The following is a 243,793-nucleotide window of genomic DNA, read 5'->3' as shown; positions in this document are numbered from 1 at the left end:
GCTCAGAAGAAAGTTATGTTCATGAAGAACCCAGCTGGTGATTCTCCAAGTTCCCAAACTGATTTATTTCTTATCAGCTTGATCATGTGCTTCTCAAGAGAGAAAGGACTATAAATTTCTAAGAAACTAAATTCTTTTATTCTGTTGGGTGAGAAAAATCCTTTAGGAAAAAGTATTGGCTTCCTACCCGTGATCCTAAGAAACCAAAAGAGCCATTATACACTGAACTTTTTATGCTAAGAAAAGTGGTATCAAGAGAGATCAGAAAATACAACTTTGATTTAAGCACCATGAAATTTTTGTCAAGCAAAAATAGTCTTTATTCAAATTTAATGGAAACAGGGGTCACTATACTTTGCAAGACGGGGAAAAATAAAATTAAAAAAAATTATTTTCTTTTCTTAATATAAAACAATATAATCACAATACCAGAATATGGAACTCTAGAGTTTGTTTCCTATGGGTTACTGCAGGTATCAATTTTCCTTGACTGTGCTATTCACAACTTTGTAAGTCCAAAAATATGAAACCAAGTGGTAGGAAACTTAAGACTTAGCACTTTCACTAAATGGCATACATCAAAGGGCATCAATTCAAGGGCAAAAATGGTTGAACTCACCATACCTACCTATGTCATCATTCCAGCCTTAGACCTGTCCAGGTACAGAGCTCCCTGTGAGAAGTGCCAGGCCTGAACGCCAAGGCATTTTGGATATTCTACTGTGGACCATGAGGAAAGGGGGTTTTCAAAGAGACTGTTTTCAGTCGAGCAGGAAGGCCTGGCGCCAGGAGGCTTTACGGAGAGGAAGCACTTAGATTTAACAATTGTAGACACACCATTAGGGGAGTTAAAAATGTACAGCAGTGACATAGGTTCTACTTCAATCACTTGTGCTACGGCTACCAAACATGTACAAAACTTCTCGGGTAGTTCCAGCTGTGGTAGTAGCCAGTTAGGATCTTGAGTGGGATCTAGATCTAGACCGGGAAGGCGATCTGGATGCAGACCTGGATCTAGACTTGGACCGAGATCGGGTTTTTGAAGCGGACTTTGATCTGGAGCGTGATTCTGAGGGGTTTGGTTTGGATTTAGAATTGGACCTTGACCGGGACCGGGGCTCCTGATTGGTGCTAGCATCCTTGCTCTCCCCTCCACCTTCCTTCTGGCCAGACTCAGACTTGGCACGTTCCCGCTCCTTTGACGCTGAGCGGGACCGTGATCTGGACTGGGAGTGGTCGGCATCTTCCTTCTTTTTCTTCTCGCTGCTGCTGCTTGACTTGCTGTCTCGCTTGCTGCCATGCTTTCTGCTCCTCTTGCTCTTGCTGCGGCTGCGGCTGCGGCTGCGGCTCCGACTGCGGCTGCGGCTCCGACTCTCCTCCCGGCTTCTCTTCCTTCCCTTCCTCTTGTCCTTGCTTTTGCTGCGACTCCTGCTGCGGCTCCTGCTGCCTCCCTTGCTCCTGCTCCTGCGGAGGCCTTTCTCCTGACTCCGGCTCTTCTCCTTGCTCCTGCTCCTGCGCTTCTCCTCCTCCACTCTCCTCTCCTGGCTCCTGCTTCGGCTTTTACTTTTGCTTTTATGCCGACTGGGACTCCTGCTCTTGGACTTCCCAGTGTTGTCGTTGTTCTGAATCTTCTCTTCAGCTTGGTCTTTACTCTTGCTGCGGCGCTTGTCCGCGCTGCGGCTGCGGCTGCGGCTCTTTTCCTTTTTGCTGCGGCTGCGGCTCTTACTGCGGCTACGGCTCTTGCTCCGGGAATGGGAGCCAGACCTGAGAAGACAGTGATGTGAAAGTCACATACAACTCCATACCTGATGCTGATCATCAGATGGAAAAGCCAAAGGGACATGGAGCTTTGCCCCACAATATAATGCCTGGCCAATGACTGCTGAACCCCCGTGATTCCAGTCCAGATCTGGAGAAACTGGCGTAAGACTGGTAACATGGCTGTAATCAATGTGGCAAATGGTCTGGGCATTTCCTGTCCAACCCCTCCACTCATACCAAGGAAGACCTACCTAGACCGAGATCTACTCTTAGAATGACTGCTTTTGCTGCTGCCACTTCGGCTTCTGCTCTTACGAGAATGTCTGCTTCGAGAGCGAGACCTACAGAGAGAAAACATTAAAAAATATGTTAATAATACTTGCTGACAAAGCCTAGAGAGGAACAGTCAACTAAGTTATTTTTTCAATAAAAAATTATGTTTGGCACTGACTGTCCAGGCACAACGCTGAGAGAACTCTTCCTGTGCTCTAGGCCCACAGATCAAGTTGCTCACAAATATCCCATTTGGATGGCTTACCTGAAACTGAGCAACTCGAACTTTGAACTCACTCTGCTGGGTTCCGTCCTCATTCCCACAGATGCCACGCCCTCATGCTAGAAACCACAGCAGCCTGTGATTCTTCTCACTCCTTCAGCCTCTTCCACATGGTAACCAGCCTCTTCTCCTGTCTATTCACCTCTGCCTCTGCCCTCTTCCCTTGGTCCCACAACAGCTTCCTGACATGTCTCCTGGCACACCTGTGCCCTTTACCCATCTCATCTGTTCACCTCACGTGGACTCTTATTGTTGCCTTTTAGGTTCAGGGGGGGAAATAACAGATTCCAGGAGCAGGGCAGAAAATGAATAAGAAAACGGGCCCAGAACGTTCATGATAGAAAGAGGCAAACTCAGAGATTCCCGAGCACCAACATTCATGAAAGGATTTTTGCCAAAAATGTTTACCTGTATCTCATCTCATTGACTCATCTTGCAGATTTAACTTCCAGATTACAAAAACTTAAGGGGACACGTTCAAATTCAACGATACTAAGAGGAAATAGGCAAATAAATTCAGAATGTAGGATAGTATTAAAAATCAAGAAAAGTAAATGTCATAGGGACAAGAAGGTAGGAAAACTTCAGACAAAAGAGACCTAACCATCCCTTGCAATGCATGACAGTAAGACTAGATCCTGGTCAGGAAAAAAAACCAGCTCTAAAGACATCCATAGAACAGCTGGGAATACTGTAATATGGCCTGGACATTAGACAACTTTATAGTCACGATCGTTCTTAGATTAGAAAATAGAAGTGTGGTTATCCTCATTTCTTGGAGACACATGCTAAGTATTTAGGGGTCAAATGCCATAATTTCTACAACTTCCTTTCAAACACTATGACAAAATAAAGGTAGAGTGTGTATAAATACACACAGAGCAAAAAAGACAGGGCAAAATGCTAATGACTGTTGCCCTGGCCGATTGCTCAGTGGTTAGAGCATCGTTCCCAGGACTGAAGGCCCCTAATTCGATTCCCGGTCAAGGGCACACACCCCAGGTTCAGATTTACCAGCCCCGGTAGACAACCAATGACGTCTCCCTTTCATATCGATGCTCCACCCATCCCCCAGCCTCCCTAGAAATTAATGGGGGGAAAATATCCTGGGATGAAGATTAAAAAATAATAATAATGACTGTTGAAGCTGGAAGGTATATGGTGTTTGTGAACTACTCTTTCAACTTTATGTTTGAAAATGATCACAATAAAAAGTTTTTGGGATCCAGCCAGTGTGGCTCGGTGGTTGAGCATCCACCTCTGAACTAGGAAGTCAGTCCCAGGTTTGATTCCTGGTCAGGGCACATGCCTAGGTTGTGGGCTCAATCCACAGTGTGGAGCATGCAGGAGGCAGCTGATCAATGATTCTAATTGTTGATGTTTTTTATTTCTTCCCTTCTTCTCTGAAATCAATAAAAATATATTTGAAAAAAGTTTTGAGAAATATTTAGTAAAGCATATTCACACAAAATCCAAACCAAACAAAAAGATACTGAAACAGGAGCCAACTTGAAGAGCTCTCAATGACCAAAGACATAATATAACATTCTGAGCATAAAAAATTATGGCCGCAATAGACAAAACATTAACAAGAATTCATTCAAAATGATACTAAATGACCACCTTTATCATCTTTAGGAGTTACTAGGGCACATTTAGTATTCTGAAAGATGGTAAATAAAAGTATCAAATTTTCAGTTTGCATTCCTGCAAAAACTACTTGAGGGTAACAAAAGTATGGATGACAGAAATTGTCCTTTACAGAAGCATAGCCTTTAAATACAGAAAGAATGATAAAATTAAAGTCATCATTTTGTAACCACCAACGAATAGCTCTAGGTAATAATATCAATAGATGCTAAAATTATTATGTGAAATGTTGATGCAGAACTTGATAATGGATGGTTCAAGGTGATAATGGAACCATTTTTCAAAGTGGGACAGCCAAACGCCACATAAGTGAGGCAACAAGTACAAAGCACTACTGGATTTACTCTAAATGCCTCAACATCTAACAGGTTACAGGCAACATGGAGAATAAGATAAAGAAATGTGTTAACAGCACAAGGACACAATTAGCAAAAATCTCAACTATGGGAATATCTTAAAAACAAATAACTGTTTCTTCAACAACTAAATGCATGGAAAATAAAAAAGGTAAAGGAGGACATAAAAGGAGAATTAAGAGCCGGTTTGGCCAATGGATAGAGTGTCGGCCTGTGGCCTGAAGAGTCCTGGGTTTGATTCTGGTCAAGGGCACATGCCAAGGTTGCAGGCTTGATTCCCTGTAAGGGGCATGCAGGAGGCAGCTGATCAATGATTCTCTCTCATTACTGATGTTTCTCTCTCTCTCCTTTCTCTTCCTCTCTGGGGGGAAAAAAAAAAAAAAAAATTAAAGAAAAAAAGAGAATTAAGAGACATGATTGTAAGGGGTGCACCTAGTCTCTGCCCATCATCTCCAATTTATCCCTTAGAGCTGTTTCTATGATGGTCGTTAGGGAAGCCTCTGCCTGTTCTCCAGACTGGTTGTGCTGTACATTTCCTTGGGCACACTTGGCACAACGCTCAACGCCCGTCTTCCCCACTAGACTGAGCTTCATGAGGCATGGACTATATGTGCCTTGTTCACAAGTGCCTGGCCCATGGGCAGAGCAGCTGCCAAATAAGACAAAGTCTCCACTCGAATAGCTAGAACATCTGAGAGAGTAACCATGGGACCAGTTAGTGGCCCTATCTGCCCTAGTGAGGGTATGATATGAGGGACCCAAGAAGAAATGAGAAAGAAAGTCACTGATTCCTGCCTCAGAGAAAGAACTTGACTTCTATTTGTAATCATGACATAAGAGTTCAAGAGCTTTACAAATAAATATGTAGTTCAAAGTTCTGAGTTACTGAAGATCTCTATTCCTGAGAATTCAACAGGAGAAAGAAAATGGATTATTTACTCTCTCATTAATGAATTAATAGCGAGCTCCAACACATGACATCAACAGTACCTGGAGTGACTCCGGCTCCTGGAGTAGGACCGGCGCCGTCTAGAACCAGGCTTGTCTTCCACTAATCTGATTTTCCTGCCATTGACTTCAGTTCCGTCTAACTTTTCCAAAGCTCTTTTCATATCGGAGTAAGACACAAATTCAATCACCCCTTCATTTTTGCGTCCCTTGTGAGCATCTGCATATGTCACTTCTCCTGCCTGACGCATATAATCCTAAAGATAAAGAAAATCACTGATTAGGTTAAGACACATTTTGTTAAGGCAGCTAATGCAATCACAGTAATGAAAGTTTTCCCTTTCTTTTAGGAAGAAATGCTAGCTTTCCTCAGAATAAAGTTTATTCTTAAAAAGAGTTACATCCACAGCCCTGGCAAGTTTTCTCAGTGGTTAGAGTGTCAGCCCACGAACAGAAGGGCAGGTATCTAGGTTGCAAGTTTGATCCATGGCCCCCATCGGGGTACATACAGGAGGATACCAGTTGATGTCTCTCTTACCCTTTTACTCTCCCCGTTTCCATCTTCTCTCTAAAGATCTATGGAATAAAATATCCTTGGGCAAGGATTAAAAAATAATAAATAAAATATTTACATCTGCACACCGACCATTTACTGAGGTTCTTTAAAGCATCGGGTAGATGGTAGAGATAATGAATATTTAACTGTTCTTTTATAGGCCCAGTGCACGGACTCATGCACCAGTGGGGTCCCCCAGCCTGGCCTGCACCCTCTCACAATCCAGAACCCCTTGGGGGATGTCAAAGAGCTGGTTTCAGTCTGATCCTTGCAGGCTAGGCCTAGGGACCTCACTGGTTCATGAATGCGTGCACTGGGCCTTTAATATGCATATAAGGTCTTTGGTTAATCTCTTCTACTCACCCCCCTCTCTCCCCTCTGAGATCCATCAGTCTGTTCGATGTTTCCATGCCTGTGTGTTGAGCGTCTGCCCCCTGGTGGTCAGTGCGCGTCATAGTGAATGGTCGCTTAGGCTTTCATATATAGATTATGTGTAAATACAAAAAATTTTTAATTACCACTTCCTACATTTTATATGGGCATGTTCTTTGTTTATATACACTTTAGAAGCTCATATAATTACAGTTAAGTTAAGACTCTTACATTTCATTATAAATTCTTGTTTGAAAGCATGTTGGGGGAAATTTTTTTTTTAAAAGATTGCAGCCGGGCCGGCATGGTTCAGTGGTTGAGCGTTGACCTATGAATCAGGAGGTCACTGTTTAGTACCTGGTCAGGGCACATGCCCAAGTTGTCGGCTTGATCCCCAGTGTGGGGTGTGCAGAAGGCAGCCAACTGATGATATTCTCTCTCGCTCTCTCTCCCTCTCTCATCATTGATGTTTCTACCGCTCTCCCTGAAATTAATAATAAAATATATAGGTCCAGTGCACGAAATTCGTGCATGAGTGGGGGTGGGGGGAAAGGAATTAGGGGTTCGGGGAGTATCTCACCTCAGCCCAGCCTGCACCCTCTCCAATCCAGAGATCAGGCCTAAACCAGCAGTTGGACATCCCTCTCACAATCCTGGATCACTGGCTCCTAATCGCTCACCTGTCTGCCTGCCTTGTCACCCCCCGCAGCCTGCTTGTTCAGTTGTTTAGTGGTCCCTCACTAACCCCCCCTGCGAGGGCGTGAGGGTTAATTTGCATATCACCTCTTTATTATATAGGATATTAAAGACTGGGGAGTCTAAATATACACAACTCACTTTGCTAGAGATGACTTGTTTAATGGTGGACTAAAGATGAGAAGCAAGATAGAAAACTTTGAATACCCTTTACCTTTCTTCTAAAGACCATCCAGATTAAGAGACTACCATTAAGCTTTCCTTCCCTATGGAGATTAAAAAGGAACACTGTTCTCAAAGAATGAGCTGGGATCAGTACAACGGATCTTAACTTTCTGACATTAAAATTTTTTCAGATGAATAATCCATGAAAAATAAGTAAACCTTATGAAAAAATATGGGCCAGCCGAAACCGGTTTGGCTCAGTGGATAGAGCGTCTGTCTGCAGACTGAAAGGTCCCAGGTTTGATTCTGGTCAAGGGGATGTAAATGGTTGCGGGCACATCCCCAGTAGAAGATATGCAAGAGGCAGCTGATTGATGTTTCTCTCTCTCGATGTTTCTAGCTCTCTATCCTTCTCCCTTCCTCTCTGTAAAAAATCAATAAAATATATTTTAAAAAAAAGAAAAAGAAAAAAAAAATATTGGTCAGGGAGTCATATTTACCAAAGAGGATCTATCCTGCAAGATTTTCTTTAAAAATATATATATATATATATATATATATATATATATATATATATATATATATATTATTGATTTTTTTTACAGAGAGGGAGGGAGAAGAATAGGGAGCTAGAAACATCGATGAGAGAGATACATCAACCAGCTGCCTCCTGCACACCCCCCACCGAAGATGTGCCCACAACCAAAGTACATGCCCTTGACGGGAACTGAACCTGGGACCTTTCAGTCCGCAGACAGACGCTCTATCCATTGAGCCAAACAGGTTTCGGCATACACTGCAAGTTTTATTTAATGTTGCAGAAAACACTGGTGGTTTCAACTTTTTCTTTAATTGAAAAGAACTACATTGGTATCTTTCTATAATAGGAATTTTCAACTGATATGCCACAAGAATTCTTAAAACATGTAATACCTGACTATTTAGTCAGGGGCACTGACCTTTTTTCCCTTAGATTGTCAAATAAATAAATGAATAAATGACAACCAACTCAACAATAGCCATTAGATAAGGATGAATCAAAGTTACACCTATTTTTTTTTTCCAGATCTGCAAATACATAGTTTATGTGTGCATGAGATGTAAAAGATTGAAAGTCACTGTTCTATAACATTCTCTGTGAAGAAAAATTTCATATAACAGATTGTTTTTAGAGTGATGGTCCCATAACATATAGTGGTAGTGAGATTTTGATGTCTTCTGTACTCTTATGGAACCTTTAATTGGACAATTTCCAAACGCTTTGGGAAAACTTTCAAACACTGCATTCTGTGTATGCCTGGGTCTGCATAAAGTTACCTCTGTCCCAACATTAACTCCTGCCCAACCTATCCCAAAAGGTTAATAGGGTCCAAACCTTTAGGTCTTGCCAGCTGCATCGACTTGACAAATTTTCCACAATAAGTCTGTATTCTGTGCGAGTAGGAGGGCCATATTTATCTCGGCCACTTCTTCTATAACCATATCCACCTTTGGAAGGTTCAAATAGATAAGATTACTTCAGTGGAGGAAAAGGAAAAAATGCCATAGCATATATTTCCCTTAAATATTCCATTCACCCCCATCCCAAATAGCACATATATTTTAACTATATCCCCACCCTCAAATCCAAACTAGATTTTTTTAAAAAAGCAATCAACTAAACATGAAAATTTAATTTACAAAGTTGTAAGTATATATACTCATTAATATTTATATTTAAAAAATCATGCATAAATTAAAAACTATTAACCATTTAGAAGTAAGTAACCAAATTACTAAATCAGTTACTGGTGTTACTCACAGTGATTAAAATTTTTGTGAATATTTTATATGATAAAAAAAAAAAGATTTTCAGGCACCTATTTCAGTTTAATCTCATCTGTGTCTAACCCTTGGGATCCTCACCACCCAGGTCTAATGGGGAAAGGTTGCGGTCGTCACATGGCTTCCTGTTTTTGGTCAGCCAAGGGCCACAATGGTTCAAAGAGCCACGCATGGAAAGGTAACCCAAGGTCAGCAAATGGAACAGGCAGTCATCTTAGCCTCAAAGGATTCTTTTAATTAAAACATTGAGGTCTTTGTTAAATCTATGTTAAACAATTGCATTACAGAGAAAAACAAAACAACAACACAAACACACATCATTAAACATATTTATAAAGTATTAAAACAAGAAATTTATGCCATTAATTAAAATTAAACATCAAATATATTTATTTGCAATTTTACATTTTAAAAGATACAGATTTTAAAAACAAATGGCTTAAATATTAATACATTTCCATGTAACATTCATTAATTACTTTTAAAAATTAACATTCAGTAACAAAGGCATGTCATTGATACAAATGCCCTTTAAATGCTTACTGCGTCCAGAACCGTAACTGCCGTCTCGACGTGGGCCGCGGGCATGCTCAACTATTACTCGCTCACCACAAAGGTCTTTGCCATTCAATTCATAAACAGCATCATCTGCATCTCGCAGATCATCAAACTCCACAAACCCATATCTAGAAGAGAGCAAACAAAATCCTGGTTGGCACCATCTTGACACCCAGCTTCATTACACTGAAGAGAAAGCCATGAGTTCATGCTTAGCAAAGGTTAGGTGGGGTTTGCAAATTAAAGATCAACTTCCTCTCTTCCCTTCGGCAGAAACCTCTTTGCTTTGTGCCAACAGGTTAAGGAAAACTTCTCAAGGTAGACTCCTGTCTTTCCAGTAGGAGACTGACTAGAGAGACCACTTCTTTAGTTCTCCAGTAGTTGGTGGCAACTACAAATACCTCCACAGGGATGCTTGATATAACGTATCAAAATATCTTCGATTAGATCTACATAAAACTCTTCGATTAGATCTACATTCAGACACTGTATCTTAACTGTTGAATCATGTTTGGAATAACATATCAGGTTAAAAAATAATCTCAAACCTCCTTGATGAAAAAATTATTTAAAATGTTTCTTTTCCTCTACCTAAAGGAATTAGTCACAAATGAATAAATGTTCTAGAAATTATCAGTGAGAAATATTCAGAGCTCTTCACTTCCTTGCAATATTCCAAATTCATTTTCATGAGGTTTTAGGTAGGCTGGAATTCTCTAAACTCGTATCTACAGCTGTGCACACTTCCATACAAACTGTTGTTAGCAATTTCCCAGCAAATAGGTTTGGTGGTTTAGCACATACCAGAAAGAAAACAAACTACCCCCAAAAATTCTAATAATGTCTGTTAGAGAATACAACTTATAAAAGGAAAGCATAAAATCTGTAAGATATTTATAAGCAAGATTAAACAAACTGTTATCAATAATCTTGTAGTTTGGTCTATGACAGCTGTGAAAAGGCTAGCTTTGTGACCACAGCTTACATCTAAAAATCAAAACGATCTTGATGATCATATCTGATCACAAAGAAAAGTTACCAGCAGTCGTTAAACTCTAATGAAGTTGGGTACATAGGCAAACTTACTACCGTGTTTCCCCGAAAATAAGACATCCTCCGAAAATAAGACCTAGCCGCAACTTTGGGAGAAAAAATTAATATAAGACACTGTCCTATTTTTTGGGAAACAGGGTAGTAGGGTTTCTCTGGTTTAAACATCCTGGATTACAAGATTTGCTACAAGTTCCTCCAGCCTGACCAAAAGGGCTCTAGCTTCTTTAACATGTGATGCTATATATATTTGGCAACACGTTAGGTAAGAGAACTCAGTTTTGCAGAATTCTTTCTTTACTAAAGAGTTCCTTTCCCATAAGAGTCTCTCAAGGTGACAATGCACAACTTTGGAGGGTTCTTTATGCTGAAATGGCATAAAACCACTAAATCTCAACTCCCTTAAAAAACGTAACATAGACACACCCAGCTGTTTAATGGAAAATGTTTTGTAGTAATACAACTCAGAAACCACCTGGCTCCCCCTTCATGGGCTATGAAGTCTTGTAAAACATGGTTTCATAATTCCATGGGCTAGAATTTCTGAGCAGCTTAATAAGAATGACATTGAACTTGAGGTAATATTTGACAGAGCAGGTAAAATCTTTCCAAATCAGTGACTTTCTATGTTAAAAAGTGCTTTAGCTGAAACCGGTTTGGCTCGATGGATAGAGCATCGGTCTGTGGACTGAAGGGTTCCAGGTTCAATTCCAGTCAAGGGCATGTACATTGGTTGAGGGCACATCCCCGGTAGGGTGTGTGCAGGAGGCAGCTGGTCGATGTTTTTCTCTCATCGATGTTTCTAGCTCTCTGTCCCTCTCTGTAAAAAAAAAAAAAAATCAATAAAAAAAGTGCTTTAGTCACTAAAAACCTCTAGATCATATACTTCCCCAAAGTCAAGTGGGTCATGAGGGAAGTTATAATATCATTTTTAGAGAAACAAGTTTGAAAAGCAAATAAAGAATCAAATCTAACTATTTTCTCTTTGGTTTATTTCTAAATAGATAATAAAGTACCCCCCTCTCCCAAAAGAACCTTCCTTAAGTTAGCTGTCAAGACTTGTCATAGGGCTGCTTTGCCCACAGCATCACTGCTCTCGGCATCATGTGAGAGCCTGAGGCTGAGTACAGAGAGTGGGAGAAAACACTCAACATGGGCATGAAATGGCCTCACACCCCTCTGGCTCAGCACCATTCAATGACCCCAACTATTAATGTGATGCCAGAAGGAAAACAATGACTTCTAAAGATAAATGAGGAACATCTAAGCCGTTCTGTTCAAAATAATAAGGATTTACAACTATTGGGGTCAGAGAATGCAAGACCCTATGCTCTGCAAATCTTCCAAAATAAAAAGCCAAACTGTTGTTTGCAACGCATTCTCCCGGCCTCAGAGATCACCCTGTCATGCCCATTCTGTTCCAAGGCTTACATGCAGAACTCATCTAACGCTAGAGGGAAAGCGAGGACAACCTGTTAAGTGGAGGCACAATGATCTACAAACAAAAGTTAACACTCAAAGACAGACCTATTTTTTTTTTAATTTTTTAAAATTAAAAAAAAATTTTTTTTCCCCCAGCTGTGGCTTAAGGAAGGCATACTTTGTCAATAAAATTCTTTCCTGAGTTGTAGGGATTCATTTGTGTTTTTAGAGGATAATGGCCCTTATAGTCCTTCCTTAATATTTACTCTAAAAAGTCTCAACAGGTGGGTCACATAGTAGCCATATTTTTATGGGCTATCCAAGTTACTTAGTAAAATAGCTGATTTATGATAAAATTTACTTCACAGAAAAATTGTGGTTACTACTCTATGAAAAGCCACAAACCTATTTGGAACATTTTAATGTCAAAGTCCAGTCTAAGGTAAATGAGGCACTGTCACTTCTCTCTGCCACTGACATACTGGGCGGTTTGGAAGCTTAAATCAAGTATCTTTCTATAACACAAACCATACCTCAAAGGGACTCCTGTGCTAAGAGCAAAGGCCAGGGCAGTATGGTTGCTTCTAACACATTACTGTTTGTTTAGATCTGCTTTACTCAAAGAATGACTTTTCATTCAATAAAGTGAAAGGGTTCCCAAATAAAGCAAGAAGACTACATATTAACAATAAAATGTTACTTAACATTTAATTACCATATGCTGGGCAATATTATTTATTATTCATAATACCTAGAGTCAGGTCTATTATCCCTGTTTCATAGATGAGGAAACTGAGACACACTGTAACTATTAAGACTGCAGAAGCAACAACTGGCCTAGGTTCTAGTCCTAGTTCTGCTATAAACCAACTTTTTTTTAAAATATATTTTATTGATTTGTACACAGAGGAAGGGAGAGAGATAGAGAGTTAGAAACATCAATGAGAGAGAGTCACTGATCAGCTGCCTCTTGCACACCCCCTACTGGGGATATGCCTGCAACCAAGGTACATGCCCTTGACCGGAATCGAACCCGGGACCTCTCAGTCCCCAAGCCGACGCTCTATCCATTGAGCCAAACCGGTTTCGGCTATAAACCAACTCTAAAAGGCACATTTAAATAATTTTATTTCTCTTGGTCTAATTTATCTGTGAAAAGAGGGAGCTGTACTACATATGTCTAACGTTTCTTCTAACATCAGAAGTATGACAAATACAAGTTAGTCTTCCTCTGGCCTAATGATGGAATAATGGGATACCTCGTTGTCAAGGAGCACCAGAGGTATACAAGAGTGACAGATGGACAGGGATAAATTTAATGTTTACCATCTAAAATACCTTTTAAAGCTACTATATGGGTTTTATTTAAATATTTTAACTGTCTCTGAAATTTTAGTGCCTTCTAATAGAAAGTAAACAACTCTAAGTCCACCTTACTATCCCTTTGTGCTTTGCATAAAATAACATGAAATTAATCTCTGCTCCCCCAAAGTATTCTCCTTTTGATATCTTTGTCAGAGGAAGGAGTGATATTACACACATGTACATATCTCTGGTGTGACCTGAGACTAAGCCTCACAAGAACACAGCCAACAGATGATACGTTTCTGAATTCTTGCTGCAGACACCTTTCCTCTTCTGCTCTATCTAAAATAAAGACCATCTTTCAATAATTCTAGTATGAGAATAAAGAAGTTGAAGGAATTCTGGAGACTGAATCTAAAACAAATTTAAAAATCCCTCTATGGCAGAGATTGATAAAAACAAAAGCCCTCAACATTCCTCCTCCTGCTGGACTCCCAGGTGTCACATCTCTCAACCTTTCTCCCCCATGCCTGTGTGAAAGAGCAAACAGCATGGCCTAATTATTAAGCATATTCTAGTTAACAATTAAAAAAACTACTTTCTTCAACATTTCTCTGCTATTGCCTTTTCCCAAACTCTTTTTCTCGGGATCATATTTTATCCAGACAAATGGAATAAAAAATGATGGGAGGGAAGTTCCTGTTATTTTCTCCCTTAAAAGAGTGGACACCATGATTCTTAGCAAGTATAGACAGGTATCTGGAAACCACAAACAAATGGCACACAGAATGATGTGGGCTGTTCTAAACTTTAGTCCATTCTTCTAGTTAACAATGCTATGGTCTTCTCATTCAACACCTAATGTACTGCTCAGGCTATCAGTCAGAACGTTAAGTGCTAGAACTGGAATGACATGTTTTTCAAACTAAAGTATCCCAAGACTTCAATTTTAGAAGAATTCACTGAAGAAGTGTTATCATCTGAGCTTGTGTTATTACTAAATAGGCTTTCTGTGATCCTAATAACCTATACCAATGGTCCCAAATACCATTCTGCATGTTCCACCGAAGAGAACGTGGAGTAGATCTCACCCCTTTTGGAACAGCTTAGGGTCATCTGTCTTCCAAACATCATCTCTGAAAAGGGAAACTGGAGAAAAGTCCTGTCTGAAAAATTATGAGCATGACTCGCTCTAGAGTTAGGCTGATCAGTGGTTAACTGGTCAGGGATTGACTAAGGGGACACTTGATACCAGCTAACTGACAGGGAGTGGATATGGGAGCAAGGGAAAGCAAGCCTCCATGCGTGTGCCTGAGATCACCCACCAACACTGCTCACACCAAGGGGTATGCCTTGGATGTTCTCGCTATAAGAAAAATGTGCCCCTTTCACAGTGGATCTCTGCTCACCTTTGTCCTAAAACTGTGCCACATGCTTTTCTTTGTATGTGGACATGACAGTCCTCAGCCAACCATCAGCAGGAGGTGAGTTTTGTTTCCCAATGTGGTGAGCCATTCCCACATTCACTCATTTTCCTTGTAAGAACCGAACCTCTCCATGGCTGGTCAGGATTAGGGATGTTGCTGTAGCCAAGGAAAAATTTTCATCTGTTGAAGTTAACCCATGGGTTGCCTTGAACCCTTAAACTAGGGTCAATAGCACTGTACATTAAGGGCAGAGCCCTTAAATCTATCCTGAAAGAAAGGCATTTAGTGAACAGGAATTAAATAGCTTTCTTTAAAAGCACTCAGTGTTGGATCTATGCTTCAGCCAACTTGGTGTTTGAGATGAAAAACGTTAGGACACACTGATAGGAGAGCGATAATAATTAAAAACACAATAATTCTTGCTGCCTGCTTAGGAAACTGCAGAGATACTTCTGCAACCAACTCTCTAGTGCTCAGGTGAGGCCAAACTGGGACTAAAGTTTGTGAGTGAGAACTGTAACATCTCCAGATCCCAGAGGTCTGCTGCATTCCAGGGACGCAGTGGTCAGGCCCTCAAAGCAGAACCAGTGTCACATTCACTAATTTGGCTCACTGACTATGGTTGCAATTTGACTTTTCTGGTGAGAGGGTTCGTTATAACCCACAATGAGGAGCTGCTGCTACATGAAGTGGTTCCTGAGATCTTTTCCTAATTTGAGACAGAAGGAGGCTTCTCTGGGCATTCTGGCCTTCCCTTCTTTAGCCTCAGAGGAGGGAGGGCCATCAAGGCCGCCTGGAGAAGGTGGATGACTTACCCGTGCTCACTGAGTGGCAGAGCTGGGGTGCGACTTCAGGGCTCACCAATACCCAGTCTGGGGCTCTTTTCACGTCGGCAAACTGGCAGTTCCTGCACACCAAGAGCTCTCTGATTAGAGCTAGTGTGGATTCCTGGTCTGCAAACGTTGGCCACAGCTCAGTCTGCACTTGATTTTTCCCCACCTTCAAAGAAGAAAACCTACCTCATGATTTCTCTTCTGGATCCCTGACCATTAATTCACTCCCCAAACCTTGTAATCTACCTTTGACTATTCCTCTCTGGTTGCCCAATCAATCTATTGCCCAGTTCTATAATTTTCTCACTTGTTGGGCCCTCAGGACTCTTCCTGTTTTGATCAACTTACTTAATTCTAAGCTATGGCTATTTTTTTCTTAGTCAGCTTGTCTCTTTGCATGTAGGAGGGAAAGTTAGCTATTTTATCATTCTTTTGCTAAGAGGTCTATAATGACTCCTAAATATCTGTTTATGTCACTCTCTAAACTTGGAATGCCTTGATTACACAAGGTAAATAATATCAATCTTCTTCCATATACTCTCTCATGAGTCTCAGAAACTTGCCAGATTCCAATTATTTTAGCACTTTCTTTAAAGTTTTAACATGCCTATTGAGTTTTATGTTTCACACAATGTTTTTGCGGCCTTTCAAGCCTTGTTCTTATCCTCTCATTTGATTATGAGCTCTTTAATAAAAATAGCAAAGTTAATATTTAGCATAGTGCCTGGCACACTGTAAATAATTATTCATGTTTCAGTAATTCCCCATATAATAGATGCAGAGTATACTACTACTACTTCTCCCATTTTACAAATGAGAAGACTGAGGCATGAAGAGGCTAAGCAACTTGCTCATTGTCAAGGAGCTCATATGTGGTATAGCTAAATTTGAACCCAGATCCATCTGACTCTAAAACCCAAGGTTACATCACCTTCATAAAGGCAGATGCTTCTCTCCCATAGTCCTGAGTATAAACCTTTCCATTCAACAAATGCTGCTGCTTGAATTGCAATCGAACTTCAGATAAGCTAGGCTGTATTAAAGTTTTTCGCCAGACTGGGTAAAGTCTCCAGAGTAAAAAAAAAAATTTATCCCAGGCAGGGTGAAACACCTCTAAGCTTGAGGAATATAACAACCAGGTTACTTTCACTCTTGTCTTTTGGTTCCCATTAGCCAGTGTCAGCCATCTGGTCCTTCCGAAAACATGTGTGGGTTCAGAATATAACAGACTAGAAGAATAGAGGAAAAATAAGATTATTCTGTGCCATACCCATTCTGGAGGTCCCATATCAACCCCCAGAATATGTCTTTGATTTTAGGCTCAGCAAAAATTAGACTAACATAGAGACATTAGAGAGTTGGGCCTTGAGGTGATAGATGTGAGTGGATATTAACAATATTATGTATCTAAGAATGCATTTAATTAGTTTTGTAAGGGCTGATAACTGGGACCAATAAATAAATAAATAAATAATGGGGGGAAATGGACCAGAAATAAAAAGAATATTATAAGGTTTACAGATCTCCCACTATACAGGAATTATAGTAACCAGAAAACTTTGTAAATAAGCATTTAAGATCTGATTGAATTTCAACTACGATTAACATGACTACTACGCCCAAATTTCTTTTTAATAACTTTCACAGCTTTGATGGTTACAGTAATCTCACAGATGAAGAAACAAAGACTTACAGCAGTTAAGTAATCTTGGTCTAACACTTTATCACCATGCTCTACTATCTCCTATACACCAAGAGAAAGAAGTGGTCCATAGGAACAAACACAATTTGAAAAATACAAGTTCTAGAACACAGAAATCAGTTTCATCAAATTATGTGCTGTGGGTGACAAATGCCCACATGAATATTAGCATCTAATAAGAAAAATTAATTGACAAAAAATACCGTATCTGGCCCAGTGGTTTGGCTCAGCTGGTTGAGCGTTGACCCACGAATCAGGCAGGAGGAGGTCATGGTTCGATTCCCAGTCAGGGCACATGCCCGGGCTGCACACTCAATCCACAGTAGGAGGCAGCTGATCCATGATTCTCTCTCATCACTGATGTATCTATTTTTCTCTCTCCCTTCCTCTTGCTGAAATCAACAAAACACATATTAAAAACAAACAAACCGTTTCTGCATCTGTTGTGTATTACTACTAGTAAGATGAAACAATTATTCTTTAGTAGAATCAAACCTATAAATTAACTAGTAAAATGTTAACACCAGTATAGGGAAACAGAAAAAGGTATCATACCATAAAGAAAATACCAGCCCATTTCTGAAGGATTATTCTAAAGGAACATTAACATACCAGGGTGAGGAAAATAGAATAGAAACAATCACTGTCCTAAAAACTATGCAATAAAAATCCAGCCTGTATTTTATAGTTCCTCCAGAATAAAAGGTAGAGGAATATGTATCAAATTCAAATTTATTTTTACTTTAACTGCCTTATGCACCTATCTGCCAATTTGTTTCAACTATCCAAAACTGTTTTAAAAAATTAACTAAGGTTGCCAAACCATTTCACGTTTATTAGGTTAGTTATATTTCTATCTTACAAAATGGGACTAAGCTCAGAAAGCAACAGACCTACAAATAATGTGTAAATCAAATGATCACAACCAGAACTTCTGTCATAACTAAATGTTATTATTTTGACATTTTAAGTCAACATGGCTGCTTTCCTTACATGGGGGGTTAAAGAGGGAATGCAAACACAATCACTCTTGTGTCCATTTTCATTTTCAGACACTTATCAACATTAAGTGTAAGTGAAATTAGAAAGTCTACAAGAAAAGGGGGTTAATTATTTCCTGCTGACACACTAAAGTTCATGAAGACTCAATCACAATTATAAACAATTAAAAAAACCCTCAAGAGATGAAAGCCATAGGACATAAGATAGAATTACTGTTACTTGTACGTAATGAAAAATAAAGTTTTACATTCAACAGACAGCACAACCTGATTCCACATCAAAGATACAAAAAAACCCAGTTCCTACTTCTAAAGACACTAGGAGTGGGGTGGCAGGTGTTAAAGCCTCTTATAATAGGTTATGCCTCTGGGACCATCTTGGCTGTTCTCATGTCCCTCAACGGCCCCAATCCCTGGGCTGCAGTCAGTTGCTTTTGCATTTTTATTTTTGGTTAAAGATGACACTCCCTATGTTATTTCTTGGGGATGCCCTTCCCCGGAAATTGGCCATTTAATATTTTAATGAAATTATTTTAACATTAATGGACAGCTTCATTTTATCCACATGAAGTTAACGTTTCTCTAAATTAGTGCTTTTATTTTTTATTTTATTTTTAAAATATATTTTATTGATTTTTCACAGAGAGGAAGAGAGAGGGATAGAGAGTTAGAAACATCGATGAGAGAGAATCATTGATCAGCTGCCTCTTGCACACCCCCTACTGGGGATGCGCCTGCAACCAAGGTACATGCCCTTGACCGGAATCGAACCCGGGACCTTTCAGTCCCCAGGCCGACGCTCTATCCACTTGAGCCAAACCGGTCCCGGCTAAATTAGTGCTTTTAACCTGAGACTCCTGCTTGATTCATTCCTGAACATTGAACTCAAACTCCCTTCTTTTCTCTGCCCTTTTTCTAGGTCTTAGAGGTCTTTGCCCCATCCTCTAATTCTGGCGTCCAGAGCTAAAGACATGGTTAGTGACTCGGATGAGGGACAACAAGTATCCTTAAAGTGCTTCTTCAGGTATCATCATTTGCAGTTCAGAGACCTCTAGACTTTCTTTTCTAAAAAATATATATATTTTATTGATTTTTTACAAAGAGGAAGAGAGAGGGATAGAGAGTTAGAAACATCGATGAGAGAGAATCATCGATCAGCTGCCTCTTGCACACCCCCTAATAGGTATGTGCCCCTGACCGGAATTGAACCCGGGACTTTTCAGTCCACAGGCTGACGTTCTATCCACTGAGCCAAACCAGTTTCAGTGAGACCTCTAGACTTTCATCTCAATACAAAGAAAAAGGTCATGGAGGGCATTTCTTCAAATATGGGCATGTAAATTCTGATCCCTCCCCTTAGGATACTCCAAGACCAGACAGCTCTAGCAATGCTAACAGGCCAGAGGTCATTTACAGCATTTACTGGCACAAATCCTACCCAGGTTGGCCATAACAATGCTGACTGTATAGCCTTCAAAGTGTAGCCTGAGGTGGAGAATCACTAGCAGTCTCTGTCCAGAGCCAACATCATAAAAAGTACCACCTGTCATATTTTTGGCAGTTACTTGTCAGCTTGTTGGAAGCCTCTGCCAAGAGACTAAAGGCTGAACAAGTTGTGGAACCTGAACCACCTTCTCACCCTTGGAGACAAGTCCCAAAAGGACAGGACAGAAGCATCTGGAAACAAACAGCAAAGCTTTGACTGACTCTTCCATGCTATATCTAGTATGATGAGTAGGAAAGATCTTCAGTTTCCAGAATTATCCATAACTCATTCTGCAACCATGGGCCAGTCACTAAATCTCCCCAATGCCTCAGTTTCCACAACAGTACAAACTAGAGACAAAACTCGTTTGTAAAGTACTTTGATATAATCAGTTGAAAAAAATAAATAATACAAACGTACACTGTTAATATATTCTAGTTTTAAAATTCTAGTGTTACTTACAGATTTCTAAATACCACATTTAACAGTATTTTGTTAGATGCTTGGAGTACCTTTTGTCTAAGGAGCTCAAAGGACAGTTTTCTATTTAGGTTATTTGGAAGCACCCCAAAATACTGGTAACCCAAAGCATATTTATCTAGTCTGCATACTGTAGACAATACTTCACATGGCCCTTTTATTCATATGCTACCTCAATGAGGAAGAGAGGAACAAGATATTAAACCAAGGAATAGGGGTTTAAAAAATAACTTGGCCAAATAAAGATAATGTTCATTCAGATCACAAGCTGGGGAACCAGGACCATGGAGTGGAAGTGTTGAGCCAGGTCAATTTATGGTAGTAACACATTTGGTCAAAATTGCAGTATGGTATTGTCTCCTGGCAGTGATTTATCAAAGCAACAAATTAAAAAAATTACCCAAGTCTTTGGAAAAATAAAGTAACACTTAATTTTTTTGGAAGTAGGATGACTTCAACAAGAGACTTCAGTACAAACACAACTTGGTCACATTTGTATTGGTCACACTACCAATAAAACCACAGACTGCTATTTAATCCATAGTCCTATTTTTCATTATGTCTTATTTGCTTAAGAAAAAGTTCTTGGTTAAAACACACAAGACCCTTTCACCTGTTTAATCAGTCAAGATTTTAAACGACATGGATGCTCAATGCTGGTGAGCTGCCAGGAGGAAAAGTGACTTGGCTGTATGCATTGATAGCCTGGAAAATGTTTATTCTTGCTGTGATACATGATTTTACTTCATAAAATCTGTCCTAAGGAGTGACAAAAATGCAAACAAAGTTTTATGTCCATATCCACCACAGGTTACTATTTTTAACAGCAAGAATTTAGAGACAACCTTGGAGTAGTGGCTGGGTAAATTATGATACAGCCATACAATTGGTTTTATGCAGTCATTAAAATGATATGCATTAGGAAGATTTTAATGTAATAGAAAAATATATGAGAAAAATTAAGTAGAAAAAATGGGACATAAAATTGCACACAAGACTATGCCTATGTTAAAAGGATATTTAATATTTCTTTTCTTTGTGTTTTTGGTATTGTTTAAATTATCTACCACAAACTTATTTTCTAATCAGTCAAAAGTTTTATAATAAGAAATAAGTGTGGTATTTTGAAGTGTTAACTTTATGCATAAATAGTTGTTCAAATCCTCCTTTAAAGGAATCTGTTTTAAACCTTAGATAAACATAAAATTAATACAGAACCAAACTCCTTACTTTTCTTAGCAGAGATTCAAAGACTGGGACTGTGTGGGTTCAAATGTGACATTTTGAGGGCAGAACTGCCCAAGAACAAAAAAGTGATGGTGGTGGTGGTGGGGGACTCTTATCCCCTTCCTTACCTAGGAGTCTGTACTTGTTCATCAATAAAAAAAATAAATGAATGAATAAATAAGTAAATAAAGTGGTGGGGTCCTTAAAGGGAGAGTGTTTTTCTTTTGTCATTCCTGTCATCCATTAATTGTATCATTACCATAAAAAAATAAAACACTTATCTGCTTTTTGGTGATGGATAAAAGTAATCTCTCATATGATTAATAAACTAACAACCTGAAACCAATTCTTGGAACATTAAACTAATTAATTATATTTCCTTTATCACCCTTTTAAAAGAAAAGATGAGAAAACACAAGCTCCCATCAATTCTGTCAAAAGATAAAAACATTACCTTAGCCGATATGTTTTAGTGGATAGAGCATCTGGCTGTGGACTGAAGGATCCTGGGTTCGATTCTGATCAAGGGCACATGCCTGGGTTAGGGGCTCGATCCCCAATTTGGGGGGGGGGGGGGCGTGCAGGAGACAGCCAGTCAATGATTCTCTTTCATCATTTATGTTTCATCTCCCCCTCGCCCTTCCTCTCTGAAATCAATAAAAATATTTTTATTTTAAAAATATTTTATTGATTTTTTACAAAGAGGGAGGGAGAAGGATAGAGAACTAGAAACATCGATGAGAAACATCGATCAACTGCCTCCTGCACACCTCCTACCGGGGATGTGCCTGCAACCAAGGTACACACCCTTGACTGGAATTGAACCTGGGACCCTTCAGTCCTCAGGCCGACGCTCTATCCACTGAGCCAAACTGGACTTGGCTAAAAATATATATTTTTTAAAAAGATAAAATCCTTCTTGGAGTAGGATAACCATAAGACAGTAATTCTATCTTATGTCCTGAGGTTGAAGATTCATTTTAGTATCTGAGGCCTAACAATACCCACAGTGATAAGAGACTCATTGAAAAAGTCTGAACATATTTAAAAAATTAAATAAGGTACCTTCTACTTGGAGGAATTTTTAAAAAGGGTGTAAACAAAAAATTTCTGGTAATATTTAGTTATTGTGAAAATTCAATTAAACAGAACAGGACATCTCCTAAAAATTCTGGCTATTTACAATTTCACTGTAATATGAAACACAGGTTCTGAATTTATAGCCAAACTTCCTTGGAGAGTTTTAATTCATGCCTTTAACAAACTTAAACAAACAACAACAAAAACAAACAAGATAAAACCCAAAACTTCAATGATACTGGTCCAGCTACTAGGCAAGTAAAATAATCTCAGAATGTGATAAATTTTATTCATTAACTAAGATACGGAAAAATTAAAGGATCTATGATTAAAACCACAAGATTTTGTGGCAATAGAAACTACTGTATCAAAAACACTTTACATGGAGACAGTGATTTTATTATTAACTAGAGGCCTGGTGCACAAAATTCATGGAGGTGTGTGTCCCTCAACCCAACCTGCTGGACCCTCTCTAATCTAGGACATCCTTCTCACAATCCAGGACTGCTGGCTCCCAACTGCTTCTGCCTGCCAGCCTGATCATCCCCTAACCACTCCACTGCCAGCCTGATCACCCCCTAACAACTGCCCTCCCCTGCAGGCCTGGGTCCCCTCTCCTGCAGGCCCAGTTGCCTCCAACTTCCCTCCTCTGTCGGCCTGGCCACCCCTAATGCCCTCCCTTGCAGGCCTGGTCCCTCCCAATTGCCCTCCCCTGCTGGCCATCTTGTGTGTTGGAGTGATGGTCAATTTGCATATTACTCGTTTATTAGATAGGAGGATAAAGAAAGCCCACAGGACTCACAGAGCTTGAAGGCTATACTTTAAACAGGTGCTGCTAATATTGTTGCTTCCTTGGCTCCAGGGTGACTACTGCTGGAGTTAGTGGCAGGTGTGAAAGTAGGATCCACCCAAGGAGATCTGGAGTGTCTCTATGGTCCTGGGAGATCTACCTCATGTTTGTGGTCCTAACCTCCTAGGAGTTCTCTACAACAAAGGCAATCTAGATTAAGGTGGCCTGGTACAATGAACTACTGCACACATACTCTTCTCCAAATCCCAAGAGGGCTCACAAAAGCCTCTCCTGGACACTGTAATCTCACTTGAAGAGCTCATTTGCTTCCTCATTTAGTCAACTTTCTATTAAAGCAGTACTTTATGGCTGTGTAATTAATTCTGAACTTTACCCGCAACCATTCAGCTTAACTTTTCTGTCAACTGACATATCTCCCTTATACAAGTTTGAACTCCAGCAATTCTTAAAAACACTATCCACCCAAAATCTGCTTTTGTGTTTCAATTACTAATAATCATAATCCAGATATGTTCAGGAATACTTCTGAAGGAGATAGATCTACTCTCCTTCTTAGTTTCTAGGAATATAAGGTTATACATGTTACTATATTATGCCCTCTTTTCCTTTTGTATCCACTTCTCCCTTTCAGACTCCTCTGCACTTTTGCCATCTTGTCCAGATAATTCTTGCTTAAAATACATCTATGCCATTGGTCCTCAGCTCAGTCATTCTCCTCAGTAATGACTCCTGAATGCTGCCAGGTGTACTTGCTTGGTGATGGTCACACCAATCTTCAAATCCCTGTAATGACTTCCTATTCATCATTTCAACCTTCACTTTCAATCACAGATTTCATGCACATCAGTTTCCCCAGAGAGATCTAGATATTCAGGGTTCTGGAAGAATCTGCCTTTCCTCTTATCCCAAGATTTCCAGGATTGCTCAATTTTCCCCTCCAGAGCCTTTGCATTCCTAATCTATAATTTTGAACTTTAAGTGTAAAGTCTTATAGTTGTTTCTGTTTTATGTTGTTAAATTTCTAGATCCTTCATGGGATTCAATCCAAGCTACATTGTTTATTCTCAAAATTATTCCTTTTTGGACCACCTCCTCATTATCTGTTATGACATACACTATTCCCAGACACTTCTCTTTCTCCGTTTCAAACTCTGGCCAATCCATTCTTTAAAGCACATTTCAAACAACCATTCCAAGTTTTACATGTCTGAGTTTAAACTGAGAGCAAACATTTCTTAATTCAAAGTATACATTTTATAACCATGAACACTTTGAGAATAGAATTCTCTTCTGCCGCCTCCCCAATTCATTTAGCACAGTAGCAGGCATCCTGTTGGTGGATTATCACGTATTTGTTTAATTAACAAGTTTTCCCATTAATATCAACATTATGTCCTGCTCAGTCACTTGAATAACCTTAAAGAGACCTCACCAAACATGCTTCAAACTAAGACATCTCCTAACGATCACAGTCAAATCCCTGTGATTATAGCTACCATTTATAGCTATGAGCCAAATGCTTTACAATTATTATCTCTAATTTTCCTGGATGAGGAAACTTAGAATATGGGAAGTAACTTGCCACAGATAGTAAGTAGTGAAGCTAAGATTTGACCTAGGTTTGGGCTAGTTTCAAAACGCATGCTTTCCCATAAAATTTATTCTATCAACTTATTTGGGTTCTGAAGAAAACTTGGAATTTTAACTTGAACTCTCAAGTTAAAATTTGGGAGTTTATATGTATCACAGGTATATATGTATCACAGTAATAACCTTCCTCCCCTTATCTAAGATTCCTTAAGTACTGAAAGCCCTGTTGTACAAAATGAGTACTCTTCTAAGTCCTTTACTCTCAAAGAGATCAGTATTCATACTAAACAATTTATTGGGGACATTTCCTTCGTAAGAAGAAAATTCTTCCTAACGATCAATTTGAAATGACTTTAAAACCCAGCCAACAAATTGAGTATATGATAGCTACCAATTTTCTCAAATATGCAATTTATATTTAGGTATCTTCCATAACTTCTCAAGGGTCAGCTACTAGTATTATACGGGGGAGTAAACTATGGCCTCATCAGACCTCTTGCAAAGCAGGTCTTATTAAAAAAAAAAAAAAAAAAAGAAAGAAAGAAAGAAAGAAAATAAAAAAAAGAAAAAAGCCTAGAGTCCTTAACACCAAGATTCAGGACTCTAAAATGTTTCCCTTACCCTAATTTCTTTGAAGTCCTACCTAAATTTCCTGGCTCTGATCGTTTTTTTTCCTATTGAATGTATTCTCCAGACCCTACTCCTTAGCTGTTTTCCCTGAAACGTGTAGACCCTGCGGGCCCTGCTCGGCCAATACAGATGAGGAATACAAGTAAGAGACCACACACCCCGGGGGCAGTGAGCTGTGGTCTCCGTCTACATCAGCTGGTTGACGCACATACTGGCCTGGGGGGCCACTTTCTCCAACAAATTCTACAACGACAAAGTCGATTTTTGGCAAGCTGGAGACAGCCTGGAAGCCGTACGGAGTCTTACAGATAACGAGTTAAGACGTTAATTTACCCCTGCGGAGGGAGCGGTAAGACGATACTTTGGAAACTGTCACTAGACTACTCAACCCGGAGTCTCCCGCCCAAAAAGAGTGCGGCACATGGCGAGGCTAAACAAGGCCTCTCCGGAGCGGCCGGCGCCGGGGAAGATGCGCCGTGACCGTGGGACTCGTTGGACAGGGAAGAGGTGAGTGGGAAGGGGGCAGGAAATCCTGTCTGTGTCCAGCAGCCAGAGAGCGGGGAAGGTCGGTCTCCGCCGGAGCAAAACCGGGCTCCAGTTTTTTTCCCGGAAGGAAAATCCCAGGCCTCTTCGGCGCCCTGAAGCTGTGCACTCCCTCCCGCCTGGAGCCCAACCTCACTCGCGTTTTCCTTCCCCCCGTCCCACTCGCAGCCTCACCATTGCTCCCATTTCCCTCCACCACCCCCACCCGCGCAGGCGCAGTGGGAGCCCGGGCCTACCCGTGCCCACGAGGCGCCGCGACTATGGCGGAGCCGGAGCGGGCCGGCAGCGGCTTCGCCCCGGCTGGCGTCCCTCTCCCGTCCCCGCCGCTTCCCTCCCACAGCCGGGGCCCTGCCCCCACCCGGGCGGCCCCCGCTTGCGCCCTCCTCACCCGTTCTTCAGGTCCACCTCCAGAATCTTCCCGTAGCCCTTAAAGAAGCGCTCCACATCGCGCTCCCGGGCCTGGTAGCTCAGGCGGCCTATGTACACCCGCGGCATCCCGGCAGCGGCGGCAGCTGGGCCCGGCCCCAGCCCCCTGAGGCGGCGGCCGGCGAAACGAGATCGCGGCGACGGCGGCAGCGGCGACGGCGGCAACGGGCGGGCGGCGAGACGGACGCAGCCGAACCCGAGCGACGTACGCGAGCACGCACCTCACGGGCGCGCGCTTCCCGTCTCCCCCGCCCTCCCCGCAGGCGGGGGGGGAGTAACGGGAGGGAACGCGCGTCCGCTTCCCGCCCAGCCGCGGGGAGGGCGGGGCTTGCCTGGGGTCGCGCAGGCGTGGGGCGGGGCCAGATGGTGGATCGGCGCACTGGCGGTGCGGGTGCCTCGCGCCCCGGCACGTCCTCTCGCGAGCTCGCCGGCGCGAGGCCTGCGGCGCCTACCGCCGCCGGCTTTGCCCTTTCGGCGGAAGTGCCCGCGCTCCCTCACCCGCCCGTCGGGCACCCACATTTTTGTCATTGGAGCCGGGAGTGGCGTCAGTTAGAGCTGGAGCTTTGGGTTAGAACCGCTTGTATCTGTGACCTTGGCTCCCCGTGGCCACTTGTCTTCTCTGTAAAAGGGGATAGGAATGCCAGCCTTCCGGAGTTGTCTTGAGAATTGTTACGTAAAGCACTGTGTACTGGCCCCGGCACGTCATCAGTGCCAAGTAAATAGCACCAATAGGATTTAAAAGAGGACAGTTTGCTTCAATAGGAGCCGTGTGGGTTTGGAGCCAGATTAGGCTTGACATTGACTACATAACCTGGCCAATTTAACCTACTTTATAACTTGTAAAATTAGGATAATTATCCCACCTCAGTGGAATACCAGCATAGCTAAATGGGGTGGTGTATGCGAAAGAGCTTGGAACAGAATCTGGAACTGGTAGCTCAGTAAACATTGGTCCCCTTCTCACTACCCCAGTTTACCTAGAACCCCGTTATTTCCTCCTGTTTGTATTTATTTTTTAAAAAATATTTTGCAACTGTAATTCATGAACTGATTCAAGCGATATACAATGAAAAGTCTTCCCATCCCTCCTCTGGTTGCCTTGTTTCCCTCTCCAGAGATAATCCAGATGGTCAGTTTCTTAAATGTGCGTTGGGGCATTTTACACACATAAGCCAAATGGTGTTGTACAGATAGTTCTGCACTTCATATGTCTTGAAAATCACGCCGTAAGAGAACAAAAGGAGCTTCTCCAGGACTATTTTTATGGTTCATGGTATTTGTACACAGTAACTTATTAATCAGTGCCCGAGTGAAGGGCACTGAGATAACATTTTGTTATGACGGTTGCAGTATAACTTGGTATATACATATATGTAGAATCTTTTCCTAGAAGTATTCAAAGGGTGTGAGGAAATGTAGTTTCGATAGCTATTGCTCAATTCTTCATCTCCTTATCAACACTGTTATCAAACTTTATGATCTTTGTCAACCTGATAACTGAAAAATGGTAGCTTGGGTAGTGTAAATTGAAATCTTATTTTGAGTGGAGTAAGTCTTATTTCATGTTTTAGAGAAACATATTTACTTTATCTTTTGACCATTTTTCTTATTTTTTTCCATAGGAGCTCACAATATAATAGAGAAATCAGGTCTTTGTCAAATGAGTTGCAAATATTTTTTCCCTAGCCTGTTGACTTCTTGCCTAGTGTTATTTTGTCGTGCAAAAACATGGGATCAAACTTATCCATTTATTTTCCTTTGATTCTGAATTTTGTGCTGTAGTTTGAAAGGCCTTCCTTACTCTGAGTTTTAAATTTTTAATTTTTTAACCGCCTTCCATGGTTTATTCTGTTACTTTTTAATATACATGTGTATATATATATATATATATATATATATATATATTAGTGATTTTTTACAGAGAGGAAGAGAGAGGGATAGAGAGTTAGAAACATCAATGAGAGCTGAAACTGGTTTGGCTCAGTGGATAGAGTGTTGGCCTGTGGACTGAAGGGTGCCGGGTTCGATTCCAGTCAAGGGCAAGTACCTTGGTTGTGGGCACGTCCCCCATAGGGGGTGTGCAGGAGGCAGCTGATCAATGTTTCTCTCATGTTTCTAACTCTCTATCCCTCTCCCTTCCTTTCTGTAAAAAAATCAATAATAAAAAAAAAAGAACTAACCTTGGTTGCCATGTAATCTGCTCAGCCTATTGTAAAATGGGAAACAGCCCCGCACGGGAAAGGCCTGTCTTCAAAATCTGTCCTCCTCTGGAGTTCCCCAACTCCAGGAGAGGCTCCTGTAACCAGCAAAGCGCCAGAATTCAACCTTCAAACAGTACCTTCTGTCTGTCCTTTTGATTTTTCCTTCTATATATTCACGAATCTATCCATGTGTCTCCACTTCCATTCAGTAAGCTAGTTCACACACCAAGGCTTTTTAATATGTTCTGAAATGCTGCGCCCTCTGTCTGGAATATGGCCTGGCTTATTCAGGCCTCAGGCTTTCCCTGCCCACCTTATCCCAAGAACAGCCCTCTTCCCCAGGCGCCCCCCCCCCCCCCCCAATAAGATATCACTTTTTTTCTCCACAGCATTTATCATACTCTAATTACTTTTATTCGCTTGTTCACTTTCTCCTCTACTAGGATGTAAGCTCTGTCAGGCTGGTGTGGCTTACTGGTTGAGTGCCAGAGTTTGATTATTGATCAGGGCTCATGCCTGGTTGCAGGCTCAATCCTCAGTATGGGCATGTAGGAGGCAGTCGGTTAATTACTCTCTCATTGTTGTTTCTATCTCTCTCTCACAGATATATATATATAGATATATAGATATATATATATGATTGTAAGTTCCCTGGTATCAGGAGCTATGTTTTTGTATCTCCTGCTTTATCTCTAGCACCTACAACAGGGTTTTTATTTTTTGTTTTTTTGTTTTTTTTCACATAATGGGTGTTCAGAATGAATATTTACTGAATGGTTATCCGTGTGTGTGTGTGTGTGTGTGTGTGTGTGTGTGTGTGTGTGTGTTTGCGCATGCGTGGAGGGAGGGGCGCCTGTACTTGGGATAAGGTGGGCAAGGAAAGTCGGAAGCCTGAATAAAGAGCCAGGCCATTATTGGTGTGTGAACCACCTTAATAAGTGGGAGTGGAGAGACCTGAATAGATTCATGAATGATCTGGACTAGTGGTCACCAACCTTTCGGACCACAGGGGTCTGTGGACCACCGGTTGGCGACTGCTGCTCCAAAGGTTTCCTTATTTCGGACCTCGTGGACCACCAGTGGGCGGATTCTTGACTACTTCATTGACCGCCTGATTCTCCTCCTGCTCCCTCTCCTCCCCCCATGCCTCCCCATGAGACATAGACTCAGAGAAATTTGAATTCTTCTGATCGAAATATTAATTATCATTGAACAAAATCAAGGAATTCTGAGGAAAGAGGGAGGTCAAGGCCCTCCTATCAGTACTGACTGATACGGTGACCAGACAGGGCCAGAGGACCTGGTGTCTGCTGTCTGCTGTGACCTTGAGCAACTCACCTCACCTCTCTCAGCATCCTCCTCTCTGTAAAGTGGCGACATTAACATCTCCATGATAGAGGGGAGTGTAAAAATCAAATGAAGCACTTCAACTTGCTTGTACACTGCAGAGGGCCAGGGTCATAGGGGAAACTTTCTTCCCTTTCGGGGGTGGCAGGGTCTCCTCCCCACTTACCTTCCCAGCAGTTTCCTGCCATCGGATGAAGGCAGATACTTGGCCAGGATCGAGTCTCTCTTTTCTACCATCTCCAGCTGCTCTGGCTGAGCCCAGTGTCCTACCCAGGACGTGGCACTTGCCAATGAGCGTGTGGCTGGTGGGTACTGCTGACACCTTCCAGGCACAGGGATAGGGACACGTGGCATACACAGGTGGATGCAAAAACCTTTTTCTTCTGGGCCTCAGTCTTTCCCTGAGGAAAGCAGGCTTAATTATCTCATCTCCCAAGACACAAGGCTGTCATCAACTTTACAGCAGCGGCTGTCGATGGTCACGGGGCCGATGCTCCCGGAAACCACCACAGAGAACGGAGTCACCGGGCCTCGGGGCTTCAGGTGTGCCCACGCTCTGGTTTAGGAGCTAGGGCCGGTCTGTCTTCTTTGTCTCCTGGAGCCAAAGTTCCTCCTTCAGATTAAAAATGGTATTGTTGACGTGGTGAGCCAGAAGAGCTGTCCCAACTCCACAGAGATTATTCAGCCTGAAAATTAATAACGACTTCCTGCTCTTGCAAAGTATGGGAGAAATGACCCAGTTAAAGTCAGATTTTTTCCAGTAGGACATGATCTCACTCATCTAGGGGAAATGGTGAACAACACAGACTGATGAACAAGAACAGACCCAGAGATAAGGAGCCATGGGTCAGACTGTTGGACCTCAAAGGGAGGGTGGGGATAAGGGGGAGAGATCAACCAAAGGACTTATGTGCACACATATGAGCCTAACCAGTGGTCAAGGACAATAGGGGGGTGAGGGCATGAGTGTGTGTGGGGGATTTGAATGGGGGGTTGAGGACAAATATGTGATACCTTAATCAATAAAGAAATAAAAAAAATAAAGTCAGATTCTCTTTTGACGTTGTTTTGTCTTAGCCTCCTTCCCTCTGCTGGCCTCTTAAGTGATGGTAATCTCTATGCTGGTCTTTAAAAATTTAGGAAGATTTTACTTATCTAAAATTCATAGGAATTTCTGATTTTTTCTTTAGTGTCTCCCGTCTCCAAATTCTCCCCCAACCTGCTGCCAGAGGGAATTTTCTGAAGTACAGTTTGACCTTCTGGCTCAGAAATCTTTTTTTTTTTTCCTGCCAATGGGATAAAGCCCACCTTCCTTAGCTGGGAATTACAAACTGCCACAAGTCTCATTTTCAGCTTCAGATTGATTGACTTCATTCCAATATAAATTGAATCATAGAATATGTAGCAGTAATGATTAAGTTCAGAGAAAGCCCAAACAGTAAGGGATTAAATAACATAGAAGTTTAGTGCTTCTTTCTTTTTAAAAAAATGGTTTTTAGAGAGGAAGGGGGGCAGGGGAGAGAGAGGAACAGGGGAGAGAGTTGTTCCACAACTGGTTAGGCATTCATTGGTTGATTCTTGTATGTGCCCTGACAAGAAAGCAAACCCACAACCTTGGTGTCAGGATGATATTCTATCTAACTGAGCTACCTACCCAAGGCCTAGAAGCTTATTTCTTAAGTAAAACTTATTTCTCAAGTTCTGAGTGGGCAGTCAGGGCTGCTGGGTGTCAAGGACCCAGGCTCTGATGATTTCACTGCTGTTCCATTCTTAATATATATATACATATACATATACATATACATATACATATACATATATATATATATATATATATATATATATATATATATACACACACACACACACACATATATATTTCAGAAAGGAAGGGAGAGGGAAACAGAAACATCAGTGATGAGAGAGAATCACTGATTGGCTGCCTCCTGCACGATCGGGTATTCAGCCTGCAATCTGAGCATATGCCCTGACCAGGCCTGTGACCTCCTGGTTCATAGGTCAATGCTCAACCACTGAGGATATTTTCCCATTGCATTTTAGAGAGTGGAAGAGAGAAAGATAGCAAGAAACATCAATGTGAGAAACATTGAACACATTGATTGGTTGCCTCCTGCACGAGCCCCGTCCAGGGCCTGGGCCAGGGAGGAGCCTGTAACGAAGGTATATACCCTTGACGGGAATCGAATCTGCGACCTTTCAGTCCACAGGCCGAAGCTCTGTCTACTGAGCCAAACCGGCTAGGACTGGACTGGATAATTTTAGTTGAGGGAGGCCGCTCTGTGCACTGCAGCATCACTGACTCCTCACTAGATGCAGGCAGCGCCCTCTCAATTATGACAATGCCTCCAGATAATTATCAAATGTCCCCTGGAGGCCAGTTCCTAGTTCCCCAGTTAGAATGGATATTCCGTGGGGGTGGGCCAGCTACCTAAACCCACATTTCCTCAGTTCCTCAGGCTGGCATTCACCCCCCCTGCCCAGACTGAGCCACGCACCACTGAGGATGAGGTGACCTTCCCTTTTATTTTATTTTTTTAAAAATATATTTTATTGATGCAGAGAGGAAGAGAGAGATAGAGAGTTAGAAACATCGATGAGAGAGAATCATCTATCAGCTGCCTCTTGCACACCCCCTACTGGGGATGTGCCCGCAACCAAGGTACATGCCCTTGACCGGAATCGAACCCGGGACCTTTCAGTCCACAGGCCGACGCTCTATCCACTGAGCCAAACCGGTCCCGGCTGACCTTCCCTTTTAGAAGATTCTCCTCTGTGGGCTTAGACAGCTTGAGGGCAGAGATTGCATTTCACTGGCTTTTGTACCTGCTAGGCCCACCTTGACATTGCTTTCAGGACGTCAGGAAATGACCGCTGGGGCACAAATGGAGGCAAGGCAGCAGGAGTTGCTAAGTCCTGGGAAGTGGCAGGCGCAGGGATGGTCCTTCTCAACAGGGATGACCTCTATGGGTTTTGTTTGTTAGTTTTCAGGAAGTACAGACTTTATTAGATACCCAGAGGCCAGCTCTGTGGAAAGCCTAGTGGGAAGTGACAGCGAGGAGAGGAGCAGCCTGGGAAGGTTGAGGGCCCAGACTAAGGGGCCCAAACCAGACCTGTGGAAGGACATCCCTTCCCACTCCGCCCTGGCTCCTTGGGGATTATCACATGGTGAGAATCTGTTTTGAAGACAGGAAGGGCTGCATGGAGGCCTCCAAGGCACACTGGTAGTCCTGGAGGGGGACCTCGGAGCAGGCGGGAGCCGTGAGCTGGCCTCGGTGGATGAGGTCGCACAGAGTGAGGATCAGCTCCTTGAACTGGTCTGTGGGAGGTGGAGGAAGTCAGACAGGGGTGCAGCCGCAGCAGGGCCTGGTGAGACGGCACGTCACCTCCACTGGTGCTGAGCCCCAGGGAAATCTTTGAGAGCCCAGGGCTTGGCCACAGAGAGGCCGGCTGTGGAGGCTGCCTGGTCCCCACATGTTTTCATGTCAGGGAGAGCCAGGGTGGGGACAGAGGGGCGTGGGGAGTGGCCCCCCGAACTGATGGGCAGGCAGCGTGGTGGCTCAGACCCACAGAACCTGACTCGGGTGTAACCTGGAGTCAGATGGTGGGAGGGGCAGGATTACTGCAGGCAGGGAAGCCAGAAGGGGTGCAGGGAGGGAGCTGGGTGTGCCTGGCACAACTGATGTGGAGTAGATGAGCTTTGCTCAGGAAAAGGAGCCCAGGACTCCCTTAGAACCCTTTGAGCTGAGGCCACCATCATCCTCTATTTGTCTCCCCGTCCCCCCGCCCCCCCCCACAACCAAGGGCCCACTACGGTATAGGAAGATAAGAAATGAAGGCCTTGTCTGAGAAGTGTTTTTTCTTCTCTCAATATGTCAATTCACTCAAAATTCACATCCCATCATATCTACCCTGCTTAGAACACTTCAACGGCTCCATAATTGCCTTATGATAGAGTTGATAGAGTCTGAATTCCTTAAAAAGACATACGGCCTTTTATAACATGGTTACAACCAATCTGTCTGCCTCCCCACTCCTTCTCATGGGCTTTGCACATGCTGGCTTCTCTACCTGGAACACCCCATTCACGCCACCACTTTCCTCTCCTTCACGTGGGTAACCCCGCATTCTTCGGTCTCAGCTGGAGGTCCTGTCTGGGGACCAGGCCTCCAGGAGAGGAAGAGTCAGGTTCTGGAGTCAGAGAGACGAGCTGATCACGTCCTGGCTGCACACTCCCTAGCTGGGGTAACTTTGGGAAAGCGACTTAACCACTCTGAACCTCAGTTTCTGCTTTTGCCAAATGAAACTATTGTGACATTTAAACTGAGGCAGAGGCTAAGTAACGTGCGCAGGTCCCACAGCGAGGCGAGGCACAGCCTACAGGCAGCAATGGCAGGACCAGGCAGGCTGGCTGCGGCTCTGGTTTCCTTCACTTGGTCGTCTCCCGTGGCGGTCTTCCCCACGGCCAGCTCTTCCAGGGAGAGGGCGGTGTGTGCCTTGCTCAATGTTATGCTCCAAGAACTAGCCCACTTTGGTCCAATAACTTTGCTCACTGTAGCTTAGAGGCTGTTCTCCTTTGTCCTGTTGGGGTCTAATCACCCATCCAGGGCTCAGAGAGGCTGGTCACTTCTACAGAGGCACTGCCCTCTTGTGTGACTCCTGGCAAAGGGTCATCATGCACTCACCTGGACTATGGTCCTTCTTCCACTGGGACAACCAAAAGCCCCGAAGTTTGAGATCCTTAAAAATGAGCTGGCTCTGTGGACACAGAGGGCATGTTGGGGCTCTGAGGGCAGGAGAACTGCCTGAGTTTACACAACTGTGGGGTCTGGGCCATCTCCAGGCCGCCCCCTCTCCCCACCACCAGCTTACCACAGACGCGATGACAGGCTGCTTGGCCATCCCTCCATAGGTCACCATGGTTCCTCCAGGTCTGCAAAGTCAGAGAACGGAATGGGTGCAGGCAGATCCAGAGTCCTTCTGGAACCTGCCACAGTGCTTCTATTGCAACCCTAAGGCCTAAACCTTGCTTTCAGAATCCCTGGGGAGGTCCAAAATACAGGTTCCTAGGCCCAACCCCAGAACCAATGACCTATCCCCCCTCCAGATGACCTGGATGTTTAGGCAGGGATGGGAACCCGCTGATACAGCCACCCAGGCAGGCTCTGATGAGCTGCTGCAAAGAAGCGTGCCCTCCTGAGAAGAGCTCAAGGCCTGAGTTCAGTCTGGCTCCACTCCACTTACAGGTATGCGACTGTGGGCACGGCATTGACATTGGTCCAGATCGCCAACTTCCTCTGCCAAAGAGTGGCATGGGATTGCAGTTTGCCTTGGAGGTTGCTCAGAGTAGGGCTGAGCCCAGCTCTCCTCCTTCCTAGACCTTGGGCAGGTGGGAGGGTACCCCCCTCTGAGCCTTGTACAAATGGGGATGGATTAGTACCCCTGGCCTAGGAGGCTGTGGGAGGGGTCCCTCAAGCTCTCTGCAGAGTTCAGTGCATGGTGAACTCCCATTGTTTTCACAGCTCTTTGATCACATGACCCACCTTCCCATCTAGCTCTTGCATTCTAGCCGTCTCTATATCCCCGAGCTAGTGAGGGCTAGCAAATACGTGTTAACTAATAGCTTAGGGGATTCAGAGGAGTTCCTGTGAAAGGGGAAAAGAATGGGAGGACACGCACTGTTAACTGTCCCCGGTGCGTATCCCGGTCAGCGGTGGGATGATAGGCAACCTCTGTTCTTTCAGTTTTCCCTTGTACTTTTTTTTTTTTTTAATATATATTTTATTGATTTTTTTACAGAGAGGAAGAGAGAAGGATAGAGAGTTAGAAACATCGATGAGAGAGAATCATCGATCAGCTGCCTCTTGCACCCCCCCACTGGGGATGTGCCCGCAACCAAGATACATGCCCTTGACCGGAATCGAACCCGGGACCTTCCAGTCCGCAGGCCGACACTCTATCCACTGAGCCAAACTGGTCTCGGCTTCCCTTGTACTTTTATAGGCTTTCAAATGTTTTATAACATACATCATGCTACCTCTAAAATTAGAATCTATTTTTAAAAGCTAATAAAAAATGTAAAAGCAAATAAGCTAGGACTAAGTGGCTTTTTAAGATGCCCGTAGGTTGTGAATCCTTACCCATCCCCCCATCACAGAGACAAACAGAGCTGGGCCTTGGGAAAACAGCTGGTTGGGCTCTGAGTCACCTGTGGTGAAGGCGGCTGGGAACGGAAGTGCCCAGAGACCGAGGCAGGACTTGACTTTGGTCCCAGTTTTGCACGCAGGCTCCTGCTGACCTGCCTCGGCTCGGCTCGCACTGGCCTCTGGGACTGTTCACCTGAGGGTCCTCCCAGCTCAAGGCCCGGAGAGGGCGGGCGGTCTGGACCTGCAGGGCCGAGGGACTTACGCCAAGTGCCGCAGCAGCTCCGTGGAGCTTTTCCCGCCGACACAGTTGAGAGCGAGCCGTGGCTGAGGCATGTCCTGGGAGACAAAGAAGCTGCAGTGAGGGGGCTCCCACTCTAAGGCGGGGTTTGAAGCTGCTACGGCCAGCACCTCCCAGGCCCACGTGTCAGAAGGAGGCGGGAAAGAAGATGGGATGTTCTTCCCTGCCTGGAATGGCCTTTACCAGCCTCGTCCTGGTCTCTGTTGGAGGATTTCATTCAGAACTCACCTCTGGGAAAGAATGCACTGAGGCTCCCTACAACCCATTTCCAAGGCCTTCCTTTCCCTTCTGGGACTCTGAGCTCAGTTTACATTAGACCTACTGCTTCCGAAATGTTCTCAAGAGGGTGTGTTCTTGAGGGAGTGTGTGTGTTTGGACGCCCCAGAGTTCAGTGAAAAGAGGCTGAGATGTGGTGTGGTCACTTACTAGGTGTGGTGGGAGTGGAGGTTCTGGAAGGTTCTGGGGCTAGGAGTTCAGAGAGACTGGGGCTAGCCCTGACTCCACCACTTAAGACTGTGTGGTCTTAGAAATCAACAGAAGAACTTGTATGCATGCATATAAGCCTAACCAATGGAAGCAAAACTCTGGAGGGTGAGGGCACGTATGGGAGTGGGGGCGGGGGCAATGGTAAGATATACACACATATAATACCTTAATAAAAAAATGGGGGGGGGGGGAGAGACTGTGTAGTCTTGGTCAAATTCTTTATCTTTCCTGAGTCTGGGTTTCCTCATCTACAAAATAGACAGCACCTACTTTGTAGAGCTTTTGTGGGATTCTCTGATAAAATGGAAGGTAGGTACCCAGGAAATGTTGCTTCTTTTTTCTCTTTCCTCTCTGTGCCTCAGTTTCCTCAGCTCCCCCTAGCACTGAGATTCACATGGGCTGTGTGGACTGATGTGGCCCATCACAAATACTCAAAACTGCAAGCCGCAGGCCTCCCGCCTCCCTCGCAGCTCCTGCGCGCTCACTGCACACTGCCTCTGGCTGAGGGGTGGCCTTTATCCCCCACAAAGAGACAAGGGAAGATGTGAAGAGGGGCGATGGAGCCAGTCCCCAGCTTTTCTAGTTCAAGTCATCTTTCTTGAGGGGGGTGAGCAGGAATGGGGGCGCAGCGCCCCTCATCCTAGGTACCTTAAAGACGTTTTTCATCTCGTGCGTCCTCAGCTCCTCTTCTGTGACCACCTGCTCGGCCCCCAGCTTCTTCAGTCTGTCGGTCAGCTTCTGGAGATCAGGTCTGGAAACCAAACATGAGCCTCAGTCACATCGGCTCACTTTCTCCATCAAAGGCTCCCGGGACTGCTCGGCCGCAGCTGTGACAACGTGTTTCTTTGTGGGAAGCTGGGATCCAGGGTAAGCTGGATCCTCGAGCAGGGCCTGACCACGCAGTTTCATCATACTCCAGCATCTCTGGGCCTCAGTTTCCTCCCTGGCATGAGAGAGCTGGGCTGGGTGGTTTGTACAGCTCCTGCCAGCTCAGGGATGCTGGGAACCATCTGTACCTTGGGAAAAGGGAGTTCACTTCCTGATTTCTTCTACTGACATGACAAACTCCACTTCCTTTCTGCCCGACCCCCTCCCTCCGCCTTTTCAAGGGGCTCTTCAGAGAGTTGTGCAAACACACGCCAGCCCAGGAGTGGCTCTGGGACTCCTTGGCCAAGGCAAACAATGGTTTTTGTTAGCACAACCGAGGGGACAGAGAACTGAAGGGAGAATCGAGTATCCTAATAAGACTGGACTTCCGACAGACATGGCCACACTCGTGGACAGTGAGGCTCGAGGAAACGATGCTGTGAGGGAAAGAGAACAAGTAGGGACATGAAGTCTGCTACCGACTTGCTGTGACTCCCTGAGCAAGGTGCCTCCGATCTCCGAAATTTCAGTTCCCTCATCTGTGAAACAGAGATGGCAAACCTGCTCATCTCCTTCCAAGTACCACACAAATACAAGGGGAAAAAGGGCCCTGGGTTAGATGGTTCACAGTAACAATAACACAGCTTAAAACATTCCCAAATATGAACGCTGGTTTTGAAAAAACCACACGTTATCACAAGCCCAGTTTCAAATACTTCTAGTTGCTGTCTCCACCTCCTTCCATTTTCCCTTTATATTTCAAAGACTCACTCATCCTATCCGGTGTTTCCCAAAGTGTGGTACGCGTACCCCCAGGGGTACGGGAAGAGTTTGGTGGGGGTACGCGTTGCACCGGAGTTCGGTGGGGATATGCACTGCACCGTGCTTAGCTGCGCCTAATTCTACGTTCTCATGCATACGAGGGGTACTCAGCGTTACGAAAATTATAGAAGGGGTACACGTATGTCAAAAGTTTGGGAAACGCTGCAGTAGTCAAAAGCCACCTGGACTTCATTTCTCAATTCTGACACCTGTCTGTGAGCCAGCTGGGTCTGCCCAGAGAGAAGGCCCGCTTATGCAAGGGCGCCATCTGGTGGACACGCAGGGATGCGCCACGCAGTCAGGATCTGGGATACCGGCTCCACACTCACCTGTCTCGGACCACATTGATGGTCCGCAGGCCCAGGGCTGCGGCGATCTGGATGACTGCTTGCCCCACGCCACTGTTGGATGCATTCTGGATGACAGAGTCTCCTGTGGAGCCAGGAAGAGACTGAAGTCAAGTCCTGGAGACCTGTAATAGGTCAGGCTTCCAGCCTGAGACCCTATTATATAAGGCAAGAGATGGCGTGCTTAGGCTCCCAGAGGACCTGGGGCTTGGCTGCTGGGCTTTCTCAGACCTTGGAGTGTTGCTCAATCTTCTCCCAATGCCCCCTCTCCTCCGCCCCAACTTCCACAACACCCACACTCCCTCCTAAGACTTGGCCACTCAGTGTCTACAGTAGACATAACATAGAAAAGCCCTGCTATGTAAATGAGTTCCTGTCCTTCATCCTCCAATTTTTATGTCCTCAAGTCTCTGCTTAGGTTATTTCCTTGGTGTGCAATGCTTGCCTCTTCCTTTCTCCCTTCGTTGTGAAATCCTACTGAAACCCTTTGAAGTGCAGCTTAAGTGTGGCTTCCTTCACGAAGCCTTTCCAGACTCTTCGCACTGCTCCCGCAGCACTCTGCAGGCATCTGTGTTAACAACATGGGCTGCCTCATCGCGGGCTTGGCTGTATACGGGTCTGAGTGTATCAAGGGCTTGGAGCTGGAGGGGAAGGCCATGCCGTATTCCCCTCTCTGTACTGCTCAATCAAGGTGCATTGCCTTGAAATGGGATTAGAGCCACACTGGAGAAGCTAGCAGCCCCTGAAACAGGAGCCGAAGCCCAGGCCTGAATTTGGAACTAGTCAATGGGGGTGGGTGGGTAATGCTTAGTGTGCAATGGGCCATGAGAACTGGTGGGTAACCTGCTGTCGCTGAGGTTAGTTCTGACATGGGTTCTATGAGGGTCGTTAGAGGGCTCCCAGCAGGACTCCCATTTCGCCCACAGCAGCAAACAGCTTTCACTGGCTTCTTCCCTGACTCGCTCTCCACTCCCTCACTCCCGCTTCCTGCGACCACCCCCTCAGTGAACTGCATGGCCCTGTCCTTGTCTCAGACTCTGCTCCCAGGGAACCCCAAATAAAGCACCTAGTTTTGTCACTTCCTTGCTAAATGATCTCACACAAATAATTTACCTCTCCGAACCCCAGTTTCACGTATAAAAGAAAGGGTAAGAAAAGCAGTGTGATGCCGAAACTGGTTTGGCTCAGTAGATAGAGCGTCAGCCTGCGGACTGAAAGGTCCCAGGTTAGATTCCGGTCAAGGGCATGTATCTTGGTTGTGGGTACATCCCAGTAAGGGTGTGCAGGAGGCAGCTGATTGATGTTTCTCTCTCTTCGATGTTTCTAACTTTATCCCTCTCCCTTCCTCTCTGTAAAAAATCAATAAGATATATTAAAAAAAAAAAAAAGAAAAGAAAAAAAAGAAAAAAGAAGAAGAAAGAAAAGCAGTGTGGTTACTGCACTATACGCCCTGTGCTAAGTGTCACATTGCAATGTTTCAGCTAACCCTCACAATTCCTATTCTCTGTTTTACAGATTAAAAAAAATAAACCCTAGTGATTTGAGAGGTCAGCTTTTAACCAATGGTACCAGCCTCCCCGCACTGCTTTGACGATTTGAGGAATTCAATGTGGCAACGCCTGTAAAGGCACTCGTGTGAACTGGAAAGGGCTACAGGAACGCTGAGAGGAATTACTACTTCAGCATTTTACTGAAAACACAGGGACTGTCTATCTTGTCTGGCTTTGTATCCCCAGAGCTTAGCACAGCTCGATACATTTTCGCTGAATGACAGAATTCCATCCCAAGCTCTGGGAATGTGATCCTTCAGCGGTTTTCCAGAATGTATTCCTCATGAGGTTTCAGCATCTTTTCTAGGAACCAAGCTAACATCTTTCTAAGCAAAAGCAACACATTCACCAGGTTAGGGGCCCCCTCTTCCTCTCCCGGAAGTTCCCGTGGTCTTCGGGTCAGGATTGGGGTCCCAGTCTGGAGATCCTGGCCTGCCCCTCCCCCCTGTAGGTTCTTACCGGGCTGCAGCTGCTCAAAGTCCTTCAGCATCCTGTAGGCTGTGCAGGGATTGACACCCAGGGTGGCAGCACTCTGAAGAGGGATGCTACTCGGAACACTGATCAGAGCTTCCTCGCTGAACACAGCCTCGGTCCGCCAGGTTCCTGAGACAAGAGATGAGTTCAGGGCAGTGAGGAATCCCTCTCCACACGCAACCCCAGCCCACCCTCCTCAGCAAATGGGCACCTAGGACAGAAGACGTCAAAGAATGCTTAGTGGACAGAGGAAATCTCTAAGTCCTTTGGAATGTCTCTGAATCCTCACGATAATTAAGTAAGGTGTAGATTTTGTTATTCCCATGGTAGTTACCATTAGATTTAGCTAATGCCACCCAGCAGGTAACTAAGGATCTCAAACTATTGGACTCTGAGGGTAAGATGTATCATCAATACCAGGAAGATGAGAAAAAGAAGCCCTCATTTTCCTCCTCGGTTCTCCTCCTTCTCACCTAGCGCAGGCCTGTCTTGGGATGGGATTATGGGAAACAGCATGAAAGTCAAAGTCAAAGGCCTAGATTTGGGACCAGGTTTTGTTAGTCTGTGAGCTTGAGCAAATCCCTGTCACTTGAGTTTCGGTTACTCTAATATAGGGGTGTCGAACTCAATCAGAGAAGGGGCCAAAATCTAAAATCCAGCCTAAATCGCGGGCCGAATGGTTTACTGAACAGTCATAAACTGACAATGTCATAAACTGACAGCGGAGTGCAGTGATGACAGCCCGGTGCGGGCCACATTGCAAGGCCTGGCGGGCTGGATTTGGCCCGCGGGCCTTGTGTTTGACACATGTGCTCTAATATATAAATGACACTGGCAAGAAGAGCCTGACAGGCCTCCTCCGAGAGCTGTTGCTCAAATCAAAAATGCTTTAAGGGTAATGAAAAAATCCTGTACACTGGAGAGAAATGACCAATCAGCATCCCAGCCCACATTTCAGTTCCAGACAAAAGAACTGGAAAATGTCAGTACTGAGAAGACCCTTCAGAGAATCGAGTTTAACCTCCTCATCAACGGGAGGGGGAGGAGGGGGGGGAACGGAGGGAGTGACTTGCCCCCTTCCAGCCACAGATACCTGCCCCACACCTGCTAGAGCCAGACACGTGCACAACAGACACATTCCTTCACCAAGGAGCCTCCTTCCTCTAGTGGAGTAGAACAAGTGGGAAACAAACAAGAAAATGCAATAATTATAAATTATAGAGAGACAGTTACAGTGGTAAGATTGCTTCAGAGAGCAGCCAGGGAGGGACAGCTTCTCTGAGGAAGTGACATGCTAAGGGCTAAAGGACAGGGATGTTAGCCACTCAACAACATCCCAGGCACAGGAGAAAGCCCACGCAGACTTTGGGGCAGAGCAGGTAAAAGAGTGGAACTGGAGGACAGTGATGGGAAGAGTGGTTGAGAAGTGGTTGAGGTGTCATGGGTAAAGGAGTGTTTTATAGAATTTCATGATCTGGACCCATAGGAACCATGAGTTATGTTGTAACTTGGTACATATCCATATACGAATATCTATCGACCTCTCATCTGTTTCTGTGTGTGTATATCTAACTCTGAAGCTAAATGTTTTCATGGAACAATATTTATCCTACTGGCTTATTCTTTATTCTATTCTACTTGATTTTAGTAAAAAAAAAAAAAAAAAAAAAAAATTCTGTTTGCCACTGACTCGATTGATTTTGCTAATGGGTGAACCTGCAGTGTGAAAACCATAGCTCTCAGGGTCATGGCATGGAGAACGGATTTTTATTTTATGGGAAGTTTCTAATGAGCTTTAAGAGAACCCTGAGGCCATTGAATTTATGCTTTAAGTCACGGTGTTGCTGTGAGGAAAAGACAGTGGGGTGGCGAGGGACAGAGTGAAATGCGGAGGCCCAATCAGGAGGCTTTTGCAGGAGTTGAGATGTGAGATGATGATTCCTAGACCAAGACTTTGGCCATGAGGATGAGGGAAGTAGATGGATTCGAATTATCTGTTGAAGATCAGTCAACAGGGGTTGACGGGCACTGGGTGAGGGTGACTGGAGCTCACGATGCAGCAGGACCCCATGGACAGCGGAGGTGGAGAGGACAGGCCCTGGAGTCAGACAGATGCAGATGGAAGCCCTGGCTCTGCCAAGTGCTCACTAGGTGACCTCGGGAAACCACTGGGAGCCTGCTGGCTCGGTGTCTGATGGCTGCGCCGTCTCAGGGCCCTTGGCCTACATTTCCAAAGCTCTCGATTGAGTGCGCTCCTCCAGTTGCTGACATTCAAACAGTATCCTGGTACCACATGTCCCAGGTACGGGCAGTAGGAGCAGCCCAGGCGATTACTAACTGTGCTGCAGGAGGGGAGAAACAGCGTGAGCTCTAGGAAACAGGAATTGGGGATGGGAGGCAGCAACACTATTAAAGGCTGTGTCAATCCCAGAGTAGGTCTGTGGTTGCGAAAATAAGAGACTAAAAATCTGAAGGGTTCCCTTGGGATCCGGGAGGTGCCTTGGCATTCTCTGGGCTTCACCCAGCCTGCTTTTAAAATCTTCATTGTCCTCTTCATCATCATCACCCCCTTCATCTTAGCTATCACTTACTGTGCTCTGTGCCAAACATTTAGTGTATGGCTTTAATGCATGAAACAAAGGGTATTTCCTAATTCCCCTTAATGGAATGACAATGGGAATTCAGCCCCTGGGGCCTGGCTGTCCCTAATCCTCCTCTCAAGAGGACCTGAGCTGAAACCGGTTCGGCTCAGTGGACAGAGTGTCGGCCTGTGGACTGAAAGGTCCCAGGTTCGATTCCGGTCAAAGGCATGTACATTGGTTGCGGGCACATCCCTAGTAGGGGGTGTGCAGGAGGCAGCTGATCGATGATTCTCTCTCATCGATGTTTCTAGCTCTCTATCCCTCTCTCTTCCTCTCTGTAAAAAATCAGATATATTAATAAAATGAAATAAAATATGGTAAAAAATAAAATAAAATAAAAGAGGACCTGGGATGGGGACAGCACCCATGGTCAGCCCAGGGGACTTAAAGGTGAAACCCTTGGGCTTTGGAGTTGGAGAGACCTGCTTAAAAGCCCAGCTCTGCCACCCACTAGTGGTGTGATTTAAATTTCTCATTTCACTTGCTTTGAGTTCCACCTTTCCTGAGCTATGAAATGCAGAGAATTACATTCATATTGTAGTGTGAAGATGAAATGTGATGGCATCTGTACAGACTATCCCTGTGCCTAGCATGTAGAAGGTACGTAACATCCCTTGGTTCCTAAGTCCCATGCCCTTGCTCTGAGGATAGCCATCCTTCACACATGTGCAATGGACCTTTAACCATCTCCATCATCTAGTGCAGGTCGGCAAACTACGGGCCAAATCTGGCTCACTGCCTGTTTTTGTAAATAAAGCTTTATTGGAACACAGCCAGACACACTTCTTTTGTCTTGTTTATGGCCACTTAGAATGGCAGACTTGAGTAGAGGTAGATGGTTGTAAAGCCTAAAATATTTACTAACTGGCCATTTAAGAAAAGGTTTGCCAACCCCTGATCTAATGCATAGGGAAATTGAATGTTTGCAAAGGTCACTGCATGTATTGCCTCAGTTGAGCTGCGTAAGAGTTAGCTGAGATATGCAAGGCAACAGCTACTAGCTCCATTTTAGAGATGAGGAAACTGAGGCTCAAAGTAGTTGTGACTTAAGATCAGACAGGACAGGTGGAAGGAGCACCTGCATCTGATTCCCAGGCCAGGGCTCCTTCTCCTGCCCCATGCTCCCTCGGCAGGGTTTTCAGTCTTTCCAGTGAGAAAGTTAGTTCGCATATTCTCTGGCCCAGTCTCCCTGGGACTAGTTGGGTTGCATGTGGGAAAAATCTGGCTATGGCCACAGCAACAGCTAGGCAGCTCCATACCATGAAAAGATGACCAAGATTCAGCCCGCTGAGGACTTATCTGCCTACTGATTGCCACTCTTAGTAAACTGAATCTCAACTAGAAGAGAGACCATGTCTGTTCACTGCTGTATGCTAATGCCCAGCCCACTACAGATGTTCATAAAATGTTTACTGAATAAACGAGCTAATTATAGTCCTGATAATTATAAAATACTCATCCTCTCTGACTGGCACCTGGTTTGAAAGACACGCCTTTTCCCCAGGGAGAAAGCCCTGTTCTGGCTACCACCGCCGCCACCCATGAAATTACCCGCACACCTGGCAGATGTCCTTTGTTCTTCTCTCCAAACATAATTACCGAGCTCTCAAATCCACCGTCTTCTCCAGTCCCGTGGAACTGTCTTTGCAGACACTCCGCATCTGCAGCCTGAATGTTCAGCCCCCTCCTTACTGTTTCCTGCCTCCGCGGGGCCCCTGCCGTTCCTGACCACTCTCTGCACTGCACAGATCTGATCAAAGCAGTCCTCCTTAACTCTTCGTCAGGCCCCTCCTGACCGTGGATGTGAGCCCTCCACCACCGGGCTCCAGCCCACCTCTGCAGCCTCATCTTGCTTCTCCACCATCCCTCCCAGACCCAGCCAAACTGAGCTCCCTGCGGTTTTGCAGACCTTTGCAGGTGCTGTACTCCCTGCCTGGGACGCCCCTCCTCGCTGGCCCACTGACTGCACTTCCGCTCAGTCTTCCAGACCCAGTTCCAGCAGCACTCCTCTGGGAAACCATTCCTAAAGCTGCTCGCCACAGGGGACTCCTGCCTTTGCGTCCATCCCGCGATTATAGCGCTTAGCACACTGCATTGTATCAGTGCTGTTTTTCTGTTCCCGGCCACGAGCACTTTGCAGGCAGAGACTGTTTGACCCACCACGTGTGCCCTTCCCTCAGCACGGGGGCTGGCCCAAGGCACCAGTCAATATCCGGTGAATCCTCGCAGCCCTCAATTTGCTCACACTGCTAGGCTTTCACTGTCAGGGCTGTCGAAGAGGGTGCAGCAGTCTTGGCAGCTTTCCTGACATCAGGGAAGCAAACAGCTTCCTAATAGACTTCTGTTACTGGTTTTTTTTGTTTTGTTTTTTTTTTCCCCTGCCAGGTGCCTTTTTCTTTCCAGAACTACTCCTTCCTAACCTCTGTACCACAGAGGTGGGCAAGAGACTCCACTAAGCAACTGGAGTGGCCCAGCCCATGACCTTGGGATTGGTTAATGGATGGGCAGGGACCCAGGCAGAGTTGGTGAGAGCCCTTCTGGGGGATGGATATGGTTGTGCTGAATGGACTGTGGAGGACGTGCTATCTGTTTGTTCTCAGGATGGTGTAAACCTCGGCAGCTGGAGGCCATCTGTGCAAGGGACCTGGCAGAGTGGGTTAGAGTCTCGGCCCACCGCTTACTGGCTGGATGACCCTGGGCAAGTTGCTTCATTCTGTACATTTACTAATGTCTCCCCTGCAAAATGGGGAATGATGACTTACTATATGTAAAGTGCCTGGTGGAAAGGGAGTGGTCAATAACGATTTGCTGCTATTACCACATCACTGTGTGGGGAGATCCCACCTGAGAACTAAGGAGAACAAGAAGTCAGAGCTCTGACATCATTGGGGTTCGGGATCCAGCTCTGCCTGACACTTTCCATCCCTTGTTCTTCCTAGTTCCACACACCGATTAACTTTTTTCTGTACAGCAAGCGTGGGTTGACTCTGTAAGTTATACCCATAGAGTCCTACCAGAGGAGACAAGAGCCTGGGGAGCTCTCCTTCAGTTTGATGTTTGAATTTGGGCCAGGGCTTCTTCTCAAGCTTCAGGTCCTCATGTGTTCCCTTGGATGGATAATGTTGGTCCTGCTTCCCTCCCGTGGCTGCTGTCAGGGTCCATTTGTCTATTGTTTGTGCCTCAAAAACCATCAAGTGTTGAATAGCTCGGCAATGACTCCTTACTGTATGTAAAAGAAGACCCCAACTCTCAACGTGGCTTTTTTAGGGCCTCCCTCATGTGGCCCCACTACTTTGTGACCCTCTGTCTCACTTATCCTACCCTCTCCCAGGTGCACATCCTCTGCTGAGGCCACACGGGATTGCCCGCCATTTCCCAAACTCAGCTTTGTGCTTTTGCTGATTTGCTTCCTCCACATGCCACCACTGTGGCTCACTTCCATCTAACAGCATTCATCTACCGAAGGTCTGTTCCAGTGCTCCTCCTCCAGGAAGCCCTGGTCCCTCCCACGACCTCTCTCTCCCACACGCAGGCGCACAGCATAGCCAGCAGTGTCTTCTGTTCCCTGGGAACTTGGAGCACTCCCTTTACTGAGCTTATTGGTTTGAAGATTTCTTCAATGAGTCCTCAACCTCCTGCAGAGCAGATGCTGTCTTGCTTCCTCATTGTACCTTTCTGCAGGGATTTAGGGATGTAGGGATTCAGACAATCACAGCTCCCATCAGCACTGGCCCAGGGAGATGGGAGAGCAGGTACATCACCTCCTGCTCTCTTTGTTCAGCTCTCACCCTTCTGGAGGGAGGGTAGGGTTAGGGACTTAATAATAAGCCCTGCATCTCTTAGTTACGCTGAGCCAATGAGCAAATCTCTATAGTGTGGGCAAAATAAGATCTGGAATGAAAGGCTTTGCTGATACGTGGGGAAACTCACCCAAACCAGCAGTTGCTGGAATCACCCAGTCTCCTGGCTTCACCCCAGTCACGTTGCTGCCCACGGCCACCACCTGTCCGACACCTTCGTTCCCTCCGACAGCAGGCAGCGGCGGAAGGAGGCCGTAATTACCTAAGGGACAAGAGCACAGAGGGTCATCCAACAAGGTGCGGGCGGTGGGATCATGGCCTTTGGAGTGAGACCAGTCTGGGTTCTGCCTCGGACCAGCTCTGAGCCTTAGCTTCTACACCCGTAAAGGGATAATGCTCCTTTGTTTTTGTGGTTACAGGGAAGATTGACTAGATGGGAGACTGGATAAGATAATTGTGCAATGAGCCCAGCATTTTACAGGCTCGTCATGATGGTTGCTTTATGCCTCCTGCAATCTCCCTAAGGCTTGCAAAGCCTCACACCCAGAGAGGGGAGGCCAGGGGGGGCTCCACCATCTGTAGATGGCACATCTGGAGGACAGCTGCTCCTAATCACAGGAATTTCACACTCACACCTGAGAAGGAATGAAAATGAGGTGGTGGCTAAGCAAAAGCAAAAGCAAAAGCAAAAGCAAGAAAAGAAAAAGCCAATTAACAGAAGCCACAGAAACCAAGGTTACCTTGGATCATATTAATGTCAGATGGATTGATAGGGGCCGCCAGCATCTTCACATGGACGTCTGATCCGCCCACAGCAGCTAGCTCCTGGTTCTTCAGTCTAAGCACAAAGTCAGAGAGAGATGTTAATGCCACCCAGGCTAGACCGGGCATATTTTAAAAAATTTTTTAATTAATCAATTAACTAATTAATTCCTCACCCAAGGATATTTTTTTTCCCATTGATTTTCAGACAGTATGGAAGGGAAGGAGGAGGGCAGGGAGAGAGAAACATCGATTGGTTGCCTCTTGCACGCGACTTGATTGGGGCCGGGGCTGGAACCTGCAACCTAGGTACCTACATGCCTTTGCCCAGGAATCGAACCCAAGACCCTTTGGTGGGTAGGCCGATGCTTTAACCACTGAGCAACTGCTCAGGGCTAGATGAGGCACCTTTTGCTCAAATCATCTCCCCAGAGTAGGTCAGTCAGCAACATTTTTGAGCTGCCATTGTATGCCCAGGAATTCAGGTTCCGGTTCCGTTAGAAAAGAGAAAGGTGCTGTAAGGAATTAGCACAGGATGCAGGATAAGTCTGTCAGCACTGCATGGGGGAAATCCTAGTGACCTTTCAATCCCACTGTCCACTCTAGGACAGAAAATAATAAAAATCCCCCTGTCCCTCAAACTTGCTTATTGATCACCTGGTGTCCTTAGTAATGCAGGTTCTCAGGCCCAGCTCTGACCCGCTGAACTAGAACCTCCAGATGAGGGCACTTCGACTAGTTCTTAGGGACCAGCACAACTGGGACACCCTGGGCTTGTCCTTTGTTCTCCACTTTCTCTTCCCCCATAAAACACACAGGGGAGAGGGGAGGGTGGGGGAAGTGGAGAGGTGGCCTGTGTAGGTCAGAAAGGACTCCTTGGGTGACTTTGGCTCACCATCTGGAGTGGTGCTTCTTCTGGATGAGGATCCTGGCCTATCAGAAAGGCTGCTGGGCAGTGCTGAGCATCCTATGAGTGAAGCCCTGCCATGCACAGCTGTCACCCAGCAAGTCTCTTTCCTGCTTGAGGCCTCTTGTCTCCATTTGTAAAAGAGGGGGAGGTGCTGGTGGTTTGCACTCCATCACTTCCAATATCACCTCCCACTTCAACTCTATGTGATAACAACTCCCTTTGGTCTCAGTGGGCCCTAGACACCCTGGGACTTTGGTTCATGGGTAAAATGCCAACAGGCTTTCGAGGAAGGCCACAATGTCCATGTGTTACTTTTTTTAAAAAAGGTGACCTTACAACCAGAAAGCACTGATTAGTGTACTAAACTGGTGGGTCCTTGTGACTTTTACCACCGTACTCCTTGTCCTTCTCCCCTCCCCACCCCGTCTCAGACTTCATGTTTGCAATGCTTTCTCTGCCCAAATGTACTTGTTAAGCAATATTTCTCTTCATTTTTACTTATTAAAGGCACATAGAACCACCAACCAGGGACTCTTAGCATTGGGCAACAATGCCACCACACTAAATGGATGTAACTCTATCTACTTCTTGTGAAATCCGACCTTTTAATTATATCTGAGGCTCCAACTTGGGGTAAAGTGTGATTTTCAAGAAATGTCTTATACTAATAGTAAATTAATGGTGGCAGGTATTTATTACACAATGTCCTGTGCTGAAGGTGTCAAATACACGATCTGCTGTAAGATGTAATGCTCCTGTGAGGACAGTATTAATATTTCCATTTTTTATATATACTTTTTTTTACTGTCACCTGAGGATATGTTTTATTGATTTTAGAGAAAGAAAAGGGGGAGAGAGAGAGAGAGAGAGAGAGAGAGAGAGAGGGAGAAGGAAAGAGAAAGATCAATGTGAGAGAGAAATATCAGTTGCCTCCTGTGCGGGGTTCTTGTTCTGGCATTAAGAAGGGTTAGGCAATCTGAAGAAAGGCTGTGTGTAACTTAAGAGTCCAGAGATGAGAGAGAATTCTGAAAGGCTTTGGGGGTCAGAGGAGCCTATCTAAAGAAACTAAGTTCTCCTGTCTCAGGGCCCCTTGCTTTTTATTAACACACTGTCCTAAGGCAAGGTGGAGATACATACTTCAAGGGTTGGGTTTTGTCTACAGAGTCCATTGTCAGAATTGGGAATAACCTATGGCTATTCAGGTGTTTGGCCAGTAGGAGGCAATAACATGTAGATTAAAATGCCTTGAGCTGTCTGGCAGCAAACAATCAATTTACTGCATCCTTTTCAGGTTTGGGGAAATGCCTTCAGCCATTCCAACAGGTTGTAACATATGTGACTCAGTCCTTGTTGAGTCCCCAAGTTCCATCAACCTTTTGATGAAACTCTTGCAATTATGACATGCTGGAACTGGTTTCCAGCACTCCTAAACATACCCTGACTGGGGTTTAAACCTGCAACCTAGGTATGTGCCATGACCAGGAATCAAACCTGCAACCTTTTGGTGTACCAGACGCCCCAACCAACTGAGCCACTCAGCCAGAGATATATTTCTATTCTATCAAGTAACAGAGGCTGCCAGAGATTATGGAATTGACACAGGGTAAGATAGCTGGTTCGTAGCAAGGCTTCTCTTCAAAGCTGGCACTCTTATTTACCTTCCTCTGTATCACTATCCTGAAATTAGTGTGGGAATCCACATGACTGCCCACAGGACCCCTGGAGATCTAGGGATCCTAATCTGGAAATCCCTGTACCAGATTATGACCAATTTTTCTTTTAATCCTCATCCGAGAATATTTTTCCATTAATTTTTATAGAGAGGGAAAGACAGAAATATCGATGTGAGAGAAACATCAATTGGTTGCCTCCTGCATGAGTCCTGACAAGGGCCTGGGTCAGAGAGGAGCCTGCAACCGAGGTATATACCCTTGACCAGAATCAAACCTGGGATCCTTCGGTCTGCAGGTCGATGCTCTATCCACTGAGCCAAACCGACTATGGCCAGATTATAACCAAATTAAGGGAGGCCATTCCTCACCATGATTGAGAAACAGCTAGCTATAAAAAAAAAAAAAAAAAAAACACCCCAAAACAGAAATAGTCCCTACAGAAAGTGGTTAACTAGGAAGAAGTTGATGACCAGGGCAGAGAGAATTAAGAAAGGGACTTCCCCTCCTTTTTAGGTAAATATTAAGGAATGCATATATTTATACAGCTGGAGGAGGGGGCACCCTTGTGATAGTAAGAACAATAATAACTACTGTTTGAGTGCTTACCAGTGAGTCATTCTTCTAAGTGCTTTCCATGCCAGCTTTCTACTATTATTCTGATTTTATGCCTGAGGAACAAAGGCACAAAAGAGGTAAATGACTTGCTCAAGGCCACCAGTAGTAAGTGGCTGATCTGATGTGAACCTGGCAGTCTGATGCTACAGAAGCCAGATGGTTAGTGGCTTCCCCGGACCAAGCAGAGGGCAGCCAGGTGAGCACCAGCCAGGAGCGGTGTGCCGACTCGATCCTTGCTGGACCGACCTGGGAAGGCGGAGAGGTCAGCAGCCTCAGCTGGTCAGACCATAGTGTTTCTCCGTGAATGTATGTGTAAGTCTGCACTGCAAAGAAAAACCCTGCCCAGAGCACATGGACTGGGGACGAGGGTCCCCCTGTGTTATCAGTACTGCTTCTCTTGCATTTTCACAGATAATCCGTTCCTCTGTAAGCTGAAAAGTCCATGCACTCAAGCTACTTAAGGACATATTTTTTTCTGCATTTTCTATATGTTCTTGCCTCAGCCCAGAATTTCATTTCCACAGCTTCTCTATGAAGTGAAAAATTCCATTCCCCCTTTAAATCCCAACTTACATTTTACTTCCCCTAAGACATCTTTTTTTACTCTTCTTGGCCCTGCAAAGTATCACATGCTCTATCCCGCATGCTCCCAATCACAGGGATCATACCATGAGACCATCTTATCCGAATTCATGGCTTTTTAGTTTATGAAGTCTCTTCACAGATTTTTTTCAATTGATCATAAGGTATTAAGTTCACATTCCTTTTCCAAAACTCTTGGGGTGAGATATATGTACTTCAGGGTTCCGAGTCATATATTATCTATACCCCATGTGGGGGCTGGGGCAGCATTCTATGATCAGATACACTGTTTTCCAGCAAAACGAATGAATCATCACACTAAGAGGATGAATAATGACCATATAAAACTTCATCTGAGAGATCAGGTTTTACCTCCAAAGGAGTTATGAAAAACAAAAACAAATTAAAAAAAACAAAACAAGGGTCAGTTTTCAGAGCTTTTTGGATTTTGGAGTTGCAGATATGAACTCTGAATTGGATCCAGGTCTTCCAGACTCAGTTCAGTGCCCTTTTTACTGACCCAGTTTTACAGTCAGAATGTGTATGCATGTTGTCTCCCTATTAGATTGTGAGCTCACGAAGGGCCATGAACTTTCAGTCTTAGCACAGTGACTGCGGCCAAAACAGCGCTCAATGCTTCCTAAAGAAATGATCCACGTTTCTCCTCTAGAGAGAAAATGTGGCATGGAAGTGCCAGTCATTCAGGGGAGAGACTCAAACCCACAGGGACTTAGCTATTGAGGCTTGTATTTCTCTTCCTGGTTTTGGGCTGTTTATGACAACGCACCTAAAGGATGGGTGCAGATAAACAATGGAGATGATTCTTAAGAGAGTCTGGTCTAAGCAAAAACCCTCGACTGTTTTCCTCACGGGAAAGTTCAGCTTGCATCTGCAATAAAATTGTACTTCTTAAAAGCCTAGATGACCATGGTCAAGATGAGAAGAAAGGGAGACCTCAGTTCATAGACACAGGGTAGAGCATGGATTTGGATTGAAATACGCAGTCCAGGTTTGAATCCTGCCTTGGTCAGTTACCAGCTCTTTCAACCTCAAAGTACTTGTCTGTGAAATGGGGAGAACAGTAGAACCTCCCTCATAGGGTTAAATGAGTTAATGTACATAAAGCATTTGCTAGAGTACCTGATACACTAGATGCTGAAGAAAGGGCAACTGCTAATAGTCCAAGGAAGCCTCTGAAACAATTAGTTATACCTCTGGAAAGAATCATTGAATCACTGAAAAGAAGACACATTTTTTGGAAAACTCAAGTAAATTTAATTCAACAGATATACACTGAGTGGCCAGATGATGATGATCTCTGAACGCATAACAATCTGGGCACTCAGTGTATATCCTATATAATAAAAGGCTAATATGCAAATTGTTCCCTTGACTAGGAGTTTGGCCAGCAGGCAGGCTGGCCAACCGCCCATGTCCCCTCCCCATGGCCAGGCTGGCCGGACCCCACACGTGCACGAATTCATGCACCAGGCCTCTAATACACACACACACACACACACACACACACACACACACACACACACTGAGTGGCCAGATTTTGCATTCAGAGATCACAATAATCTGGCCACTCAGGGTATACTGACAGTCCTACTAAGTGTCAGATATGGTACCAAGGGGTTTAAATATGAAAAAGTAACATCTGGCCCGGAGCTTGATGGTGTAGGGAGGGGCTCACACCTGGGAGAAGTGCTTCCTCAGGGGCAGGCTTGTGCTAGAGCTGACCGAGTTTAACCGTCGGGGGAGGAAAACAAAGGTGAGCAGAGGGGCTTTGGAGGAAGTGATACCTTAGTTGCAGCTTGAAGGATAAACAGGGGTTAACTGGGTGGATCGAGAGGAATGGCAATCCAGAGAGAATGGCCAAGAATCGGACCTGACAGGAGGCTAGCTCCGGCTGCAGTCTGGATCGGAGCCCCGGGAATGGGCAGAACTGGACCACCTAGAATCTCTCCAACAAGAAGTGGCATTGATTCACTTGGTGTCCTACTCCACGTGGGAGTTGTGGGAAGTCTGGGAGCTCCTGGGCTTTTGGCTTGGGTAACTGGATGGTGACAGAGGGAGGAAGAAAGAGTGGTTTGGAGGGGGGAGGAAGCTCGAAGCAGGCTGGTACGGAGCAGAGGGCACCTGGGCTAGACACAGAGCGGAGACAGCTGGCTTTGTAGGGAGCGTCTAGGGGAGCAGGTAAACATATTTTGGGTGATGGCTGGACAATTATGTTGACAGTTTACTGGGCTCCAGGCATGGTGCTTAACATTTTATGTACCCAATGCTGTCTTGTCCTCAAAACACCTATCTGGAGGATGCCGTCAACCTAATTTACATATAGGAAACTGAGAAGCCCAAGGTTAAATGGCTAGACTTGATCTGAAGCTTGATTCCAAAGCTCAGCCTGCTGAACACTAAGCCGGCATCCCTCCGCTGTGTTTGTGGAATTCCTGTCCTGGGAGATATTATTAGGTATTCCCTGGGGTCCCATACGTTTGGGAAACGCTGCCTCCTAAAGCCCTTTCGGACTGCACATTCCGGTCATACAGGCTCTGAGAAGTCCTCCGGTAAAGAAACCCGCGCGGCTCGGAACAATCAGAGCTCCAGTTAGCTGAGCTGGGAAGGCCATTTTCACAGCGAATAACGGCCTGCCTCCAGACGGCAGCCTGACAAGTGCTGTACTGGGCCACCCCTTGATCCCTGTTCTCTTCTTTGTCTTCTGGGCAGCCTAGCTGCTCTGCCAGGTGAAGTTCACCGACCTGGGGGGAAGGAGAGTGTGATGGGAGGAGGACCTAGGAGACGGAAAGTTGAAACTGCAAATACAGGTGGGTGAGGGCGGCAGGCAGGCCCGGCACATGCTGCCCGCCTGGGGGAGGGTGTGTTGGTCCAGCTGCCTCTCACTGGGAGGTGGAGGGGGGGGGGACCAGCCCCAGCCTGCCCCATGGAATGCCATCAATACCAGACACGGCTGTTCCTGCAGAGTTCTAACAGGTCGTCAAGGATACCATTCTGCAGAGACAGGAAGGAAAATGGGGCGAGTCTGAATTCCAGGGGTTGGATTGCTGATATAATGACAGTAATTTCTTCCCTTTTTTTTTTTTTTTTAACTCCCCAAAGGAACTGGTGTTGTGGAGAGCAAATGAGGCACCCAAACACAGCCCCTGGCTACATCTCCAGTCACTTCCCCGGGAAGGCCAGGGTCTTCCCCTGCGAGCGAATGGCGCCATGCAGCTCCGCGGGATGCCCCTGTCTCCACTCAGCAGATCCCAGACCGGATAAGGTCACAATGGCCCCTTTGAGGCCGAGGCTGTACACCTGTGATGCCATCTGAACGACAAGGGAGACAAAAAGCAGGCAGAAGAAAGAGCCTTTTGAGAGGGGGGAAAAAGAGGCCAGCGCTCTGGGGACGGCCTCGGTTATATTTGCTGTGTAAGGCGAGCACTAGCCAGCGCCGCGAGGATATCTTTCCCGCCTTCTGCATTTAATTAGCAACCATTTGTGCTATCTCGCATCTTCCACGCAGTCACCTTAAACTGGTCAGTATGATTCTGAGCAGAAAGAGCAGGCAGGGAGACAGCCATTGAACACTGAGACTTTGTCATCTGTTCACTACTCAGAGCCAAGAATGTGTCCCACCGCAGCGCCACGCTGGGTGTAGGTAACCGACACCTCCCGTGGCTCTCCCCACTCTGTCTGCAGCCTCCGCGGTCACAAACAAGCCTTCTTCTGTGACTTGGTGGAATGCCTGAGTGCTGGATACGCTGTTCTGAGATCTGATTCATAATCAATAAGCACAGCACAACTGGGACATCGCGGAGGAATGAAGTTTTTTCAGCTCACAGCTTGTAACAGCTCACCCCCGGCAGGGGATGCTGGCGGCCTGGATTGGAGGTGGGGCCCTCTCAAGGAGTCCTCACGGAGCTGCTGTCCCTGAGCAGAGCTCCTTGTTCCTGTTTGCCTCTCTGCGCCTCTGCTGGCTTCCCTGGCTCAAAGCAATCTTGCCCTCCTACCATCCAGGACTTTCTGCGCAATCATTTTGAACGGAAGGGAATCAGAGACTGAGGGCAACTGGTGGAAGTTTCTACCCAAGGTTGGCAAAGAAACTGTCACCCTTCTTTCTCAATCCCCTACGCTCCCTTGATTAAGATGATCACAAAGCTTGCAAGCTCCGTAATGTTCTAAGTCTGCTGACATCAGGACACTTGCTTGAAGGGAGCTGCAGAGTCTCTGTTGCTTAGTTTGCCGAGGCCTAACTCTCCTTGTGGCTCCAGAGAGCAAGCCTGAACCACAGCAGGAGGCCGAGTCGCAGCTCCTTTAGTCTCTGACAGGTACCATGCAGGCCCCGCTGCGGGCTGCTGATTATGTACCGAACCAAGGGCAAAGGGAGCCCTTGATGAAATCTTGTGCCCAAGACCCCGGATTTCTAGCCACAGCACTGCTCCCTGGAGGTTGCTAGGGCAACCACTGGCAAGTGGGCAGTCCCACGCTTGCTTCAGTTTCATAGACGTATTGGAGCTGGACAACTATTGGATCAAAGAGGATTCATGCCTCTTAACAACCCCCATGGCTGCAGAACTGGGTTGAAAAGAACGCTGAGGGCTCATCTCGTCTTGGCAGGAGAGCGTCGTTTGGGGAGGATGGGGTACAGGGGCATGCAGGTCTGAGGTAGATAGAAGTGGAAGCTGTGAAGGTTGATCATCAGCATAGAAGATCGGAGTGTGGGGACAGCATGAACGCTTGTATTTACCATTGCTGACCTTGGTTGACTCCTTTATCAGAGTAACTGAGAATAAAAAGGAGACTGGAGTGATTTCCTCACTGTAATGAGTGGCACAATTGGGACCAGAACCCCGGCCAGGCCCCAGTGACATCCTGACTAACCTGGTGTCAGCTTTGCTTTTCCTTCTCTAAAATGAGGACCCCCTACCCCCACCCCCACCCCATTTCAGGGTGGGAAAGGCCTGGAACTGTATCAGAGAGTGGCAGGGGCTGCTAGGAGAGGGCCAGGCAATCACAGTAAGGTGGGGTTGCACTGGGTGGCAGCTCTTCTCCCAGACACTGAAACCCCTCCTTCGTGCAGCTCCTCCGGGGTGTGCCTGCCAAGTTTCACCCTCAGATGGAAGAATGAGGAACCGGGGTTAAACGGGCTTGGCCCTAAACCCCACAGCCTAGTGGGAAGTCCAGAGGGAAGGTAATGTTCGCGTGGAAGCTGCTTGAGTTAGAATCCCGTGAGCTCAGGCCAGCGCCCTGGGAACCTGTTTCAGCAGGCACCTCCCTCAAAGGACTACACGCAGGCACTTCCTAAGTATCTGTTGATCAGACATACCACATGCAGAAACATTCCTACACTTTTCCTCCTGGACTAGAATGTGAGTTCCCTGAGGACAAAGACCATAGATGATTCTCAGGGCCCAGAACTTACTTGTTATTTTTTTTAAAGAATAAATAATTTAATGAGTTTTGTTCCCCCCTCCTTCACACATGACCACAATAAAGAGCTCCAGGAGACAAGACAAAACAAACAAAATCCTAGTTTTCAACAGAGTGCCAAACCAAAATGCTAAATATTTTTCAAAGTACTAGAATTCTGTTTTAAAAAAACCAACTCACCAGCATAGTTTGGGTTTTCAACGCTAACATCAACTGCAAAAAGAAGAGATCCCCTGAGAGCAAACAGTGCCCTACAGTGAGAACTCACTACCTACACAGCCTGGCTGCCCACCACCTGCTCCCCAAATCCCATCTGGTTAACAGCCCGGGTATGTGTCCAAGGGTTTCGCATTGTGTGCCAGCAGCAGGCAGGTGAGAAAGCTGTGATGACCAGGATCAGGAAAATGGGGGAGACAGAGGTCATTCTCATTGTCTTCCCCAGGGTGGGGTTGCCGATCTTATTTATTTACTTTTTTTTTGAAGGGCAGGACAGTTTATTTTAAAAAGTGGTACCACTGGTCCTCTGACCGGCGCACATTCGATGGCTTTTCTCTTGGGCATTCACATCGCAGTGTCTTCTACACCGAAATGTTCCGATGGGACCAAGAATGTCAGAGAAGCACGGACTTGGCTGGAATGAGCACGGGATGCCGGGGTCTGAGCCCAGGGAGCCACCGGAACCTCCGCCAAGGGCTGCTGATCTTATGGAGGGTAGACTTGGGGTCACCTGAATGACCTGCAATCTCCTCTTCTCTTCTGACCTGTCTTATTCCCAATGTTATTTGCTTGGGATGATCATCATTGCTTCTCCAGGTCTATGTCTATATCGAGGACTATTAATAAAGCTACATCCTAGTGGTCTGATCTTAGACAAGTGTCTTTCCAGTTTCTTGAGTCTCAGTTATCTTGTCTGTAAAATGGGGATAACAATGACCAAACCCCAACTGAGTTTAAAATTCCATCATATATCTGGAGAGCTTAGCTCAATGCCTGCCACATAGTAGGTATAGAATGAATGAGAGCAGCTTTTATCATAAGAGGATGCAAAATTCGGAAAGGGGACTTTCAGGAACAAAAGGAACGGAGTACGTGGGAACTATCTGATAGGGCAGCAATTAGTCAACCTTTATCATCTCATGGCACACGTAAACTAATTACTAAAATTCTGCAGCACACAAAAAAATTATTTTTTGCCGATTTGACAAAAAATATAGGTACAATTTTGATTTATTCACACCAGACAGCTATTAGTTGTGTTGATGATTGTCATTTTTTTTTCTTTTTAATTTGATAATCTAAGGGAGAAGAGGTCAGTGCCCCTGACTAAATAGTCAGGTTTTGCATGTTTTAAAACATTTTGCAGCACACCAGTTGAAAATCATTGTGATAGCACATGTGTCAAACACAAGGCCCGCGGGCCAAATCCAGCCCGCCAGGCCTTGCAATGTGGCCCGCACCGCGCTGTCATCACTGCACTCCGCTGTCAGTTTATGACATTGTCAGTTTATGACTGTTCAGTAAACCATTCGGCCCGCGATTTAGGCTGGATTTTAGATTTTGGCCCCTTCTCTGATTGAGTTCGACACCCCTATAGAGAATCCGGAACTCTTCACGAGGGGGAATTGTCTGGGGACCTCTGAAATGTCTAGAAGGTTTGCCACTCCCTCATGTTGTAATTTTCTCCTGCACCTTTTCAAAAATCCTCACCTGAGGATATAGATTTTTAATTGGTATTAGAGAGAGGGAGGGAGGGAGGGAGGGAGGGCAGACAGAAACATTAACTGGTTGCCTCCTATGTGTACCCCAACCTGGGATCAAACCTGCAACCGAGGTATGTACCCGGACCTGGAATCGTACTGTTACCTTTTTGGTGAATGGGACAACACTCCAACCAACCGAGCACCCTGCTGGGCACTCTTGCACATTCTTACTTCATTTAGATCAGCTGTTCAATTCTTTAAATGAAAAAGGCCCAAGGAAAGAATATTTTTTTGGCAAAAAGAAAGAAACTATAAAATGTCAGGGAAAGACTTAGTAGAGGAGGGAAGAGCGTAGTTTGGGGGCCACCAGGATGGAAGAGAAGGACATTCAGAATGGCGAAATGAGAACAGGAGCTCCCTGGAGGCCCCGTTTTGAGAAGTCCCACCGCGCCCCGGACCTGAGCAGACTGTTCCTCATTCCCTCCCTGCTGCTCCCAGAGCCCCGCCCACAGAGCAAACATCACAAACCTCGCGAGTTTGGGAAACAGTCTGCTTGGACTCTGAGTACTTCCATGGCCCTGCCTGGTGTAACCTGACCCACATACCCAGTTACGAGGGTACTTAAAGGACACCTGATTCTTTCTGTGACGCCGCAGTTACCTTAAACCTCCCAAGACATGACTACAAAGAGAGAATCCCAGTCTCTGGCTCCAGGCCATACAGGAACACGTCAAATTGCCTGAATCTGGGTCAGAAAGGAAAGCTGCCATTCTCAGGCAGAGTGGGAACCGCCCGCCTGCCTGACAATCCACGACCACAGGACAAAGGTTCTCAGCCCAGGCCTGCACATCAGAGCCACGTGGAGAGCTGGGAAAACACGGATCCCAGGGCCTCCCTGGACTTCCTAAGTACTTCAGGGGTCACTCGTGGGGATATGTAGTTTCTAAAAGTGTCGTAGGTGACTGAGATGGGAAGCCAAGGCCCAATGCAATGCTTTACGGAAGTATCACGCTTTGAACTTCTGGGAAATTACTAGGGTTCCATACAAGGAGACAAGACAGTGATCCCTTTTCCCTCAGCGGCATCAGCAACAAGTCTGTTCCAGCTTCCCTGACCCTCTGGGAGGAGGTGATCAACCAGGAGACAGCCGCACTCAGCTGCCTAACCTTCCGGGCCTTTCCGCAGGTCCCTGAGCATCGGAGATGCCTTCTCCATCGCCACAGAACTCAATAAAAGGTGCACTTCTCACTGAAATCAGATACAGATGTAACAACGTGTCTGGAGCACCTGTTTTGTGGCAGGCCCTATACCAGACCCATAAATCACAAGCCTGCGAGAGAGGCACCGCATCGTTCCTGTTTGGGGTGCAATCCTGGAAAAGGAGTGTTCGCCAGAGCTTTACCAGCTCATTACAGCACCGTCCCCATGGAAATATATTACTCAGGATCAACATACAATTTGGAGTTTATTGGTGACTTATTACTCACGAGGGACATACAGTTTGGGGTCTTCTCAAAATTCTTTTGGTCTCAATATTCTAATGGTGGATGTGGCTAGGCTGAGGGAATGACCTTGAAATTCTCTGAGGCTTATCCCCTCGGGCTGTCAAAACATCTCCCGGGTTTTTTGGTTTTTTTTTAAGTAAAAATGTGGGATGCTTCATGAATGTGTGTGCCATCCTGGTGCAGAGACCATGCTAATCCTCTCTGTACTATACCAGGTGTAGTGCATGTGCTGCTGAAGTGAGCACTCTAGTCTGTATTTTAATCATGAAAATAATTCCGTTTGCCTATCCTCTGGCAAACAGGCAAACCGTTTGCTGATAATCAGAGTTGTAAACAAGGGACTGCAGGAGAGGATGTAGGTGCTTTTTGGTGGGAAGTGTTAGACTGATTGAGCTCAGCTGATTGGCGCTATGAGCTATGATTGTATTGTCTTCATTTTTAAAGACGATGAAACTAAGGCTCAGAGAACATCAGTAACTTGCCAAACACGTTTTACAGATCAATGCTTTCACTGTTAGCCCCACTACCGTGACCCCACTTAGCCCTTTTGGATAGCCAAACAGAAGATATTTTAGGTTCCATTCCAGATCATGCAACAAAACTAGTAGAGCAATGAAGCGAGTCATAATCTTATTGCTGGTAATAGGGTCTTGCCTAATTCCCAAAACGCAAAGCGCAATAAAGCGAAGCACCAAAAAACGAGGTATACCTCTAGTTACTTATGGGCACTTATAATGGTTGAACATTCATACACTGTTTTTATAAGTCACATGCAAAAATCATTAAGATCTAAGAGAATTTTAGGAGGACATAATTATAAAGGCAATGAGGTCTCAGCAGGGAAGAGTGACTTGCCTAAGGCCAAATAGGCCTCGGATTGGCTCCAAAATAGGAGCAATTTGTAACTAAAGGCACACAGCACAGTGGACAGGAAATCACAGGAGACCAGGTGGCAGAAGCCATGGATTCCTGCCCCTGTTCCAACCTGTGTTAGTATGGCACTTTGGAGAAGTCCCTTGTCCTTTGTAAAATGGAAACAATGATCTCTGACCTACTTGACCGAGAAATGAAGATCCAAATAGGTGTGAAAGTATTCTGAACACCGCCTCCAAAAAGTAACGGAAGGTAAGAACTTGGGTGGATCCGACCAATGTCAACTCTGCCGCCTTTTGGATGATGTGTGACTTTGAGCAAGTGATTTCACCTCTCTGATGCCTCAGTGTTCTCATCTGAAAAGTGGGGGTAAATCAAGTTCCTACCTAGAGGTGGTTGTGACGATGTCCACAGGGATTGCCCCACACATACAGTCCTCCAATAAACATATAGTCCTCCACTATGACAGTTACACTTGTGCCTCTCGGATCTTCAACTTCTTCGAATCACGGACTTCCTGAGCTACCAAACATACCCTGGGCTTCAGTCTCCGTCCTATTATTCTCCACCTTCTTCCTCCGACCCAGTCTCTCCCTGCCCCCGTCTCCCTTCCCCACAGCCCGTCTGAAAGCCCTGCAAGAAGCCCCGTTGCGGCGCGGTCTCTTACTCGACGACCTTGGTCGGGTGCCCGTGGTGGCCATAGACCAGCGCCCGGACCCGGGAGCCCTCGGCGGACGCGGAGAAGGAGGCGGCGGCAGGCGGGCGGAGGCCCCGGGCCGGGAGCAGCCGCCGCCGCCGCAGCAGGGCCGGGGCCCGCGCCTCCCACAGCGCGCAGACCCACATGTTCTCCCCAGGATCTCACCGCCCGGCGCCCCGGAGACGTCAACATCCCGCGACGGCGCGCCGCCCCGCCCCCGCCCCGCCTCGTAACACGCCCCTCCCGCCTCGTAACCACGCCCCTCGCTCCTTTTAAAGGACCAGCTCCTCTTTTCGCTGCCCGGTGGCGCCTAGAGGGATTGCGGGGGGAGCCAGGGACGCGCGGTGGGGGGAAAAGCGGGAGTCGCGGGGATTTGGAGCCTGCCAACGTTGATCTCCCAAAGAGCGTCCGAGACTGGCCTAAAGCTATGTCTGCAGTCTGCAATCTGTTGATTGATTTTGGGGAAGGTATTTCCCCTCCCCTGACCTCAGTTTCTCCTTCTCCCCACCATTCATTCATTCATTCATTCATTCATTCATTCATGTATTTACTCATTCATTCATTCATTCATTTAAAAACATTTTTATTGATTTCAGAGAGGAAAGAAGAGGGAGAGCTAGAAACATCAATGATGAAAGGGAATGAATCATCAATGATGAAACATCAATGATGAAAGGGACTGCCTCTTTCATGCCTCACACTGGGGAGCCAGCTGGTAACTGTGGGCATATGCCCTGACCGGGAATGGAACCGTGACCTCCTGGTTCATAGGTCCATGCTCTATCACTGAGCCATGTGGGCTGGGCCCCACCATTTGTTATTGTGCCAGGCCATTTAAGGCATTATCTCAAATTCCCACTATCTCCTAATAGCATAGGAAGGCAAAACTTACTTCCCTTAAGCAGAGAACATGTAAGCGGCTGTGGAGGTGAGAATACTGGGTTTGGAGTGAGAAGATTTAGGTTCAAATCCCAGCCTTGCCTCTTCCTACCTTGAGCAAGTGCCTGAAACTTGGAGACTTTCCTCATAGGTACAAGGGGGAGAATACTCCTCCTTTAGGATTGCTGTGAGGGCCCTGGCCATTGTGGCTCAGTTGGTTAGGCATCCTCCTGCGCACCAAAAGGTTTCTGGTTTGATTCCCTATCAGGGCGCATGTCTGGGTTGCAGGGCTTGATTCTGGCAATGCAGGAGGCAGCTGATCAATGTTTCGCTCTCACATAGATGTTTCTCTCTGTCTCCCTCTCATTCTCTCTCTAAAAATCAATAAAAGGCTGAAACTGGTTTGGCTCAGTGGGCAGAGTGTCAGCCTGCGGACTGAAAGGTCCCAGGTTCAATTCCCGTCAGGGGCACGTACCTCTGTTGCGGGCACATCCCTGGTGGGAGGTGTGCAGGAGGCAGCTGATCGAAGTTTCTCTCTCATTGATGTTTCCAACTCTCTGTCCCTCTCAATTCCTCTCTATGAAGAATCAATAAAATATATATTAAAAAAAAATCAATAAAAGTATTTTACAAAAGATTGTTTGAGGCTTGGGTGAAACAATAGAATACTGTTATATGGACAGGAGAGCACCCTGTAAAATGCTGAGTGTGTTCAGGTATAAGGGAGGGATCCCAAGCAGGAGGACCCCGCCTCTAAAAAAGCTCAGTGTAGAAAGGAATTAAGCGGGACAATCGAAGTTCTTTGTAAAAAGATGTAGCCCAGTAAAGACACTGGATCCTATTTTTCACGTTTCTGGCGGAGTGGAGACGTAAGCATATCTAAAACCCAGCTGAATGTTAAGAACATGAGAGAGGCACAGGTGGGAGTCAAAGAGACATGTTTGGGATAGGGGTAGGGTGGGGGCATCTTGGAGAAGGTGCTGAGGAAGCCAATCCTGTGACTCCATATCTTCAATATGCATCACAACCATCTGAGGTTTCATCTTAGACCCACTGAATTAGAATCTTGGGGAGGGGTCCAGGTATGTACATTTCTTACAAGCTCTTAAGAATATTCGGATGCAGCCCTGGCTGGTTTGGCTCAGTGGATAAAGCGTCGGCCTGGGGACTGAAGGGTCCCCGGTTTGATTCTGGTCAAAGGGCATGTACCTTGGTTGCGGGCACATCCCCTGTGGGGGGTGTGCTGGAGGAGGTTGGTTGATGTTTCTCTCTCATCTATGTTTCTGACTCTCTCTTCCTCTCCCTTCCTCTCTGTAAAAATTAATAAAATATATTTTAAAAAAAGAATATTTGGATGCAGGTGGTCCAGGAAACAGGCTTTGAGAAACACTGAGGCAGGTCTGTGAAAGATAAGGAAGAGTTCATTTCTCTGGGTTTTATTGACCCAAAGCTTTTTAACTCAGAGTCTTTCCTCTGAGGAAGAGAGGAAAGCTAAGTGCTGTGATGATGGGTGTAGGTGCTGGATTCTGGCAAATCTGGACTTGAGTCCTGGCTCGGCCACTTTCTAAAACCACTTCAAAGTGATTTTGGACAACTCACCTGGCCTCTCCGTGTCTCCATTTCCTTATCCTTAAAAAGAAGGAAATAAGAGAGTCTGTGTCAAGGCTGTTGTGAGGATCAAGTGAGATATTATTCACTTCACTTGAGGCACTTAGTACAAGAATGCTTGGCACATGAAAGCATTTGATGAATGTTATTGGGGGGTTCTTGTGAAGATTAAATGATAAATGTCACATGTAAAACACACAGATTAGGGTCTGGCTCATAGGTCGTGTTCACAAAATGATTGTACTTTAAAAAAATATATATTATTGATTTTTTTACAGAGAGGAAGGGAGAGGGATAGAGAGTTAGAAACATCGATCAGAGAGAAACATCGATTAGCTGCCTCTTGCACAACCCCCACTGGGGATGTGCCCTCAACCGAGGTACATGCCCTTGACCGGAATTGAACCTGGGACCCTCAGTCCACAAGCTGACACTCCATCAACTGAGCCAAACGGGTCAGGGCTGTATTTTCTTTTATTATAGAGAAAGTTGGTGTTCCATCATGGGGGAAACACTTGGTCCCACACAGCACAGTCTCTCTCTCTCTCTCTCTCTCTCTCTCTCTCTCTCTCTCTCTCTCTCTCTCACACACACACACACACACACACACACGCACTACCTAGTCTCACTCTTCTGCTTTCACACAGGTCAATGTTGTGGTAATGCTCCCTAGGTGACTTTGAGCTGTTGACATTATCTTCAGGAACCAAATGAGTTCCTCTGAATTATGGACAGCCCAGCCAGGAAGCCTGGAAAATCACCAGCAGGCCTTTCTCCTTGGGGCTGAACTCAGGCCCCATCCATCCTGATAGTCACTTTTGGTTCAGGCCATCTGCTCTTGTTTGAACTGTATCGGCAGCCTTCTTTCTAATGGGGATCCCCTCTCCTCTTTCTGCCTCCCCAATTCTTTTAGGGGGAACCAGAAGCTACAGTTCTTTGTAAAACACCATGAACTATTGATGCATTAAACTTTAAATGGTAAACAAAGCTATGATTCTATGTTAATTCTAGGATTCTCTCACACTACTGACACTAAAGTCTTCAGAAAAATGTATGTGGGAAAACACAGAAAAAATTATATTCATTGTAATTAATCTACCTTCTTGCAAAGTAGAAAAATATAACTGGTTTTAATTCAGTGGTAACTCCTCTTCCCCCCAACTTGGCTTGAGGAACACCTGGGTTCCTCAAGGGGCGAGTTTGAAAACCATTGCTCTAGGAGTTCAAGTCCAATTGTTCTGGCCTCACATTCAAGACCTTTGCCCTCTGTCTCCCAGACTGTCTTATCTCCTGCTATTGGACCACGCACAGCGCATGATCCAACCGTACCTGATACCCACATTTCCCAGAACTTCCATGTCTCATGCCTTTATTCAACCTGCTCCTCCTGCTTAATATGCTCTTCCCTGCCTTGCCTACCCGGGAAACGCCAGGTTCACGTATAATTTCTTTGATGTTATTTTCCAAAACCATAGCTTGAGTCAACTCCTGCTGCCTTTGTGTTTTCTCTGGACAGGTGTTACAGCCTTTGGTCTCTTGTTTTTGCATGTGCCCATGTTCCCCTCCAGGCAAGCATGGGACTCTGTTTTGTGTATCTCCTTGTTGCCAGAACCCAATATGGGGCCTGGCACGGGGCAGGTGTCATGCATATTCCATGAGTTGAAAGTAATTGAATCTCCTCATGGCCTGGCTCTGACTGTGGTGCCGTCTCCTTTCCCTTAGATTTGGGTCACTCCGGGGCAAGACTCTCCTGGTTCTTCTCTCTTCTCTCTAGGATTATAGAAGTGTGTGGTCTTTTTCAAGTGAAGCAGAATATCCTCTTTTCAGTTGTCCACCTGTTGCTTGTGTTCTTTCTCCTTCCATCACAGTCTCTGCCCTGCAGGCTTCCCCCTGCACCAAGAGTGGAGGGGTGTGTCATCAGTCAGGCCTCGGTTTGAATCCTGGGCCCACTATTGACTAGCCATGTGACCTTTGGTGAGTACCTTATGCTCTCTGAGCCTTGGTTTCCACCTCTTAAAAAAGTGGAATCAATGGTGTACACCTGTCAGAGACTCCTGTAAGAGTCCTCTGCAAACAACACCATCCTTGGTTGTTACTGCTGTTCATCAGATTTCTTTCTTTGAGTTTCATTTTCTGGGTAGTACTTTCCGTCTTCTCTCTCTCTCTCTCTCTCTCTCTCTCTCTCTCTCTCTCTCTCTCCATTTCTTCCTCATCTCCCTTTTCTTGCTTCTATCTCACTCCCGGTGACTCTCTAGCTGGTTAACTCTCTGTCTCTGGTCCTTGCCTGTTGTCTTTTTGGCCACCTCCTGGCCCATAAGGGAAGAGACCAAGAGCCCAGGAGTCCTCAGCCCTGCCTCCTCCAGGCCACGGCAACCTCAGTTGTGCCAACAGGAGTGCGGAGCCAGCAGGGAGCAGAGGCAGTGCACAGGAAGGCCTGGATACACCTAGGCTCTTTCAATGTCACTGCCACTAGTTAGACCCATCTGCCCAGACCCAGGGGTCTCTGCTTTCTCAGTCTGCTCTCCATCTGGCTGATTAGGGGACTTATTATTAATAATTATTATTTTAAGATATTATTATTGATTTCAGAGAGGAAGGGAGAGGGAGAGATAGAAGAAACCAGTGATGAGAATCATTGATCAGCTGCCTCCTGCACGCCCCCTACTGGGGACCAAGCCCACAACCTGGATATGTGCCCTTGACTGGAATTGAACCTGGGACCCTTCTGTCTGCTCCACCCACGGAGCCAAACTGGGTAGGGCTATTATTATTATTACTTAAAGAGACATAAGAACGTTTTACTCGTCTGCTTAATGCTTCAAAGGCTTCTCACTGCTCTCAGGGTTTAGCCCAAAGCCCCATAGTGTCTTGCATGACCTGCAGCCCTGCCAGTCCCTACAGCTGCACCTGGCCCCTCTCCTCCCACTCATTCCAGCCCCTGTGGCCTCTCTGCTGCCCAAACCTACCAGCTTCTGCCTCTGCCCAGGCTGCCTTCTCCGTCAGCCGTGTTCCTCCAGTGACTGCGTGAGGCCAGCTCCCTCTCAAACATCAGGCGTCAGCTCAGATGTCACTACGTCACTTGCTCGGGGGATCCCTGCGATTATCTTAAATAAAGTAGACCCCTCCACCCCATCCAATTATCTATTACAGCACTCCATTCATTTCTTTTAGAGTACACACCTCAGATGGTAAGTATATATTTATTTCCATGTTTGCTGTTGGTCTTTCCCTCTAAAATGTAAGCTCTGCCAGGGCAAGGACAATGTCTATGTTAACTATTGAATTTAATATTTATTGAGCACTAACTACATATCAGATACCAGGCACTGGGGTCCGTGGCAGAGTCCTGGCCCTCAGGGAGCTGATGTTCTAGGGATGGAGACAAATAATGAATACGCCATAGAGCAGGTGCTCTGTTTAAAACCGCACTAACCTGCTTCCCCCTCACTGTCAGACTCGCTCCCATTCCTCTGGTATATCACTGTCTCATATACCAGGAAATTGCTGGTTTTGGCTGTTTATTTTTATTGCTTTTTTTCATTGGAATATAAGCTCCATGAGGGCAGGGACTTTTGTCTGTTGTATATCTCCACTTTGACTCACAGCAATTGTTGAATAAGTGAATCAGTACCCAGTATTTGCTGATTTGTTCCAGATGGAAGGCAGGTCTCGGCCCCAATTCAATTCAGGCCAGATGACCTTGATTCAAATGTTGGTGCTGCTGCATATTAATGCAGAACCTTTGAAAAGTCCCATCTCTCTCTGTATCTCGATGTTCTCAACTGTTTAGTCGGAATAATAGAAGTGAAGATTAAATTAATCCATGGGGGTTACGCACATAGAACGTGTCTGGTCTTACAAAGTCATGGACAACTATTGATAGTTTGTGGTCATTGTACTAGGGTTTCTACCGGCCTATGCTGCGTAGAAGCCTAAATGATACTTAACCGGTGTAGCCAGAGTGTAGGCTAGAACCAACGAGAGTTAGTGAGGGAGATGTGCTTCGCAGAATGAAAAAGAAGCTTCTAAAAGCCAGCATTGCAAGGAGAAATAGCTGAATCCACTATTTCATGGCTGAAGACCTCAGCATCCCTCTGTCAGAAATGAACATTTTCAGCAGGCAGAAAAGCAGGAAGGACATAGTTGAACGCCACAGTAAACTGGACATAGAGGACATTTACAGGCTGCTCCAGCCATCCTCCCATCCTCCTCAAGCTCATGTGGAATATTCAAGACAGACCACATTCTGGGCCATAAAACACACATCAGCAAATTCGGAAAAATAGAACGCATTCAATGATTGCTCTCAGATCACAATGGAATTAAACTAGAATCAATAACAGAAAGAGCTATAAAATCCCCAAATACTTGGAGGTTAAATAATATACTTTTAAACAGCACATGGGACAGAGGAGAAATCTCAAGAGAAATGTAAAACTATTTTGAAATAGCCCCGCCAGAGTGGCTAAATTGGGTCCTCCTGTGCGCTAAAAGGTTGCTGGTTCAATTCCGGGTTGAACAATCAATGTTTCCCTCTTCCTCCCTTTCTCTCTCTAAGCATGTGCTCAGGTGAGGATTAGAAAAACAAAACTCTACTACTTTGAACTAAAAGAAAATAAATGAAAATGAAAACACAAGGCATTAAAATTTGTGAGATTCCGTGAAAGCAGTGCTTAGAGGGAAATTTATAGCACCGAATGTAAATATGAGCAAAGAAGAAAGATCTAAAATCAACCATCTAAGCGTCTGCCTTAGGAAACTAGAAAAAAAGAGAAAATTCAATTCAATCAGGAAGTAGAAGAAAAATTAAAAAAAATTAGAGCAGAAATCAGTGAAAGGGAAAGCAGGAAATCAATAGAGAAAAACCAACCAAACCAAAAGCTGGTTCTTGGAAAAGGTGAATAACTTTGCAAGCCTCTAGCCAGGCTAGCTCAGAAAAGGAGGACGCAAATGACGAAGATCAGAAATGAGAGGGGGACATCACTACAGAGCCCGTGGGCGCTCAGAGGATGATGAATACTATGACCAACTCGAACAGTTAGCATTGCAAAGACCAAGCCACTCACTCAAATAAGGTGATGAGCTTCCTGTCCTGGAAGGTACGTACTAGTAATGCGCATTTGGAGGGGCCTCGATAGAGGGGTTGAAAGCAACACACATCAGACGGGACCCAGGGTGTCTTTGGGTCTCTGTCCCTGAGGGCGCTGTGTGAGAGGTAGGCGTGGGCACCGAGCGAGCGAGCTCACTTGGGAATGTGGGTGCCAGCTCAGGGCAGCGCCGGTGGTGCCCAGGCCCAGCCTCCGACTCCAGGCGCGGGGTGCAGGGGTGGGGGAGGGGCGCGCCGCCGGGGCAGTTGGAGACCCGATCCGGCGGCGGCAGCACGCGAGGCGACCAGCAGGGGGCGCCCCGAGACCGCGGAACCCGCGGCCGTGCCTGACGTCAGCGCCCCGCTCGCTCGGGCTCCTGCTCTGGACTCGGCGCCAGTCCCGCTCCGCGCCGCGCCGCTTCGCTCCGGCTCTCGCTCGGCTCGGGCTCGGCTCGGGCTCCAGGGGCGCCCCCCGCGCCGGGCCCGGGGCGGAAGGCGGCGGGCGCACCATGGCCCGCGCCCAGGCTCTGGTGCTGGCGCTCACCTTCCAGCTCTGCGCGCCCGAGACCGAGACTCCGGCAGGTAAGTGCGCGTCGGTCGCCCGGAGCTGGCTCTGCGGAGTCCGCGGGCCGTGGCGCAGCTCGGAAGAAAGTGTGAGTTTTGGGTGACCGGGCGTTAGGAGCCTGCTCCCCGTGTGTGTGTGTGTGTGTGTGTGTGTGTGTGTGTGTCTGAGTGTTGGATGTGCGATCCTGTGTTCACGGTCTCCTGTGTCTCCTGCGACTGTTGTGTATCCATGAGATGGGTGTGCAAGAAAAGGTGTGTGTGTGTTGTGTCTCCACGAGTTCCTGGGGATGAACAGTGAGTGCATGGAGGCATTATGTGTGCGCCGAGGGTGTGTGTGTGTGTATGTGTGTGTGTCCGCCAGCGTTGAGTGTTTGTGCAGCCAAGTAGGTTGTGTGTCTGTTGTGTGTGCCTCTGAGTTGGGTTGTGTGGCCGGAGTTGTATTTGCTAGGTGTTGCATCTGTTTGCATGCTGTGTGCCGCGGTAGGGAGTACTGTTGGTTGTGTGTCTGAGAATGTGTTGTGTGTTTGCGCTAAGCTTGTGGCCAGGAGTGTGCTCTGTGGATTCCGCCGGCGAGTGGGTCGGGGAACGAGTGTGCAGGGTGTGTGTGTGTGCGTGTGAGATCCGTGAACGCGTGTGAAGGCGTGGGAACGGGTCCGGAGCGTGTGTGTCCGCGCGCCCTGTGTACGTGTGGGAGTGTCTGGGGCTGGTGGTGGGTCCGAGTGGATGCCGAGTGTGCCGGGAATGCGTGTGCAGGAGCGTGTCTGGAGCGGGTGTGAGTGTGTGTGCCCGTGTGTGCTGGCTGCGCGTCTGAGAATGTGGGGAGCGGGGTGCGCGCTGGGCCGTGGCTGGGTGTGTGCCCAGGGCCCAGGCCGCCGAGGGGGCAGCGGCGGGATGTGCGAGTGTGTGCGCGCGCGTGTGCATGTGTGTGTGTGTGTGTGTGTGTGTGCGTGTGCATGCGTGTGTTCCCCGTGTGTGTGCGTGTGTGGCGCGGGCCTGGAACAAGTTGTCCGCGCCTCCAGCGCCCTCCCCGCCGCGCGGCCGGAGCTCCGGAGGCTCGGGAGGGAGGACGGCCCCGCGGCGCGGACTCCGGCATGTCGGGCCGCTTGTTGTTTCGCAAGTTCCGCGCGGCGCGGGCTGGGCGGCGGCGGCGCCGGGCTGCGGGGCGCCGGCGGTGGCGGGAGGGCCGGGCGGCCGGCGGACGCGAGGGCAGAGAGGGGGCCGGGCGGAGCGGCGGGCGCTTCTGGGGGGCCGGGCGCGGGCGGGGCTGCGGCGTCCGGGCGGGAGCGGGGCCTGGCTCTGGGCCCCGGCCGGCCCCCCGGCGCCCCCTCCGTTGCTCGCCCGCGGCGCCGCGGACGGGGTCTCCCGGGACACCCCCTCGGTGGACTCCGCAACTTTGTGCGGCCTCCCGCCGGCCAGGACCGCCGTGTGTGGAGTGTGTCCCTGTGTCTCTGTGCGGAGCGATCGCCTGTCTCCGGGCGTGTTTCGGAGTCTGGGTCTTTTGGTGTGTGTGTGTGTGTGTGTGTGTGTGTGTGTGTGTGTGAGAGAGAGAGAGAGAGAGAGATCCGATATCAACGTGCATATCTGGAGCTTGTGCCTGTGGGTCCGTGTGTGCTGTGAACAGTGTGTCCTCAACCTCCCCAAACCCCCACATCCCTCCCTGAGGCCTGTGTCCCCCTCCAGGGGAGTGGCTCCTGACCCTTCCCCTGGGGCGCGGGTAGGCGATCCTCCTCTGGGGCCTCAGCCTCCCCCACGCCCACCGATTGGGTGGCTCCAGCCTGGTTCGCGGCCCCCCCCCCCCCGTCCCCGTCCCCCCGTCCCCCGGGGGGGGGGGGGGGCTCGGATTGACAGGGAGCCGCCCCAGCAGGGGTTAGCACGGTGCTCGTGCCAGATCAACATGTGCTGAGCCGCCTCTGCTCTGAGAACAGGCTTCCCTGGTCCTGTCCTCTCAGGCCTTTCTAACGCAGCTCCCCGCCCTCGGGCTCAGACCTGGGAACTAGCCCTGAGTCCCCGGGGGCGTCTGTCACAGCATTAGCTTTGCCCTCCTCCTGGAGACCTTCCTCCCCTCATCCCCCATCAGCCATAGCAACTTTGTCCCCCTCCCCTGCCCCGAGAGTAATCCCAAGGGGTGCAATACCTTGATTCCAAGAAGCCTCAGGTGCCCCAACTCCTGCTGGCATTGTCCTGCCCACAATCCTGGAGGATTGCCAAGCATTGAGGTTTTGGGAGTGAGACCTTGAGCAAATGACTCCCATTCTTCAGGCCTCAGTTTCCTCATGTGCCTCGTGGGCATCATCATAATGGTGCTTGGCACTTGGTAGATTGTCAAGGAAGGCTCCATCTGTGAATGCCAGGGAACAAAAGATGGTTCTGAGAACTGACACAGCCGTCCCAGGGGCTGTGAATTGAAACCAGGGGGTGGGGAGGGGGTGGGGGTGGGGGGAGGTAAGGTGGGGGCATCATTCACATTCTGCCTCCACCACTTGCTGTTTTTGTGACCTTGGGCAGGTCATTTCACTTCTTAAGTTTCTGGCATCCTTGTAGGTATTACTTACCGTCTGAGCCCAATTCGGAAGCTCTTGGTAGAAGGCGTGAGGTCAGCCCTGGCCCCCGATCTATGTGCAGTCCCAGCCCGGCTCCCGGAGCGCCTTCCGATCCCTCCCTCCTAAGGCAGGGCGGGCGATGTCTCTCAGCCATGTAAATCTGGCAGTAATTTATTCCTCTGCGTGCGAGCTCACTTTGTCCTTTTGGTTGCTAGGGTTGTGGACAGCAGGAATGAGGGAGAGGCTGCCCAGTGGTTTCAGGTTGGGCAATAAAATCTTGTCTGGGCAGCTGGTCCTTCTCCCCGGGCCTGGGGGAGGGGATTCTGCAGGAAGCCTAGCGTGGCCAGAGGTGGGGGGGGGGGCGGGGAAAGAGATGGGGGTACTGAGCTCATGGGCAGCCTCCTGCCCTGCTCAGGTGTCAGGGAAAATCCAGGGTGGGCACCCTGCTTGCTCCAGACTTGCAGGGATTGCCTTGTGCCCCTTCCCCCAGCCTCCTTCCTTCCTCCAAGCCCTCTTCCTGTATCCTGATGCATCCTGCCCTTACTCACGGCCAGGATCTCTCTCATCTGTCCCCTGGCCTCCATCCTTAGCCACCTCTCAACTGCAAAAAGGCTCCAGTCTCTTCCCTCTCCCCCTCCCTCCTTGGTGCCAGGCATCTCCCTAACATGCGTGTTTGGAACCTCGGTTTGAAACCACCTGGAGGCTAGCCACTGCCTTCAGGGTTAAGTCCCTTTCCCTAGGCCTCCCTGCCTGCGCTGGCCCCGCTCGCCTGTCCAGCCTCCTCTCATCTTGTGCCCCCTGTTGCTCCGCCCTCTGCTCTGGCCAGTCTGACCCACTTATCAGTGCCCTTTCACCGCCCTTTCCCTCCCTCTCCCCTCTGGGCCTCTGTGCTTTCTAACTCCATCTCTTTCTTTGGGGAATCCCTGCTCCTCCTTCAGGTCTCAGCGTAGCCATCGTGTCGCCCCTGAAGTCTTCCTTGGTTATCCCTGTTCTAGGAAGGGAAGGTGCGGATTGGTTGGATTTTTTCCACACCATCTGTAATTATTGTAATGACTGCTTTTTGGTCCACACTCCCTTTCAGACAGGGAGCTCTGCGAATTTAGTTCACCTCCGAGTCCTTAGTGCCAGGCACAAGGCCTGGGCTGCTCGTGCTGAGTAACATACACTAGGACATGGCATGAAAGAATGAGTGAAGTCCAGTGGGTCAAGTTCTGAGCTGGAGGTGCCAGATGGGGGCGCAGTGATTCCACTGAAAGTAGGGATTAAAGACCGAGGTTTCCCTCCAGGAATCTAGAAAATTCTGTCGGGGGATGATAGTGTGCGTGAAAAGGCCAGGTAGAGAGTGCCATCTGGGAGTTGTGAGGTGGGGGCGTAAGTTTACGGGAGAGAGGAAAGGAGCAGGTCTCTGCCTGCCAGCCCCTCCTCCAAGTTTTGCCCCCACCTCCCTCCCACCCCACCCCCAGCAGCTGGCCAGGCCTGTCCCTGGCCAGGCCTTTGTGCTGGAGGCCTGGCAGTTGGTGAGAGGCATTGAGTTCCAACCGTTAGTGAGTGAGACTGTCTGGGGAGGAGGGGGGAGGGCCCTGCCTCAGGAAGAGGAGACTCTTCCTCAGGTCCCAGCTTCTGTCCTGGACGCTTGTGAGCCTGAGGGAGTGGGGGGCGGGGGGAGCTGCTCCCTGTGGTGACCCCTGCAGGTGGGGTGAGGCCTGCTGAGGTGTGTGCAGGTGCGATTCTGAAATCCGGACAGAGTGGGGAGTGTGTGTGTGTGTGTGTGTGTGTGTGTGTATGGTTGTGGTTGTATGGTGGTAGCCCAGGGCACAGGACATGTGTGGCCTGTCAGGGTATGTAGCCATCTGGTCACTCTGTGTGGCAGGCTCTGAGTTTGGAGTAGGGAGGCGGCCAGCTGCTCTGGTCCTGGGGGAGCCTGAAGCTAGGGTATCCGGGTCTCTAAGTGTTAAATTCTTGGAGTTTGGGTGCAGAGCTCTTTGGGTGGGTTGTGTTTCAGGATGTAAGTGTGGGTCTCCGCATGCCAGGATGTGGAGGATCAGGGTGTGCCAACAGAAGGATATCCTGGCGTCTCTGTCACCGGAGGTGGGGTATCCAGGTGTCTGGGAGCCCTCAGATTAATGGTGTCCAAGTGCAGGAGAGTGTTTGTGTTGTGTTCAGCTGTGGGCTGTCCAGGGGCCTGGATGTCTGGGTGGTGGGTACGAAAGTGTCTGGATACCTGAGGTCGGGGTGCCTCTGTGTCCAGCAATGGGCTACACATGCATCGGACTACCCACTGTTTGTGACTCTGGCCATGGGGTGCCCTGTGGTCGGTGTGTCTATTTGCCGGTTTAGGTGTGTGTGTCTCCAGGAAAGGGGTGTGCATGTGTTGGGCGGGAGATGTCCAGTGCCCTATGTGGACAAGAAACTGGGACCAGCTTCTGACACCCCCTTCCCTGGGTCTTGCCTCCAGACTTTCCTTTGGACCCCAAGGCCAGGAGCCTCTGGAGGAGGCCCAGTGGTGACTCAGCTTAGAGCTGCACATTCCAACAGAACTTTCTTGCAGTGACGGGAATGTCTCTCCCTGCACGCTCTAATATGATGGCCCCTGAGTCACATGTGGTTATTCAATTTACATTCCTTAAAATTCATTAAAATAAAATTCAGTCCCTTAGTCTCACCAGCCAGATTGCAAGTCCTCAAGAGTCGCATGTTGCGAGTGGCTACCCTGTTGGTCAGCGCGGGGAGAGAACATGCCTACAAGCAGAAAGCTCCGTGGACAGGGCTGGCCCAGCAGGGCGAGGCCTGCAGCATCTTCCTGAGGCCTGGACACCCAGGGAGGGGGCTGGGTCTGCTGCCCACCGCTCAGCAGCTGACAAAGACACTTCGGTTGACTCTGTGACGCCAGCTCCGTCATTACGTGCCAGGACTATTGCAGTAGTCCCCTCGATGGTTTTCATTCTGCCACCAGCCTCCCAGTGCTCCCATTGCCCTGAGCCCTGCATGACTCCTCTCAGGCAGACAGAGACTGCTGCCACGCCGTGGCCTCAAGGCCCTCCAGCTCCCAGGGGACAAAACCGAAACCCTAACGTGGCAGGTGAGGCCCTGCATGACCAGCCCCTGCTTTCCATGACAGCTTCCTGCTTCCTCCTCCCTGACCCCACTCCTCCCTGTCCGTTCCTTGTCTCCCAGGCTCACCAGGCCAGAGCTACTCCCAGGCCCTTTCCCATGTCTCTGCCTTTGCATAGGCTCCGCCTCCTCCCCCCTCCTCTCCCTTCCCCCTCCTCTGGGCCTGGGTACTCACGCAGTCTTCCTTGAGCTGTGGTCTCACTTCCCCTGCCCTCCTGGCACAGCACAGTGGTCAGGTCTCCCAGATGCCGTGCGACAGTGTCTGGCACTGCTTTTCTGTCTCCTTCTCCGCTAGCCTGGGCTGGGAGCTCCTGAGGGCTGGGCTGAGCCTCTGTCATCTCCTGCCCCGGGGCCTTGTACATGGCAGGTGCCACTCCGTGTTTGCATTGATGTGAGCCTCTGGGCGCACAGGGAAGGCTCGGTGGGGGTGGCAGGTGGAGCTGGAGCTCAGGAGGGCAGTCCGGATGGGGGCTGGGATGCCCCCTTGGCTGGCTCTGGGCAGGGCTGCCATTGCCCGCAGAATGGCTAGGGGAGGGCGCTGGATGGACACCTCAGAAGAGGCCGCCATGATAGGAGGTCTTGGGCAGATTCACCGGGTGCGGAGCCCAGGACTTAGTGGTGAATCGGAAGGGACGAGGAGATAGGGGGCTTAGAGAGGTCAGCGAGGTTTTGGAGTTGATTGCAGAAGTGTGTGCGGGAGGAAGGAGTGGGTGGGGAAATTGGGTCTTGTTGGGGCACAGGACATACGTGATGGTCAGGATAACAACGGGGGGGGGTGGAGTGATGGGACGACGGGGGGATGAGAGATCACTAGTGAGGAAATATATCTGGGGGGTGGGCACAGCTGGGAATGAAGAGACAAGGAATTAGGCGAGCAGCTGAGGGTTGGGGGGATATGAGGATAGAGAGAAGGGGCATGTGGAACAGTTGGGGGATGAGAGGAGACAACTGGGAGGTGTCAGAAGCTTATCTGGATGGGAGAGGTGGGCCTCCTCTGAGAGAGTGGGAAGTGCACTGCTCAGAATGTATGTACGTATGTGTGTGTGTGTGTGTGTTTGCGTGTGAGTACACGTGCACCCTTGTGGTAGTGCATGTATGTAAATATGTGTTTTACCTCGAGTGTGGTGGTTAAGATCCTGGCCTCGGGAGCCAGATCATCTGGGTCCTAATCCTGGCTCCACCACTGCAGGCCGTTCAGCACTTGGGCAAGTCACTTGACCTCTCTGGGCCTTTAGTGTTCGCCATCTGTGAGATGGGGGCAATTCCAGAGCACGCTGCGTGGGGTTGCCACGAGGGTATGTTTCATTTACATACGTACAGAGTTTAGAGCAGGTCCTGGCCCGTCGTAAGCTCTGTGTAAGTACTGGCTGTTATTACTAGGAAGTGTGTGTTCTTGGCTTCTGGCAAAGTCCAGGCCCGGGAGGGGTACAGCGTGATCAGCCAGATTGGTTGGGTCTGGCTCGCCTCTCACTTCCACCTCACTGTTTATGCCAACGTGCCGCCCACTCGGCACCGGGGCCCAATCCAATAGGTCTCCCTCCCCGTCTCTCTCCTGCTCTGCCCTCCACTGCTCTGCCCTGGGCCGGGGCCAGGGGATGTGCTCTAATTGTCCAAAGGCTTTTGAGCAGAATCTGGATTCATTGTTTGCCTGCCAGTGCGCCGGGCCCTCCTCAGAGATAAAGACCTGGACAATGTGCTCAGCTCTGGCTGCCTGGCCCCTGGGCAGCGGCGGCTTCATCCTGTGCCCTTGGAGGGTCACTGAGGTGGACGATGTGGGGGGCAGGAGCCCAGGGGACCCACAGAGCACACAGGGCCCTAACCCAGGGGGCAGCCAGTTCCCCCTGATGGAGCTTCAGGCCCAGCATTCCCCAGGGCTCTGGCTCCCTGCTCTCCGGGGCAGCACAGGGAAGCACATGCAACCTTCTCCATAGCACGTTTGCAACGTGTCTCGTCTTTGCCTTACGCCAGTGGTCGGCAAAATCGTTAGTCAGCAGAGCCAAATATCAACTGTACAATGATTGAAATTTCTTTTGAGAGCCAAATTTAAAAAAAATATATTTTATTGATTTTTTACAGAGTGGAAGGAAGAAGGATAGAGAGTTAGAAACATCGATGAGAGAGTACATGCCCTTGACCGGAATCGAACCTGGGACCTTTCAGTCTGCAGGCTGACACTCTATCCACTGAGCCAAACTGATTTTGGCAAGAGCCAAAATTTTTAAACTTAAACGTCTTCTAACGCCACTTCTCCAAAATAGATTCGCCCATTTTTTTTTTTTTTTTTTTTTTTTTTTGTGGAAGAGCCACACTCAAGGGGCCAAGGTTCCACATGTGGCTTATAAGCTGCAGTTTGCCCACCATGGCCTTACACTAATAAATTCGCTGCATCATGGCCCTGGACTGCTCGGAGTGTGTGCTCTCTGGGGTTCCTGGACCACACTGCCCTGCGCCTCAGCCCTCCCCAGCCCTCCTCAGACCTGCGCCTCAGCCCTCCCCAGCATGGCCGGGCCAGGATCCTGCATTGCACTGGCTGTGTGTCACAGACACCATCTTCGCATTGTCTCCTTGCACTGCACCTCCAGCCTGCAGTCGTACTGCCACTCGTGTCTTCGCACCTGTCCTTGGTGCCGTGTTACTCTCTTGGACCTCCCTGTTGCGTTGGGCTTGCGGACTCTCCTAGGATCTGGGCATGGCTCCTAGCGATGCACCACTGTGCCGTGCTAACAGATGGCATGCCACCACAGCTCTGCATCTCTGCGTCACACGGCGCGTGTGCCCTGGACTGCCCTGGGTGTGTGCTTGCGCCTGGCCTAGCCCTTCGCACTGCACCGCTGCCTGGTAACGCTGCCCCTATGGGATCCCTCCCTTTCTTGGTCTCACCGCCGAGGGGCCTGCTGGTGGTGTCTCCCACGTTCCTGTGGGCAGCCCGGTGCACCCCAACCCTGTACGCACCTCCGCTCGGACCCTCCTTGCACACCGCTCAGGGGGCCTTTACGGACTTGGCAGCTGGGGGCCGCTTCGTCGGGCTTGGGGCCTGGCCTGGGTGTTTATGGACAGCACCCATTCACAGTCCCCGGCTCTGCATGTGCGCACCGCACAGGGCTGCTGCCCGGACTCCACCCTGCGCTGTCCCTGCTGGCAGTTGGGTCATGCGCACTCTACTGGATATCAGGGCCCAGAGCCCTTGCACTGAACTCACTGTTCCACACGCACCTTCACTGCACTCCATGTTGGAGCATGCTTCTCTCTCTCTCTTTCTTTCTTTCTTTCTTTCTTTCTTTCTTTCTTTCTTTCTTTCTTTCTTTCTTTCTTTTTTGCAGCTAGACAAATTCATTTTATGTTTTTGTCTTTTTTTTTTTAAATTTTGTTATTGATTAAGGTATCACATATTTGTCCTCAACCCCCCATTCCACTCCCCCACCCCTCACTCATACCCCCACCCCCGTATTGTCCTCGACCTCTGGTTAGGCTCATATGTATGCACATAAGTCCTTTGGTTGATCTCTCCCTTTGTTGGAGCATGTTTCTACGCCCGCCCTTGTGTCTACACATACTCTGCTCCTTGGGACCGTGTTGGGCTTATATTCCACACTCAGCAGTTCCTTTGGCATCACACGTGTCCTTCTCTTCCCTGTATCTCTGTGCCTGCACCGGACACCTTCTTTCTGTGAGGATTCATAGAGCACCAAGTGTGTGCCTGGCCCTGTGCCAGCGTCTGGAGGGGAAGAATTAGCAAGGCTTTCCCTTAGCACCTGGGCCTCCGCCATACACCTGTCACACTGCACGGGGCCTGTGCCTCTGTGAAGTTCTGGGTCATGTCCACGATGGGCGAGGCATCTCTACGCTGGATCATGGTGCTGACCGGTTGGGCGGTGCCATTCCAGGCGCCTGTACCGGGCTCTGTGCACGCCGTGGGCTCTGCTCCCCTGCGTTGAGTAACTGCATTGTGCCTCTGTGTTGTGTGGAGCCACTGCCTCATAGCCACAGCAACACCACACTTGGTGTTACATAGCCCTCTCCTGCCACGGGACTGTTAGAAAGCACAGATCTCTGTGCTACATGGTTTGTGCACAGCCCTCTGCAGCTCTCTACTCTGCACTGTGGTTTACACTGAGTGGCCAGATTATTATGATCTCTGAATGCATAACAATCTGGCCATTCAGTATGTATATATTAGAGGTCCAGTGCATGAATTTGTGCAAGGGTGAGGTCTGGTCAGTCTGGCCAGGGGGAGGAGACATGGGCGGTTGGCTGGCCTGCCTGCTGGTTGAACTCTTGGCCAAGAGGACAATTTGCATATTAGCCTTTTATTATATAGGATATACACTGAGTGGCCAGATTATTATGCATTCAGAGATCATAATAATCTGGCCACTCAGTGTACATGATACAGGGTGCCTGCATGCAGGGGTCTGTGTACTCTTTGCCCATTGTACAGCACAGCCCTTCATTCAGCCCTTTGCCTCCCTATGGAGTCCTGCCCCATCCTGCGCCTTTCCCTTATGCTGCCAATATGGCAGCCCTGCTGTTTACCTTGGGATTTGGGATACGTATTGATCAGGAAGTTGGGGAATGGGTCTGGCCTGTTTCCCTTGCTGTAGTTGGCTTCCTTCTGTCCTCGGTGGAGATGAAGGATGTTGTGGCCGGCCTCTGTGTTGGCTGCTATAGGTCAAGCATGTCAAACTTGCTGCTGGCGGGCTGCATGTTTGACATGCTTGCTGTAGGGGGACCAGCTCAGCTTACTCTCCCCATGGCCGCCCCTGGGTGATCTTCCTGGTTGCAGCTGTGCTCAAGCCGCTGTCATTAGAAGACGGACATATTGGCCGAAACCGGTTTGGCTCAATGGATAGAGCGTCGGCTTGGGGACTGAAAGTCCCGGGTTCGATTCCGGTCAAGGGCATGTACCTTGGTTGCGGGCATATTCCCAGTAGGGGGTGTGCAAGAGGCGGCTGATCGATGACTCTCTCTCATCGATGTTTCTAACTCTCTATCTCTCTCCCTTCCTCTCTATACAAAATCAATAAAATATATTTTAAAAAAAAGAAGATGGACATATTGCTGCCAGCCCTGCCCTTAATTAATTGCTCATCAATTATTCAGGGTTCTGGGTGGGCAGTTCCAGAGAGACCTGGCTGAGGTTTGGATATGTTTATCTGGGCAAGGAGGGCAGTGGAGTGGGCTGGGTCAGGTCTTTGGGCTGGAGTCATGGTCCTTGACCTTAGGTGGGCTGGTTGGGGTCAGACTCTCAGGGATGGTAAGTCCAGCTACTAAGGACACAGGATTAGAGGATGAGGTTGAAAGCTCTAAGAGACAGTCCTTAACCTGAGGAAGGGAGGAGGTGGGGTTGGACGGGCCTGAGATGGGCTTAGTTGGGGTGAAGAACCTGGGATAGGACTTGGCTGGGCAAGAATGTCCAGGGGGGAGGCCAGTGTTGGTTCCAGGGCTGGGCTGGGGTACCTAGAATAGGGGTGAGTCTTCAGATGACCAAATAGACCTGTGTTGTCATTGGGTATTTAAAAAAATATATATATTTTATTGATTTTTGTACAGAGAGGAAGGGAGAGAGATAGAGTGTTAGAAACATCGATGAGAGAGAGTCATCAATCAGCTGCCTCTTGCACCACCCCTACTGGGGTTATGCCTGCAACCAAGGTACATGCATTGACCGGAATCAAACCCGGGACCTTTCAGTCCCCAAGCCAACGCTCTATCCATTGAGCCAAACCGGTTTCGGCTATCATTGGGTATTTATTTGGGTTTCTCAGGTCTGGTTTGGGGCTGTGCCTGTGGTTGGGTGTGACCCAGCCTTTACATGTATAATCTTTTGGGAAAAGTTTTGTTTCTCCTAGGGCCACCCGTGGGAACTGGATGCTCTGTTGACAAACTGAAGGGAACACAGCTCTTATTGCACACAAACTCTGTTTACCAAGGGCCATCAGAAAACACGGGTGGCGCTGGCAGCCACAGCTGGCACAGAGCACCGTCCCCTGTCTGGTGGGGAGGAGTCTGGTGCTCACATGCTTGTGGTCACACTCATCATGCACACACATATGCTTGCACAATCCCCTCCACCCTGCCAAGTAACTCCCCTCCCCTTGGGCACAGGCTTATCACTGAATATGCTCATTACCCCTGCACAGCAACACACACCCACACACCCACAGCTCCACACACACTGCCTGGGGGCAGAGACACCCATGCTCACCCCCCTGCCCCCCTGCGCCGCCCCCCCCCCCCCCCCCCGCCCCATAGTATCTATCTCTGCCCTCAAGTAATTTGTGCTCGAGTGCATCCTCACACAAATGGAATCAGAATTCTGGAGGTGGAATCTGAGGTCACCTGGTTCCCCATTTGCATTTCATAAGTGAGGAAACAGGGGTTCAGAGAGGACAAACCACCTGCCCATGGTCTCAGCAGCAACTAGAGCCAGGTCTCCTGCTCCCACTTGAGAACTTGTAAGTTGGTACCAGGCTGTCAGCCTAACAGCCATGTACACACACACACACACACACACACACACACACACCTTGTGGAAACACATGCAGTGGACTGGTGGAGATCCCCACACCAGGCTTAAACCAGGGACACCCCCTCCCACAATCTGGCTCCTTTTGCAGAGGTTGCTTTGCCCCTTACACCACCCCATCCAGAGCCCAGCGGGATGTGGATAAACCATCCTCCTGCCTTCCCAAATTGTGGCTGACGGTTGCTCAGGCAACCGCCTGCCAGATTGGGGAGATTAGCTGAGGAATGTAGCTGGGCCAGTTTGAACTGATGCTCGGAGCTCCCAGTGGTCCTGCTTTGGTTAAGCCCCCCCTCTCTGGGAGGTCCTGGCAGAGATGGACACCCAAGGAGGGGCTGGTTCTCTCCCTGTCCCTAGGCCAGTTGAGACTGTGTCCCTAAGGCTTGGACTAGTCTGGAGTAAGGGAGTGTGTGTGTGTGTGTGTGTGTGTGTACATGTGAGTGTGGGGCTGTATGTGTGTGAACATTTACGTGTGGGGCTGTGTGTGAGAATGAACATTTGAGTGTGGGGATATGAGTGTGTGTGAGTGAACCTTTGAGTGTGGGGATATGAATGTGTGTGAACATTTGAGTGTGGAGGGTATGTTGTGTATGAGTGAACATTTCCGTGTGGGGCTGTGTTTGTGAGTGAACATTTGAGTGTGGAGCTGTGTGTGTGTGTATGTGTGTGTGTGTGAGAGAGAGAGAGAGAGAGAGAGAGAGAGAGAGAGAGAGAACATTTGAGTATGGGGCTGTGTGTGAGTGAACATTTGAGTGCAGAGCTATGTGTGTGTGTGAGCATTTGAGTGTGGGCTGTGTGTGTGTGTGTGTGTGAGAGAGAGAGAGAGAGAGAGAGAGAGAGAGAGAGAGAGAGAACATTTGAGTATGGGGCTGTGTGTGTGAACATTTGAGTGCAAAGCTCTGTGTGTTTATGTGTGTGAGTGAACATTTGAGTGCAGAGCTGTGTGTGTGTGAGCATTTGAGTGTGGGCTGAGTGTGTGTGTGTGTGTGTGTGTGTGAGAGAGAGAGAGAGAACATTTGAGTATGGGGCTGTGTGTGTGTGAACATTTGAGTGCAAAGCTCTGTGTGTTTATGTGTGTGTGTGAGCATTTGAGTGTGGGCTGTGTGTGTGTGTGTGTGTGTGTGTGTAAGAGAGAGAGAGAGAAAGAGAGGGAGAGAGAGAAAACATTTGAGTGCAGGGCTGTGTGTGTGTGTGTGTGTGTGTGTGTGTACATTTGAGTGCTGATAGATCCTCCCTTCCCCCAACTGGTGGGCGGAGTATGACGTAGCCTGCCCCTGCAGCCTGGACATACCTGGGTACCTAACCAGGCACCTTATATGGACTGTACATTGAACCACCAATCAGCACCTGCCAAATACCCTAAGCCCTTGTCCCTAAGTACCTGGGTAACTAACTATGTACCCTATATGGACCATACATTAAGCCACTAATCAGCCAGTGCCAAGTACCCTACGCCCCATCCCTTCCCCATCCCTCCCCTCAAAGGGCTTGTTCACCTCTGCACGTGTTGCTGTTTTCCTCTGCGAGACAGCCGGGCAGGTCCTTCTCCTCTAATAAAGCCTGTAGTCCTGGTTTTCTGCCTCTGTCTGATCTTTCAAGTGCGGAGCCGTGTGTGTGTGTGTGTGTGTGTGTGTGTGTGTGTGTATGTGTGTGTGTCTGAGTGAGAATGGAGTATGTTTTGTTTGCATCCAGGACGGGTCCCTGACATCTGACTCCCAACTCGTTGGTGGCTTGTCCCACTCCTGATCCTGTAGTGCCCTCTGGAGAAGCCACCTGCCCCGCTGGCTTCTAGAATACATCCCTTCTCTCAGCTGAATCCAGGCGCTCCCTGCTCAAACCCCAACTGTGGCTTCCCAACTCCAAAGGAGGCCAGACTTCTCCCCCTGCACTCCAGGCCTCCCAGATGTAGCGTTAATCCCCCTTCCTCCAGTCTCACCTCCCGTTATTCGGGCGATCTGGGCTCCTCTCTGTGCCCCGGAAGAGCTGTGTGTTTACTCACTGCCTTCCTTTGCCATTGCTGGTCCCTTTGCCTCCAGTGCCCTTCCACCCAGCTCTGCTGGCCAGAATGATGCCCATCCTTCCAGGTCCTGCTCCGGGTACCCACCTCCAGCAACCTTTCCTCTGCACCTCTCTTAGGTGCCCAGTCATTTGTCATTTGTCCCTCTCCTTCCCCCATTCATACTGGGAGGTCTGAGGGCTGGGTATTAACACTCTTGTGCCTCGATCGTGCCAGCCTGGGACCTGCTTTCTTCTCTCCGTGAACACATGTCCAGTAAATGACATTGAATTAACACACGTGGCCAGAGCCTGATTTTGTCTGTGCCTCTTGAGTAACGTAGGTGGCTTAAGATCCAGTATCTGGGACTTCAGGTGTGGCCTCGGGCAAGCCACCTCATCTCTCTGTGCCTCAGTTTCCATCTGTTAAACAGGAATAACAATAGTGCTGTCAGTGAACGTGAGGTATCCCTTTCCCCACTGGGTACTGGGGGCAGAGTCCTTACAATATTTTGAGAAAAAAAATAATTTTCTGAGACTCGCAGGGGAGGATGAGTGATTTTTATTCGAGTGGAATTACATCCTTGGGTTTCCAAACTCCCATTTCCCTTAATCCAGTCCTGAAAGATGTGCAGCTGGGGATTCAGCAGAGCTATAAATAAGGCCGGAGCCAGAGTTTCTGCGCCATGCTGGAATGGGGTCCGGTGCAGCGGCAGGCTCGTTGCAGTCCATTACTCCATTGCCTGGGGTCCACAAGGCTCACAGGTGAATGCAGGGGAGCCAGGAGAGCGCACCCCCTTCAGCCAAGAGTCCTGAAAACGCAAGAGAGTGAAAGCCTTGGGGATTAAATATCTCCAGTCTTCCTGCACTCACAGTGGCCGTACCTAGTCTGTCCAATGACCTGTTCCCAGGTGTGATTGACAGACAGGTACCTCCCTATGTTGCCCAGACTTCATTGGGGCCTGCGTCCGTTCTCCCCGTGTCCAGATCTGCGAGGAGTAGACTGGTGGCTTCTGGGGGGGTGTTAAACGGAAGCTTCTGGCAAAGCTGCACAGATGGCATGCTCTTTGGCTCCTCTGCTCCTTTGCAGTCATTCATAACTAGTTAAATGACGACACCATCAGGAGCATTTACCTTCTGAGTTGCTGTGAGGGCTCACCAGCATAGGTGGTCCTGGTGTAGGTGGCAGCCCCCTCGTGGTGGTGATGACGGATGTGTCCATGTCTGTGCCCATGTTTGTGTCGATGGAGCTGAGGGGGATTTCCGGCTACCATTCCTGTGCTGAACCCGAAGTCTGATCTAGTGTTTACCTCCTGGGCTGGTGGCTCCTGGCAGGAGTTGGGTCTCCAGCAGGAGCTGGGACTTGGCTTTGGGTCACCCGGACAGGAGGTGAAGGGGGTTCCCCCAGGCCCAGGAGGGCTGATTGTTCCCATCCCAGGGTGAGCTGGGGACTAGGTGGGAGTGCGGTTCTCCTTGGGGAGCCTGGCCTCAGAGATATTATGCGCTAAGGCTGTGGCTGGAATGGGCCTGGCCCAGAGATACAGGACTGGGGATGGACATGGACCAGGGGGTCATTCTGCCTAGAGGGCACTCTAGATCGAGTCAGTCAGCTGGGGAGGTCACCCCGGCTTGGGTCACTTATAAGAGTTATTTGGTAGAGGTCAGGGATCAGTCAGTCAGTCTGGTGGTGATTCTGGCTGAAGTCAGATGGTCTGGCAGTCATCTGAATGCCAGTGGGGCCACTCTGACTCAGGTCTGCCTGTGTGGTGTCACTGACCTGGCTTAGTCAGTCTGGGGGCTATTCTGGTTAAGATCAGATGGTCTGGGTGCCCCTCTGACCTGGTCAGTCAGCTGGGGTGTTCTGGCAGCTCATGAAGGAAAGAGCTAGCACGCTCAGGCTCACCCCAGGACCAGGGGCAAGACCTCTGGGGCAGCTGCCTTGTTCCCCGTGAAGCAGCAGGAAGGGCCTGCACCCTCGCAGGGCTCTGAACCCTGGCTTCTCTTTCTGGCAACCTCTCTGCCCCAGGGAGGCATTGGCTAAGACCCTCAGGAGCTGACTCAGCTCAGGCTGAATGAAGTCACGTGTTCCCTCCTCCAGGAAGCCCTCCCTGACCATCCCTACTGGCTATGTGCTCGCTGTGCTGTGCTGTGGATCATTTTCTACGGGGAAAGCTAAGATCTTCCCAGCACCGAGGAGGTTAAAACCCACCTCCCACAGGCCACAGACCACAGGCCACAGGACACAGTACAGACCAGGGCTTTTTACACAAAGGGGCAAAATGCTCATTCCAGGTCTTACCCCAGCTCTGGAGAGAGACTTCTGTTATTTCCTTGCATCCACTTGGTGCCATCCCTATGTCCACAGCTCATCATTTTAGGTCCAAGAAGAGGAAAGGGAATCCCCCAACCATGGGGAGCCCCTTTGTGCCTGGCTGTACTGGATGTCTCCATGTGCTACTTTATGTGATGCTCATAGCAACCTAGAGAAGTCCCGCGGCAGGTGAAACCAGAGCCTCCAGAGTGGTCACTTGCCGTGCGTGCAAAGTCCCCGCTGCTCCTGGCACGCGGCACCCACTCTCCAGTTACTGTCTGTTTCTCTCCCTCTTCTTCTGGAGCCTGGGAAGCAGCTCAGGTTCTCATAGTGAGGGCTTTTCTGGTGGGAGATGTCGACTTTGGCAGCGGATCCAGCGTGGGTTCAAATCCTGCTTGCTACTCATAGTAGCAAGCTCAAGGGGCACATGTGAGGAGCTGGTGTTCCCTGAGTGCTTGCATGCGCTAGGCATGGTGCTAAGTGGGCTCCACAATGAAACCCAAAAAAACCACGTGTGGATGGGGAAACTGAGGCTCAGAAAGGAGAAGTGACTTGCCCACAGTCAGAAGCGTTGGCAAACTTCTGAGTCAAGAAACGTAGAGTCAGAACTCCTAAGTCTGTCTGATGCCAAAGCCACTCACTTATCCGCCACGTTTTACTGTGGACAACCCTTCACCCCTCGGAGCCTCAGTCACTGCGTCTGTCAAGGGCAGGCACCCGGGACAGGGTTGGCATGATTTGTGCCTGCTCCCTTGCCACTTGCTCAGGCATTTCCCAGGTCTCAGATGCTTCACACAGTCCCTGAGGGGACTCCGAGCACCGAGGTTTGGGAGTGAGTGCAGGGACCGGGTGCAGGTACTTTCTGAACCAGCGGTGTTTTTATGAGATGCCCAACTCAGGGCTTTGGTGAACGAGCTAAGGTTTATGGGCCTCATTCCCAACCAGAGGCCTCACTCACGTCTATTTCAATCCCCTCTTCCTTCCTCCTCTTCTCGTTTAAACTGTAAACATTGGTTCCAAATCATGAGAGTTCCACGTCCTTTCCTCATGTGTGTGCCCAATCCATATATGACGGTGCCATTGTGTGTCATATTCCTGCAGGCAGACACCTAGGTTGGGTGACTTTGGGCAATGACTGAATCTCCTAAGTCAGGGGTCGGCACACTGAGGCTCGCGAGCCACATGCGGCTCTTTGGCCCCTTGAGTGTGGCTCTTCCACAAAATACCACGGCCTGGGCGAGTCTATTTTGAAGAAGTGGCGTTAGAAGAAGTTTAAGTTTAAAGAATTTGGCTCTCAAAAGAAATTTCAATCGTTGTTCTCTTGATAGTTGGCTCTGTGGATATGAGTTTGCCAACCACTGTCCTAAGCTCATCTGTCAAGGATGAATAATAGTGGTACCCACTCAGAAGGCCAGGCCTAACTGCCAGTCTGCACCTAGAAAGGGTTTAGCACTGTTCAGGGCTTGCTGTCAGCCTGAGATGATCTGTTGCCACTGTTATTTTTAAGCAGATGCTGTCAGCACTGGCTTAGGGCATTCATGACCCTGCCGGTCCCGGGGCCTACTGTCTATCCTCTATGGCAAGGTGAGGGGCAGGTGATGGGCCCTGACCAGCAGCCAGGAGATCTCAGTTCAAACCCCACCTCTGTCACTAACCAGCTGTGTGACCTTAAGGAACTCATTCAGCTTCTTTGGGCCTTGGTTTCCTCATCTGTAAAATGGGGGTGATTCTAGTCTGGATCTCATGAGTTATTGTGAGGTTCTAATGATATAGCAGTAATGATAACTAGTTTTGTTGAGTGGGGTCTTTGATGGGTGGTTGAGCAGTGTGTGTGGGGGGTGTCCTGGGAAGTACTGGGGGAGTGGGCAATGTGGGGAGGTCTGCAATTGGGAGGAGACAATGAAAAGAGGGCCTTGGTAGAGGGAGAGGGTGGAGGAGGGAGAGTTTTGTTGGAGGGAGCAGTGAGGGGACGGCCTGAGGAGACGGAGGGGGGCTGGCTGGGTAGGAAGGAAGTGTGGGGCACCTGGAGGTAGTCCAGGAGCCCCGCTGGCTAGCAGCCCTGCCCTCGCCGTGGCTAACCAGGCCCTGCCCTCACAGCTGGCTGCACCTTCGAGGAGGCCAGTGACTCAGCCGTGCCCTGTGAGTACAGCCAGGCCCAGTACGATGACTTCCAGTGGGAACAGGTGCGGATCCAGCCTGGCACCCGGGCTCCTGCGGACCTGCCCCACGGTGAGTCCACTCTGTCACCATTCCCCACCCTGCCCCTCTGCTGTGTGACCTTGGCTACATTACTTAACCTCTCTGGGCCTCATCTGCTTTGGCATCTGCAATGACATACATGACACTGTGAAGGTGAAACTCTCTGGACCCTGCCCAGCTATGTACATCAGGGAGTTCCCCCGTAAAATGGGTGCGGGTTCAGGTAGTCAAGACCCTCTTTTTCTCACCTGGCTGGCGTAGCTCAGTGGATGAGCATCCACCTATGAACCAGGAGATCACGGTTCGATTCCTGACTAGGGCACATGCCGGGATGTGGGCTCAATCCCCAATGGGGGGCTTTCAGAAGGCAGCCAATCAATGATTCTCTCTCATCATTGATGTTTCTCTCTTTCCCTCTCCCTTCCTCTTTGAAATAAATAAAAATAGATTTAAAAAAAGAGAAAAGACTCTCTTTATTCACTGAGAGCCTCTGAATCCTGGGTTCCCAGGATTTGAGGATGCTGACAGAGCAGTAACATTGGGGCTGAATGTGCATAAAACCTTCCTTCCTCTGCCCCTGTTTCCTGCAAGTCCTGGACCCTTCCCACTCCACAGTGCCCTGCCCTGTTTCAGACTGGAGCCCCGTGGCATTGTGAGTCCTGGATTCAGAAGACTAATGCCATGGATTCTAGTCCTGGCCTCCTGCTCTGAGGATGGCCCCTGGAACACTGGTTCCAGAATCACAAAGACTGAGCTGCAAATCCTGGCGTTAGCACTTTACCAGCTATGTGACCTGGGCAACTCACTTTATTTCTCTGAGCTCCCGTTTTCTTAACTGTAAAATGGGGAGAAAATGGTTATTGGATAAGGTCTATATAAAGTACATAACATGGGTGACATGTAGGGGTTCAATGGATGTTTAGTTGCTATTGTTGGAGGTATTTGAGGGAGCCCAATTATTAGCACCCCTCTTCACTGATGCAGAATCAACTGGGAGTGAAGAAAAGGGTAAGACAGGTAGAGGCCAACATATCAACCGTATTACCGATTAAAGCTGGGTGGGAGGAGAGAGCATAGTGTGAGAACCACATGGGCTTGCGGAGGGAGCCTCGGAATTGGACGGTCTGCGGACCCCTTCCTCTGCCTGTCACCGAAGTGGGCTGGGGGCTCAGCTCTCAGCAACTGCTGTCAGGGTGCAGGGAAGGGCGGCGAAGATTCTCAGTGGTGAGGCCAGGGATTGAAGCCAATAGGTGCGAGGCCCTCCACTGCCTGGCCTGGGCGGCCTCCAAATCCTCATCTCTTATCATTGGCGTTGCCTCCTGGAGGCCTCCCTGCCTCCCCCTCTGTGCCCCTGTGCCCTCCGTGGGGCTTTCGTCTCTGCCTCTGTAGGGCTCTCAGTCCCTGTGTGATCTCTGTACTATCAGGTGTCAGAGTCTGGTCTGGGTGATGATGATCCGTCAAGGGGCCCAAGGGCACTGTGTGGGCTGCCTCCATGTCCCCAGGGCCGCACTCTCAGGCTGGTACATGGTTGGCACTCAGGTTCAAGGTGATTCAAATTCACCTTCAACAGTCCTGACCACTCTGTGTGGGCTCCCTCTGTTCTCCCCTTCCCCTTCCCTCACACAGATATATCCAGTGGGAGAGGAGAAAGAGAAATGTAGAAGTGGCATGGGCCTTGTGCTGGGTCCCGGGGATGCAGTGGTCAGCAAGATGGGCACCGCCTCTGCTCCCTCCGTGCTCTCCTTTGAGGGGAGGGTATTAGGGGGAGAGAGAAGGAAAGGAGGAGGATTTGCACTCAAAGACAGAGAGCAGGCGAGAGAAAGCAGAGCCACAGGACTGAAGGGAGTAAGGAAAAGAAGGGTGGGGGGAGGCAGAGAGAGGAAGAGCGAGCAGAAGGAGGAGACAAGAACAAAGTGTCAGATTGAAAGGGGGAGAAAAACACCCACAGCTGCTCACAGGGAGAGGAGCGGGAGGCCAGGGTGTGGGCCAATAAAGACTGGTGGGGACTGGGACCTGCCCCTTCCTGCGGGGGGGGGGGTGGGGGGGTGGGGGGGTGGGGGGGGTGGGGACCCGGGGTTTTGTTTACTACCCACCAGGACCGAACCGGAGCAGCCTCCCCAGGCTTCTGGCTCCCAGAGATGAATGAGATCCCCTCCTCGGAGTCCCTGGGGCGTCTTCCCAGAGATGGGAGCTGAATGAGCTTGTGTTGGCTGGCAGCCAAGCCCAGGAAGAGGCAGCGCTGGGTGGCTGTGGGCACCCTGTTGGCAGCTGCTGGGGCCTTCTCCCCACAGAAAGGAAGCCATCAGCCCTCCGCCAGGGCCTGAGGAGTCAGCCCACTCCCTCACCCTACATTCAGGCCAGCAGACAGCCAGCATTTCTCTGCAAACCAAGAGAAATGCAACCCAGGAATTTAGACTCAGGAGGTGGGGGCTGGGAGGGAAGTTCGAGTCTTTTCATTCGATCTGTTCTATGCATTCATTCTGCTTGGGTTCAGAGCCTGGGCTGGGAACACTGTGGAACCCTAAGGCATCATAGGCTGGTGGGAAACACGTACACCTTTATTAATGATCTAAGGGCCCGGAGAGAAGCCCACAGAGGGAGGTGGGGCGGGGGCAGACTTCAGAAGAGGTGGCCTCTGAGGGCTTGTCGCGCCAGACTCTTGACTGCTGAGATGAATGACATAGGCCCTGCCTCCAAGGACAGCTCAGAAGCCTTGGATCAGCATGAGCCTGGATTATGATCGCAGGTGGTGAGGAGTGAGAGAGGGTTGTGTTAAAGTCCGGTTTCTGTGTTTTTTTTTTTTTGTTTTTTTTTTTTCTCCAAGTCTCTCCTTTGGGAAATAGATGTAGGAAGGTGAAGGGACTTACCCAGTGAGTCAGGGCTGCATCCAGAACTCGGAAGTCCGGATTCATGGTGGGTCCAAATTCCTGGGGTCCTTTGTCTCTGCCTTCTCCTCTGTGCCCACCTGACCCTGGTCTCCAGGTCTCCTCAGCGCCTAACCCTTCCCCCTCTCTTTCCAGGCTCCTACTTGATGGTCAATGCTTCCCAGCATGCCCCAGGCCAGCGGGCCCATGTCATCTTCCAGAGCCTGAGTGAGAATGACACCCACTGTGTGCAGTTCAGCTACTTCCTGTACAGCCGGGATGGGCACAGCCCGGGCACCCTGGGTATCTACGTGCGGGTCAATGGCGGCCCCCTGGGCAGCGCTGTCTGGAACATGACTGGCTCCCATGGCCGCCAGTGGCACCAGGCTGAAATGGCTGTCAGCACCTTTTGGCCCAACGAATATCAGGTGGGCTGACTCTGTGGTCAGCGTATGCCTGGGGTGGGGGTAGCGAGATGGCCTCAGCTTGAGGCCAGAGTAAGTGAGTGGCCGAGGATGGAATTAGTTTGTGTTCAACCTCAGGAGTCAGTCTGTGGCCAAGGACAGGTGTCAGTCTATGGTCAGCATTGGGTTCTTCAGTGACAGTTCAGTCTGGGTTCAACATCAGAGCTGGGGTCAAGAGTGAGCTGGAACTGTGCCGACCGGGAATCCCTGTCTGGCTGGGAAGAGTTCTGCTACTGGAAAGTAACTGTCCTCTGGCCTTGGCCTTGTTAGCTGAGTGCTGACACCCCCTCCCACAACGAGCTGGCTCTGCAGGTTTGAGGCCGGGGCTGGAGCAGAGCTGAAAGGGGGCTCTGTGGACACCTCCCCAGGCAGGGCTGGCGGCCTGTCCGAGTGACAGGGACCCTCCCGCCTCCCCCAGGTGCTGTTCGAGGCCCTCATCTCCCCGGACCGCAGGGGCTACATGGGCCTGGACGACATCCTGCTCCTCAGCTATCCCTGCGGTGAGTCCCAGCCGGCTGGGGAGCCAGGGGAGGGGTGCGGGCGGCCTCGGCTCCTGCCTGCAGGGGGGCGCAGGCCCCGCTCACCCCGCGGGTGTCATATTCCCGCAGCCAAGGCCCCGCACTTCTTCCGCCTGGGCGACGTGGAGGTCAACGCCGGCCAGAACGCCTCCTTCCAGTGCATGGCGGCGGGCCGGGCGGCGGAGGCGGAGCACTTCCTCCTGCAGGTGAGGACGGTGGGCCTTGGCCAGTGGGACTACTTCTGGGCACTGGCTCTCTCCGCCCCCTCGGGTGCCTCCACCCCCAGGACAGAGCGCGGCTCCGGGATCTCCCAAGCACATGGCCCATCAAAGGCAGAGCGACCGCCAACTTTCCTCACCCCGCACCTGCCTGGGCAGAGCCGGGTGCAGCAGCCCCGTGGCCCCCGGTGAAGGGGACGGCCCCGTGGGGCCAGGACAGTCACTGCTCCTCGCGCCGGGTCAGAGCGGGATGGGGACGCCCTCCCCGGCGCCCCTGACCCGGGCCCCCTCTCCCCTCCGCAGCGGCAGAGTGGGGCGCTGGTGCCCGCGGCCGGCGTGCGGCACATCAGCCACCGGCGCTTCCTGGCCACCTTCCCGCTGGCCGCCGTGGGCCGCGGGGAGCAGGACCTGTACCGCTGCGTGTCCCAGGCCCCGCGCGGCGCCGGCGTCTCCAACTTCGCGGAGCTCATCGTCAAGGGTGAGCGCGCGGCTCCGGAGGGCGGGGCCGAGGGGGAGGGGGGCGAAGAGAGGGGGTGGGGCAGGGTTTGGGGGGCGGGGTAACAAGGTCTCCAGGGGCGGGCTCTGACCGGAAAGGGGCCTGCAGAGGGGGCAGGGTTTCTCCAGAGAAAAGGTCTGATCGAGGGGGCGGGGTCTGTCTGATTGAGGGGGCGGGCAGGGGTCTGTCTGATTGAGGGACGGGGCCTGGGGTAGGAGGGGAGGGTTTAGGTGGGGGGGGGGGGTAGGGACAAGGTGTGAACTGGTAAGACGGGGTCAGGCCATAGGGACTGAGGGTTAACCCGAATAGGCTTGCGATCTGCTCCTGGAGGCGAGGACTTGGGCATCCGAGGGGAGTGAGGGAGAGGGTGCGGGCTGAGAGGTGAGGCTGGGGTCAGACTTTGGGGTGGGGTGCCCTTTATGGTCCCGGGCATTGAATGGGGGCGGGGGAGGCATTCTGGCTGCGGACCTGGGGGTCGGTTGCATGGAAGGCCTGGAAGGGCGCTTGGGATCTGGGTGTTATGGGACGTGGAGCTGGGGTCCCGGACCTCACAGCAGCATCCTTTACCCTATGTCCTCTAGAGCCCCCCACGCCCATCGCGCCCCCGCAGCTGCTGCGCGCAGGCCCCACCTACCTCATCATCCAGCTCAACACCCACTCCATCATCGGCGACGGGCCCATCGTGCGCAAGGAGATCGAGTACCGCATGGCGCGCGGCCCGTGGGCCGAGGTGCATGCTGTCAACCTGCAGACCTACAAGCTGTGGCATCTGGACCCCGACACCGAGTACGAGATCAGCGTGCTCCTCACGCGCCCGGGGGACGGCGGCACTGGCCGCCCCGGGCCGCCCCTGGTCAGCCGCACCAAGTGCGCGGGTGAGTGTGGGCTCTGAGCATCCAAGGGCCGGGGCCGCACTCTGAGAGGTAGTATGGCCTGCATCTGTGCTTCTAAAACCTGCTAAAACGTGATTTCTCCCCAGTCCTTGTTATGGAAAAGATAATAATAGCTAACACTTTGTGCCAGACACATAACACACATGTGCGTGCACACGCATGCTCTCTCTCTCTCTGTTACTGATTTAAAACTCACAACACCCAAAAACCTGTAAATGAATATTCATAGCAATACTGTTCATATCCGTTTTATAGATGAAAAATTAGAGAGGGTGAAACATTTTAGAGAGAGGAAGGGAGAGGGAGAGAGTGAAAAGTCAGTGAGGTACAAAGATGTATCTGGCCCAGAGCTAGCAAGTGGCCGGAACTTGCTTTGGAACCCTTGCCTGGCTGGCTCCAGACTGTGGCCATAATTTGACATTATGTTACCTAGATAAAATAAACAGCTTCACACCAAATGAAAGTGAGTTATTACATTGTCGCTGGAGTCTCTGGTCTGGGCTCTGGAGCCTGAGGCTGGAGCTTGCATGTTGAAGGCTGCAGCATCTGCTAGGAGTGATGGCACACCTGCACCAGAGGAGCCTTTTTTTAATCCGAAGAGAACTTGAGAACAGAACAATTTTCTCACGCTGTGATTTAAGCGTTTGTTTTTAATTGGATTTTTTATTATAATAATTATAGATTTATATGCAGTTGTCAGACAAAAGGGAGAATTCCCTATACACTCTACCCATTTCCTGCAATGGTAACATTTCCCCAAACTGCAGTATAATATCACAATCAAGATTCTGACAGGGATACAACCCACAGATCTTATTCAGACGTCTCCAGTTTCACGTGTTGCCATTTGTGTATGTGTGTGTGTATTTAGTTGCCATTTGTGTGTGTGTGTGTGTGTGTGTGTGTGTGTGTGTGTTTTGTTCAATATAATTCCTGGAGATTCATCCGAGTTGTTGTGTATGTCAATAGTTTATTCTTTTTTATTGCTGAGTAGTATTCTGTGGTATGGATATACCAGATTTTGTTTAACCTTTCACGGGTTGAAGGACATCTGGACTGGTACCACTTTTTGGCTATTACAAATAAAGCTGCTATGAGCATTTGTGTATAGGTTTTTCATGATCATAAACTTTCATTATTTCTGGGATAAATGCCATATGACTCCACTGCTGGGTCATATGGTAAGGGCATATTCAGTTTTATCAGAAACTGCCAGGATGCCTGTATATTTTACATTTTCACCAGCAATGTAGGAGTGATTCAATTTTCTGCATCCTTGCCAAAATTTGGTGGTGTCATAGTTTTCGTTACTTTAGCCATTTTGAGAGGTGCGTAGTAATATGCCATCCTGGTCTCAATTTGCATTTCCTTGATGCCTGGTGATGTTGAACATCTTTTCATGTGCTGTTTGCCATCTGCATTTCTCTTCCGTGGATTGTTTATGTCTTTGCCCGTTTTCTGAGTGGATTATTCATATTTTACTGTTGAGTTTTGATAAGTATTTACACATTCTACTTATTAGTCCTTTTGTTGGATATGTAGTTTGGAAATACTTTTCTCCCAGCTTTTAACTTGTCTGTTTAGCCTCTTTACCTGGTTTGTCACAGGACAACCACTTTTAATTTTGATGAGGCCAATTTATGAAAAATTTATTTTATTAATTGTGCTTTTGCTGTCAAGTTTAAGAACTCCTTGCCTAACCCTAGATTCCAAACATTTTCTCCAAGGTGTTTTCCCCCCTTAAAAGTGTAAAAATAATTGTTTTTAAAAAAATATATTTTTATTGATTTCAGAGAGGGAGAGGGAAAGAGAGATAGAAATATCAATGATCAGAATCACTGATTGGCTGCCTCCTGCACACCCCTACTGGGGATAGAGCCCACAATCCTTGATTGGAATTGAACCTAAGACCCTTCGGTCCACAGGCTGATCCCTTATCCCCTGAGACAAATTGGCTAGGGCTAAAATAATTTTACTTTTTACACTTATGGTAAGTCCACGATCCATTTTGAGTTAATCTTTGGATAAGTTACAAGGTTTAGGTTGAGGTTTATTTATTTTTTTTTGCCATATTCTTGTTTTTTAAAAAAAATATATATTTTATTGATTTTTTTACAGAGAGAGAGAGAGCTAGAGAGCTAGAAATGTCGATGAGAGAGTAACATTGACCAGCTGCCTCTTGCACACCCCCTACCGGGGATGTGCCCGCAACCAAGGTACATGCCCTTGATTGGAATGGAACCTGGGACCTTTCAGTCCGCAGACCGACGCTCTACCACTGAGCCAAACCGGTTTCGGCCGTATTCTTGTGTTTTTAAAAGCTGATCTGGGAATCACCTAAAATTCCAGTTTAATGCTACATTTGAGGAAATCCTTGGGTGGTGGGCCGGAGTATTCCAGTGGGATTAGTTTCTAGCTGAGGGATCTGGGTCAGGTTATTTAGCCACTTGGAACTTTAGTCCCCTTGTTTTATAAAACGGGAATCATTTTACCATACAGAGAGTGAAGATCCATTCAGAAAATGGCTATTGAGTGCCTATTATGTGCCAGGACGATTATAGCTGTGAGGGGTATAGGACTGGGACAAAGGTTACTAGCATGAGAGTTCTTCTGCCTGGGGAGCTCACATTTTGGTGGGAGGAGACAGGAAACAACGAAATTCATAGTTTGTCAAATGATAGTAAGTGCTAGGGAGGGGTGTGTGTGGTGGTAGGAGGACTGTTATTTTAAAAAGGCTCAAGAGTCTAGTTTACTGAGAAGGTGACATTTTAGCAGAGACCGGAAGGAGGTGAGGACTGGGCCATGCAGGAAGCTGGAGGCATTGTGGGGGTGGGGGTGGGAGTAGGGTGGGGGTGGGGGCGGGGATGGGGGGGAGGGTGGTCCGGTGGCGGTGCGGGGAGGAGCATTCCAGGCTGACTGAGAATAGTAAGCTCAGTCTAGGCTGGAGCATGCTTGGCATGTGTGAGGAGCGGCAAGGAGACCAGTGTGGCTGCAGGCTAGTGAGTGAGGGGGAGGGGGCAGGAGAGAAGGTCATGACCACATTGGGGATGTGGGACTCAGGGCCGTTTCACTTTGAGTGAGCTGGGGAGCCACAGTGGGGTCTGGAGAGCAGCAGTGCCCTTACCTGCTTTGTTTAAAGGGATGATTCTGGCCCTTTTGTGGAGCAGAGACTCTGGGAGAGGAAGGGGACCGAGGAGGGGCCAGTGAGGAGGCTACGGCAGCAGTCAGCGGAGAGATGGCGGAGGCCGAGAGCTGGGAGGAAAGGGGGAGGTGGTGAAAAGTGGTTAGAGTTTGGGTTTGTGCTGACGGTAGAGCTAACTGCGCTTGCTGACGGATTGGAAATGCATCGAGAGAGAAGGGAAGGGAGAGAAGTCAGGGGTGGCTCCCAGGTGTTTTGTTTGAGCAGCTGGGAGGATGGAGTTGTCATTTCCTGTGAAGGAGCAGACTTGGGGAGGGGCAGCTGTGACGGGGTTCGGAGATCAGGAGTGCTGTGTTGGAGCTGTTGATTTAGTCGGCCAGTGGAGATACTATCCGGCCGATGGATTTATGAGTGTGGAGTTCAGAGAAGTGGTTCCGGTCGCAGATTCGAACGTGGATTTCATCGGTATAGACGTGGCGTAGATGGCATTTAAAGCCATGCGACTGGATGAGGTCATCTATGCGGGTGGTTCCCAGCCAGGGGTGATTTGTCTCCCAGGAGACATTGGCAGTGTCTGGAGGCATATTGGTTGTCACACCTGGGGTTGGGGTGCTGATGGCATGAAAGCGGGGAGGAAGCAGAGAAGCTGCTAAACATCCTGTGATGCACAAACAGCTCCTCACAGCAAAGGATTACCTAGTCCACATGTGTCAAACACAAGGCCCGCGGGCCAAATCCAGCCCGCCAGGCCTTGCAATGTGGCCCGCACCGCGCTGTCATCACTGCACTCCGCTGTCAGTTTATGACATTGTCAGTTATGACTGTTCAGTAAACCATTCGGCCCGCGATTTAGGCTGGATTTTAGATTTTGGCCCCTTCTCTGATTGAGTTCAACACCCCTAACCTAGTCCATAATGTCGACAATGCCGAGGCTGAGAACCCCGGATTTAGTCCTTGGGTTTTTAGGAAATAAGTGGAGATGGAAGGGAGGACTTGTGAAGCCTCCAGTGTGTTGAACGCAATGCAGGTAATTGCATACAAATGCAGCAAATGCGTGGGAAATCCTGGTATAGTGCCTACCTCACAGGAGGCACTCAGTCGTTTTATGGCGTTTTGAACTCGCCAGAGCCAGTTCTGGCCTGGTACTCAGAACAAACGAAGCCAGTGCTAGGGGTCCATGGAGAATCTCCCCTCCGTGCACAGATGGGGCACTGAGACCCCGAGAGGGGCAGGCACTCACTGGTGATCACACAGAGGGTTAACAAACCAGGTTTCCGCACGGCCAGCATGGCTCAGAGATTGAGCATCGACTTTTGATGTGAACCAGGAGGTCGTGGTTTGATTCCTGGGCAGGGCACGTGCACGGGTTACGGGTTCGATCCCCAGTGAGGGGGCGTGCAGGAGGCAGCCGATCAGTGATTCTTTCTCATCATTGATGTTTCTATCCTTCCTTCTCCCTTCCTCTCGGAAATAAAAAAAGTAAATGAAACCAGGTTCCCTGGTGACGGCTGTTAATCCCATTTTACAGATGAGTAAATTGAGATTTGGAGATGTAGTCACTTGCCCAAAGCTACACAGTGAGTCCACAGTAGAGTCAGGACCAAAGTTGGAACGCACTGACTTCCAATCCACTGTTGGAAACAACAACAAAACAGCTGCCGTCGTGGGCTGAGCGCCCGCTTTGTGCCAGGTACTCTAAACACTTCTTCCCACAGGCTGGCCAGGATGGAAGCTCGGGCAGGACCCCCACGGCTCACCCTGCCCCTTTAAATTATATGGCTCATCCTGTCCCTTTAAATTACATGCTTCTTGTTGTTGACATAACCGCCCCCTCCTTGCTTAGGTGCCTGGGCCAGGGGTTGCTTTGTTGTTGGCCAGCTGTGTTGTCATCTCCTCTATCCCCCTGACACTCCCCTCCCACAGTATTATTGGCCATAAAAACAATAATATAATGTCAGTAGAAGGCATCTTTAAAAATCGCTCTAAATCTCAGCATCCTAGCCCAACAGCTGTTTTAGTTTTCCTGCCTTCTTCAAATCTCTGCCCATATGTCTACAGCACACATTTTTGTACCCTTGTCATTGGGATGTAGAAAGCGTTTGTATTCTGCTTCCTTTGCTTGATGTTGTTATATGGGTTATGTTGTTTATAATTATGTTTATTGGCTGTAGAACTCTGTTGAGTGTCTCCATATTGCTGGACTATTTGTTTCTAGACTCCTATGGTTATAAATAATACTACACTGAAACAGGGCTTAGCTCGCTTTATTTCCTTCCCCAGTTTCCGTTAGGATAAATAAATAGGAGTGGTCTAAGAAAGAGCTTTGGCATATAATGCTTTATTTTAATTTAAGAAATATATTGTTATTGATTTCAATGATGAGAGAGAATCATTGACCAGCTGCTTCCTGCACACCCCACACTGGGGACGGAGCCCATAACCCAGGCATGTGCTCTGACTGGGAATTGAACCGTGACCTCCTGGCTCACAGGTCGATGCTCAACCACTGAGCCACGATGGCCAGGCAACATATATCGCTTTACAAAATGGTGGTGCTAATTTATACTGCTACCAGTACCTCACCTTAGTGCACACATATTCGTTCTCGAATATGAGCTGGGCAGTTTGACCCATTTTATGTAATTCTCACACTTGCTGTCCACAAAGTAGGTGTTATCTTCATTTTTCTTTTTTTTCTAGTCAAGGACCATATGTCCAAAGAGTTGAGTCACTTGCCTGAAGCTACAGAATTAATAAGGGTTAGATTAGGGTTTGAAATTTGGAGCCCTGGACCCCATTCCAGAGTCCCTTCCACCAGAAACAGCCGAATGGCTCAGGGTTATTGTACCCGCATTAGCATTATTAAAATAAACGCATTCGGATTAATTTAACAGATGTGAGCCGTTAGCCTCGTTGTTTTAATGTGCATTTTGACCCTTGATCTCCGAGTGGCCTGCAGCCCTGTGGAATTCAGCGGGATGGGGCTTTGAGGGCCCCATGCTCTGTTTTGCCAACGTGTGCTGGCAGCTGAAGAGAGTGTGTCTGGGTGCCAGATGGTTTTTGGAAACACAGAGAGACTCATGAATTCACACCCCTCAATCAACATATCAGTCTCTAGTCAACAAACTATTTGAGCCTCTGGATCTGCCCAGATTTGATCAGGGTGGGGGGGGGGGGGAGATGCAGGGAAAAGTGAGCTTTCTTTTCAAAGACCCCTCAGTCGGGCGAGGTAGGCGGGGGCTGACACAGCTGGTGCGGAGTGAGATGGCCCCGTGGGAGGGTGGACGTTTCATCCTCCAGTTGAGGTTGCTATTTTGTGCCCTGAACCTGAGCAGGCCGCCAGTGCTTAAAAATCTGGAGGTTTCACATACAAACCTAAACTTCTGGCTTCTCTTTAAAAAAAAAAAAAAAAAAAAAAGGGGAGGATCTGGCAACCCCGAGCCTGTGTCCTGCCTGGCAACACCGCCTGGAGCTGGGCGGCAGCTGCCCTTTTAGGATGGGATGCTCATCGCCCTGTTTGTCATAGTCCCGGCCCAGTCTGTGTCTCCAGTTTACACAGTGTCCTACGCCCTTCTCTGAATCTGCAGGAGGGCAAAGGCAGCAGGGAGGATGGAAAGGAATGTGGGGCAGGTACTTCCAGGGGTAGGGATGGTGTGAATTGAGCTGCAGGGACCAAGACCTGCTCTCATTAGTGCACATAAAGCAGTGGTGCTTTGGCTCCCATAGACGCCTTGGGACAGCCAGGACCAGAGCCCGAAAGTCAGGGAATACAGCTACGACCTCTGAACAAGAGAGCAGAGTGAGTATACGCAGAGTCCGCCCCCTCCACCCCAGACACGTAAGAATGGTGGGTTCAAACAAAACCGCCTAGGAAAACATTAGGAAAATCTATGTGGGCCAGGAACGGGGAAGAGAATATAAGTGCAGGACGTGGGCTTGCAGCCAGCAGCCCGCAGGTTGCAGCGAGCAGTGGGAGCCAGCTCTTTCATGTCCTTGACGGACGGGGATAGGGAGCCAGACTGTAAGAAGTCAGAGATGGGCCTTGCTCCTAGCAGGTGCTGACCTGTCTCTTTGGAGGCCGGGTCTATGACTGAAGACGCGGTTTGCCTGTGGCTCAAGGAAGGAGAGAGTGCAGGGAGGAAACAGAAAGTGTCACGGTGCTGTCCTTGGGGCCAGCCTCGAACGCTGTCCTCCCCGTGTGTCTGAGTCAAGAGCAACCTGGGGTGATGTTTCCCTTTGCATCTTCTTTGTCAAGGACATCCCGAGCTCATTAATCATGTCACAAATGATGACAGGGACACACTGAATCCTCGTAAGAGGCCCGGCAGCAGTACCCTCACCTGCTCCTTAAGGTGTGTCTGGAGGTCCTCTACCCGGGACACTTTGCAGGTACTCGCAGAAGCTCACTTTGGAGGTATGGAGACCACATTTCACAGAACCAGGGTGCCAGAGAGAAAAGGATCCTTACAAATCATCAATCTTGGCCTCTTTGCTCGTTTTCCAGGCGAGGAAATGGAGGCCCCGAGGTTTGCCTGAGGTCATACAGCTGGTTAATGCCGACGCAGGCCTGGGCGCTGAGCCCCTGGATTCCATCCTGGCTTCACTTCAGAAGCTTCAATTGTTGCTTTTATTTTGTTTTTTTAAAAAGATTTAAGCCGAAACCGGTTTGGCTCGATGGATAGAGCGTCGGTCTGCGGACTGAAGGGTCCCAGGTTCGATTCCGGTCAAGGGCATGTACATTGGTTGTGGGCACATTTCCAGTAGGGAGTGTGCAAGAGGCAGCCGATCGATGTTTCTCTCTCATCAATGTTTCTAACTCTCTATCCTCCCTTCCTCTCTATAAAAAATCAATAAAATATATAAAAAAAATAAAAAGATTTTAAAATAGATTTTTAGAGAGACAGGAAGGGAGAGGGAGAGAAAGAGGGGGGAAAACATTGATGGGAGAGCAGAACATCGATTGGCTGCCTCCTGCACAACCTCCATCAGTGACTGAGCCCACAGCCTGTCATGTGCCTGACTGGGAAGTGAACCAGCAACCCTTTGCTGCAATGGGACAACACTCAACCAACTGAGCCATGCCAGCCAGGGCGAGAAGCCTCAGGACTTTAATTTATAAAATGGGGACAACTTTCTGGTCCCACAGAATCATCAAGAAGCTATAACACATTCCTCCCTTGTTTGAGTACCTGTCTCTCCTGGTGTAATTTTTTTTTGGACGGTGAATTCTTAAAAATTCACCTGAGTAGTGGTTTAAGATAATGGATTCTGGAGCCAGCTTGTCCTGGTTTAGATCTCAGCTTTACCACTTACTGTCTATGTAACCGTGGGAAAGCTGCTTAATCTCTCTGTGCCTCCATTTCCACATCTTTAGGACAGGGCTAATAATAGCACCTGCCTATTGGGTTAAAGTGAGGATTAAATAAAATAAAGCATTTTAAAGGCTCTCAAACAATGCCTGGCATATGCAAAGCCTCCAGTAAATGTTAACTGCCATTATTATTATATTATTATTATTATTATTATTATCCTTACATAACATGTATTTCCCTTTTTGCTTTGGCAGCCAGGGAACTCACCACCCAATTTGAATCTTACATTTAGGATCTCTCCCTCCCCCACTCCCTCTTTCTCAGGACTTAATGGCATGCATTTCTGTTTCCCCAACATTCTCTGGCATTATTTAACTGTTTGACTCTAATTTCCTTTCTCATCCTGATTTCTAAATGGTATTGTATCATATGTTTCAAAACAACTTGGAATTTAATCACGTAAGAAAAATATAGCAATAGGCTGATTCAGATTGGCCTGATGGGGTCCAGGAATGAGGAGGTGAACTGTGTTCTTAAAACAAAAGTATAGCTAATCGTTGGTAGGGCCTATTGTGTATCAGCTTTTGTTGCATGTACTTGGCATGCAGGACCCTAAACTCCACAACCATGCTATGAGGCAGGGCTTATTATTATCTCATTTTGAAGCTGAGGAAACTAAGGCTCAGAGAGGTGGGGCGTCTCAGCCAGTGGTTGCCAGCTGCAAGAGGCAGAGCCAGGCTGCGGCTGTGGCCCCACCTGACTCCGGAACACACACTCCTACTTCCTGGGGGTCCCTGGAGCTCTAGGGGACAAAGGAGGGATGATTTTAGTCAGCCGACTGAGATGTTTTCTCTCTGACTTATCTTCCTCTTCTCTCCCCATTGCCTCTGCCTTCTCTCTTTCCCGGGGTTCCAGAGCCCATGCGGGCCCCCAAAGGCCTGGCGTTCGCGGAGATCCAGGCCCGCCAGCTGACCCTGCAGTGGGAGCCACTGGGCTACAATGTCACGCGCTGCCACACCTACACCGTGTCCCTGTGCTACCACTACATCCTGGGCAGCAGCCACAACCAGACGGTGCGGGAGTGCGTGCGGATGGAGCGGGGCGCCAGCCGCTACACCATCAAGAACCTGTTGCCCTACCAGAATGTTCACGTGCGCCTCGTGCTCACGAACCCCGAGGGGCGCAAAGAGGGCAAGGAGGTCACCTTCCAGACGGACGAGGACGGTAAGGTCCCCGGCCCCGGTCCCAGGCCCCCAGTGCCTCCTACAGACACCCCCTGTCTGAGGCTGGAATGCATATAGGACATTTTTTTTTTGGTTTAGGATTAAACCAACTCTATAACAACAAAGTCATGATAGCTAATATTATTCTCTGGAAGCCTTTGGGTTAACTGGTATAATTTCTTTCTTAAATGTTTGGAAGAATTCATCAGTGAAGCCATTGGAGTTTTCTTTGTGGCAGTGTTTTCTCATAACAGTTTTTTGTTACTTTATTTGTTTGTTAATCCTCACCCGAGGATATTTTTCCATTGATTTTTTTCCATTGAGGGGTAGAGACAGATGGAAAGAGAGAGAGAGAGAGAGAGAGAGAGAGAGAGAGAGAGAGAGAGAGAGAGAGAGAGAGATTGATTGGTTGCTTCCTGCACCAGCTCCAACCAGGGCAGGGGACTGAGCCTGCAACTGAGGTACATGCTCTTGACCAGAATCGAGCATGGGACTCTTCAGTCCATGGGCAGACGCTCTATCCACTGAGCCAAACTGGCCAGGGACACAGTTTTAATTTTAAAAATAGATTTTGGAATATTCAGATATATATTTTTTTAATATTACTTTTGGTGTACTGTGTTTTAAGGTATTTGTTCATTTTACCTAAATTGTCAAATTTCTTGTTATACGTTGATTATAATATTCTCTTATTACATTTATTTGATGTCTACAGGGTCTATGTGATATCTCCCTTTTCATTCCCGGTAATCCGCATCTTCTCTCTTAGGAGTTGAACTATGTTATTAAAATCATACCTAATATTTTGTAGGGCCTATTTCCTATTAGCTGTTGTATCACATACTATGCACATATTATCTTAAATTTCACAACCATCCTAGGAGGAGGGTCTATTATTATTATCTCATTTTGAAGCTGAGGACACTAAGGCTCAGAGAGGTGAAACAACTCAGCCAGTGTTTCCAGCAAATGTAGAGAAGGAAAAACAATTTTCTTTTTCTTCCCACCTTAGTTTCGTTGGCTGGGCCCTATAAATTGGACTGAGAAAAGACAGATTAACAAGGGAAAACTGGAGTTTATTACCATGTGACTTGCACATGCATGTGGGAGTGTGTGCTCAGTGATGAGTAACTCAAAGGGGTGGTTAGAACTTGGGCTTATATGGCATCTTAATAAAAGAACAATGAATTTTTAGAGAAGTGACAAAACAAAGGAAAAGGACCTTTTTAGGATCAGCAAATTATGAGAAGGCAAAAATACGGGGAGACTAGATAAGGGCTAGTTAGTAAAGTTTGTGTAGATTCTTCTAGTCTAGAGTTGTCCACTGATTAACTGCTTTCCTTCCAGGTAGAGAGGGGAAGGGGGCAGCTTTACAAATTTGTGTCCTTCTTTTAGGCCAGTGGTCGGCAAACTCATTAGTCAACAGAGCCGAATATCAGCAGTACGATTGAAGTTTCTTTTGAGAGCCAAATTTTTTAAACTTAAACTTCTTCTAATGCCACTTCTTCAAAATAGACTCGCCCAGGCCATGGTATTTTGTGGAAGTGCCGCATTCAAGGGGCCAAAGAGCCGCATGTGGCTCTTGTGCTGCAGTTTGCCGACCACGGTTTTAGGCTAATAGGGGAGGGTGGGGAACTTTCCTTGTATAGTCCTTACTTAACATCGTTGATAAGTTCTTGGAAACTGTGACTTTAAGTGAAACAACCTATAACACAACCAATTCTACCAGAGGCTTCATTGATATAAACCAAGTTTAAGTTCTGGTGGCATATTTCTGATTAATGACCCCAAACACTTCTAATGTTAAACATTTAAATAAATGTCAGCTATACACACATTTTAAAAAGATGGTTAAGCCAAAACCGTTTTTGGCTCAGTGGATAGAGCGTCGGCCTGTGGTCTGAAAGGTCCCAGGTTTGATTCTGGTCAAGGGCATGTACCTTGGTTTCGGGCACATCCCCAGTGGGGGGTGTGCAAGAGGCAGCTGATCGATGTTTATTTCTCACCGATGTTTCTAACTCTCTATCCCTCTCTCTTCCTCTCTGTAAAAAAATCAATTAAAAAATACATATAGAATAAAAAGATGGTTAAAAACAAGTAAGATAATTATTTTTCAACCCATTTATTCCAGTTCACGATTGAGGGAGCTGGAACTCAGGGCCCAAGTCAGGACCCCACCCTGGACAGGGCGCCCTTCCATCACAGGGCATAGCACAAGCACTCACTGGGATCATTCAGACACAGCACTCATCTCACACACACACATCTTGGGGACATGGGAAGACACTGGACTGCCCAGAGAAAACCCACAAGGACATGGGGAGAACAAATTCCACAAAGACAGTGACCCGGCCAGGAATCGATCATTTTTTTCTGATCAGCATTATAATGAACCATATTGAATGAAAAGACGTTATTCAAGGACCTGCTGTATCTGTTTCTCCTCAAGTCCCCTCTCAACTCAGCTCCAAATAATCTTTATGCCAAAGTGGCCTATTTCGGGGTGCCATACTCTGCTACCCTGCACAACCTCTCAAGTTCAACATCAGATTACTCTGTTCTTAAAATCTTTTGACCTCTGCCCTTCTCTCCCGCCCAAGGTATATTGTTGTGGCGTCACCCCATTCAGACCAGGCCTCAGTGGGGCTGCTCCACCTTCTTCCTTCTTTCTCTGCCCCGCTCCTTCCCCTCCCCCCAGTAACTGCTGGATATTTAACATTTTATGCTTTTCATGTAAGTATTACTATAATACTTCTAGGACGTACGCCTCTATCAAGAGGTCAGCTCAGTGAGTTCTCACAGACTGGACACATCAGGATAACTCACACCCAGACCAAGAAATAGCATCCCCGGCTCCTGGGACCCCCTTCCCCCCACAACCTCCCAAGAGGAACCACCATCCTGACCTGTAATGCCATTGATTAACTCTGCTTGGTTCTGAATTTCATAACAGTGAAATCATACAGTGTGTATTCGTTTTATAACAGTGAAAAGACTGGCTTCTTTCTCTCAACCTTTTGCTTGAGAGATTCGGCCATGTTGCGTGTTCAGTTCTATAGAACTTATTCTCATCGCTGAATAGATAGATGGTTCTGTGCAGATACCACCTTTATTTATCCTATTTACTCTTGTTGGGCGTCTCAGTTGTTTCCAGGGTTCAGCTATTTTAAATTGTGCTGTAAAGAAAAATCCTTGTAGATTTTTTTTGGAGTAGATTTACACATTTCTGATGGCTGTGTCCATCATAGGTAGCTAGATCCAGCTTCCCCAAGTGCTTGCATCAATGTACACTCGCACTAGCAGTTGTGTGAAAATTCCCGTTGCTCTGCATCCTCACCAACACTTGGAATTGTCTTTTGCGTTGTATCCTTTTGGCGGGCTGGGGGGTGGGGTGGGGGTGGGCTCATTTTCACACAGAGCACTGTGGCTCTCATTGATTGTTGTCTTGGTTTCTGCTTCCCCTGCCCTCGGAGCCCAGCTTCCCCACAGCGGTTTATTAAGGTGTTTTTCCAAACAAAGACCATCCTCTTCCTAGGAGAAATTCCTGTGACTGCTGTTAAGATGATACATGTGAACGAGAGCAGACAAAACAAAACAAAACCGTGCCCCCAAGGGTTTATGCTGAAATGCTAACTGTATTATTCTTTGGCTAATGGAACTGTAGGTGCCATTAATTTTCTTCATGCTCCTTTTGATTTTCTACATTGAACGTATTGTTTGTGTAATTAGAAAATTTCAGACAAGAATATATCTCTATCCACAATTCCGCCACTAATGCAGTTTGTTTTCGTTTCTCTGGCAAATGTTTGTGTTTTCTGAAAGCCACTTAACTGGGTCCAAATAGGACCATTCAAACATTCTTCTCAGCTGAATGCAACCTGCACAGTTATGACAATGCCAGCTACCCTTTTTGAGTACTCAGGAATGGGGTGAACCATAGGAAATTGTGGTAGGTATGTCGCATCATTTAATTTTGGTGAAAGAGGAGTTATCATCACCCCATTTCACTGATGAGGAAACCGAGGACCCAGAGAGGCTGAGTAATCTGAGCATACCAGTTAGGAAATGGTAAGGCTGGAATTTGAGTTCAGGTATCTGGCTACGCAGCCAGCTTCCCCCTGCCCATGCCCTTTCCCTCGCAGTGCCTGGTGGGATTGCAGCCGAGTCCCTGACCTTCACTCCACTGGAGGACATGATCTTCCTCAAGTGGGAGGAGCCGCAGGAACCCAATGGCCTCATCACTCAGTATGAGGTGGGTTTGGACCCCATTATAGCGAGGGCCTCTGGTGGAAGGCGGCACCCAGCTTGGAGAAGGAGATGCAGGGTGGGGGATGGGAGTGATCATTGAGGTTCCTTCAGCTGTGATCAGAGTCTGTGGGTTACAGAGACAAGGGACCGGAAGGCAGGAGAGAGAGGAGAAGGTGCCCAGAGGCCTGGGCGAAGGGGCAGGCACAGTCCCACTGAGCCTCTCCCTTGGCCCAGCCTTATCCCGAGCTCACCTGAATCATGATGGGAGGGAGGCTGTGGGGCCAGTGATGCCCTTCCCTATTCCTGTGCCTCCCCACCTGCCCACCTGCCCATCCTGCCCCCAGATCAGCTACCAGAGCATCGAGTCGTCAGACCCGGTGGTGAACGTGCCAGGCCCACGACGTACCATCTCCAAACTCCGCAATGAAACCTACCACGTCTTCTCCAACCTGCACCCGGGCACCACCTACCTCTTCTCCGTGCGAGCCCGCACCGGCAAAGGCTTCGGTCAGGCGGCGCTGACCGAGATCACCACCAACATCTCAGGTCAGCTCCGGCCCGTGGCCTGGCCCTTTTGGAGGAGACTCAGAATTCTGGGGTTTCGTGGGCACCGAGGGGGTGCGGGGGACCTCCTGGAGGTGGTTTGAGTGGGCTCCTGCTGAGAGAAATGAACCATTTAGGGTTTGAGGTCAGGGAGAATGAACAGAGGGCTTAGGAGACCGTGGTTAGTGGAATCAGAGGGCTGAGGTCAGGGGTCAGGGAAGCTCAAGTGAGAGAGAACCAGGAACCCAAGGCTGAGGGGGAAGAGATCTAAGGACAGGGGTCCAGGAAGGCGGTGCTTACGTTCCTGTCCCCTTCCCCAGCTCCCAGCTTTGACTATGCTGACATGCCGTCGCCCCTGGGGGAGTCTGAGAACACCATCACCGTGCTGCTGAGGCCTGCCCAGGGCCGCGGTGCGCCCATCAGGTGGGAGAGCCTGGACGGAGGGGTGGGAGGTCAGGGCCGGAGGGAGGAGGCCCCTGCTCTGACCCAGAGCCCCCACACAGGCCAGCTCACCCTGGTCCTCCTCAGTCTCCCACTCAGTTCAGTGCGTCTGGAAGAGGATGTTCTGTGGTCACGGGCAGGCAATGTCTGTTGCCACGCCCTCTGAGGCCATGGGAGTCTGGCGGTCATTGTCATGAGCTCTCTGGTCAGTGTCCAGCCTGAAGAGGTGACTGTCCAGGCTTCTCCAGAAGGCCTCCCCTCAGACACCTTGGAGCAGTGAACTTTGGGGCCTTCTTTCTTCTCGGCTTATTTCCTGGAGGGTTCTTCCCAGGGAGACGCAGGGATGGGCTTTCTAGGAGGCTGGGCAGCCAGCCGGATAGCGCCATCTCTCTGGTGTGGCTTCTCCATTTCCTTCCCCCAGAAGAGGCTGGGCTGCTGGTGCCATGGTGGCTGCCTTTGCTGGGGAGAAGGTGCGGGCAGCAAGTACGCGTGTGAGAGAAAGACATGGGATGTGTGGATGCGATGCCTGGTGTGGATGTGAGAGTGTGTGTAGGTGAGAGGTTGAGGGTTTTGTGGGGTTTGTGCACATACTCACTGCCAGCCAGACACCATGCTAGGGACTTTACTTGCATGGACATACACTGAGATTATTATGATCTCTGAACGCATAATAATCTGGCCACTCAGTGTATAATAAAAGGCTAATATGCAAATTGTCCCATTGACCAGGAGTTCAACCAGCAGGCAGGCCGGCCAACCACCCTTGTCTCCTCCCCCTGGCAGGCTGGCCGGACCCCACCCATGCACAAATTCATGCACAGGGCCTCAAATAAATAATCTCTCTCTCTCTCTCTCTCCCTCCCTCTCTCTCTCTCTCTCTCTCTCTCTCTCTCTCTCTCTCTCTCTCTCTGAGTGGCCAGATTATTAAGTGTTCAGAGATCATAATAATCTGGCCACTCCGTGTCTATGTATACCCTCATGGCATCCTGTGAAGGAGTACTAATATCTTATATTACACCTCAGGAGACAGGCTCAGAGCCTAAAGGACTTGCCCCCAAGGCCGCACAGCTGGTGAGAGAGAGAGAGCTGGGGTTCTACCCCAGGTCTGTCTGCAAAGCCAGTACCTTTCCTTGAAGTCACAGCGCCTCCCCACCCCTCTGGTCCATCCCCTCCTTCCACAAAGGTCCATGCATGGGGACAGGGTGACAGCGTGTCTTCGGGCAGGGGTGGGGCATGGCGGGCCCTGTCAAGAAGGCAGTGAGCTGCTCAGGTACCCGTGACACCCCTCACTCTTCCACTCTACCCTCCGCTCTTTTCTCCTGCTCTGCCTCCCCCATATTGGCCACGGCAAAGCCCGTCAGAGGTTGATTCCCAGACCTTCAGGGGAGACCCGGAGAAACGTCAGGGCATCTGAGGGGCATTTTGCATTTTTTAAAAAAATATATCTTATTGATTTTGTACAGAGAGGAAGGGAGAGAGATAGAGAGTTAGAAACATCAATGAGAGAGAGTCATCGATCAGCTGCCTCTTGCACACCCCCTACTGGGGATATGCCCACAACTAAGGTACATGCCCTTGACCGGAATTGAACCCGGGTCCCTTCAGTCCCCAAGCCGACACTCTATCCATTGAGCCAAACCGGTTTTGGCGCATTTTGCACTTTACAGGAGTCTCAGAGGAATTGGGAAACCTCCTACTTTCCTTGTCCTTGGAGGGCTCCTGGGAGCTGCCTGCTCAGCATCCCTCTGGGAGCTGATGAAGAGGCTGGGCAGAGTGGGGGATGGTGGTGGAGAAGGGAGAGGTACAATGGTTGTGCAACGTTGGGTATGTCCCTTCACCTCTCTACGCTCCCTTTCCTTATCTGCATAATTGGGATCATGCCAGGTCAAGCTGTGCTTTTTCATGGCTAACGCCGATTATCATCGTCTGCTGGTGGGACTTGGGGCCGGGCGAGGCCCGAATTCAGCCTGGCGAGTGGGGGCCGAGAGGGGCCTGGGCTGGTATTTGCAACGCGCTAGCGACAGGGACCCTGTGTGGCCCAAATCCCAGGATGTTGGGGTGATTCCCCCCACAACTTGGAGGCTCAGAAGAAGCAGCTGGAGAGCAAGGCAAAGGCGGTTCTCCTCCCCGGGGCGCAGGCTGTCAGGACGGGGTGTCACATGCCAAGACGTGATCAAGGCTGTGACTGGCAATATTTAAATTTGTCAGCATTCATTTAGTTGCTCTTGGCTTTGTTCCACAGCGGATGTGGAGGAGCTCACAGCAAAAGGCCATTCAGTGAAGCGATATAAACAAAAAGAAATACACAAGCCGGGACCAGGAGACACAAACCAGAGGGAATACAGACCAGGGAGCATTACCAGCCATTAGGACCGTGAGGTGTCGGGGCTCAGAGCTATAAATGCCGGGCAGCCTCTGGTGGGGAGGGTTTCTGGAGGTAGGGTTAGTGTGCCCTTGCTTGCTTGCTCAGGGACAGTCTCCCCAACAGGAAGTCACTTCCAGGAAGACTAGCTCCCCAAGTACCTAACCCAGGGCCCATTGTCTGAGCTCAGTGAACGTTTCCTGAATGAATGAATGCATCTAGCCTACCTCTAGTTTAAGAGGCTCAGAGGGAGCCCATGGTGATGCCGGTGGAGGCTGAGGCCATGGTTTCCGGTTTCCCCCGACCTGTGGCAGGCTCTGGAAGACTCTTTGAGGACTCTGGCTGGGGCTTTCGGGCTTGGCTCACCTGAGCAGAGCCCACGTTCAGCCTTCATCACAGTAATGACAGCTGACAGGCGTTGGGCTGCTTGCTAGACTTGCCTCCTCCCTCACATCTTCCTCATGGAACAGGCCTGTGATAACTCCCGTTCTACAGAGGATGACATTGAGGCGGGGGTGGGGGTGGTGGTGGTGTGGGGGTTTAAATGATTTGCCCAGCCGAAACCGGTTTGGCTCAGTGGATAGAGTGTCAGTCTGCAGACTGAAAGGTCCCAGGTTTGATTCCGGTCAAGGGCATGTACCTTGGTTGCGGGCATATCCCCAGTAGGAGGTATGCAGGAGGCAGCAGATCGATGATTCTCTCTTATCGATATTTTTAACTCTCTATCCCTCTCTGTAAAAAAAAAAAAAATCAATAAAATATATTAAAAAAAAATGATTTGCCTGGGTAGCAAGAGGCAGAGCCGAGATTAGCCCAAGCTGGGCCTGACCCCAAAGCCCATGCCATTGGGCCCCAGATGGCTCTCTCTCCCGACCTAGCCCCATCACCTCGCTCCCCCCTCTCCCTCCAGCGTGTACCAGGTGATCGTGCAGGAGGAGCGGCCGCGGAGGCTGCGGCGGGAGCCGGGCGGCCAGGACTGCTTCCCGGTGCCGCTGACCTTCGACGCGGCGCTGGCCCGCGGCCTGGTGCACTACTTCGGGGCCGAGCTGGCGGCCAGCAGCCTGCCCGAGGCCATGCCCTTCACCGTGGGCGACAACCAGACCTACCGCGGCTTCTGGAACCCACCGCTGGAGCCCAGGAAGGCTTACCTCATCTACTTCCAGGCAGCGAGCCACCTGAAGGGGGTGAGGGCAGGCCGGGGTCCGGGTGGGGTCGTTGGGGGGCAGACTGGGGACACCTAAGAGCTGGTGGCCACCGAGGCCGGAGACCCCTCCGGGCCCTGCCCCTTCTCCTGATCCCCGCCCCTCTATTGGCCCCTGCCCTCCTCTGAGCCCCGCCCTCTCCCAAACCTCTCCTCCCGGTGCCCGCCCTCATAAGCCCGCCCTTCCTCGAGCCCCGCCCACCCTTCTGACCCCATGCTCTGCAACTCCAGCACTACCCTCTTCCAGAGCCTTTCCCCCACACCATACTCCTTTAAAAAAATATATATATATATATTTTATTGATTTTTTACAGAGAGGAAGAGAGAGGGATAGAGAGTTAGAAACATTGATGAGAGAGAAACATCGATCAGCTGCCTCTTGCACACCCCCTACAGGGGATGTGGCCGCAACTATGACCAGAATCCAACCTGGGACCTTTCAGTCCGCAGGCCGACGCTCTATCCACTGAGCCAAACCGGTTTTGGCACCACACTCCTTTTTTTCTAAGCCCCAGTCTGGTCCCTGTCCCCTCCCTGAGCCCTGGTCTTCAACCTGGGCGCCTCTCTCCCCAGAGGGGTCCTTCTCAGGTTCCTGCTTTCACCAGACCTTGAGGCCTAGAACCCGCCTCCTCTTTGAAGCCCTGCTCTTCTCCAGGCCCCTCCCTCCCTGATCTCTCTTTCCCAGGCCTAGCCCTTCCAACCAGATCCCTGGACCCAGGCCCTAGCCCAATTCTGGAGGCTCCGCCCCCTTTCTTTCCCTGTTCCCAGTGCCTTCCTTAAGGCATTGCCCCACGTGCAGGCCTCTTCCCTCCCAGTTCCCCCAGGCCCTCCTGCCCGATGGGTGTCTTTAGTTACAGTCCACACCAGACAAGCCCTGACCAGGCCCAGGACACGTGTCCGAGGCTTCCTCCTGGGGAGGGTCAGGCCTGGGCTTCCGAAGTGCTGAGACCCCCATCTGTGCCTCCAGGAGACCCGGCTGAACTGCATCCGCATCGCCAGGAAAGGTGAGTCCTCCTGCTGGCCGGTTCCTCACTTGCTGGCCTTTGGGAGCTGGACCCTGAGCACCAGAGCTGTGGGAGCAGAGGGGGGTGGTCCGGCCTGCCTCTCTGGGGTCAGGAAACATTTTCCTTCTTGGCCCAAGGGCAGCAGGGATAACCCCCTCCCTCCCCTCTCTCCTCATGGTCACAGAAGGGGCCTTGGTAAGGGCTTGGGACAGGCCTGAGGATGGGCACCCATTATGGTTGGGCCATGGGAGTGATGGGTGCTGGGCACTAGCTGTGCCGGGGCAAATAAGAACTCCCTTTCCTGTGGTGGGGACAGGGTGGGCCCTCCTGTGTAGGGACTGTCTCTGCTCCCAAACCGGAAGGGTGGCTGGTTCCCCATCCTGAGATGCCCTAATCACACCCTAGGTACATAATTATCTCCTCCCATCACCTCCCAGGAGGGCCAGAAGCTGGGTCTGAGGGTCCCAGTCATCCTCCAACCCCCATTCCCTGAAGGATGGGGGGACGGGAGAAGGCAGAGAGGAGATGGGGGCTATTCCTGATAGGGGAGCAGTGCGGGTAAAGCCTCTGACACGGGGATGCAGAAGGTGTGAGGGGCGGTGAGGAGACCCATGGAGGAGGGGCACTTGTCTCTGTGCATGTGTGTTTGTGCAGCCCGGTGCATTCCTTGTGGCTCAGACCAAGGGGTAGGTGGTCCCTGTGTCCCCTCTGATCCTTTTGTCCTGCTTTGCTCTCCCCAGCTGCCTGCAAGGAAAGCAAGCGCCCCCTGGAGGTGTCCCAGAGGTCAGAGGAGATGGGGCTCATCTTGGGCATCTGTGCCGGGGGACTTGCTGTCCTCATCCTCCTCTTGGGGGCCATCATCATCATCATCCGCAAGGGGTGAGTGAGGCTGCGCCCTGGCTCCTTCCCCTCTGAGGCCTGGAGGGCACAGAGGAGGCACGGCTGGAGACAGTAGGACTGGAGCTGGCAGGGCAGCTGCCTGGCGGGTGTGTGGAGGGCTGCCAGCCTAGGCATCAGGCCTGTGGATGGACCATGCCAGGTGGTGGGAAGTCAGAGACTCTGCAAACGGAGCTGCCCCTAAGCAGCTTGGCTGGAGCCTGGGTCTGGCTGGTGCCAGGTGCCACTCTCCAGGAAAGCAGTGCCTGCTGCCAAGGAGCTGCGCTGAAAGCGGGCACCGTCCTCCTGTGCCTGCTGGGCTGTTCAAATGCGGAAAGCGTGGGGATAACATGATTTTGAATCCCCAGCCCCCTGCAGACCTTCTGCCGACTTGTCTGCCCTGACTACGGGGTCGTGGTGTTGACCTTGAGCAGCGGGGGTGGTGCTCATTCCCCTTCAGTCCAAGGACCCCGAGCCTCACTCTCCTCGGGCTCAGCTTGCCTTGGACCCTGTTATATTGCTCCCCAAGGAATCCGCTTGGGCCCGTGACTCAGAGAAGACCTCCCATGGCCCCTACCCTTCTACAGGTACAGCCTCTTAGTTGTGAGGGCTGTGTGTCCGGTGCGCTTGGCAGGGGGCAGCATGAATCCCAGCGCATCTTAGAACCCAGAACTTAGAAACATGGAGTTTGAGAGTTTCACCACCCAGGATTTAGGGTTCTGAGAATCTCAGAATTTAGAATTGCAGAGACTCGGAGCCTAGAAAGTGAGATGCCGGGCAGTTCAAGGACATCCAGTCGAGTGGGTCTTAAATCTTTTTAAAACAACAGAACCTGTTTTCAGAACATCAAATAAACGTCCCCTGGGAGCCCAGTTCTTGGAGCCGCTGAAGCCGAGTCTCTCTCTGGAGCCGGATGGGGGCTTCTGAGACTGCTCCCCTCCTCCCTCAGCCCCACCGGGCAGCCCCAGGACACTGTTATGCATGCGTCTTAATTGAGGAATAGAGGTGCTCAGGCCCAGAGGGGTCATGAACCTGCCCAAGGTCATCCGGGGAACCAGAGGCAGAGCCCACTCCACCGGCTCTCCACCGGGGCTCTGGCTCCTGAGCCCTAGCTGCTGCCAGGCTGGGCACACATGGGTGAGTTGGCACCGGGTCACTGGGCTGCCAGGAGCCGATAAGCGGGATCCAGAGAGATGAGGGGGAATTGGCCAGGGCTCCCTTGCCTGAGGCCCAGGCACCGGCCTAGAGAGATTCTTCCAGAGAATCTGGGGTAGGACGTGCCAGCAGTGGGGTGTTGGCCTTGGGGTGGGGGTGGGGGGTGGCCCGGGCAGGGCATCAGGCTTGGTTTTTCCCGGCCTGCTTTCCACATTGCTTCGAGATACAAAACATTTTTAAAGCACCATTTGTTTAGTAGTTACTGTGTGCCAGGAGCATCTCAAATATCACGTTAGTTATTGAGTACCTACTGTGTGCCAGGCCCGCTCTGGTTCCGGGTGCATTAGAGAACATTTCCTTCTTGGATCCTGACTTACGAAGAGGGTCTCACTCCCTTTTCATGATGAGGAGATTGTAACTGAATGACCTGCCCAGGTCACTTGACTGATACGCGGCAGGGTCTGATTTGAACACAGGCCTGACTACAAAGCCTGAGCCCCAGCTCATGGGCAGGGATGTGAAGGTCTCACCACACTGGCACAGTCGATGCAGTAAGTGGCCAGTCCCAATGCTTCTCCCCAGCAGGGGGCTTGGGAGTTCACTCTGGGGGCCTGGGGAGTGGGACAGATGGAGAGAGGGGTGTAAAGGAGGGGTCAGATATTAGGGGGTAGCTTGTGGTATTTGAGGCCCTAAAACATCTACCCTCAAGGAGGGAGGATGGGCAAAGTGGGGGATGTCATTGGGTCCAGGAGACAGTGAGCCAGAGATGCTGCCAGGCCTCACTAGGAAACCCTCAGTTTGTGCAGCTGCCACCCCATAAGCCCTCCAGGCAACCCCAGAAGCCACCAGGATCCTCCTTTCCTCTGAAAGCCATCCAGTCCCATTCTATAGCATGTCATTACCCCACCCCCCAACACCCCTCCCCCAATTCTACCTGGCCTTCAGGGTGCATTGTGCTCCTCAGGGGTCCTCCAGTCTGTACTGTGGGGTGTCAAGTGTCAGAGCAATTTTGTCAGGGGTGGGGGTATTCAGATCAACTTGGGGTACAAATGCCACGGACAGATTAGGAGGTTGCTGTGGGAGGGCAGTTACTCAGTTACTGCCCTGTGTGTACTCCTGTTGGAAGAAGGAGGGCATTGGGGGCAGGGGATTATGGGGGACAGTCAGGGCCAGCTGGGAAGAGGTGTCAGATGCTCCAGCCTGTTCTGCCTGTGTGGATAGTGAGACTGGTGGAATCTTCCCCAGGACTCCAGTGCCTACCCCAGACCCCAGAGCTCAGGCTGCGTCAGATCCCCTTGCTCTGCCTCCAGAGCCCCTCCCCCTTCCCTTTGCAGCACTTTCCTTTCCTCGCACATTTTCATTTATTTACTTGCCTTGTTTTACTCCATGTTCATCTTCCCTGCCGATGGAGCGCTCTGTGAGGTCAGAGAAAGTTCTGGCATGTGGGCTGTGCATCCCCAGGGAAGAGCCTGATGCCTAAACCTCACAACAGCCCCAGGGGTGGAAGGTGGGGTGGGGGGGATTATAGCCACGACTTGTTTAGAGGAGGAATGGAAGCGCCTAGAGGTGGAAATGCTGTAGTTTCCCTTATTTATTGATTCCTCATTCAATGAGTTATTTATCGAGGGACACTGTTCTGGGCCCCGGGGATCCAACTGTGGGCAGGATCCTCCTCTGCTTTGTAGTTCGTGGGGTGCCTTGCATTAAATTAGAAGAAGCACACATGGATAATTACAATAATGAGGAAATTGTAATTGTGAAACGAACGGGGTGCCTGGGTTGGGTAAGGTGACCAGACGTCCCGCTTTTGGCGGGACAGTCCCAATTTTTAACCTTAGGGTTGGGGGCACAGAGAGGGATTGTGGGGGAATGGTCAGGGAAGGCCCTTTCAAAGGAATGACCTTTTAGGAAGACTATAAGAATGCTATTCTACCAACCCCTTCTTCAGGGCCTCTGTCACCAGCCACAGGGCCACGGACCCTCCCTGCTGTTGCTAGGATGGATGACCCATGCCCGGTGACCTGGAGCCAAGCTCCTGCCCTCGCTGGCCCTCAGGCTCCCATCCTCCTCTCTCCTTCCCTTCCCCTCATCTGCAGGATTTCCTTGTGAAAGGGTTTCTGCTGATGGGGTGATGTGGAGGCAGGTGAATGGAGGCCCTTGGATATGGCCTCAGGGGAGAGCTAGCTCTGGGGCCAGGGTCCTGACCGTGCTCTGGACTCCACTAGAGACCCCCAGAGAGTCTTGGGAAGTCCATGGCTGTCTGAGACTGAGCTTCCTCATCTGTGAATCAGACCTGCTCTGCCTCCTCTCTGTGCTCTGTGGTCATGTCAGGGCTCTTGGCCCAAGCTGTGCTTTGGGTGCCCATGAAGGGTGGCCTTGTTCCTTTAATGGACCCCACACCCAGGGCAGCCTGAGTGGGTGAAGGGGCCCTTAAGGTTTGCCCATAACCCCTCTCCACCCTGCCCCAGCCACTCATACAGGTGTATGCAAAGGACTGTCACTCAGGGCAGGGAGCCTGCAGGTGTGAGGGGCATTGGGACTGAGGGTGGGGGGCTGTCAGCAGAAGTGAGTATAGTTACCTTGAGTGTGTGAGTGGGGGATGTCATATGTGTGCGTGTACACATATGTGTGTGTATTTGTAAAAGTGTGTCTGTGTATATATCTCAGTCGTGTGTTTAAATATGTGTGTCTGTGCATATGAGCCCATTTCTGCATTTGTGAGTGCATGTATGTCTGTGGGTTTCTATGTGTGTACAGTGAGTGTGTATCCACCTGAGTGTGTAGGCCTCTATGTGGGTGTGCATGTATGCACATTTCTCTCTGTGTATGCATGTGTGAGTGACTGAAAGCTCTGCTTCCCCCAGGCGCTTTCCCCAGCCCTTCACACCTGAGTAGCAGGCCTAGGGAAGGGACTTGGGTTTTGGTCCTAAATAATTGAGCCTGGCCAGCCCCCTCCACAGTCCGGAAAGCACCCAGCTCCTCCCTGCTGGCGGGGCGCTGCCCTGGGCCCAGCCCTGTGGAAGGCCCCAGGGCCCAACTGTGCTTTTCTCTTTGCACGCTGCCAGGAGAGACCACTATGCCTACTCCTACTACCCGTAAGTAGCTCCACTGGCCTGGGCCCTGGCCCCTCCGTGGGGGCCCCCGCCCCGTCCCCTCCAGCTGGGTCTTGGGCTCCCACACCCTTCTCCATGGCCACCTCTGCCGCTGAGCTTCCCTCCTCCGTCTGACTCTCTTTTCTGTGTTGACCTCCTCATGTGGAGGTCACATGCACTGGCTTTGTAGTTAGAGTCTCAGGTTCAGACCTGGCTCTGCTGGGTCACCTGGCTAGTCACTTATCCCCCCTGAACTCCCGTGACCTTTCACCCTGAGACAGCCCCTTGTGCCATTCCTGCTGCTCACACCACGTCTGTGTCAGGAAGGTCCTCACACAGGCCGCTCTGGGTCCACAGCATGTGTGCCTGTGGGGGGCAGGCCTGTGCCACACTGGCAGCTCTCCACACGGTGCAGACGGCACTCAGGTCACCAGGAGCCCCTTCTTTGCCGGGTGGCCAGATGCCCAGAGCCTGCGGGTGGGGAGTAGGAGGCCTGGCCCACGGAGCCGTCTCTGGTCCAGGCTGCGCAGGCCGTGCCTACCTCAGTCACAGCAGCATTGGTCCCCAGGGTGTACACAGAGCCATCTTCTTAGCACAGGATGGGGGCCTGGCAGAAGAGGCATCCAGAGGTCCTTCTGTCCTCCCTCTGCCCTGGGAGCTCTTGAACCAGGACAGGCTGATTGGAATTTGTCCTGCTGGGATGACCCTTCATTGGCCTCTTCATCTCCACAGTAACCAGTGTCCCCGAGCCTTCATTACCTGAAATCCATTCTTAATTCTGCCCCACATCCTGCGTGCTGTAGGGCCGAGCAGGTGAATGGTTCTCTTGTCTGGAGCCTCCCCTGTGATTGGGCCTCCACCCTTCTTCTCACGTGGGTCCCAGGTCCTTTCCCCATTGCCTGTTGCTTGGCCCCTTGTTCATGGAGTTGTGCCCCCTGCCTCCCCCTCCCCCCTCCGCCCCCCCGCCCCCTGCCTCTCCTCCGACTTCCCTGAGTCACAGACTGCCTTCTCATCTGGCTGGAGGCCTGGACAGGGTGGGCCACTTGCCCAGGGCCCTCTCCAGAAGCTCTGCCTTTCCCCTGTGCTGCTTCTGGCAGTTGGATGGACTGGTGGGTAGTGGTGGGAACATGGACTCTATGTGGGTCTCTTTACAAGTGTCCATGGCCAGTGGTGGGCCCATCCCGGAAGTTTGGAGGTAAGAAGCAGCCTGGTTGGAGTCCATTCTGGGCCCAGGGGAGGACTCCTGAACTCAGGCTGAGCACTAATCAGATCCTCTGCCAGGAAGGAGGGGTATGGTCCATCCCCTCACAGGAGAGAAAGGAGCTCCAGGGCAGGTGGAAGGCGGGTAGAGAAGGGCATGCTGGGCTGGAGTGGGGACCGCCATCTTCCTAGTTTGGGGTGGGGTGACTGCTGCATCACCCACATGGCCCAGAGTGAGTTTTCCTCCCATTTCCTAGGTCTTGGGGCCAGGTTCCCACTGCTGCTCTGTCCCTTGCGCTCAGCAAAGCTCCCCAGGAGAGGGTCCCTGCTCGGTCCCTTTTTGGGGGGAGGCAGCAGCTCTCTGGGTCTGTTGAGTGAAGGATGGAGGCAGAGTCCCCTCAGCATCCAGAGATGCTTCTAGAATGGCCTCTGGCTTCAAGGTCTGTGAGTGCTGCTGGGCTCCTCGTCCTCTTCTGGGCACAGTCCTGTCCCCGCTCAGCACCCATGGCTCCCGTCAACCCCGCTCTGCAGGAAGCCGGTGAACATGACCAAGGCCACCGTCAACTACCGCCAGGAGAAGACGCACATGATGGGCGCCGTGGACCGGAGCTTCACGGACCAGAGCACCCTGCAGGAGGACGAGCGGCTGGGCCTCTCCTTCATGGACGCCCACGGCTACAGCCCCCGGGGTGAGTGCCCGTTCCCGGCCCTTCCTGTGGCTCTGGGGCTCCTCACGTCAGACAACTTCTGTAATATCCCCCACCAGACTTGAAGCATTTATTGTGCTCCTGCTGTGTACCCGCACTGGCCCCGGAAATGCAGAGAAGGCACAGGTGTGACCTTTGCACTGGAAGAGCTTTAGGAAAAATGGTCTTTTTTTTTTTTTTTTAATAAAATATATTTTATTGACTTTTTACAGAGAGGAAGGGAGAGGGATAGAGAGTTAGAAACATCGATGAGTGAGAATCATCGACCAGCTGCCTCCTGCACACCCCCCACTGGGGATGTGCTCGCAACCAATGTACATGCCCCTGACTGGAATCGAACCTGGGACCTTTCAGTCTGCAGACCGACGCTCTATCCACTGAGCCAAACCGGTTTCGGTGGAAAAATGGTCTTATACACAGACTCATAGAGGAGGAATGTGAGGTCATGGGTTACTCGTGGGAAGTGCCTCAGGGACTTAGGAGTGAGTGAGTGGGTGACGCTATGTGACCAGAGAGGTCCAGAGCAGGCTCCTGGCTTCATGGAGCACCTGCCGTGTGAGCAGCTGGAGACCAGTGGCGAAGACGGATTACTCTGAAGTCAGACAGACCTGGGTTTGCATCTCAGATCCCAGAAGCTGTGTGATCTTGGGCAACTTGCTTAACCTCTCTGGGTGTCTGCTTCCCCATATGCTCTGCTGGTAGGGCTGCCGGAAGACTAAAGGAGATGATGTGTTTACATTATTAGTTCTGCACCTGGCATGCAAGTAGACTGTCTTAGGGGCTTGTCATAACTCACTTCATTGCACACCTCTTTATTCCATTTAGTGCTGATCTGTACAAAAGGAAATATGTGAAAATATGTGATGTTTATGAAGATCCTAAAGTCATAACAGTACGACAAACACCAGTGAGCACCACTGGTGAATTAGAATATCAGATAGGTGCCCCTCCCCCACCCCATACCTCCCTCTTCCATGTAACTATTCCCTTGAAATTTGTGTTTACAGCTTTCTTGCCATTTGGGGGGTAGTTTTATCTCGTGTGCAAGCATCCCCAAGCAGAGCATGGTAGAATTATGCTTGTTTTGGAGCTTCGTAAAAATACACTCTATTTTTCAACTTCACATCATGTTTCTAACATTGACCCAGATGGAAGTTTCGCTATCGTTCATTTATTTTCTCCGATGTGTAGTTTTCCATTGTTTGAGTCTACTGCAATTTATTTCTCTATTCTGCCATCCGTGGACATTTGCTTTGTTCCCAGTTTCCTGTTATTACAAACGAGGCTGCTGTGAGCACTCAGAGATGAATCTGCAGATGCACCTGCACGGGAGATGCTGGAACTGCTGGGTTATGGAGTGTGTGCTCGTTCCACTCGATAAGACAGCGCCAAATTGTTTTCCAAAGTGGCTCTGCCTGTGTTCGCTGCCGGCAGCAGCAGTGCATGAGAGTTTGCTTTGCTTTTGCATCAAGATCAACATTTGCCAGCCTTCCTCACTTTTGCCAAACTGGCTCTTATAACATGGTGATTCTCTATAGGCTTAATTTGCATTTCTCTGATTACTAATGAGGTTGAAGATATTTTCACATCATTACTGGCCATTCAGGTTCCTTATGCCATGAAATGCCTGTTCATGTCTTTTACCTAATTTGCTGTCACTTTCTTAGTGGTTTTTAAAAGTTCTTTATATGTTTGGGATGATAATCATTTGTGACTTATGAATTGCAAATATCTTCTCTAAATCTGTGACTCATCTTTGCAGGTTATTTATAGTATCTTGGGATGAATAGCTTTTTATTTCAGTTTAGTCAAGTTCATCCATCTTTTTAGAGTTCTACTTTTTGGAGATCTTAAAGATTTCTTCCTTATGTAGGGTCATGACATTTTTTTTTTTTATTATGTCTATAATTTTTTTTCATTGTTGTTAATCCTCACTTAAATATATTTTCCCATTGATTTTTAGAGAGAGTGGAAGGGATGGGGAGAGACAGAGAGAGGAACATCGATGTGAGAGAGATAGATGGATTGGATGCCTCCTGCCCATGCCCCAGAGATCCGGGGATTGAGCTTGCAATGGAGCCATGTGCCCTTGACCAGAATTGAACCCGAGACCCTTTGGTCCATGGGCTGACACTCTATCCACTGAGCCAAACTGACCAAGGCTAAAACATTTAATAATTTGCATTTCACATTTAAAGCTTTATCTATTTGTGATTGATTTTTGTGTGCAATATGGATTAAGGATTTTTTTTTTTATATGGTGAGAACCAACTGTCGCAGCATCAGGTATTATAGTTCATACTTTCACTACTGATTTGCAATGTCACCCTTATCATATATCACGTTTCCATATATATGTGGATTGTTTTTTGGCTCCCTATTCTCTTCCATTGGCCAATTTGGTGATTTCTGTGCCAATACCACATTTTCTAACTTCTGTAGTTATATATCTTGATATCTGAAACATCAAGCCCTCCTGATTTTGTTCTTCAGCAGGGATGTCTTGGCTATATTTGTGCTCGTTCTCTGTCTTATAAATTTTATAATTATCTTTTCAAGTTCTTTGGAAAACTTTGTTAGATGGATTTATATGGAATCTATAGATAAATTTGTGGGGAAACTGACATGAAATTGTCTTTTCATTTATGAATATGATATACTCGAGGCCTGGTGCATAAAATTCATGCACTCAGGGGATCCCTCAGGCCAGATTTCAGAGAGGATGCAGGCCAGTCTGAGGGACCCCACTGATGCACGATTGGGGCCTGGGAGGGAGGCGGGAGGTTGGCCAGCTGGGGGGGGGCACCGCAGGAGGGCTCCAGGGTGTGACCAGCCCATCTTGCTCAGTCCTGATCCACCAGACCCCGGCAGCAAGCTAACCTACCGGTTGAAGCATCTGTCCCTTGGTGGTCAGTGCATGTCATAGAGACTGGTCTACAGGTCAACTGTCTGTCCCCTGGTAGTCAATGCATGTCATAGTGACTGGTTTACAGGTCAGCTGTCTGCCCCTTGGTGGTCGGTACACATCATAGTGAGTGGTTGAGTGGCCTTAGCATATTATTTTGATTGGTTGAATGGCCGACCAGGCGATTGGACACTTAGCATATTAGGCTTTTATTATATAGGATATCACCCTATTTATTTAGGTCCTGAATGTCTTTCAATATTATCTCCATAAAATCTTATACATTTTTGTTAGGTATACCCCCAGACCCCTTATATTTTTTATATTGCAAATGATACATTTTTTGTGTGCATGTGTAGTAAAACACACATAACATGGAATTTACCATCTTAGCCATTTTTAAGTATACAGTGCAGTGTATTAAATTCATTCACAGTATTGTGCAATATCCCATGACCCATCTTCATAGCTCTCTTCACTTGTAGACTGAAATTCTGTGCTCCTTCAATAATAACTCCTCCTTCTCCTCTCTTCTCAGCCCCTAGCAGCCACCATTCTACCCTCTGTCTCTATGATTTTGACTATTCTATTATCTCATATAAGTGTTTGTGTTTTTGTGACTGGTTTCTTTCACTTAGCATAATGTCCTCAAGGTTTCTCCATCATGTAGCATCTTTCAAAATCCACCCCCCTTTTTAAAGGCTGAATAATATTCTATTGTATATAGAAATCACATTTTAAAAATCCATTTTTCAGTCAGTAGACACTTGGGTTGCCTCCATATTTGAACTATTGTGAATAATACTGTTATGAACATTGATGTCTGTGAGACCTTGCTTTCAGTTTGTTTGTTTGTGTGTGTGTGTGTGTGTGTGTGTGTGTGTGTGTGTGTGTTTGTTTAAATCTATACCCAGAAGTGGAATTGCTGGATCATAAAGTAATTCTATGTTTAATTTTTTTTTTTTTTTGAGAAACCACCATATTTTCCACGCGGCTGTACCATTTTATATTCCCACTAACAGTGTACAAGGGTTCTAGTTTCTCCACATTCTCGCCAGCACTTTTATTTTCTGCTTTTTTTTTTTTTTAAAGATAAATACCATCTAAGGAGAGTGTGTAGGATCGCGCAGTTTTGATTTGCATGTCCCTAATGTCGGATGTTGCGCATGTGTCGTTTGTGCATCTTCTTTGGAGAAATGACTGTTCAAGCCCTTTGCCCATTTTGAATCAGGTTTTGTTGTTGTTGAGTTTTAGACATTCTCTCTCTATAGTCTGGATATTAATTCCTTCCCAGATATCTGATTTGCATATGTTTTCTCCCATTCTGTGGGCTGCCTTTTTATTTTGTGAATAGTATCTTTTGATGCACAAACATTTTAAATTCTCATGAAGTGCAATTTGCCTTTTTTTTCTTCTTTTTCTTTTGTTGCCTGTGCTTTTTGGTGTCACAGCCAAGAAATCATTGCCACCCTATATTTTCTTCTAAGAGTTTTATAATAAAGTTTTAGGTCTTACATTTAGTTCTTTGATCCATTTTGACTGAAGTTTTGTATATGGTGTTAGATAAGAACCCAACTTCATTCTTATGTTTGTGGTTACCCAGTTTTCCCGGTACAAACGGTATACTTTTAAAATATTGCATGTCTGATTGTTGCTTGAATAGATAATGTAGTTGATTTCTGTATATAAATAGGGCTTATATGCATACTTTTTGATAAAATTTTTCATTAATTCTAAGATTTTTCTGAGTACAATCATAAGAACTGTAAATATTGACAGTTCTGTTTGTTCTTTATTTCTCACCCCTTCCCCCCTTGTCTTTCTGAATGGCACTGGTTGGGAACTCTTGTACTGTGTTAAATGGAAGTGCAAGATTTTAAAGGGAGTGCTTCTAACATTAAACACCGAGAATGACGCTGACTATAGGTTTTGGTAGAAATGTTTTGTCAGATTAACAAAGTTCCTTCAGTTTTAGTTTGCTAGGACATTTTATTTTAAATGGGCATTAAACCTTACCAAATCCTTTTTCTGCCTTATTGTCATATTTTTCCCCCTTACATTGTTAATGAGGCAAGTGACATTTAGCTTTTCTAGTGTTAAGGTAACCTTCGAGTCTTGAGATAAGTTCAACCTGGCCATGTTGCATTAGATTTTGTATGTATTGTTGGATTCAGTATCATTATAATATCATTCAGGATTTTAAAGCTGTATTCCTGAGTGGGATTACACTGCCTTTGTTTGGTTTCTGATATCAAAATTCTGTTAGTCTTATAAAATGCATTGAAGTTTCTTTTCTTTTTTTCCTTTTCATGGAAGAACGGAATAACGGTCTCCTTGAAAGTCTGATGGAATTCATCTGTAAAACAATCTCTTTCTGTTCTTTTCTCTATGAAAAATACAAACTTTTAATTCAACGTAGTTAAATGAGTAATGGATTATTGAAGCTCTCTATTTCTTTTTCGAGCCACTTTTAGTAAGTTAATTTTTTTCTAGGAATTTGTCCATTTTATTCAGGTTTTCAGATTCATTGACATGTAGTTCTTCATCATGTTCTCTTAGTGGTCTCCCTCCTTACATTTCCATTGCAGCGCGCAGTAGCTGTTATCAACCCTTCGTGTTACAAACAAGGAAACAGAAGCTCAAAGAGACACAGTCACTCGTCCAGGCCAAAGAGCCAGGAAGTGGCTTAGCCAGGATTTAAGTGCAGGTCTCTCTGAGTTGCCAATAGCTGTTTCTACTGTCTCATGCTAGGCCTTGAGCAATGGGTATGATTCAGCCAGGCAGAGATGGGAAAGAAAGGGTGTTTGTGGATGAGAAACAGCATGTGTAAATGCCCGGGGGTGGGCATATAATCTTTATGGAAAACACGAGAGGTCTGATCGGGCTGAAAACTCCAGTGGGTATTGGGGTGAGTGGGAGGGGAGGGTAATAGGGTGCCGATCTTGCTGCTGTGTCCTGCTGAGAGCCACAGAGGTAGGAAACCCGGGCTCTGCTCCCTAGAAACTCATTGATGGGCTGGGGAGACAGGATCCAGCCAGGGAAGTCAGCACCAGGCTAGTCGCCAGGTGGGTGGTGGGGACTATGGGTGCTGCCAGGGTTTTGGGAAGATGCACCTTTGGGCAGGGGTGGCCAGGTTTTCGGCTGAGATGGGTAAGATTGGACTGATGGTGGGATGCAGGACCTGGGTGAAGAGGTGACAGCAGGGGAACTCAGGGAGTTTTCTGGAGACCGGAGTTGAGTCTCAGTGCCTTCTCTATTTCTCCCGGCCCCACACTCTCCCCTCTGCTTTCTTCTTTTCTTTCCCACACAGTATAGGCCAGATTTTTTTTTTTTTTTTGGGGGGGGTGGTTTAGAACAGAAAGCCATGTTGATTTGGATGCAACCTTAGTATGCACATTTTAAAATTGGGATTTAACGTTCTGAGCAAATGGTGGCAGGCTGGCTGTGAATTTTTTTTTTTTTTTAATTTCTTTATTGATTAAGGTATCACATATTTGTCCTTATCCCCCCATTCCCGTCCTGGCTGTGAATGTTCCCAAAGTGTTGGGATGTGTCCCTGTTGTCTCTGAAATCCGCCTGTGAAACCCTCAGAGCCTCTGGGCCCTGGCTGTTCGGCGCTCTTCCTCCATGCTCCTTGTGAGGCTGCGTCAGGCTGCGTCAGGCTGCCAGACTTTCAGGGTCTCTGGGATGAGCTGCTGGATTCCCCATCACCTCCGTTACCCCTTTCTGGAGGGCCTCCATAGAGCTGTGGGCATGGTTTCCACAAAGAGCACTAGGAACCACTCCCCTCTCCTTCTCCCCCCCCCCCCCCCCCCCCCCCCCCCGCCCCATCTTGGAGTTCCAGCAGAAACCCTGTGTTTGGAAAGCTCTGCATTGTGTGTTTGCTGTAGCGCAGTTTAGAATTGTTAGGTCCTGGACGGAGATGCCGCAGTGGAGAGGGACTAAGACAGGAAGGCCTCCTCTCGTCGGCCAGCTGCTGCGGCTCCCGGAGACTCAAGGGTCCCTCCCTTTTCTGGAAATGACTTCTGTGTCAATGGCTGCCACCTGCAGGTGCTCACTGTGTGCCCGGCACGGGGCCGTGTGCTTTGTGCACATTCTCTTATTTAATATTTACATCCTCAGGCTGGAGAGGAGCAGGGCTCTGTTTTTCATTTGACACATGAAAATGACCATTTAGAGAGAGAGTAAGCAACATCCCCAAGGTCAGCTGCAGAGCTGGGGTTCCATCTGGGGCCTGACTCCAGAGCCTGTCTCTTAATCGCCACATTACGCTGTGTTCCCCGAGGGCGTTTCCTGAAACAAACAAAAAAGCTCTCACGGTGCTATTTCTGCCATCTCTTGGAGATTTAAAATGCACACTACTATGTTGGAAGCCCTAACAGGTCTTAGAGGAAAAAACCCTGCTTATTATTTAAAAATATATTTCATCAATTTTTTTACATAGAGGAAAGGAGAGTGATAGAGAGTTAGAAATATCGACCAGCTGCCTCCTGCACACCCCCTATTGGGGATGTGCCCGCAACCAAGGTACATGCCCTTGACCGGAATCGAACCTGGGACCCTTCAGTCCGAAGGCTGATGCTCTATCCACTGAGCCAGTCTGGTTAGGGCCTGCTTATTATTTTTAAACCAGAATTTCAAAGATTTCCTAAAAACACAGAACCAGTCTTTGTCCTCCTCCTCCTCCTTCTCTTGGAATACCTCCTTCTCTTGGAATACCTTCTAATGGAATACCACTTAGTCATGTGACATGACTAGTATTTTCCAGAACATACTTTGGCAACTGCTGCGTTAGGCAAGTCTCTCATCTTTGGACTCTAGTTTCCTCATCTGTAAAATTAAGGGTTTGGGGCATCTCGCCTCGAAGGCGTAACTGACACTCGACGTGCCCTCCAGCTGTAAGCAACTAGAAATCTGGACGAAAGATGTGAAGTAATTATTTTCAGACATTGAATGACAGCCGCTCAGGACTTTGATTCGTGAGAGAAGAGACACGGATAAGCCCTGTCTTGGAATGGCCTTTCTGCCGGGAGCCCCTAAAGCCAGTCTTCAACCCCAGCACAGGAAGGGGGGCCCCAGCAGGGCCGGCGGTCTTTGGGTTTGAAGGGACAGGGACTAGAGTTTGGGGAAGTCGAGGTGTGCAGGGTGTGCCTGGTGGCCATTCATTCATTCTATCAGTGAGTCCTGAGTGGGACTTAGAGTAAGGTGACCAGACATCCCGCTTTTGGCGGGACAAATTGGTAAAAATCGGGACTGTCCCGCCAAAAGCGGGACGTCTGGTCACCGAGGCCCGGCACCATGTGGCTGAGGTCTGAAGGAGGAGTGTGAGTTCGCTGGGCAAAGACAGGAGGGAAGGGTGTCTGAGGCAGAGGGGACAGCATGTGTGAAGGCAGAGGGAGGGGTGGGGGCTGGCACGTAGGCCCCGCTGGGAGTTCCTCACTCTCCCCTGCCGGCTCAGACTGGGCAGAGAGCAGCTGTGAGAAATTCGGGGGGCTGCCGAGAGTCCCCCACCCCTTACCCAGGCCAGGAGGGGAAGGAGTGTTAAGTAAGTGTGCGGGAGTGTCTGAAGGTGGGAGGACTGAGTGGGCTGTTCTCTCAATCCCGGGACCTGCTCTCAGGGGCCAGGTGGGACATCCTTGGAGGGACTCACTGGAGGAGCCAGCGAGTGGGCTGGTCAGGGGGGAGGGTACCATTTTATTGGGGTGCACGGTGAACCTCTCCTCCTGCTCCCTGATTGGCTGAGGCTGCTGCACAGACCGACAATGGAAATGCTGGCACAGGGAAAACGTCTCTATTCAGGTGCCTGGCGTTAATCTGCAGAGGGGGTGGCCTCAGCCGCTAATTTTGGGATTTGCTTATCTTTGAGTTTTGGGATTTGCTTGCCTTTGAATGGGGGTAATTGCTGGGAGTTGCCAGTGTTCCAGATTTGTCCCCTGGAAGAGGGGAGGGATGAGGAGGCTGTCACAGGCTCTGCTGAGTGCTGTCCCCTTCGGGGAGCATGGAGAAGCCACAGAGCTCTGGCCCTGGGAGGGAGCGGAGGGATGCCGTGAGGGGACCACAGGATCGCAGCAGGCAGGGCTGGGCCGGAAGGGCCCTCCGAGGTCACGTGATCCGACCTGCTCATTTTACAGATGGGAAACCCCAGATGCAATAGGGAAGGCACTTGCCCAGGGTCACGTGGGGGGGCCCAGCTAGGCTGCTTGGCTCCAGTGAGCCACCCCGCCATCCTCCATGTTGCCCATGCTCCTCCTTCCCTGGCTCCTCTAGTCCATCTGGGGCTCCCGAGGCTGGGCCTGTGTGTGTGAGGAACCCCTTTCCCTTTCTCCAACTGCAGGGGACCAGCGTGGCAATGGTGTCACTGAGGCCAGCAGCCTTCTGGGGGGCTCCCCGAGGCGTCCGTGCGGCCGGAAGGGCTCCCCGTATCACACGGGGCAGCTGCACCCTGCGGTGCGTGTGGCCGACCTCCTGCAGCACATCAACCAGATGAAGACGGCCGAGGGCTATGGCTTCAAGCAGGAGTACGAGGTGCAGGGCCCCAGGCCAGCCAGGGCCCCTCACCGGGGCCTCGCCTGCTTCCTCCCTGTGCACCCCGCCCTCCCCGACCCTCAGCCCCCTCCCAAGGGATTCTCTCTCAGTCCCCAACTTCATTTAATGTCATTTACTTGACCCTGATCCTATTTTCAGAATTAATCTGATTTCTCACTTGTATCCTAACCCTGACTGGAGATCTGACCTTAAGTCTTATCTTCGTTTCCATCTGGATTCTGATCGAGCCCCTCATCCTAATCCTAACACGAACCTGACCACCAACCCTGACCTTGGCCTCAAACCCCCTGACCTTGGCCTCAAACCTAACCCTCCCCCCCTCCCCATCTGCCTTGGACCCTGACTGTCATCCTGAGCTCCATTTAACTCTAATTTGAATCCCATCCTCCCTCTCTCTAGACTCTGACACCACCCTTATCCTAATCTTAATTTGACCCTCACGTTGACCTCATTTCCCAACTCACACCTGGATTTAACCTAAATTTGATTCTAATCTTCAAATGTCTCTGAATTCTTCCCCCACCCCACCCCCCCTTTTCTCACTCTCTCCTCTCCCACCACTGCTTGGTTCGGAACCAAGCTGATAAAGGGATTTGCAGCGACTTTATCTTAGGCTCCAAGTTTAACCACGAACCTGGCCCTTATCTCGGTCGCCCCAGCATCCCGGGGAGAGGATAGGGTTCTTAGGAGTGGAGGGTTTCTCTCCCCACCGACTTCCACTTTCCCTTCCGGCAGAGCTTCTTTGAAGGCTGGGATGCCACAAAGAAGAAAGACAAGGTCAAGGGCAGCCGGCAGGAGCCCTTGCCTGCCTGTGAGTCCTGGGGAGGGGCCTGGGGTCTGGGGCGGTGGGTGGAGGGGGTCGGGAGGGGAGGACAGCCAGAGCGAGCCTTGTATTGGGTGTCTACCATGTGCCCAGCCATGTGCTCAGCATCACACCCATTATCTCACTCATCCTTCTCAATAACTCTGTCAAGGGGGACATATTATAACCCCACTTTACAGGTAAGAAAACCGAGGCTTGGGAAGTTAAGGTCCTTGCCCAAGGTCACAAAGCTAACACTTGTCTGGGTAGCACAGGACCTCTGGCCTCCATGGTGCGGTAGCCCAGACGCTAACCACTGGCCTGTCCTGCTCCTTGTGGCCTACAGAGCCTATTGGTCAGTTTCCTGGCCGCCCTGCCTGTGCCCCTTTCCCTTTAGCCCCCGCTCCGGCTCCCAGGTCAGCCCCCGCCCACCCCCCGGCCCCGCTCTGTGCTTCCAGATGACCGGCACCGCGTGAAGCTCCACCCGATGCTGGGAGACCCCGATGCCGACTACATTAACGCCAACTATATAGACGTGAGTGCCTCTCCCCGGCCACCCCTGCTGACCGCGCCCTGCCTGCTCCGGGCTCCCCGTCCCCGCGGGGCAGGACCTGTCAGGGGCTGCGTGGGGATCCAGATGGCTGGGTTCTGAGGGCCCCGTCTCCTACATCAGTGCCCGGGAGCTCCGCAGCCGGGACAGAGCAGGTGCAGGCATCAGGATGGCTTCCTGCACCTGGGGCTCGGCCTGAGAGAGGACGGGTCGGAGACGCAGAGTAGAGGGAAGAGGGCAGACCGCGAGGCCCAGCTGTGAGGAAGGATCTGCTCGCCGCGAGGGGCCAAGAGGCTTGGAGCTGGGGTTGCCATGAGACCCAGTGAGGCTGCAGGGAGGCAGGGGCTGGAGTGGGGAGGCCTCCAATGACAGGAGAGGGAACTGGGGCTTCCCCCAGGGGCACCAGGGAGCTGTTAAGGGTTTTGACAGTGATCAGAGTGGAACTTCAGGATAATAATCCGTGTTTTCTCAGCACGTACAGGATGCCAAGCGCTGTGCTAAGCACTTTACACCAAACATGTAACTTTACGTAATCCCTGCGGCCACCCTGGGCGTAGTTAGCAGGAGCGGAATCCGGGGGGGGCCCAGGGAGGTGAGGCTCCTCCTCCCGGGTCACACAGCTAGTGCCTCGGCCGAGAAGGGGCTCAGATCTCAGTCTGTGTCTCCAAAGCCTTGGCCGCGGACCGGGAGGCCCTCCTGCCTTCACTATGGCAGCTGGGTCTGGCTGGACAGCAGGGAGGGGCCGGAGACGGGGCTGGGGGTGGGGTGTGAAGAAGGGGTGGTGAGTCTGCTCCCACCTGGAGGATGCCGCCAGGCTTCGGGGAGCATCACTGATTCATTTGCAGATATAATCTGAGAACCTACCACGCACCAGGCTTTGTGCCGGGCACCAGGGATTGGCAGTGAACAAGACAGACACGGGGCCTGCTTTCCTGAAGCATATATATGTCATCCTAGCTGGGGAGACACAAAACTATAGACACAAGTTAAATGTCAGGTCAGCGGGGAAAGCAAAGGCCGGAAAGTGCAAGGCCTTTCCCAGGCCCACTCAGCAGGTTAGCGGCAGGGCCACGGTCAGCCCCGGGCGGCTGCCTGGAGGAGGGGGGCTTGCGCTGGCTTTGGGTGGCCGGAGAGGAGAGGGAAGGGCGTCCCAGGGAGGGAGGAGTGTGAGCGAAGGCCTGAGGTGTGTAGGAGGAGGGAGGGGTGCATCGGGGAGGTGGGGTCGTTGGTGATTCTGGGGATGACCTTCTTCTCCCTGTTCTTCACTCCCTCCTGGGGGCCGGGCAAGCTAAGCTCTATTTCCCAGAATGCCTTGCCTTCTCCCCCACCTCCCATCCTCTCTCCTGGCTGGGACATGGGCGGGGCCTGGCTTCTCAGACTGAAGCACCTTTGATGACTGAGGCCTCTCCTTGGTCTCCTCAACGTCCCAGTTGGCTTCTTCTTGGGCCCCTGCCACTACCCTCCCTGCCCCCCAAACCCCCCTCGCCCCCGCTCTGCTTCCCCTGCTCGCATCGCCCATTCTGGCCACTTCTGTGCTCCGTCCACCTCCATCTGCCTCTGGCCTAACATCTGTCTCTTTTGCTTTGTACTGTTCCCTCACTGGAATCATTAAGATTCGGATAAACCGTGAAGTAAGTATATCTCCCCTTCCCCGCTTCCTCTTCCTCCTGTCTGTCCGACCGGCTGTATCTCAGATTCTCTCTCGGTCTCTGTCCTCTTTCCCGTCACTTGTGTGCCCCACGCCAACCGTCCATTTCAGCAGCCCAGCTGGGGGCCGCCCAGGGCTGCTGATGTCACGCCGCCCCTGTTGTAAGCAGCCCCTGCCACCCTCACTGCCCTGCGGTGGGCAGCAGGGCTGGGTGCTCCCCGGGCCCGTTATGTACCAGCTACCGCCTTCCGTCATCTTTGTCCTCCAGCCCGTTCTGTGCCCCGCGTCCTCTCACTAGCCACACCTTGGGGGGCTCTGGGAAGGATGGGCAGGGGGTGGGCCTGGGTGCCCTGTCTCTGCTGCTTGTGGGTCAGGATCGTTTATCAAGGAAGGAAGGACAGCCACGGCCAGTCCCCTTAAAACTAGTTTCCCTCGTGTTCAAATCCCTTAGTGATGAGTTTGCTTGAACTCAACCCCAACCACTTTGCCCTCAGTTTAGCCCTAATTTGAATGTTTTATTTGGGGGAGCAGTTTGGCTATTCTATTTTTAAGAAACTGTGTCATCTTTGGGTCTTTAGGACCATAAAAGACCCCAAATTCATCTAGTGATCCTCTGATTTGATTTATAGATATATTATGTTCATAATTCTGGTTGCTTGTTGGGATTGCTATTTTGTGTATACCTTTTCTAGTTTTTTTTAAAAAAGTATTTTTATTGATTTCAGGGAGTAAGGGAGAGGAATAGATAGAAACATCAATGATGAGGGAGAATCATTGATTAGCTGCCTCCTGTCCATCCCCCCACTGTGGGGGTGGGGATGGAGCCTGCAACCCAGGCTTGTGTCCTTGGCTGGAATCGAATCTGGGACCCTTTAGTTCACAGGCCGACACTCTAGCCACTGAACCAAATCACCCAGGGCCACCTTTTCTATTTTAGTTTCCTCATTTCTTTAAAAAATACTTTTCTTGCTTTTGCAAAGACATGGCTCATTATCAGACAACACGGACACGCCTAATGTAAAGTGAAAGTCTCCTGCAGTCGCATCTGCTGGAGGTGCCCGGTGGCTGCAGAGGTGCTCCCAGACACCCCCTTATTTCGGGCGTGCTCATTCTATGAGCTCCCCGAATTTAAATGGGGTGTTAGACCCACGGAGTGCAGTGACTGCACTCGGCCCTTGCGCCTCCACTAGGAGGTGATGAATGAGGTGGTTATACTCTGTATGCCCCGTTTCCACACAGCACACAGCCCGCCCCCTTGGCTCTCGGTTGTCAGACCTTTAAGAGACACCCTCCGAAGCCTTGGCTTAGTGTTCACACAGCAGTCCGCCTGAGTGCGGCTGTCCTGTGCTGTCCCGTCATCCTTACTGCACTCTGCGAGCTGGGGACCCACGTTAGGCAGACGAGAAAACTGAGACTTAGGAAAGTTAGTTGACTGTTCACACTGCATGGAGCTGGGTCTCCACCTCAGCCTGACCTCGATCCTCACGCTGGACGCTGGTTCTTTCCCTTTGGGGAGCACCAGGATGCCCTGGAGTCTCACCCATGAGGCAAGTGGTCGATCTCCCAGTCCACCCACTTGGAGGCTGCAGGGAGGGGTGGGGATGGGCTCAGGCTCCTAGGACACGCTGATGAGCAATGGTTGGCAAACTCATTAGTCAACAGAGCCAAATATCAACAGTACAACGACTGAAATTTCTTTTGAGAGCCAAAATTTTAAAACTTAAACTTCTAGCACCACTTCTTCAAAATAGACTTGCCCAGGCCGTGGTATTTTGTGGAAGAGCCACACTCAAGCGACCAAAGAGCCTCATGTGGCTCGAGAGCCACAGTTTGCCGACCATGGCCCTAGAGTGTGAGGACCAGAGCTCTCTCGTGCTTATCTCTAAAGTGGGTTTGCTCAAGATGGATCCCTTCTCTTCCTTTAAATCATTGTTTTAAACTTTCTGCTTCATGGTCCTCTATGTCATATCATTATGCAATAATGCATGTATACAATTAAAAAGGTAATGTGCATATATTGAGGGTTGTCTGTTTGAAAACTTGTATTTGCTGACTAGCATGTATGTGTGCATTGGGGGGGCTGGGCCCTGCAGAGAGAGAGAGGGAGAGAGACGGATGAATCTGAAGAGGCTCTTGCTCTCATGCAAGTGGATTTTCTTTTAGGTGGAGTAGTCTGTTCCCAGCTTGACCCGCACTGGGGAGGAGGCAGCAGTGGGGCACCCTTGCTGGGCTCTCCCCTGTAACCCCAGTTACTCTGTTGAGGCCTCAGACAGAGGCAGTGGCCTGGGAGACACCAGCAGGGAATTAAGCTAGACCGGGAGGATTCCAGTAGTGAGGGCTGAGCGAGTCTGGGCAGCTTCTCATTATTGGCATCTTTGACTACGGTGTGGACTCAGGGTGCATGTCTCCTGTTATGCCGAGGAGAACAGAGGCCTAGAGAGGCTGAGAGTCTGGCTACACAAAGGGTTTGGAGGCCCAGCCCCAGCACCACCTGGGAGGTGGCTGGAAATGCCCACACCAGACCTTCTGCGGCAGAATCCGCCTTTTAGCTGGATCCCCAGGAGATTCGGGTGCACACGAGACGCTGAGAAGTGCCCTTTGGTCTCAGGGCCACACAGCTACCACTTGGCAGAGCTGTGACAAGAACCAGGTCAACTTGACTCCAAGGATAAGATGGTTAAGCTCACTGCAAACCACCTTTTGCCCTGGAAATTCTTGACATCCACACTATTTGGATCTTGAAAGATACTCTTTGACCTTTGAAGTAGTGGTAATGATAGTTATGCTGATGAAGTGCTGGCACTGAGCTTGCCTTGGTGCCAACCTCTTGACATACATTACTTCACTCTTCACAACAGCCCGAGGAAGTCATAGTGGAGTCTTTCCCATGGTATAGACGGGAACTTGGAGGCACAGAGAGGGGAAGCGATTTGCCTAAGGGCACACCTGTTAGCAAGAGCTCCGCAGAGCTGGGGTTTGAACCCCTATGGTCTGACTTCAGGGCTCCTTGGGCTTGGGGTGGAGGAGTTCAGGGAGGTGACAGGTGACCTTGTTTGCTCTTGCTCCAGCCCCTCAGCACTTCTTATATGTAACCCCATGCCCTTGTGATACCTTAGGTATCTCATTGGGCAGGGCCTTCTGGGCAGCTATGGCCCTGGAGCAGGGATTAGGCAGGGGTGAAGCAAGGGTGGGGTCTGGCCAGTGCCTCTTCACTGCCCAAGGGCCCTGGGCGTGGAGGATGAAGTAGCTCTTAGCACCTCTTCAGTGGGAGGTAATTCAGGTAAAGTGCTTAGCACAGTCTGTGGCCTTAGTAGGGTCTCAACATTTATTATTGATTTCAAAAATATTTATCCAAGACCCATGAGTAACCGTGTTTATTTGCTCCCAACCTGAAGCCCTCCTCTGGGCCCCAAGCTCTGGGGGACTGAAGCAGATGGGGGGCTGTCCCTTCTGGCTGCCTCACCTGGACTGGGAGAGCTGACAAGACCCAGCCCTGGGTCTGGGGTTGCTGAGGGCCTCTGGGGCTTTGGGGACAGGGCAGGATCACCCTGGGCTTTATTTTTCTCCAAACAACAGCTGGGTTGTCAGCAGATTGTGGGTAACTGTTCCCAATTTATGGATGGGGAGACCCTCTAGGCCCATAAAAGGAGTGTGTCCTCCCTGGGGTCACACAGCAAAGATGCGTCTAGGCCTAAGACACTGGTGTCCCAGCTGCTTTGCCCTCCTCCTCCTCCTCCTCCTCCTCCTCCTCCTCCTCCTCCTCCTCCTTCTTTTTAAAATATATTTTATTGATTTTTAACAGAGGAAGAGAGAGGGATAGAGAGCTAGAAACATCAATGAGAGAGAAACATCAACCAGCTGCCTCCTACATATCCCCTCCTGGGTGCCTGCAACCAATGTACATGCCCTTGACCGGAATCGAACCCAGGACCTTTCAGTCCGCAGGCCGATGCTCTATCCACTGAGCCAAACCGGTTTCGGCTTCTTTTCCCTTCTTGCTTGGGGACCGGTGGGCCAGGAAATCCTGGGGAAAGGGTGGGGCAGTGCTGGGCGTGGGGTGTGCTTATTGTGGAGAGAAGGGAGGAGGAGACCCCGAGGTCTCACTGCTCCCTCTTCTTCGTTCCAGGGTTACCACAGGTCAAACCACTTCATAGCCACTCAAGGTACCTGGCACGTCTGCCCGTGTGCCCCCGTGTGCCCCGCGTGTGCGGAACGCCCTCAGCCACCTCTCTGCTTCCCTACCGAGCTGCTTGACTCTGTCTCTCTTCTGTGCCTGTCTGTCCGAGCCCCAATCTGGCTGTAGCTTCTGGAATCTGGCTGTCAGTCTGTACCTGCCTGTACTTGTGTCTCCCTGATATGCCCAGTCCATCTGTAGCTCCCTGTCCCTCTGTCTGTCCCCAAGGTGGTGCATGCAAAGGGGCTAGCCAGACTCAGTCTTCCGAGCTGTGGGTTGTGTCTCAGTCTGGGGCCACGTGGGTCCCTCTGGCTGTGTCTTTTCCTTCTGAGTGTCCATTTGTCCATCCTTTCTGGAGACTGGGGCCATGGCTCTGCTTCCTGGGTTCCACTCAAGATGACCGAGGTCCCCAGCCAGGCCCTCCCTGATTCTGCCCGGCTCCAGGGCCCTCTAGGCCTGAGCTGGCAGCTGGTGGGGGTGTGGGTGGTGTGTACATGAAGCCCCCCTGGGGACTCGGGAGCCTTCTGGCCGGGAATGCTGATGCCAGGCGGAGGGGGTGCTGGCCCTGGACGGAGACCTTGCCTCGGGGACAAGCACCCCCTGTGCCTCCAGGGCCGAAGCCCGAGATGGTCTACGACTTCTGGCGCCTGGTGTGGCAGGAGCACTGTTCGAGCATCGTCATGATCACCAAGCTGGTGGAAGTGGGCCGGGTAAGCGGGCTGTGGGGCGAGGGGGCCTGGCAGGCCCAGGGGGCAGCAGGGAGCCCGCTGAGCCTGCCCGGTGGGGACTCCAGGTGAAGTGCTCGCGGTACTGGCCGGAAGACTCGGACATGTACGGGGACATCAAGATCACGCTGGTGAAGACGGAGACGCTCGCAGAGTATGTTGTGCGCACCTTTGCCCTGGAGCGGGTGAGTCTCCTGTCGCCTGGGGACTTGGGGTGCCTGACGGGGGGGGGGCGGGGGGAGGGCAGAGCCCACCTCCCCACCTCCCCCATCCCAGGAGAGGAGGGGGGAGAAGGGCATCACTGCCCTCCCACTAGGCAGCTGCCTGGTACCTGCTGGGAGCACCGAGATCGGGTGCGAAGCTGTCTTTGCTGGCGACTCCAAAAGGAAGTCGAGGTGCTGAATGACGTGATGGCTGCTGGTAGTTGGTCTTGCTCTGTGCTGGACACACTGAGCATGTTACACACGCTGTTCCAGCCCCGGAAGCTCTCTAGGCTTAGCGTTTCCCATCAGCCCCATGTCACAGACAAGGAAAGTGAGGCTCAGGGTGGTCACCCATGAGAGGCCACAGGGCCAGTGGACGAGTCCTCCCACACATGATCCCTTTTGATCCTCTGTAAGCCCCTCTGTTCTTAGTCTTAGACCCGTGGTTGGCAAACTGTGGCTCGCGAGCCACATGCGGCTCTTGGGCCCCTTGAGTGTGGCTCTTCCACAAAATACCACGGCCTGGGCGAGTCTGTTTTGAAGAAGTGGCGTTAGAAGAAGTTCACGTTTAAAAAATTTGGCCGTCAGAAGAAATCTCAATGGTTGTACTCTTGATATTTGGCTCTGTGGACTCATGAGTTTGCCGACCACTGTCTTAGGCTGAGAGCAGAGTCAGAACCACAGCCTGGTGTGGGCGGTGGGTGCTCAGCGGCGCAGGGCAGGCATCAGGCGGGCTCTGCCCCAGTCCTGGGTAGCTAGCCTGGGGCAACGGCTTTCTCCTCCCTGAGCCCAGGTTTTCCCGCTTGTACTCGGGACGTCAGCACCCCGCCTCCCCTGCCCTAAGTGTATTATTGGGGATGACTGAGATCCTGCTCACCGCAGGGCCTGGCATACAGCAAGCGTCTAATAGCGGCCCGCAGTGACTGACTGCAGTTCCCGCTGTCTCCGCAGAGAGGCTACTCTGCCCGGCACGAGGTCCGCCAGTTCCACTTCACCGCGTGGCCGGAGCATGGCGTCCCCTACCACGCCACTGGGCTGCTGGCCTTCGTCCGGCGCGTGAAGGCCTCCACCCCGCCCGACGCCGGGCCCATCGTCATCCACTGCAGGTGGGCGCGGGTCCAGGCGGAGAGGCCGGGGGCGGGCTGGTTCCAGGTCCCTCAGGACCCCGGGCGTTCTTCCTAACGAGAGAGAGAGAGAGAGAGAGAGAGAGAGAGAGAGAGAGAGAGAGGGGGGGGGGCCCTTTGAACTCTGGCTCCAAGGTTGGCACCCTCATGTCCTTCCCCAAACCCGGGAGGCCCTTGGCCCAGTCACCAAGGAGGCGCCAGAGACGGAGAGGAGTTGTTGAGCTTGGCGGCACCAGGCAGGACCAAGGTGTGTTGGCTTCCGTTCAGCAGGTGTCAGCTACGCCTGTGTGCTAGGTGTGGCCTAGGTGCTGGGAAGGACGTTGCCTTCTCTTTTTTTCTCCAAACCCAGGGACTTTCCTCACCCCTTGGCCCTCTCACCTTCCGCAGCTCTCCTGGCTCCTGCCCTGGTTGGGTCCTGTGACCCCTACTGCCCTTTCTCTCTCTGCTCCGCTTCCTCCTCTGCTCATCTTCCTTCTTCCTCTTAAGCGGAAGCCCAGTGCCCTGGCCTGTCCCTCCCCCAACTATTCCTCCCCCACCTCCCCATTGGAGAGCTTCACCGCTGACCCAAGGCCCCGGGCCTCTGTATCTTGTCCTGGCTCCTCTCCTTGGCTTCTTATCCGCTCCCCCCAGGCCACAAAGCAGGCTCATGCCACTGCCTGCGCTGCCACCCGCACACCAGCTTCTCTGGTTTCTTTAGCATACCATCTTTTAGAATAAGACTTCATCCATGAATAATATACTTGAAGCAACATGCACAAATAAGTGTATTTCTGACATTATGAATTTTCTTAAGTTGCACACACCCGTGAAATAACCAGCACTACTCAGATCAAGAAACAACATTACCAGCACCCAGAGGCCCCTGAGCACCCTCCTCCCTCTCTGACCAATCACTGTTGTGACCAGTCACCGTCCTGACCAATCACCATCCTGACCAATCACTGTCCTGACCAATCACCGCCCTGACTTCCGAACCATAGATTGGTGGTGCGGTGTTTTTGAACTTGGTGTGAATGGAATCGTACGCTTTGGTGTCTGAATTCTTTCTCTCAACCTTATGTTCCCCAAGGTCCATTCATATGGTATGTTACTCGCCTGGATGAATAAACCGCAATGTGTTAATCGGTTCTGCAGCTGATAGGCGTTCGGGTGGTTTCCAGTTTTGAGCTATAGGAATAGTGCTGCTAAGGACATTCTATTGCAAGTTTTGTGGCCAACATACATACGCGCTTCTGTGGGTTATGTGCGTAGGAGTGGAATCGCTGTCTGCAAACACTCAGCTTTCGTAGATCCCGCTGGTCTTCTGAAGTGGTGGTTCTAATTTAAGCTCCCACCAGCAGTGTACGGGGGACCCAGTTGCTATATGTCCTCGACAACACTTGGATACTACTATTTTCAAGCTTGAAATCTGTTGTCATCTTTGTCTGCCCTCTTCCCCCCAACCCCCCCCCCCCCCCGTCCCGGCCCGTAACTTTGCTCTAACCTGGTGCTCAGCACGAAGATCCCAGAGACAGATGAGACTCAGCTGAGCTCCCGGTGAGCTCCCAATCGGGTTAGGGAGACAGTCTCGTAAACAATGACCACGTAGCAGGAAGGGTACTGTAAGGGCTGTGAGTGGTGGGGCTTTGAGGGATGTACAGGAGATTGGAGGCCTGTCCAGGAGCAAGAACAGCCTTGGATAAACTCTGAGCATCACCTTTGTTTCTCCCTCCGATCGAAGTTGCGTTCTCCCTAGCCCTTTTCCCTCTCTCCTTCCCCAAGGCCCACTCCCAGCTCTGTCCTTACCCCCGCTCACCAGAACTCTTCCAGAGGCTTTCTCCCTGCCTCGTCCTTGCCCGGGGAGGAGGGGGTCTCTCTGTCCCCATCCGCTGGGTGGTGGAGTCATGGCCAGGTGCCCGGGACCTCTCTTTTCTGCTCCCTGGACCTGGGCTCCTTTCCCAAGGCCCTGACCCGGCCCGGGCCGTTCTCTCCCAGCGCCGGCACCGGCCGCACGGGCTGCTACATCGTCCTGGATGTGATGCTGGACATGGCCGAGTGTGAGGGTGTCGTGGACATTTACAACTGCGTGAAGACCCTCTGCTCCCGGCGTGTCAACATGATCCAGACGGAGGTAGGGGATGCGGCCCCCTCTCCGGGATTCGAGTCCAGGGTGCTGGCATCAGAGGGTGTCCTCACACTCTCCCCCTTCCTAGGTGCCCCTTTGTTCTTTCCAATCCCTGCCAACCTCTCGGGGTCTCCCAGACTCAGCTCCACTGTGGGCTGCTGGGTGAGGTCAAGTAGCAGGGGCCAAGGTCATAGGTTCGGCAGTTAAGATCTGACCTGTCTGTACCCTCACTAGATGTGACTCTGGGCTGTCCCTGAACCATCAGAGCTGCTCACCGGGTTGTTATGGGGATGACATATAAGGGAATGTGCCCATGAAGGTTGTTTTAAGTAGGGTAGGTCCAAGCTGTAGTAACACGTGGGCTGGACTCCACATCAGCACACCCATGCCTCAACCCTGAGCTTGCTTCCTCCTGCCTCCACCCCACATTTCTAGCGTCTTTTCCCCTCCTGGTTCTTCATAGTCTTTTTCTCCTGTTCTAGGAGCAGTACATCTTCATCCATGATGCAATCCTGGAGGCCTGCCTGTGTGGGGAGACCACCATCCCTGTCAGTGAATTCAAAGCTACCTACAAGGAGATGATCCGTATTGACCCTCAGAGTAATTCCTCCCAGCTGCGGGAAGAGTTCCAGGTGGGACAGGAGTGCGTATGTATGGGTGTCTGTAGGTATGTAGGTGTGTGTGTGAGTGTGTGTGTGTGTGTGTATGTGAGTGTATGTGAGTGTGTGTGTGAGAGTGTGTGAGTGTGTGTGAGTGTGTGAGTGTGTGTGTGTGAGAGTGTGTGTGCATGAGAGTGTGAGTGTGTATGTGTGTGTGTGAGAGTGTGTGTGTGAGTGTGAGTGTGTGTGTATGTGTGTGTGTGTGAGTGTGTGAGTGTATGAGAGTGTGAGTGTGTGTGTGTGTGAGTGTGTGTGTGAGTGTGTGAGTGTGTATGTGAGAGTGTGAGAGTGTGTGTGTGTATGTGTGTGTGTGAGTGTGTGTGTGAGAGTGTGAGTGTGTGTGTGTGAGTGTGTGAGAGTGTGTGTGTGTATGTGTGTGTGAGTGTGTGTATGTGTGAGTGTGTGTGTATGTGTGTGTGTGTATGTGTGAGTGTACGTGTGTGTATGTGAGTGTGTGTGTGTGAGTGTGTGTGTATGTGTGTGTATGTGTGTGAGAGTGTGAGTGTGTGTGTGTGTGTATGTGTGAGTGTACGTGTGTTTGTGTGTGTATGTGAGTGTACGTGAGTATGTGTGTTTGTGTGTGTGTGAGTGTGTGTGTATGTGTGTGTGAGTATGTGTGTGAGAGTGTGAGTGTGTGAGTGTGTGTGTGTATGTGTGTGTGAGTGTGTGTATGTGTGAGTGTACGTGTGTTTGTGTGTGTATGTGAGTGTACGTGAGTGTGTGTGTGTGTGTGTGTGTGTGTGTGTTGGAGGTCCTCAGTGCCGTAGGAGTCAGAGATGGGATGAATAACTCAGTTTCCATCCTGGGGCTGTGAGGAAGCCCAGGAAGTGCCAGTTGCCACCGCCGTTCCTCTTCCCACTTCCTGTAGACGCTGAACTCGGTCACGCCGACGCTGGACGTGGAGGAGTGCAGCATCGCCCTGCTGCCCCGCAACCGAGACAAGAACCGCAGCATGGACGTCCTGCCGCCCGACCGCTGCCTGCCCTTCCTCATCTCCACCGACGGGGACCCCAACAACTACATCAACGCGGCCCTGACCGACGTGAGGGCCCGGGCGAGGGGTGGGCTCTGGGACTGCCCCCCCTCCCCCCTGCACGACCAGGAGCCAGGGAGTAGCCCTGAGGGCTCTGGTTCTGGGACCCTTCGCCCCTTCAGGGGTGACTCTCCTATCCCCAGTGAGCTCCGTTCAGGACACCCCAGGCAGTCTCCCCCTCAGTATACCCTTGGCCTGAGTCGGGGTTGGGTGGCTGAGTCCAGGGAGGGCTGCAGGCTTGGACCAAGCAGAGCCCGGGTAGGAGTGATTTGGGGGCTCTGGCTGGGAGGACAGGAGGGTTTGGGGTTGGGGTTTGAGACCAGGAGTCTGGAGCCAGGGGAGCTTGTGCGGGGTGATCGAGGGGGGAGCCGGTCTCAGGACATGGCCCAGGCTGTAACTTGCTTGGTCTGAGGGCTCAGGAGCCATTTAGAGGCCTCTTCCCCTGCTCCAGCTTGGGGGTGCCACCTCCCGCATTGGGTTTTGCAAGCAGAACGGGGGCTTTAGTCCCCAAGGAGTAACCCCGAGATGCTGCCGTCTGAGGGGGAAGAGTCTGTCACATCGCCTCTTTCCTCCCCCAAATGGAACCAGTGGAGAGGTGGGTGCAGGAGACAGACTGGATCAACCCGGAGAATGTGACTTCCTACACGTGGCTGAGGACTGGCTCCTCCTTCGCTCCCGAGTCCAGGCAGACTTGTCCTGGAGACAGTGGCGCAGCCTCAGGCCACCCTGCCACCAGGACCGGCCTTTACATGTGGCAGGAGCAGGAGCAGGAGCAGGAGCGGTTGATCGCACACTCTCTGAGGACGGGTGGGCCTGGGAAAAGGGGGGAGGGGGCTGAGCTGAGCGTGCTCAGTCCTTGTCCCGGACTTGCCAAGGGAGGCGTGCAGGAAGGTGGGCCTGTGACAGGCTTGCCGACCACTGCTGTCCCTCCGCGTGGAGATGAGGGACGTGGAGAGGGAGGCTTTTTCAGAGCAGGCATGAGCGAGAGGGCCTGGCTCCTGGCAGAGCGCCTTGGCAGGAGAGAACAGGGGACAGGGAGAAAGCCCCCCTACTTGCTTCCCAAGGTGGTTGTGGTGTGAGCTAAAGGCAGGGGGAGGAGTACCCCAGCCACTAACGGGGAGCCTTCGGCAGAGGATCGGCTGTGCCGTGGCCGTGAGCGGCCCTGCTGAGTCCCGGCTTCCCTGCAGAGCTACACGCGGAGCGCAGCCTTCATCGTGACCCTGCACCCGCTGCAGAGCACCACGCCCGACTTCTGGAGGCTGGTCTACGACTACGGCTGCACCTCCATCGTCATGCTCAACCAGCTGCACCAGTCCAACTCCGCCTGGGTGAGGGCCTGCTGCCCAGGCCGCCGTGCGTGCGTTCAGGGGCACATCCCGGAAGTCAGGGGTTGGATCCCAGCTCTGTCACCTATTGGCTGAGTGACCTTAGACAGGTCATGCTCCCTCCCATGTGCGTGCCGTTCCCTGGTCTGTAAATGAGACTGTCAACCTGGAGGAAAAGAGTTGCTTTTTGTTAAGTCCCTGCTGTGCCACTTACGGGCTTCAGGTGAGAAGGTGAAGACCCAAGGTCACAGCTGGGAAGCATGGAGCTGTGCCCCTACTCTGTGTTGCCGCCTTCCAGAGCCGATTAGTTGCTGAACTAAACCGTCCATCATGGGGGGGTCTTTGAGGCAGAAAAAGTTCCAGCCTCCTTACTTTCTGATTGTTCGGTCTTAGGACATAGTTTGAGCCTTAGTTTCCTTCTCGTGAAATGGGCACCCTCAGAGCGCCCGGATCATGGGGCTATTGTCAGGACCATGCCAGACAGAGGTAGGATGCTTAGCATGGGCCATGTCTAGTGCCCGGGAGGCTCTCCGTACATGGCTGGGATGAAGATGATGAGGGTGAGAGCTGGAGGATGAGTGACCCAGGGAGGGAGCGGCATGTGCACAGGCCTGAAAGCGAGGACTTGCCGGAACCCCCGGCTGAAAGAGGAAGGCAGTGCCCTCTCCTGGGTGTGGTCGGAGAGGGGAGCAGGGGAGCCTGGGTATAGTCGGAAAGGGAGGAGCGTGAGGCCATCTCACTGGCGGAAAAATGGGCCCAGAATAAGGGAGAGAGGAGACTAGAAGCTGGGGCCTGGGACCATCTAGCCCGGAGCACTTGTGCGTCTTGTGGGGGCCCTGCCGCCTCTGTCCCCCTGCTGTCCCAAGCCTGTGGCCTGGAGGGGGGACATTTAGGTCCCTGACTCCAAGGAGTGGTCGTGGGCAGGTGCTGAGCTGCGTTGCAGAATCAGGGACATCCTACCTCTGCCTTCTAGCTGATGCTGGAAGGCAGAGCAGTGAGAGAGAAGGGGGTGGAGGGGCGGGGATGGGAGGGCTGACGAGGCCGCCCGGGAGAGGCAGCCTGTGTCGGTGCATGAGGGGTGGCTGTGGAGCACAAGGGCACCCCCTTGGAAGGGTTTGTCTCCGCTGCCCCGGGGGTATCTGCAAACACACCGGCAGGTGTGCACTGCCGTCTGTGGTGAGTGGTGGGGAGTGGATGGACTCTGAAGAGGAGTCTGGGGTGAGTGGGTGGGCCAGGGTGCCTGGGAGTCCCAGCGCCAGTGTGGAGGTTGGGGAGGGTGAGTGGCAGCTGCCTGGAGGCTCTGCTCAGCGCCCGTCTCTGCCCGTGCCGCCAGCCGTGCCTGCAGTACTGGCCGGAGCCGGGCCGGCAGCAGTACGGCCTCATGGAGGTGGAGTTTGTGTCGGGCACGGCGGACGAAGACCTGGTGGCCCGTGTCTTCCGGGTGCAGAACATCTCCAGGGTGAGTGATCCGGGAGCCTCAGGGTGAGAACCGGGGTGGCGGGTGTGGCCTGTAAGGACCTCCTGGAGGTCACCGGGGCCTGTAACCCCGGGGCTCACGTCCCCCTGGCTGGCTGCCCACACCCCCAGCTGCAGGAGGGGCACCTGCTGGTGCGGCACTTCCAGTTCCTGCGCTGGTCCGCCTACCGGGACACGCCGGACTCCAAGAAGGCCTTCCTGCGCCTGCTGGCCGAGGTGGACAGGTGGCAGGCGGAGAGCGGGGATGGGCGCACCGTCGTGCACTGCCTGTGAGTGCGGGGCCTGCCTGGGGGGTGGGGGGTGAGGGGAGGGGGTGGGAGGGGGCGTGAGGGAGTGTGAGGGAAAAGTCCAGCGTGAGAGGCCGGCCTCAAGCTGGCACCAGAGCCCCTGGCTCCCAGTCGCCTGGCCCTGCCTTCCCTGGAGGATCCCGGCCAGCTCTGACCCTGCAGAACTGCCCAGCTCCCCGTGTGTGATGCTGGCCTTTGCCCATGTAATTAGGGCCCCGCCGGCGCCCTGGGACCCTGGAATACACTTTTTAAGCCAATGGGTTTCTGGTCTTTTGTTCATGAATGCTCACATATAACTTTTTTCACCTTTTCATTCGTTAATTAGTTAATTAGCTAACTAATTAACTCACGCTCCCATCCACGGTTCATTGGTGCACTCTTGTCTGCCGCAGCCACCCCTTCGCTGCTTTCAGACTTGCCGGCCCTTCCCGGCGCCGGGCTGGGCGTGCTGGATGCGGGGACGGAGCCGGGTTGGGCCAGGCCTGCCTCTCAGGGGCTTTCAGTTCTAGTGGGAGAGGCTCTAGAGATGGGGCTGAGGCCTGTCCTGTCCCTCATCTCCCGAGAGGACTTGGCGCCCTGAGTTACAGGAACAGAGGAGGGAGAGGGACGGGGGATGGGCCGTGGGGACTCGGGGCGTTCCTGTGCTTGTAGTCAGGTCTGCATTGCTGGGGTGACGGCATTCTCGGTAGTCATTTCCCGTCCGGCTCTCTGGCTTTGCTTGCTGCTCCGTTGCCCTCCTCTGTGGCTGTCTCATTCGTTCTCTGGGCGTGTGCCTTCCTCCTTTGTCAGAATCAGTTGTGTCTCCTGGGTGCTGTCTTCCTAGATACCTTCAGTTTTGAATGTCCATGTTAGCCCAGACTCCGCCTCTTAACCTCCTGCTCACCTCTGGGATCCCTCCCCTCCCCTCCCCTCCCCTCCCTTCCTCTCCCCTCCCCTCCCCTCCCCTCCCCTCTCCTCCCCTCCTCTCCCCTCCCCTCCCCTCCCCTCCCCTCCCCTTCCCTTCCCTCTGGGCTCCCAGCCCCTCCCCTCTGGGTTCCCAGACCCTGGCCCTGCTCTTTACCTTGGAGTTTACCCTGCTCCCCAAGCCTTACCCCAAACCTTTTGTGTCTCCTTTAGAAATGGGGGTGGCCGCAGCGGCACCTTCTGCGCCTGCGCCACGGTCCTGGAGATGATTCGCTGCCACAACCTGGTGGACGTTTTCTTTGCTGCCAAAACGCTTAGGAACTACAAGCCCAATATGGTGGAGACCCTGGTGAGGTGCCATGTCCCCTGTGCCCAGCCAGTTCCATGCCCAGCCAGCCCCCTCAACACCCACTCTTCCACATCCAGTCCCCACAATTGGGCCTTGGGTCCCCCCCGTCCCTCTTAAAAGGGGTCCCCATTTCCCCTTCTCCCCAACACGGGCCGGGTCTCATGCTTGCCCTCTCCACCCCAGGCTCATGGCTCCTTCTCTCCTCTCCCCAGGATCAGTACCACTTTTGCTATGATATGGCCCTGGAGTACCTGGAGGGGCTGGAGTCCAGATAGCGGGGGCCCCTGGCCTGGAGCACCCACTGCGCACTCAGGGCCAGGCCCGCCGTCCCTACGGAGAGGAAGAGCTGTGTCCCCAACTCTGCTCCACCACAACCTCCGGGGAAGGCACTGGAGTGGGCGATGGGCTTCTTGGTGCTGCCTTCACCGTGGGCAGGGCCTTTCGCCAGATGTCCCGTGGGCAGCCCGGGGGGCCAAGGAGGAGCTGAGCCAGGCTGCAGCCCCGCCCACCTGTGCAGGGGGGTCCTGCTGGCCCACGCCGAGAGGCCCGGCACCGCCTGGCAGAGTGACAGGAGCTCAGAATTACTGGCTCTGGGGGACCAGGCTCAAGCCCCTTGACTGCACCCCAGCCCTTGGTGGAACGTGTGCCAGGCCAAGGTCCCACCCAGCATGGCTCCACGCGGGCAGGGAGTGCATTGGCCGAGTCCCTGCGGCCCTGGGCAGACTGGGCTCTGCCCCGATTTGCCAGTGGGCACATCCGACGGAGGTCCCCCAGGGGGAGCCGCAGCCCCTCCTCCACCACTGCGCCCCGTGAGCCCCTGGGAAATGTTGCTCATGATCCTTCCCACTTTCGCTTCCCTGACTTGTGCTCTGAGTTCTCCGATCCAGGACCTGCCCGCCCCTCCCCTGCCGATGTGAAGCCCCTCCCCTGCCTGGCCCAATGTCTGCAGAATGAGACACCTCAGGCTCCTCTGCCCATAGCCTCCGGCCTCCCTGGCCTGGCCGGCGGCAGTCTGAACGGGAAGGCTGGACAGCAGCCCGTGGGGTTGAGGTGCCTGCGGCTCCCGATCAGGATGCCAGCTGGGGAGAGAGCACTGTTAGACGAGGGGTGCTCCCCGCCCGGAGGGTTCTGAGGAAGAAGGGGTGTTCGGGGAGGAGGATCAGTGCTTTTCTGTTTATTTTTTGATGGGTGGGTGGGAGGATCTCTCTCAGACGGGGCAGGCCACACCCCCATTCCGTGCCTCAGATTCCCCACCTGGAAACTGTAGATATGACTACTGACCTACCTCGCAGGGGGCTGTGGGGAGGCAAACGCTGATGTTTGTAAAGTGCTTTGTAAATAAACGTGCTCTCTGAATGCCACGGAGCGCCCTTGTGTGTGTCTGACTGGCCCGCCCGGGGCTTGCTCGCCGGCCCCCGCTTCCCAGTGCAGAGAGAGGGCCCTGGACTGGGGGTCAGGGGCCTGCGTGCTGGTCTGGCATCCGTTTTCCTGTAAAATGGTGGAGGTGTGGACCAGAGCATCCCTCAGAGTCCTTGCATTTGCCGAGGCGGTTCCAAGGGCCTCTGGCTCATTGCTGCCTCCTCCCAGGCCTCTTCACCGGGCAGGGGGTGGGCTCTGTCCTGAGACCTCCGAGGGGCCCAGAGCTGCCTCTCCCCCTGGGGCCTGGGCCTGGTTGAGCTCTTTTAGGGGACAGTTTGGGAGGCTCAGGCTTTGGTGTCAGGCAGACGAGCCTCGCCAGCTGTGAGGCTCTGGGTGGCAAGTCAGCTGTCCTCCCCAGGCCTTGCTTTCCCACCTGCAAAATGGGGACAGTCCTGTTAGGAGCAGAAGACGTCGTGGTTGAGGTTCTTGCGTGGTGCCGGGTGGTTAGAAAGGGCCACTTGTGCGCACTCAGCAGAGAGGAGACCAGAGGAGACACCCATCTGGGGATGGTCGTCCTGCTGCCCATGGTCAGCCCAGTCTCAGCCCGAGGCTCCTCAGGGGCTGGAGGGGAGGAGGCGTGGACTGGCTGGTAGGGACCCGAGTCACTCCTGGTTCTCACAAACTTGCTATATGACCTTGGGCAAGACCCCATTCCCCCCCCCCCCCCCCCCCCCCCGTTTCTGGGCCTCAGTTTCTTCATGTGGAGACTGGCTCTCTGATGTACCGATTCTGGCTGCCTCTCTGTGCCTCAGTTTTTCTATTGGTTAAAGGGAAGGGCCTATTCTAGCCACACAATTCAACCTCCTTTAATCTGAATTAAAAATGCATTAGTTAGGGTCTCGCCTAGCTAGACTGGCCTGCTCACACTCATTCTGCGCTGACTGCTGAGCCTTACGTGGTAGGTCACAAATGTATATGTCCGATACCCGCTAAGCAACACAATGTGACTTGCTTTGACTGACAGAATGTGGCGTAAGTGGCGTCAGATTCTGGATCCTAAACCTCCAGGGGCACTGCAGCTTTTGTCGTGCCCTTCTGGAACTCTGCTGGGTAAGGAAGCCTGGACAGCCCACCTGAAGACTGAGGGCACATGGAGAAGCACCGATGTAACCTATGAGTGGCAGACACCAGCTGTCAGACCTGCGAACAAGGCCATCTTGGAACTTCTAGACTCGCCGGCCTCTCAGGTGAGTCGTAGCTGCATGATTAAACTTAGCAAAAACTGTCTAATCAGACAGAACTGGGAGAGATAATAAATTGTTCTTTCTTTTAAAACAATATACATTTTTGGGATTGTTTGTTATGCAGCAAAAGCTAACTGATACATGCGTTCCAGGCAATGTGGATACAGCTTTACTCTTTGCCCATCAGGTATTGACCTTCTCAAGGGCAAGGAGTATTTCTTTGTTCATTTTATTGTGCTCATTGGCCAGCAAAGGGCTGATCTTGGAGCTGGTGCTCGAGAAATGATGGCATGAGGGAGAACAGGAGGGAGGGAAGGAAGGCAGAAATGTGGTTGTGCCAATCTGTATGACTAGTGGCCTTCCATGGCCTTTCAGAGGAGCTGGGAAGGTAGGTTGTGTGTTAAGAGGAGCACTAGCTCCAGAACCAACACACTAGCATCCCACCCCCAGCTCCACATTCCTCCAGCTGGTGACCTTGATCAAATGCCTTAACCACTCTGCTTCTTAATCTAGAAAATCAACATAACAATCCCTACTTGCAGGATTGGTGGTGGAGTGTAGAGATAAAATGCTTAAAAAGAGCTAGCAGAGTAAAATAAAATAAAATAAAATAAAATAAAATAAAATAAAAATAAGCACCCTAAAACTAGCCAAGTTACTGCCCCTCCATAAATGCCATTTCATATGATACTGTTGAAGGCCTTGGCTAATAAAGATGGCCACCATCACTTTCTGTTTAGCACTGTTAGATGTTAGATGCCTTGTACCTTTTTCTCTTAATTCATACAACAGCTCTTTAGAGTAGGCATCCCTCCCCTTTCTTTGAGAGACGAGGGAGTGGAGTCTCAGAGAGGCAGTTTACTCACCCAGAGTCACAGTCAGTCCATGACAGAGTCCGGCGTTGAACTTGAACCCACGTTGAAGCTGACTACAGCCTGGGCCTTCAATCACCTTGCTCCACGGACGATCTGGGTGGTGTCAAAAGCCAGGGGATCACTTGGTGCGACACCACATGAGTCATGTGTGAACTGGGCACTGATTCCCAGAGGCTGTGAAATGTGTCAGCGGTGGTGGCCTCTTGGACAAGGCGGCCTAGAGCACAGAAGACGAATGGTCCAGGGCCCAGCCAGCGTGGGGTAGAAGCCCCTACCCACCCAACCCCGGCAAATAGGATTCCGCTAAGTGTGGATGGGCCAGCTGCCTGGCGCTGCCAGCAGCTAAATTTGTTTCTTTATGTCATAATGAGTCTCCTGTAGGAACCTGCCAAGCCAATTATTACTCTCACTGCCTTTCTGCTGGCCTCCGATGGGGACATGTTATATATCCTGGGCACCCAGGAGGTGGAGCCGTGACTTTGATAAATGCTCAGGCCATTTGCAAGGCCTTAATTGAGAGCAGGCCCTGGCGGCCTCCCTGTCCCTGGGATCCTGCTGACCACCCATGGCTGTCTCCTGATGGACAAGGGTTTAATGGACAACCCCATGGCTGAGGGCTGTGCAGAAATAAGGGTGTCATCGCATGGGCTCCAGAACCAACAAGAACCTGCCTTGCCATGTGTGGAGAGAGCAGGGACCCTGGGGCCCTTAGTCTGAGGGCCTCCTTTCCAGGGGAACACTGAGGCAGGTCTCAACTCTCAGTGGGCCTCGGTACCTCCTCTGAGAAATGGAAGAAGAAGAAACCACGGGCTGAGGTGCTCTGAGGCAGTGGGAGGCTTGGCTGTGTGGATTGAATTGGAAGGACCTATGGTTTCAACAGGTGCAGGCCACGCTGGTGCAGGACGAGGGCTTTGGACACAGTGATGTAAAACAGCAAAGCATTACTTAGTACGGACAACGCATGGGGCGTGGTGGTAAGTGCTCTGTGTGTGTTGTCATGCCAGCTTCCAGTGAAACCTGGGAGGGAGGGTCTGTTACCCCCATTTTAGAGAAGAGATAGGCTCAGAGGCTGTAAGCATCTTGCCCAAGGTCACACAACCACCAAATGTCCAATGCACAGCAGCAGCCAGTGATATTTTGAAAAAAAAAAAAAAAGCCAGGTCACATCACTTGCCTGCTCTCACCCTCCAGTGACCTCCTACTGCTCTGAGTAAAAGCTGAGCTCCTGGCCCTGACTTTGGAGGCCTTGTCTGATACGGCTCCCTCTCTCTCTCTCTCTCTCTCTCTCTCTCTCTCTCTCTCTCTCTCTCTCCCTCTCTCTGTCTCTCTCTGTCTCTCTCTTTCATTTTTGTTGATTTCAAAAAGGAAGGGAGAGGGAGATAAAACATCAGCGATGAGAATCATTGGTTGGCTGCCTCCTGCTCGCCTCCTATGGGGGTTAGAGCCCTGCAGCCCGGGCATGTGCCCTGACTAGGAATTGAACCATGACCTCCTGGTTCCTAGCTTGACGCTCACTCACTGAGCCACACTAGCTGAGCTACCTTTGCCCTTTCTCTGACCGTGTGCCCCTGGCCTCATTTCTTCTCATCACTTCACACTCCTTGCCTGGATGCCCTTCACTAGTCTCCGTATGACTGGTCCTTCTTAGGATCCAGGCCTCAGTTCAGATGGCCCCTCCTTCAGAGGTCCTTTCTGATGGCCCGAGGTGCCTCCCTGCCCCACTGTCCCTCTCAGGGCCCTGCCCCCTCTGACTCTAGCTGCCTTCTCACAGTGGGAGATCAGCTTGCTATTCATTGGTTGGTTGTTCCCTGCCTCTCCCACCCGACGGTGAGAGAGCTGGGCCCTGTGGGCCTGGCCCTCTGTGCCCCCTGCACTGAGCATGGTGCCTAGCACAGACTCAGTAAATATTTGTTGAGTGAATGAAAGGTGCAAGGCCAGAATCCAAACCGTCTGCCTTCCTTAAAGCCCACCTTTAAGCGCATTATTTTTTGGTCTTCCAGATGGTCCCATGGCTGGATGCCATGAGCTGGGTTCCAGTGCTGGCGCAGCCACCACCATGCTGGGTGGCCTTGAGCTAACATCTGCTGTCTTTGGAGCTCAGTCTCCCGCTCTGCCCAGGGAGGAGGTGGGACGAGGTGCCCTTTAGGAGCCCGTTCCAAGGAGGTGCCACTGGTTCAACATCAGTGACACTGGCAGGGAATGTGATCAATAATATTGTCATAACTATAATTTTGACAATGTCATACAACTATTGTTATGACAATAATATTGTCATAATCATAACTATATATGGTGCCAGCTGGGTACTAGACTTACTGGGGGTGATTGCTTTATAAGTTATTTAATGTCCAATACTTAAAACCAATAGAATATTGTATGTCAACTGTAATTGGAAAAAAGAATGAACAAACAAACAAATTAATAATAAGCCCACATTAACAGGGCTGATGTGGCTCAGTGGTGGCAGGCCACTGGCCTGAGATCTGCTTTCTTTTTAAAAAATATATATTTTATTGATTTTTTACAGAGAGGAACAGAGAGGAATAGAAAGCTAGAAACATGGATGAGAGAGAAACATCAATCAGCTGCCTCCTGCACACCCCCTACTGGGGATGTGCCCGCAACCAAGGTACATGCCCTTGATGGGAATTGAACCTGGGACCTTTCAGTCCGCAGGCCAACGCTCTATCCACTGAGCCAAACCCGTTTCAGCCTGAGATCTGCTTCCTGAGTCTGGTGTGACCGTGGGTGTGGCCTGGGCTGTGGTCTGATGGGCCTGGGCACTCACCCTGGTAGGTCCCTACATCATACTTAATGCAGTCATTGTCCCTAATTGTCCAGAAATCCTGAGAGGTACGTATTACCAAAACCACTCGATAGACAAGGAAACAGGTTCAGGGAGGCGAGGCCAATTGCTTAAGGCTATACAGCGAGAAAAGAACCAAAGCAGGATCAGAAGCCAAGTCCCTTGGCTCCAGAGCCTTTGCTCTTGGAATCATCACAGACGTGCTGAGACGTCTGAACCTGGACCCGTTAACTGCTTGCAATCTTTCTTGTCCGTGACTCAGTCTGCCCTCTCAACACCGGCTCCGCCAGGCTCAGCGCAGGCAGCGGAGACAGACTTAGCGGAGGCCCACAGGCAGGCAGCTTCCCAGACCCAGTGGTCTAGAAGGCCTGCCGGAAATGCCGTTGAATGAGTGTCTGAATATCAGGTGAAACTGCAGATGGTGGGGTGTGGGGGGAGGGGGGTGGGGTGGTGAGTGAGCAGGAGCCAAGGAACTGAGAAAGCCGCTTCAAGAAAAATAAAATGCATCTCAACTCACTTCCTACTAGCTCCCAGGGGTGGGAGCGGGAGCCTGCCCAGGAGTTTTATTTTATGTTCTTTTGAAAGCAGAACAATGTGGCTTTCTTGAGCCATGCTTATTATGTGACTGCATTCTCTTTTTGGAGAGGGCTGGGAAACAGTTCTCTCCCCAGGGCTCCAGCCCATGCCTGCCCCTCGCCCCAAAAGGCAGAGCCTCTTTCCCTAGTGAACCCTTCGCTCTTTTCCATACCTGCCTCTCCCCAATGCCAGTTATTGATTTATTGTCTCTGAGCTCCAAACACACCCTTCTTTGCCCTGCTTGGTCATACTGGAGCCGGACCCTGTAAGAGTTCTTTTGCCTGCTGGAGCAATGATAGGCTTTGCCAGTAGAGGGCGCAAGAGAGACACTGTAAGGTGATAGCAGCAGGAAGGCAATTTTCCAGATTCTGGTCCTCCCTCGATTGAATAAAAAACAACCCCGTACAGGAGCCAAAACCTCAGTGACTCTTGTAAACCAGCTCCAGATGTACCCTCAGGCCTCACTTTCCTGAAGGCCCCTTCTACAGACCAGTGCTAGCCCACACTCCCGGGCAAGTTTCTTAGCCACTGGGGGCTTCATGTTCTTGTGGCCATCCCACCCTCATTGAGGAGGTCTGAATCAGTCCTCAGGGAGGACCTTCTCCTCAGTCCTTAGCTCCTTCACTATTCACTCTCCCTCAGCATGGACATAGTAATTTCTTTTATTTTTTATTTGCAGAACACCTTTTCTTCTGGATGTCCTTTTCCTGCTACTTCTGGGTCCCTTAGCATCTTCTTTTACCTCCGTTAGTAATTAACTACCCTTTGCTAGTTAATTCTTTATATTACATTTTTCATATTAAAACGACGGGCTATGAGCTCTGTCTCCTGTCTGGCTTGAATTGATATGGAGTCAGGAGCAGGGGTGGTCCCAGGAAACAGAAAGTGCAATTTTGATTGGTTTTGTTGCCCGTGGACTTGAGTGCAGTGCCAGGCTCCCTGCCAGTGGGGCCTGGGATGCTAGCAATCCACAGCACAGTGGCATCGTAACTATGCTATCACCGGCGATGGATTTTGATGTGATGCCCGCTGAAGACAGTGTCTTGGGAGCCAAAATGACCACTCCACCTGACCATCACATCAGTGATTACGATGGCAAGAACTGTGATGTGGGACTGATTCTTGAACGCACTGAAGCACTCAAGAAAAAACAAAAAGGAGTTCAGGCTAATTAGCTCAAATCCTGGTTTGAAAAACCACAGGGCTTCCATGAAAAAAAAAAATCTCTTATTTCCTGTAGCAATGGAGCTGATATTGATGAAAATAAGGTATTTACTTGTGTGGGTCACAGAAGGAAAGCACCAGTTACATTTACAGCATTGCCACGTTGTTCACGTGAGAGATTGGGTATAACTTAGGAAAGAATTCCTGTACTGGGCCTCTGACTCAGGAGGTGAGGGCAATTACGAAAGGAATTCTGGGGAAAAAAATGCAAGTTCCTGAAACTTCCTTTCTCTACCATGATAGTACACTGGGAGCACTTTCTCTATCCTGGGGAAAATTTTAGGGATTGGTGAAGCCTAGAATATACAGAGGTGATCATTCCTATTTTGTCACCATTTAACTTGCCTGCTGGCCTGTGCAGAGGTTGGATGGGTTTTGGAAAATGACTAGAATATAGAGATTTGTGTGCTTCATCAGGTGGTGACTCCAACTGCAGCTTCTGTCCCAGAAATTGTCTTTCCTGGAGCAACTCAGTATAACACTTGGTATATAACCACTGACATAGCTACTGCCTTTTTTCCATATGAATTTGTGAGGACTACCAAAAACAGTTTGCTTTTACCTGAAGGGGCCAACAGTACACCCTCACAGTCTTTTTTATTTAAATTTATTTTTATTTTTAAAAAATATATTTTATTTATTTTGTACAGAGAAGAAGGGAGAGAGATAGAGAGTTAGAAACATCGATGAGAGAGTCATCGATCAGCTGCCTCTTGCACACCCCCTACTGGGGATATGCCCGCAAGCAAGGTACATGTCCTTGACCGGAATCGAACCTGGGACCTTTCAGTCCCCAAGCCGACGCTCTATCCATTGAGCCAAACCGGTCTCGGCTAAATTTATTTTTATTGATTTTTTACAGAGAGGAAGGGAGAGAAATAGAGAGTTAGAAACATTGATGAGAGAGAAACATCTACCAGCTGCCTCCACACACCCCCAACTGGGGATATGCCCGCAACCAAGGTACATGCCCTTGACCAGAATTGAACCTGGGACCTTTCAGTCTGCAGACCAATGCTCTATCCACTGAGCCAAACCGGTTTCGGCATAATGTGGCCATCTTGACATTATGTAAAACATTGCACTACATTAATGACAAGCTGATTGCATCTGATGAAGAGGAAGTACCATATGGAGGGAAGGACCACAACATTTCAGAGGTTTGCTATCTTAGTGAGGTTTCTGAGGGTTTAATGGTATGAAACATGTTGAGACATCCCTTCCAAGGTGAAAGTCAAATTACTGCACCTTATACTACCAACCTTAAACAATGAGGGTGGGCTTGGCAGGCTTTTGGATTTTAGAAGAAACATATATCACATTTGGGTGAGCTGCTCTGACCCATTGATAAAAATCCTCAGTGAACTGCCAACTTCGAAGGCTCTGTAGCAAGTAAAGGTTTCCTTAAAAGTCTTTCTACCAGCTCATCCTGCAATCCAGGAGACCCAGTGATTTTCAGAAATTTTATAGTAAGTATGGATGCTATATGGAGTCTCAGGCAAGTCCCCAAAGAGAGATGACAAAACAGACCTCTAGGATTTGAGTATCCGTTCCTTCTTCTGTAGCTAACAGTCATTCTTCTGAGAAATAGCTTCTATCAATAGCTTGCTCCTGGACAATGGCAGAAACTGGGTGCCTAACTGTGGGACATCAGGGGACCTCAGCCTGAGATTCCCATTTAGGATCCTCATGACACAACTAGCTATACGTGGAGCTTTGTGAAGCAGCAATCTACCATCAGACGGGAGTGATGAGAAAGAGACTACACATGGGCAACTCTGGAAGTTATGAAGTTATATGAGCCAATGATTCTGACTCCTGCTTCATTGCTTCCTATTTCTCAAACATACCTATGGCTTCCTGGGGGAGTTCCTTATGACCAGTTGACTGAGGAATAAAAACTCAGGTCTGGTTTACAGCTGGTGTTATACAATAGGCTACTCCCATCCAAAACAGAAGACTGCCACCCCATGAGGAGTGGCCCTGGGGGACAGTGCTAAAGAACTGTGTTTTGGTTTGGTTTTTTTTTTTTTCAGTGGGTAGAACCTTAACTAGTATATTTGATTGCCATCTTGGAATTAGAGCTGGCCGGAAGTATGGGTGTCCAGTGACTTATGGGCAGTTGTTGATGGTATAGTTTGGCTTGGTGATCACAGGAACAGGATTGGAAAATTGGTGGCAAAGACTTCTGGGGAAGAGGTATGTGGATGGACTCTTCAGGGTAGGTGTAGACCGATTTGTGTCCCACGTGAATGTTTACTAAAGGGAATCCACTACAAGGGAGGCTTCCGATAATCAGGTGAACATTATGACATGCGTCGTGGTTATCAGCCTCTTTACCCAGCAATCCCCGTGCTTGTCTAATTGGCCCCTGAATAAAGTTGCCGTAGCGGCAGGGATAGGGCAAAGCCTGTACATCCCCTTACTAAGGGCTGCCTTGGATACCATCCCTGCTGGGTGCTCATAAACTCACCAAATGGCACCAACATGAGCCTACAAGATGGTACCAATCCCTGGATGGACCAACCATCCACCTGGTGGCAGGTGGATTTCATTGTACCTCTTCCATCATGCAGGGGGAAGCGATTCTTCTTTCCTGGAATAGAACAATTTTCTGGATAAGATTTGTTGTCCCTGCCTGTAATGCTTTTGTCTATATCACCCCCATGATTTACAGAATGCCTCAGCCATCATCATGGTATTCTACTTAGAATTGCCTCTTCTCAAGGAACTCATTTCATTATAAAGGAAGTGGTGCAGTAGGCTCATTCCCATGGAATTAACTGGTCTTACCATATAACTCATCACCTGAAAGTAGATGGCTTAATTGAAGGTAGAATGGCTTACTGAAGGGCTCAAGTATGGTGCCAGCTGGGCCACAAACCTTGAAAGGAGGTAATATATGCTTTGATTCCGACAGCATTGTGTAGTGCTGTCTCTCCCTCATCACTGAGACAAAGGGGTCCATCAATCAAGGTGTGGAAGTGCAAGTGGTTCTGGTCAGTCAAGGTTCAATCAGGGGACAGAAACCACATCGAATGAACCAAAGATGAATAAGGGAACTCTAAAGAATACCATGGAAATGGGAGGAAAGTGTTCAAGGAATAAAACTTGGAAGGGGGATGGACCTGGAGAGTATTATGCTAAGTGAAATAAGCCAGTTGGAGAAAGATAAATATCACATATCCTCACTCATTTGTGGAATATAAGGAACATAAACCGATGAACAAAAATAGAAACAGAGACATGGAAGCATCGAACAGACCATCAAACCTCAGAGGAAAGGCAGGGGAGGGGGATGGGAGGGTAAGAGATCAAAGGACTTGTATGCACGCATACAAGCGTAGCCAATGGACACAAACAGTAGGGGGGTGAGGGCATGTGCTGGGAGGTGGGAGTGGGCGGGGAGCGATCAATGGGGAAAAAAGGAGACTCATATAATACTTTCAACAATAAAGAATTAAAAAAAAAAAAGACTTGGAAGGGATCAATGATCCTCCTTGTGGCTGGGATTCAGATCACTGGAGAGGCTGGGGTTGCAGCCTGAGGGATGGTGCGAAAATTCACTGGATTGTCCGGGCGGGAGGTGGTCTGTGGTGGGCCGAGGTGAGTGGGCAAAAACTACTTGCTGGGGTGCTGATGAAATTGGGAAGCTGCCGTGGGGTTGCTGTTGAATGTGCTGGAAAGCCAGCTGGGGCACTGGCTGCCAGAAGTTTCCCACAGAGTGGGATGGGGGATGCGGGGGGGGGGGGGGGGGGGGCATCCTGGCAGGGAATAGGAGCCACCATTGGGAAGATGCTGGGAAGTGAGCTGGGGCTCCATCCATCTTGCCTTTGGGAAGCCAGCTGCCGGGGTGCTGCTGATACCACTGGGATCGTGTCCTGCACACCGAGAAGAAGCAAAGTACCTGGACTCAGACAGAGTCCCATGTCCTGCCAGTGCTGTCTGTTGACAAAAATTAACACCATGCCTGCAAGGGAGGACGTCCTAGTCCCACAAGCAGGCCCACCAGGGGGGTCTGAAACTGAGAAGCAACATGACAAGGGACACAGCCTCCTTTCACTATCATACTTGATCACCCACTTGAAAAATTTAAAAAAATATATATATTTTATTGATTTTTTTTTTTTTATAGAGAGGAAGGGAGAGAGATAAAGAGTTAGAAACATTGATGAGAGAGAGAAACACGGATCAGCTATCTCCTGCACACTCCCTACTGGGTATGTGCCTGCAACCAAGGTACATGGCCTTGACTGGAATCGAATCTGGGACCCTTGAGTCCGCAGGCTGACACTATTCACTAAGCCAAACCGGTTAGGACCACTTGCAGAATTTTTGCTTCTCAGAAAAACTGAGCTGTGCTGGCTTGGAGATCTTTGTTCCCAAGAGACCACATGGGAGGATACAATGATGGTCTTAATTAATGGGAGGATGAGACTGCCATTTGAGATCCTTGTCACTGAATAAACACTGAAGCAAAAAGTTTTTTTGTTTTTTCGTTTTTGTTTTTTCTTTGCTTCACCACATAAAAGGGTTCCTCTACTGGATGGAATGATGGATTGAGCCTGATTACTGAGGTGAAATGGAGCTGCTGCTACATAATGGGGGCACAGAGGACTATGTCTGGAACTGAGGGCTTCTCTGGAGCATCTCTGAGTGCTTCCTTGTCCAATTGTAAAGGCTAATAGAAAACCTTGTCAACCCCCAAAGCAGGATAACCGAGGGCTCTCACCAGTCAGTAAGGACGTTTTGGCTCATTTTTCCTGGTAAAATCCACAAGTAGCTGAAGTTCTGGTGGAGGGTGGAGGGAAAGTGGGATGGGTAGTGGGAGAAGGAAGTGATAGATGTAAGTTATGGCTTTATGATCCATTACAGAAAGGAGGGCCATAGTAGCTTTGCTTGTTATGTTTGTAATTATAGCAAGATGGTAGCCATTTTGTTTTGTTTCCTCATTCCCATTAATATGTACATATAGGTTACTGGAGGTTAATTTTATCATTCTGTTTTTAGGAAACAGAATAGCCAGCATGACTGTACTGAATTTGAGGAGTCATTCACACAGCCAGGGATGGACCCAGTGATATTGGAACTATCATCTCCACATTTTGAGGCAAGAGTCTGGGTTGTATTTGTACAGAGGATAGCTGCCTTATTAGGTGGAAGCAGAGTTAGTTGCTTTGTTGTGAAGGGAGTTGGAAAGCATGTGGAAGGTGTAAGTGGGAGCTGATTAGCCAAAGGCAAGGACTGTGGCCGTTGTCACTTCATTGTCCCTCAGTTCCAGTCTACCCGTTGTGGCCCTGCTTTGTGATGCTGGGGTTGGACCCTGGAAACATGTCCTCTCTGCCAGCTGGTGCAATGTTAATGTCTGTCACCCAGGGCAGAGAGGGACATCACAAGGTGATTACATCAGAAGGCACCTCGTTTCTCGTGTGGGATCTCGTTTCCTTCCATTCGGTGTGGGGCTCTTCAGCGGCCAGCTCAGCAGCCACCAGGGCCTACCTCCATTGCACTCTTGGGCTGTGCTTTCCTAACTTGGCAGCCACTGGTTCAGGCTGGCTTCAGTCACACCCGTAGTCATCGCTAGAGGCAGTACATTTCCCTACATTTAATATTCCTGTGTCTCTCAGAGTCCTCTCTCTTTCTTTTTTAAATGCTCACCCAACGATATTTTCCCATTGATTTTTAGAGAGAGTAGAAGGGAGGGAGGAGAGAGGGAGGAACATTGATGTGAGAGAGACACATTGATTGGTTGCCTCCAACATGCACTCTATCCCCAGCTGGGGATTGAGCCTGCCACCGAGATACGAGCCCTTGACCAGAAATTGAATCCTTGACCTTTGGTACTCTCACCACTGAGCCAAACCAGCTAGGCCAGGGTCTTCTTTTAACCCTTTTACTAGATAACACTTTTATATTTAATTTTCCCTATTCAAATGCCTGGCATGCTCTCTGCCTCCTGAATGGACCCTGACTCAAACACTCCCCATCCCAGCATCTGGTCTCCTTTGCTGCCTCCATCTCCCTCCTGGGCTCCCTCCTGTTCTTTTATCTTGGCCTTTCGCCCCACTCTGCTCTCTAAGATCCATCTTGGGAGCATCCAGAGACTGTGCAAAGACAAGGATGTGGCATCGTCCCAGAATGCTTTGCAGAAAGGCGGGCTTTCACAAAGCTGGTAGTGTGGGAAGAGCCTGGACCCTGGAAGCCTGGATTCTAGACCCAGCTCTACTCTGACCCATGTATTTCACAGGCGGGGAGATGGGGAAGTTGTGATAAACAGCTGCTCAGAGCCAAGTTGCTCTAATCAGCTGCCAGAGGCTCCCCCCATCAGTTCAGTGCCCATTTTTAAAATGTGTTCCTCATGAGAACCCTTTTGTGCATGGGTTGGCTGGAGAGCTAGTATTCTCTTCCTCCCCCCCCCCTCCTCCTTCTCCCCTTCCCCCACCTCCTCCTCTTCCTTCCCCTCCTCCTGCTCCTCCTTCTCCCCTCCTCCTACTTTTCCTCCCCTTCCTCCTTCTCCCCCTCCTTCTGTTTCCTTTCTCCTCCTCTTCTTCCTCCTCCTCCTCTTTCTCCTTTTCTTTCTCCTCCTCCTCCTCTTCCTCCTTCTCCTCTTCCTCCTCCTCTCTTATACAGTGGTCTTCAAAAGAGAACTATTTTCAACAGGAGGCTCACAATGGAGGTGTGTGTATGTTATCGCATTTACTGGCCAGTAACCAGGGATGCTGCTAAAAGTCCTACATGGCACAGGACAGTGCCCACAACAAGGAGTTACCTGGCCCAAAGTGTCCTCAGTGCCGAGTCGGAGAAGTTCTGAATTAACAGGTGTAGAAAGGAGGGGAAGGGACTTGCCCAGGATCACACACAAAGTGGGCAGCAGGACCTGGATGGCAGCCAGGCCCCCTAACTCCCCATGGGAGTCTCTTCAGCTCTCACCCTCACCCGTTCTTCTCCCTGAAGCAAGGATTGGGAAGGAGATAGGAAGCCAGTGAGGCCCGGCTCCGGGAATATGGTTCCTGCAGGCTGGCATTCTTCTCTCGCTTCCCTGCCCTGCCAAACCCTAGCCACTTCCCAAGGCAACCATCTGCTCTCCAAGTCCTGTTCTGAGATCCCGGGAAGCCACGAGAAAAATGCATTTGGTGAGTCCTGGCAACATTGCCAAGGCATGCGTGCCAATGTCAGCTGCCTCCAGCATCGCCCAGCCTTCCTCTGACCTTCCCGCAGTCTGCTCCCGGTCCCCTTACCTTCAAGGACAGGCAACCTTCACAGTTCAAGTCCTCCATCCTTCTCAAGCTCTCTCCCTTCCCCAACCATCAACTCCTCGCTCCCAACAGGTCACGGACTCCTCCAAGAACCCCCTTCTGTCTGACAGCTAACCCACACTCAGCCAGCTTAGGACAGTTCTTACCCGTTCTCAGGGACAGAATACCCCTCCTGGTAGAAGGCAAGCCTCTTCCCATCCTCTGGGTCCATTCCTTTCTATCTTTGGAGGGGGCTGTCCATATAAAGTTCTCTCTCTCTCTCTCTCTCTCTCTCTCTCTCTCTCTCTCTCTCTTTCTCTCTCTCTCTCTCTCTCTTCAATTCCACCTTTGTGGAATTCTTTTAAAAATATATTTTATTGATATTTTACAGAGAGGAAGGGAGAGGGATAGAGAGTTAGAAACATCGATCAGCTGCCTCCTGCTTTTCCCTCACTGGGGATGTGCCTGCAACTGAGGTACATGCCCTTGACCGGAATTAAACCTGGGACCCTTAAGTCTGCAGGTCGACGCTCTATCCACTGAGCCAAACAGGTCAGGGCATAAGTTATTTTCTTGAAAGCCTCTGGCCTTTGGAGCCAGTTCCATTTCTTCCCCTCCCATCCACACACTATTCCAGCTGCCTGGATTAGTGGCCATCACATGGCCATCACACCCCCATGGCCATCACAGTGATAAAACTCATACTCACGCTCCAAACTCAGCTCAGACATTAGATCTCCAAAGAAGCCGTAGCAGGTGCTGTGGATGTCCTGCCTCATCTCCCCTTGGCTTTCTGAGCTCCTGAAACTGTAGACAGTTCTGGGCATGCTGACAGCTTCCACCCTAAATGTCTGTATTTCCCCCTGTTCTCTCTGGCACCTGGAGAACTTGCTTGTCTTTGAGGCAGTTGTGTGAGGCAGGTGCCAACTGGAAGTACAGGGGCAGGAGGCATTGATGTTCTGAGAGTCAGTGGGCAGAGTGTCCACCAGGAGGATGGCCCTGAGATCGCTCCTCCTGGTCCTTAGAGGGTCCCAGCAGGACTGAGCTTGCCCACCGCTGGAACCCATCGTTCGTCCATGCTCTGTTGGCTTACCCCTTCCCTGATCAGTCTCTCCATGTCCTCACACGGAGTCACCTCCCACATAAACCACTGGCATCAGAGCCCTGTCTCACCATCTGCTTTTGGGGCACCCACCCTCAGACCCACACTTGCCCAATCTTCCCCTTGAGGTAATTCATGAGGTAATTCATGTTCCCTTCTTCTGCTCCTTGGTGTCTATTTTTAAAAAATATATATTTTTATTGACTTCAGAGAGGAAGGGAGAAGGAGAGAGAGATATAGAAACATCAATGATGAGAGAGAGCCATTGATTGGCTGCCTCCTAAATGCTCCCTACTGGGGGTCAAGGCCACAATCCAGGCATGTGCCCTGGACCAGAATCAAACCCAGGACCCTTTAGTCCACAGGTTGACGCTCTATCCACTGAGCCAAACCAGCCAGGGTCATGGTGTCTATTTTTGCTCTTCTTAGGGGCAGAGTTTCTGTCTCTTGTGCCAGACTCTGAGTCTCTTGAGGGTAATGGCAACCTGTTAATCCCCCTGTGTCCCTTTCACCTGGCACCTTGCCCCTGCACACCAATGGCCAAGGAGTGTTTGCTGAGTGAGTGAGAGGTGGATGGATGAGTGATGAAATGAATCTTTGGGGTACCTATTGCTAGGTGACAGACCCCATGAAGCCAATTATCCCATTGGTGTGACCCTCTCAACCCCAGGTTCTCCTCTCCTGCCCCCACCCAGGCCCAGATACCCGTCCCTCTGTCATTGGCACCCTTCATTCTTCCCTCTATAACTCCGTCAGCACCCAGGACTCCTCTTGATAGGAAAAGTCCCCAGTCAGGGAAGTGGGTCATTCGACTCTGACTAAATATAGGTTACAGGAACCAAATAAAATGTTCTTCTAATATGACATAATTCAATGCCACCTTCCGGCAGATGTTTTGGAGGGATGGATTTGTCCCAGCTGGACTCTGGGCTCATTCAGAAGCACTCAGAACAACTCCTGCTGCTTCTGATGTGAGCAGCCCCAGGAAATGGTAATATCTACAAATCAACTTATTCAGCCCAAATACACGGAGCTGAGTTTCCGGCAGGAGGAAGTGGAATTGTTGCTGGGAATATGAAGCAGCTGCTGCCAAGAGGAACCATCATGTAGACCACATCCAGCCTTGAGACCCTCAGAGGGGGCGGTGCTTTGAGCGCACCCAGGATGCCAGGGACTCCAAAGTCGGTGCCCTGGTCTTGTGAAAGATGAGTTTACATGCGAGAAACCGAGGCCTATAGAGGCAAAGGAGTGGCTGCCCAAGGTCACACACAGTGAGCCCCAGTTTCTCCATTCAAGGGGCACAATGCTTTACTTTCTGGGATGCTGTGAGGATCACCTGAGGTCCAGAAGAAGCTCCATGGCACAAGTGTGTGAAAGCAAGGGGACACTGAGGGTAGAGCTAGTTCCATATTTGAGCTTCTGGAGTGAAGGGAACTCCAATATGTCATCGCCCATCCAAGTGGCTCTGGAACCAAGGGAAGAGCTGTAGGGTGAGTTGGAAGCCCTGGACCTCCTCCCCATAAGGCGACGGTCTCTGAAGTCCTATCTCTCTTGCTGTACCAGCAGGTGACACGGAATGCCTTATCTCAGGCTATCTTTCCCAAGGATCCTTGGAAGTGCCAAGCTGTGGGCAAGAGCTGAGGAAAGGAAAGGAAAAGGGTGATTCACAGAGGGGTGGGAAGAAGAAAAGGAGGTGAGAGAAAGAAGAGGAGAAGAACAAGGAGGACAAAGAAGAGAGGGAACATCTGGAGAGGGATGACGATCTTCACCCTCTGGTGAAATATGCAAGCAGGAAGTGTAGGCTCTAAGATTAGAAAGACCTGAGATCAAAGGCTGCTCCACTTCTCAGCCTGTGGGGGACTTTGGGTTAATCATTCAGCCTCAGTTTCCACATCTGTAAAATAAGGATAAGAAGAGTGCCCTTTTTTTTTTTTTTAGGGATAATCTTGTCAAAGTGCTTAGCACCACACCTGGGCCAGAGGAAGTTCTCAATACATATTAGCTAGCGTGGCAAAAGAAGCATGAAAATCATCAGATGTCTACAAACTAGTGTGCTCTGGGCAGGCGGTGGTCAGAATGCATCCACCTACAAGAGGAACAGGTAGGTTTGTTTAAGTTGAGAGAAGCTTGAGGAGGTGCAGAAACCCAGATCACACTTGCCAAGAAATACAATTAACACATTTTTATTGTATTGATTACAGCAGGAATTATTCTTATCTGGCTAGCAGAAATTGTATTAGCGAGGATAATTCATGTACTAATGGTGGTTAAATTGATTAAAAAATAAGAAAGCTAATTTCATGTCATTAGATCAATCATGGAGACATATCAATGAAAACCATGACCAAATGACTGTTTCACGTATAAACAGAGGGCCTGATGTTAGAGAGACAGGAGAGGGAGTGACTGCGCGCTCACTGAGTCAGCATTTGATATCAATGAGGCACAGCAAGTGAAATATCCCCCAAATCCCACAGTGGACCAATGGAGCCTGGACTCCGACCCAGCCAACTGACGCTGAGGCTCTGACTGCTCATCAGATTGGCTCACACATGCATTCAGGCTGGACCTTCAGGTCTGCCAGGCCCAGCAAGATAGGGGGACAGAGCATCAGAGACTGTGGGGTCTGGACAGATAGTGTGAGGCGACCTTCCCTGCAGTCCTGATGGTGTGGATCTAGCAAAGACCATATCTGCAAGTCCAGAAGGATGGATGTGCCAAGCTGAGGGCTTTCCAGCTCTCGGGATTATGAAATCCTTGCAGGATTTTCCTTTCAAACTAAATTTAGGAAGGAGAAACTGGGAGCTTCTTGCTATGGTATCAGGACATGGGGACAACCAGGTTACCAAAAAGTCTAAAGACAATGCTTCACTGAGACCCCAGCCACAAAGCTCACAGCTCTTTTAAGTCTCCAATTTAATATTTCAAATACCTGCAAATTTTGCCCTCTCTGATATATCCACGATTGTCTATATATATAAAAATGCAGTGACCATAATGACTGCAACAATCAGTTGACTGAAAAGCAGGCCATGTGAGCGACCAGGCTGGTGGGGGGGGGGGGAGGGAGGGGAGTGAGGGGCAACCAGGCCAGCAAGGGGGGCAGTTGGGGGTGACCAGCCTGGCAGGGGGCCAGTTGGGGGTGACCAGGCTGGCGGGGGCAGGGGGAAGGAAGTTAGGGGTAACCAGGCCAGCAGGGGGGGCAGTTAGGGGTGATCAGGCAGGCAGGCAGAAGCGGTTATGGGTGATCAGGCTGGCAGGCAGAGGTGGTTAGGGGCAACCAGGCCAGCAGACAGATGAGTGGTTAGGAGCCAGCGGTCCAGGATTGTGAGAGGGATGTCCAACTGCTAGTTTAGGCCTTATCCCCGGATTGGAGAGGGTGCAGGCTAGGGTGAGGGGACCCTCCCCACCATGCTTGAATTTCATGCACCGGGCCTCAAGTTTTATTATTTTTTAATTTTTAAAATATATTTTATTGATTTTTTTTTACATAGAGGAAAGAAGAGGGATAGAGAGTTAGAAACATCGATGAGAGAGAGAAACATCTATCAGCTGCCTCCTGCACACCCCCTAGTGGGGATGTGCCCGCAACCAAGGTATATACCCTTGACTGGAATCGAATCTGGGACCCTTCAGTCCACAGGCCGACGCTCTATCCACCGAGCCAAACCAGTTAGGGCTGGGCCTCTAGTTTTAATATAAAATACCTTTTCCCATGATATTAGAATAAAACTGACACAGAGGGAGGATGCTCTATGCTTATCCTATGGCTTCCTCCAGTGTGTGTGTGTGTGTGTGTGTGTGTGTGTGTGTGTGTGTGGTGGGAGACACTGCCTACAGGACGAAATTCAACATCCTTAGCTTGGAATTCATATCATCATCAACCACTCCCTTCTATTCCTCCCCCACATTCACCTCTGTCCCACCCTCACATCTCACCCAACAACTACACCCCCCACCCCCATAGATCCCTTTGAGCCCAGACTCACCTTACCCGGTAGTGTTTTTTAGGTTATATCCTTTCTCTATGGGAGAACGTGGGTTCCTCCCCCCTTGCCTTCTCTGCTCCTGCCCGTGAATATAGACATGTGTCCTGGGATGCAGCCCAGCAGGGCAGGGCAGTGGCTCTGCTGTTTTTAAGGAATAAGCCTGGGCTGCCCTCCACAGATTACTTTCACTCTTTGAGGCTTGTCCCCTGGCAAGGGCTGTTCCACATTGCCCGCAATGAGCAGACGGAGGAGAGGTTCCAGTAACTGGACTGTCCAGGTCAGCTGCAGCTGGAAAGGAAATGCCTGAGGTTTGAGTTCCCCCTCCCTGCTATAGTTTAATTGTGACTCAGTGAGACGTCCACAGCATTACAAGTTCTGTGGGGGCTGAGGCTTCCTCCACACAGCCTGCATGCTAAAACTCTTCCAGGGAAATTTCTTCCTGTTGCTCTCACATGGGCTGGGTCTCCAGGAGGCTCTCAGGATGGACAGAAAATCAGCAGCCAGTAACCCCACATCACACATGGCCCTGAACCTGGGAGGTGAAGGGGAAGCACCTGCACGGATTGAGCAACAGCCCCACTGATACCTGCTCTGGGCCAGTCTGTCCTGGGCTCTGTGACTGCAGGGGTAGCTTGGGCATCGACCTTGCCCTTGGGGAGCTCATTCTGGGGGCTGGTGGATGAACCACACAACCATAGAGGGAGTGGGACTCCATTGGGTCCCACAATCAGGCAAAGAGTTGGGTTAGGATAAAACCCAGACCTTCTGAATCACGGGCTGCCCAACCAGGACTTGCCATTCAGGTGCCAGGGCAATGTAAGGGGTCAGGGGATGTTTTATGGGAAAAGATCTTCTCCTAAGAACTGTATATCCCACCCCATGCCAGGCCCAGGCACTCACTGGCTGCTACTTTAGAAGCTCTATGCAGTTCTGTCCTCCAGAAATGCCCTGCGTCAGTTGAGAACTTTTTCCTTGAAAACAACAGCAAACAGGCTAGATAAACGCGGGAATCTGCTGGCTCAGCTGAGAACTGCAGAGGCAGGTCTAGCTAGGCTGCATCTCTCTGACCTCCTCTCCTCTCTGCTCTCCCCTAGTGTTATCTTCCTCTCTGGCCTCCATACCCTCACTCCATGGAGCTGGAAGAAAAGTGTGGCTCCCTCCTGGAAGTTCCCTGGGAAAAAGGGGATGGGTCTTCTTTCCCAGAAACCCTAGCAGACATCTTGCCTTTCATTGTCTTGAGCTGGGTCATGTGCTCTTCCCTGAACCAATAACAGGATGAGGTAGGCTGCCAGCTTAAGCCAATCTGGAGCTGAGGGTGGGCCATTCAGACCACGTGACAGAGAGGGGGCACAGAAGAGTCCTTTAAAGGAGATTTCATTGGGCTTGGTGGTAGGAGGTGGGATGGGAGCTGGGGGGAGATAGCAAAGAACTATGAAAGATGCCATCATCTGAGGTGATTCACAACCATTAGTTATAAATCTTCCCTGCAGCTCTGGCCCCATCTCCCATGTCCTGCCTTATGCCCTAGCCTTCTGAGTGGCATGAAGTCCCCTGTGTCCCACCATACTAGCTCCATTCACTTGCCCAGGCTGTGCCCTCCATCAGCATTCTCTACCACCCCTCCCCTACTCCCTTGTATCATTTGGGCTGTAGCTCCAGCTTCACCTTTTGCAGCTACGAAACCTTTGCTGGACCCCCCACAGCACCTTCTCCCACCACCATCTGCTGCACCATGATGGTCAGAGTTCAGATAGTCCCCCTGCCCTGCACCCATACACACACACAGCTTGCCAGCTTCTGAAGGGGTTGAAATACATTTCTAGGCCCAAGATGGAGCTGCTCCTGCCCAGGGGGCCACATTGGCAAACCCAAACTCAGACAACTTTCACGCCTTTGTAAATGCTCTCCTTGACCAGAAATGCAAGGTGTCTAACCAGCCAGCCCCCAATGTCTTGGCGACTCCAGGCTCTAGGCTGACTTCTGTCTTCCTATTTAGTTTCTGTTTTTCCTGGTTCCTTATTCACTTTCTGTTTTTGCCTTTCTTGTTCCGCATTCTTCTGCCCATAAAAGCTTCCTGACTTCTGCCCCGTTTTGCGACTCCCAGAATCCTTGGGAAGTCCCTGCTTCACAAAGTGTTAAGTAGGTTTGCTTGTATCACCTAAATTGTCTTCTTTCATCATTTTAAAAACAAAGATATGAGCCTGGACAAGTCTTAATTAATCTCTTTATTCCCAGCATCTAAGCACTGTCTGTTACAGAGAAGTCAATACATATTTGTTGACAATGAAAATAAGTCTTTGCGGAAAACACTGCTTCGGTGAAGATGTTTGTATTTGAACAAAGAATAAAACTTCAAGCCATAGGAATGAAGCATCAGGAACCTGGGGACAGAGCTGCCTCTATTCTTTCGTGTCTGGAGGAGGCAGGTGGAATTTTCCACGCGGGGCTTTCCAGTGCAAAGCAATCACCCTGTCTCAGGAAAAACACAGATGTGCCAAGAAAACAAATGTGTTTTCCTCTGGCCTGTCCTGTTTCCCAGGGCTGGTTCTGGTGTGTTCCTTCCTGACATCCCTGGGACCTGTGAGGATGATGCCCTGATTGACCCTCTTCAGCTCTCCGACCCCACAGTCTCCAAACCCTACCTGCCAGCCCAGCTCTGCCTGGTGGGGAGACTCACTCTGCAGTTCAGACATCTCCATGGCTAGCCCTTTGGGCTGCATGCTTCTTCCCGTCTTCCTGGGTGCTGTCCTCAGCACTGGGTCCCTCTCTGGTCCTAGAGCCCACCCTCCACTGAGCCCCAGCGCCATGCACTGACAGCTTCTCTGCCCTGCAGCCCACCCTCCACTGAGCCTCAGAGCTGCCCTCAGCAGCTCAGAGCTGACAGGGTCTCTCCTTGCTGGAAACCCTTCCCAGGCGCCAGAGGCACAGGCATTAGCCAGGCTCAAATTCCGGTGACCTCCTGGACTCTGTTTCTCCATCTGACAATGGAGGGGTTGGACCAGATGACCGCTAAGGTAAATGCTGCTCCAGGTTGACTAACCAATAGAAAAGAATGACCTCAGACTGGAAAAGGTGGCCTGAGCCTCGTTTTGGGGACTCAAGGTCCAGAAGAGGGAGGATATGGAGCAGGGATCAGCTCCCTGAGGATGAGCTCCTGCTCCGAGAGAACCCGCAGAGGAGACGGAGGGAAGATGACCAGGAAAGCAGCAGTCACAGAAGCATGGGGGCCACAGCGTTGGGGCTTGGGAGGAGCTCAGCTATCCTTGATGTGTCTGAGTCCCTACCATGCCTAGGACATTGGGAAAATGACTCCATTGCTCAGATGAGATGAGAGACCTGAGGTGGAAGCAGCTCCAAAGGAATGCAGGGCCAGGACTTGAACCTGAGCCTCCACCTAGCACCCCTGGTCCCTTCCCGTCCCCACGTGCAGGTTCAGGGTTCAGGGGATGGGCAGGGCCTGTCCAGGGTCTGGAGACTTGGGCAGGTGTGTTGACTTCACACAGAATCATCTTGAGTCATGCCAGTTTGCACCCAGCATCTTCACTCCTCACAACGACCCCTGTGGGGTACACCGTGGTGCCCCGCTTTACCGGGGAGCACGCTGCGGCTCCCAGCGGTGAGGTGACGCTCTCAGCTCCCACAGCTCGGAAACGGCAGATCCGTGCCCAGTGCCGCCTGGCCCCGCAGCCCCCAGTCAGCCCGTCTGAGGTCTCATTTCGGGAAGGCAGCGAGATTGATGCCCGTGTCTGCAGCCGGGCCCTGCTGTTCCCAGCTCCCCCTGACCCGACCGGCTCAACCAGCAAGTGTTTTATTACTGAAATCACATCCAGTAAGTATTACCCCTTAGGCTGGACATTGAGAAATGGTCTCAGCCACCAAGGTGGAAGGTGAAAGAGGAATTGCTGGGGAAGAGGGAGAGTGATCGGCTGGACAGAGGCTGGGGCTGACCGGAGGAAGAGAGACCCGCGGCCAGGGAGGCCGGCCAGGGCCCGGGCAATGGGCTTCCCGCCCAGCCACCCCATCGCTGGCTCCGGTGACTCGGGCAGGCTGGGAGCCTCTTCGAGCCTTGGCTTCCTTCTGGGAAAAACAGCTCTGGCTGTTCCCTGCCCCTGGCAGCTCCATTCCTGGCATTTTCTTTGACTCTGACTCTGCTGGACCCTCTCACTTCCTCTGTCCTCCCAGCCTTTGCACGGCTGGTGGCCCCACCAGGAGCCTCTTCCCCTCCTGTGGCCTGGCTGCCCCCACTCATCCTTCTGACCCTGGCTTGTAAGAGTATGGCACACTCCTTCTTCTGGGAATTCCTACCCTAGCTGGTTTGGCTCAGTGGTTAGAGTATCAGCCTTCACACCTGAAGGTCCCAGGTTTGCTTCTAGTCAAGGGCACGTGCCCAGGTTGTGGGCCTGATCCCCAATGGGGGGCATGCAGGAGGTTGCCAATCAATGATTCTCCTTCATTGTTGATGTTTCGATTTCTCTCCCTCTCCTTCCTCTCTGAAATCAACAATATTCCTATTTCCACTTCCTGAAGGAAATGAAAGGGATATAATTTCTACACCCAGAACATGTTGTCAAGCCCATTCCTGGCGTGGGGAACCCAGAGCCTCTCACAGCCCACATTCCGAAGTCTCCCCTGATCACAAGTTCACAGAGCTGTCCTCTCTGCCTCCCTGGTCCTTGCCTCCCCGTTTCATTATATACAGAACGGCCATCCTAGTCTTCTGGTTTCTCCTTTGTTTTCCCCTCCATTGCGGGTTCTCCTGGCTCGGCATCACGTGCGGGTACACACACACTGGAAAACATCTTGCAAAGATAATATTTTCCTTTGAGGGCAGGGGAAGGGGAGCCGCTGGGTGGTTGGAGATAAAATTCCCGTGTGTGTGTGTGTGTGTGTGTGTGTGTGTGTGTGTGTGTGTAAATGGTTGCAAACACCCACACGATAGTAAATCCCGTTCCCGCTGTGCAGGTTATCACTAAGTGCCTGGGGACGTCCCTGCAGGCGGAGATGCTGCGATTCCATGAATTTTAAGATGTCAGGCCTCGAGGGGAAGCGGATGAGCTAAAGCCCTCCCCCCGACCGGTGCGCCTCTCACATACTCACCAACTCCAGAGCCATGAGAGAGCCCAACCTCTGGACTGCAGTCTCAGAGGAGAGACTGAGGCTCTGGTCCCAAAAGCCCCACTCCCAGACTCTCAGCTCCAGGGGCCCCGCTTGTTTTCTGTATCACCCACAGGACCCCCGGGGGCCACAGCCATATCCAGCACAGGATGTGCTGTGGGCCGTGGTGTGTGTGTGTGTGTGTGTGTGTGTAGGGTAATCAGGGCCCTGCCTAGAGAGCAAAAGGCCATCACCTTTACCCCCGAGGAGAGCCAGGTGCTTTCCTTCTCTTGAATGCTGGTCTTGAATGTCATTAATTCAACAAACCCTCCATGTCCCTGCCCTGGTCCTGCCCTGGGGTGGGCCCTGGGGCCTAGAGGAATCCCTCCTTCAGAGTTCCTGGTCTGGACAGGGAGGCAGGTGGAGACACAGACCACCTACAAAGCAGAAGGACAAAGGCTCAGTGAGGTGGTGAACAAAGGAGCCTGGAAGCCGATGCCAGGTTGAGTCTGGGGATCAGAGATGGTTGGTGGGGGGCGGCGGCAGGGGGTGTTGGAGGAAGTTCCAAGCTGCAGTCGGATCTCACCCCATCATTTGTTCATCTGTTCAGCACCCACACCATATCTCTTGCACACTGATTGTGATGCTGGAGAGACAGGTGACCGGGACCTGGTGGCTGCCCCCATGGAGTTGGCAGCCAGTGGAGGAGCTGCCAAACCAATCACTGCCACAGGAGAAATCCATCACACCCGGGGCAGTGCCACCTGGGAGGCGGCTTTCAGGCTCGGAAACACACACCGTATGTAGGTTAGACCAGCCCGAGGCCAAGGAGAGCCACAGGGACCAGGAGGGTGATCTAGGCAGTGATAAGAGCAAGTGAAGGCCCTGCAGTGGGTGGGAGCCTGGGGCATTCTGGGAGATTGAGAGAAGGCCCTGGATGCCGGAAGGCAGAGGGAAGAGAATAGGATAGCCAGTGACTGAAGGAAGCCTGGGACACAGGAGGGACAGGCTTTGGGGGCTCCAGAGGAGTCCACCCTGTTCCTGCAGCTGTGTCATCCCTTCACCAACCACGTGTTCAAGGGATGTTCTCTGTGCCACATCCTGTGCTGGGCACTGAAGATCCTGGGGTGGAGACAGGCAACTGAGACCTCTCTCAGTTCTCCCCACCCCCAGCCTCTGACTGCGCTCTTGGTTGGCTCTTGCTCTTGACATTCTCCAGACACCTGAAGGGGCCCTCCTGCATGCCCCCCATTGGGCATGTGCACCGGAAGATGGGGGTGCATATACCCAACAGGTGGCCTGAGATAATGCCTTCACCTGAAAATGAGGAGGATGGTAGCATCGCCCTCACAGGGTGCTTGTGAGGAATAAATGAGAGAGAGAGAGTGTGGGAAGCGGATGAGCTCTTGCCACCTTCTGCAGCCACAGCTCCTTACAGGGCCCCGCTTTGCTTCAGAACAGCACTGAGGGCATACAGAGGTGGGGCCTGTCCCCTCACAGCGGGAGTGAGCGATCTCCACAGATGGACAGGCACCATGCTGATCCCTCAGCCATGCTGGTCCCGCGGCAAAGCTGGCATCTCCTGAGGACTCCGCTTGCCTCTAGATCAGATCAGTGAGGCCTCTCTGACTCCTCCGCTCCGGACACTTCAAGGAGGGGTGGCCCATGCTCCCTGCTGGAGATTGGTTCCTTCATTGCTGACTCCAGGGATGAGCGAGCACATTGTGCACTCATAGTAGGCGCTGTAGGCTGTCCCTGATATTTGAGGGGCCCCAGGAGGGAGGCCACGCTAATGGATGCCCACATTCCTAAATATTAATATTTAAAATGATAAACTAGCTAACTGGTAAATGATTAATATATACACTGAGTGGCCAGATTATTATGATCTCTGAATGCATAATAATCTGGCCACTCAGTGTATATCCTATATAATAAAAGGCTAATATACAAATTGTCCTCTTGGCCAGGAGTTTGACCAGCAGGCAGGCCCACCAACCGCCTATGTCCCCTCCTCCTGGCCAGGCTGGCTGGACCCCACCCATGCATAAATTCATGCACTGGGCCTCAGAATATATATACTGAGTGGCCAGATTATTATGCATTCAGAGATCATAATAATCTGGCCACTCAGTGTATATATCTTTTTGCTACCTCGACAAATGCAACTTTATAACAACCTGGGAGACCAGGTTTGATTTGAATGTTCTCAGGCCCTCGGGGTTCCACCCAAGATATGGAGGTATGGGGAAAACCTGCCTTGGTCCCTCCTGGGCCAACCCCTTCGCTTCCCATCCCCAGGCTTGACTGACATCACCAAGGCCTCACTTGCATGTGGACGCCCAATGCGCATGCTCACTCCATCGTCGGGAGAATAGGCCCAGGGAAGAGGCCCACTCAGCTCAGGAAGTGGGCCTTGGGACAGTTGGGTGGGGAGTTTTGGGGTCCCAGGTATCTAAACCATTGTCTAAGTTGTGGGCTAGTTTCCAGTGGGCACTTTGCTTTGGCCACACCATGAGAAGAAGCATGACTAGAGGAGGGATAGGGCAGGGGCTTGGGGGGGGGGGGGCTCTTGCCCAGGTCTGAGGATGGTATCAGATCCAGCCCCAGTTCATTTGCTAGCCATCTGCCTGGTTCTGCAATGAGAAGGACCTAAGAGGCTGGAGCAAGCCTTTAGGGAAAGTCACAGATCCATGCCAAGGCCAAGGCTATGGACAAAGGTCCAGAGGCAGGACCAGACTTAGGGCTTAGAGAAGGGGTCTGGGATCCAGGGAGCATACAGATGAGATGGTGCAGGTGGGCCTTATAGGACTGTGGCAGGGCTGACTGATCCAACCTCTACTGTTTCCTTGCAGGTCACGACTGGAAACAAAGGCCGTGAGCACCCGTTAGAAGCAAGCAATTACAGAGAGCTCCACAGCAAAACCATTCAGCCTGCACGGCAGCATCCCATTGACCTTGCTTGGTTTACACACTCTCACTCAGCTGCATTTTATGCCACAAATGAATGCCTTTTAAAAGAGCAATGCCTTTGCAGGAGTCCATGAATTTCCTAGACTCATCTCCCTTAACAGATCATTCACAAGAAAGAATGTCTTAGTCAACTCAGGCTAATACCGTAGACTGGGTGACTCAAACAACAGAAATTTATTTTCTCACAGTTCTGGAGGCTGGAAGTCTGAGATTGGCATGCCAGCATGATTGGGTTCTAGTGAGAAATCACTTCCTGGCTTGCAAACAAACACCTACTCACTGTGTAAATGAGAGAGAGAGAGAGAGAGAGGGGGGGGGGGAGATCGGTCTCTGATGTCTCATTATAAAGGCACTAACCTCATCATGGGGGCCTACCCTCATCCTGGGACCCCCCACCCTCATCTAACCTTAATTATCCTCCAAAGGCCCCATCTCCAAATACCATCACTTTGGGAATTAAACTTCAACATATGGATTTTGAGGGTCTATTATTCAGTCTTTGGCAATGAACAGGGTTGATCTCATTTAAAAGAAAGACAAAAAGGTAACAGCTAGTGGAGAGAAAACTGCTTTTAACACAATGGTCCTGGTTATTGATTCAACTCCTCTCCCCTCCCCAAAGGTCAGGGTATGGAACTGAAAGTCCCTCTAATCACATGGTTAGTTCTCTTGGCAAAAGGCTCCATCCTCAGGTGGGGTCCAAAAGTTACCTTATTTTCAGAAGACCCCTTTATGACTCCTATCAAGGAGTTTTAGGAGCTCTGTGCTAGGAATAGAAGGAAGACTAAATATACATTTCTTTTTTTTTAAATATATTTTTTATTGATTTCAAAAAGGAAGGGAGAGGGAGAGAGAGAGATAGAAACATAAATGATGAGAGAGAATCATTGATTGGGTGCCTTCTGCATGCCCCTCATAAATCACAATGCCACACAGCTGTTGCCATCGTGATGCTGTGCAAAAGCCACCTGAAGTGGCCATCTATTTTGGGCCTGTGGACCGGCTGGGGCAGTCCGTCCAGGATATGAGTGGGGTGGGGTTGGCCCCAGGGTTTGGCTTCGGTTTTGGTCTGCTGCACGTAGTCTCATCCTCTGTGGATCCTGGTGACAGGTTCTGCTCATCAAAAATGTTACAAGAGGGTGAGCAGAGATGCAAGATGCTTCTTAAGGACTTGGCTCAGAATTGGCAACTGTTATCCATTCACAGCCTCTAGGCCAGAGGTCGGCAAACTGTGGCCCGCGAGCCACATGCGGCTCTTTGGCCCCTTGAGTGTGACTCTTCCACAAAATACCACGGCCTGGGCGAGTCTATTTTGAAAAAATGGCGTTAGAAGGAGTTTAAGTTTAAAAAACTTGGCTCTCAAAAGAAATTTCAGTCGTTGTACTGTTGATATTTGGCTCTGTTGACTAACGAGTTTGCCGACCATTTCTCTAGGCCAAACCAAGTCACCTGGTCAAGCCCTACATCTCTAGGGTGGAGGAATACACTGTTTCGAGGAGGGCCGTGAGTATTTGCTTAAAAGACTCCCAACTATTTCAGATACTTTGGGTAATTTACACCCTATTTCTAGACCGTGGAATTCCTTATGTTCTTATTTCAAGAGCTTCCCCACCCCCCTCTCTATGATTCTCTGACCCTGAGACAATGGGGTTTCATTACATCCTGAGGAGTCATAAGGCCCAACAGTGAGCTGGGGCGGGTGGGGGCTAAGGACCAGGCTCCTGTTCCTTTAAGTTGCTGGGCCCCTCACTCCGGGTGCCAGTCCCCGTGCTCCTCCCCTTATCCAGAGCCTTTTGCTCTGACCCACCCTCTCCCCTCAGTCCCACCTGCTCCTGCTCCCTGACACGTCTCACTCACAGCCACATTCACTCCCTGAGCCTGTGCCTGTCACAGCCTCCCCAGCTCCAAATCCCTCTCATCTTTGATGTGACTCAACCTTCTCCCTCACACTCAGAAAAATTCCAGCCCATTCTGACCCGGACCCCAGAGTCTTCCCAGCCCAAGCCCCCATACCAGCTGTCTTCATGTCAGACTCCATACAAAAGGACGTATTAAAACCCAGCCCATGAGTCTCCACAACTGTAGGGGGTTTGCGAGTCTCCACAACTGTAGGGGGTTCGCTTCCCCCTCCCACCAGCGGGCAAACACCTGCCTGTGGACCCTTCATTCACGTGAACAGAACCCTGGGCCCCAGTGGATGTGCTCGGGCTCAGGTTGCTCAGAAATTGCTCTTCCACAGTCAGCTCCCTGTTTCGTTGCTGGGGTCCCTGGCTCTCTCTCTAATGCCTCCTTTTGTGCTGCTGAAATTGTTTTCAGTTCCAGCAAAGTGGTCTCCAGCTTTCTCCAGTAAAGTCCAAACTCTGGCCTGGAGAAAGGCTCTCCACCTGCTTTCCCTCCCGCCCAGCCAGGCACCACATCCTTGTGTCTGAGCCACTGATGAAGGTGGAATGGCACCTGGAGGTGACAGAAAGGTCTCTCCTATGGCCATCAGTGCCACTGCCCATGAAATGCATGAACTCGTGCAGTGGGCCTACTTCCCACGTTCACCCAGGATGGAGCTGTGCGGTCCTCACAGTAATGACATGGATGGTAACCATGATCACAGAGCCCTTCCTGGGGCTGGTCTCCGTGATCATGGCTCCTTCCAGGCACTATCTCTCAGCTCTCACTGGAACTCTGTAAAGTGGGTGCTCTTACTGTCCCTGTTCCTCATAGAAAGTCACTGAGGCCTAGAGAAGAAACTGAGCTGAGGTCATGCAATGAGTTAGCAGTAGGGCAGGGAAATGACCCCATTTCCCCAGGCTGTCTGAATACAGGTGCTTCTAACTACATCCCACCCAAGTGGTCAGTACTGGGCCAGCCCCCAAGGACACTCACGTGCCCTCACATTAATGCATAACCAAACTCGTACCCTGAAAATGCTGGTTGCCTTGCTGATGGGCAATGCCGATGAAAAGCCTCCTGTGTGTGGGGCAGTGAATGCCCCTGTGTGCTCTGGCGATGCTGCCCTGTGAACACAGGGGCTGCTGCTGCCAGTCTGGGTCTGGCTGGGCCCAACTGCTTGTTGCTGGGATCAGTGATGAACCCACTTGTAGGCAGATCCATCAACAGCTTCCAGAAGTCCTGGACTCCAAGCCCTGGGGGTTATTCATGAACGTCTAACTCATGAACATTTTTTCTAAGTGCCCCCTTCTGCCCCCAAAGGTGACCAGCGAGCCCCAGAGAGGCCCACAAGCCCCTGCTCCCTCCTTCCTCTCTTTAATACCATTTGCCCATTGACAACCCCCTCACGCCCGCAGCCGGGCCCAGCGACAGAGGAAGATAATTAACTGCAATCGTTCTGGCTTAATCAGCCCCAGCGTGGGGAAGGCTGTGGTGATGGAAGGAGCTGGCTATCGGGGATGTGAATTATGTGTTCCCAGCACTTCATCACCCACTATTACTGTCTTATCTTTATTCATTCTGGCAAATTAAATTAGCACTGTCTTTCCAATCTTGTTCTCCAGGAGGAATTTAACCACAGTGGCAAGGAGAGAACTGGCCATAATAGTGGTGTTTGCGTACTTTCGACCACTCTGTGTCTTAAGGGTCCACTGCCCTGGAAAATACTGGACAACCAGAGCTACTGGGGATGGAGTTGGGTCATTTGGGGGGTGGGACATTTGGCTTTTTCTAATGTTAGACATGGAGAGGGGTCAGCAGTCCCAGGCCCAGTTCAACATTCTGTGCCTCAGTTATCCCATCAACACGGGGCAACTGCCAGCCCCACAGGCAGAGGACTCACCACTCCAGGGGTTGACAAACTTATCCTGCAGATTTACATGTGAACTTGTTAAAAATACAGACTCCTGGACCTTGGAATATAACTCTCCAAGACTATATAGCCTGGGATCTGCTTTTCCCCAAAGCTTTCAGGATCCGATCTGATAAAGGTAGTCTCTAACTCACAGTTTGGAACTCACTGCTCTATTTCTAATGTTCATAAATGTTGGGAGGGTGTTCCAGACATCATCAGTACCCTATTATCAATATCCTATCATCCTCCCCTTCTGGTGTGCATGGAAGTCTTCCCAGCTTCCCCTGATGAGTTCTATGACTAGCTAGGCTAATGAGTAGTGAGTGGAAGTGATATGTGTCACTTCTGGGCAGCAAAAAGCTGCTCTTCCTGGAGGCAGCATGAGGAGATGGTGAGACATAAGCACAGCCTGGATTGCTGGGTCAGCACGCAGAGGACAGCAGGCCTGAAGGGTCACCTGGCCCACAGTAGAGTTGATGAGAGATAAGAAGTAAACTCTTAGCCAGTGACATTTGGGACTATTTGCCACTAAGCATCATGCTAGCCTGTTTTGACTAATCTGGTAAAAACTATGGGTCTTCTCCCTAGGAAAATGTGCACTTGTATATAACCATAAACTTTGGGGTATCTTCCTGGGATCCCTTTATTTACCTCAGCTCTAAGAATTACAGCCTTAAATTACTGCCCATTTTATACTCTCTGATTTGTGACAATGATGGCATTCCCTTCCTATTACTGCTCTCTTTCCTGCTCCCCTTCATTGATGGCCTTTGGGAGCTTCAAGTCCTTCTCTTTTACTCATACAGGGCAATCCAGTTCTCTGCTTCTACTCTGCCTGTGTAGGTCCAAACCCATCCTGGCAGTCGGGAGAATCAAGGGCCTTGTTTATCACCCCCACTCATCCTCCTTAGAACGTGTATGGGAGCATAAAGTTAAATAATTAGGAATCGTATGTGTATTTATTTGCTCTTAAACTTGATCAAATATCAGGGGACCTTGTTCTCCTTGAATCTCATCCTCTCATTCATAAACTCAGATTAATATCCCAGGTCTCTCTTAAGGCCAGACAAATTCCCAGTGACTCATGGGAAATTCTTCAGGACTTCACACGTGTCTAATGCGGGTCACTGTGAGGATGTCACAATCAGAGGCTGAGCCTCACCTTTGAAGAGTGGCCTAATGGGACCCTCTTACCCACTCCAGTGGCATCTAGAGCACAAGCGTCAGCTTGGCTAGATGGCCCTCCACATGCTTCTCCCGAAGACATTGATCTTGTGGCCCCTACCTGAAGCTGGGTTTCTGGGACTTTAGCTGTTAGAAGTGATATGTGTCACTTCTGGGCAGCGAAAAGCCCTTTTTTGAAGTGTGCCGTGCCAGCACAGCCATAGGTGAACCTGAGGGGGGGGGGGGAGGGAGGAGGGTGTGATGAAGGATTGGAAAAGACAGACAAGAGAACAAAGCTGGGGCTAGGTGGGATGCTGCTTTCTGATGGAGAGACAGTGCCATGGCCTGCAAGTATTTTTTTTTTAATAGCCAGATTCCTCGAGGCACAGTAAGGGCCTGGTCAAGATGTTTACAATGTTCTCACGGGTTTTGGATCTACTCAACTACATGCACCTGATCAAGCTTTGTTTACTTGCTGCACCTCCTGCAGCCCATGTCACTCAGCCACGTGGGACCACAGGTTCGAACCATAAGGTCAAGTTTGGCTATAATTGTGCTGGAACTTACACGTGGCTTTGCTAGGAGAGGATAGTGTCCTTTCATTAGTCCGAGGCTTGAACCTTTCCAAACACGGTAGCTGCTCTCCACACTGAAGACCTGAGCTTCCTTCAGCTTGAGTCTCTGCTTTCTCCTGCAAGGAGCCGACCTGCAGATGGCAAATGAGAGAATCCCCAAGCCTCCCAGGCCTGGAGTCAAATGCTGGGTTTGCTACTGGCCAGCTGTGTCAGCCTGGACAAGTCACATAACATCGATAGGCCTCACTTTCCCCATGAAATGTGAGTATTGTACCAGGTGGTACCTATCCTGCCCCGCATATGTCCTGCACTCAAGCCAAACCGGGTGGGTCTCTACTCTAGAAAGAATCCCTGCCTCCCTACCTTTGCTCATGCCATTCCTTCTGCCAAGGGTGCCCCATCACCCATATCTGTCTTACTTTTAAATATTCCCTATAAAGCAAGGCCTGGTTCAAATGCCACCAAAGTCTTCCCTGAGCCAACTATTATAGAATGACCTTTCCCTTCCTAGAATCCCCTAACTCTTGTTGGCTCTGCCTAACTTTCTGCTTTTCTCTCTATATTTTCCAGAATTTCTCAATGAGAGAAAGCCAGTGTTGATTGGTTATCTACTAAATGCCAGAACTTAAAACATTATTTTACCGTCACTATTATCATATAATAGGATTATGGTTAAACATGTAGACTCTGGAGCCAAATGGTTTGAATCCCAGCACTGTCATTTAACAACTGCATGACACTGGGCAAGTTACTTAGCCTCTCCATATCTGTTTCTCGCCTACAACATGGGGATACTATTGATACCAACTTTTTAGAGACATTGGGAAGAATAAACGCACTAAAATGTATAAAGTGCTTGAAACACTGCCTGGCACATCCAACTGCCTAATACAGTCACCCTCACCATTATCTTTACCACAGTAATCACCTCATCATCATTTTTACCATCATCATCTTACCAACCATGTCCTCCTCACCACCACACCACTATTACCATCGTCATTCTCACCACTGTCATCACCACCATCATCCTATGTTGAATCAGGGAAGGGTAGGTTCTCTTTGTCCCCATTCCCCATTTATCACCCCTCCTCTGCCTGTTTCTCAAAGAGCAGCCCCTCTCTCTTCCTTACTGTGGTACCCACCCGCACCTACCATACCCTTAGCCTGGCCCTCAGGATGAGCCTTTGTTGATCTATAAGGATCAGGCAGAGAAAATGTAAAGTTCTGGACTCCAAGCTTCTGGGCAAAGGAGGAGAGTGGAAGACCTGAGGCCAGTTTCCTCAGAGAAGGAGATGGAGCCAGGGAGAGAGGGTTTGTCCAGGTTACCAGGCTAGTCAAGACTGAGGGGAAGAGAACTAGTGTGTGGGCTCCCATTATATACCAGACACCTTATATAAATGATTACATTTATCCCTCACAGCCCTACCATAATGTGGATATTATATTCCCATTTCACAGATGAGAAAACTGAGGGCCGAGGCCATAGCAAGACAGCAGCAGAGCTGGGATCTGACCTTGTCCAACTTAAAGTGACTAACATCATGCCTGGCATGCAGTGGGTGCTAAGTGGGGGTTTGGGCCCCTAACTGGATGTCTGCAAAGCTCCTATTGAGCAATGGGGCTCTGGGCTCTCTCCCCGGACCCCTTCCCAGCCCACAGGCCCCTTTATGGCACTGACATGGTTTGGGTCTGACACAAGAGACAAGGAGTGTTTCCACTCTTAGAAAATTACTCTTTAAGCTGGTTCTTCTGAGGATGCCCAGAGGATCCCTAGTGGGGCTGAGAGCACCCAGGCCAGGAATCCAGGACCTGGCCTTCCTTCTGGTCTTTATTTTCAAAACACCAGTAACAGCTGGCACTTACTGAACATTTGCTGTAGGCTTGCCCTGCACCGAGCTCTCCACACACATTATTATCCACTTCTTCCTCCCAAGGCATGCCTTATCATCCCATTTTATAGATGAGAAAACTGACTCCAGATAGGTTAAGTGTCTTGACACCAAAACACCCCAAAGCTTGTCTCCTTTTTCACTGCCAGCCCTATGAGGTACAGGAACCTTCTGAGGCCCCTCACAATGGCCCTCTTTCCTCTGTTCACATTCAGGCTGAGGGTGGACCCAGTCCTGGGTGCAGAGTAGGTCACTAGTTGCCAAGGAGTGGGGAGGTCACTAGAGGAGGAGGGTGTGGAAGGGTCCCGCGTTGACTGTGGAGGAGTAGGTTCCTCTCCATCCTCCTCACCCCATCTCACAGGAATGTTAGCAAGGCCACAGCTCAGCTTACCTCTGTCCTGCAGGCTTGCTGAGCTCCACAGAGAAAATAAAACAGTGGGAGGCTGTGGTGTCGTGGGCAGATCTGCCCTAGAAAGTGCGACAGTGAGAGGGGCCAGAGAGCCAGCCCTGTCCTGCTGAGTCACTGCACCTCCTGAAAGGGAAGCAGAGGGTTCTGCCCTGTCCTCCTAGCAGGGCCTGTCACCTCCTGGCTATTCTTCGTCACAGTTCCTGCTGGCAGGGCAGGTGAGCGCTGCGAGAGCGGGCTCCTGGGGAAGGCTGGCTGGGTTCTAATTGGGCTCCACAATTTGCCACCTGTGGGGCCGTGGGCAAGTCGCTGCTTACATCCAACCTGTAAAACGGGGCGGGTGGAGTCTGCACCTGCCTGGTTGGGGCCATTGGAAGGATCCAGGGAGATAATAGCTATGTAAAGTGCTTTGTTCATCACCGTACACATAACAAGTATGAGCTCAGAGGGTTATTAACCAGCCCACCCACCAATGCCTTCCAACTGGGCCTGGCTCCAGGCCCCCCACAGCGAAGGAGGACCAGAAACCCCTGTGGTGCAGAGCCTGGGGTGAGTCCAATAAGAAAGGGGTGGGAACCACATTCACTGGGTTCTGATTGGTTTCAGGAGGGGGGCGGCGCTCATGTGGTCATTTATCCCTCATGGGGTCCCGTGACATGGGTATCACCCAGATAAAGAGTGAGAGGTTCAGGGAGAATCAGTGTGGAGGGGAGTGATTTCCGAGCTTGGGACTTAGATTCATCACCGCAGGGCTCTCTTCACGGACAACATTCTCATGCAGCCCGGGAATGACCTCTGATGTTGATGGGGCTCAGGCTCCATGCTGAATGCTCTGCTGTGCCTGCTCCCTGGGTCACTGCCCCTCACAACCCGCCTCTGGTGGGTGCTGTTATTATTCCACTTGCAGATGAGGCTCAAGAGCTTACATGGCTTGCCCAGGGCACAGCTGCTCAGGGCCAGAGTCAATATTTGAAGAGCATCTTGATCCCAGTGCCCTCCAATGCCTCCACGCCTTCAGCAATAACCCCGCCCACCCCAGCCCCCATGTGACCACAGGTTGATGGAGAGCAGCCAGTGAGTCCTGGAGGCAAGACTGGAACCTGGGCCTGTCTGACCTGGGCTGAGCCCTTAACCTCAGTGACCCCTTTGGGAGCAAGGGCAGGGCAGGGCCAGGCAGGGCCAGAATCTGAGTCCAAGGTAGAGCCTTCTGCTGGTCTGGGTCATCTAGTCACTCCTGTCTTGGCTTCTTGTCCACTGCCCCAGTGGAGGCCCAAACAGTGCTGAGCTCTGAGGTCAGAGACCTGTGTGAGCTGGACAAGCCACTGAGTGCCCACACAGGGCCAGGAATCCCCTCCCCACAGGATTGCCTGAAAGTGCCTGAATGTGACTGAACGTGCCACACGAGCTCCCCCATCAGGCGAATAATGGTTCCGTCCGGCAGAATGGTGCGAGGACAGTTCCTTAAGGATCCCGGGGAAAGCTGGCAGTGCCTGCCGCTCAGTAAGAGAGGGAATGAACGAATGGATGAAAAAGTTACAATGGCTGCCTTTAAGTAAATATTTTATGAACGAATGAGTGGCATGATCATTCCTTCCCATGTTTAAAGAGCTGCCATGGGAAAAAGGGATTCAGCTTGCGTGCCCCAGGAGTTGTGTCTAGGATAGAACAGTAAGGCCACATGGACAGCTTTTAGTTTAGTCTAAGGCAAAGCGGACCACCGGTTGGCGACCGATGGTCTAAGGAAAGCCTTTCTAACAGTCAGGGATGTCTTTTTTTGGCTTGGTTTGTTTGTCTTTTGTTAATCCTTACCCAAGGCTATTTTTTCCACTGATGTTTAGAGAGAGTGAAAGAGAGGGAGAGAGGGGAGAGAGTGAGAAAGAGAAAAATATTCATATAGAGAGATACATCAATTGCCTGCCTCCTGCACACAGAACCTGCAGCCCAGGTATGTTCCCTTGACCATGAATCAGACCCTAGACCCTTCAGTTGGTTGGGCCAGTCAGGGCTGTCTTGGTATGTTGGATAATTTGGGGGAGTAAGCGCCCTATCACAAGAAGTGTGTAAGCCTGGTAGTGAGGCCTGTGACTGCCCAGGAGGTGTATCAGACCTGGGCTTGGCAATCTGGAGTGTTGGTGTCAGGCGGGACCAAGGTCCACTTCCTGGGATGATAAAGAACATCGTGGGTGGGGGTCCATGTTCCCCCGACTCTCTGATGGGGGCAGAGCACAGGAGGACATCTCGCTGGAGGGTGCAGAGAGCTGAAGGGATCACACAGCTCTATTGGCCTGGAGAGCTCTGGGCATTTGACCTCCCAAGGCTGAGGTCAGGATGGAGTTGTGACAAGGGCCATCACAGCCTCTGGGGTGGAATAGGAACCTGGAGGGAGGGCAGAGGGGCTTGAGAGAAGAAGGTCTGCATCCAGGGATCCAGACCTGTGCTGGGTCAGAGAAGTCCTGGGTGTGAGTCCTGACAACACCCTGGCTGGTGCCCTTGGGCTCATCACTGCCACTCTGAGCCTGAGCTCCGTTGTCGGTCCAAGGGGAGTTGTGCTCAGTGCTTCCCGGGAGTCGGGAGTAGCAGCTGTGTGTCCTTGGGCTCATTCCTTAAACTTTCCGAGTCTTTGCTTCTTTGTCTAAAAAGATGAGATCATGGCACCTATCCTCCCCAATTCACAGGGGCATTCTGGGAACAAAGTCATATTTACAAATAGGATGTCTTTCATCCATTCAATAAATCTTCATTGTGCACCGTCTATGTCCTTTGAAAGTCTGAACTGTCATCCCCATCCAGCTGTGGCGTGTTTATATATGTTGAGGTGACTCCACGTTGCTTCCCTGTACAATGGGTCCATGACTGCTGCTCTCTCACCACAGCGAGGTCTGTCCTTGCCTCTCTGTCTGCGACCTGAAGGGCCGGGACATAGGGAGTCCTGCTCTGAGAGCAGACGCAGCTTCAGCTTCGGGAGCAGCATCCTTAGTGCCCTTCAGGGACATCCTCAGGAAAACCGTATTTCATGAGTGAAACATCACAATGTTTACAAGAGACCCAGCACCAAAGGCAGTCCTGGTTTTCTGGATGAGGTGACAGAAGTATCAAAGGACCTGATTTCTCTGGTTGTTTCCCTCAGGCCCTCTGGGCACAATCCTTCAGGTCACAGACAGAGAGCAGGGAACACCTACTGGCCAGGAGCCGGGGTGAGGTGAGGGGGTAGAGTGAGGACAGAAAGGGGATGGGGAGAAGGAAGGACCCAGGCAAAAGACCAGGGATGATTCAGTTAACCCCCTCCCCCTCCCTCCCCCCCACACACTCTCAAACTCTCTTTCAAACTCTCTCTCTCTCTCTCTCTCTCTCTCTCTCTCTCTCTCTCTCTCTCTCACACACACACACACACACACACACACACACACACCCTCTCAGGTACACTATCTTCCCCGCTGCGCTGGCTCTGGCCCCTCTCCCGGCTCCTTCCCGCTGCCTGGGATGGCAGCCAGGCTCCGGGCAGCGGCTCCGGGCAGCAGCTCCGTGCTGGCCGCGCTCCAGGTGTCTGTTTCGCTTGGCCCCAGCACAGAAGTGAGGCAGGAGCCCCTGAGTGGTGGGGAGGACCGGGCAGAGAGCCAGGACCCCGCAGAAGGATCCCGGCCTGAACCTAGAGGGAAGGTTTGGGTTTCAAAACTTAGGCAGGCTGAATGTTTTCCTTTTAAATGTTTTCTTGTTCCTTCTCACTGGCTTCCCAGCTCAGGAAAGGACATTCCATCAAGAGAAAGAAAAGACATTCCATCAGGAGCAAAGAGGTGGTAGAGGGGTTGTAAGTGTCAAACCCCACCTACGTGATCACGCTTAATCCTCCCACGGCCTGTGACGCCGGTCATTGTTCCCATCAACAGCCAAGACAACCAAGGCTCGGAGGTGGATGTGAATTGTCTGAGGCCACAAGTACATTCCGCAAGACAGAGACCTGGACTTGCCTGACCCCAGCCCCCCTTCTTCCCCCTCCAGCCCATGACAACTCTGAAATCAACTCTGTTTTTAATTTATTCTTTAATTTTTTTTTTAAAAGACAGTCATTATCTTTTGAGGAAGTTGAGAAGGTCCCAGGGGAATGACCAGGTAAAGGGAAGGAAGCCAGTCCCCGCTGCCATCACTTCCTGAACGTGGTGGTGACCAGCATTGGGGCTGATGACCCCCCTGAAAATGAGAGGCAAGATAAGAAGTTGACATCTAACTTCTCTGGGTGCAACCAGAGCTGTCTGCAGCTTCCGGAGGGTGATATACCCCGGAACTTCCTCTTGTCCAGAGAGCTCGGCAGCTCCCTGTCCCACTGGCAGGAACTCTCTGGACCTCTCAGTGACTTCCCTTCTCAGGCCAGGACATCTTCAGGCTGCTCCTGGTCCAGCCCCACCTGGTGTGGAGCCTACTTTCACATGCGTGGATGAGCCCAGCATCCACCAGACTCGCAGTGCCGAGGGCTCCTCTGCATGTAGACCTCGTTTTGCTTGTCCATCACCCCTTGATGGACACCGTGTGGGTTGCTTCCATGTTTTGGCGCTCATGCACAATGCTGCTGGGAGCTTGCGTGCGCAGAGATCTCGCCCAGACTTTGCTCACAGCTCTTCTGTGGCACCGCCTTAGAGGCACAGGCTGCAGGGTGACAGCTACGGGAAGGAGCAGTTAGAGCTTCTGGTTTTCACCTTGAACACATTGAATCTCAGGCCCTGGAACAGGAGGGGACTCGCCATCTGGAGGGACAGTCTCCGCTCTTTGGATCTGACTGTGATGCACCAAAATATTTCCATTGGCATCTGGAGAGCAGGAAAGAGGACGGTGCCATCGGAGGGCCTTGGGACAGGGAAGGAGGTGCAGGGGTGAGGCGGCAGGTGGCTGGGTGGAGAGGCCCCCCCATCCAGGCCTCCACACCTTCCTCCCATCCAATGGAGCTCTTGTGGCAGATGCCAGAACCCAGGACTCAGAAAAAAGCATTGGTGTCCAGTGTATATCTCTCTCTATGCAAGGCCCTCTGATGTATGGGCTTCCCACACCACCAAGCAATGAACTCAGTTTGGACACTATTTACCTGGAGATGGTGTCAGATCCCACAGGTTAGGGACTCGGTCTATAAGACTGAAGTTCAGTTCAGATACCAATTCCAAGTCCAGGCTGCCACCATGTTTCTTACTGACCAGCTATAGATCAGAGGTCCCCATGACCTCCCCCCTTGCATGCGGTTCACTTGCTAGGGCAGCTCACAGAACTCAGGGAGATACGTATAGCTTACTGGTTTATGATAAAGGACTAGAACTCAGGAATAGCCAGGCGGGAGAGACGCACAGGGCAGGTGTGGGGAGGGGCTACTGCGCCCTCTCTGAGCACACCACTCCCTGCCAAGTCTCCACGTGTTGACCAATCCAGCAGCTCCCAGAACCCCTGCCGTGTGTGTGTGTGTGTGTGTGTGTGTGTGTGTGTGTGTGTGTGATGTTCACACTTGGGCCCTTCATTACATAAGCATGGTTGATTAAATCATTGGCTATTGGCAATTGAACTGACTTTCCAGCCCCTTATTTCTACTTGAATGAAGGTCAAGGGGCAGGGATGGGACTGAAAATTCTAACCCTCCAATCACATGGTTGGTTCTCCTGGCAACCAGCCCCCACCCTTAGGCTAACCTAGGAGCTTACCAAAAGTCACCTCATTAATATCACACAAGACACCACTCAACACTTAGGAAATTCCAAGGGTTTTAGGAGCTCTGTGCCAAAAACAGTGGAGGAAGACCAAATCTATGTTATAAATCACAATATCTCAGGCCCCATGAGAGGGAGACCCTTGCCCAAGGTCACACAGCAAATTGCTGTCTAGGCTGGGCGGAGGCCCCAGGTTTCCTGACTCCCTGTCCAGTGCTCTTGCCCTTCAGAGAAGCAGGGAGAGAGGAGAGGAAGCTGAGAGGGGCAGGGCTGACCCCCAGAATCCCTCAAAGGCCATTGGCCAAGGGTTCTATGGGTAGAGTTTCCTGCTGAGCTGGACCTCCTCAGCTCTCATCACAGCTGGTGGGCGGGTCACCCCTGAGTGACAGGTGGCTGGCCTCGGGGGTAAGGGGGGCGGGCACAGCCTGTAAGCCACAGTGCAGGGACGCAAGTCAAGGGCTCTTGTTCCCAAGACCAGCCTGTACCCTGATCTGATATTTTCATTTAAAATCTCACCCAGAGCTTTGGAACAAAAGCCGATTTTATTACAATTTTTTGTGTCCTGCACAATCCTCGCCCCTACAGCCATCACCTCGAGATATTCTCATACCCACTTTGTCTCCAGGGCCGCCAGGCTCCGCCAGCCTCTGCAGCCTCTTCCCCCACTGCAGGCTCCCGTGCCGGCTGCAGCGAGGCACAAAGTGCCCACGCTATTTATTTCTAATAAAAAGACAGCCCGGGTGGCCCAGGGGAGATTAAAGCAGAGATTTACTACAAGATGATTAACCATAAAAACCACAGGTTAAATCAACACTAGACCAGGAGAAGGAGGGGGAGACAGGACAGGAGCTTCGGGGAAATGTTAGCTGAGTGGGCTCGCATTTGCAGAGGTGACCAGATCACTGTTGTCTCTAGGCCTCTGCCCAGGAAGGCTGAGGGGGGCCTGGCCCCTCTCACTGTGTAAGTCCAGTCTCAGCCATGCTCTGGACCTCAATTTCCTCATTTATCTAATGCAGAGACTGGGCTCGGGGCTTCTTGCTTGATCCAGGTGAAAAGAACATTGTTTTTGGCAGGTGGACTGGGCTGGGGATCCAACGTTGCTGGGGCCATAGGAAGGTCACTTCGCTAAGCCCCGGTTTTCTCCCCACGAGGATGGTAGTGAGAGAGGTGACGACGACAAGGATGATGATGATGATAAGAATAACGGTGACAGCTAACGTTTATTGAGGGTTTACCTACACTTCAGCGCACTAGAAAAACACCATCTGGTCTAGCCTTTCACATGCACTGAATTGTTGAATCCCCACAACAGCATTGTGGGTACTGTCACCTCCTCCCTCTCCCGGGGGAGGAGGGCTCCCGGCGAGCTCCCATGGTCCTTAGACAGCAGGCTCCTGGCAGGTTTGTTGGCCCCACAGTGTCCTCAGCCTGAGCCTCAGCAGTCTAGTCCTCCGTGGCTCCAGCCACACCCTCTCCAAGGAGGACTGAATCCCAGTATTTCGGGGAGTGGTTCTGGCAATTTTGTTTCCTCCTCGAGTACACTCAACTCAACTGTACTGGTCATTTCAATTGAGTTTAGAGTTCTACTTGCTTCTCTGTAGTTAATCCCATTACTAGATGATAATTCTTTATGTTACACTTGCCCTGACGAAATTGTTAGACTATATCCTGACTGATATAGAATTGGTACTGGAACTGGTCCCAGGATTCAGATCAGCAAAGATGACATATATATGACATAAATATGTACATATTCCCCTGTAAAAATGTAAAACCTATTTTTAGGTCACGGGCCAGACAAAGATAGACCATGGACTAGACTTGCACATAGGCAGGGCTTGTCAATCCCTGAACTAGAGAGATTGCCCACTGAAGGGTAGGAAAGACCCAGACCTTTTAGGGATTTCTAGGGACTGACTATAAGGTGATGCTACATCCTGGGTCCCAACATGCCACTGTGGGCCACCATCCAAGGTGTCTTATTTCAAGTTCGTTTCACAATGGGCCAAGTCAGTTATTTCCCTAATTTCTGAAAGTGTCATTGAAATAGACATACAGCCTGCCAGCTTGGCTCAGTGGTTGAACATTGACCTATGAACCAGGAGGTCACAGTTCGATTCCCAGTTGGGGCACCTGCCCAGGTGGCAGGCTTGATCTCCATGGAGGGGGGGGGATGAGGGAGGCAGCTGATCAATGGGTCTCTGTCATCATTGATGTTTCTCTCTTCTCTTCTCTTCTCTTCTCTTCTCTTCTCTTCTCTTCTCTTCTCTTCTCTTCTCTTCTTCTTCTTCTTCTTCTTCTTCTTCTTCTTCTTCTTTTCTCTCTCTCTCTCTCTCTCTCTCTCTCTCTCTCTCTCTCTCTCCTTCTCCTTTCCTCTCTGAAATAAATATATATATTAAAAAAAGGAAAGTAGACATACAAAACAATTGGAAGAATCCGCACTTTGGCCCTCTGGCCAGGAAAGGCTTCAGTAGGAGTCCCAGAACTTTCTCTCCCTAGGAAGATAGTAAACCCTCGGTGATTATGCTTTCAGGGCCTGGGGGAGCAGCTTGCAAAGATTCATGCCACCTTCACAACTTGAAGGAAGCAGGGGTGCTTCTAAATAGGCCTGTTACCTAATCTGATGAACTCGTTCAGAAGTTCAATGGGTCTTCACATATGGCTGCGGGTTATCGTAAGCACAGTTAGGTGGCTACTCCAATTGCAGCTGTTTTCCCAGATGTGCTATTTTTGCTGAAGCAAATCAACATGGCCCCTGGAATTGAAGTGCAATTACGGACCTGGCTTATGCCTTTTCCTCTATACCAGTTTTGAAAGGACCACAAGAGGCAGTTTTCTTTGACTTGGCAGGGCCAACAGTGCCCTGTCTAAATCATGCCTAGGGGTTATGGCAAGACTCCTGCTATTGTCCATGATGAGTGTTGGATATCTTGATATTCCACGAAATGCCACGCTGGTCCACTTCCACCCAACAACAGAATCCTCCAGAAAGCTGCTGGCTTTGAGTGGTAACCTAGGATGTCTTGGCAGTAAGTCCAGGCTACCAGGCAAACTGCTCTACCCCTTTGGCTTTATGATACAGCAGATCAATGATTCTTGAAGTATCATTGCAGCCGTGGGACTTCCATTCGTGTGTGTGTGTGTGTGTGTGTGTGTTACAGACATCAAACAATAAATACAAAAAGTAAATTATACATACTTCCAAAGATGATGAGAGCAGGATGAGGGGGATTGGAAGAGCTGGGGAAGGGCTGCATTAAAAAAATATATATTTTATTGATTTTTTTTACAGAGAGGGAGAGAGAGTCAGAAACATGGATGAGAGAGAAACATCAATCAGCTACCTCTTGCACACCCCCTACTGGGGATGTGCCCACAACCAACGTACATGCCCTTGACCAGACTCGAACCTGGGACCTCTCAATCCACAGACTGATGCTCTATCCACTGAGCCAAACCAGTTTCGGTGGGGCTGCATTTTTTAAAAATATATTTTATTGACTTTTTACAGAGAGAAAGGGAGAGGGAGAGAGAGTCAGAAACATCGATGAGAGAGAAACATCAATCAGCTGCCTCCTGCACACCCCCTACTGGGAATGTGCTTGCCAGCAACCAAGGTACATGCCCTTGACCGGAATCGATCCTGGGACCCTTGAGTCTGCAGGCCGATGGTCTATCCACTGAGCCAACCTAGTTAGGGCGAGGGGCTGCATTTTAAGGGGACCAGACAGGGTGGCTCACTGAGGAGACTGAGAGAGGACTTGCAGGAGGCAGGGAGCGCTCCTGGCTGTGTGGCGGGTGTTTGCTGTGATGCTAGCTCAGCACATGCACACTGTGCTGGAAGTTTCAAGCATCTGAATTCAGGCCTCCCTCTCCTCTCAGCTCCTGTCTGTCCTACCCACCCCCACTTCCTCCCCTCCAAATCCATTTTCCCTCCAGAAGCTAGAGTGCAGATTCCACAGGAATCTGACCACTTTACTGATTAAAATCTACCATAATTCTCCATTAAGTTCCAGAAAAAAGTCCAAAGTTTTGATAACTTGCTACTCAGAGCTCCCCCATTGCCTGGCGCAGCCGCAGCCCTGCTCACTGCTGCTCAAAATGCTGTAAAGCTCTTCCAGGAAGTCCTTCTTGCCTCTCTGCCCACCCCTACCCCTACCCTTTTGGAATGTTCCCTCGGATAGAGCCCAGTACCCTCCTCTCCCCCCAGCACGGCACTTAGTCTTGGGTGGTAGCTGCTGAAGGTCTGAGCAGCCTTTGGTCAGAGGATTATGAGGAAGGGGTGGTGCTGACCATTTGTTGCCAGACTTTTGACACCAAGCTCTGGGCTGGGCACACAGTAGGAGCACAATAAATCCTTGGTGACTGTGGAGATGCATGGATGGCCAGAGGGACCAGTGGGGGAACAAACGCATGGCAGGCCCCTTCATCATTCCCTCCCCAGGGATGAGTAGATGGAGAGAAACGATTCTGCATCCAGAAACTCATTTGATTTAATTTCACGATTGTTTAGGTCTTTTTTCTTCCTTGACAGCTATGGATTGGGAAATAACCTGAAAATCAATCTTTCTCCAAGTTCACCCAGGCCCCTTGCTTGGCTCCATTGACCATCCATAGGAACTGATGTACCTTTCACACTGTCCTGTTGGTGGTGACAGATGTTTCTAAGATAGTGGAGCAGGGATCCTCTTCCCCTCCTGGCCCAGAGATCCTGGTGGGAGACCAGAGATGGCCTGGCATCACATAGGGGGAGCATCCAGGAGCCCGAGAGGCCCTGGGTCTGAGGACCAGAAAGATGATATCCTCATGGTCATGTCATGTCACCCCAAGATACTGACGGGTCCTCCAGGGCCTCTCTCACTTTCAGCCCATTATCTCTATCCCATGCCACCTGTGGATACATGTGTGGGCTGGTGAAGGTGCCCTGGAGGCAGGCAGGCACAGACCAAGGGTAGAATCCAGATTGAAACTCACATTGAGAACTTTCTGTCCCAGATACTTCTGATCCATATCTGAGTCCTGTACCTTTTCAGCCCAAAACTTGGAGTGCAGAGGTCACCAGCTCTAATGATTGGGGGAAGGTGGACAGGTCAGTCATGTTAATGAGTGTTGGGGTGAAGACAGCGGGGATAGTAGGCAGAGGAGGGAGCTGTGGGCAGCAGGAGAGGGCAGGTCCCATCAGAGGAGGACCAGAGTGAACACAGCAATAGCTCTTACTGTAAATCTACCTGTGTTTACATGTGTTAAGTTCATTTATTGCTCTTGAGGACCTGCAAGGTAGGAGCTAGAGATAACCCATCATACAGATGCTGTAACTGGGGTTTAAGGGGTATGTCATTTGTCCAAGGTCACCCAGGCATCTGACCCCAAAGCCTGTGCTGCTCTTGAAGATGAGCTTGGCTCTGGATAATGGTTGCCATATGGGACTTTTAGAATGCAGTGTCCTGATTTCCTTACCATTTCATGAGGAATCAGAGATCCTATGTGTTTTTTTTCCCCCTGTGAAATTTGCAGATTTTTATTATATTACTAGAGGCCTGGTGCACAAAATTTGTGCACAGGTGTGTGTGGGGATCCCTCAGTCCGGCCTACACCCTCTTACAATCCGGGACCTTTCAGACATCCCTCTCACAATCCAGGACCACTGGCTCTTAACGGCTCACCTGCCTGCCAGCCTGATTTCGCCCCTAAAACCTAAGCTTCTTCTTTTTAAAAATTTTAATATTTATATTTCTTCTTCATTTTTTATTTTAAAATTCAAACTTCTTGAGAACATGAGGCATTTAACATTATTTCATATTCCTTCCAGAGAGCTAAGCATGGTAAACACAGCAAGTACTTAATACTATGGGCTTCTATAAATATTTTCCTACCAGGAATGTTTTCATAGGCAGTCTCCAAAAACTTGAACTGGAACAGCTAAAAGTCGAGTGTTCAGATTTCAGGCATCAGGAGCTATTAGATTTCTATCCCAATTAAACTCTAATTCTGAGCTCTCAGTCTGAGAGCTTCACTATCTCCCAAGTTTTTTATTCGTCACTATGCTATTTTCCTCCGCTTCAAACCAAGGTAACAAACGAAACCTTTGATTCTAATCTTCCTCGTCAAAAGGGAAAAGCGAACCTTAATGGAAACAATTTCTCGCCAGAAATCACCTCCAAATACCGCGAGACTGAGGACTGTAGGCTGACTCTGCACATGCGCAATAACAGGCTCCTCTACAATCCCAGAATCCTCTGGTCCCACACTTCCGGCTTTTCAAGCTCCTCCTTAACTGGTGTTTTCTTCCATTGTGCTGACAAGTCCAGGGTCTCTAGTGGGAGAGGATTGTCTGTTCTTTGACGTTGATAGCTGTGTGCTATTTGGAATCAGTGAAGTTTCGAGAGGACTGCTGCTGCCATGAACTTGCGGGTCCCAAGCGCACTCATTTCACCCCAACCCTGCAGACCCTTAAGGCCTTCCCCCTGTTTCTTCAACTTTCCCTCATCAAACTCGCACCCTATCGTTTTGCCTAGGGGCCCCCCTAACTGCTCCCTGTGGGGCAGGGCCAGCCTGGGTCAGAGGCCTTGGTGTTCTGGTCTCTGATCCTTCCAGATGCTGGCTTTTTGTATATATAGATAGGTTGGTGCCAAACAGATTCCATCTGGGAGCAGGATTCTGCTCGAGGCTGTTGATTGGCAATCTCTGGGCGAGTGAAGAGAGTCCTGGTTGGGTTTCTAATTGAAAGGCCAAGACTTGGAGGCAAATTCCACTAAAGCTGAAAAGTTCCCTTTCTATTCCTAGTTTGTTGAGAGTGTTTCTTTTTTTTAACCAAAGAAGGTATTAATTTTTGTCTAATGCCTTTACTGCTTCAACTGATATGATGCATTTTTCTTCTTTGTTAATAACGATGGATTATAATGATTGTTTCTCTAATTTCAATCAGTCTTACATCCCTAGAATAAACAAGATTGGCCATGATGTATTATACTTATTATATATTCTTGGATTTGATTTGCTAATATTTTGTTGAAGGATTTTTGCATCTATGTTCATAAGAAACTTAATCTTTAGTTTTCTTACATGGTTTTTGACTGGTTTTGCTATCACGGCAATGCTGACCTCATAAAGTGTGTTGTGGAATGTTCCCTTCTTATCTACATTCCCAAAGAGATTTTGTAGAATTATGTGTCTTAAATATTGGTAGAATTTGCCGGTGAAACCATATGTTCCTGGAATTTTCTTTTTTGGAAGATTTTCTAACTACAAATTTAATTTCTTCATGGATATAGGGCCACTCAGGTTGTCAATTTCTTCTTGGTGAGCTTTGGTAGTTTGTATAAGGGATTGGTCCATTTTATCAAAGTCCTCGGAGATATGGGCATAGAATTGTTGCATAGTATCTGCTTATTCTCATGTTGATGTTTGGGGGTCTAATAGTGAAGTCTCTGCTTTCATTTATGTTGATCAGACCAGACAACTTCTACTGATCTATCCTGAGGTTAACCGATTCATTCCACTGTTATACTCATTACTCTGTTGAGCCCATACACTGGCAACTTAAATGCACCCACATTCTATTGGCCAAAGCAAATCATATGGCAAAGTCTAAGATCAGTGAGTCAGGCAGCCATACATTGCTTGTTCCAGTGCTCTGCAAGGTTACCTGGCAAAGGCAGGAAGGGAGTGAAGGGTTGGAAACAAAAATGGAACCAATCATTGTAACACTTGAGCCCCATCTCATATTCTGTGCATGTCCAGGGGACTCCCTAAGCAGTTTACAGATTCCGCTTAGGGTCTCCTGGTCACGGCTTCCTCTGGTTTTCTTTTCTAAATCTTATCCATTTCCTTCCTGTGTCTGTTTTCCACTTCTACCTCACACCAAACTTCTGTGTTATGTTTGCATAATCCAAAACCTTTGCTTTGCTTGACTGAGTAAAAAGCCATCTATTCTGAGCTTTTTAGGATCATAAAATGCGTATTCCACCCTAAATGGTTTGGCTCAGTGGATAGTCAGCCTGTGGACTGAGGAGTCCTAGGTTCAATTCCGGACAAGGGCACGTGCCTTGATTGTGGGCACATCCCCAGTTAGGGGGTGTGCAGGACACAGCTGATTGATGTTTCTCTCTCATCGATGTTTCTAACTCTCTACCCCTCTCCCTTCCTCTCTGTAAAAAGTCAATAAAATATATTTAAAAAAATAAAATGCTTATGTGTTTTTTCTTTCTGTTTACTCAACAACGTTCTGAGGAACAGTAAACTACCTGTCTGGGTAACGGAATAAACTTAAGGAAAATAGTACAAAGATTTATCTCATACCAATTCTTTTATAGAGTTACAGTGTTGTGGGAGTGTCTTCTTTTCCTTCCTGCCGTTCATATTAGTATGGTGAGAGCTCTGAGAAACTTGGCGGTGGGGAACCCAGTTTATTGCTGTTTAACTCAGTCTTTCTAAAACTTACTTGGCCATGGAACATCTTTGTCATGGAGCATCAAGTAATACTTGAAAGGCCAATGTGTGAGAGAGCATAGAGAATCAAAGGTGGTCATCCTGACTAAATGAAGGAAGGTGCACCCGAGCTATTTGTTGGTGAGCAGTCAATGGTGGTTTGCTCCTCCCGAGACCACCCCCTCAGGGACCTTGAAAAAAATATTAAAATGAGGAAACTTTTGAGAGTGAGAGGAAGCAATATTAATGATTATGCCAAGGCAGTAGGCAATTTAAACTGAACTGTCTTGGGCAAAGAGAGACATATGTTTCTCTATCCATTTGTTGTACAGCTAGTGGTGGATTCAAATAATCTATGAATGCTCTTTAGGCCTTACTTTCTTTTGTATTTTTTCCCCCTCACAATAAAAAGCTGAATTCTCTGGAAGTTCAGTCTCCCCTCACCCCCCACTTATTCAATCATCCACCAGATATATAACAAAACACTCCTAGATTCCAGTACTGTCTAGGCCGTGAAGAGCCAACACTGGAATGAGATACTTCCCATCTTTATGAGGATCACCCCATAGAAGGAGAGACACATAATGGAACTGTTCAGAGATCTTGGTCTCAGCTTCACCTTGACCTTTAACCCTCAATCCATGAGCAGAGGCCAATCCAGAAGGGACTTTTTGTTGTGGATCCTGGACTGTAACAGGAAAATCTCATAGCACCTAGAGGTGTCACTTCACCTGCGCTGGTTCAAACAACTTCCAGGCTGGAGTCGTATGGGGATGGTGGACACAAGGCCACTTCCTCCTCTAGTCGGGGAGGAGCGTTGATCACCACTTTCACTTATTACTCTGAAAAGGGATTATCTGTCAAGGCTCACCTGAGTCCTTAGCCTCCCGCAGACTCCACCCTCCCGCCTCCCTCCACCAGACAGTCTTGCTCTTGATAGTGACTGAGGAGCTCTTCCCAGGAAGTGAGAGGGAGGAAAATTACCTTATACTCTACCACCTGTTTGGCTTGGCAGTTGCAGCAACAGCTTATGTCCCGCCAAACCTGATAAGAGAACTGTCAAGATCTGTGGACAATCTGGCCCTGGGAGTTGAGCAGAGGATTCTAGGAAATTGTGGAGATTGCCTGCAATTTGGGCCACCTTAAATTAGACTCCCCTGCTGAAGGATTGCAGATGCTGCAAATTGCAAGTAGGGTAGGCTACTTTGCTTCCCTCGGCCCCAACTCTCATAGCTTCCCTCAAAGACCATCATTGCTAGAGACAGCTGGATTTGGGCTTGAATCGTTGTGTGTCTGTAGATAAATTACTTCATGGGGACAATATTTCATGGGAATAATAACTATGTCAGTCAAGATGCTTTTTATCGTGAGGGGAAGAAATGAAAAAGAGAAACTATAGGCTTATTAAATTAGAGGTCCAGGATAATTTCGAGTATGGCTGGATCCAGATGATCAGATGAGGTCTCCAAGAATCCATCTCTCACTGTAACTTGGCTGTTGTTTTCTCCTTTTCGCTTCTATACCTTTTCACAACCCCCATCTTCCCGGGGGCTCCCAGAAGTTCCAGCAGAAGGGAGATCTTCACTTGCCCAATAATTCCAGAAAAAGTCTCAGGATAGAATTTCATTGGTCAATCCTGAGGTATGTATCCATCCCTAAGCCAATGGCTATGGCCAGAGATTATGTGCAATATTTCCAATTACTAATTGGCCAGGCTGAGGTTATGTGCCCACACCCAGGAACCAAAGCACATTGGATGGTGATAGTGGGTCCCTAAAGGAAAATAGAGGAGATGGTATTCTAGAGAAACAGGGAATAGGTTTCAATTAGGTGAAAATAGCCACCTGGGCAGGGGTCAGATTGAAAATATTTAACAACTAATAGATCAGTGGCACCACCAATAGGGCGTGGATGGGCAGGACCCTGAAGCCCAGGGCTGGATAGTAGCACGGCTTCTTGTTGAGTGAATTCCAGTAGGCCAGTGCCGGGACTGTGCCTGGTGCAGAGTAGATGTCCCAGAAATATTAGGGGGATATGCTCTGTTGGCCTTAGGAACATCCAGACCCTTTCCTGGTTCCTCATCACGTGGCTCCTGCAGACTCTCCGGCTTCATTCATTCCTCTTACTTCCGAAGTTACAGTTGACCTTGTAGCTGCCCTCTAGTTCCCGAAACACCTGGTCTCACTGTCACCTCTGACTGGACCGGTTTCTCCTGCATCTCCTTGACGATTCTGCTCAGGAGCTGGCCTCCCTGGAAGCCATCCCAGACCTCCCCAGTCCCCGTTTATGAGTTATGCGCCTCTTCTCTGTGTTCCCAGGGCCCTATCCACGTCCCAGGCTCTGTGGTAAAACAAACTTGCTCATCGTTATTTACTGAGCACCTACTATGTGCTGGGGCCAGAGTCACAGCGGTGAAGATGTGTGTCATGGATCCTGCCATTAGGGAGTGGGTGTTCCAGACACAGAGACCTCAAGTCTGCTGCTTGGCTGGTGACGCCCTGAGCTCGCGGATAAGAATGCTTCTGAACCAACCAGAGGCCCTGCTTCTGAACCAACCAGAGGCTCCAGGACGTGGCGGAGAGAGAAGGCGCCTGCCTGTCACCCCCGATGAAGCTGCTGGAGGCGGGGCTCACACCTGCGGGCCTGTGGCCCCCACTGCACACTTCAGGATTAGATCGGCGACTCAGCCTCAGAGGCAGCACTGGCCTCCCACAGGCCTCCCCAAGGCCAGGAGCTCAGGTGGTTGCTATATCCCCCTGGCATGCGGGAGAGCAGGGCAGCCTGCCCAGGAGAGCGTGAGAAGGCCGGGGCCCAGGCAGCCGGCCCTGCTTCTCCTCCTCACACCCACCCAGCTCTGGGGACACCCCTTCCCGGGGACACGAGCAGTTGAAGGAAGCCTCCCCCAACTTGAACTAACAAATAATAGTGTGAGTACTCTCTGAGCACTGCCCTGTGCCCAAGCATCGGAGGCTTAGAAAAACCCACCCCCTCATCCAGCCCCCGGGGCAGTGCGGCTCAGGAAATGGGCCCAGGTGTCACCCATGCTCCTGCCCTTCGCTGCCTCCACAGTGACCACACCAGGCTTGCACCTGCTGGTCTGGCCCTCAGCAGCCGGCTCCCGCCCTCAGCAGCCGGCTCCCGCCCTCAGCAGCCGGCTCCCGCCCTCAGCAACCAGCTCCCACCCTCAGGAAGTGCTCCTTCCCCCTGAGCTCCAGCCTGCCTCCTGGAGCTTCGCACTGGGCCTTGTGTTGCCCCTGGAGCCGCTCCGTGAGTTTAATCTCCGCAGTAACAGCAAAATAAGCTCACTAGACTCCACCAGAGCATGCGGTCTCATAGACGGGGTGCAGCACTGCTGTGCCTCAGACGCTTCTCCGTAATTACTAGCACCATGGAAATTGCAGGGATTAGAGACTCCACTGGAGACGGGGACAGATTGTGTCACCAAGAAAGTACTGATGAGCGGAACTTCCGCAGGCTAAGGCGCTAAGGCAGGCTGGGATTTGCATTCAATTAGGAGGCAGGTCTGAGCCCATTAACTCCATGGGGACCAACGCAGACCTTGTAGGGTTTGTTCAGGGAAGTGGGGGAGGAGTTGGGGTAGGGGTAGACTGTAGTGATTTGGTAGTAGCTTATCTTATATAATAAAGAGCTAATATGCTAATTAGACCAAACAGCAGAACGACCATCCAGAGGACCTTTGGACACAGCCGGGGCTGCGAGGGCCAAGGCTGCCATGATCTTGCATGAATTTCATGCTTCAGGCATCTGGTCTTTAATAAATGGACTCATTCTGCATCTCAATTTTCATCTGGGCTAACCCCATTTTCTAGGCCAGAAAGCATTCTTCCACAATCCCTTCTTTACTACTGTCCATCCCCAGAAGAGACTTGCGTGCCACCACACAGCTGGCCCATGGGGACCTGGACCAAAATATAGGCTTTGCTGCATCCAGTGACCTCCCCATTAGTCCTGGTCCCTGTCCGCTTTGGTGAAAAATGTCTGTGCTACCAGGCTGTCTTCAGGTCAGTAGAAAATACCATGTTGTCAAAAGAAGATTTTGCTGTTCATGCCCCCGTGTGATCCATAAGCAACCATGGGGAGGGCAGGATGGAGCAGGGCCTGGCTCCTCTAAGCCCTGGTCTCACTGCCTGGCACACACACTGGCACCCTCACCGCCGCCTCCCATTGCGCACTCACGGCAGGCGGTGCAGATTAATGTCAGCACCGCTCCCACTAAGTGTGGACCTTGCAGTCTTTTCCAATAACTGGCGTTAACTCATGAAATGAAAGCTGTTTGCTCTACTCGGTCTTTATAAGCTCCATCAACCAAGAGAAAAAGTGCACAATTTGTGACTTTCTATTTCCACCCTAAAACCCACTATTGAGCACCAACCATGGCCATAACTGTGTGAAATGCTAGGGTAGAATGATTGCAAGAATGGCCCCAGTTCCCCATTCCTCCCTGTAATGAAGCCTTTTGCAATACGACTTCGCAGCTTCTTCCGCCAGATGCAGGAGTTGATTTTCCTGCTTCTTGTACCTGGGATGGCCTTGGGCCTCCCTTTGCTCGATAGAATAGAATGGAAATGATGGTACAGACGGTTCAGAGCCTGGGCCCCAAGAGACCCTGCATTCTGCCACCCAATATCTTGGAATTCTACTGTTCTCAAGGGAACAAGCCTGGGCTAGCTTGCTGGAAGATGAGAGACCCCATGGCTTAATCATCCCCATTACCTCAGATGACAGCCAGAGAGCTGTCAACCATTTGAGTAAGGCTACCAAAGACCAACCGGCTCCTGCTGACCGGAAAGCCTACCGCAGACAGGTGAGTAGGTTCAAGTGGAGTCAGCCAACCCTGCCCATACAAAAGTATCCCCCAGCTACACTGCACACTCAAGGAACTATACAAGTGCTCGTTGTTTTAAGACAATAGGTTTTGAATTCCTTTTTAATGCAGCCAAAACTAACATGCACTACCTCATGGATTTCCTTCAATAATTGTATGTGATAACAATGACCCTCATTTTACAGATGGGAAAGTTGAGGCTCCGAGAAGTGAAGACTTGTTTGAGGTCATCCTGGTAGTAATCACAGAGCAAAAATCCAACCCAGGTTTTTCTGACTCCTTTGTCAATGTTTGATGTAGCTGAAGAGTCTCTAATACTGAAGCGGCAAGCGGGTTTCATTTCATTTGCCGATGTCAGTTAATTAGTAATGACTGCCTGTGATGTAGTGTTGAAAAGACGCCGGGAAAATAAGAGGACTGTGGTTGATTAGTGATGTCTGCCAGGGGTGGTGAAGGCAGAAGCAGCAGGGTGAGTGCCATACATTTGCCCTGGAAGTTTTGTGGATACCCAAACCCAAAGTCTGAGTGAATTTTGGCGGACGTATCAGGATTTATCACCGAGGCAGAGGAGGGTGTTTGTGAGCGCTACCTGCTCTTCTTAAGACGACCATATGCTCTTGCTTCACGTACAGATGCTGGGTCCTGTAGTTGTCAGCCTTGCTGCCTCTGCTGTCTGGTTCAAGGTGACATAGTATTGTTCACCTCTTAGGGTTGGTGTTAGGATTAAGAGATAATGGGTGATAACTTAAAGCATTTAATTTCCAGGTGAAAATGATGACATAAGGACATTTGAATCCCACTCCTATCCCCAAATCAACTAAGGACAGTAACAATAAAAAAAAAAATGGAATGTAGGAGAAATTGTTCACTGCCCTGAATTTTTATTGAAGTCAGAAACGACCACAGACCCAAACCACAAACTCTGAAATCTTTCTGCCCCAATACAGTTACGTCTAGACCAGGACACAGAAGAAACTGGCTACATCCAACGTTCTGAGTATGCTTTGTGGATAGGAAACCTGAAGCTTTGTGGGATATGCCCCGAATATGAACACTTTATCTAAAAGTCCTTGGCTTAGAGCGCTGAGACCCAGACACAGTCTCCCTGGAGTCTTGGCTGGGGCCACACTGACCGCTGAGTGTCAAACACTGAGCTGTGCTCCCACAGCAAAGGAAACCATTGATGTGGCGAGAGAGGCTAAGAGGATAAACCCCAATGGAAGCTGTCGTCTGCCCAGGGCCATCCCTCCCACTCCTTCCCACACTGCCCTCCCACAAACAGCTGGCCCCCTTCAAACAAGAGTTAAAAAGAAACCAACACAGGAACTGTGCCTAGATGCTGCAGAAAAAGGAGAAAGAAAACATAAACAAAGGCAGATGAGACATATACACCACGAGAGGAATTGCCCAAAGAAAAGGGGGATGAAAAAACAAACAAACCAACAGTTGTTGGTCCCAGTCGCCATCAATTTCAAGTGACACAATGTTTCTTTAAAGAGACTTAAGTAAGAAATATGAGAATTGAAAGAAGTGATTATAAAGTAACAGCCTGTGATGAAAATCAAGCTGGCTGTTCTCAGGAATGAGAGAGAGAGAGAAAGAAAGAAACAGAAGAGATTAAAACCACATTAGAAATACCAATGAATAAAATGAGTGTGCTAAGCTACAATAAGGAACATTGTGAATAAGCTATAGAAAGTGATACAACATTAAATAGAAAAGAAGAGCCTTTTTTTGGGGGTTCAAAGGTTAGAATGATAAGAGTCTTAAAAGACATACAGAGGTTATTCAACAAATCAACCTTGTATGGCACAAATGGTATAAAATATTAAATTACACAAAAATAAAAGTCTAAACGTCATGAATATGCTGATCCAAATTGCACACGATCACCCAGGAAAAATTGCTGAAGAAATATCAGCTCTAAGGCAATCTGAATGAAATGATTGCACTCCAAAAAGGAAAGATTTATCTGGTGAAAAGGTCAAATCACAATGGAGAAAGAAATCAGGTTTGCATGAATATTTCTGTAATAATGCTGCAAAACAGAGTGGGACGTCGATGGCTACAAAGTTCTGAGGGAAAGAACATACACTCTGCAAATTTTATACCCAACTAAGTTGTCTTTTGGCTTATCCCTGTGAGAGCTGTTGCTCCCTGCCTGGTGCAACACATTCTCCAGTGTGCAGAACTTAGAAAACAACATTCTGATTCTTTCTGGAAAAATTATTCTGTTAAAAAATTTGAAATGAAAAAAGAACAAAGAAAAAGCAAAGATGTGGTTAAAAGTTAAAATAAAACAGAAGAAAGGCAGGCAGGTAGGCAGGAAGGACCGGGGCTGAGAACAGACTATTTAAATGCAAAGCTCACTCTAAATTGCCAGGAGAATTGTGCTTCCAAACCAGCATGAAATGTGATAAACCCTGACAAGGTAATAATAATGTTTTAAGGAACAGTGTAAATGTGCTAATTTCCTAAACTTTATTACCTGCGAGTCAATACATTCAGTCTAGAATCAAAACATAAAGTGTTTTATTTTAAAGCATGACCACAATATCTTAAAATTTTACAAGCTTTCTTCTTAACTATAAAAGTGTTGTAGAAAAAAAAAAAATCTCTTGTGAAACAACATTTATCTAAAGTTAATATTTATTCAGTTTAACTTCAATTAGTTTTTTTTCTGTTAAATTTAAGTTAAATTATATTTAATATGCTTTTATGAAAAATAGGATGTATATATTTTTTCTTCATCTACCTTTCCTTCTATCCAAATATGTGCATAGAGAAATACTTAGAATAAGATTCACCAAATATTGAACTTATTAATATTATTATTTTTGGTAATATTTAGTATTGTTTGGCTGTTTTACACTATACATTTGTCCTTAATTAAAAAAAAAAATCCTCTCAAATATATTTTTCATTGATTTTAAGAGAGAGAGTGGAAGGGAGAGAGGAGGAAGGAAGAAAGAAGAAGAGAGAGACATAAACTGGCCACCTCTCAACATGCCCTGACCGGGCTGAGGATCAAACCTACAATTAGTCTGCGGGCCGATGCTCTAACCCACATGTGTCAAACACAAGGCCCGCGGGCCAAATCCAACCCGCCAGGCCTTGCAATGTGGCCCGCACCGCGCTGTCATCACTGCACTCCGCTGTCAGTTTATGACATTGTCAGTTTATGACTGTTCAGTAAACCATTCGGCCCGTGATTTAGGCTGGATTTCAGATTTTGGCCCCTTCTCTGATTGAGTTCGACACCCCTACCTAACCACTGAACACCCAGTCAGGGCTACATTTGCTATTTTAACAGAACAAAAATTTATTATAATTATTTTGGTGGAATCAGTCAGATCTCAGATGGTGTCTGGCTCAGCGAACTCAAAGCTAGTGTTTGGACAGCCTCCCATCAGACCCATGAGGTAGGGACTCTTATTAAAATGTCCACTTTACAGGCGAGAGACTGGGGTACAGAGAGGCTGAGTCACTGGTCTCAGGTCCCACTGTTCTGAATGGTAGAGCCAGGACTAGACCAGGCTGTGAAGCTCTATCACCTGCATTTTTAGCCACCCCCTCTCAGCCCCTGCCCACTCTCCTCCTACCATCCAGGCCCTGATAGGTCATGTGGTGACGGCAGGAAGATTCCATCCAGCAGCTGTGCATGGTCACCGATAAGCATCCACCATTAGCTTAGCCACACTCGATGCCTCGAGTCGGGGGGCAGCAGAGCTGTCTGGAAAGATTGAAGATAGAGCATTTGGAGGTGGGTTCAAGCCACAGCTTACCCCTGTGCGGGCTGTGTGACCTTGGGCCAGCCAGTTTACCTCTCCGGGTTGTCCTTTCTCCCTGGACTTTGCTTCCTGCCTGATGCGAGAGAGAAGTTCAAATGGATAAGAACACACTTTACAGTGGAAACCGGTTTGGCTCAGTGGTAGAGTGTCGGTCTGCGGACTGAAAGGTCCTGGGTTCGATTCCGGTCAGGGGCATGTACGTTGGTTGCGGGCACATCCCCGGTAGGGGGTGTGCAAGAGGCAGCTGGTTGATGTTTCTCTCTCATCGACGTTTCTAGCTCTCTATCTCTCTCCCTTCCTCTCTGTAAAAAATCAATAAAATATATTAAAGAAAAAAAAAAGAAAAAGAACACACTTTACAAACCTGAGAGCCGAGAGGGATTAATGAGAGCCTGTGGGTATCATTGTCACCGCGGGCACCTTTCTATGCTCGAACAATCCCAGGGCACAGTGAGAAGCTCCTCTTTCCTCCCCCAGCGCTGCTTTTCCTGAGCCAAAGCCCCCAGCAGGCGAGCAGGTGAAGGCTATGATTGAGTTGTCTTTATCAATATCCCTCCCACTGTGTGCTGTCCTCCCTGTGGGCTGAGCAAGCAAGATCTGCTCCTGCCTCTGGAAGCTCTGAGCCTTGCCAGGCCCTCAGGTTCCTCCGAACCCTGCATGTCAGAGCTGGACCCCAGGCTGCCACCAGGCTCAGCCCTTTCCCTGAGCAGATGGGGAAACTGAGGTCTGAGAGTAAATAACAACAGTCATGTCTGTCAGCACTCTCAGTTGCACATGATGGTAAAAAAAAATCCACATTGAGCTGATTTCAGCACGAAGGGGAGGTAGTGGCAGAGGTCAGCGATTTTCAACCTTTCTCATCTCCTGACACACATAAACTAATTACTAAAACTCTGTGGCACACCAAAAATTACTTTTTTTTTCTGATCTGACCAAAAATAGGCATAATTTTGATTTATTCACACTGAATGGCTACTGTAGTGTTAGCTGTTGTCATTTTTTCCTCTTGACAATCTAAGGAAAAGAGGTCAGTGCCCCTGACTGAATAGTCAGGTATTGCATGCTTTAAAAATCCTTATGGCACACCAGTGTGCCCCTTGTGGCACACCAGTTGAAAATCACTGGCATAGATTACCGAAAAGTCAGGGTAGGGCTTCAGGAACGGCTTGATCAGGACCTCAAACAATGTTACTAGCTCCGAGTCTCACTGCCTCTCCGCTCTGGTTCTGCCTCCTTGGCTCTATCCTCAGGCCCGGTGTGATGGGAAGATGGCTGCGGTAGCTCTTTTATCTCTTCAGGTTCTGTGCCAGGGCAATGAGCATGCGCCTCTGCACCAACACTCCCCGCCAATGCTGCGCGCACCTCGTCGGCTCTTATTGGCCCCTGTGACCTTCCCAGGGTCAATAGCTGTGGCTGAGTTATTGTCATACTCTGACTCATCGGGGCCTGCCCCCCCCCCCCCCCCCCAGGACTACCAACTGCGAGTGGAAGAAGAAGGATGCTTTTGATCCCTCCCCAAATCAATGGTTGTTGACATGAGGACATGGGTTCTGGGGGTCTAGGCACGATGCCCGCTAGAGTGCACACGCTGGATGGAGCACCTACTGCACACAGATGCTGCTGTGAACACTTGGTACCCACTTTCACAAATCTTCCTAGCAAGCTGCCAGGTGCCACCCTCATGTGGAGGAAGAAACTCAAGGCAGAACGCAAGGCCACTCACCTGAGGACATTGCTAGGGGGAGGGCTCAGAGTCAGCTCACCGAAGTGCATTTTGGGATAGTTACCCCGGGGGACAACTGAGGCTCAATCCAGATGGAGGGCAGATGTAGGCAGGACCTGACTCCTCTTTCCCACTTTGTCCAAAAAAAATCACTAAGCGGGTGAGCTAGGCCAGAGTCTGCAAGGTTGGCCCTGAGGCTCCCACTTCCCATATTCAGCTCCCTTCCTCCTCAGAGGAGGGCCAAGGGGCAAAAGAGGGACATCTCTAGAATTCTCAACAATCAGATAAACAGAAAAACCACATAGGAGCGAGGTGGGAGAATCCATCTCAGCTGTGAGCTTAAGCTGGAAACGTTCACAGGAGCCCACAGAAGAGGCGCAGCCAGGGCGGGAGAGCACTGCCCGCACAGAGACCCAGAGCAGAGGGCGAGAGGAAGGGCATCCGGTACCCGAGCAGGATCCGCCATGCCCGAGCTGTCCTCACGGCTAAATGTCGGGACACCTGCAGGTGGGCCGCCAGAAGTTCCAGGGTGCTGTGACCCAAAATATTGAGAACCATCTTGACCTTAGAGGGTCAGCAGCCACCTTTTGCTCCTCTGCTCTGGCTGCACGCCACCTGGCTGGAGGGGCTGGAGTCCTCAAGGGCAAAGTGGCCTGTGCGTGCCCTCCGGTGCTGGGCGCTCCTGCCACCACCCGCCTCCCCGTTTCCTTCTCCGCTCGCAGGTCAGGGCTGGGGCTGGGAGGTTAATGGAAACCTGGAGGGGAAATTGCTGCTATGTTTCCTCTTTCTCTCCTCCTGCTGCGCGGTGCTCTGTCCTCACCCAGACGTCAGCCGGCGCTCCGGCTCCTAATTTCAAAGTCCTTTACCTTCTCCAGGTCAGAGTGTTATTGCTTCTGGCCAAAGGCCACTTCAGAATGTACACAGCGGAGAGGAGGTACAGCGCGCTCTTTAGAACGAGTTCACGGGTTCAGATGGAGCCGGGCCCTGATTTAGCGGCTCTGAAATGCCTTTCCCTGGAGCGGGCCCAGCTGCCGGGACCCACGTTGCAGACGCGTCCATTGGGCGGTTGGACGGGGTTCCTCTCCCCCAGGTGATCCCTGAGGGGCTGGCGGTGGCTCCAGGCCTGGGCAGAGGGGGCGCCAGAGGACAGGCGATGGGGGTGGAGGGTGGGAGGGGAGAGGACGAAGGGGGGGGGGTGGTGGTGAGAGTTCACTGTCTTTGCACCCAGGGTAGTTGCATGTGGTTGTGGGCCAGACCTAACCTTTCTGTGCCTCAGTTTCCTCATCCACAACATGGGTGAGTAGCAACACCCCGGGTGGCTGTGGTGAGGGTGCAGCGAGGTGACACGGATGAAGTCTGTGTGCCTGGCAGCTCTCAGGGACTTTGGACTCACGGGTTCCAGAACTTCCCATCAGACCCCAGTCTCCTGGTCATGGAAGCGAGGAGGCAAATACTGGCGGGTAGTTTTGTCTCTCACCGAACCACACACAGGACTGGAGCCCTGAGGGAGGCCGGGAAGTGTCCTGGAAGGAAGAGCCACCATGGGGCCCTGACTGAGGGCTCCCACAGGTCTGCTGGGCGAGGGGCCTGGGGCTGGACAGAAGGGCTGCGGACGGGTCATCGCTGCCGGGTCCGCTGAGTGACAGGCAGCTGAGGGGTTTCCAGATTCTTCTGTGGCTGCAGGACCTGGAGCTGAAGGCCCCCGGCTCGGGGCTCACACCCAGCCCTCAGTCCCTCCTGGGGAGCAGGGTGAGAGTCTGCAGGGGCCTCCCTCCCAGGCCCCCCAGAGACTGTGCCCATCTGCACTCTTGGCTCTGGGGGGTGGGAGCTGGTTTGGGGGAGGGGTGGAGGATGAGGGATGGGGTCAGAGCCGAGGGCAAACTGGACAAGCCATTCCATCGGAGCCTCACCTGACGCCCCGCAGAAGGGCAGTGAGGGTGCTGGCTGCAGCGCTGGGAGGTGGCACCCGGCAGGCGGGCAGGGGTCAGCCCAGGCCTGGCACAGAGTCAGACCCCAGAGTGCCTAGAGGACACTGCCAGGTTCAAGGTTTGGCTCTGCCACTCTGCAGTCACACTGCCTTGGTCAAGGGAAGTAAGTCCTCTGTAAGTGTCAGTTAATCATAGCGGCCACCTCATGGAGCTTAGTGAGGATTCAGTGGTGGGTTTATTAAAGCTCTGCAGGCACATAGCTCTACTGCCTACCTGCTAAGATTATCACCCCGCAGCCACCCACAGGGCTGTCGTGGGATCAAATGAGAGCCCGTGTGAACCTGGCCCCTGCTAAGCCTCCCTGTGTGTGTGCTGGTGGTTTAAGGATGCATTCATTGATTGAGCACCTACTATGTGCCAGGCACCGTTAGGAGCGTGGGCAAATCAGGAACAAAACAAACCAAGGTCGGGGGGGAGGGGCAAGCGGTAGGATGGAAGGGAGTGGGTGGGGTTGTGAACTGGCGAAGGCCCCAGGCAGTAGGTGACTTTGCAGCCACAAGGAAAACAGGGCTGAGGCGAGGCAGTTACGGAGGTGAACCGCCCTGGGGTCCGGGAGAACGTGGCCCTCCCAGAGGACGGGTCCTGTGCCCCGAGCCAGAGGATGCCCAGCCCTGCCCACCCTCTCCAACCCTTCAGGAGGGAGAGCAAGGGTCAGCCAGCCCACCCAGGTGTCCTCGAAAATAGACCCTCTTCCTGGTGACCCGAGTGAAAGACAGATTGTTTGGAAAGTGCTGTTCGCGCGGAATTACCTGAACCTTTCTCAGCAGGGCGGGCTTCCCACGGGCGACATCTGGCGAAGGTGTCAGTTTCCATAATTAATTAGACCTTCCCTAGGTTCCTGATACAGGTGCTGCTGCCTACTCTGCAGGATGGGGGGGACTGACCCCACACCTGGGTACACCCCCACCCGTGGGAGCTCAGGGCCCTCAGTCACTCAGACAGCCCCGAGTGGGGCAGCTCCACCCTCGGGGACACTTTCTGAGACTCAGGACAGGCAAATGGCCAGCACTGTGTGTGTGCGCGTGTATATGTGTGTGTGTATATGTGTGAGAGTGTGTGTGTGTGTATTTATGTGTGAGTGTGTGAATGTGTGTGTGTTTATGTGTGAGTGTGTGTTTATGTGTTTGTGTGTGTTTATGTGCGAGTGTGTGTGTGTATGTGTGAGTGAGTGTGTGTGTATGTTTATGTGTGTGTGTATGTGTGTGTGTTTATGTGTGTTTATGTGTGAGTGTGTGTATGTGTGAGTGTGTGTTTATGTGTGAGTGTGTGTATGTGTGAGTGTGTGTTTGTGTGTGTTTATGTGTGAGTGTGTGTGTGTATGTGTGTGTGTGTGTGAGTGTGTGTGTGTGAGACAGAAGTATGACAGTAATCGTAATGATGATGTCACAATTCTGGTGTAGGGAGTGTCTACTCCGTGCTGGGAGATTAGATTTATCGAACAGGAGCTCCTTTGATTCTAATGACAAAGGCAACTCCATGACTTATGGTCCCACCGGGACCCTTCAGAGAGTGGAGGGGGCTCTGTTCATGACGACACCGCCCTGGGGCTCCTGGACAGGTTGGCTCTTCCACTTCAGGTCTCAGCTCCGATGTCATCTCCCCCGAGCCCTCTCGACCACTCTCTGAAGTCTGAGCCCCACTTTCAGTAGCACACTGTCCCCCACCCTGTTCCACGCCCTGGTCCTGTCCACCGGCCTCTGCTCTGGTCCGAGTCCCCTTTTCACCCTCATCGACTGCCCCAGCGTGAGCCAGTCAGCTGCTGGCGTGTCTGTCTCCTCTCCCAACCCCCAGTGAGCCCACGAGGGAGCGGCCGGGCCCCTCCGCCCACTGCTGCTCCCCGTGCCTAGAGCAGAGCTGGGCCACAGTAGCTGCTCATCAAATGAGGGCAGGTGGGAGGCTGGGTGGTGTGAATGAATTAATGAGAAGTTGTGGAACAGAGGAACTGTTACAGGAGCTCACAGACTTTGCTGGGGCAACAGCTCTCTTTGGGGGCGGGGGGACGTCTGAAATCTCAGTCACTTCCCTGGCCTGGGGAGGGGCAGCTGGGGCTGGGGATGAGCTGCTTAGTCTGAGAGGCAGACCAGTGGATGGGTGGGTCAGCACGTTCCCAGCCAGGTGCCGGGAGGGTGGGGGCTTTGGAAGTCTAGCTGTGTTCACCCACCAGGGCTGGAGGAGGATGAAGGATGAGGCTTGAATCAGAGGAGGGGAGCCCTGAGCAGCTGCCTGACCTTGGCCCTGCACAGCCCTCCCTGCCCTTTTTTGTGTAAACAGCAGCCTGCCCGGGGCTGCTTTGAAGAGGAAGGGAGATGAGGACGTATGGCCACTTTGAAGCAGTGCCGGGCTCCAAGGGGTCAGCTTTGACTCTCCCCCGAGTGCACAGGCCTCCTGAGAGAGTCCCCACCCCACACCCACCCTCCCACGGCTCAGCTGGCTGTCCCTGTGCAGGGCTTAATTAAGGGGCTCAGCCAACCAGGCAGGCCCGGAATCCTGCGCCTGGGCTGTTAACTCCTTGTGAGTCAGCCAGCCCCTAGTGACAGATGTGGACAAGTGGGGGGTGGAGGGGTGGGAGGCAGTGCCAGCAGGAGTCAGGGGTCAGGATGGGGCCAGCGCATAACTCCTCAGGGGGACTTGGTTTCCCTAACTAAGGGTTCTCATTATACCCTCGCACACATCTTCATGGAACACCTGGTGCATGCTGGGCACTGTGCTGGGGCTGGGGGTCACGGTGAGCGACACAGACACGGCCACTGGCCACTTGGAGGGCAGAGGCCAGCAGGAAGGGCGGATGTGAGTAAAAACGCCCGCTGGGGAAAGTGCTGCGGGGCTGGAGGGGCTGCAATGCAGTGGCCTCGGACCAGCCCCTTCTCTCTCTGCACCTCAGTGTCCTGGTCTGTAAAATGGGGCCAGTCATGTACCCACCCAAGGGGAGGTGGCGAGGGCGAAATGCATCTCCCCTGTAAGTGCTGGGCACGTGCCTGGCAGGCACCTTAATGATCACCGTTGTCATGATTGTCACTTCAAGTTTCTCCATCAGAAGCACGCACGTCAGTGGGAACCAGTCATCACTGGTTTGCCGTGTGGTCTCGGCAAGCTGCTTCCCTCCCTGTTCTCAGTTTCCCCACTGAACACGGAGGAGTAAGGGGGCTCGCTGCTCAGACAGGGGTCGGGCTCCAAGTCCCATGGTCCCCTTCCGCAGCCAGGGCTCCCAGAGCAGGACGAGGTCAGAGCAGCCCCCCACCAGGGGGTCACTTGGAGCAGGAGGGTTGGGGTGGGGACATGCCATCTTCTCTGGAAACTCTCACCCGGCCCACCCAGACGCTGTGCAGCCCACCTTCTCTTCTCCAGCCCTGCCCAGGTCCCACCCAGGCCCTTGGTCCTCTTCAGTGTTTCCCAAACTTTTGACATATGTGTACCCCGTCTATAATTTTCGTAACGCTGAGTACCCCTTGTACTCATGAGAACGTAGAATTAGGCGCAGCTAAGCACGGTGCAGTGCATATCCCCACCAAACTCCAGTGCAACGCTTACCCCCACCAAACTCTTCCCGTGCCCCTGGGGGTACGCATACCACACTTTGGGAAAACACCGCTCTAGGTCAAGCACATCAAATTCGGGCGAACATGAACCAAATACATGAGGCATGCGGCCCGCGGGCCACAAGTTTGACATGCTTGCTCTAGGTCAGTGGTTCTCTACCTTTTTAATGCCTCGACCCCCAACCATAAAATTACTTTTGTTGCTACTTCATAACTGTAATTTTGCTACTGGTATGAATTGTAATGTAAGCATTTGTGTTTTCCGATGGTCTTAGGCTCTACAGCAGGTTGAGAACCACTAGCAAAGTCGCCTAAGACCATCGGAAAACACAGATATTTACATTACGATTCATTAACAGTAGCAAAATTACAGTTATGAAGTAGCAACGAAAGTAATTTTATGGTTGGGGGTCACCACAACATGAGGAACTGTATTAAAGGGTCGCGGCATCAGAAAGGTTGAGAACCACTGCAGTCTAGGTGATCCCCATCTCATAGAGCAGGAAACCTGGAGCCAGGATCTGGCTCTGCTCACCATGGTGTTCTGCCCCTCGCATAAAGCATGGCCACAACAGGTGCTTAAACTAGTTTAAAATGGGTCGATGGATTAGTAACTAACGGAGGAGCTTGACTAATCCAGCAACCAAGGGCTCCAAATGGGTCTCCCAACCCCATTCTGCCTCCTCACCAACCTCCCTGTGACGTGGGCACAGCACACGACAGTTTGCAAAGCCCTTTCTCTGTTGATATTAATATTATATTAATAGAGGTCTGTTGTGTCATTTCCTCCTCATGTTTCTTCAGCCTCAGAACACGCATCACTGAGCCAATTTATAGATGAGGGAAGAGGCTTAGGGGAGGGTCTGACCCATGTGGGCTCAGCTGGGGCCTAGGAAGCCGGGGAGGGACCTCTCTGAAGTCACAAGAGGGCCGAGGGGGCTGGGACACGTGACCCCTATGAGGCTTTGAGCGGCTGCTTCTGTCGAGGCCCCCAGAACCTCCGACCTCCCAGTGGGCCTCGGTGAGGCCCAAAGGGTTAATGCTTGAGATGTTTGAGCCCAGCCTGTCTGCCCCTCCTCACCGTGATTAATTCAGTTGGTAAAGCTGTATTTACGCTGGAAATTTAATCGTCATTTCGAATGCTAGAGGAATTGGAAAATAAATTGAAAGTGTCAGACGATGCATTAGGATGGGTGATGGAGTGGAAGCGGGGCGCCCACCTGGCCTCCCCATTGGGTGGCTTTGGGGCCCAAGGAATTAGCCAGGTTACTGTTTCTGCAACTGCAGGATCATGGACCATGGATGATGGGGAGAGGGGGGTGGAGCCAGGGGATGAGATGAGGGAGGAGAGACATCCAGTGTGGGAGTGATGGCAGCATTCGCTGTCACAGATGAGCTGGGCCTGGAGAGGGGCCTGGGTCTGTCTGTGATGCCACAGGATGCTGGGGTCCAGGCTCCTTCCTGGGGGTGGGAGTGGGTCCTGATGCGGGTTGGGCCTCTCAGGAGAGGGATGCTCTTAGCAGCTCTGCCTCAGGGGGGCGCTCCTCTGAGGAGGGTGGCCTGCACCTCCTCCAAGCTGCCCCTTTGCCTCAGGGAGGGGATGCCCACCTGCGAGGGGGCTGCCTCGCCAGTGGTCTCTGTCGGGAGGGAGTGAGCTCTGTCTGTGGGAGTCTGCTGGGACCAGGGTCTCCTCAGTAGTGCCTGGTCTCTCCCAGAGGGATCCTGACCCCAGATGGGACCAGGACTCCCCACTTAGACTGGATGTTTCCAAAGGCAGGGCTGTCGCGCCCAGCAGACTGGGTCTCAGGGCAGCTCTGGATCTGCCTCCAGGTCGGTGGCTGCTGAGAGCCCATATGTGTCTCCTCCCTCAGGCTCGGGTCACCTGACGTCAGGACTCCCCCCTCCCCCCACCAGCCTGAGGACTCCCTGAAGGTGGTGGACAAGCCTACGCTGTTACACATCTTCTCTGTAGTCCACTTAATAGGCCAAAATGGGCAGGTCTGTTGAAGTGCCAGTGGTCAGACTGGCTCTGTCTAGACTTGGCAGACATGTGGAGGGGTGTAGGCAGCAAGCTGGAAATGGAGGGAGGCCACATGCTGACTCCCAAACCCATGGAAACAAGAGAAGGACCTTGTCAGGAGCACCAGGGGCCGAGCGGTCATGAGGATGGGAGGACTAGCCCTGACCATACTTACAACCCTTCCTGAGAACTGTGGGACAGGGAGGGCCTAGCACAGGAGGCAGGGGCTCTGGACTTCAGCTCAGTTCATTCATTTACTCATCCATTCATCTCTTGAGCACCTACTCTGTGCCTGGCACCCCACAGGGCACTGGAGATGCAGCAGGGCATAAAGCAGAGAAGGTCCCTGTCCCACTGAGCCTGTAGCCTTGTGGAAAGCGCTAATAAATACACCAAGGAACGAATAAGCTGGCTTTCTGAAGTGCTAAGTGCCCTGAAGGGAATGGAGCAGGATGATGTGGTATAGAGTGCTTGGTGTCCGGGTCCTTTCCCAGGAGATCTGGGAAGGCTTTCAAACTCTAGGCTGAAATCTGGGGAGGAGCCACGGGAAGGGCGTCCCAGGCATTGGGAGGGCGAACACAAAGATCTGGGCACCATCTAGGAGTAATCAAACAGGGCGGCCGGGGCAAGGGCACGAGGGACTGTGGGAGACGATGGAGATGGCTATCAGTTTCTGCACAACCTTGTGGCCATGCGAGGACTTTGAAGTTGATTCTGGAAGCATCAGAGTCCCTGGATGGTTTTCAACAAGAGAGCAACGCAGTTGTGTTTTTACAAGGCCACACTCTCTATTGTGTGTGTGTTTGGAGGCAAGAAGGAGCAGGGGGACCTGGCAGGGGCCACTGCAGGTATCAGAACTCAGGGCCTGGACCAGGGTGCAAGCAGTACAGGTGGAGAGAAGCAGATGAAACCCTGACGAGGTTGAATCAACAGAACTGGTGATGGATTTGAAGTAGGTGGCGGGAAAAGGAGCATCAGGTTCTTAGATTAACTGGTGGATGGAGGTGCCATTTGCAGGCACTGGAAGGCCTGGGGGATGGTCAGGAAGAAGAGGTAGTTCTATTTAAAAAAAAATATTTTATTGATTTTTTACAGAGGAAGAGAGAGGGATAGAGAGTTAGAAACATCGATGAGAGAGAGACATCAATCAGCTGCCTCCTGCACACCCCGTACTGGGGATTGTGCCCGCAACCAAGGTACATGCCCTTGACCGGAATCGAACCCTGGATCTTTCAGTCCGCAGGCCGATACTCTATTCACTGAGCCAAACCGGTTTCGGCAGAAAGTTCTATTTTGCAAATGCTGAATTTGAACTGCCTTCTGGGTGTACAACTTGGGTATACCAGATATATGGTTGGCTCTTGTTTTGTGCACCAACATTTCATTTTTCACTCCAAATCACATGGTGGGATGTACTTCTCTGCCAACTTGAACTTGGATGAGGTCATCTGACTTGCCTAAGAATCTGCATGATTCCCCTTGCTTCTTTTTCTCTCTGCCTGTATAATGAGAAGTGCTCCATTACTTGGGTCTTGGAGAGAGGATAATGTGGCTCAGAAGGGACAGACAGTTTGAGTGAAAAAGAAGCCTTTGTGGTTTTAAACCACTGAGATTTTGGGGATGTTTGTTACCACAGGATAGCCTAGATTAACTGACTGATACAAAGCTCAGAATATAGAATTCAGAGAAGTGCTCATTTAATTTTGAGAGTCACCAGTGATTGATTTAACATCTTTAAAAAAATCATATTAGAAGATACTGGGAGTAAGATTAGTGAAATACCTGTTGCCTTCTCTGCACAGTATGATGCCACGCTGTTCCGTTGAGTTTACTACCTTTACCCCAACATCCTCTGAAAAGCTCAAATGCCCAGGATGATTCTCCAAGTCTCACCCATCTCTGCCACCTCCAAACCCTCTTAATTTGTCCTTTCTGATATCTGTGAAAGGATCCCTCTCTCCCACCCCCAATTCCACAGCCCCACACATGTCAGCTCTTTAGGGGGGCAGCAGTGCTGGCTTCAAATTTGCCTCCTGATAAATGGATGACTCTTAGGGATAACACCCTCTCTGAGCTTCAGTTGCCGGGAGAAATGGTACTATTGATGCGACAGTTTTTAAGATTAAGTAAAACAAACACATGAAGTGCTTGGGGCCCACAGTGGTCAGTATAGGGTCACTAGTCTTACATCACGATTTTATGGTCACTACCCTCCTGCATCACTCACTGCCCAGCCTCTTCACCAATTTCCCTGCCTCCAGACTCATTATCCTCAGTCATGTCCCCCTGCTGCTTCCCGAGACAGCTCCCCAAGGCAAGCTCTGACTGTGTCACTCCTGTGCTCAGAACCAGCCATGGCTTCCTATTACCTACATAATGATGTCCAACCCCCACCCCCTGGCCTTAGGCCCTCTTTCCTCTCTCCCATACAGCAGCAACCCGGTCCGTATCTTCTCCCTTAAACAAGTCTTTTAGTACCCCAGTCAGCGTGGTCTAAAAAGCCCTGGCATGAGAGGCAGCCCAAGTTCTAGTCCCTGCTCTGCAGCTGATTTGTAGTGTAACCTTGGGGGAGTTTCTTGCCCTCTCTGGGCCTCAGTTTCCCCATCCAAGAAATGGAGGGGAAAGGAGAGGCTGAAATCAATCATCTCAATGCTTCATCGTAAAGCAAACATCCCACTTGCTTGTGGGAACCGAGCTACTCCCTCATTCCCAGCACTGCTTGGCCTGCCCCCTCCTCCCCATCATCTCTCCTCTTCCCTCCTGAAGCGGGAGAAGTCAGGCAGGTGAGGAAGCACAGCCTTGCCCTGCTGGGCTGCTGGGACCCCAAGATCTGAGCAATTAAACCTCAGGGAGGCAGAGTCTGTCAGCGCCAGGGCTGGAGTGCAGGTTAGACTGACATTGCTCCTTATTTCCAGGATTCAGAGTGGGGCCCTGGGAGGAGGGGAGCAGAGGCCTAAGCACTGGGGGTGTGGGTGTGGCCTGTGACATGGTGTGGGTGGTGGGCAGGGAGTGAGGGGGACAGTGGCATTCAGTCCATCCTGAGTAAAATGCTCACCAACATCACATCTTTTTCCCCCTAAAGTGTATATAAGTGTTAGCTATTATTATTGGGTCGGCAGCTAAGTAATTGCGGATTTTTTAAAGAAAATCAAAGACAATTTTTTTATGGAACTAAATAACTTTATTCTTTAATGTATTGCCCATTTTGATCAATGACCTTTTGCCATCTTTCAGGCAGCATCATAATCCCACGTTCAAAAAACTTCTGTTTTTTATTAGCAAAAAACTGAATCAGGTACGATTTGACATCATCATCATTATTGAAATTTTTACCATTCAAGGAGTTTTGTAAAGATCGAAACAAAAAGTAATCAGATGGTGCAAGGTCAGGACTATATGGTGGATGTGGCAAAACATCCCAACCAAGCTCCATTAATTTTTGCCGAGTGACCAAAGATGTGTGTGGCCTTGTATTGTCATGATGGAATACAACACCTTTTCGATTTGTCAATTCGGGCCACTTTTCTTCAACTGCATTGTTTAATTTCATTAGTTGTTCAATGTAGACATCAGAATTGATCGTTCGGTTGGGTGGTAAGAGTTCAAAGTAGACAATTCCTTTGTAATCCCACCAAACTGATAACAAAACCTTCTTTTGATGAATATCAGCTTTTGATGTTGTTTGAGTTGGTTCACCTGGCCTGCTCCACGATCTTTTCCGCTTGATATTGTTGTAAACAACCCATTTTTCATCGCCAGTTATCAGTCGTTTTAAAAATGGATCATTTTCATTACGTTTCTTTAGCAAATCGCAGCTGCTAATGCGTTGCGTTAACTGTGATTCTTTCAGTTCGTGAGGAACCCATGTATCGAGTTTTTGAACATAGCCAAGTTGTTTTAAGTGATTTTCAATGCATGTATGTGATACATGAAGCTTCTCTGCAATCTCACGTGTTGTACTGTGACAGTCCGAATTGATTATTGCTTTGATTAGGGCGTCATCAACTTCAACTGGATGACCAGAGCGTCTTTCATCTTTGAGTGAAAAATCACCAGAACGAAATTTGGCAAACCAATTTTGACACTGCCGTTCTTTTAAGGCTTCGTCACCATAAACAGCACATAACTTTTTATGAGCTTGTGATGCGTTTTTCCCTTGCGGAAATAAAAAAGCAAAATATGACGAAAATGTTCCTTTTGATTTTCCATTTTTCAACGAACGCCAAACAAAAACTACAAAACAGATCAAAAAACTTTTTTTTACTGATTAACAGCTGAAAAGCCAACTATCAAATACAAAATGTGTTTTACATTTGTACTACATCTGCAAACCTAAAAATTCAACTGAAGCCATATATGTGTGAAACCCGCAATTACTTAGTTGCCGACCCAATATTATTATGCTTAACCTTCATAATGGCCCATCGTTATATTAAAATAGCTCCCATTTAGTGAGCACTACCATACACTGGGCCCTGCTTAACTTCTCTAAGGCTCCTGATTTACCTAATTGCAATGATACCTCTACAAGACACCTGTTATTTTATTGTCTCCCCACTTTATGGGTAAGAAAATTGTGTGGTTAAGCAATTTATCTAAGGTCACGCAGATCCCAGGTGTGCAGGGCACTATCTGAACCCAGGTGGTCAGGGCTGTGCCACTCAGCGCTCTGCACAGCCAATATAGACCACACAGCTACTCCCACCCTCGCACCCTCGCATCCTTATTTGACAGGTGGGGAGACTGACGTTAAGAGGAGGGGAGGGACCTGCCTCAGGTTGCAATGGGGGGACCAGCCTGCTGGCTTTGGGGAGACAACAGAGGTGGAGGAGTGATGGGTCCCTCACAGAGTAAAGAAGGGAGGAAGAAGATGGACTTACAGGGACCTGGTTTGAATCCCTGCCCCAACAGATCCCTTCAGGGATCCAATTATGTGTGCACAATAGAGTCTGAATTTGTCCCACTGCTGCTTTATTTAAAAAATTCTCTTTCTCTCTGTGTTTCAGTTTAAATTTTAACTATGGCTATGGTATCCTATTCATTAACCTTTTCTTCTTCAGTTTCTAGTCTGCTGTCAATTCCATCCACCATCTATATCATCTCACACATTGTAGCTTTCACCTCTCCATGTTCCATTGATCTTTTCGATATTCTTCATGTCTCTATTTCACTTGGAGAACATATGACATACAGTTATAATAGCCTTTAAAGTCCTTTTTTGAGAATGCTATCATCTTCGTCACTCCTGAAGTTGGTGTTGGTGGATTCATTTATCTCCTCATTATGGGTTTCAATACCTGCTAATTTTTAATTGACTCCTAGGTGTCATGAATTCTATTGTTGGATCCTGGGTAGTTTTCTATTTCTATAAAATTTCTTAAGCTATCTATCTTCTCTGGTGTCTCTAAGCTACTTGTTAATAGTTTAATCCTTTTGGTCTTGTTTTAGAGAATTGTTAGCAGACCTGAAGTAGTGCTTAATCCAGGGGCCTCTACTTCCCACGATCTAGGCAAGAATTTATGTGTATCTGCTCAAATACCCAAGAACCGTGGGCCTCCAAGTCTGGCTAGTGGATTCCCAGCCTGTGTGAGTGCTGGCTCTGTTACCCCTCATCCTTTCAGGTGGTCTTTCCCCAGAGTTTCCTCAAGTGGTACACTTATCAGGCCTCAGTGGACTACTTGAGAGGGACCCTCTGCAGGTAATAGTTCTCTGTTTTTTCTTCTCTTTCCTCTTGGTACGCTCTGTCCTACGGACCCAAACTGTCCTGTTCCTATTGGTTTCTCAGCCGTGTCCCAGCTGCAGATGATTCCTCCTCCCTGCATCATCGCCTGGAAGTTCTGTCAAGAGAGGGACTCACTGCTTTCACCTCTCTGTGCCCCATCTCTCGGGAATCGCTGTCCTCTGCTGTCTAATGTCAGTATCCTGGCCCTGGTTTTCTTATCCACCAAACGGGAATATAATAGTAACTAGAGGCCCGGTGCACAAAAATTCATGCAAGAGTAGGCCTTCCTTCCCCGGCTGCCAGCTCTGGCTTCCTTCCGCTGGCTGCTGGCAGGCACCTGGGTTCCGGGCTGGCTTTCCTCAGGACCTGGCTTGTTCCAGAATGATGTTCAGTCTAATTAGCATATTACCCTTTTATTATTATAGACTAGAGGCCCAGTGCACGAAAATTTGTGCACTGGGGGTGGGGAGGTTCCTCAGCCCAGCCTGCCCCCTCTCACAGTCCAGGAGCCCTCAGGGGATGTCCTACTGATTCCTGAGGGGAAGCAACCAGCTGATCAGGGGAAGGCGATGCCCCCATCATGCCTCTGTTGCTGCCACTGCTGGCTGCTGTGGCCTGCCTAAGCCTCTGGTCACAGTGGCAGCCACCATCCGGAAGCTTGCCTGAACCTTGGGCAGCCGCTGCTGCTTTGTCCAGAAGGACATCCGGAAGACTTCCACCCTAATTAGCATATTACCCTTTTATTAGTATAGATTACTCCCCCTTCCCAGAGTTGTTGTGAAGATTAAATGAGATAATCTACCAAACCAGCAAGCCCTAGGCCTAGTATCCAATAAGTACTCAATAGATGGTGCCTGTTACTATTCTATCACTACTGTAACCACTGCTGTGTGGTACCAGTGGCTGAGGAAATGCATAATGGGCAAAGCCATCAGGAATTCAGAGATGTCTTTATAATCATGTAGCTCATGATAATGATATAGAATAAAGTAGTGGCCTGTTATATGCTATTATTCCATGTACACTCAGTGCTTGGTGCTGTTACGTGCTGGGTATACAGCAGACAAATTGGAGAACCCTTTGCAACAGCCATCCCCAAGAGTTTAATAGCCACCTTCTGACCTGGATGCAGACAAAGCCAGGGGGGATTTCTGATCGCTCAGTTATGGCAGCGTTGCAGCAACAGGAGTAGGAGTAACCTGGGTCTGGCTTCAGCCCCTCCCTTACTCCCCACACAATCAGAGTACTCAGCAGCCCAGGCCCGTTCTGGATTCAGAGCTGGGCTCTTCTCCCCTTCCCACCCTCAAGTCTCAAGCACTTGTGGCTGAGGTTTGTGGTTCTTTTTTCTTTCTCTCAATGAATACATAATTGTCTCATAGGATGAGCTGAGATGATGGCTGTAATAAAACCGGTTCATTACATCCCTCTACACAGAGCTGTTTAATGAACACATGGCTGCCAGCCCTCCTTGGCCCCTGAGTCAAATGAAAATGAAATGCATTCCACAGTATCATTTAATTAGTTAGGGAGTGGGCTGGGAGAGGGAGGAGATAGTATGGGGCAGAGACAGAGAAAGGAGAGAGCATGAGGGTAGGAGAGAGAGGGGTAGGGGAGAGGCAGAGAGGATGAGGGAGGGCAGAAAAGAGGAAAGAGGGTAAGGGGAGGACAGGAGTGGGCCAGGAAGGGGGAAGAGGTAAGATGGGACCTACATTTGGATCTGACTCTCTAAATCCCTCTTGTTGGGAGGGAAGTTTTAGGGTGGGCTCATGATTCTCATGGGAAAATGAGGACAAAGTTCTACTATGTGCTACCTACCGTGTAAAGGGCTAGATGAGACAGGCTCCAACCATGAACACATGGCATTTGGCAAAAAGGCACATCACGGATATACAAAAGTACAGGTAGCTTGTGATTATTTGCAGGATTGTGCTTAGAGGGAGGGTACAGAGTGGTTAAGAGAGTGGGCTCTGGAGAATGACTGCCTGGATTATAACCCCAGCCACATTAGGATGGTGGGAATGTGAGCAAGTTACTTAACCTCTCCAGGCCTCAGTTTCCTCATTCCTGAACTGGAGATAAAAGTAAGTAGCTCATAGGGAAGTTAGGAGGATGAAGCAAAATGATATGTGTAATTCACTTAGAATTGTGCTTGGTGCCCATTAAGCAATGGTGGATTCTCCTTGACCAGACCTCGACCTTGGCTTGCATTCTTGCCAAGTCCAGTTTTACCAAGAACCCTGCTAAGTCAGACTAGAGAGAATCTCCCACCGTTGGCATCTGATCAACCTGGCCTATGTTTCAGTTAGAATCCTGTTAGGTCACTTTAACAAGCATCTCCCACCCTTGTTGCCGCCTCTTAGTAATTTTCTATCCACCAAACCCTCCCCACACTGCTGTTTGGCTATAAATCCCTGCTTGGACATGTGGTATTTTAAATTGTGCTTAGTTTTATATTGATGTCTCTCTTCCACTATTGCAACGGTTTTTAAATAAAATCTGTCTTTATAACTTTAATTAGTGTCTGGATTTGGTTCTCTTTGGTAGCACTTGATATAGTCCAACGTTGAATATAAAAGAGCTAAAAAGTAAAGCAAAAGGATTGGAGGCTATGGTTTAGCTCAGGCTAAACCATATTTTCTGAAGAGCTGCATCTTAAGCTGAGATCTGAAGGATGATCCACATGTCAAGAAGAGGAGACAAAATGCCTCTGTTTTTCATTGTCTAGAAATCATTCCTATTGTGGTAGGACCACTCCCTAAATTTCTTTTTTTTCTTTCTTTTTTTTTTTTTTTTTTTTTAAAACTCTCTACCCACTCTCAATCCATCCCTTGGCTTCTGCCACCCAGCCCTGACCATTCAGTTAATTTCACCTCCTGGCTATAGTAATCGTTGTAGTCATGGGCAGATCACCAAAGCCAAGCCAATGAGAATCATACCAAGAAAGAGAGATGCAAGCCAGTGTGATGCAATCCTAATGCTAATAGTGTCTATTTCCCACCTAGAGTGGCTAGCTGACTATAAAAGACACCGATCTAGAAGAGATGGAAAGACAATATCCCGATGACATCATGTAAGAGCCTGGATCCAGCTATGCTTGAAATCAACAACTCCCTGGGTGTTTCAGGTAAATGTACCAATTAATTTTCCTTTTAAAAATTAGTTTGTTAAACTAGATTGAATTGTTTTTTTTGTCACTCAGAACCAAAATAATTCTTTTTGATAGTGTACATTTCTAGCAAAGGAAATAGCCTATGATGGGTCTCAGAGGAGAGAAAGATCACGGTTTATTCAAGAAACCCAAAGAATGCCAGTGTGACTGACATGTGATGTGTGAGGGGAGTGGTGAGTGTCTGCATATCATGGCTCAGGGTGCCAAGAAACCTGAGCATACATTGGGAAAAGTGGAGAAGCTAAAAACATTAAGAAGAACGTATAATTCTTTATAATCAGTATACCCCATGATCTGTTCCAAAGGCTTCATTTCCTGTAAGCCTCAGGCTCAACTCTTTATCCACTTATGGAAAGTTCTGAATCCAAGACCCCAGGACAGTTATGACTGGACAGTTATGGAGCATGAATATGTCTGACTTAAATATACTTATTTTACATAATTGACCAAATAATATAAAATTATATTATCATGGTAAAAAGTCTAATAATATGAATTAAGAAATGATCTCATTTTAAAGAATGGAAATTGGGTCCAAGAATTTCCATCGTGCATAGAAAGATATTGGAATAATGATAATAATAGTAGTTCACATATTATTCTGGTACCACCTATATTCCAGCCACTATGCCAAACTCTTCACTTCAATTATTTTTTTCTTGTTTTTCATTTCAACCCTAAGAGGTATGTACCATTATTATCCTTATTTGACAGATAAGGCAGTCATGGCACAGAGAAGTTAAGAAATTTGCCTGAGGTTATATAACTAGTATGGGGCAGAGCCAGGATTTAAATTCAAGCAATCTGGCTTCATAACCCATACCCTCATTTATGGGTCAAGAGCAAATTTCCTTTATCAACTTGGTAATTTTATCTAGAATGCAGAGGAAAATGAGTGATCCCAGGAGTCTGAAGAGAAAAGCCACTAGCTGCCCTGAGAGCTATCCATGGTTCTGAAATCCATATGGAAACTAACTGACATAGGAACCTGCACCTTGGATCTACTCTCCTGACCTCCCCCCACCTTCTCTCTCCTTTCCAACCCCCTCATCCTCTGTCTATAGCTGTTCAGGATACTCTTTATAACACCCACCTGGTCTAACCTGACATTTACTCCTTTTCTTATGAGCCTTCTCAGTACATCAACTCTTCTCAGTTGAGCTTTGGACCAGCAATATTCTAGGGTCTGTCATTCTGGGTTCTGGGCTCTATAACTCTGGGTTCAAGTCATTTACTTTTCTGTTATAGATTCCATGGCTCAGGATTATATGACTCTGGGTTCTGAATCTCTGGGTTTAGAATTCTGTGATTCCAGGGTCTTTGTCTCTAGGTTCTGTGATTCTAAGTTTTACAATCTGTAGTGCTGGGGTCTGTGATTCTACAGTCTTGATTTTGGGTTATATAATTCTGAATTCTGGATTATATTTATCATTTCGAGAACTGCATCATGTTTATTCATCTCCAGGCCCAAAGGCAGGCATTGGGGAAGAGAAGGAGATCCCTACATTTCCCCCCACCCCCAACTCCTCTGAAGGATGTTGTCTCCTCCCCACAAGGGGCAACTGGTCAAAGGAAACCCCTTTAATTGACCCTTTCTACCCTCTTTTACAGTCTTTCCATTCCAGTTTTTCTGACCCCAATGAGGTGCCCAATGGGGGCCAAGCTGAGAAAGGGTGTGGCTGGAAGGGCCAGTCCACCTAACTTGGCAGGGCAGAACATATTCATCCCAGGCTCTGCCCATTCCTAAATGATGGATGGTCTGGAAAGGGCACTGCTCTCAGCAAATAGGCCCCCCCATCCTGAAATAACCTGAGGGCTTGCCCCTTACTGAAGGAGAAGTAGGAAGTGTGATTTATGGCCCCTTAAAGGCATCGCACATTATCAGGGAGGCATCACTTTGGATTAAGCACCATTCTACCTGGTGTCATCCCTCAGGCTGCTTTCCCAAGCTTCTCCTGATGAAGGCTACTGGAGTCCCACTTAGCCCCTCCATTCTTCCTGAGCCAAACCCAGCAGAGACAGGAAGTAGTGAAATTGGTGCAACTCCTCCCCCAACAAGCAAACACATGTGCACACATGCAAGCATGCACGTGACATAACCATCTCTGGCTCCTAAGAATTCTGGGTTCTCTTGAGGGAGGGTCTGTTGGAATAGAATATAGGAAGTTCAAGGACAGATGTGTCATTTGTCTCAGGGTATGGGTGTGTATGAACTGGACTGGATGTGTGAGAGAGGCCTACGGGGGGACCATGGCTGTCCCCCAGGGTGTGGGTGGTGGCCTTGAGATAGCATAGCTCTCCCAGAGTGACTGTTGTAGCTGGTCTGAGGTGCATCTTGCCCATCTGGTAATAGCTTTACTTTCTCTCTCTCTCTGGGCCCATGGCTGGTGAGATGGAGAGAGGGAGCCCACTCTTCTTTATTTGGTTTTTAGATAATGGACCAAAAAATTAAGTCTAAACTCTTTGCAGGGGATCATTCATTCTAATCATTCACCTGCTGCCCAGATCTCCACAACTTGATTACCTCTAATTAGATTAATTAGGTGGAGAATGATTTCCTTTCTCAGGAACACGAATGGTCGCTAGTGTTTCTGAGTCCAGCGTGGGCTTTGCTCAGATGAGACTTCTGTCCTCTGGGTGCTGGAGGGCCTTCCCAAGGTCACACCACAAAAACAACTGAACTCAGGTCTGTCCGATTCTGAAACCCAAATTCTTGACTTTCATACAGTTGGTCTCACCTTAGCCACCTCTCCTTCTCTCCTCTCCTGGGTGTGGGATAAATAGAGTGCACTCTCTCCAGTACCCAGAAGCTGGGGTTAGGCTGTTGGTCCCCCCAACTTGACAGCAAGCTGGCCTCTTGAACAAATCCTCATGTACCTCTTTGACTATAGATCCTGTCTATGTCCTAAATCATGGAGTCCCTCTCATCTCTGGGCCTAAGGTCCCCCATCCTCTCAACAGAGTGTGGAACCTGCCAGGACCCCATGTGGGCTTCCACCAGGCAAAGGTGGCATCTGCAGGAGCTCAGTGGACGTTTGTTCCAGTCGCCTCTGCAGCCACCACAGTGCCTGGCTCCAGGTCAGTGCTCAGTAAGTTGGTGAGATAATGAAAGGAGCCCACGCTGCGTGTCTGGGCCTCAGAAAAATCTGAACGTGTGTTGGGACATTGAACAGTCAGTGGACCAAGTGGGTGGAGGCATTGGGAGTTTGGCTGCCAGATGCCAGGGAAGACTTCTTGGAGGAGGCAGGCCTTGGGCTGGGTAAAATTTGGATAGTGAAGGGAAAGGCATACTAGGAGGGGGAGACTCCACGGGCAAAAGGAGGGAGGTAGGAAGTAGAGGAATGAAGGTGAGACCTCTCTCTTGTGTTGTGAGGCTGGCATGGGATAGTGTGTGTGTGTGTGTGAGTGTGTGTGTGTGTGTGTGAGTGTGTGTGTGTGTGTGTGTGTGTGTGTGTGTGTGTGTGTGTATGTGTATGTGTAGCAAGGGTGGTTCCAGCATAGCACTGGGCTCCCAGGGACATTTGGTAACAGGGGATCCTTTCCCTTCTTCAGCTCATCAGGGTCATCTTCTTCCCTCTATCTTCAGAGATGGCCTCCTGACCTGGTCACATGTGGCCCAGGGCAGAGCAGACTTTAGTGCAGAGACCTAGGGGGACCATAGACACATCATCCATCTTGGGGAAGACCACCAGGCTCTCCTTGCTATGGAAGGTCCCAGAAGCTTGGAGCTGGGAGGCTCCTCCAGCACTTCCACCATGTAGGAACCCGGCTCAGAGAGGTTAAGGGAGTGGCGCAAAGTCACCCAGCTCTCAGTGCAGGCCTCCCGTGCTCTGCTCTCTCTCCAGCCTGGGGTGTGTGTGTGGGAGGCATTAGTCTACAAACACCTGAAAAGAGAGCCCGAGGGATTCCTCTTCTCCCCTTGTCTGCCCTCTGCCCTCACATCCACTCACCAGGCTGAGATGAGTTTGAAAGGGGACCCAGGCCAGTGATCTGTAGGCCCATCTGGCTGAGGTCTGTGCTGGGAGGGGGAGGGTTAAGTCTTGAACAGCCCTTTCTGGTTGGTGTTTAACGTGCAGTTTCCAAAGGCCATCAGAAGCCCCACAGAGCAAACATTTTTTGTCTTAATGACACCACAGTAGATTAAAGAGGACCATCTCCCAGCCAACATTGAAGGGAGACCATCCATCACCCAGAATGTCCACAGGCTGGCAGCTGGAATAACTTTCTCAGAGACCTGCCTGAGTGGAGGTAGGGCCCCCGCATTCCTGCCACCAGCAGACCCTGCCTGGTCCCTCTGACACTCCGAAGAGGACAGTCTGGAAAGACACTGAGACAGGCTGGGGCTCAGGTCAATACAGGAGAGAGCTCCTAGACCCTGTCCCAGTGGACTGCAAGTGGACAGCCATCTGCCTTCATCTACCTTTTCCTGTCTTTTAACCCCTTCCCTATCCCCTTTTTCTTAGGCAATCACTGATCTGCTTTCTGTCACTATAGATTAGTTTACATTTTCTAGAATTTTATATAACTAGAATTATAGAGCATGTATTCTTTTGTCTGTTTTCTTTCACTAGGCCTAATTATTTTGTGTTTCATTCATGCTGCATGTATAAACAGTTTGCTCCTTTTTATGGCTGAGTATTAATCCATTATATGGATATACCACAATTTGTTAATCCATTCACCTGTTGATGGACATGTTTTCAGTATTTTCGATATTACACATAAAGCTCCTATGAACACTTGTGTATGAGTCTTTGGCTAAACTTATGTTTTCATTTTTCTTGGGTAAATAGCTAGGAGTGGAATGGCTGGATCCTAAAGTAGGTTGCATGTTTAACTTTCAAAGAAGCCAGAAAACTGTTTCCACGGTGCTTGTACCATTTTTCATTCCCATCTACAGAATGGGAGTCTTCCCCAACATTTGGTGCTTCAGTTTCTTTAATTCTCACAATTCTCAGAGGTGTCTAGTAGTATCTCATTGTGGTTTTAATTTGTATTTTTCTAGTAACTAAAGATGTCAAAAGTCTTTTTGTGTAATTACGTGCCCTCTGTATCTGTTCAAGTCCTTTGTCCATTTTTGAGATTTCTTTATATATTCTGGAAACAAGTCCTTTATCAGATATATTAGAGGCTCAGTGCATGAAATTTGTGCATGGGTAGAGGCCCTAGCTGCTGGCAGGGGCCTTCCTTCGTTCCATGCTGCCCTCTTGTGGTCAGTGCACGTCATACTGAGTGATTGAACTCCAGGTCAGTAGAACTCTCAAGGGGATACTTTGCATGTTAGGCTTTTATATATAGATGATTTGCAGATTTTTCCTAAAGTCTAGAGTTTACCTTTTCAGTCTTTAACCAGTGTCTTTTGAAGGTCAACGTTTTTATATTTAATGAGGCTGTCATTCCAACCTTCTGCTCATTACAGTAATCACGCCATCTGCCATTGTGAGCTCTACCTCCCCATAGATGTCAGAGAACCAGTTCTGGAACAGGCCCTTCCCAGAGGGTTAGGTCCAGTGTCACAGGGCAGTCTCCCTATACCAGCGTGCTTCACTAGCCAGCTCATATTCTTCTCTCCTGGTCTGGCACCTCCAGGATCCATTTCTCCATCTGCTCCCCTGGTTCCTACTGGTCCTTGTAGAAGGTCCTGCAGCTGCTTGGATTTATCTAACTTTCTCTCCTCCCCTGAAAGATCCAATTCTTGGGCAGTTGATTTGTGCTTAGATTTGAGCCTCGTTATGGGTCTGCTGGCCAAAAGATGATGTAGGGGTGGATTCTGAAGAAGGCAAGTCTTATTGTATGAGGCACCTCCTCAGTGGAGACCTTTGCATAGTCTTCTAGCAAGGGGCTCTCATCTTTCAACATGGGTTCTCAAGTGAAGTGCATCCATCCAGACAGTGTCACGCCAAGTCTCAGGGACTTCCTTCTTTCCTCTAGGGCCCTGACTTTGGCAAAAAGACTTTCCTAGCCAGAGCTCACCCTTCCTTGGAGCTCTCCACTCTCCTGGGGAGGTCCTGTGCCTGGCCTCCAGTTACAAAGAGGGATGTCTCTTCACATGCTGCCAAGTAGCTTCTCGGATGAACACTTTGCTTCAAATTGTTGATTGTTAAATCTGAGTCTATAATTTTCAGTCTTCAGCGTATCAGTGACACTTAAAAATAGTCTCTATTTCCAATTTCCTTATAATTACTTATCTCACATACGTCATGGTGCCAGAGACCTTGCACCAGCCAGTGCACACTCCACCCACCTGTACCTCTTCCTTGTTCCCTTTGGTGAATGTCTGAACAATGGCACCGCCACCACATGCCAGGCACTGTTGCTACTCCCTTACCAGCAGGGACAAGGCCCTCACCACCATCTCAGCCATTTTGACTTAGAGTCTGCTTCCTGGGATCATTTCTACTACCATTTAACTGAGGTTGGGTTTCCCAGCAGCAGAGCCTGGGATGAGGATTCTTAGGAAAGTCATTTACTGGGAAGAAGGGAGTGAGGGGAGCAGGTGGGACAGGAGCTAAGCAAAGATGTTGTCTCCCAGGAGAGCTGACTTGGGGAGGCTACCTGCTGAATATCAGAACAGTCCTGGGGAATTTGGGCCCTTGGGCCCTTGGGCTGGCTTCTCAGAGAAGTATAATATAGTGTGTATAGTGTGTGTGTGTGTGTGTGTGTGTGTGTGTGTGTGTAGGTATTATATGGAATTAGTTCATGCAATTGTAATTATGGAAACTGGAGACTGCAAAATCTGTAATATGGACCTGCAGCGTGAAGAGGCAGTCTGCTGGTGAATTCTCTATTGTTTGAGGAGGTTAGTCTTTCTGTTTATTCAGGTCTTCACTAATTGGATGGCACCCATCCACACTGTGGAGGACAATCTGCTTACTCAAAATATACCTGTCTAGGTGGACCTCATGCCTGGTCATGAAATGGGTGACAGGGGGCCACTCTCCAGGCCCAGCCACCTGGCTAGCAAGTGATGTCGGCAGACTTCCCAGCAGGCTTTGGGCCCAGATGGAGGCCTGTCAGGCAGAGGAACTGCAAGCCCAGGGAACAATGGGGTCATCAGAAGTCTCATCAGAGGCTCGAATAGGAAAAAGTCTGCTTTCATCATTTATCACTCTGCCCACCACAGCCCTGCCCCCTTCTCTCCCGAGTACCTCTCAGACCCTGCACTCTGTCCATCTGCTGCTCTGCAGTGACCCAGTGCTGTCTGACTTCGGATTCCTCCAGAAGTGCAGGTGGCTTATGTGGAAGGTGATCCCAGGTGGCTCAGTGAGGACAGGGCAGTGGAGGGAGAACACCCTAAAGGCTGAATCAGAGAGCATTGTGGGCTCAGTCCTGCTAGGACCTGCTGAGGACGTGTGTGATGTGCTGGGAACTGCCCACCATTATGTTCCTCTGCTGCAGGTGAACTCAGAGCAGACCCAGGTGCATGTAGTGGGGTCCAAAGCATGAGGCTCCCAGTGGGAAGGGCCCTCCTCTGAAGGCCTTTCCAGCCTGTGCTGTTCTCCACGGCTCCCTATAAACAGCCAAACCCCATCTTAACCCAACCAGCAAAGCAAACCCCACTTCACGCTAAAGGCATAATTTGCTGCAAATTAAACTTAATGGGACTAGAATAATTATATTGACTTTTAAAGGTACTTAGAGATAAATACCTGATTCGATATTTCAGAGCATCAACTTTTCCATTGTGTTTCTTGAGCAAAAAGGGAGAGGAGGTGAGGGGGTGGGGGGTGAGAGAGAAGATGCCGAAGGAGGGAGAAGGTGTCAGAAACCATTTGAGAGCCTCCCTCCTTGGACCTGCATGGGGTGTGGGACCAAGGCCAGCCTCTGGGAAGGCAATTTGGCAAAGAACATCCAAAGTCTTAAAAATACCCATGCCCATTTCCCTGGTAAGTCCACAAATCTATCATCAGGGAAACATTAGAGGGAGACTGATCTATGTGAAGAGTCAGCCATCCCAGTATCATTTATAATATACACATTTAGATGGGAAACATCTGAATGCCTAACAATGGCAGTTAGCTACCTCGGTTACAGAATAGCCATGTGACGGATGTAGGGTAACCATTAAAACAAGACATTCAAAAAGCAATTCACGTTGGGAAGATGCTGGCAAAATCGGAGTGAGAATAAAAAGCAATGTATAAGTCTAAGCATTCCAGACATACCCAGAAAAAAAGAAACCTCAGGAGAAAGTTTGCAAGAATATCAACAGTTTTTAATTAATTTTTAATTTAAAGGAAAAGCACACTCTTGTGTGTCTCCTCTACTCTCAGTCCCCCACCGCCACACTGCTTCACTTCTGATGCCAAATGTGTAGGTTTTTACATATTAAGCAATTCTGCGACATCAGCTGGGTGTCCTACGACTTAATGTAATCCTGATCCTGTTTACCTGGAGTCAGCATCAGATCCCACAGGCTCAGGGTTCATCCCACAAGTTGGTCCCCACCCAACCCCTGCGGATGGTGAGCACCAGGTCAGGGTGGGGCTGCAAGGTTGCCGGAGGAATGGGTGCTTCTGGCATGTGGCTGGGGCCAGGTATGGCCAGATGTTCTCAGACCCACACTGCTGACCGACTATGAAGCTGCTGGATCCAGCAGAAACCCTTCCTCTTGCAATGCCCCTCCGGCGCTCTTTACTAAGAAAGCTTCATGTTGCACTCACTGTAGAGGGGAGATGCTTAAAGGAATCCAGCCCACTGCTAAAGGCCAGGTTTTGACGAGTGAACTTAGAGCTGAGAGGCAATACGTTGGTAATTGGCATATGAGGTCTGCTTTATTGAAGTAGAAAGAGAGGGAAACTGGATGCCAGGACACCCGGGCTTTGCCTGTGGCCTTAAGCAAGTCCCTTTCCCTTCCGGGCCTCAGTTTCCCACATGTTAAGTGGGAAGAGTTAGTTGGATGAGAGGATGTCTGTTTCCTTTTGAGCTAATGGCCTCTGGCTATGACTGTTTAGGTAGTTATGGCCCATGGAAGACCAGGAAGTGTTGAGAGAAGGAAGAGCCTTCCCCAAGCTGACCATCTACGTTCTCCCTGGTTCCCACAACTACTGAGAACATGGGCAGCCCAGTGTTAATCTCAGCTGGGTCAGGCTTCCTGTCCAGAAGCTGAGCCTAGTGACATAAGAATTCCTAACCCACAGTTTCTAGCTCTCCCACAGAGGGTGTGTCAACAGAGGGAGAGACTGATGTCTATAGAGGGAGTGAGCTGTCTTGTAAAGTATTTTCTCATTAAATCTTAGTATTTTAAGAGAACCTTAGTGGTCTTCTAGTTCTATCCCTTGCTTAGTGCTGGAATTCCTTCCATACAACCACTACCAAACATAAAAACAATTTCACCATCATTAACAACCTTGTCATCATCATCACCAGCTACATCATCAGCACCATATCTACCATCACTGTCAGTATCACCATCTACATCACTAGTACCACCACCATCATTATCATCATCATCACCATTCTCCTTATCACCTCCATCATCACCATAATCATTACCATCACCACCATCATCTCCATCAATACTGTCACTATCATCATCACCACCATCATTCTACTTCTTATCACCTCTGTCATTCCCATCAACAACATTGCCATCATCATTATCACCATTTTTCTTCTTATTACCTCTATCATCTCCATCAACAACATCCATAATCATTACCACCATCACCATAACCACCACTGTGGACCATCATCATCAGGACCATCATCATCATCATCATCATTATCATCACCACCATCATTACCATCATCTCGTCACTTCCACTTACTGAGTACTTTCTATGTGCCAGGCCCACAATACAGATGAGGAACAAATACAGACGAGGAAACTGCAGCTCAGAAAGGAAAAGTGGCCTAAGGCAACACAAATTTAATTTAAAGGAAAAGCACACTCTTGTGTGCTAGAAACTGTGGGTTAGGTAATAAGCAGAAAGTGAGGATGATCTGAATTCAGATTTGTCTAATTCCAAAAAGCTAACCTCTGTCCACTTCACCACGCAGCCCTGAGAGCTGACCTTTGCTGAGCACCTCCAGTAAGGGTAGGGGGCATGTCCCCACCAGGAAGCTGCTCCATCTTTGGTGAGCCCTGAAAGCTTTCCTGCGGCCCCACCCATCGGTTCTGGTTTCGACCTTTTGGGGGACTGCAGAATGGGTCCAACTTCTACCTCACGTGACAGCCTTTCTGAAGCTGGAGGTCAACTGCCATATCCACAGAACCTTTTCTTTTTTAGGATGAACATTCTAATCCTCCCATTCTCCATGTGAATGGCCACTTTTATGGCCTCCTTGGCCCACACCCTGGTCATCAGGGACTTCTGTGATCCCTCCTCCTGGTGTCTCCGTTTCCATTCTTACCTGAGCAGCCTCTTTCCCAGCAGAAACAATGATCTTAAAACACAATCAGGTCACATCACTCTCCTGCTCAAAATTCTGAACTCCCTCAACACTAAAAATAAAATCCAAACTGTAACTGTGTCCTATAGACCCTAAGTGATCTTCCTTCTGCTGACGCTTCACAACTTTTTTTCCGATCTCTCTTTCCTCACTCTGTGTCAGCCACACTGACCTCTCCACTTCCTGAGCATATCATACCTCAGGGCCTTTGTATCTGTTGCTCCCTGTGACTGAATCATTCTCTTGACAATTATTGCAACAATCACTTTTTTACTTCCATGTCTGTGCTCAAATATCACATTGACCACCTTCTCTACTACAGCTCCCTCATCTTTGGTCTCTTTCCATTCAAATTTTTCTTCATTTTAGGATGTATTACTTCCTAATATATATTTATTTGATTATTATCTGTCTTCCCTACTAGAATGCAAGCTCTAGGAGAGGAGGGACTTTGTCTTATTCACCTCAAAATCTCCAGAGCTTAGAAGAGGACTTAATACTTAGTAAGATTCTAACAAATACATCTTAAATTAATTAATTAATCAATATGACCTGATTCTCATGCCCTTCTTGGCTTGGAGGCCTTGCATTTAAAGCAAGCTTCAGCTTATCTATGAGCCTCTTGAAGTGTGACTCTGATGGTACAAGGCTCTGAGCTGCTCAGTTTAATAGGATTCTATCCTCCCTTTTTTTTTAGACTTTATATCTCTATTTATATGGCCTAAAAAGCAGCAGAATTTGCACAGAAACATTTCAGCTTTAAAGTCAAATACAGTGAGGTTCAAAGCTCAGCTCTTTCACTTACAATCTCCGCATTAGATTTTCTGAGTCTCAGTTTCCTCTTGTGTAAAATGGTATTGCTAATACTTACCACGAGAACTTGTGAGGAGATAATGTGGGTACATGGTGCGAAGTAAGCATTTGGGAAATGGTAGCTATTACATTGTTCTTGTTATTATTACACTAACAGGTTTTGGGGCCATCCTCTCAGGAAAAGTCTTCATTGGGACTGCATTGGGTGAGGGGGTGGGGTGGGTGGGAGAGCAGTGAAGGGACTGGTGACATGAGAGAGGTGTCAGCTCATGAGTTCACACTGAGCTCTCTGTCAGTCTCATCTCAAGGCCAGTCTCCCTCCTCTGCCCCTGAGCTGTTGATTTATTTGGCACCGCATGTTTAATTCACCAGTGCATATGAAATACATCCTGTGAATCTCAGTCTGCGGCTCTGGCCTACGGGATGTTCTTTTCCACTCTGGTCCAAGATGCTTGCTTGTCTTCAAGAGCCTGTCATCTGCAAAATGGAAGAGCCCAGCTCCCCGTGGTGTGGTTGCTGATGCTGCTGGGTCTCTCCCTCTGTGGCTGAAGGCTCCTGGGAGGCAGGGATGGAAGCTGACACTTGAGTAGATGCTGGCCCAGAAAGCCCGAGCCCCGCCCAGAGGGCACGCCAGGATGGTTGGCTGGTGGGAAGTGATTCTGTCAATGGAACAAGCTGGAAGGTCATACTGCTCATACATTGTGAATACAGATGAAAGGACGCTGGATCCTGAAGCCATTAAAATAAGTCATGTCCTCTGGCCAATGCTCTCTATGAAGACTAGAACGAGTTTCAAAGTCAGAATTCAAACCAGTGTTAGGATGAGAGCCAGAGTTCAGAGTTTGGGATTAAGTTGAGGGTCAGGGTCAAGGTAAAAAGGAATTAGGTTGACAATTAGAGTTGGGTTGAGGTTAGACCAGGCCAGGATGCAGAGGGAGGAAGCAGGTGAGGCCCCGGTGAGGGGCCCTGGCTGGCCTGGGGCCCTGCACCTCGTACTCCTGCTTGAAGCCATAGCCCTCGGCCGTCTTCATCTGGTTGATGTGCTGCAGGAGGTCGGGCACACGCACCGCAGGGTGCAGCTGCCCCGTGTGATACAGGGAGCCCTTCCGGCCGCACGGACGCCTCGGGGAGCCCCCCAGAAGGCTGCTGGCCTCGGTGACGCCATTGCCACGCTGGTCCCCTGCAGTTGGAGAAAGGGAAAGGGGTTCCTTACACACGCAGGCCCAGCCTGGGGAGCCCCGGATGGACTAGAGGAGCCAGGAAAGGAGGAGCATGGGCAATGTGGAGAATGGCGGGGTGGCTCACTGGAGCCAAGCGGCCTAGCTGGGCCCTCCCAGGTGACCCTGGGCAAGTGCCTTCCCTATTGCATCTGGGGTTTCCCATCTGTAAAATGAGCAGGTCAGATCATGTGATCTCTGAGGGCCCTTCTGGCCCAGCCCTGCCTGCTGCGATCCTGTGGTCCCCTCACTGCATCCCTCCGCTCCCTCCCAGGACCAGAGCCTTCTCCATGCTCCCTGAAGGGGACAGCACTCAGCAGAGCCTGTGACAGCCTCCTCATCCCTCCCCACTTCCAGGGAACAATCTGGAACACTGGCAACTCCCAGCAATTACTCTCATTCAAAGACAAGCAAATTCCAAAATTAGCTGCTGCCACCACCCCCTCTGTGAGGCACCTGGACAGAGGTGGTTGTCTTGTGCCAGCATCCCAATGCCAGCCTGTGCAGCAGCCCCAGCCAGTCAGGAGCAGGTGGAGAGGTTCACAGTGCCCCCCTCCCACTCTGAAAAACTAGATTCCCTCCTAGATCCACCCATAGCCCAACTCTTCTGGTCAGCATCCTCTAGGACATCCCACCAATGGTCCCTGAGATCAGGTCCTGGGATTGAGAAAACAGCCCTATTTAGTCCCACCCACCTTCAGACATTCACTGCCACAGTCATAGGACCCACTGTGTGTTTTCCTCTTCAAGGATCACAGTCCTGAGCTGCCTGTGGCCCAAGGTCTGAAGACAGTTGTTTCATGTGTTTTTTCCTGAGTTCTAGTCGTGTAGGGTGGGAGGGCAGCCCTGCTGTTACGTCACCGTGGCCGGGAGCTCCACCGATGCGACTTGCCACTTGTAGTGTTTCCCAAAGTGCATTCTAGAGAACACTAGTCATGCAAGATGACTAAGTGGCAGTCCATTCACACAATAAGCAATAAGGACAAATGTTCAGTTTTTTAAAATGAGTTTGGAAAACTCTGGTTTAAGTGAAATGGAACAGATGTGTCCCCTGCAGGAAATCTCAGGACTTCAAGCGCACTAACATGTATTCACAGTAACTTTCCATGAGGAGACTGGAAGGGTGGCATCACCCAAACTTCTTTTAGCAAGGAGGGCTTTTTTGTCTGTTTCATAAAACGTCTTCATATTCTAGGGGCCCAGTGCACAAATTCATGCACCTTGAAAGGAACTGTGGGCTGTGAGGCTGTGCACAGGGGCAGGTCTTGGTTTATCCTTTGCACCCCCTGCCTGGCCCCTCCTTCCATGGTCCCCAGTCCCTTGTCTGCCAGCAGCCCAGCTCCTGCTGCAGCTCTCACACATTGATGGCGTGGAGCTATTGGGGCCAGTGCCAGCAGCGGGTATGAACATCAGGCGGGACCGCAGCACATGGGAGTAAAGAATTTTCAGTAACCATCAGAAGCTTGCTCCAAACAGTGACTGGCCTCCTGTCTTGGTCTGGCACCCACCCCCCCCCCTCACCTGCTCCACTATCCCGCCACATCTGATGCCCGCCATGTTCGTGTGTGCCCCCTGGTGGTCAGTGCACATCATAGTGACTGGTTGTTTGGTTGTTCTGCCATTCTATTTGCATATTAACCTTTTATTATATAGGATATTTTGTTAATTCTCACCTGAGATAGTAGAAGGGAGGGGGGGTGAGACAGAGAAAGAAAGAAACATCAATTTGATGTTTTTAGAGATAGTAGAAGGGAGGGGGGTGAGACAGAGAAAGAAAGAAACATCGATTTGAAAGAGACACTCACATTGATTGGTTGATTGCTGCATGCGCCCTGACCAGGGCTGGGAATCAAGCTTGCAACCCAGGTATGTGCCCTTGACCAGAATAGAACCCAGGACCCTTCAGTCCGCAGGCTGATGCTCTATCCACTGAGCCCAGTGGCTAGGGCCACAAAATGTCTTTAGAGAAATGGTGTAATGGAGTGATGATGGGCAAGGACTTCAAATTAAAATGCTTGAGTTTGAATGCCACTTACTGGCTGTGTGTCCTTGGGAAAGTCACTAGCCCTCTCTGAACCTCAGTGTCCACCTATGCCAAATGAGGATGAAGTTATTACTATCCAGTGGAGGTATCATGATTATTAAAGGAGAGGATGCATGAAAAGTACCCAGCCTGTTGTTGGCATGTCATGAATGCCCACAGACAGTTGCTGTTGGTATTATTTAAATTTACTTTGGAATCAGACAAGCTCTGAGTCCAGCAAGCTGGGGGCATCTTCTCTGAGGAAAGAAGGAGCCCACATGAGTAGAGCTTGATGTGCCTTCAACGCCCCTTAGAGTAAGACCTTGAACCAGGACTTGAAAGGTAGCATTGGAAAGCCGGTTCTTTAGGGACAGGCAGCCAACATGCAGAGCCCGTGCTCAGAAGTCAGGAGAGAGAATCTTCTCCTCCAGGAGCTCTCAGGAGCTCCAAAAGCAGGGGCTGGGGGATGGAGGCTCACTCAGGCTCTGTATGGAAGCGGTGCTGCCAGCTCCCCAGAGAGCGCTCAGGCGGAGGGGCAGGTGTGCGAGGGCTGCCTGAGGGCCGGCAAAAAGTGGACACAGGCGAGGCTCGTGTGGCTGAGGACGAGTACATTGTGCCACCCGGGCAGGGTAATGCCGGGCGGCCAGAGCACACCTGGGCGGCTTCCTGGCTGAGTGCAAGGACAGCAGAAGCCGGCAGATACAAACACAAGTGCAAATGCAGCCGGCAGGCAGGGGCAGGATGCTCATGGAAGTGTAGTCATAAAGTAGTTGTCTATCTGTGGCCGGCTTATTCATTTAGCATAATGTCCCCCGTTTCCTCTATGTTGTAGCATCTTTCAGAATTTCCTTCCAGTTCAGGATTGAATAATATTCCACCTCATTTTGTTTACCCCTTCATCGGTCGATGGACACTTTAGGTACTTCCACCTCTTGGCTATTGTGAATAGTGCTGCTATGAACACAGGTGGAGTCTCCCTGCCTCCTGCCGCCAACCCCCACCAGGCTCTGGGCATCACCCTCACAGGCCACAGCCAAAGCCCTCTCTGGAAGCAGATGAGGAGAAGCCTCTGTGGCTGTGGGGTGGAGTGGGGTAGGTGGAGGAGGACTGCATGTCAGGACGGGCTGAGCTTGGTCAATCCTGGTTCCACCGCTTGCTATAAGTCATTTTTTATAAATGGTAAACCCAGGTCCTGTTCTCTCTCCCTTGCCTAATAAAACCCCTGCAGGACTGCAGGCAGCAGCCAGCACACAGGAGGGGCTCGGTAAGTGTGGCTGCTGCTCTTAGGACCGGGGCTGCTGCCTCCAGCTGTCTGCCCTTGAGGAAGCCATTCCCCATCTCGGCACCATATCCACAGCCTCGGACCTTCTAATGACGGCACAGCCACAGGTCACTGTGCCGCTCGAATGGGACCCTGGGTGACTGAAAAGAGACAAAGCCCAGGATGTCTACACTGATCCGAATACCCCAAACTCAGCATAAAGTGCCGTGCAGCTGTTATTACTGCCCGGGCTCGGCTGCTCCCCCCGCCCCCCCCCCCCCCCCCCCCAGTTGCCTGCTAATGAGCCCGAGGCTTCAGTAATGAGGCTGCTCCATCATGTAATGCGCTGGGCTGGGACTGCCTGGGAGGGAGAGGGGATGAATGGGGTGAGGAGGGGAGTGGTGGGGTGCCTGTCTCCTCCATGGCCGGGCAGCCCCAGATTCTGCCGGCCCTCAGAACCTCTCTCCCCAGTCTAGAGCAATTGGTAAGAGGAGAGCAAGACACAGCCCTCCTCTCATTGTGAAAGTTCCCTGTGCCCATGGAATGTAAGGAAGAGAGGACCTGAATATGAGTCCAACCCCCACCCAGCAGCCTCCCTGACTCCAGGCTCAACCCCCTCCCCATCTACCCCCTGCCTTGCCCTACAGTGACCCTGTGAAACCACCCAAGTCTTGCTGTGTCCCCCGAGGACCTCTGGGGCCCAAGATGGCTTCTATTGCTCCTCTGTGGGCCCTGGGCCTGGCATGCCTCCTCACCTCCAGGCCTTTGCACAAGCTGTTCCCTTGTCTGTCTCCACTCCCCTCCTTGGGCTCCTGTGGCCTCCTGACTGACCTTCTCCAGCCCCAGCTCTCCCCTGTTTTATGAGACAGTTCCCTCCTTGGACACCCTCCTGGGACTGGAGGCCACTTAGGGCCCTGTGTCTGGCTCAGTCACCACTGTTTCCCCGGAGTTCAGGGCAGTGCCTGACACCTTAGCCAGCATTTATTTAGTGCTGACTGTGTGCTGGGACTGCGTTTAGTCCTTTATAGACATACTAGAGGCTTTTGTGCGAGACCCCAGACCTGCCATGCTGCGAGACAGAGAACCACCGCGCTGAGACCCATCAACGCACCTCCTGGTGACCGGTTGTTTGGTCGTTATGGCGTTATGGTGTTATGGCCACTGGTCTTTTATAATTAGGTTTCAATTAACCTTCAAGATCATCTTCGGGGATGTGCTGGAGACAGGACAGCACTGGGGCTGGGAGCAACTGGATCCCCATCAGGCTCTGGCTGGGTGACCTTTATGCAGTTACATGAGCTGTCTGTGCCTCAGTTTCCTTGTGTAAGATGGATCAAGTAAGGACAGTACCTGCATCATGGGGTTGTTCTGAGGATTTAAAGAGTGATGATATATAAAGGTGTAAAACAGAGCCTGACGGAGTAAGTGCTGGCCACCAGTGCTGGCCACAGTTTACAGAAGAGGAACCGAGAGAAGGAGCATCCCGCCCAAGATCTCACCAATGAGGTGGCATAGTTAAAAGGAGAATCCAAGATTTGCCTGACCCCAGAGCACTGTCCTTTACTGAGCCTTGTGAGCCTCAGTTTCCTGACTGAAAGTCAGAGGGGCTGGAGGGACGATGCCCGGAGTTCCAGGCTGACACTCTTTTCCTCTGGGACTCGGTGCTGAGTCCAGGCTTGGAGTGGGCTTCAGAACCCTGGGCTCCCATGTACATTCAACGCAGGATTCCGCCTACCATCATGGCAGTGACTGGCGGGTTGGTCTGAAGTGCAGTGGGGGCTGGATTTAGCAGGGGAGGCTTTGGATGAGGTGCTTCTATTGGGGGGGTGGAGGGGGTCCCCGAATTGGAGTGCACTGAGACGGGGCAGTTGGGCGCCAGTTGCTACCTGCCACGACACGTCACAGGAACGCCATCTGCCTCTGCAGGAGCCAGCTGACAGCATCGGCTTCAGAGCTGGAGCTGCCTGTGAGGAGCCCAATCTGCTAAGGTCCTGTGTGTGTGTGTGTGTGTGTGTAGGCCCTGAGCTGAGAGGGTAGAACCACATTCTAGTGGGCGAGGCACCTACTGTGTGCCTGTGTGTTCTGCAGCTTGTCTCATTTTTATTCCCATACCCTTCTGCAGATGGGGAGTTGTTCATTCCCAAATTCAGCCACCCCATCACCTCCCCACTTAACCTAACTCAGCCCCCATCTCATCTCTCACCCAGTGTTTCAACCACCTCCCCCCTGGGTACCTGTGCAGTCCTCCCAGATCACAGCAAACAGTGGAGACCTTCCAGTGGCCACAGTCAGACTGTGCCCCCTTATGCCTCTACTGAATCTTTTAATGGCTTCTCTTCACCTCTTCCATGGGCCTATGAGGACCTGGTGGGCGGGAAGCTGACGATCCACCCCACCCCGCCCCCACCCTGTGTAAGCAGGCTGAGATGCTCCGATTTCTCTGCCAGGGTAGCGCCAGGTGGTTCTGACAGTGAGCTGAGCCTCTACTCGCACCTGGCAGCAATAAGACTTACGTAGTGGTGGAGGGTCGGGCCTATGCACCGTGTGCTGGTACCATCAGTGGGGCTGGAGTGGGGTAGGAGCTGATTCTCTACCCTGACCTCGCATCAGTGAGGCAGAGTGAGGTGGTGGGAGGCAGGGCCAGTTGGCACTCTGCTTCTCACCGCTCCTTGGTGTCAACAGGGCCCAGTGGGAAGCTCAGCTCCTGCCTCCACCTACAGTGGCAGCTCGGTGTGAGTCAGCTTCCCTATCCCTGCCATTAGGGCAAGTGGAGGGCTGAGCTTAACATCCCTTTCAGAAGCAACAAGGAGTTGCCCTATCTTTGTAGGCATGCCTGGGGGTGGTTACTGAGCATGTACACCCATCTGGATTATTGATACAATTTCTGATAAAAAATTAATTAGATGGGATTCAGAGTCTTATAATATTCAAAATGTCCAAGATACAACTTTTATTTATTTATTTTTTAAAAAAAGAATCAGTCATTATACCAAGAAGCAGGAAAATCACAATTCAAATGAGAAAGATAATCAACAGACCCCATCCCGAGACGAATCAAAGGTTGGAATGATCTAACAAGGACTTTA

General features: G+C 50.0%; 3 protein-coding genes across 8 annotated transcripts; 1 reads left to right on the top strand and 2 right to left on the bottom strand.

The window, feature by feature from the left end:
• Nucleotides 1–296: 296 nt before the first annotated feature.
• Nucleotides 297–26,754, bottom strand: SRSF4 (serine and arginine rich splicing factor 4). Its single transcript, XM_084875001.1, has 6 exons — nt 26,418–26,754; nt 9,428–9,570; nt 8,436–8,548; nt 5,314–5,528; nt 2,013–2,102; nt 297–1,764 (listed from the first exon to the last, which is right to left on the bottom strand). The coding sequence occupies exons 1-6, from the start codon at nt 26,522–26,524 to the stop codon at nt 954–956; spliced, it is 1,479 nt and encodes a 492-aa protein (XP_084731127.1). The 5' UTR covers nt 26,525–26,754; the 3' UTR covers nt 297–953.
• Nucleotides 26,755–29,400: 2,646 nt separating this feature from the next.
• Nucleotides 29,401–73,102, bottom strand: MECR (mitochondrial trans-2-enoyl-CoA reductase). Of its 5 annotated transcripts, XM_084875047.1 has the most exons (11): nt 72,893–73,102; nt 72,475–72,678; nt 48,194–48,291; nt 47,584–47,715; nt 40,997–41,140; nt 38,970–39,072; nt 37,600–37,702; nt 36,430–36,503; nt 34,894–34,954; nt 34,707–34,779; nt 32,993–33,340 (listed from the first exon to the last, which is right to left on the bottom strand). In XM_084875047.1, exons 3-11 carry the CDS (start codon nt 48,237–48,239, stop codon nt 33,183–33,185), a joined length of 894 nt encoding a protein of 297 aa, XP_084731173.1. In that variant the 5' UTR covers nt 48,240–48,291; nt 72,475–72,678; nt 72,893–73,102; the 3' UTR covers nt 32,993–33,182. The 5 variants fall into 5 exon arrangements, with proteins under 5 accessions (XP_084731170.1, XP_084731173.1, XP_084731169.1 ...); XM_084875044.1 differs by lacking the exons at nt 32,993–33,340; nt 72,475–72,678; nt 72,893–73,102 and adding exons at nt 29,401–30,616; nt 62,174–62,406; XM_084875043.1 differs by lacking the exons at nt 72,475–72,678; nt 72,893–73,102 and adding an exon at nt 62,174–62,404.
• On the top strand, nt 70,151–149,149 carry PTPRU (protein tyrosine phosphatase receptor type U). Of its 2 annotated transcripts, none has more exons than XM_084874831.1 (30): nt 70,151–70,358; nt 88,918–89,049; nt 92,040–92,311; nt 92,766–92,847; nt 92,956–93,071; nt 93,387–93,561; nt 94,161–94,454; nt 103,839–104,147; nt 108,289–108,398; nt 108,739–108,940; nt 109,258–109,360; nt 112,651–112,924; nt 113,909–113,945; nt 114,686–114,824; nt 120,800–120,957; nt 130,215–130,405; nt 131,162–131,237; nt 131,687–131,763; nt 137,553–137,589; nt 138,213–138,310; nt 138,394–138,510; nt 139,480–139,634; nt 141,627–141,762; nt 142,239–142,388; nt 143,284–143,457; nt 144,636–144,776; nt 146,107–146,232; nt 146,361–146,518; nt 147,653–147,788; nt 148,001–149,149. In XM_084874831.1, exons 1-30 carry the CDS (start codon nt 70,286–70,288, stop codon nt 148,061–148,063), a joined length of 4,311 nt encoding a protein of 1,436 aa, XP_084730957.1. In that variant the 5' UTR covers nt 70,151–70,285; the 3' UTR covers nt 148,064–149,149. The 2 variants fall into 2 exon arrangements, with proteins under 2 accessions (XP_084730957.1, XP_084730956.1); XM_084874830.1 differs by lacking the exon at nt 70,151–70,358 and adding an exon at nt 75,697–75,959.
• The last annotated feature ends 94,644 nt before the right edge of the window (nt 149,150–243,793 follow it).

This window comes from Pipistrellus hanaki (assembly GCF_964339955.1).
Source record: "Pipistrellus hanaki genome assembly, chromosome: 2".
In the NCBI taxonomy this organism is placed as follows: domain Eukaryota; kingdom Metazoa; phylum Chordata; class Mammalia; order Chiroptera; family Vespertilionidae; genus Pipistrellus; species Pipistrellus hanaki.
This window is presented reverse-complemented; position numbering and strand designations above follow the sequence as displayed.

What these genes read in the sequence shown, in the direction of transcription:
- SRSF4 (XM_084875001.1), bottom strand. Translation starts at nt 26,524, where the DNA reads ATGCCGCGGGTGTACATAGGCCGCCTGAGCTACCAGGCCCGGGAGCGC. An exon ending in CAGTTACGGTTCTGGACGCA is followed by an intron (nt 8,549 to 9,427) that starts GTAAGCATTTAA and finishes AACCTTCCAAAG; the next exon opens with GTGGATATGGTTATAGAAGA. An exon ending in GCAGCTGGCAAGACCTAAAG is followed by an intron (nt 5,529 to 8,435) that starts GTTTGGACCCTA and finishes CTTTATCTTTAG; the next exon opens with GATTATATGCGTCAGGCAGG.
- MECR (XM_084875043.1), bottom strand. Translation starts at nt 62,349, where the DNA reads ATGTGGGTCTGCGCGCTGTGGGAGGCGCGGGCCCCGGCCCTGCTGCGG. An exon ending in TGACATTAATATGATCCAAG is followed by an intron (nt 47,716 to 48,193) that starts GTAACCTTGGTT and finishes CTTGTCCCTTAG; the next exon opens with GTAATTACGGCCTCCTTCCG. An exon ending in TCCAGCAACTGCTGGTTTGG is followed by an intron (nt 41,141 to 47,583) that starts GTGAGTTTCCCC and finishes CTCTTGTCTCAG; the next exon opens with GAACCTGGCGGACCGAGGCT.
- PTPRU (XM_084874830.1), top strand. Translation starts at nt 75,812, where the DNA reads ATGGTTTTCATTCTGCCACCAGCCTCCCAGTGCTCCCATTGCCCTGAG. An exon ending in GCTCCTCAGCTATCCCTGCG is followed by an intron (nt 92,848 to 92,955) that starts GTGAGTCCCAGC and finishes ATATTCCCGCAG; the next exon opens with CCAAGGCCCCGCACTTCTTC. An exon ending in AGCTGCGGGAAGAGTTCCAG is followed by an intron (nt 142,389 to 143,283) that starts GTGGGACAGGAG and finishes CACTTCCTGTAG; the next exon opens with ACGCTGAACTCGGTCACGCC.